Source organism: Sabethes cyaneus, chromosome 2 (assembly GCF_943734655.1).
Source record: "Sabethes cyaneus chromosome 2, idSabCyanKW18_F2, whole genome shotgun sequence".
NCBI lineage: Eukaryota > Metazoa > Arthropoda > Insecta > Diptera > Culicidae > Sabethes > Sabethes cyaneus.
The window spans coordinates 146,045,443-146,333,800 of NC_071354.1; the positions used below are offsets into that span (position 1 = coordinate 146,045,443).

General features: G+C 40.7%; 2 protein-coding genes across 2 annotated transcripts; both read left to right on the top strand.

Annotated features, from left to right (window-relative positions):
- Nucleotides 1-5,774: 5,774 nt before the first annotated feature.
- On the top strand, nt 5,775-186,451 carry LOC128736154 (tyrosine-protein kinase Drl). The gene is made up of 12 exons (XM_053830634.1): nt 5,775-5,898; nt 71,881-72,008; nt 84,788-85,025; nt 96,932-97,100; nt 109,231-109,379; nt 110,082-110,245; nt 140,480-140,681; nt 141,059-141,218; nt 153,236-153,391; nt 154,095-154,311; nt 164,793-164,872; nt 186,340-186,451. The coding sequence occupies exons 1-12, from the start codon at nt 5,775-5,777 to the stop codon at nt 186,449-186,451; spliced, it is 1,899 nt and encodes a 632-aa protein (XP_053686609.1).
- On the top strand, nt 98,307-98,722 carry LOC128738292 (cuticle protein 19-like). The gene is made up of 2 exons (XM_053833312.1): nt 98,307-98,324; nt 98,390-98,722. The coding sequence occupies exons 1-2, from the start codon at nt 98,316-98,318 to the stop codon at nt 98,720-98,722; spliced, it is 342 nt and encodes a 113-aa protein (XP_053689287.1). The 5' UTR covers nt 98,307-98,315.
- Nucleotides 186,452-288,358: the final 101,907 nt, after the last annotated feature.

Genomic DNA, 288,358 nt, shown 5'->3' on the forward strand with positions numbered 1-288,358 from the left:
CCATCCATCCATCCATCCATCCATCCATCCATCCATCCATCCATCCATCCATCCATCCATCCATCCATCCATCCATCCATCCATCCATCCATCCATCCATCCATCCATCCATCCATCCATCCATCCATCCATCCATCCATCCATCCATCCATCCATCCATCCATCCATCCATCCATCCATCCATCCATCCATCCATCCATCCATCCATCCATCCATCCATCCATCCATCCATCCATCCATCCATCCATCCATCCATCCATCCATCCATCCATCCATCCATCCATCCATCCATCCATCCATCCATCCATCCATCCATCCATCCATCCATCCATCCATCCATCCATCCATCCATCCATCCATCCATCCATCCATCCATCCATCCATCCATCCATCCATCCATCCATCCATCCATCCATCCATCCATCCATCCATCCATCCATCCATCCATCCATCCATCCATCCATCCATCCATCCATCCATCCATCCATCCATCCATCCATCCATCCATCCATCCATCCATCCATCCATCCATCCATCCATCCATCCATCCATCCATCCATCCATCCATCCATCCATCCATCCATCCATCCATCCATCCATCCATCCATCCATCCATCCATCCATCCATCCATCCATCCATCCATCCATCCATCCATCCATCCATCCATCCATCCATCCATCCATCCATCCATCCATCCATCCATCCATCCATCCATCCATCCATCCATCCATCCATCCATCCATCCATCCATCCATCCATCCATCCATCCATCCATCCATCCATCCATCCATCCATCCATCCATCCATCCATCCATCCATCCATCCATCCATCCATCCATCCATCCATCCATCCATCCATCCATCCATCCATCCATCCATCCATCCATCCATCCATCCATCCATCCATCCATCCATCCATCCATCCATCCATCCATCCATCCATCCATCCATCCATCCATCCATCCATCCATCCATCCATCCATCCATCCATCCATCCATCCATCCATCCATCCATCCATCCATCCATCCATCCATCCATCCATCCATCCATCCATCCATCCATCCATCCATCCATCCATCCATCCATCCATCCATCCATCCATCCATCCATCCATCCATCCATCCATCCATCCATCCATCCATCCATCCATCCATCCATCCATCCATCCATCCATCCATCCATCCATCCATCCATCCATCCATCCATCCATCCATCCATCCATCCATCCATCCATCCATCCATCCATCCATCCATCCATCCATCCATCCATCCATCCATCCATCCATCCATCCATCCATCCATCCATCCATCCATCCATCCATCCATCCATCCATCCATCCATCCATCCATCCATCCATCCATCCATCCATCCATCCATCCATCCATCCATCCATCCATCCATCCATCCATCCATCCATCCATCCATCCATCCATCCATCCATCCATCCATCCATCCATCCATCCATCCATCCATCCATCCATCCATCCATCCATCCATCCATCCATCCATCCATCCATCCATCCATCCATCCATCCATCCATCCATCCATCCATCCATCCATCCATCCATCCATCCATCCATCCATCCATCCATCCATCCATCCATCCATCCATCCATCCATCCATCCATCCATCCATCCATCCATCCATCCATCCATCCATCCATCCATCCATCCATCCATCCATCCATCCATCCATCCATCCATCCATCCATCCATCCATCCATCCATCCATCCATCCATCCATCCATCCATCCATCCATCCATCCATCCATCCATCCATCCATCCATCCATCCATCCATCCATCCATCCATCCATCCATCCATCCATCCATCCATCCATCCATCCATCCATCCATCCATCCATCCATCCATCCATCCATCCATCCATCCATCCATCCATCCATCCATCCATCCATCCATCCATCCATCCATCCATCCATCCATCCATCCATCCATCCATCCATCCATCCATCCATCCATCCATCCATCCATCCATCCATCCATCCATCCATCCATCCATCCATCCATCCATCCATCCATCCATCCATCCATCCATCCATCCATCCATCCATCCATCCATCCATCCATCCATCCATCCATCCATCCATCCATCCATCCATCCATCCATCCATCCATCCATCCATCCATCCATCCATCCATCCATCCATCCATCCATCCATCCATCCATCCATCCATCCATCCATCCATCCATCCATCCATCCATCCATCCATCCATCCATCCATCCATCCATCCATCCATCCATCCATCCATCCATCCATCCATCCATCCATCCATCCATCCATCCATCCATCCATCCATCCATCCATCCATCCATCCATCCATCCATCCATCCATCCATCCATCCATCCATCCATCCATCCATCCATCCATCCATCCATCCATCCATCCATCCATCCATCCATCCATCCATCCATCCATCCATCCATCCATCCATCCATCCATCCATCCATCCATCCATCCATCCATCCATCCATCCATCCATCCATCCATCCATCCATCCATCCATCCATCCATCCATCCATCCATCCATCCATCCATCCATCCATCCATCCATCCATCCATCCATCCATCCATCCATCCATCCATCCATCCATCCATCCATCCATCCATCCATCCATCCATCCATCCATCCATCCATCCATCCATCCATCCATCCATCCATCCATCCATCCATCCATCCATCCATCCATCCATCCATCCATCCATCCATCCATCCATCCATCCATCCATCCATCCATCCATCCATCCATCCATCCATCCATCCATCCATCCATCCATCCATCCATCCATCCATCCATCCATCCATCCATCCATCCATCCATCCATCCATCCATCCATCCATCCATCCATCCATCCATCCATCCATCCATCCATCCATCCATCCATCCATCCATCCATCCATCCATCCATCCATCCATCCATCCATCCATCCATCCATCCATCCATCCATCCATCCATCCATCCATCCATCCATCCATCCATCCATCCATCCATCCATCCATCCATCCATCCATCCATCCATCCATCCATCCATCCATCCATCCATCCATCCATCCATCCATCCATCCATCCATCCATCCATCCATCCATCCATCCATCCATCCATCCATCCATCCATCCATCCATCCATCCATCCATCCATCCATCCATCCATCCATCCATCCATCCATCCATCCATCCATCCATCCATCCATCCATCCATCCATCCATCCATCCATCCATCCATCCATCCATCCATCCATCCATCCATCCATCCATCCATCCATCCATCCATCCATCCATCCATCCATCCATCCATCCATCCATCCATCCATCCATCCATCCATCCATCCATCCATCCATCCATCCATCCATCCATCCATCCATCCATCCATCCATCCATCCATCCATCCATCCATCCATCCATCCATCCATCCATCCATCCATCCATCCATCCATCCATCCATCCATCCATCCATCCATCCATCCATCCATCCATCCATCCATCCATCCATCCATCCATCCATCCATCCATCCATCCATCCATCCATCCATCCATCCATCCATCCATCCATCCATCCATCCATCCATCCATCCATCCATCCATCCATCCATCCATCCATCCATCCATCCATCCATCCATCCATCCATCCATCCATCTATCTATCCGATATTTTCTTTGCCATACGAAGCAAATAGTCTCAATTAATCAGTGTGTGAGGAAAGCATTAGCTCAGTTCACCAGAAAACAAAAGCATTTGGTGGCTGTGACAAACAGGTTGCCTTATCTCTTTATTATGATCAGTAAGATAGTTCGTAATATCCGGTTTCTTTACCACGACTTTTACGTACTCCTTCGCGCAATAGTTTAGTACCTAATCGGTAGCACTTTAAACTTTCGTAACTTGCAGATGCGTTTCCGCTAATAGCTCCTCGGAAGGCCATTTCAAGCGGGAGCCACTAACCATTTTGTGTGGTTTAAAAGTCAATAAATATTCAACCTTATGCAGTATGTACAACCATCGCACCGACGAACGGGCCCCACCAGACCCTTAAATGCGAAAGGTAAATTTACAATCATTGATAAACGTAAACTTTTCCCTGTATCACGGTGCTTTCGGAGTGCGGAAGAGAAGCGCAACACGGCCTTCCATCCTGCTACTTGAGTGGAAAAGAACTTTTCCACTCCAGGTTACGAGGCATCGCCTGAAGAATAACACCGAACCACGAGCAGTGATTCTACGCGGCGGATGCCGGCGTACGGCATGATATCAACAAGTAGCTGTCACACCGAGTGTGAAGCATAGCGAAATGAACATCCGCCGATTCGTAAAGGAATGTTTCGAAGCGCATGCGTTAGAACCGATTCCGAAGGACATTCACCGTACTGGGACCGGTTCGAAAATTGTCACTTCGGGTAGGATCTGAATTCGTTTTGTGCCAGTCTCGGTTCGGAATACTTTCGGAAAGGATGTTTTACGTGATTGCTCCGTCCGGTTGGATCCTACCGGAAAAGTTCTATCGAACAAGGAACAGGAAGTGAGAGTGGAATGCAATGGCATGTGAATGCCGGAACAAGTGTGAACTGGTCGGTTAGCGGTACTACAACAGCTGTCGCCGCCTGTGACCTGACGAGTGCCGGACCGGCAGCGGATACAGTCGATATCCTGCGGTCTTTGAAGCACAACGGACTGAGCACCCAGTCGTCTTAGCGGCAGTAGGGCGTTGACATACCAAGGAAATCCCCCACGGCTGTGTCGACACGAGTTGTGAATTAATAATTTAACGCTATCCAATTTGGCGGTAGTGAATGATAGTCATTACCGAGTCGGTTACTATCGATTTGGTTGTTATCATTACCTGCACTTATGAGTGGTTTTGTCTGGCTTGAGTGGTAATTTCAGCTGAAACCAAATTGGATATTTTTCGGTTTGAAGACCGCACAGTCCGGAGGGAGCGTGACGAATGTATAAATAATCAAATTATAAAATTTAACGAGAGCTGTCTGCATTAATCATGTGGTGTGCGTTAAATCAATATCTAATTAGGAGTGAAAACAAAAGCTGAGGAGATAAAAATTAATAATAGATTGAGCTTGATCGTTTTCGCGGTTCGCGTGTCCCGGTCGGAGCGGTTCGCCAGTGAAGCCCGTGAGCACGAGTACACCTCCAATGGAGATAATTAAAAATTCAAATTTTACGAGCAGTGGTGATGAATATTCATGATGATCCTTTGGCCGGTGCGCGGTGGCCAGTTGTATGCACCTGATGGATTATCGTTGAAAGCTCGACCACTAGATGCAATAGTGAAATTATCGTTTCTGGCGCAAATTGTCCGCCTGCCGGCAGCCGTGTGAAGTGATGAGCGACGGGCAACAGTTTCCGCTTCCGGCTTCCAGCTGCTCGGATTTCTGTGCTCCACTGGGACTCCGGTTCTCGGTTGACAAGTCGAGCTTCGAGTGAACGATGATGGTGCTCTTCACCCGACTAGAACACTCACTCAGCCGGCGACAGTTGAAATGATTGATGAAGTTACACGCTGTGCAAATAACGAAACAAATAATTATAAATTTATGATGAAATTAATTTGATTGCGTTCTGGCTCTGCTTCCGATGGCCGATTCGGATGTTCCATTCGTAGTGCTTTGTGATTTTGCTATTCTCTTTCAACTTATCTAGATGTGTATGATGATTCCGCTGTCACAATACTAAGCAAATCAGTGAAGTGTTCTTGGAAGATTGCATGGATGTTCGTAAATTCGAGACAAAAATGGTCTCCAGGCAGTGCAATAATTGTTGGTGTTTATTACTCCTCTTATCATTAAATCTGGTTAAACCTTCCTTTGGATACTTCGATCTTTTTCTGAATCATTCGGAAGTAATCAAACTGATGGGTAAGTTTATATGAACTAACATTTCAAAAGTATTATTTGAACGTGTTGATGTTCCGATTAGGTATATTTTTTGTTATTTGTAAATAAAAAATAAAATAAAATTTTGGTGGTGTGCGTGTGGTAACCACAGTACATTTTTTTCTGTATCAATAAAACTATTTCATTTACCTTTCAACAAATGTATTTTTAATTTTGTTAGTTAGTTCGAAAATGATTAGTAGGAAAACTTATGTTTCGTGTGAGAAATGGACAAATTTCGATCTTAAGGTTCATTGCAATTGAGAGTATTGCAATCTATTTAAGAAAACTGCAATGTCTAAAATTTTACAGATGCAATCTTCACTCATGTGTTTGTGTTAAGATTTTTAACTTTGAATGTTGCCTTCTACAATAACCTATTTTTGTTGTGAAATATCTAAAATATAGAAACCTCCATTTATTGCTTTAAAAGTTTAATTATTTGTGAACGTGAAAATAATACAAATATTGAAGAGTAACATAGCCAATTGAATGTATTTTTTTCGGCAGAAATCTCAGTATAGTACCTAATTGTAAAAAATAAGAGCACCTCATAGTACATAATACCCCACATCAAACAATAAAAGTTCAACATTTAAATTTATTTCCCAACAGTTGTACAAAGTTGTTTTTGGCGAAGACTTTGAGCAGAATAATGTTGTTACGTGAGTCCTCTATGTTCTCTCGCTTATCCCAACAGTGTAGAGTCCTTGCACAACGTCATGTAAGATATCACGAAATATCGCTGGGCTAGATTTAATGTTTTCATGAGAAATGACAGATTTGTACGATTGTCTGGAGTTCTTTCTGATATTCATGTGCTTCGGCCTCTAGTTTCTAGTGTTGGTTAAATGAAAGACATTTAACGTAAGTTTTCTTTATATGCAGAAATATAAAAGTCAACGTCTCTGGAATACAATGGAATAAAATCGATTTTTCATACACAAAAAAAACTATTTATATGTGAAACCGGATGGCATGGTATTTTAATATGGTGCGTGATGCCGGTTGTAGTTTTGATCAATTGAAGGTCATCTTACCCTAACGTTTCTGGTGCAAACCAGTATAACTGGCATTAGTGCCGGATTTTGTCGATATATTTTTCCGGATTATCTCCATGCAACTGTATCTTGGGTCACTCGCAACCAATTTCCCATGTGCCTCGGAAATCGTAAGTCTTTTTGGACCTGGTCGGGTTATCTCGTACGTTAGGCCCCTGTGATCCTGGTGCCGGTGGCATTGTTGAAGACAATCATTTACGCCCCTTCTATCCTCCGGTATCCTTAATTCTGTGTCCGGCTCACCGTAACCGAAAGGCTTTCGCAAAATGTGCGACAGGACTGTTTCTAAGCAGTTCCTGTAGCTTGTGGTTAATACACCTGCGTCATTCTCCGATTTAAGTTTGTTCTTACTTTACTTTAATGGTGACGGTCCGTTATCTGTCGGTCCTGGGATGCTAACCCTTGAACACCACCTAAACGTGCATCGCATTCGTCTCATCCAGCTTAATCTCGGCACAAATAGCAGTTGAATTCCTACGTTTCCTGTCACTGACCATGTTCTTCGTTTTGGCGGTATTAATGGTAAGTCCTAATCCCGTTGCTTCCCATTCAAAAGGCCTAAAAGCCTTTTCCACTGCTCTACGGTTGATACCGATGATATCGACGCTATCCACAAAACCCGAATTAATCCACCTAGCGGCGTGACCTAGCCTTTCTACTGCCACAATAATCATTATTTAATTTCTCAGGAACTTAATTGTAGATGTATAGGGGAGAGTAGCCAACAGTGAGACAACAGGAACAGTGAGACATCGGGAATAGTTTCGCCATAAAACGTACAAGATCCATGATATTTTCCTGCAAAGTAAAGTTTGTGAATCTATATCACATAATACAGTTTGAGAAAAATTTATTAATTTTTAAGTATATTTTTCAACAAAAGTCGTTTTTGGGGGGGTCAAAGTAAATTTTATTGTGAACATTTTCAGGTGATTTTTAACGGCAAATCGCTTGACTAATCCAAATTAAAGTTACTATATGGCATCTCATAGGAATGAGAGATAAAAATAAAAAATATAAGACCATCGAATTGTTTGCTAACACCACTATTTCACTATTTCTTATAAAACATTCCTATTGGGAACAGTGAAACAAACAGATGTGGGTAATCTCCAAAAAAAAATTTTGAGTTGAATTGTAAACCAATCCATATAAATTGATTGTAAATGAGTTCTGAAGTGTAAGTTGAAGGTCAGATAACCAGGATTTGACCTTTATATGAATATAAATGTAGATGTGAGAAAAATCGGAATTTTCAATACTGCACAACAATAATGTATCCTTTATGCACAAAATAAACAGTACGACTTCTAAACTATTCTTTGTTACCAAAAAATATGGTTTAAGTTTAATTCTAATATGTATTCAATACTCCCACCTACTGGGGAACAGTGAGCCAAAAAGATACCTTCACATTTGCGTTTGTAACTATTTTATCTTTTAACCAAACGGGCTGCAACATTTTTTTAGACAACTAGAAGGATATACCTTTCAAATGGATTGAAGACCTCGTTGGTAACTATCCCCAAAAAAAATTTAAAATTTTTGGAAAAAAAGTGTCTCACTGTAGACGTCTCTCCCCTAGATGTTATATTAGACTATATTTTTAAATATCCGTTCCGTATTCCTCAAAATCCTTATTTGCCAGTAAAATTCACAACGTATTGTGTAGAATAATTATAATTTCTTTCCTTGGGTGCGTAAATACATGTAAGCGTCATTTATATTACTTGATGAACACCTTATTTAGTTTTATAATATTTATAGAAAAATAATGTAAACACAAAAGATAATTTTTACAGACTTGAATGAATATGTATAAAAAATTAGAAATTAACCCTCTAACGGGTCTACAGACGGCCTTAATTTTCGGGCTTCAGAGCCTCATACGAAACTTATTTTGAATTGACAATATGAAGTATTTGTTCATAGCAGATTTTTTGATATTTTGATATTAATACCATGCATTCAAAAGTTAGCATCTTTGAAAAACAAGAGTTCAGAAAAATTATTATTATATTTCGCTTTGAAGAAAAAGGATATCTACAACAAAATGATTGATCTCAAAATTTTACTATTGGTTTACTTGGCTTCAATTTTGCAATATATCCGAATTAGAAAAAAATTACTGAATAGAGCATTAGATATGAAAACGAGAAATGGAACTATTTCTTAGCTAGCGCTCCTTCAGATAATTATTTTTACATGAAAATCAAAACTTAAGCTTCTTCTGAATGTACTTTCATGAAAAGATAGTTATTAGCTTGATCGCATCGTTTTTACAATGTTAGAGGGTTAGGAAAACAAGATGAGGTCGAAAAATAGTGCCAAAGCTGCGCCATAAACATGCTTGAGAATGGGAAATACGATCGATATGATTCCCAGTGCTTGTCTTCTTTTGATTTATTTATTAAAACATGATACATGACATAAGACATCTGTCCTTTACAATATCACCAACGAAAACAAATCTTACAAAATTTCTACCGTGCAACGTTTACTTCCTATTTTTCATATAACATTTCTAAGCTCTAGTATCTATTCATTGAAAAGAGCATCTATTGATGCGCAGAATTTATTTGGAAAAATCAACTCACTAGTATTTTTGATTCTGTACACCACTATACCTACATGCTTAAATAAACTGCTTTTCTTCGCTTTTTGCTTTTCTTGTACAATTGTGAGTAACAGCAAGTGAAGAAAATGACAATTGAAATCTGAAATCAAAGAAAAGAAAAAACTTTTCGATTGAATCCCACTATTTAATATTTATTTGCAACAGATACGTAGTTCGCCTACGACGTGCAGGCTTCATCAGTGTCTTATTTCAAAGCGTATACGTATCTGTCGCGAATAAATATTAAATAGTGGAATTTAGTCGGTAAAAGTTTTTTCTTTTCTTTAATTTCAGAGTTCGTATTCCACTTCAAAAACTTCAGACAATTGACATGTTTCTCACTTTTCTTGAATTTCATTGCAAATTTTAAAATTGCAAATTGTCATCACATACATACATACATACATACATACACACATACATACATACATACATACATACATACATACATACATAGATACATACACACATACATCACATACATCTCATACATTGAATACAATCAACATTTGATTGATATGTTTTGATTTCACACGTTTTAACGGTTTAATATACGGTGCTTAAGTGTTAAAGTTTGAATAACTTTTGAATGAAGCGTCCGATTTTAAATAACTCGGTTTCGTTTGATAGATCTCAGCAGTAATTTTTAAATAATCATAAAATATGTGATGTTTTTCATTAAATTAATGCTTATATGTTACATAAATATGTTTTAAATACTATTTTTTCACATTTCTTTATGTAACTTTCAAACTACAAGTCCAATCGTCATGAAATTTGGAAGTTAAGAGTTTGCAAGGCTCCTCTTTCATATGCAATCAATTTTGTTCAAATCGGTTAAGAGACCTATGAGATAATGAAGTCCCATATTTTTCGTATTTTTATACATAACTTTTGAACTAAAAGTCCGATCAGTGTGAAATTCAATAGCAACCAATGGGACACCTAGACCTTTCATTTGACACTAAGAACATCAAAATAGGTCCAGCCATCTCCGAGAAAAGTGAGTGAGATTAAAAGCGTCACATACACACACACACATACACACACACACATACATACACACACACAGAAAATGCTCAGTTTTCGAAACTGAGCCGAATGGTATATAACATTCGGCCCGCAGGACCTTCTTTCCATTTCCGGTTTTCCAAGTGATTTCTATACCTTTATACTATATATTTATATAGTAGAAAGGCAAAACCAAGTAGCATGTAAATTTGCGTGATGATGGTCCCTTTTCTTTCCACGTTTTCTCTTCGTATGGCATCTTCCAAGGCAATGTTAAATAGCAGGTTTATCTGTCTGTCAGGTATTATCCGTCACAGCTCGTTTCATTTGACTGAAGCGTGCGCCACCTTAAAACCGACAAGATGTTGTGTCTGCAAGTTGTACTCCCGGAACTTCTCTAGTAACTGACGTAGGGTGAACATCTGAGCTGTCGTAGAATTATCTTCATGAAAACTAACTTGGTACTTGCCAAGGAAAGACTCCACTAACGGCCTCAGTCTACAGTACAGGATACGGGAGAGCTCCTTGAAGGTTGAATTCAGCAATGTAATGCCTCGATAGTTTTTATCGCAGTTTTTCTTTTTTCTGCCGCGCTAGTCTCCCTATTCCTTTCGCTGGTCTGACTTGTAGCCACAGTGAGAATGCGATTCCTGGCTTGGTTCTTCTCATCTGTCGCTCTATGCCATTCGGCATCAAACCTCTTTTACTTCTTCCACGCGTCGTGTCTCTCGCAGTTGTTTCAATAGCACCATAGAGGTTCTTCTTTTTCTTCCTGCTGTTCTGCGATTCATAAATCAAGTTGGCTTATTCGGCTGCAACGCCATCTGCCATCGACCGCTAGATGCTAGAACTCTCAGTGCCAGCCTTCGCAGTGTAATACAACCTTGCCTTCAGGTATGTTTCCGAATATTCAGACGTGGAAAGTGGGTGCTACAGATGGCCATTTCTCTGGCCGCGGCACAATATATGTGCCTTAGACCGTTATCGTTGGTTGACAGATGAAGACTATATCTTTCAATGATAGGGCGGAATAAATTCGTCCCTGCCGATCTGCACATTTGCATTTCCGATGCTGAATTTCACGTTATGTTTTGGTCACTCTTCTCAGAGTCGTAGAACTCGTCCTTAGCATAATTGGATTTATCGTTTGTCGGTGCATATACGTTAATTAGGGTGATTTATGTATTTTGGACAGCACATTTACGGCAAATTTTGGAAATGTCCAAAATAGTGTACGCGAAGCGCCTGTCCAAAATACATAAATTACCCTATGCTGCAGTTGAAGAATTTACCCTTAATTCTCAAATATACGGTCATCTACGGTCGGATAACTAGTTGCTTTTATTTTTCCAACACATCGAAAACGAACTCCATGTTCTGCCTTCCTATCACCACTGCCGTAGATGTGAATGGCTTGAATGACCCAGCAAACATTTTCGTACGTATATCAAAGTAACAAATATGATATATGTACCGATATGTATCTAGAAAAATCGCATTCGATGCACGAAACCAGCATATGCGTACTGTTTTGGAGGCGATATACATGCTGCAAATTATAAGAAAACAATCCGCATTCATAAGTATTTGTATACGATGAAATCCGACTCAACATGATTAGTTCCATAATGTTATACAATTCTGTGACGAAAGTCGTATGTGAATCAGTTACTATCATTTTGTACGAATAAATGTAAACTAGGCTGCGCTTTATTAAGCTTTATGTACGATTTCGAGTTTGTTTAGCGATATTTAAGATGATTTTCCCACATTATTATACGATTTGTGGTTTGCTGGGGAAGCGCCTACAGGGTTAACTGCACGGAACTCTCTTTCTCCGGAATTTGGCCACCGAACTTCTTGAATAGCAGCGATCTCCACACCGATTCGTTGTAGCTCTCAAGAAAGCAAGCCAGCTCGTACCGGTTCATGAAAAGTTCGGGTATTCCTGGTACCAAGTTTCCAATCGTTATTCATTGATCGTTTCCTTGTTCTTTGCCATGTCCTCTAACGATTGATCTGTGCCGTGGTTGCAATATCTATATCCCGCTTATGGATCTGCCATCTTAGGCATAGCTTGCGGGATACAGCGTTATATATTCAACCGATCGTTCCGAAACAAACGCTACCCCTCGCTTAGGGAACAGGCACTCAAGGCAAGGTTGACTCTCCCAGCTTAGCTGTTCCAGTTTGTACATTTAGCATTTCTAGGTATGGCCATCGATTGTGAGGAGGCGCTAGGTAGGAACTTGAAAGAGAAAGTGCGCTTTTTAATAGTCTTTTTGACACTCTGACATTAGGTTAGAATATAGATTTGAATTTGGACATTAACTAGAACTTTCGTCCAGGTAGGATTTTAATTGAATTCCGCTTAAAGTTGAACTGAAAATTGAGCTTCCAATTGGATTTAAAATCTAGCATAAATTAGAATGTTATTTTAATTGAAAGTGGACCTAAAATGGGCCATAGAAATCGATATGAAATAGAGCATAACTAAACTTAAAAGTGCACTGTAAATTTGACTTGAAATCGCTGTTGTAATTGGAATTAAATAAGAGTTGAAACTGGACTTGAAATCGGAAATTGAATTTGAATTAAATTAGACTTGGAATTGGACTCGAATCGAAATTAAGGGGACATGAACGAATAAAAATTTTGGAAAAATCATTATTTTTTTATTTCAGATTTTGATTCTAACGTAACACAGTCAGAAAAAAAAGCTAAGAAGACAGAATTTTATTTTTTCAGCCATTTTTTCTTCTTCTTTTCTGTTTTTCTCAGGCTGTGTTTCGGTTACAAACCTCAAAAGTTATAAAAGTCTTTGCCAAGCTACTACCAACAAAACAAAAAAAGTTTGTTCCAATACGTTGTGTAGTTTCTGAGAAAAAGGTACACAAAGTTTGAAAATCGTGGTTTTCCAGGAGCGACGTTTTATTCCGCCTTAGTTGTTCCACGCCACACTGGAATGCTTTATGTGTATGATCGTTTTTCGGCCACTTCCCGTGGTTGGATCATTACAAATTTAGTATCAAAATAAGCGGAAAGACTGCAGAATCAAAATCTGAAATAAAAAAAATTGATTCCTTCAAAATTTTCAGTCGTTTATGTCCCCTTAAAAAGAGATATAAAATAGAAATTCAATTAGACTTAAAATTTGACGCAAAATTGAACTTAAAATTTTACATAAAATTCGGCTCATATTTAACTTGAAATTAAGCTTGGAAATGAACTTGAAATTATACTTAACTTTTTAAATTTATAACCTCCCTGTTATCCCTGTAACAAGTTTAGTTTTAAGGTGCTCTTGAAGAGGTTTTAGCGCTTGTTCCTTAAAACCGATCATAAAACTAAGAATTCTTCAAAACTGCGAAAAACTCTTTAAAAAAACCTGGAGTGACCAGCACTTAAAAAGACTATTTCCCAAGATTTTCTTAAGACTATTTCCCAAGATTTTCTTAAACATTCTAAATTTTAGCTATATCAAGTCACTTAAACCACAAGCTTTGATGATTTTATGGTTTCCTCTTAAAGAATATTTTAAGATATCATTAACATTATTATCCAAATGGTTGCTTTGTAGTACTAGGAAACAATATAGCGCCTTCAAGCAGTGAGGATTATTGAAATTACAAACAATCTTAGCAATGAAGCCAAGTTGTCAAGAAGCTTTCGATACTAGTGTACTTACTTACTTACTTACTTTATCAGTGAGAGCCGGGGTGGCAACGGTAAGTGCACGTATGCCTTCCGTAAGGAAAGTCACCGTTTCAAGTCCGTAGAGGAATATCGGTCTGCATAGCGTTTTGTAAATCCTCAGCTTTGTGCGGCGGCGAATGTTCTTTGATCGAAGCGTCTTGCGGAGAAAAAACAGGCTCGTTTTCCAGCTCGAATGCGTCGTTGGATCTCCTTAATCGTATTATTGTAGGCGGTGTCCAGAGATCCCAAATATACGAAATCATCAACCATTTTCAGTTCATCGCCGTCAATAGACACTGTCCGTGGAAGGCAAACGTTGCGTTCTCAGGAGTCTCTTCCTACCACGGACCCCATAAAGCCCACCTGAGACTGCCCTACGAGTTCTCTTGATATTGGCGATAAACGACGCAGCAAAATCTGGGAGAGCACCTCAACCCCGGCGTTGACCAACGTGATACAGCGGTAATTACAGCAATCTAGCTGGTCGCCCTTTTTGTAAGTGGGACAGACTATACCTACCATCCACTCCATCGGTAGTTTTTCCTCCTCCCAAATCCTTGAAATTATCCAATGAAGTGTCGTTGCTAATGGTTCTTGGCCATTTTTGTAGAGTTCTGCCGGGAGTTGGTCCTTTTCGGCGGCTCTATTATTCTTCAGCTGACGAATTGCTTCGAGATCGGGACGAATCGGCTTTTCGAGATCGGCGGTCGGCACACTTTTGTCGTTTGTAGACACTCCTAGGTTAACTTCCGTTGCGTCCCCTTCTGCTCTGTCACCATTGAGGTGCTCATCGTAAACTGCTTCCACCTGTTGACCACCTCGTGCTCTTTTGTGATTAGATCCCCTCTCTCGTACCTACACATGTCAGACAAGGTGTGTAGTCCTTACGAGTTCGGTTCACCTTCTCGTAAAACTTGCGCGTGTTATTAGCTCGGAATAGCTGTTCCAGCTCCTTACGATCTCTGTCCTCCTTCTGGCGCTTTTTCCTTCTCAGGATCGTGATCAACTCATTCCGCGCTCATCGATACTCGGCTAAATTCTCTCTCGCGGATATGCTTAGATAGTTTTTCCAAGCTCTTTTTACCTCTCTATAGCTTGTAGGCATTCCCCGTCAAACCTATCATTTCGTGCACTCGTGGTTTCCACACCTAGCACCGCGGTTGCGGCCTCGTTGACGTCCTAGCGTATCATACTCCATCCGTTTTCGAGGGTCGAAGCATCTAGCTCCACAGAGAAAGGCAAAGCTTCATCCAGTACACGTGCGTAGTTTTCAGTAACTAGCGGTTTGTTTAATAGCCGAATGTTTAACCGAGAAGGGTGGCTTTGTCGCGAGGTATAAACCGTCGATAGTTTTGAGCGCACATGTACTGCTACTAGGTACTGGTCCGAGTCGATATCCGCACACCGTAGGGTGCATATGTTGGTAATGTTCAAAAAAAAATCGGCCCTCGATGAGAATATGGTCAATTTGGTTAGAAGTTCGTCGGTCAGGTGATCTCCAGGTGGCTTTGTGGATATCTTTGTGGGGAGGAGAGGGCTTCTGATCACCAAGCCTCGAGAAGCTGAAAAGTTGATGCATCACTGGCCGTTATCGTTCGTGACGGTGTGCAGGCTATGGGGCCCGGTCACCGGTCTATCCATTGCTTCCTTGCCGACCTGGGCGTTCATATTCCCGATGATGATCCTGAGTCCCGTGGTGAGCAGCTGTCGTACGCTGCCTCCAGCTACACATAGAACGCTTCCTTCTCGTTGTTGGGTCTACCTTCGTGTGGACAATGCACGTTTATGATGGTGTAGTTGAAGAAACGGCCTTTTACAACGGCCTTCAACACGCACATCCTCTTGTTGATCGCTTTCCAGATCATTACGCGATCCTGCGTTTTGCCCAACACTACGAAGCCCGTTCCCAGCTCGTTGGTCGCTTCACCGCTCTGGAAAAATTGCGCTTCGCCGCCACGGATTCTCCACACCTTCTCGCGTTTGTTCATGCAGAATTTTCCGAGTAGAATTTTCTTGACTCTGTCTGTTTCTAGATAGGTAGCCGTACCAGGGCCTGTGCTACCGAGTTTCGTGACAGAGCTGCCATCTTAAAATGTCGAGACAACAGTGTGCCTCCTTCTCTGTTGATGTACGGCCTCAGTTTCCACCGGGGTTGGTTACCCGATCTCCGCTTAAGTTGCTCGTACTAAGGCTAGTACCACGTGTAGGTAGGGATAGGAGTTGCTGGATAAGGATAAGGACTACTATGGGATCTGTTTTACCACCTGTTGGTACTGCTGTCTGTTCTGTTTTGGTACTGCGGGATCCTGATGGCAAGCCAGTTTTTCGTGCACCAATCAGAAAACATATCCGAAAGCCTCTGAAGCTGTGTGCATTCATTTATAAAGCGAACTGGCGAATACAATTTCAAACGAGGCAATGTCGTTGAAAAATAACACAAACACGACATGTCCCATGTTGCTGCCTTGGGACACGCCAAGCCAGTTAGTAGACCCGGAAGAGAAACAGGAGTCGCGCTGCACACGTAATCTATTCCGTGAAATTTCTAGAAACGGCGAGTCGTGAAATTTTCTGTAATAGCATTTTATGGTTAACACGATCGAACACTGCTTTCAGATGAGTATAGATTACGTCAGTTTGCACTTTTTGTTCCATGTGGGATATACAGGTAGACGTAAATCCCATAAGGTTCGTGCTTACGGATCGATCAATTATATAAAAAAAGATGTTTGTTCGCCGAAATTATAGAAAATTAGGTTTGGTTTTTCCGATTCGTGTTCAGTTAGACCCGAGGAACGCAGAGCAGTTGCAGCACGTGGGCTACAACCAGTGTTTCATAAAGGGTAAGTCGATATCAGAAGGCAAAAATCTTCCACATGTTTGTGAGGAACGTGTTGCTCGAGTCCCAGATGTTGACACGAGGGTTCTGTATAATCTAGAAAAATGAATAAACCTAGACAGAGACGATTCCGCCTGTCTTCCACGCAATGGCCGACGCTCCAATGACGGGTTACCGGTAAAACTCGCGACTTGCAACCATATTAGCCGGAATCATCAATAAATTAGTACCAGCATCCTGAATTTTAAAAAGCATCGTATCTTTTCGGCCTCTTGTACATCTTAGCATTCATTGAATGATAGAAATTTACATTGTGTTTTAAGTTAAGTATATCTTAATTAAATAATAATTTCAAATTCTCTAGCAATTCAAAAACCATGATAAAAACTCCTTAACTCGGCCAGGATCTATATAGTTGCATTCGCAAAATAAACGCCTTTTAGCTGAAAACATAATTCAACTTTCCAAGAGCCGCCGATTGCCAGAGCAGATGGAAATAAACCACCCCTCCTCCGTGTCGAATCATTTTTCTCTCAAATGTCGCGTAAAACAATTACTTTCAGCACATTGACTTTAACAAGCTGACAACTCACCGAAAGAAAGTTGCCGTCGAACTTCTCTTTGATGTACCGGTCGGCTGACTCCCCGGGTTGGCTTCGCGCTGACTTTTAAACATTCTCTCGAAGATGGCCTAAATTTTTAATATTGCCATTGTCATCCCAAAATGGACCCCGAAGCGGTGAGGCGACAGTCCTTTTCTCTTCCATTTCGCGGCGGGTAGGGTTTCGCGATATAATATACAAAGGCACTCATTATAACGACTTGTTAGGCAGCCAACTTTATGATGCAGAAAGATAGCTGCTGCCGATTTATGCGCCAGCCAGCAAACGACGAACGAGCTGTACAGACAGTCAGTGGCGTCGATAGGGAGGTGTTTGCTCTACCATTGCACATTCAATCGTTGTTTGATGCTGGGAAGCATCCTTTCTACGCCTCCGTTGGTGAACGATACTGCGCTAGCAGTGCACTACGGTTGGTAGATAATGGACAGCAGAACGGCGTTGAAGCTATGTTGGCACTTCCGGTAGGTTCTCCTCAGCTTGTATTTTTTCGAGCGCGGACACCGACATCAACCGTAGTGGGTAACGGACCACACGGAATCTGCGACAACTCGTGATGGCCATAGTGATGAAAGGCGACCCGAAACAAACGCAATTATAGCATCGCCGGAGGATTCCTCCCGGCTGGGACGACCGAAGGGACAACATTTTTCGGACTGCTATAAATAATGAATCGAAAGCTGTGCTAGCAGAAGCAATCGCATTTATCTGTTTCGTATCACTTTTTTCGAGTCCCGCGGGTGGGTTTTGCAATTACGTTATTTTTACCTTTTAATCACCTGCCAAATTGAAATTCCGAAGGTGACTCGAAAACAATCCAGGTATAATCGTTTAATTGAACAATATAGCAATCAATACCAGTCGTCGGCTGGATTTTCTTGCTGCTCAGCTCAGTATTTACCGGGATGATTCTACTAACAGTGCTGTTCAATTAATAACTTCCTATAAATTTCAAAAATTTGATTTCAACAGAATGTGATTTTTTTTCTCACAAGTAATGTTATCTTTAATTTAATTTTAATTGTGTTTTCGAGGTACTGCTGCTTCTAATAAGGTATAATGAAACCTCATACGATAAACAATTTATTTTGCATATAGAAATATACATCCAAGTAACCAATAAGCAACTTGCAAAGATGATTATAAACTACTAAACATTGCTAAAATTTGTCAAAAATACATATCTATATCAGCTGGCTTCTACTTGTAGCTAAAATGTTAAACAATTTACATGATTGGATGCACAACCCAATGGGAACCAACCAAGCCATTTTATTCGAACCAACTTAGCCTACCATTTGCCACTGCTACTGCTGTCGTATTTCAGCTCAGCTCCAGTCGTAACAAAAATCCAACTTGTTGTTTCCACCTTCTTGAGTTTGCAATTGGCGGAAAAATACGGGGAAAATTAGATTCCTTCACTCGGGTGCTGCTGCTGCTGCTATACTGCCGTGAAACGCGAAACACAGTTCTCCGGAGAGGCCACCAGCTGCTGCTGCTGCTGCTCCTCGCGTCAACAGTTTCTACTTCTTTGAACTTTAGTGCTACTTCGCTAACCTGTGAAAGAAACCACAACTCCAAAGCGACAACAGCGGCAATGCATTGTATGTGTAGGTTGCTGTGTGTGATGTTGAAGTACTACGGCAATAAGTTTCACTCTGCTGGATGTTGTAAATCCGGGTCAAACGGATATTGAAAGCAAATCAATCAAGCGCATCTCCAGAGAGACCGAGGCGGAAATTCCTAAGCCATGCTTCCCGGTAGTAAACCTTTTGTACCGTCGGCATCGGAAAGAACGGAAATTCAAGAAGAAAATTGGGGACCGTGTTGCGCTGGATTTTCCTTCGACAGCTTTATCCTTGGGCTTGAAGGTACAAAACCAGCCGACAGGCTGGATGCTAGCCCGACTGAAGAAAGGATTATTCACGGTAGAATGAAAACTTTCGCCGTGAAGCGTTATAAATTGCGTTTTGCAAAACTAAAGCACCGAGCGCGGGAAACTATGTTTTGTAATAACCCAGGGGGAATGGATGGGATCGGAAGACGTGAACTCTGTAGAATAAGTTGTCAGAATTGCTGCAGTGAGAAGTGCACCTCTTTCTGAATAGTTGCTGTGCAGATGAGCATATTGTTTGCTTTGGAATAGGTAAACGAGCTGCTGCTGGCGAGACGAGTAAAATTTCATTTCTAAACAAACATTGAGGTTTTGCATTTGCAAGATCTAAGTGTACAGTAAAGTTTTGTATACACTGAAGTCGCTTTTTACGCGGTTTTTCACGCGGTTTTTTCACGCGCTTTGTTTTTTACGCGACTATTTTTACGCGAATTTCGGAATTGACGCGATTTTTTTACGCGATTTTCGGAATTGACGCGATTTTTACGCAATTTTCGGAATTTACGCGGACGGGCGTTAAAACGTCTATTTTTTCACGTAGTGTTGAAGTCCACAAAGTTTTTTTTATGCGAAATTTTGGTTTTTTACGCGAATTTTGGAATTTACACGGTTTTTTTACGCAACTTTCGGAATTTACGCGGTTTTGATTTACGCGGGACGTATCCTTCGCGTAAAAAACGACTTGAGTGTATTTAAGTTTTGCCTAAAAGTGAAGATAGTGGGTGAACTACTTCAGGTTAAAGACTATTGCCTAAGACTATTTTTTCATTGCATTCCCAAGCAACAATTTGGGTTTTATTCGCTTTTATGACCAAAATTGGTAATGAAAACTGTAATAAGAGTACGATAAAACTCATATTGTTACTTGAGATTGTAAGCCATGTACTAGGTCTGTGTTAAGTCAGACCGAACCAAGTGACAAAACTCTGATTTCGAGAAAAACGTGTTCAAATTTTGCCGCTCTGTATGGTTTATAGCTATCAATCGTTCGAAATCATCTCATATTTCTAGCACTTTGTAACATTTATGTAGTCTGATTAGAGCAAAATGTAGCTTAGAAAATTCTTGATCGTTTGCTGGCATTAACGCATTTTTTTTTTATTTTGCGACTTGGCCCGATTTGATTTAACACCGTCTATATAGTAGGCACATTGAATTTAATAAACCTCTGTACACAAGGTGTTTTTTGTCGACTGGATTCACTTGTAACTATTGAAATATTGGCATGGGCAGTCTTCAGAAAATATCAAGACATAGATTTGATCTATGGGAAAAGATCAAATCTATGTCTTGATATTTTCTGAAGACCGCCCATGCCAATCTTTCCATAGTTACCTCTGTAAAATTGTAAACCAATCTTATATTTGATGAACCTCTATTTATTTGAGTTAACTATTGTTAATGCGAAATACGCAGTAATTGACTTTTAGGGCCTAGCCCTAGCCCTAGCCCTAGCCCTAGCCCTAGCCCTAGCCCTAGCCCTAGCCCTAGCCCTAGCCCTAGCCCTAGCCCTAGCCCTAGCCCTAGCCCTAGCCCTAGCCCTAGCCCTAGCCCTAGCCCTAGCCCTAGCCCTAGCCCTAGCCCTAGCCCTAGCCCTAGCCCTAGCCCTAGCCCTAGCCCTAGCCCTAGCCCTAGCCCTAGCCCTAGCCCTAGCCCTAGCCCTAGCCCTAGCCCTAGCCCTAGCCCTAGCCCTAGCCCTAGCCCTAGCCCTAGCCCTAGCCCTAGCCCTAGCCCTAGCCCTAGCCCTAGCCCTAGCCCTAGCCCTAGCCCTAGCCCTAGCCCTAGCCCTAGCCCTAGCCCTAGCCCTAGCCCTAGCCCTAGCCCTAGCCCTAGCCCTAGCCCTAGCCCTAGCCCTAGCCCTAGCCCTAGCCCTAGCCCTAGCCCTAGCCCTAGCCCTAGCCCTAGCCCTAGCCCTAGCCCTAGCCCTAGCCCTAGCCCTAGCCCTAGCCCTAGCCCTAGCCCTAGCCCTAGCCCTAGCCCTAGCCCTAGCCCTAGCCCTAGCCCTAGCCCTAGCCCTAGCCCTAGCCCTAGCCCTAGCCCTAGCCCTAGCCCTAGCCCTAGCCCTAGCCCTAGCCCTAGCCCTAGCCCTAGCCCTAGCCCTAGCCCTAGCCCTAGCCCTAGCCCTAGCCCTAGCCCTAGCCCTAGCCCTAGCCCTAGCCCTAGCCCTAGCCCTAGCCCTAGCCCTAGCCCTAGCCCTAGCCCTAGCCCTAGCCCTAGCCCTAGCCCTAGCCCTAGCCCTAGCCCTAGCCCTAGCCCTAGCCCTAGCCCTAGCCCTAGCCCTAGCCCTAGCCCTAGCCCTAGCCCTAGCCCTAGCCCTAGCCCTAGCCCTAGCCCTAGCCCTAGCCCTAGCCCTAGCCCTAGCCCTAGCCCTAGCCCTAGCCCTAGCCCTAGCCCTAGCCCTAGCCCTAGCCCTAGCCCTAGCCCTAGCCCTAGCCCTAGCCCTAGCCCTAGCCCTAGCCCTAGCCCTAGCCCTAGCCCTAGCCCTAGCCCTAGCCCTAGCCCTAGCCCTAGCCCTAGCCCTAGCCCTAGCCCTAGCCCTAGCCCTAGCCCTAGCCCTAGCCCTAGCCCTAGCCCTAGCCCTAGCCCTAGCCCTAGCCCTAGCCCTAGCCCTAGCCCTAGCCCTAGCCCTAGCCCTAGCCCTAGCCCTAGCCCTAGCCCTAGCCCTAGCCCTAGCCCTAGCCCTAGCCCTAGCCCTAGCCCTAGCCCTAGCCCTAGCCCTAGGCGAGTCTCCTAAGAAATTCAGAATTCCGAAATCAGCTTATCAATGCGATCTAACTCCGCTATACTGCCCATCAATGGAAGACAGTCCCATCTGCAAAAACTTGAAACTAAGAAAAACGCTGTTGAAGCCACGACAATTTTTCTTTAATATTGCAGCGTTTTTGGAAACAAATCGTCCAAATCGTCACAAAATCACTTGAATGTACATAACAGAATACTTTTACAAGCAATTTGTTCACAAGTGACCTAAAATTTGTTTCAAAACTTAGAAAAACTGCCGAAGTTACTGATATGCGTTTATTTGTGCTTGAATAAGCAAGAATAAACGCATAACAGTCACAGGCACAGCATGCCTTGATCCTTGCATTGTTGGTGACTCGGCAGTATTTTCAAGACCACGTGTCGTTGTTGTTTTGATAATTCACGTGCTTGTTCAATTCCATTGTTCAAAATGTCCTTTTTGACTCAAATCTCTTCCTGGCCTTTTCTCCTTTTTATTGTAATCTGTTATCTTGAGGTTATAGTGAGGTCGCATGATGGGGTTTGTTTGACTCAGAAGCTGGTCGCTTTTCTGTGTGTCCGGAACACTCCCAGAACGCGTCCGAGTATGACCAATGTGATCCTGGACACTGTATGTGACAACAAATGAACTATTTCAAAATAGTTTTGCAATTTCTAGTACCGACTTAGAGAAGTCACATGTTGTAAACTAAACTAAAGTTAAATTCTGAAACTGATCCCCGTAGAGTTATCCTATGTCCAATGACATCTTGAACTTTTTATGCGACTACCAATAGTCTAGATTTGCATATCCGTGTACTTATAGGTGTCACATGATGGGTTTGTTGTGATTCAAGGTTCTATGTCCAAGTTCCATATATTCCGGAACTTGATCCCACTGTAACTTCGGAATCGCACATCCGATACAAATTCTCCACAATAGTGTTCTTCTAGGTCATAAAATCTTCCGTTTGGTAGTTGCTGCAGTCGAATCGGTCCAGGCATTTCCAGAAAACAGATGCTTATTGATATATTTTTATTACTGTGACTGTTATGCGTTTTTTTGTAATATGGGACTGACATAGTTTGATATTTTTTTCAACATCTTGGGAACAAACATAACTTTTTTGTTTGAAATGTTAATTTAAAGATGATTCCCAGGTTTATCTCAAAAGTGGTGAAAAGTCAGATGGGACTGTTATGCATTTATGGGCAGTATAAGTGTCTTGGCCTGAAGGCCTTGGTTCTGGTGGTGCTTGTGACGTTAAACAACTATGTACTAATCCTAATTATGGTATACTGGTTACTGGAAGGCACGATTGGATTCGGAATGTGCGATGAACAAGACTGACAGTGGTGCAAATGTGTTTGCAAAAAGCGGAAAATTATTGCGATCGCCAGTGTTGGAACGTGCGGTCTCAACAACCGTCAACAGTTACAATGTTATTTTGTAGTAACAAGGGCAGCAAGAAGCACACATCCCATCGACGGTCGCAGGCTTACCGTCTAGCAACCGTTTCAAAGTCTAGCAACTGCAACTAGGACTTCTAGTAGGACCAGCTCAAGAACACGATGTTGGCACAGACTATGGAAAGGGTCACTAACCTCTACGAGTTCGTTAAAGCGAGAAGCAACGTTCACAATGAGATTAAGCAGCAAGGTTTTCCAACTGTACTGAATGCTGTCAAAGGGGTGTATTTAGCGCAGATGAACAGAGTCACATCTGCTGAATTAGCGCTGTGAGAATAGGCTGAGAAAGTAAAGATTGGAGTACAGGTTATACTGCAGGAATTCCGTAATTGGGGCACTGAGAAACGAGATCGTGACTCACTAGGGGACAAATCCCCACTAGAGAAAAAACCCGAATTAATCCACCTAGCGGCGTGACCTAGCCTTTCTACTGTCACAATAATCATCATTTAATTTCTCAGGAACATCTATGTATAATTAACTTGACTATATTTTTAAATATCCGTTCCGTATTCCTCAAAATCCTTATTTGCCAGTAAAATTCACAACGTATTGCGTAGAATAATTAAATTTTCTTTCCTTGTGTGCGTAAATACTTGTAACACCTTATTTAGTTTTATAATCGGTCGGCCTAAACTTTCGAACTTCAGAGCCACATAGGAAACTTGTTTTGAATTGACAATATGAAATATGTGTTCAGAACAGATTTTTTGATAATTAATTAATACCATGTGTTCAAAAGTTAGCATCTTTGAAAAACAAGAGTTCAGAAAAATTATTATTATACTTCGCCTTTGAAGACAAAGAATATCAACAACAAAATGATTAATCTCAAAATTTTACTATTAGTTTGTTTGGCTTCAATTTTGCAGTATATCTGAATTAGAAAAACTGAATAGAGCATTAGATATGAAAAAGAGAAATTGAACTTTTTCTTAGCTGGCGCTCCTTCAGATAATTATTTTTGCATGAAAATCAAAACTTATGCTTTTTTTGAATGTACTTTCATGAAAAGATAGTCGTTAGCTTGATCGTATCGTTTTTACAATGTTGGAGGGTTAGGAAAACAAGAGGGTTGCAAAAGCTGCGCCTTAAACATGCTTGAGAATGGGAAATATGATCGATATGATTTTCAGTGCTTGTCATTTTTGATTTATTTGTTGAAACATGATACATGACATAAGACATCTGTCCTTTAAAATGTCATTAACGAAAACAAATCTTACAAAATTACTACCGTGCAACGTTTACTTCCTATTTTTCATATAACATTTCTAAGCTCTAGTATCTATTGATTGAAAAGAGCATCTATTGATGCGCAAAATTTGTTTGAAATTTGTATAAATTTATTTGGAAAAATGTGTGAACGTGTGCAAGTGAACAAAATGACAATTGAAATCTGAAATCAAAGAAAAGAAAAAGCTTTTCGATTGAATCCCATTATTTAATATTTATTTGCAACAGATACGTAGTTCGCCTACGACGTGCAGGCTTCAACAGCGTCTTATTTCAAAGCGTATACGTATCTGTTGCGAATAAATATTAAATAGTGGGATTTAGTCGGTAAAAGTTTTTTCTTTTCTTTAATTTCAAATTTCGTATTCCACTAAGAGGCTTCAAAAATTTCAGACAATTGATTCAGAAAAGTGAGAAACATCTTTTCTTGAATTTCAATGCAAATTTAAAAATTGCAAATTGTCATCCCAAGTAACAATTTGAGTTTTATTACACTCTTATGATGACATTCAAGACCAAAATTGGTCATGAAAACCACCAGAAGAGTACAATCAAACTCACATTGTTGCTTGGGATCACATACACACACATACATACATACATACATACATACATACATACATACATACATGCATATATACATACATACATACATACATACATACATACATACATACATACATACATACATACATACATACATACATACATACATACATACATACATACATACATACATACATACATACATACATACATACATACATACATACATACATCACACACATTGAATACAATCAACATTTGTTTTGAATTCACACGTTTTAACGGTTTAATATACGGTGCTTAAGTCTTAAAGTTTAAATAACTTTTGAATGAACTGTCCGATTTTAAATAACTCGGTTTCGTTTGATAGATCTCAGTAGTAATTTTCAAATAATAATAAAATGTGTGATGTTTTTCATTGAATTAATGCTTATATGTTACAAAAATATGTTTTAAATACTATTTTTTCACATTTCTTTATGTAACTTTCAAACTACAAGCCCAATCGTCATGAAATTTGGAAGTTAAGGGTTTGCAAGGCTCCTCTTTCATATGCAATCAATTTTGTTCAAATCGGTTAAGGGACCTATGAGATAATGAAGTCCCATATTTTTCATATTTTTATACATAACTTTTGAACTAAAAGTCCGATCAGTATGAAATTCAATAGCGACCAATGGGACACCTAGACCTTTCATTTGACACTAAGAACATTAAAATCGGTCCAGCCATCTCCGAGAAAAGTGAGTGAGATTAAAAGCGTCACATACACACACACACACATACACACACACACACACACACACACACACACACACATTCATACACACACACAGAAAATGCTCAGTTTTCGAAACTGAGTCGAATGGTATATGACATTCGGCCCGCAGGACCTTCTTTCCATTTCCGGTTTTCCAAGTGATTTCTATACCTTTATACTATATATTTATATAGTAGAAAGGCAAAACGTAAAGATCACAAGGAGAGAAATAACTAACAAGAAGACAATGACGAACTCGAAAGCCCTGGCCCTGCGGAAGAGACTCTAAAGGATGACGACTGATAACCCTTATAAAGGAGGGAAAAAAGAAAGAGATGGAGAAAAAAGCGAAAGAAAAAGGAAAGCGAGAAGCGTCGGGAGAAGAAAAGAGGCGATGCCCTAATCGTTGCTGCAACGGGCAAAATGACATATGTCGACATTTTCCGAAAAGTAAGAGCCGACCCTGGCATGGAATAGCTTGAGGAGAAGATGATGAAGACTAGGCGCACTCAGAACGGTAAAATGCTATACGAATTAAAGCAAGACCTTTTTAAACAGATGATTGAAACAGCTCTTGGCGAGGAGGCGAACCGTAGAGCCTTGTCTCTGAAGTCAGTTGTCAGGTATAGTAACCTAGACGAGGTAACAACGGAAGAAAAGCTAAGTAAGGGGCTAACGATAAAATGCGACCTAGAGGCTGTAGCGATGGCAATCCGATTGAAGGAATAGTACGGCGGCACGCAGAGGGCAACTATACGACTCTCGGTTATGGCAGCTGAAAGGATACTGAATCTGGGTAAAGTGAGAATAGGGTGGTCTGTGTGCGCGCTCACAGTTATTCCTCGCACGAATAAAGGAATGAAAATATGTAAGTTTGGTTTGGCTAATCCTAAGCACACAGAGATAGAGCAATCTGCTTCTCACAACGACCAACGGATTCTCGCTGACGGACTCAGGCAGGTTTCCGTAGAGGACAGAGCATCAACACTACAATCCTATACAACACTACAATCCTATAAATGTATTACGATTTAGTAGCTACTGTTGATAAGAAAGGTGCTGGTATATTGCTAATGCTTGACCTCTCGAAGGTTTTCGATACCATTCCGCATGGCGAATTTCTAACGAAACTGAAAAGTCAGTTCAGCTTCTCTAATGCTGTCGTAAGCCTGATGGAATCGTATCTGTGTGAAAGAAGACAGACCGTGTTTTGTGGTGATTGCTGCTCCCGTGGTGTGGAAGTACCGTTCGGTGTTCTTCAAGGCTCAGTACTCGACCCTTTATTATTTTGCTGCCTTATCTATGATTTACCGACGGCGTTGAAATACTGTTCGATTCAAATTTACGCCGATGATGTGCAACTCTAAGGCGGCCGGCTTGATCGCTGCACGCGTGATCTAGTCAGGATGATTAATGTTGATCTAGAACGTGTTGCGCATTGCTCACAATGGAATAAATTTATTGTGAATCCAGCTAAGAGCAAAGCACTGTTCGCGACAAGACGACGTCGTCGAACCGGAAGCCAACTGTTGGGAAAATACGGTATATTTTTTTTATTACAAACTTAGTAATACTGGCATATGTTATACTAAACTATATTGAGAATAAATCCAAAGATCTTTAAAAGGTTTGCCATTTGGGTTTCGTTTCCGAAACATTTCCTAATTCAATCGCCCGCGCTGGAGCCGACACTATTGTGCGTCGCTCGTAACGTGCACTTAATAACAACAGTTGCTTCAACAGTCAAGTGTCCTTTATTTGAGTTACCTTTATTTGTGATGGTATTCTCCGTTTTAATTAAAAATTTAGTGGTTTTTAAGTACCTCATCGCCTTTGTAACCTATAGTCTCTGTAGCCGTCGAGTTCCAAGTTTCAAGTTAGTAAATTTATTTCACCTGTTAACACTCACCAATTTAGTAAGAGTGCATTCTTCCCTGTCAGTGGATGAATCTCGACTTGAACTAGTTGGAGTGCTTTCAAACCGAAAGCGATTAAAGTATTGAAATTAATTACGAATTACCACGAGCAAAAAGAGTTATGATTTTGAGTGGTCGGCAACAAATCTAATTGCATTAATTCAAAATTGATCTTGGTTGGTATGCAAAAGCCGCAAATGCAAATAAATCGAACGCAAGGACTAACAAAACCGCTAAAACTGTTTCAAATTATATTCAAATGGTGTGACGCAGAACCAGAACACAATAACTTATTTTGTTGGATTCATACTCGATTGGTTATTTAAACTTTTGAATGCTTTTATGCTTCTTTACCGTCAGTACAGGACTTGTCATTTGCAACGAGCAACATACAGTTCGACAATTATTACAATTGTTACAATTATTACCATATGAAAACAAACCGTGATTCTGCTGAAATGGACTCCCACTAAACAAAAATTTAAATGCACTTCAAAGCACTTCATGTTTTCATATCAATAACAATATATTGCTACCAGTCACCCAATGTGGATATGCTGTGCGGCTAGTGTTTCCACCACATTTGCCGCACTTTGTGATATGCCAATACAATATTTCTCAAATGCAGAAAAACAACAGGCACACACACGCACACATACACACAATCGAACCGAAAACCACAGCCTAGTGCATTAGTTTCACAATGTGCAACCAAACAAACTCGATTGGTAAACTAAATTTAGCCTGTGGTCCATTGTTTAAGGGCGTTCGGCAAAAGCGACCATCCGTCCGCGCGCGGGAAAGCAAATAAATCAAATTTTATATACTCGGTTCTCCCATTAGCCAGATAGTGCCCCGTATGGAATGGGCAGAGCTCGCATTTACCGCAAAACCAGAAACAATTGATATTTTAGATCCCTATTGGTTTTGGGAGCTGGTCGTTTGCCGTATCAATTTCCATGTAGTATATGTACATGCTTCGGGATACGCCGTATTTAAGGCAATTCAGCACGGATACGAGTTGCAAAATTTTATTGTTCATTGTTCACAGATTCATTGACGCGTGTTACAGCTGAAATTGAACGCAAAGTGTATCCTCCGAAATATGCAACTGCGAATACCTCAGACGAAGACTACTGTCAGCAAGTTTTCCTGTGGAAGAATTTGGGTATGGTGGAATGATCGGCGCGTGTTACAGTTTCTTGTTTTGACTATTCTCTGGACTAGTAGGACCACCGCACCGGTACGATAGAATTGCTAGGCGCATTAACTCATTCACGGCTGAATGTGCATCGCAGTCGTACTTTATTCACGGCTTAATGCATCAATGACAGGCCATAAATTGAAAATCGGTTTTTCGAATTCAACTATGCTGACTGGTTGTCTGGCCGAAAAAAAATTACAAAACAGTTTCCACGCCTGTGAGTGGCATGTGCAGCAAGCAATTTCAGCCCATTTTCGAATTATCGAGCATGCGATGAGTTTTTAAAACGATTTACATATCGCCTGCCGTAGCTTGCCTAACATTGTTTGCAGCATGCAATCCATGGGCAGAGTTGAGTTTTTCAGTTTTGGAAAATTTTAATAGTTGCTTGCGTTCACCTGTTTCAAATGATTGGTGAACCTTTTGTTAAAGATATGTTTCTTTGAAGTTAGGCACGTCATGGCCGTTTATGTGATCGAAAGAATAAAAAAGTTTTGACATTATGAATTGGTAAATTGAAATTCAGATTATTGTATTTAAATTTTTATTCCGAGCATAATTAAAACGTTTTCCTATTTCTAAAAGCGCAAGCTTACTAAGAACGAAAAGTTCGGGGACAGGAAATTATTTTACATAAACAGTGTCTGACTTTTTCAATTAAGACTCACTTTACTTATAAAACGCGTTCCATCTCACGCGGAAATATAATCTGTAGTTCATTAGCTTACTTAAGGAGCTTGCTTACAACTACGTTTAAACCGATAGAATAAATAACTAATCTGGATTGTCATTTACAACACTGATTTTCCACCACTCATTGTGATAAATTGATTTGAAGTATAATTGTCTTACAACTAACATGTGGACAGCCAGTTAAAATATCAATTAGCTAATATCTTCTGCCCTTCTTACTAGTTCCTTTCGATGCTCTTCTTTACAGCTATTTGCATACCCTACTAGCACGGTTGTTACAAAATAGCTGTGGTAATTAAATTATGACTAATTTCAGTCGTAATCCAGTTGCTTTAACTAAATAAACCTAAAGTGTGCTGCTTGGGTCGTGACAGAAATACAATTGAAACTATGTATAGAATTGGAAGCAACTAACTGACGCAAAGCAGCAAATGAAACGCTCAAAAACTATTCTCAGATAAAACAGTTGCTGATTTTCCTCGTTTTGAGAATTGCTGTTTCAAGTCAAATATCTATGTCCCTAAAGCTGGCAGTACAAAGTTAGCAGAACATTAGTAGCAACATTCAGTTAATTGATGCTCAATTAATGCTAATTAATGCTCCTAACGACGAATTTAATGCTCCATTGTTTCATAGGAAAAAACAATGCACTGCTAGCTTTAGATAAAGTTAGCAGGACAAAGTTCGGAAATGGCACTTCCGGTGCAGATAGAGCTACCCAAGTACGACCATCATTTAATGCTCATTTAATGCTCCAGGAAAAACATAACTTCGATAACTTTGGACGTCATTTTCCATGAAAAATTGAGCAAAAAAGAAAATGTACTGCTAGCTTTAGATAAAGTTAGCAGGACAAAGTTCGGAAATGGTACTTCCGGTGCAGATAGAGCTACCCAAGTACGACCATCATTTAATGCTCATTTAATGCTCCAGGAAAAACATAACTTCGATAACTTTGGACGTCATTTTCCATGAAAAATTGAGCAAAAAAGAAAATGTACTGCTAGCTTTAGATAAAGTTAGCAGGACAAAGTTCGGAAATGGTACTTCCGGTGCAGATAGAGCTACCCAAGTAGGACCATCAATTAATGCTCATTTAATGCTCCAGGAAAAACATAACTTCGATAACTTTGGACGTCATTTTCCATGAAAAATTGAGCAAAAAAGAAAATGTACTGCTAGCTTTAGATAAAGTTAGCAGGACAAAGTTCGGAAATGGTACTTCCGGTGCAGATAGAGCTACCCAAGTACGACCATCAATTAATGCTCATTTAATGCTCCAGGAAAAACATAACTTCGATAACTTTGGACGTCATTTTCCATGAAAAATTGAGCAAAAAAGAAAATGTACTGCTAGCTTTAGATAAAGTTAGCAGGACAAAGTTCGGAAATGGCACTTCCGGTGCAGATAGAGCTACCCAAGTAGGACCATCAATTAATGCTCATTTAATGCTCCAGGAAAAACATAACTTCGATAACTTTGGACGTCATTTTCCATGAAAAATTGAGCAAAAAAGAAAATGTACTGCTAGCTTTAGATAAAGTTAGCAGGACAAAGTTCGGAAATGGTACTTCCGGTGCAGATAGAGCTACCCAAGTACGACCATCATTTAATGCTCATTTAATGCTCCAGGAAAAACATAACTTCGATAACTTTGGACGTCATTTTCCATGAAAAATTGAGCAAAAAAGAAAATGTACTGCTAGCTTTAGATAAAGTTAGCAGGACAAAGTTCGGAAATGGTACTTCCGGTGCAGATAGAGCTACCCAAGTACGACCATCAATTAATGCTCATTTAATGCTCCAGGAAAAACATAACTTCGATAACTTTGGACGTCATTTTCCATGAAAAATTGAGCAAAAAAGAAAATGTACTGCTAGCTTTAGATAAAGTTAGCAGGACAAAGTTCGGAAATGGCACTTCCGGTGCAGATAGAGCTACCCAAGTAGGACCATCAATTAATGCTCATTTAATGCTCCAGGAAAAACATAACTTCGATAACTTTGGACGTCATTTTCCATGAAAAATTGAGCAAAAAAGAAAATGTACTGCTAGCTTTAGATAAAGTTAGCAGGACAAAGTTCGGAAATGGTACTTCCGGTGCAGATAGAGCTACCCAAGTACGACCATCATTTAATGCTCATTTAATGCTCCAGGAAAAACATAACTTTGGTAACTTTGGACGTCATTTTCCATGAAAAATTGAGCAAAAAAGAAAATGTACTGCTAGCTTTAGATAAAGTTAGCAGGACAAAGTTCGGAAATGGTACTTCCGGTGCAGATAGAGCTACCCAAGTACAACCATCATTTAATGCTCATTTAATGCTCCAGGAAAAACATAACTTCGATAACTTTGGACGTCATTTTCCATGAAAAATTGAGCAAAAAAGAAAATGTACTGCTAGCTTTAGATAAAGTTAGCAGGACAAAGTTCGGAAATGGTACTTCCGGTGCAGATAGAGCTACCCAAGTACGACCATCATTTAATGCTCATTTAATGCTCCAGGAAAAACATAACTTTGGTAACTTTGGACGTCATTTTCCATGAAAAATTGAGCAAAAAAGAAAATGTACTGCTAGCTTTAGATAAAGTTAGCAGGACAAAGTTCGGAAATGGTACTTCCGGTGCAGATAGAGCTACCCAAGTACAACCATCATTTAATGCTCATTTAATGCTCCAGGAAAAACATAACTTCGATAACTTTGGACGTCATTTTCCATGAAAAATTGAGCAAAAAAGAAAATGTACTGCTAGCTTTAGATAAAGTTAGCAGGACAAAGTTCGGAAATGGTACTTCCGGTGCAGATAGAGCTACCCAAGTACGACCATCATTTAATGCTCATTTAATGCTCCAGGAAAAACATAACTTCGATAACTTTGGACGTCATTTTCCATGAAAAATTGAGCATAAAAGAAAATGCACTGCTAGCTTTAGATAAAGTTAGCAGGACAAAGTTGGACAGAACTGCCGGGTTCTGGGAAAATTCAGAAAAACAAAGCAAAAATCGCTTGTATAGCAAATTTAAAAAATAAAAAAAAATGCTTCCCCGCGTCTGGGCAGGGATTCGAAACTATGTCATGTCGCATGCTCTGCAGCTAGTGTAGCCAGTGAACCGTTGACGCACTTATGTAACTGCGTGCAGAATGCGTATTTAATTTAGGTCTGTCAGTTCGAGAAGTGAATTTGTGCGTACCATCGGCAACAGTGAGTTTAGATTTCGCGCTTATTTTTCGCTGCGTCTATGCAACATGTAGGGGAACAGGTGCTAAAATGCCATGTCGGAACAAAACGCGCCACTTTAATAAATTTTTCATTTTTTGTATGATTTATGTAATACAGGAAACTTTTATGATACACACGAGTTAATAATGAGAAATAGAAGCGAATAGCACCATAATTACTGTTGAAAAGTGTATAGATATGCGTATAATATTGCAGTGGCGCGTTTTTCCCCAACTGGGAATTTTATCCAGAATTCCCCTACTAATTTTTGTATGCTTGGCGACACTCTTGGTTGTAGGGTAGGTGGGGGTGATTCTGACTATGATGTGATTTTAATTTTTTTTTCTCGAAAAGTCTAGCAGTTTGTCTGATTTCTCACCAAACTCCACTCGTTCGTTGTCTAGTTGTACCATAACTAACGTTAACTAACATATTGTGCTTTGCTTCGACAGTGTCGTAAACAAATCACCTACCTAAGTGTATTGCTGATGTTAGTTTGCCCTCTGATGTTTTAATATTTTTACAGTTTTGCCCCAGTCTCGAGAAACAAAAAGTGGAAAGTTGTTTTCAAGACACCGCATGTTTTACGTAGGACTACGCAACGTTGATGTAAGTTTACGTGAAAACATAGGTAATTCTCATCCATCACATTTTTCATGTAACATATACGTAAATTATTGGTAACTCGCACTCATACTAACCAGTTTACGTGCGATCCCGGTAGATTTTATCAACGTTCCCATTAACTAGTACATGAAGTTCATGTAAGTTGCTGTACAGAAGTTTACATAATTTTTCACGTGGATGCGATGTGTCGATTTTTTTGAGTGCAGACGATCACGAGGTGGTCGATAGGTGGAAGCAGTTCTTCGATAAACATCTCAAAGGCGATATAATAGAAGGAGACGGAACGAAAGTTCACCTAGGAATACCTACAAACGATAACACAGTACAGGCTCCTCATCTCGAAGAGGCTCGGTGAGAAATTGGTCAGCTGAAGAACAACAGAACCACCGGAAAGGCCCGACTTGCTTCATAATTCTGCAATAATAGCCAAGAATCGCTAACTTCACGTCACTGGATAATTTCAAGGATTTGTGAGGAGGAAAAAATCAGAGAGGTTAAGTACAAGACATGACCGCATATAGGTGACGTAGGACTACGTAAGTCTATTTGATTTGATGAAATCGAAAAATTGTTATGTTAAAATGGTTTGGTTGTGCTGCAGGTTGGAAAATCTAAATTTTTGCAAGTCGATAATTGTTTACAGCGTTTTATTCATTCTCATGATATAAACTACTAAATACTAAATAAGTTAAAATTGTTTGCAAAATGTTTTGTACCTTACTGCCTTATACTGAGTTGACAGTCAAATAAACATTTGCATCACTACGGGTCCCTCTTGCCTTGTCTTGTGCATCATTTTCGAAAGAAAATAATCTAAATGTAATGCTTGACTATGGAAACTATGTAAAGAATTGCCAGCAACTAACTGATGCAAAGCAGCAAATGAAACGTTTAAAACTATTTTCGGATAAGAGAGTTACCGATTTTCCTCACTTTGAGAATTCTGTGTCATGTCATATGCACAAATGCCAGACAACAGTTTGGAACAAATTCCTGCAGTGCCTACACAGAGAACAGACTACCAGGTAATTGTCAAAAAGTGTGTAAAAGGTTTTTAAGTAATCTACGAGTAATTCTTCAATAGAGCACCCCTTGAGCAGTAAGTGGCAAACTAAATCTTGATGTCGCTGCGATCGCTGCTATGTAACTCCAGCACAAAGAAATACTGATAAAGGCACATGGATATTTTTTATGCGTTTGGCAAACTATTTCTGGAGGGCGCTACCGATAGATTTTACACACAAAAAACCGATTACTTCCTTCGAGCTTGTTAATCTGTTCTCTGTGGTGCCTATATGGATACAATCTGGCAAAAGGAAAGTATGACCGTTCACTTTTCGAGGACGTTTTACCTTCAGGACATCAATTTGGACTAATTTCAAACTTAAATGTTAAAGGCGGTTGAAGAAAAGGGGTCGTTTTATACTTTAAGAAAATTATTTACCTTCAGAACATCACATTGGACTAGGTTTAATGCTGAAACGATGAAATCGATTGAAGAAGAGGGGTGGTTTTGCACTCTGAGGTACTTCCCAAGCACAGATATCAAATTGGTATAGGTTTAAGCGACGTAAAAAATCTTCAACCTATTGGAACGAGGAGTTTCTGTCACTTTGTTGCAAAAAACACGTGCAAACCATGATGAGGTTTTTTCTCCGACCAATCAGGTAGGGAGGATTTCTAGTTGGACAATGCTTCATTATTTTCAGTTTTTCAATAGTGTACACTTACGAAATAATAGTGTTCTTCATTTGAGCCAATTCTTAGAAGATGTTTCGATCAATTGGTACAAAAATATTGAAAATCGATTGGGAAACCGCTATACTATTAGCACAGACAAACAGACGAGATCTCTGGCCAGCGGACGCTTTCCTGAAGCATGGAAACAAGCCTATATGTTCCCAGTTTTCAAAAAGGGAGATCGAACAAAAGTCGATAACTACAGGGGAATATCAGCCTTATGTGCTGTATCGAAGCTGTTCGAGTTAGTAATCATCGAGCCAATCTTCTCCTATTGCCAACAAACGTTAGCCAACGAGCAACACGGTTTCCTCCCAAAGCGATCCTGCACTACGAATTTGCTTTGTTTCACTAATTACGTGACTGATAGCTTCACTGAACGTTCGCAAACTGACGCAATATATACTGATCTCTCCGCTGCCTTCGACAAAGTCAACCATCGTATTGCCGTCGCCAAGCTGGACCGCCTCGGATTCTGTGGGAGCTTGCTGAACTGGTTTACATCCTATCTGACAGGACGAACTATCCGTGTGAGGATCGGTCAGGAGATCTCGGATCCATTCTCCGCCTCGTCTGGGATTGCACAAGGCAGCCATCTGGGTCCGCTGGTCTTCTTGCTTTATTTTAATGATGTACATAACTTGCTCGACTGCCCGCGACTGGCGTTTGCAGACGACTTGAAGTTACTCTCGAAAATCAACTGCATCGGCGATGCCCATCTCCTCCAGAAACAACTGGACATTTTCGCGCATTGGTGTGCACTAAACCGCATGCTACTCAACCCATCAAAATGCTCAGTAGTGACGTTTACCAGGAAACTGCAGCCGCTGAACTTTGATTACAGCCTTGATTCAACTCCGATCCTACGAGTCGATCACGTGAAGGACCTAGGCGTAATACTGGACTGCCATCTCAACTATAAACAGCACATGTCATTCATTGTGTCTAGAGCCTCTAGAATGCTCGGTCTAATTATTCGCATGACAAGAGAATTCCGAAACATACAATGCCTTACTGCCTTATACTGCTCATTAGTGCGATCTCCTCTCGAATATTGCTCGTCAGTGTGGAATCCACACTACAACAACGCTGTTTTACGGATCGAAAATATCCAACGTAGATTCGTTCGCTATGCTCTACGCCTTCTACCTTGGAGACAACCTATGCAGGTCACTCCTTATGAGGAACGTTGTCAACTTCTCCGACTCGACACACTCCAGCTTCGCCGCGATACCTCTCGTGCAATGACTGTCGCAGACGTTTTAACAGCCCGTATCGACTGCCCAGACATCCTCCAGTTGATAAACATAAACGCCCCCTCCAGAACTTTAAGGATGGTTCCAACACTACGTCTACCGCACCGACGAACTAACTATGGTGCTAACAGTGCAATTATAGGCTTGCAAAAAGTTTTCAACAGAGTGTCAGCCGTTTTCGACTATCATGTGTCCCGTAACGTGCAACGCACAAAAATTATTTTAATATTAAGACGACTCTTTTATCATTAGGGCAACTGTGTCTGTTGATATATACATGTAAATGAAATAAATGAAATAAAATATATGAGACATTCGTGAAAATTCCATCGTCCAATCAAAAACCACTCATTTTTCAAAAAAGCATGTTTCGCAACATGACCACACCGCGGCGCGCGAGTTTTGCTTCGAGATTTCAGTATAAAACCATACAAATGTAAAAACCCTAAAGCATAAAACCGTGCAAATGCAAGCTACTCCGCGACATGCATAACAGAGGGTGCTAGTGTGCAAGCAAAATGTGTAGGACGATGGTTTTAAAAGGATTTTCTTTTATGTGTCATGTCAGTTCGTCAGTGCTATTAGCGTTCAAAACCTGACCACTTTTCGAGAATGAATTTTTGGAATGACACCCTTCCCAGCCAAAGCTTGCCGTAAGACGTAGTCCTACGTCAAAACTACTGGAGGAGTAGAAGAAAGGTGTAGTTTGTCCCATTGAAAAAAAGAGCGATCGGCTAGATTGCTGTAACTGCGGCATTACGCTGGTCAACGTCGCCTACAGGATCTTGCTCAAAACATTAAATTGTTTGATTTTATTACGTCGTCTATCCTCAATAGGAAAAGAGTCCGTAGAGTAGTATCAGGCGCGCTTTATGGAGGCCCGTACTCTTTCGGATCAAATGTGTCACTCGCCGCCAAACCCCCAGAAATGTTGGAAGCGTAACGTGCCCACGTATCATATTTTCGTGGATTTCAGGGCAGCATACGATACAGTCGAGCGCGAAAAACTCTGGCAGATAATGTACGAGAACGGTTTTCCGGACAAACTGACGCAGTTGATCAAAGCTACCCTGGAGCAAGTGACGTGCTACGTGTCAAAATCCCAGCAAATGCCATAGGAAATAGTTGCCGCTTAGTTTACACCGATGACTTACAGATTTATTAGATTCAGATTCGTTTAATCATTTTAAAAAGACAAATAAAATCACCGAATGCAGCGATTAAATTGTTTAAATAGCTAGAATTAAGCATTGTTTTGAAACTGGTGCTGGCTAGGTATAAAATAGAAACAGACTCAAGAACTAGTGTTCCAACCCTACTAGGTCGCTACTATCGCTATTCATTTACGGAATAGATCCAATCAATTCATGGAAATGACTGAAATTTTTTGAGGATTGAACGAATACAATGTTACTGCTTTGATAATTGTAACATACAATACATGAGCATGATTTCATGAAGAATAGTATTATTACATGTATGGATTACTTGCAATTATTGCTACAAAGAGACTTACGTAGTCTTACGTTAACGATGTGTAATGGGTTGTACACAACCTATCAGATTTTTGGTATGATGTTAGTTCTCATCTAGTCAATTACCACAAATCAACTTAATTGGCTTACCAAACTGGTGATTGGAGGGTTCAACGCACACCAGCTTACCAATGAAATAGGCCTAAAACTTATCGACTTTGCCACTTCCAAGAATATGGCCGTATGAAGTATTTTTTCTAGCAAACAATCCTACACAAGTACTCCTGGAGGTAACCAAATCAGATAGAATCACAGATCGACCACGTTTTGATCGACGGCCGGTACTTCTCAGACTCTTTCGACGTCAGATGGTATCGAAGCGCCCTACGCTGATTCGGACCACCGATGGTTAAGTGATGGTTAAGATGCGCCCTAAAATCTCCGGTACAGCTTTCGGTACCGACGCCAGTCTCGGTTAGATCTCGCGCGACTGAACCAGCCGGACGTCGCCGTAAACTACGCGCATTCACTCGAAGCTGCGCTGCCGGAGGAGGACGAGTTGGACGGAGCCCCTCTCGAGGACTGTTGGAACACCATCAAAACAGTCATCAGCAGTGTACGGGCGTACACTATTAGGCATCTGGCTCGGAATCAGCGGAACGATTGATTTGACGATGAATGGAGGAGGGTGATGGATGAGGATAACGCTGCGTGGGCAGCCAAGATGCGCAGTGCCACACGTCAGAACATGGTAAGACACAAACAGAAGATGTAGCGAAACCAAATCTTCTGGGAGAAAAACGCTACCCGGAAGAGGAGGAATATGTAGAGATGGACCTGCTACATTGTTCTCAAGAAACGCGAACGCGAAGTGACCGATAAGTGGAAGCAGCACCTGAATGGCGTCCAGGCGGAGAACCATGGCGGTGGGAAAAGCGATTTCGACGATGCAACAAACGGGAAAGAGGTGTCAGCCCAACGATAAGCGAAGATAAGGAGGCCATCATGCAGCTAAAGAACAAGTCAGCTGGGAAAGATGGCATCGGAGCGGAGTGTATTAAAATGGAACCAGAAAAGCTGGTCGTTTGTATGCACCGGCTTATTGTTAGAATTTGGAATACGGAATAGTTACCGGAGAAGTGGAAAGATGGGGTTATCTGCCCGATCTAGAAAAAGGGAGGCAAGTTGGACTGTGACAACTGATTAAATCGGATCCGATTAGAAATTGCGCTTCGATCAGAACACAACGTATGCTATAACACAGGTCGATCGGGACGTTTCAGAACGGGCCCGATCGAAATGTAGAATCGAGGCGATTATCGGCAGAACATCTGTGGCGGTGGGTGAACAGTACACCAGACTAAAGCGCGGAGCTAGTGATGTCCGTTAATCGTTCGATTAATTCAACTAATCGAATAACACATGGAATATTCGAATAACTTTTAATCGAATACTGCCAGCACGAGTAGTTAATTAATCGAATAGTTCAATGAGTACGAATAATGCCCGAACAATGCTGTTTAATAGTTCATAATCGTTCGATTAATCGAATCAAAGAAATATTCGAATATTTTTAATCGAACACCACTGACACGAATAATTGAATTAATCGATTAGTGCAGACAACGCGGCACCGAGCCGTACTGACGCCGCTTGGACAGTAGTATAATAATCGATGGCGATGAGTTTGAGGTAGTCGACGAATTTGTCTACCTTGGTTTACTGGTAATGGAGGACAATGATACCAGCCGTGAGATTCGGAGGCGTATAATCAGCGGAAGTCTTATTTTGAAGCAATTGCGGTCGAGCAGACTAAGTCCCCGTACAAAGTACACCCTCTACAAGACGCTCATTAGACCGGTTGTTCTCTAAGGGCATGAAATATGTACAATGCTCGAGGAGAATCTGCAAGTGCTCGGAGTTTTCGAACGACGAGTGGTAAGATCGATCTTTGGCGGCGTACAGGAGAACGGAGTATGGAGGCGGCGGATGAACCATGAACTCGCACAAGTCTATGGCGAACCCAGTATCCAAAAGGTGGCTAAAGCTGGAGGGATACGATGGGCAGGGCATGTAGCAAGAATGCTGGACATCTGCCCTGCAAAGATGATTTTCGCCTCAAAGTCGGTAGAAACATGGCGACCGGCAGCGCAGCGAGCAAGATGTTTAGATGGTGTCCGAGGAATTGGGGAACGGTGGCCCACAACCGAGTTATATGGAAAAACCTTGTTCAACAGGCTTTGTCTAAAGACAGCAAACCACTTAAGTTAGTAAGTAAACATGGTGAGGAATCGCAACAGGTTTTGACGGAGGACTACGTCTTTGATTTCTATATTGGGGTGCACTTTAGAAAAACGAAAAGGGAACATATAACGAAAGGTGGTTATAGTTTGACGCTTATAACCAGGGAAGGCACATTCACTTTGACACAATTGTCAATGAGACTGTAGCATCTCAGTCACGCAGAATTTGAAAAAGTTATGTATCGGACGATTGAATAACTAGTTATTACCTACAACTTTTCTGAATAAAGTATTGCTGTATCTTTTCTATTTGTGGTGCTACAATGCTAGTACCTCTTTAGTGACTACGTAAACGTTCATTTAGTCACTAATGAGTTACTAGCATTGTAGCACCGTAACTACAAAAGATACAGGAAAACTTTATTCAGCAAAATTGTAGATAATAACTAATTCTATAAATAATAAAATTTAGTCAAATTTTGCTTGGCTGAGACGGTACTGTCAAATGAATGTGAATTGAGTCAAAGTGATCGTGCAATCCCTGCTTCCCTCCAGTCCCCTCTCGTAGTGATGTCCGATTACTTCTCGATTAATTGAACTAATCGATTATCCGCTAAAATAATCGATTATTTTTTAATCGATTGCTTTATGTTCCGATTATTAGATAATCGATTAACTGGCCGATCGATTATGCCGGATTATTTAAAATTTTATTCTTTGACAATTTCTAACAAATTTAATTATTACAGTGGCAGGCGCTTACCTTCTAAATTAACCACACGCAATCAGCCAGTTCGTTGGTTTCGAGATACGATGCTGATCTAAGAAACCAGTAGTCGTATGTTCAAATCTCAGCCAGGCAGTGCTCCTAGATACAGTCAGTAGGATTGTTGCAATAGCCCCGTAACTGTCTTGTACTCTAATATCTGGCTGTGAAGTCTGTCGATAAAGATGGGTCAAATCTTAGAAAGGATGTTTAATCCCAAGGTTTTGCTTTTAATCATCCAGTTTGCACGCAGTAGGCCGGTTTAAATACCACGCTGAAGCCTAAAAACCAAACTAAACTTTATCTAGATACTAACTGTGCTACCGTCAAAAGATAATTCGAAAATTTGTCAGTCTGTCAGACACGGAATTTTGTAAGGAATTTTTAGTAAACTGGGTAATACACTTCGTCTTTTTCTATACAAAAAACAAAAAATGCGGTCTCCTCGATTTCTATGTAACTAGCCTAAGTCTGACTGAACATTCCAAAACACTCGTGGACAGTACTATGGGACGCAAAACTATTTTTTGGTGACGGGAATTGTAACGAGGTTACAAAATAAATAAGGTAACAAACCCTATTGTCCAATCCCACACACAGCCGTCACTAAAAGCCTGTTCGCGTTACCTGTCGTTATCCCCGTAAAAAGGTTAGGGTACCGCGACAGTAAAAAACCCTGCTAATGCCCACCGGATGGAACCTGGCGAAACTAGCCGAAGCTGAATCGTCGGTCCCGTCGTAAAGTCCTGTGCTTGACAGGACAGGCAAATCAGTCTGGGGAATGAGCGATTTTAAAGATAGCCACCTAAGAGACGACACGCAAGATTGGAAAGGGCTAGAAGTTAGAAGACGCAAAGTGACACATGAGAAGACGAAAAGCGAAGTAAACTAGTATTCGGAAAAGATACAATAAATAGAAGTAAAGTGGAAAAAAACACGGGTTGAAAATATAGGCGCTAAAGCGAGGTTAGATTACCTAGTCGAACGAAGCAAAAGACCACCAGCACCCTCCTTCAAACGGAGGTCTTCCCTTAGATCTTGAGAGCGCGACCGTCGTCAGTCGGCCTCAACACGTGTCGACCATGAGTGCGTGATCCGATTCTCCGAGCAACACACCGAGCGAGCAGGCAGTTGCTACCATCCGTGGCCCTATACACCATCGATCGTAGGAACCGATCGCCGAAGAGCGAACCGTATGCTATACCCACCACATAACTAATTGTTACTGTCCGTGGATTCATCACCGTTCGTACCGGCTACCGGATGTCGGACCCGGTCGAACTAAAACATTTCATTCACCATTTGCCACCCACCACGTATTTGGTACGGGCTATTTGTAAGCGGTCTACGAAACCGCTGGTGTAGCACAGTCACCTGTTCATCGGAACATCAGATACCCTTCGTCGACAAGAAGCAGCAGGCCGTAAGTAAAACTGAAGAAAATTAACCACTAGATTAAGCCAAACGTGTAAATGAAGATCTGTTAACCCTCGAAATGGTGTTTGCTGCGATATGTGTCCTCGGAAAGTGTGAGTCCCCGAATGTGCCCCCCCAGATCGGTTCGCGAGTTAGCCTTCGGTAGGTTAGTGTAGGATGCCTAGGGGACTCTGCACTAGCCGATGGTTGCTCTTGTCCCCCTGTTGAGTCGGCCGAACGGATTTAACCGATGTTAGGTTAGTCGGGATTTCGTTCGTAAGTTTATAGTTGAACGTTTGATGGACCTGCCCTGAGGTATTCTAGCCGGACCGGGATTGTATCGCTAGACACGCTCCTTCACGGCAAGTTAATCCTTGCCTGGCGCTTAAGTGAAGGTTGTCACTGCTCCCTGCCCTAAAAACCATCCCGCCCCGTTACAGGACGTAAAGGTTATAACCAATCGATTATTTCGATTAATCGATTATGCAGGGCCGATTAATCGATCTCGATTATTGGCCGCCTAAAAAGTAATCGATTGTTAACTAATCGATTAACTGAAAAAATCGGACATCACTACCCTCTCGACCTAACAAAATTTCATAGGATAGCTATAAACTTAGACCAATTCGATGTCGGTGTTAGGAAAGTGTCCCAGAAAAAGTGACAAGTCTCTTCTTTCCAGCAAGACTTCGTAGGACCACGACAAACCTAGTCCAACTTGATGTCCTGAAAGTGAACGGTTATAAAATAGTCTGCGACCAACCTTATTCGCCCGATTGTATTCATATACTGAAAGTATTTAACTGATTACTGATGTCTTAGGTATATGAAAAAGGGATTGTGGGAATATTCATGCATGTGACGTGATGCAGTAATTTTTAAAGTCTGTCTGATCCGAAAACAGAGTTTACTCAAAGAGGCACAAAAGCCCAGTATCTTTTACATCGACATACAATAAAAATATATAGTACAAAATAAGTAAAAAACTAAACTTGAATCAGTAAATTTAAAATTGCACAAAAAATTAGCTAAAAGTCCATGCTATTTCCGCGACGATTGTTCTCCAAGGCCATACGTCGAACTGGCTCGTGAAGTCCATAGTTAGTGCGGTGCGAATCGACGCATAGGAACTGTCGGTTCCGTTGAGGCCGAAGAGGACAGTATAACTGAAGCTGCGACAGAACAGCAGGACAGTCAAGAACACCCAACAGTATCTTATGAGCGTCTTAGCAGACAAAGTTCTTCATAAGGCGGAAGAGCATCAGGGGTTCTCCAGGTTATATATCAACTATCTGTAAGGAAATTGACGAAAGTGAACCAGTGGTAAATGATAACCCAGATTATTGATTTATTTTTTTCGTTCAACCACAAGTTGTGCGTTTGTTTGAAGCTAGTTACCTAAAGTTAACTAGTGCTACAAGTCACACAAAAATTTTCATAATGCGACATCGTCGCTAATCACCATAAAAACTACAAGGTATACAGCCCTAAGGGTTGTACGAAAGGGTGACGTAGGACTATATCAGATCATTAGATCAAAGACTAATGTAATCTGCATTTCAGGCATATGCATGTTTATAAGAATCTGTGAGTGCCATTAAGAGAAAAAGTGAAATATTCAGATTCAATTCTTCATTGAAAGCAATGGTGGCTTTGACAATACGTGGACGGGGGTTCATAAGTACAACGCCTGCAACCATTGAGATATAGAAATTTCCTTTAAAAATCACTTGTGTGCATAAAGGTTGAAAGAGTAATGAATGACCAGCCCACAGATTATTGTATTAAATATGATTATGCGTAGCTTGACATGTTCCAATAATCTTACTTTAACTCCCTTGTGGCCTTTAAAAGGGCCATTGGTTACAAGTAACATTAACCTTTACGTCCCCGACATCAAAAATGATGGTACTTGCAGTTACCTAACCTCATTAGATTGGCTTTAATAAAAAAATAAGGTAATAAATTATGGTTCCCTTTTCCCGGAGATATTCTAGATCGCAGTGGGATTTTTTTGACGTCATACGTAGCATGAGATATAAAACTCTGAAATCTGCTTAACCGAGTACGCAAAAGTTATACATTTCATTTGTAGTCAATAAGAATGAATCTTACACTATCCTGTTGAGCGCAAGTTCATGTCCCACACTCCGGAACATCCGGTATGGGTTCTACCGGAACTGAAAATTGACCGTTTTAAATTCTCTTCAGTAATATGACAAACGGGGTATCAAACCAAAGGATTTTTCAACGCAAGTTCTTGGGTGGACTTTAGGATGCATTTTGAGCCGATCTGGACATTCCGGAACATCCGGTACCGGTTCTACCGGAGCTCAAAATTGGCCGTTTTGAGAGAATTCAAAACGGCCAATTTTCAGTTCCGGTAGAACCCATACCGGATGTTCCGGAGTGTGGAACATTAACTTGCGCTCTACAGGATAATGTAACATTCATTCTTATTGACCACAAATGAAATGGATAACTTTTGAGCACTCTGTTAAGCAGATTTATAGTATTATTTCACATGCTACTTATGTCGTCAAAAAAAATCCCACTGGGATCTGGAATATCTCCGGGAAAATGGAACCAAAATTTATTACCTTATTTTTTCATTAAAGGCCAATCTATTGTGATTCTTTTAAGACTAATAGCATAAAAACCAAATGAAAATAAGTGGAGATAGAGCCAAAAGTGTAACTGCAAGTACCATCATTTTTGATGTCGGGAACGTAAAGGTTAAAGCCAAAACACGTTCATCGTAAATATGACGTGCCATTCGAATGTCCTTCTCTTTTAACATGAATGGCAACAGGCACGTAAGTTAGCGGCGTCGATTCACTATCTTTTGCTTCGAGAATATTTAACTATTTACTTTCACACCTTACCGCTTGTTACATAGCAGAAAATATGGTACATACGCAAAAATTACTGTTTTATTTGTATGAGAGTCCTTATCCTCCTAGCACAGGGCTGAGGGGTCTCAAACCATCATAAAATAAATTGATGCCTCCAAACACCCCCACATGCTAAATTTGGTTCTATTTGCTTAATAAGTTCTCGAGTTATGAGTTTGTATGGGAGCCCCCTCCACATGAAAAATTTGGTTCCATTTGCTTGATTAGTTCTCGAGTTTTGAGAAAATTTGTGTTTCATTTGAATAAGAGCCCCCCTCTTACGCCCTCCTTAAAATTGCTTTCTTGAAATTGCTTCCCCATAAAATTGCTGGTCACTTTATCTATCCAACGACATATAAATTGTTCAGTTTCATGCAGTAGTTCAGAAGTTTTTACAATTTGAAATCTTTCATTCAAACGTTACACTTCTATTTTCGTTTTTACAAAGTGCTACCCAGTACTAGTATAGTAAACAAAGACGTAGTCCTACGTGAAAAGTGTGATTGTGGCCTGATGAAACTTTTGGTGAACCTACGAACTCTAAGAAATGGATATAACAGATATACAAAGCACGAGCATTTAGGAAATTTGAACTTGTCTTCTGATATCAAATTTATTGGAATGTTTGAGTGCATTTATTACAATACAGTAAATTAAAAATTTACGTGACAAACTTTTGCAAAATGTCAAGCTTTGTCGAATTGAGTTTTTTTCGGTGAAAATAAAAGCTATGATGCTTTCAGCGGACGTTTCGACTTACTATCCTTTAGTCATTGACTACACATTAAACATCTATTCTCACTTCTCACATTGTTCTATAACTATAACAGTTAGTAATAGTTATAGTGGACGACGCAGTGAGAATAGATGTTTAATGCGTAGTCAATGACTGAAGGATAGTAAGTCGAAACGTCCGCTGAAAGCATCATAGCTTTTATTTTCACCGAAAAAATCAACTAAAGTTATACATAAAATTCACGGTGACGAACTCTAACAATATTTGTTGAATTGAACCGGCATTCGTGGTCCAACGTGAGGCCCTAGTTAGTGAATCTAGGCACAGACCTTCATACTTTTCGTGATTTCTACCAGCACTTATTACTTCAACGTTGCGTAGTCCTACGTAAAACATGCGGTGTCTTGAAAACAACTTTCCACTTTTTGTTTCTCGAGACTGGGGCAAAACTGTAAAAATATTAAAACATCAGAAGGCAAACTAACATCAGCAATACACTTAGGTAGGTGATTTGTTTACGACACTGTCGAAGTAAAGCACAATATGTTAGTTAACGTTAGTTATGGTACAACTAGACAACGAACGAGTGGAGTTTGGTGAGAAATCAGACAAACTGCTAGACTTTTCGAGAAAAAAAATTAAAATCACATCATAGTCAGAATCACCCCCACCTACCCTACAACCAAGAGTGTCGCCAAGCATACAAAAATTAGTAGGGGAATTCTGGATAAAATTCCCAGTTGGGGAAAAACGCGCCACTGCAATATTATACGCATATCTATACACTTTTCAACAGTAATTATGGTGCTATTCGCTTCTATTTCTCATTATTAACTCGTGTGTATCATAAAAGTTTCCTGTATTACATAAATCATACAAAAAATGAAAAATTTATTAAAGTGGCGCGTTTTGTTCCGACATGGCATTTTAGCACCTGTTCCCCTACATGTTGCATAGACGCAGCGAAAAATAAGCGCGAAATCTAAACTCACTGTTGCCGATGGTACGCACAAATTCACTTCTCGAACTGACAGACCTAAATTAAATACGCATTCTGCACGCAGTTACATAAGTGCGTCAACGGTTCACTGGCTACACTAGCTGCAGAGCATGCGACATGACATAGTTTCGAATCCCTGCCCAGACGCGGGGAAGCATTTTTTTTTATTTTTTAAATTTGCTATACATGCGATTTTTGCTTTGTTTTTCTGAATTTTCCCAGAACCCGGCAGTTCTGTCCAACTTTGTCCTGCTAACTTTATCTAAAGCTAGCAGTGCATTTTCTTTTATGCTCAATTTTTCATGGAAAATGACGTCCAAAGTTATCGAAGTTATGTTTTTCCTGGAGCATTAAATGAGCATTAAATGATGGTCGTACTTGGGTAGCTCTATCTGCACCGGAAGTACCATTTCCGAACTTTGTCCTGCTAACTTTATCTAAAGCTAGCAGTACATTTTCTTTTTTGCTCAATTTTTCATGGAAAATGACGTCCAAAGTTATCGAAGTTATGTTTTTCCTGGAGCATTAAATGAGCATTAAATGATGGTTGTACTTGGGTAGCTCTATCTGCACCGGAAGTACCATTTCCGAACTTTGTCCTGCTAACTTTATCTAAAGCTAGCAGTACATTTTCTTTTTTGCTCAATTTTTCATGGAAAATGACGTCCAAAGTTATCGAAGTTATGTTTTTCCTGGAGCATTAAATGAGCATTAAATGATGGTCGTACTTGGGTAGCTCTATCTGCACCGGAAGTGCCATTTCCGAACTTTGTCCTGCTAACTTTATCTAAAGCTAGCAGTACATTTTCTTTTTTGCTCAATTTTTCATGGAAAATGACGTCCAAAGTTATCGAAGTTATGTTTTTCCTGGAGCATTAAATGAGCATTAAATGATGGTCGTACTTGGGTAGCTCTATCTGCACCGGAAGTGCCATTTCCGAACTTTGTCCTGCTAACTTTATCTAAAGCTAGCAGTACATTTTCTTTTTTGCTCAATTTTTCATGGAAAATGACGTCCAAAGTTATCGAAGTTATGTTTTTCCTGGAGCATTAAATGAGCATTAAATGATGGTCGTACTTGGGTAGCTCTATCTGCACCGGAAGTACCATTTCCGAACTTTGTCCTGCTAACTTTATCTAAAGCTAGCAGTACATTTTCTTTTTTGCTCAATTTTTCATGGAAAATGACGTCCAAAGTTATCGAAGTTATGTTTTTCCTGGAGCATTAAATGAGCATTAAATGATGGTCGTACTTGGGTAGCTCTATCTGCACCGGAAGTACCATTTCCGAACTTTGTCCTGCTAACTTTATCTAAAGCTAGCAGTACATTTTCTTTTTTGCTCAATTTTTCATGGAAAATGACGTCCAAAGTTATCGAAGTTATGTTTTTCCTGGAGCATTAAATGATGGTCGTACTTGGGTAGCTCTATCTGCACCGGAAGTGCCATTTCCGAACTTTGTCCTGCTAACTTTATCTAAAGCTAGCAGTACATTTTCTTTTTTGCTCAATTTTTCATGGAAAATGACGTCCAAAGTTATCGAAGTTATGTTTTTCCTGGAGCATTAAATGAGCATTAAATGATGGTCGTACTTGGGTAGCTCTATCTGCACCGGAAGTGCCATTTCCGAACTTTGTCCTGCTAACTTTATCTAAAGCTAGCAGTACATTTTCTTTTTTGCTCAATTTTTCATGGAAAATGACGTCCAAAGTTATCGAAGTTATGTTTTTCCTGGAGCATTAAATGAGCATTAAATGATGGTCGTACTTGGGTAGCTCTATCTGCACCGGAAGTGCCATTTCCGAACTTTGTCCTGCTAACTTTATCTAAAGCTAGCAGTACATTTTCTTTTTTGCTCAATTTTTCATGGAAAATGACGTCCAAAGTTATCGAAGTTATGTTTTTCCTGGAGCATTAAATGAGCATTAAATGATGGTCGTACTTGGGTAGCTCTATCTGCACCGGAAGTGCCATTTCCGAACTTTGTCCTGCTAACTTTATCTAAAGCTAGCAGTACATTTTCTTTTTTGCTCAATTTTTCATGGAAAATGACGTCCAAAGTTATCGAAGTTATGTTTTTCCTGGAGCATTAAATGAGCATTAAATGATGGTCGCACTTGGGTAGCTCTATCTGCACCGGAAGTGCCATTTCCGAACTTTGTCCTGCTAACTTTATCTAAAGCTAGCAGTACATTTTCTTTTTTGCTCAATTTTTCATGGAAAATGACGTCCAAAGTTATCGAAGTTATGTTTTTCCTGGAGCATTAAATGAGCATTAAATGATGGTCGTACTTGGGTAGCTCTATCTGCACCGGAAGTGCCATTTCCGAACTTTGTCCTGCTAACTTTATCTAAAGCTAGCAGTACATTTTCTTTTTTGCTCAATTTTTCATGGAAAATGACGTCCAAAGTTATCGAAGTTATGTTTTTCCTGGAGCATTAAATGAGCATTAAATGATGGTCGTACTTGGGTAGCTCTATCTGCACGGGAAGTGCCATTTCCGAACTTTGTCCTGCTAACTTTATCTAAAGCTAGCAGTGCATTGTTTTTTCCTATGAAACAATGGAGCATTAAATTCGTCGTTAGGAGCATTAATTAGCATTAATTGAGCATCAATTAACTGAATGTTGCTACTAATGTTCTGCTAACTTTGTACTGCCAGCTTTAGGGACATCAAATATCTCTTCAACCTTGTATCCGTGCCGACAAAATTCATTCAGTATATGTATGCATTCTGGCAAAAGTAAAGGATGGCCCGCTCACTTTTCTATGACTTTCCACTTTCAGGACATCAAACTGGACTAGATTCAATGTTTAAACGATAAAATCGGTTGAAGAAAAGAGGCGGTTTTACACTCTAACCAAACTGTTTACTTTCAGGACATCAAAACAATCTAGGTTAAGTGCTCAAACGATTGATTGAAAAAGGGTGGTTTTGCACTCTGGCGCGCTTCCCAAGCACAGATATGGTATAAGGTTTAACCGCCGTAAAGAATTTTCAACCTGGTGGGACAGGGGGGTTTTGTTACTTTTTTTGTAAAAGGAAACCATACCAAACAAATGGTGTGTTTAACTGTCGGATCTGCCTGTGAAGCAAGATAATCACGGAGGAAATTTATGGGTAAATTTGAACTTTTCGTTAATTTTTACGAATTTGTTCTGTCGACTATAGAATTTAATATTCTCGTTTTAATTGGCTGTCAGTCTATTGATAGTGGAACAGATTTTGTAATCTTTCCTACGTGTATTTCAGTTTTCTTCAGGGATTGCATAATGTCTGCTCTTTGTCAAGTATCTGTGTCTCGTAGAAATTACTTGTCGATAAAATTGTTTTTGTCGCACATCTGTTATTTTGTCTAATTAACTGAATCATTGCACCGGTTTTTCTGTGTATACTGACGGCCTTACGTCACCTAACACTCACAGTGTTAACACAATTTTAACGACAAGTAGTTTCTACGAGACACAGATACTTGACAAAGAGCAGACAGTATTTAATCCATGAAGAAGAAAGAAATACACAGTTGAAACGTTAAACAGCAGTTGAACATAATGACATCGCAGACAATTAACTCCAAAAGCTTAGATCCGGAACAAAGTGATGTAATTCCACGGTAGTTTTCAACCAACTGTTTCAGTCCTTTTTTGAAGACAGGAAACATGACTGACTTTTTCCATTCAAAAAGAAATTTCACCTGCTCCATTGAAAGGTTGAAGATCCGTAACAAAGGAATTTTGACCATAGATATACAAGTTTTTAGAATTGCTGAGGTTGGCAAAGGGTGAACATGTGCATTCCATAACCTCTGTTCATTAACTCCTATTCCTACCTTCACGAGGTGTCGGCTGGGGTACGCAACTTCGGTTGTTGTATGCTACCAGGAAAGGGGGCACAGTGGCTCCCGCCCACATTAAGGTTCAAACACAGGCAATTAATTTTCATGATGCTCATGATTTCCGTTGAGTGTGTACATACGCATACAATGCACACACCACTAAAGCACTTTTCTTCCCGATTTTGAATAGCCCTACCGTAATTTCTACAACTTGTTTCTGAAAAAAGAAGCAGTTTATACAGAAAATATACCCCACTTTTGTTGAAAAATATCTTGTATCTTCCAATAATCCTCTCAATGAAAAACAGTAGTGAAAATTGAAAAGCTTGCAGTACACCGCGATTGTGTTGTTTACATATACACGAATACGTTGTACTCTCTTCTACTACTTGAGCGGAATTATCATTAAACCAGCGATGCCAACTTTAGAGCCAATACTTTTGTGACAGTTTTTATCAAATCGCTGTTTTTTTTGAATTACTCTTCATTTAGGTAATTATAATCTAATATTTTACTACTGAAAAATCAAAAAATCAAAATTGATTTAAAAACCCATGGAAAACACAATCATTAAACCGTTATTTTTTTGATCCAAAATAAATGTGGATGTACAAAAGCCATAAACTTGGCTCCTATGCTGGATTGGTTTCTCCCTGAGAGAGACTCACGCAGCCAGTACGATCTGTCATATGTAGCCAGCCGTTATCGTTGGTCAAAAATGGAAAAGTATTGATAACTCACAGTTGGCGATTTTTGAAAAACACAAATTTAAAATTGATTTTGTCTTGTTTTTTCCACTGGAAATTGACTTTTTTGTAAAATGTGAAATACCCGTGGACCAACTAGCACCAAAATATATCATTTTAAAACGCACAGTTTACATGCACAATGAGGATTTCACGCACAAGTTTGATTTGTCAACCCGAAAATGAAACTAATAACAGCCACAGCATGAGAAAAACAGCTCCGTCTTCGCAACTCTCTCGCAGGGTTTTCTCGCAAGAGTAAGCTACACAGAAAGAAATTTCATGGTAGGGTATACTATATTAGAACGTAAAAATGAAAGAATGCACCAGTAAATATTGGCTAAAAAGATTTCTGTTTAGCCCTAGCGTTGTTTAGTCAAATTTATTATACGTTACTTTCGGCGTTATTTCAATGTATAACAAAAATAATAGATTCGTAATAAAAATTTCTAGACATTACCATGAAAGGTTGTAAAATTGTCTGAGAACATGTTGCTTATTCAAGAATCATAGTAAATCTAATTAGTTTTTTCATGGTACTTTCAATAGCAAACGTCTTCATAAAAATAGTACGAGTTACCATCGTTCTCGTTTCAATGTTGCGATGCTTTTGTATGAGTCTGTTGAAGCATTTTCAACTGACGTTTTTGAAATTTTTACGATGCGTAGGCGGAAAGCTAAGGCTAAAACTTTACTACGAGAGGTAAATAAACGCCCCAAGCAAGCGGATCCGGGAATTGAATTGATGTCCGATAACCGGTAAAGATGATGATTGTAAAGAAATTATGAAAAAAGCTTTACGAAAACGATGTGAGGAAAGTTGATAATAGTTACCGGGATCGCACGTACACCGGTTAGTATGAGTGCAAGCCACCAATAATTCAAGTGAAAAAAGCGAAGCCTTGGGCTTAACCGTCCTTCTAAGACTTAACCCTTTTTTATCGACAGGCTTCACAGCCTGCTATTGATGCACAGAAAGTTACGGGGCTAGTGCAGCAATCCTACTGACTCTGTCTATCAGCACCGCCTAGCTTTGCATATAATATTCATGTAAACCTTAGCTTAGCTGGTTTCGAGGTATGATGCCGGTTTAACAACCCAGTCGTCGTATTTTCGAATCTTGAGTCGAGAGCTTTATAGTCAGTAGGACTGTTGCACTAGCCCCGTAACTGTCTTGTACTCTAATAGCTGGCTGTGAAGTCCGTCGATAAATAAGGGTCAAGTCTTAGAAAAGACGTTTAGGCCCGAATCTTTTCGCCTAGCTGAGATTCGAAAATACGACGACTGGCGTGTTAGGACATCATTGTACCTCAAAACCAATTAAGCGGTTGAATTCACGTGAATGTTAGATGCAAAGTGCGGTGGATGAGAATTACCTATGTTTTCACGTAAACTGGACGTGACGATTTTTTTGGGTGTAGGGAGTATTCCTGGTCGCGCGTCATTTTCGAACCTGAAATTTGGTTGTGCAAACCTCACATATACTATTACCAGCTTTCACAAATACAACAAAAGAGTACTGATTCTTTTGAAAGAAAAAATAATAGCAACAAACTTTTATGATGACCCGTGTTTGAACCTTAAGATGGCAGCGCCATCAGCGGGATAAGGACCTTCGGTTAACAGCCTACTGTACCGGAACACAAGAAAGTTACCGAAAATGAAAGAAGAAATCTCTCTGGATTATTAGCAACGACCTTTAGCATGAAAACACGGACACGAATCGGAACATAGAATATATTGACCCTTGCCCAGCAGGGTAAGCTGGCTCAACTTGCAAGGGAAGCTAGCCGCCTGAAGCTTGAAATCCTGGGGCTGAGCGAGGTCTGCTGGCCGGGTATTGGCGAACACAGGACATCCTCCTGGCAAGTCTCGCTCTACTCTGGAATACGAGGTGAAAATGCTACTCGAGAAAGAGGAGTTGCATTCCTACTGAGCCCAGGGGCACATGCGGCCCTGATGAAGTGGGAACCGATAAATGAGCGAATAATCGTTGCCAGATTCAGAACACGGGTTAGGAACCTTACAGCAATCCAGTGCTATGCGCCAACAGACGCTGCCGACCTGCAAGTGAAAGAGAGTTTTTACAGCCAGAACAGCGTGGTTGAGAAAATCTCGAAGGGGGATATCCAAATCCACATGGGCGACTTCAACGCGAAGAATGGCTCAAACAACACGGACCTTGAACGCGTCATGGGACGCCATGGCCTAGGAGAGATGAGCGAAAACGGGGAGCTGTTTACAGAATTCAGTGGTAATAACAACATGGTCATTGGTGGATCGCTCTTCCCCCATAGACCAGTACATAAAGTCACGTGGGTCTCCTGCGACGGCCGAACAAAAAACCAAATCGACCACATCTGATCAGCTCGAAATGGCAAAGGAGCCTTCTTGATGTACGCAACAAACGCAGCGCTGATATTGCATCCGACCATCATCTTGTTATCGCTGAGATACGTCTGCGCGTCGCACGTGTCCAACGACGGGAGGAGAAAGCTGGGTGCCGCAACGACGTCCGCCGATTGGAGAATCCTGAGGTGAAAGACGCCTTTGTCTAACAACTTGCATCACGCGCCTCGTAGCTGCCACCTGGTGGAACCGTCGAAGAGCAATGGACCGGCATCAAGAACGGCTTCATTACGACCAGTGATGAAACCCTCGGCAAAGTGGATTTCGGAAGTAACTTGGAGGAAGATCGACGAGCGGAGAGAGGCGAAAGCCGGTATTGAGCGAGCGCGGACCAGATCGGCTAAGACAGCTCCCCGTCAACGATACGCCGAACTGGAGAGGGCTGTTAAACGTACTTGTAGGCGGGACAAGAGAGCCTGGACTAACTCCCTAGCCGAACAAGGAGAAACCGCCGCCGCCAATGGTGATATCCGTTTGTTGTACAATATTTCTCGCCACCTTAGTGGTGCCAGGATGGATACAAAGATGCCGCTAAAGGACAGAGCTGGTCAGCTATTGACTGACCGTACAGAACAGCTTAAGCGATGGACTGAACATTTTGAACAACTCTTCCGAGTTTCAAATGTCAGAGACCAACAAAACCAGCAGCGTATGACGCCTACAGTTCGTCGAATAAATCGCGTCAACATGGAGGCGCCATCGCTGGATAAAATTGTAGCACCCATCAAGAGTATGAAAGCCAATAGACCGCCAGGGATAGATCGTATTTCAGCTGAAATGCTCAAAGCTGACCCATCTTTGTCAGTCCAGATGATGCATCAGCTTTTCAGCAATATTTGGGAAACGGCAACTTTTCCGGTGGACTGGACGCAGGACATATTGGTCAAAGTCCCTAAGAAAGGAAACATAACTGAATGCGGTAACTGGCGTGGCGTCACGTTGCTCTGTATTACTCTCAAAGTACTCGGCAAGGTAATCCTCAACCGGATCCAGGAGAAGATCGACGCTACGCTCCGGCGGCAGCAAGCTGGATTCCGTGCTGGCCGATCATGTGTAGACCATACCACAACGCTCCGCTTTATATTGGAGCAGATCAACCAATTCCAGGACTCTCTTCTGCTGGTGTTCGTTGACTTCGAAAAGGCGTTCGACCGACTCAATCACGAAAACATCAGGGGCGCACTTAGGCGTAGAGGAGTTCCAGATAAGCTAGTCCATCTCATCGAGGCCCAGTACGAGGCGTTCTCGTGCAAGGTTTTGCACGACGGCGTCTTGTCGGACCCCATAAGGGTTACTGCTGCCGTGAGAGAGGGCTGCATTTTATCACCACATCTGTTTCTCATCGTTATGGATGAGATATTAGTTGGAGCAATTGACAGTAGACCAAATCGAGGATTGCCTTGGAATCCTCTAACGATGGAGCAGCTAAATGACCTCGACCTAGCCGACGACATTGTCTTGCTCGCACAACGCCGAAACGATATGCAGAGCAAGTTAGACGACCTCTCCGAGAGCTCCCAGGCAGCAGGTCTCACAGTCAATGCAGCGAAAACTAAGTCAATGGTAGTGAACACTGACAATTCCACCATCTTCACAGTAGCGGGACAACAAGTTGAGCAGCTAGACGCCTTTCAATATCTTGGTAGCCAGACAACGCCCGATGGAGGTACCAAGCCTGATATAACCACACGAATCAGGAAGGCCAGGGGTGCCTTTGCAGGCCTGCGAAATATTTGGCGCTCAAACCAGATCACTCTACGTACGAAACCCCGAATCTTTAATTCAAACGCTAAATCCGTACTGCTTTATGCCTGCGAAACGTGGTGCGTCTCAGCGGAGACAACGCAAAAGCTGCAGGTATTCATTAACCGGTGCCTGCGGTACATCATTCGTGCCTGGTGGCCTGATAACTGGGTATCCAATGAGGAACTCCATCGTCGGAGTCTTAATCAACGGCCGATAGCCACAGAAATTCGTGAACGTAGGTGGAAGTGGATCGGACACACCTTGAGGAAAGGAGCGAACGAGGTTTGCAGAGAAGCACTCGACTGGAATCCACAAGGACAAAGTAGAAGAGGCAGACCCAGAGGCTCATGGCGACGGAGCTTAGCCAACGACATCCGGGCTGTAGACGAAAACCTGTGCTGGCGACAGCTAAAAGCCATGGCGCGTAACCGTCAGCAGTGGAGATTTCTGATTTCATCCCTTTGTTCTGCCGGACCGGCGGACATGGACACATAAGTAAGTAAGTAAGTGTCCTGGTCAGCAGTTTGGACGACTTGTACGCGGTTCGCTGATGAATACGAGGTCGAGATATCGCCCATAAGGATTATAAATGGCATTAATCTGATCTGAAAAGATTGCATCTAGCTACACCCTCAAGTAGTATTTCTTGAACCATTGCTTCATTACGTCCTCTGGAAAAAGTATTGGCTGCATCAACATACAAATAGCCATGCTGCGAAAATTTCCAATTCAAATTAGGCTGATTATAGTCAATTATTTTATCATCAACATGTGAAACTTGGTGAACCCTTTCAGTACAATCCACATGTGCTTGAATAACCTTGAGATCAGCATGTTTATCTGGGGGTAAATAGAACCATCCAATAAATAAATGTCTGTTTCTTAGTCGAATTGAAACGAATATCTGTTCTAGGCCAGCGGAATGGGCAACTTCGCAATAGGTTGAGTCAAAACACTTTCTGACGGCGATTACAACACCGCCATCAACCCTACGGACACTGTTTAAAGGGTTTCGATCCATTCGGTAAACAGCGTACTGATTGCCAAATAGTTGTACGGAATTGATTCTGTCGTCGAGTCAAGATTCTACTAGCATGATAACGTCATAGTCCTGGTCGATACAAGCTAGAAAAAACTCGTGAATTTTAGACTTTAATCCTCTGGCATTCTGGTAATAAAATCGCAGAGAAGTAGCGTCGTCGTCGTCATCTTTGCGCGATCCATTTAGTCCAGTAGGCCGGGAGCCGTCTGCCCCAATCTCACTCACAGGATTAGAACGACTCGGTTGGTGAAGGGTAGCAGAAGACTCGGCTGGATCGAATAAAACTGAAGTTCCCGTAGTGCCTGAAGACGTGCGTTCTGGTTCATCATCGAGTTCATAGTAACAATTGGGTTGCATTAGAAGACCATCGTTGTTGCGAATAGGTGAGCATGCAGGAAACGAAGGAGCGTGGATTACCAATCGTAAATAAAAAGTAATATGGGATAACAAAGCTTCCTTTTACCATAAGATGGTTTAAATCGGTTTTTAAACATATAACTTTGTTAAATTTTGAATGGAGTTAAGGTTGCGACTTAAATGAAACATAATGTTATATTCTAGTAACCTGAAAATATCTGCATAAAACGAAGAATATAAATCATCTTACATAAAAAGCTACACGAATGGACCGATTCATTCTTACGTCACATGGCGAATTCGCTCCCGGTTCTAGATAGAACCGTCATCAAAATAAATAAGCAATTGGAAAATAAACAGCAATCTGCTAGAATAAACACTGCGTGTAGCAATCTACAGTTTCGTTTCTTCTCCGTACCCGCATATCGTTTTCTATTGGAATCTACACCTAGGCTTGTTGCATGTTGATAGTAAAAAAATAATCCAGTTGACGGAGGAAAAAATCATCCCGAAAGCTATTTGTGAAAGCCGAGAAGCGAAGAATCGCAATTTCGTGCTGCGAACAGAAATACAACAAGTCAGCACACTGCCAGCTGAGGCATCTGTGCCAAACCAAACCAAACCAAACCATTTCGCTTCGGATCAGGATCGACAAGTCCAGCAGCAAGAAAGTCACCAACATCAGCAGCAGCACAACGGAAAACTTCGATTCCGATTAGAGTCTTCGAAGGATAGAGAAGAGTGTTCGAACAAAACGGATTTTTCCGAGCGGAAAAACACGGCACTGCGGTGCCGGTGGGACATTTCGTAACCGTCAGGACAGCGGCTCTAGTCTGTATCCGGAGAACTCTAATTCCGATTACAAGTCAACACAGCGAGCTGCAGAGCGCTCCCGACATAGTGTGTCTTTTCCATTCCACGACTCAATCGGACTCGCCTATTTTTCATGCAAATATTTACTCAAGTGACTGTTATGATTTTCCTTCTGTTTCGCTGCTTTTCCTGGCAACGAACGGTTGCGCTATGTCTGTATATTGCAGCGACTATGTACAGTTGTTTGTTGACGCGTTTTTCCTCTTGGCTCCTTTGGGAGCAGAATTGCGGGATGCTGCAATTTTTGCCACGACATTGAGGAATCCAAGTTAAGCCGAGAGCGCCTAAGCCAAATCGAAATTCTGTTTGTTGAAACAGTGCGTTGCGCTTCAAATTGCACTTTGCCGAACTGAAAGTGGTTAGGTGTTCCCAAATATTTTCTACAAAACTTCAGCTAACTTACCAAAAGCATCAAGTGATTAATTCAGTCATTTACCCATCATGACTCTTAGCCTAATTAGCAATCATGATGTTTAAGACTACTTTGTCTGGCAACCGTTCCAATGTAAAACTTTTTTCCTAGGGTTTCCTGCCAACGGTGCTAATGTCACACATAGTTTGCCATTTTGAGTCAAATCATGGTCTTGGGCACGTCCCAACAGGCGGTAAATAATTCATCCAGATTTATTTTACTGCATTTCCGGTTCGCTTTGCACGCTTTGCTTGCTTCCAGTTTTTTGTGCTCAATTTCACCAAAGGAGAAACAGATCTGCCTGCCAGCAAAAATTGTCGTCACCTTTCAGTGCACTGCAATCTCGAGAGTTACACAATCTAAAGTCTTTCTTGCTTGAGCCGTCGTGTGTTTTGCTAGCTGTTGGTAGAGTGGCCAGAAGTGATCTCATGTAAATATGAATTACGGCTTGCAGGGGTCAGTGCTGTGGCTCCCTGCTGCTGCACTGCTGCTGCGCATTCTGTTTGCTTTATATATTGTAATATGTCATTTTTAGGATAAAGAGCGATAAGATCTATATATATTAAAAGACTTGCTTGTTCCGTTTCTAGTAGTAAATCGAGATATAAAAAATTGAAATAAATATTATCTTGATTTGATGATTATCTTTGAAAATGATGCTGTAAGCAAGATAAGAAAGCTTGGAGTATAATCGACTGTACGCTGAGAAGGTTAAAGAGCAGTCTGGCGTCTGGCGTAATAAACCGAAGAAAATTTTGCAATAGGGTTTTTTTTCTAATTCCCGTCGTAATAAGTAAAGCCATTCTAATTTTCATTATTTGTTGGATGGATTTAATGAATACTCCAAAAGTTCTTGTGCTGGTTTGACTAAAACACACTTACCTTCCGATCCGTGAACTTTGAAATCACTGAAAAGCGTTAATAGTAGCATATTATTGAAATTACGCAACTGACTTTATTTCTAAAATTCGTCGTACCGTTTTAAAATCCGTCCATCAAAATTTTTCATCGTCCGAACTAAAAATCACAACAATGTTTACGAAGCTAACGCGCATGTATTTGTGTAGGACGGCATGACAAATGTTATTCTACAAAATTCCTTCATGTCAGGCAAGTTTTCCTGGCTATAGAATAACGACAATGCCTTGCGTGAGTTATTTTCATTTATGAATGACGGAAATTAAAACGATTAGTCGACATTGTCTTCTTCGTCGCACGAAAAAACGTAAGAAATTTGGCTGGCAGGACTTCTTTAATGGTAAAAAGCATTTAAATAGATCTCAGCTCACTTTGATTGATCGCGTATAATAGACAACTAACTAAAATATTGGGGAATACCTAGTTTTGCATTGTGTCATAAAAATGCTGATATTTTTGATAATTTGTGTGATAGGACGGGAATAGGCAATTACGACGATGTAGCAATATACCCTACATGTTATGCGGGGCCGGCTACGGATCCAGTCCGTTGTGGATTAATGGTTCACCAACATCTGCGAACCGGTTATAGTTGGCTCTCATCATAGGTTGTTTCGATCCGCGAATCCCTAAGCTTGGGTAAAGAGGAAACATTGTATAAGCTCAATAAGCATTGCTTCCATGACCACTCACTGGTGCGTGTTTGTACATGGTACATTTAATACGGGCTGAAGCTTACCAGACCATAGTAAGCACGACTTCCGGCATGAGTACGTCTGCGTATTTCTCTGCTGCAGTTGTTATGCGACGTCATCAATGACACGAGGTAGAACAATTCGTCCACCATTTCGAACTTGTCCCCGTCAACTTCCACAGTATTGCCCATGCGAGCTCGATCGCTCTCGGTTCCTCATGCTTGGTTGGATACTTGGTTTTAGACAAATTCACCACTAATTCAAGCTTCAATGCTTCTCGTTTCAGTTTGGTATACTGCTCAGCAACCACCTAGAATGTCCTTCCGAAAATGTCCACATCGTCAGTGAAACAGAAAAATTTTCATAACACATTCTAGAGCAATGTTGCACAGGAGCCAGGAAACACCATCACCTTGTCGAAGTCCCCTGCATGTTTAAAACGGGTTTGATGACGCGCCCGATATCCTCACGCAGCACTGTACACCATCCATCATGGCCTTAATAAATCTTGTCAACATCCCGGAAAACCTTTTTCGTCCATAACTTTCCATAGCTCTTTACGGTCGTTTGTATCGTAGGCGGTTTCGAAATCTATGAATAGGTGATGCGTAGAGACTTGGTTTTCACGACACTTTGAAGAATCTGTTGCAACACAAAGATTTGTTCCATTGTCGATGACCCGTTCACAAAACCAACTTGATAAATTCCCACGAATCAACTTGCTTGCGGCGAAAGATGATGTGAGGAGGCACTTTATATGCGGCATTGAGAATGGTGATCACTCGATAGTTCTCACATTTTCAACTTGTCACCCTTCTTGTGTATTGGACATTTACCCCCTGCTTCCACTCCTCCGGTAACTGTTCTGTTTCCCAGATCCTGACTATCAGCCGGTGTAGATAGGAAGCCAATTTATGCGGGCCCATCTTGATAAGCTCCGCTGCGATGCCATCTTTGCCTTCTTGGCCAGCTGCCTTGTTGTTCTTGCGGTGCTTAATGGCTTCGATCACTTTATCTATTATGGTAGTCGGCCCATCACCATCTTCCGCCGTACTGATGTAGTCATTCTCTCTACTGTCTTGGTACTCCGTACCAAGCAGCACACTTCGGGCACTTTTAGTTGAAGAAACTTATTTGCAACCGAAATTGGTTTTGAATCAGTTGCCACAACTGCTTTATAACAGCTGTACTAGTAGAGGTTCCATTCAGGTGTTCATTGAAGTACCGCTTCTACCTTAAGATCACCTCACGTGCATTCGATAAGATCCCCCGTCTTTATCCCGACATTTTTCGGCTCGCGAGATAAAGCCTTTACGAGATACGATCAGTTTCCTGTAGAATTCCGCTAACGCGTTTTCTGAGAACAATACAGCTGTTTCATGTCCTTGTACTCCAGGCGGCGCTTCTTATCCCGAAAAAATTAGGTTTGCTCATCTTAACGGATCCACTGCTGGCAGTATCGACGTGCGCGCTGCATTCTTCTCGTTCTACATCCTCTGGGGTTCCCCGTCGAACCAGTCGTTACGTGTCGATTCCTTTCAGCGAGCCCAATGGCACCTTCCGCTGCGTTGTTGATGACTGCTTTACAACTATCCCAGCAGTCCTCGAGAGGGATTTTGTTTAGCTCTTCCTCACTCGACAATGCTGACTCAAGGCATTGCGCATACTCAGTTTAGCGACTTCAGGTAACTTCAGTCATTCCAGAATGCACCGTGCCAGACAACGGTACTGCCCATGGAAGCATAGTTGACGTTAAAACCAATTTCACCAAAATCTACTTTTTTGTTGTAACACATGCTTTATTATATGATACACAAAATACACATAAAAATAAATATGTTTTGTTTGAAAAGATTGCGGCAATAATGGAAAACCCATCTAACGTACCAGTGCCTGTTCTATGCAAAAATCACGTCTCTCCCTTCAGTTTGCAATCCATACAAAGAAACGTCCACAATTGAACAAATTTTCCGTTATACATTACCCGTGTATCACCTCAGAATTCGTGAAGTCATAACTATCAACAGGTTCATCTCTTGAATTGAAATTCTTATTATTAACCCTTCTAAGGTCTACGTAATTTTTACCATCCGAAAATTTGCTAAAATGGTCGTAACTTTTTTATCTTTCAATATTTTTTCACTAAATTTGGGAATCTTCCCAAAAATCTTTTCTACTTTCATAATATCTACAAATCATAGCCATATGTCACATGCAGAGGTGTGATAGAGGGTTGTAAGTACAGGTTCACTTACGGCTAGATTAGAGCATTGCAGGCTTACCATATCCCAGGGGGCTGCCTAACTGTTCGAATATAAACGGAGCAACTTTCCTCGGACGCTTGGCGGCTCCTGGTGGCTCGGACCGGGATCAACGACGGGAGGGTGTTTTTTTTTCAGCACTTCACAGGACACTGGTGAAAACAGCGTATTCTAGTGCGATTTTCTGGCACATTAATCTCCCACTTGCACGGACGGGTATTGTGGCACGGATTGGCGGAATTATATCCTATCGGGTTTGAACACGGTTACAGGACTTTCAGGGCACTTCTAGGATAACTATGTTGCGGGGATTTTTCCCGGGCCATGCACACACTTCTCGATCCACCGACGATGGGATCTTTAACCACTTTTTACCGCCACGTGAAAACCGCATGTAAAATTCCAAACCGACTCAAGGAGCGGACTTTACGGCACGTTCGATCGCCTTGCTTGCCCGAATACCAAAAGCCCCGATCCAGTTGCTGTCCGCTGGCAAATCCCTCTTCCGGGCTTCAGCCGAAATCCCAAGCGTTACTCGATCTCTCTGCTCCCGTTTGGTCGGTATGATGGAGCCATTGGTAACCGCGGCGTCTCGAGAGGGAATTTTATTTTAAAAATTAACAATGTTACAAAAATTCACATGTTACAGGGTAGTCGCTGGTAGTCGGTGACTACCCAGTTCTGGCAACCTCCGGTCTTTTTTATGGCGCTAAACTACCAAAATTTTGCATGGTTGGTACTGTCCACCATTATGGATATTTATTTGATTTATCAATGCTTCATGATTGGTCTTGCCTCCTGGCGAACGACATGAGTTTGAAGGTGCTACAGTAATAGAAGACTTCTTGATTGGCCCTGTTGAACGTTACGGATCTGAGGGAACTTACAGTTGTTTTTATCTCGAATCAATATAAGCGTAAAGGCCCTTGCAGTGAGTATTTCATAAGATTCACCAAGGCGCTACAGTAATAAAAGCTTCCTAATTCGTCCTGTCGAACGAATCTGAAGACGCTTATAGTGGAGATTTCTTTAGATTCACCAAGGCGCTACTGTAAAGGTATGGTTCCTGACTAGTCCTGTTGAACGAATCTGAGGGCGCTTACAAGGCGGATTTCATAAGACTCACCAAGGCGCTACAGTAACATAAGGCTACCTGATTGGATCCTGAGTAGGGCTGTCGGCATTGGACATTTTTGGTGAAAACTGGTATTTCGGTATTGGTGTAAAAAATGCCGGTAATACCGGTATTGGCAGATAATTCGAAATCAGCAGAAATGATGGAGTTTTTCGTAAATGTCGTTATTTTTCAAACTTTAGCTTCAGTATTATTAATTAGTAAAATAAATTTTAGGCAGATATAATACGCTTGGAGATTTATATCCCTTGCTAAAATGGATTTTGTTACCAACGCTTCCAACAATTGGAAAAACATCCGCTTCCGACGAAGTGTGATAAACGGCTTCAAGCGTATCAGAAATTTTCCTTTCATTTCATCAAATGAGCTGCCAGCGGGATTATTGTTCTTGGTTCTCTCAGCTACCAAAAAGGGTTGAGCATATGAACGACCTTGGTATGATTCTCGATACGAAACTGACTTTCGATCGTCGCCATACAACGATGATCCCAAAAGCGCCTCGCCAGTTGGGATTTATTGCAAAAATTGGACGATATTTTAAAGACCTGCACTGTCTAAAACCCTGTATTGCGCCTTAGTTCGTACCTTTCTCGAAAATGCATGCCTAATTTGGACTCCGCACTACTCTATTCGAACCCTCGAATTGAACGAGTGCAGATGAGGTTAAGATTGGCCTTCCGTAGTTTGTATTGGCGAATCCCGGCGAGATAGGCTTGCCGCAATTACTATCGTAGCTCTATTTTTGTGCAGTACAAAGGACTCTGCGCAATGAACCGATTGCATCATATACTAGAACGTTTAGTCGTGTTGAACAATACTTCGAATTTGGTGAGCCTTTGTATAAATTTAAGCGAATGATTACCAGCTCTAGCTTATTAGCGAAGTTTATTGAGACATGTCAGATAAATTGAAAAATAAAAAAGAAATTATAGCAAGGACACTCGCTTTAAACTATTTTCAAAAATCCCAGTAATGCAGCTTCCATCATAATAATTTCCCCGTTCTCTTCACGAATCCTCCATCCCCAAACCGGAACACTATTGCATAGCGTGATCCTCTTCATCACCGTTAACAGATACCTTCTCTTCTTTGTTGTCAATTCTGTTATTCCCAGATAGTGGCTTGGAGATACCATCTGCTTGTTTAACTAATGCACCACTCGAAATAGTTGAAAAATATTCAAAAGTTTTTGCTGGCAGATCCTTTAATGGCATGAATGCTCTAAAAGCTCAAAAAGATCCTCGTATTCTGATATTGTTTCCTAAAAAGCATAGCCTAGGTGCTACATTCCGTTATCGAAACTGACACTGCTTTCGTGAGCTTTTCTGTAAACTAGCACTGAGAACAGAAGAGTGCTTTGAGGGAATGCTCAATATTTCGCACAGCTACAAATAGTGGAACTGTTGTCACTTAAAAATATCGTTCGAATAATGGTTGTTGCATGCGAAGAATTGGACATCCTGCTAAGCAAGAAAGAGTGTTTCTGAGTTACGTTCGCAAAAGGTATAGCGCGGCTTACAATACCAAATTGTGTGTAGCAGCGCCCTTCTGGTATCTGGCGATTACCTGGTTCTTTTTTTAGATGACACCACTGGTCACATGGTTCCAGAGTTATTTCGGTGTTCCTTGGGGACCGCGACGTAGCTTTTTTAGATAATATTGCTAAATATTTGAAATTTGTTGGAAACCTGCTGATTTTTTTTAGCAAATCATCGACTGTGGTAATATCAGTTACTTTGCTGCAGTTACAAGCCATGTGCGCGCCATGACTGAGAGACTTTTCAGCATCAATAAAATATGTCATGTCGCATATCAAAAAACATCAGCACTTCTCAAGATAGCGATTGGTGACCATCTCGTGTCTGTCAAAGGCCATATGGAATGTTTTATAGGATTTTAAAAGACTGCATAGCTTCTGGCGCTCTCGAACCAAGCCTACTTTTCCCTCCGCGGGACGCTTCGATCAAGGAGCATACGCCGCTCAAAGCTGACGATGTATAGAGCACTAATCAGACCGGTAGTCCTATTCGTCAGCTGACGAATTTCTCGACGGTTTTCTTCGAGATAGGGAGCGGGCACGCAGTTGTCATTTGTAGGCACTTCGAGGTCAACTTCCATTGCGTCTTCTATTACTATATAGCCCTTGAGGTGCTCATCGAAATACTGCCTCCACCTGTCGCCCATCTCGTACTCGTTTGTGATTAGATCCCCTCCCTCATCCCTACACATGTCAGGTTTATGTGTGTAGACCTCACTAGTTTGGTTCACCTTCCCGTAAAACTTGCGCGTGCCATTAGCCCGGACTAGTTGTTCCAGCTCCTCACGATCCCTGTTCTCCTTCTGGCGCTTTTTCCTCCTCAGGATCATGGTCAACTCATTCCGCACTCGTCGATACTTGGCCAAATTCTCTCTCGTGGATATGCTTAGATAGTTTTTTCAAGCTCTTTTTTCCCTCTCTATAGCTTGTTGCCATTCCCCGTCAAACCAATAATTTTGTGCACTCGAGGTTTCCACTCCTAACACCGAGGTTGCGGCCTCGTTGATGGCCGAGCGTATCATACTCCATCCGTTTTCGAGAGTCGACGCATCTAGCTTCACAGAAGAAGACAGAGCTTCATTCAGTACGCGCGCGTAGTTTTCGGCAACTGGCGGGTTGTTTAACTGCCTAATGTTTAACCGAGAAGGGCGGCTTTTTCGCGAGGTATAAACCGACAATAGTTTTGAGCGCACATGCACTGCTAGGTACACTCAAGTCTTTTTTTACACGGTTTGTTTTTTTTCGATTACTCAGGAACGGTACAACTGAGGGACTATTTATAAACTACTTGACCAATGTCGGGCCCCTCCCAAATGTATTGAGATATAAATGAATGGTCCCTAAGTTGCCTGTTCTTAATAATCGAAAAAACAAACCGTGTAAAAAAAGTACTTAAGTGTAATGGTCCGAGTCGATATCCGAATTCCGTAGGGAGCGTACGTTGGTGATGTTTGAGAAAAACCGGCCCTTGATAAGAATATGTTCGACTTGATTCGAAATTCGTTGATCAGGTGATTTCCAGGTGGCTTTGTGGATATATTTGTGGGAAAACAAAGTGCTTTCGATCACCAAGTCTCGGAAAGCTGCAAAGTTGATGCATCGCTGGCCGTTAGAGTTCGTGTCGGTGTGCAGGCTATGGGGCCCGATCACAGGTCTATACATTGCTTCCCTGCCGACCTGGGCGTTCATATCCCCGATGACGATCTTGATGTCCTGTCGTGAGCAGCTGTCGTACGTTGTGTCCAGCTACGCATAGAACGCTCTCTTCTCATCGTTGGGTCTAAGGCTTATTCGCGACCAAATCTGTACACCTTAATTTTGAAATAAAACAAATTTGTTACAAGTTTAATCCATGAAACAATTTCATATCATTTCTGTGAGTATCGTTAAAAACTATCAAACAAATTAACATTACTTATTGGTCTGCATGAAAAATTGGTGAACTTTGGAGTTTACCCTTGACATGAGGGTCAGTGCAGACTTGTTGGCTTGTTGGTTTGTCCAAGATTTTCGAAATTTTTCTATAGTTATTGCTTGTTGTTTGTGCTGGGACAGCTCTCTCTTCACCAAAGCCCAATACCGCTCGATGGGGCGTAACTGTGGACAGTTAGGCGGATTCGCCTCCTTCGGTACAATATGGACTCTATTAGCATCATACAATTCCGGAACTTCTTTGGTGTAGTGACAGGATGTCAAATCAGGCCAAAACAGCGAGGGTACATCATGGTTGTGTAGGAATGGTAACAATCGTTTCTGCAGGTATGCTTCACGGTATATTTCCTTATTAACCGTTCCCGTAGTGATGTAACTTGTGCTTGCTCGACCACAGCTGCATATGGCCTACCGCACTAAATATTTTTTGGGGAACTTGGTTTTCTTCTTCGTCCTAAAGTGCTCTGCAGCGCCATTCCGTTTCATGGCAGTGTAAAAAGATATACCAGGAAGCTGTTTAAAGTCTTTTAGGACATACGTTTCATCGTCCATTATAACGCATGGAAACTTCGTTAAATATTCGCGATAAAGCTTACGAGCGCGTATTTTGGCCGTCGTATTTTGCTTATCATTACGGTTTGGCACTGTCCTCACCTTGAAAGACTTTATGCCTTGTCGTTGCTTAGCAGTGTGCACGAATGTTGGCGACATTTTTATTTTACGAGCAATGGTACATACAGAAAGATCTGGTCTCCTCCGTAATATTTGTTTCACCTTCGCATCCTTGTGGTGGTTCCTCAGATCCGTTTTTGTTCCACTTCCCTTCTTCCTAGCTGTTGTATCGAACGATTTTAAAACACTGTGAACAGTGCTTGGAGGAAATCCAAGCGTTTTGGCAAGTTTTCTTAACGAGAGATCCCGTTTTGCGCAGAGCGCTTGTAATATAAACAAGTGTTATATTTTCAGAAAGAACAGACATACGTCTACCACTCTGCAAAATATTTCACTCATTGTTAATGTATTTCCGAAGCTGTGTGTGTTTAGGGGTGTCCAAATTTTGTCGCGAAGAAGCCTTACCTTCATGTGGACAATGTACGTGTATGATGGTGAAACGACCTTTTATCCTCAACACTTACATCATCTCGTTGATCTCTTTCCAGTCCATTACGCGATCCTGCATTTTGCCTAACACTACGAACCCCGTTCCCAGCTAGTTGCGGTGGTGGCTCCATCGCTCTGGAAAAATTGGGCTTTACCGCCACGGATCCTTCACACCTTCTCGCCTTTGCGACTGATATCCTGCAGTGCCACGATGTCAACCTTTCGGGTTTCTAACTGACCGAGCAGCTTGTCGCCACCAACTCAATTTAGCGATCTGCAGTTCCTGGTACCAAGACTCCATACCATGTCCTTATTTCGTCGCCTTTGTCCATGCCGAATGTTCCGAGTAACAGAGAGCTACATAGTTAAGAATTTTCGCAGACTGTGAGAGATAGAAAACGATGTCGGTTATATTGTTATTTAAAGGCGCACTCATAAAAAATATACTTGTGCTACATTGTTATTCTGCCAAGGCCCCTAGGCCTCCCCTGGCTACGTGGCAGCTACCGATATCCTTCAATAGGACTAAAATTTTAATACTCTCTAAGACCCGGGCTGCTGTTGCATCTGCGGTGGCAGCGCGGACTGCATACGGGCCTTCTTCAAGGGGTCCTGAAGATGAGGGATTGAATCGGCTACGGCCTAAGGTGAGCAGCAGAAGAGACTCCAAACTGAAAACTTTGCAACATTGAACTCCGTATCGAATGTTCTCACCACTAGATCTGATCCGTGTTTCGGATGTTACGTATAACCTTTATCAGCCGTCGAGTTAGTTACGATGCTGATCTATCAAGCCAGTAGCCATATGTTCAAATTTCGGCTAGGCGGTGCTGCTAGAGTAGAGTCAGTAGGATCGTTGCACTATTCCGATAATTGTTTTGTACTCTATTAGTCGGCTGCGAAGTCTGTCGATAAAAAAAGCTAAGTCTTAGCGGGAAACTAGCAGTCATTAACTTTTCGTCGGAAAGCCCAATTTCGGAACCAGTTTTTGGGCCCAAAAGCGGGGTTCTGTTTATAAAAATGTAAATACTGCATTCTTCTTGCCAGTCTGAAGGCAGCGAGTATATTTTTATGAACAGAATTTTTGTTTCAAACAAAAAAACTGCTTTTGAAATTGGCAGAATCGATGACGACTAATTTCACCTTAAAGACGTTTAAAACCCAGGGCCTTGCTTCTCAATAACCTTCATCGGTGCTTGATGAGAAACGATTTTTCAATGTGTAGAAAAAATTTGATCGATTAATATATAAATAACTTTCTAATTGGTTGAGCATAAAGGGCCAAACAGAATGCTGCGTCAACGCGTCCGTCAGTGTCAATTTGGCCCATGGGAAAGCTGTCAGAATAACGCTGACCGACGCGTTGATGCAGCATTCTGTTTGGTCCTTTATTAGTGTTCAAAACCTTGTCACTTTCCATCGCGAGTGCCAGGATTCTACACCTTTACCTTCCCGTAGTCTTACATAAACAATGGAAAACTACGCATACAAAGAATAATAAACTCATTGCAGACAATACATAAAACATTTCAAAACTAAACTTTTAAAAGCGATTCGCTTCGGCCATTACCTCCATTGATGGTATTTGTTTGATACGCCTATCGCTTTGTTTACAGGAAAACATAATAAATGTCAAAAGAGCTTACGAGTTCCGCTTATAACTTGAGTTCTTCTGTTTTCCCTCGGAAGCAGTGGAAAAAACTTTACACTTCATTCAGAAGCAACCACTTGAAAAGTTCACGACCAGAACGTCCGTCCAATGAATAGACCAGGCCAACTTTAAAACTAATGAGAAAATATTTGCTGACAACGTGTCTACTTTTGAACTTTCCCCGCTGTCTCTCTGCCACACCGTGTATCTCTTTTGCCTATGATTAGTACACAGTGGGACAGAACGGTTTGGCAGTCGGACAAGATTCAATAATATTTTCGACTATAATAGACACCAAAGCTGTAGAAGGAATTCTTTTTGACATACATGTACGACCCTGTTAAAATAATTTTGATTGGTAATGAAAAGTGGAATTATTTCATCCTGCACTATTGCAAATAACCAATGAAATTATTTCTTCTCTTAATTTTGTTCTTATATTATCACGCACCTTTGTTATAAAAGCAAAATTCTTTTGTTTTGCTAACATTTGTGTATTGAATCTGATTATTCCTTAATTTACAAAAAAATTACAGCTATTTTAATTGTAAATACAAAACTTTCTATTTCTAGTAGGGTGCTGGATGGGTTCGTCTACGGTGGATCTTCGTCTTCGTCAGACATATAGACAGGAAACCAGCATTATAACCTATTTTGATGCGAATTACATTCAAACTAACCTGGTATTGATATTTATGGATTTTCTCTTCGCTATCGAGGAAAAGAATATGTTGGAAAATACTATTTTTCATTTAAAAAAATTGAAGTCCTCTTGGTTTTTATACCAGTTTTGAGTATGACGAAGAGAATTTGCTGATCGCTCGGAGTAACTACTTAAAATTTTGAGCTGTGATTCAAACTATTTCTACTTTTTTTATAGTAGTTGGGTAGCTCTTCCACACGGCTCAAAGAATACATGCGTAGATTTTTGTAAATAATTGCTGTCTGTCCATGATAAACGAAAAAAATCTTGCTTATGACGAATTGAATTTTCGTATGACGAACTCCCGCTGGAGCATGAAAAATTGTTCCACTGAGAAATGTAAGTTCCGAAATATTTTTTCGGGCTAAATGGGTATACATGTAAAGGTAAGGTGTGTCAGATTTATCTGGGGTAAAAAACCTAAGTACTTGCGGATTAATTATTATAAAAATTCGCAATAAAGTATGGATCGTGTTTACGTATGACGAACAGGGCCCGTAACCCTATCATAGCTATTCATATTCTAGCATGGAAATGAATGTTACTTCGTCCAAGCCTTGTTTGCTCAAAAATATACAAACTAATCACTTTTTTTGTTTGATTTTCATGTTACCTTATAGAAAACGATTACAGTTTAGAAAAAATACTAGGTTTTCCAAACATGTACAAACAATTGAAGATCTCTTGTACGTGACGCACTGTGCAGCAGTGTAGCTTCCAAAGTCCGTCGCTCCATGCTAAAGCGAGGGGTTGGGCGAAGCGCGCAAAGACGGAGGAAAAAGAAAAACATCCGGCAAATATTTTCCATTCTCCCCGTCACCTCGCTTTTCATGATAAATTTGTTTTTAATGTATTTCTCTCGTGAACGGCCAGCACAGCGAACTAACTGCTGCTCTTCGGCTCGCTAAAATATTCATTTTTATTTTTGCTCCCTTTCCACTTGCAGGCATCGAGGCCGATCTGTTCTACGTGCGGGACGGGGCCATTAACGACTATGCCATCAGCTTCGTGGTTCCGATGAAGACCGGCATCGACGATTTGCAGTTTTCCTGGCAGAGCCGAACCGCGTATCCGGTAAGCATTAGTGTTACCTTTACCGAACAGCATAGTGGTAGTTTTCCTGTTTATCAATCATCGTTTTAGTTACTCATATATGAAACATTACCAGAAGCGCTTGTTCAGGACACTGTAGAATACGGTCATTGATGTTAGGTTAGTTGTCAGTTGTCACTTTGATCATTAAACCTTTAGTTTTTATTGATGACATCAAACAACAAAGGTTTCTTTGTTTTTCCGTTTGTTTTTATAAATATAAATATTTTATAAAGTTGTTTTCCTTCCGATGTCGGGCCACTGAAGGTGAACTGGGCCTATAAAAATTGAACGGTCTGTTTTGCATCCTGTCTTTGTTTCGACGGACGTAGCTAATAATTGATTTACAAGAAAATCAATAACCCGAAAAATGGCTAAACTACAAAATGGAAGATCAAACAGACTTTACAGCCAATAATCACCTCCTGTCGGCATATCGGAGTGAAATGCTTCCAAATTAAATTACTTACAAGGCAGCAGAGCCGAACGAAAAGCAATCGCCCGTCCACCCACCCTAGCAAACTTTTCGGCCCGCTTAGGATACAAATTCGGCGAAAAGCAAAAGCGAACCAAACCCTCAATATGTAAATTGGTAATGCAAGTAACAGTGCTCCTTCCACTCATGGTTTTACATTTTTCATTGCCCATTTGTGAATTCATTTAGCCGACCCGCGCGCGTCAGTTGTCGTCTCGTTACTACCCGTTCACCGGGGTCCGATGGATAATGGGGTGGGAGAGTGGGTGTATCACGAGCTGCATCGAACAGCCAGCGAGAGCTGAAAGGAAATGAATTTAAAATCTCTGCTAAATTAATTAACAACTTAACCCCCATCAACGCAAGCCCAAGGCAAATTGCTCGGCAGATTATGTAGCCGGGTCCCAGTTCCCTTTTTCGGACGCCGAGCATGCCACCGACCGAGGCGATGCGATGGGAGTTGATAGTTTTCAAGAGGATTGGTTGACTGAGGCCAACTATAACCCGGAAGATGGTGTGCTCGCTCTTCACTGTTTGCTTGCTCGTCTACATATTTGATCTCGATTTAATTCTATTAGACTGGTCTTTAGGAGCTAATTTTTGGGACGGAAATGCGAGGGTATAGTTTGAAAGAGGTGTACTAATGGGATGGCTTTAAATATTCATAAGTTTTAAGCAAGTATTTAAAATGGAGAAGTTAATAGGATGTTTCTAGACATAGTACTTTTGAATTGAATGAAATTTTCTACTATACAGTTTAGTGTTTATCGTATCCGACAAATTTGGCTCTGAAAGTAACGTTAAACTGAGCATTGCAATAGATTGTCAATTCAAAACAAGAAAATTATCATTTACTATCATGCGACTGCTGGGAATTGTCTTCAACACCATTACCGTTTAGCAATAACATATTTCCACATGACCGAACTGGGAAAGTGCTTGCGTATGCTATTGTTTCGCTCGTTGATTCGTTCAAATATAGGACTTTTGGCAATAACTCATCCTCTTTGCAGCCATGGTAACCCACATGTGAGATCATTGCAGCTGCACTGGCAGCAGCATGACACGGCAGTGCACGTGAACGAGAACATGAAAAGCTCCACAAATAGGCCACGTCGACAAGTGCACATTTGCTCGGTAGCAGTTGGTTGGCAGTCAATGCGACATGCCCCTCGGTTTCTGTCGGTACGGTGCGGTACGTGTTCGAATATGTAGGTAAGGCAACACCGGCTACCACTCGACTATGATCATCAGGTTGAAATAACACAGCTTTATAGCATAGATATTCGCTCTCTGAACTGATGCTCTGGGTGTTGATTTAGCATTGTTTCATTTTCCGCTTGGGACCTATTCGAGAGCAGCCCCATCGCTTTACCAGACCTTAGCAGCAGCGCCAGCGCATCCCCGCTTCTGCTTTTTCAAGCACGTCTTTTACGGTAAATATTTGTTCTGTAAATTTAATTTCAAGTACCGTAGCTCGAACAGCAATCTGCGTGACCAATACGAGTTAAGTTCCATAGCTGAGGTGCAGAAGAAGATCTTAACAGTCGAACAGCACAGGTCTGTTTTAAAATTAACGTTGAAGCTGCAATGTAAAATGTTATTAATACCTAAAAGTCTTTTTACAACAAAGTTTAGAATTGTTATACAGATTTTAATCAAAGTAAAAATGTTCCTAGATATGTAATTTTCGTTCGCAGTAGTGTAATTTTGTACCCTACTTAGCTGGTCATTTCTAAAATTAATAGTAACACCGATAATAATCATCGATTTTCGATCCTGTGTGAAAACCATGATAAAGCTGGCTTTATAAAATCACCGTTTTAGGATCAATAGAGTTTTTCTGTATCCGATTTTATAATTCCAAACAGGAGCCCAAATATAATTAAACTACAAATTTCTATCTGCAACTAGTAGATATGAACTACATTAATCAAAATCAATAAAAATTGGATAATATATTTAAAATACACTTTAATGCAATCGGTTCGCAGAAAAGCAATAGTGAATCTTGAGAAATGGGCCTTCTGCTCCTCTCTATTATCAATAGCAAACATTGTTAATATTATTGTTCTTTCAGTCTGCCATTTCGCGCCATATCAGCCTTAATCAGTGAAGCACCCGAGCAAACAAATACTGCTAACACTTATCGAAAAATTATAGCAAGAAATCAGGACAGAACAATTGTTTCACTATTAGCTGCGTCCGTCGGGAGTATAACGTGCAACCGCATCACATGTTTATTGATTTCAAAGCAACATAAGATTCAATTGATTAAGCCTAGCCACGGCAGACACGAACACGGTTTCCCGTACAAACCAACGCGACTGATTAGAGCTAAATGGGATCGAGTGATGGGCTTCTTGTATATCTTTGAGATGCGGGGATGGTTGGGACAAAGAGTGTGTGTGTATGGGTGTGTGTTTACAAGGTTTCGGAAAACTAATGTTCTTATCCGGAGCCAACCCGGACGTTGTATGGGACTCTCGCCCACCAAAACCTCATCCTTGCCCTTTGCCTGGATCCCCCCGGTACCACAATGAAGTATTACATCAGGGGGAGGCTGTGCTCTTGCACTTATCCAATTATCACGCTTTCTAGCGTTACTCCTTCAGGCATATCGAGAGGATGCCGTACTCATGCACTTTGCAGTTATCAACGCAGGCTAACGTTGCTGGTCATTTGCGCAGCTAGCTCGCAGTATCCATCGAGACGTGTACCGATTAGAAGGTGCCGACAGTCATAACGTGCACCCCGTCACAACCACCCTCGTAGAATTTCTTGACCTGACGAGACGTGTACCGATTAGAAAGTGCCCTCCAACATGACGCGCACTCCGTCACAGCCACCCTCGCAGGGTTTCTTTGCTATGCCTATTTCAACAAGGACCGATCTGAGTATTGGGACTATTTGGGGATAAATCCCATCCCCACACATATGAATCCAGTCTAGCGTTTTACCGCGCCTCGGATCGCGTTGCTTTGGGGCGTCATATGCGGATCAGAGAGGTTTGTTCCCTAGGCCACATTTCATCCAAAATAACTTAACTGACGATGCTAGCTCGCTGTTCCGCTTTCCACTTACGCTGCAGATCAGATCAGACATGATGCATGCGATTGCGCTATTGACGGCATTCCAAATGCTCTCGTTGCGACACATTTCCTCCACCATATTTTCGACGTTAAGACCGGAAGGCAATTCATCCCTCCATGCTGCAAGTCTGGGACAGTCAAAAAGCACGTGCTCTGCTGTTTCTTCCACGTTCTCACATTCCGGGCATAAGGGCGACCTGGCGTGCCCGAACCGGTAAAGGTATTGCCTGAAGCAACTATGACCAGACAGGAACTGCGTTAGGTAAAAGTTCACCTCCACGTGCTTCCTATTCACCCAAACCGAGAGTGTCGATATGAGCCTGTGGGTCCATCTATCTTTCTGTGTCGTATTCCACTCCTGTTGCCACTTAGCCAATGATTCTGCTCTCATCAGCTTTCTGATTCCTCTGACCTCCTTTTGCCTATAGCACTCGTAGTCCTCCATCAGGGTGATGTCGATGGGAATCGTCCAACCAATAGGCACGCAGCTTCTGATGAGATAGTCCTGTACGCGCTCACAACTCGAATGGCCATTAGTCGGGTCGTACTTCTCAGCTTCGCTCTGTTGCGCTGGATTTGGAGTGCTGGTCCGCCATACCGCAGTATCGCCGATGATACACTGGCTAAGAGGCGCCTCTTGCTGCAGCTTGGTCCAAAGTTATTCGGCATGATCTTAGACAGTGCACTGATGGCTTTCGCTGCCTTTTCGCATGCGTAGTAAACGTGACCACCAGTAGTATCTCCGTTTTATGGTGCGCTATTTGCAGTTTCGCGTTCTGCATCCAACTCTCCGCCCTGCAGATTGACTCAGTCGCCAACGCCTCCACTTCCTCTAGCGATTCGCATGTAACCGTCATCACGATGTCGTCCGCGAAGTCGACGATTTCCACTCCCGTTGGTAGCTCTAGGGTTAGCACGCCATCGTACATACTGTTCCAGAGAGATGGACCGAGTATTGACCCTTGTGGAACGCCCGCCGTAATCACGGTCGTTTCCTTTCCGAGGTTCGTCCGGTATACTAGCACCCGATTCGTGACGTAGCTCTTCAGAACGCGACACAGATAGTCGGAGACTCTCATTCTATGGAGCGCTGATGCGATGGCTTCCCAGCTGTCGCTGTTGAATGCATTCTTAGCATCGATAGTGACCACTGCATTGCCCCTACGTTTCTGTTTGGACACCTTCTGTGCTGTCTCGACGACAGTCCGGATCGCATCTGGGGTGGACCTTCCCTTCCGGAACCCAAACTGCCCAATATGGGGGGTGTTCGCGGAAAGTTATCATTTTGTTCTTTGCGTCTGCCAGAACATCATGATAAATTTTCGTGAACATATCTTTGGTTTTTGAGCGTGGGAACTGCTTTTGAAATCTCCTGGAGTTCATGATGCGTGTTTGAACCTTAATTATCACACGGCTATGATTCAGCTTGCTGAATCTTTTATTGTGTTTTATGTGAATCCAACTACGGTACACGTAGTTATATCACCGTATCACGTAATTTGCAACTGTCTTGCAGTAGTACAATTTCGTCAGAAGATCTTCGGATCTTACATCTTAAATGAATCGAATTTCAGGAAACTGACATTACGAGACATTTTGATGTTTCTTACCGAAACCGGTATTGAGCTAATGGGCTCTCATTTATCATGTGTATACCCCCCAGGGGGTGTACTATTGATAATATAACTACCAAGGATTACAGCACCCCCTCGGGGGTACAGTAATCACTAGGTATCTATGTGTTTTTGTGTTTGTAAAATTCTCTATCCACCCCTTCCTATTCCTTCTGTTTTCCTTCCCGTCCTCATCAGGTAAATGATGACACGGGCAAGATGGGCAAGGTACAAATCTTCCACACGATTGTGAAGAACGTGCTGCTCGAGCCACAAATGTTGATACCTGATACCTTGTGTCAATCCGTACTCGCCCTCCGTGTATATGGATAGCCTGTTCAAGCTAATCCTTTCTAGCAGCTCTCCTAGTGTGTCCAGCAGGCAGATTGGTCGATATGATGCTTGATTCCCCGGCGGTTTTCCTGGTTTTGCAAACAGTACCAACTTCTGGATTTTCCACTTGTCTGGAAAGTGTCCCTCGTTTAGGCAGTTTTGCATCACCCTGCGGAACATGTCTGGAAATGCATGGATTACCTCATTAAGAGCTGCATTGGGGATACCATTCAGGCCCGGCGCCTTCTTCATCTTCAGGTCTTTCGCGATTGTAACAAGTTCGTCATTGGAGACTCGTCTCTCGTCAGCGTTCTCATCCTCTAGCGCCCGGTAAGGGGTAGGGGGCCAGGACGTTGGCTCATGTTCCGGGAAGAGTCCTTTAATTATTATTTTTAGCTTATCTGGCCATCCTTCGGCTGGCATTGCTGGGTCCCTGATCCTTGCCATCACTATTCGGAATGCATCGCCCCAGGGGTTGGAATCGATTGCTCTACAAAGCTTCTTAAAAGAGTTAGTTTTGCTCTGCTTAATCGCGTATTTCAGTGCGGCCTTGGCAACGCGGAGGTCACTTCTTCTATCCTCTCTAGTCTTGGTACCCCTAGCTCTCTGGAAGCACCTGCTAGCTCTATTGCAGTTAGCTCGTAATGCGTTGAGTGACTCGTTCCACCAGTAGACCGGACGCCGTCGGTTTCTAGGCTCCACCTTCCTCGGCATGGTTGTGTCGCATGCTCTGGTTAGCGCTCGTCAGCATCACAATTCTGGGCTTCGCTGTGTGGTCGTAGTGCCTCGACAAAGAGGTCCTTGTCTAATGCCTCCATTTTCCACTGCCGCTCTTGAATTTTTCCTGTTTGTGCTGCCACGGGGTTCCGTTGGCCAATAGTGTACCGTATAGCTTGGTGATCACTGTACGTGAACTCTTCGCACACTCTCCAGCTAATGTCGGTTCTCAGCGACGGGCTGCAGAAGGTGACGTCGATGATAGATTCTCGGCCATCTCTGCGGAAGGTGCTGGTGGTTCCAACGTTGCTCAGCTCTACTTCGAGCGTTGCCAGTGCTTCAAGTAGGCTGGCTCCTCTGGCGTTCGTACATCTACTTCCCCATTCGGTTGTCCAGGCGTTGAAGTCACCTCCTAGGACGATCGGTCTCCGTCCAATGAGCTCACCAGTTAGTTCGTCCAGCATGCGGCAGAACTGTTCCAGCGTCCACCAGCGTATCTCATCAGAAGCTGCGTGCCTATTGATATCGTGCCTATTGATATCGATTCCCATCGACATCACCCTGATGGAGGACTACGAGTGCTATAGGCAAAAGGAGGTCACCTGTGTGTGTGTGTGTGTGTGTGTGTGTGTGTGTGTGTGTGTGTGTGTGTGTGTGTGTGTGTGTGTGTGTGTGTGTGTGTGTGTGTGTGTGTGTGTGTGTGTGTGTGTGTGTGTGTGTGTGTGTGTGTGTGTGTGTGTGTGTGTGTGTGTGTGTGTGTGTGTGTGTGTGTGTGTGTGTGTGTGTGTGTGTGTGTGTGTGTGTGTGTGTGTGTGTGTGTGTGTGTGTGTGTGTGTGTGTGTGTGTGTGTGTGTGTGTGTGTGTGTGTGTGTGTGTGTGTGTGTGTGTGTGTGTGTGTGTGTGTGTGTGTGTGTGTGTGTGTGTGTGTGTGTGTGTCTACATACCATCGACCGCTGATCGGCAACGCCTTTATACAAAACAATTACTTGCATCTAGAGTTTATTTTTGTAAATGCAAATAATTTTAGTTCTGGAGATCGAAGGTGATAGCTCTATTATACATCCAGCGACCTATTTCTAGAATGCCTGTACCTGTACATCACGTACATTCCGAGGCCGCCTTCATACTTCCATGAAAAATTGGCATCTGGAAGAATTTTATCGGGGTTTATTAGTTTGTTTTGTTTTCATGACATGTGATTGAAACCTACTTTGACTTTGAAAATGTATACTTATCTCTTGCCAATCGACATGACCAGCATACTACAGGAAGGCAGCAAACACTAAACACTGAACTCGCGCAAACTGCATTAATAAATACTTGGTTTGAACACTACAAATTTCTATAAAAACGAAGCGATCGAATGAAAACAAACAACCGGCAACTGTGCTCCCAGACACCGCGGCGATGGTTGGGACAAGGTGACGCCTTATCCTGCATCCTGTTCAACATAAAAATGAATGCGTTCAATACCAAATACATGAAAAGTTGAGGCTCAAGGGAGATCAAGGCGCGTCCCACTCCAGTTCCAGATGTAGACGCCAGAGCCGTAGCCGTGACATTGTTGCGCCATAGGCGGAAACCCAATTTGGTGCACGTTGTTTCCTAAATCAGTGTTACTTTCAGGTTTATAATTTTTTCCTTTTCGCCCTTTAACCGATACTTCGCTGCACTTAACGTGTTTATTGAAAAAAGGAACTAATTCCGGTTCGCCTTGAAAAAACTACTTAAATCATACGTGTATTAAACCTTCTATAAAAATGCTTTGATGTCCTGCCAGGTGACTTTACAGCGGTACATCGGAACCTTCGCGTGGCCAATCAAAAGATAAACGTCTGTATAATATTCAACTCTTTCGTGGCCTTGGCGATCAGCCCTGCTCCGTTTTGGCCACAAAATTATTGGAGTAAATGCTCCGTTTGAGCTTCGCCCGAAAAATTTTATTGATAGCAGCTGGGGAGCATTGAGAGAGTTGGTGATCGGCGGTAAAACGTTTATCTTCAGCCGGTTCATCTCCTCTAGTGATCTATTGGCATGATAGGCCAAGGCTACGGCCGGCCAAAAGACTTGCGCGTTCTTTGTGCGAAACTTCTTGATAAAGTGGGCAGCTTCCGGTAGGTATTTCGTATTTCCTCATTCACGGTAAACCCCAAACAAAACAACACCGGCTTGAACATTCTCTTCTCGCTGATTTTCAGCCGCAGAAGGATGGTTTTGTTTGGGAAGATATATTAGACGTCATCACTTATCTTCTTGGCCGGGGAGTAAAATACTCAGTCTTCTGCCAGTTCTTGCCGCTCCGCGTCGGTCATTATGACCGCGACATCGTGATTTGCCGGAAAGATTTTTTTTCACCAGCACTTTCAGTCATTCGCTGGGCGACTACATGCTACTTCGACACAGCCAGCGTCGACTAACGCTTCCGCATTAAAATGACCATTTTGGCCCACACTTCTTCATCGTTTAGCCGGTTGCTCTGACTTCCCGACCCAAGTCGCAGAACGATAAAACCACTTTGCTCTCGGTTTTCATCTTTAGCTTCTCAGCCTTTCTCGAGGGGGAGGATGTTGTAATTGTTAGATTGGCTCTATTCAGCGAATTCAAAGTGCTTCACCATGACCAACTTCTTCGCTACGGGGTGGAGCTGGCAGTACGAACAAATCATCGCGCGTAATTGTTTGATTGTTTTCGCTATGGATTCTGCATGCAAATCAACTAGTAACGTGGCATGAAAAATCGATCAGTCCAATGCGTATGATTTTGCTAATGCTGCAGGCCCTTTTTGGCAGGCCAGTCTAGCCAACCGCACGCTCCGACGCTGGTAGACGCCATCGCTTACAGTGATCTTACCCTTGTAAGTTTGTCGATACCAGCTTTGGGATGGGGTATCTGCCCATAACGCAATCGCTGCCATCCGACCCTTGCTCGTTACCCAATTACCGTTGCCCCGAGTGACACAATAGGGATCCGCGATAATGACACTGCTGACTGCTAGAGCAACTGCTGCGCGTGATTGAGGTTAATCTTTGTAACCTCCACCCTATTTCTTTATTTTGAGCTGGTCCCTCAGAGCATGTACCGTACGTTGACTCTCGACATTTTTACACTCGACGAAAGGGTGCAGCGACAAGGTTTTGACCCGGTCTGTCTCACCCAGAGACTCTGAACCGTTGGATCCTTTTTGAACTCAAAGAGCATTTCGCCCACCTGAGTTCGGCGGGTCTTCAGCACGTTTACCGCAAGCTCTTGCAGTGTGGGGTCAGCGTCTACACCTTGCGACGGATGTCCACGTATGACAGTTAATCTGTCCCTACTATCGTATCGCCCTTACGAGCTGTGTTCAGTGCAGTCTTTTTGCAGTTTTTGGTGGGCGGTTTCCGCCTAGCCACGTGCCTTGTACCAGCCGGGACCTATTCCGCTTTATTGCTGGTAGAGACGCGGTCGCTTCACTGTCTGTTGGCTACCAGCTTAGGCTTTCCATCGGGCGTTACCTCTTTCCGCTTGGCGATAAGCAGCGTACGCGCCTGATTTGTCTTAGCGGCCCTAGTAAGAGCTTCGGTGATCTCTCACCGTTTTAGTAGCTCCTGCCTTTCCACTTTGGCAGCTGTCTAATGCCTAAGTATACGTTAGATTTCGAGTTGATGAACGAATACAGCTCGCCCATAAAACCTTTTTATCTTTTTCAACTTGCTTTTAGTTCAAGGTGGCACCACCCCCGCATCAAAAAGGTTCGCATGCGCTACTTTCTCAGTTGAAACAACTTCTGTTGCTTCTTTCTGCCGTTGTCGCCCGCCTTTTCGGCAAGGTCACCAGCAACCAGCGCCTGCAATCCAATCGTAGTGTTAAATTCTAGCGGAGTCTTCTTGGGCAGTACCCCCCATTTCAGAGTGCTACGTTTCTTGAATTGGGGCTCCGATTTCTGGGAGCTTCTCTTCTTGGGCAGTGCCCCTGATTTTGGAGGTAATTCCTTCTAAGCCTGCTGCCGTGGCGGTAAACGCATTTCAGTACACCGTAGTTAGGCTCTTTCTGCAGCCAATCCTAATGTGCTCGTGGCACTGGCAAACGTGGTTTTTTGGTTCGATTCCTGAGCTCTAACAGGACAGTACGTTAGCTTGTGTGACTTAACCTTTTTTTGACTGGCCACTGGCTTGAGGTCCTTACCGCTCATAGCCGGTCATACCGACTGTAACGTATGTTGCTTTGAAGTCAATGAAGATGTGATGCGTGTTCGAAGTAAAACGTCTTCCTGCATGTTAGCAAGATCTGTCGGATGGTAAAAATTTATTTCGCAGTTGCGCGAGCACCCATGAAACCCGCCCGATAATTTCCAACGGAACCATGTGCTTTCTATGGCAGCTGTTGTAACAGGATCTGGGAGACTACCTTGTAAGCGCCGTTTACCAGCGTTATGCCACACTCGTTGAAGCAGTCGAGCCGATCTCCCTTTTTGTAGATGGGACAAGCCACTACCGTCCATTTCTTGGAAATTACCATGTGTAAAGCCGTTGACAGTGTTTTCTTGCCATGGTAGAAGATCCTTAGCGGCGGCTTTGTTGGTCTGCAGCAATCCGATTTCTCGTTTGGCATCTTGGAGATCAGGTGCTGGGACATTGCTAACTTCCATGCGCACTTCCAGGGTAACTTCCGTTTCACATCCTTCTAAAACTTAGTCATTGAGGAGTTCATCGGAGAACTCCTTTCATGGGTCGGCTACGTCACTCCATTTATGATAAGATTCCCTTCAATTCCCTACACATGTCAGGTTTTGGTGTGTTGTCTTGACAGATTTGGTTATCCTTCTCTTACACTTGTGTGTGTCTTATCGTATTGGTTTCGACTGTTGATGGTATTTGAGTTGGGTATTCGGCTTTTGCAGTCTTACATGTTACATGTTGTCAATAAACCAAATTTTTCGTAGATATCCTTTGAAAAAGGCCGAAATCAACGGCCGAAACGTCGGATTTACAACAAACCATCGTTTTGATACTATTTTGAGACAGCCAAAACCGAATACCCAACCCTTGTGTGTGTCATTAGCTCGGAATAGTTTTTCGAATTCTTCACGATCTCTGACTCCGTTTTGGTGCTTTTGACTACTCAGAGTCGTGGCTACTTGCTCACCGGGATTTGGCCAAGTTGTCGCTAGTCGAAATGGTCAGATAATTTGTCTAAGCCATTTTTTTTTCTTCTCCACCGCTTGTTGACGTTTCCCGTAAACCAATCATTTTGCGTTCTTGAGGGTTTTTGGTCTGGCGTCCCGGAAGTGGCCTGTTCGATGTCCGAATGCATTCTACTCCAACCTTCGAGTCTTCGAGGTCGCGAGTTATTCGCACGTTGTTCTCGGCAGATTGCGGGTTATCTAGCTGCCTAATGTTACCCCCAATGATTAATGTTACCCCGTTTTACGTTACCAGCAAAGAAATACGAAGATGCATTATGGCAGGAAATCATGCTAACTTTGGACTCCGGAAGACACCTCTTGTTGAGTATAGTTTGCCGAACCACGAAGTTGATTATCTGCAAAATACTGATCGGTAGTCCTCTGCGGGTACGAGCCCTGTATTATGCTCGCGAAGGCCTTACGGTGCTATGAATCGAAGGTATTGCACGCCATCTACAAGCGAGTAGAAATTGATTACCGTCATTCGGGGAAACTTGCAACACCGGGGTTTGCTTGCAACACTTCCGCGCATCGCGCTTTTGACAGCTTTAACGCACTTGTTTGTTAACATAAACATTTGTAACCAATGCCTTTTTAAAGAAGAAATATTTACCTATTGTTTAGTTAAGTTTAATCCATTATATCATTGTTTTGCCTGTTTTTATACGATTGGAAAGTAATTTCACTTTCAGAGTAGGAAAAATGGTTGTGCAAAGTTGCATCAGTTCATTGACATGAAGAAATCGAACAAACCCATGAATTATACTACCTCCTAGAAGAACCCTATGTATTGTATACCTCGAAAATTGGTCGTTTACGGTGGGCTGTGCACGTCACAAGAATATTGAACAACAGGCTAGTGAAAATGGTTCTCTGCAAAACTAAAAAAAAAATGTTTGTTTCACTATAAAGGTTAAAAAACGTCATTAAACACCCGTATGTTATGTGTCATCAAAACGAGCTTTCTTTGCGTTTCAGCAATTGTTGTTTGTAGATACGGTTTTGAATTCCAACAACCAATAGACACTAATGATACCTACGCATTATCTATCCAATTACATCTTCTCAGAGATAAGCAGGTCCTTTAGTGTGAACGTTTTGCAAATGAACAATCCACGTCGTCAGAACGGAGCATATAAATTGCTTCATAATACGTTTTATCATCATACACGATACATCATCTAATCTCCTTCCACTAGCGGCAACACAAACCGTCACTCAAACTGCTCTCCAGCTCAAAGCTGCAATTAATCCTGTCTCACAAAGTACAATCATTCTGGCTGAACATTTTCCAATTTCCAGCACTAACCAAAAGCACACACCACAAACACTCTATTTTCTCTATCTTGTCAATCTCGATCTACTTGCAGCTTCCGTACACGATATCGGTCCACTATGACGACAACGAGGGCGCCCTGCAGCATCCGGAGCTGAACATCCCGAGCAGCGGTATCATACCGAGGACGGTAGAGACGTTCACGGTTCATCTGCTGTGTTCTGGCAATGTGTCGAAAGAGGTGCCGGTCGGGATTCACCTCCATGTCGAAGGACCACCGAAGCAAAACGATACAAAATTGATAATCAAACGAAATAAAATTTGCATTAAAGGTGAGTGCTCTTTTTAAAATCGAATAGTGGTGGTTTTTTCGGTATGTTCCGGAAGGCAGCTTGATCGGCAAAAGCTTTCAGCTGAATGTTGTCTACATGTCGTTCCCTGAAATGAATGCAAATTGCTCCCAGGAGCGGATGTCAGGCACACAGAATCGGAGGATGAGGGTGGCACTTTCACGCTGCACCCAAACACACACACACCGGGCGCTAGCGTTGTTGGCTGATCGATATTTTTGATGCCAACAGATGTCACACACGCCCACAACGATTTCCGTCCCTCAACCTAGCACATTCCACTTCATTATCTTTATTTCTTTTCGATGCCAAACTGCGGCAGGGTGGTTCCATCGGAAGCGGGGTACATATTAGTGAAATGCACTTTTAGCATGAAATGTTTCATTAAAATTTCAATTTCTGCTTTGCTGTCAACTCGACAAGCCTAATTTGTGGTCTTTTTCAAACGAGACGTTTTAAGGCAAGCCGTATACAGGAAATAAACTCAGCTTTATATAGTTATTCCCTATTCAAAACCCTCATTTTCTAATGAAAACCTTGTATACAAATAGCTTGTGAAAATTGCACGTAACACCACTGGAGAATCGAAATACCATTTCCATAGCTGATAGCTTATCGCTTCACGAATGAAGAGAATATCAATCGTCCTCCAGCACTTCTGTTGTCGTTCTTCCAGTCGTTGATCAAACTGTGTTTTCACCAACAAGCACCTTCTCTTCACACATGTCATCATTTGAAATGGAAATGGAATCGAAATGTGTTTTTTTCTCTTGCCGTTTTTCAATCGGTACGGTACGGTGGAGTCAGAGTTTATTTTCCAATTCCATATGCGCTTCTCGCCTCAACCAGCCACCCGACCGACCGACCGTGCGTTGGGTTAGGATCAGTCAAAACGTTTAGCATTTCCCGGCCTGGTGATATCAATATTACAGCAACTTTGCGTGAGAATCCCTAGTCGAGTAGATGGGTGAAGTGGAAGTCTGATAGTAGAAAGCAAAGGAATGATAACACGCCATGCTCGCATATCCTGTTGTACCGGCGACGACGGATTCACTCGCGTGTAGTATCTCTACGCAGAACTGAACGTTTTATTTGCTGTCATGCTGTGCGGATAACATTTGATTGGGATAGGTTTCTGCGGCAGTTTGGTTTATTACGGTGGGAAGGAAGGTCAGTTCTGATTCGAATGCAGTTCAATTCGAATTTCATTCAAGTTTAATTACGAATTGCCATTTGTGATTTATCACGAGTAGGTGCATCCATCTATCTTCCTTGAAAAACTGTTGAAAGTATCAAATTTGATCGCAGCGATCGTATTATTTTACTGTACAATGTGACACAATACATTCGAAAAAAAATTCATATATTTTCGTAAATAAATGCTTTATTTCGAATTTTAGTTTTAGAAGTTGTTTACCCATAGTATAACAGCACTGTTGGCGCGGACGGTTTATTGAAGTATACTTTAGCCTTTGGACTTTAAGCAATAGCCCGTGGCAGATCAACTGATCTCGGGGTTGCTTGAGGGACTAAGTTCTTTAGTTAGCGATAGCCCGATTGGGGTCGCATTAAACGCACAAAGTCTGAAGTCGAAATGGCTTGGTTTATTATCCGAAAGGTTTGCTTTTATAGCTAAATTTTGGTGGAAAATATCGGTAATGCATATCGATATTTTCCTTATTCTAAATGCATTCTTAAAGTTAAAAAGAGATAGACTACTGGGACAGAAAGATTCTTTGTTCGATACATTCGGTTCTGGAATTGTAATTCGAGTCTTTACACCGAGTCACATAGGCCACCGACAGGTCGGAGAGCCAGCTCAGCAAAATGCGTGCACTTGTGAAGTGTATGCATGGCGCTGGTGCTTGCGTTCGGTGCCCGCCGTGTGTCTCAATACGATCGGAGTTGTCTGTTTTGTTTTGCTTGTTGCATAATATTTATTTACATGATGTTGTGCATGGTTAGGGTAGAGTACGGATGGTACACCTCCCCCCTTTTTTGAATAATGAAGTGAAACGTAATTATTCAGAAAAAAATATAGCTGTCCCAGATGCCTTTACAAATTTGTGATTTTTGAAATGTTTTTTGTTCTTGATTTTTTTTTTGTTTTTATAATATGTTTTGCTTGTCACTATGAGATAATTATAATTGATAAAAAAAATATTATAAGGTATTTCTAAAAAAAATTTACAAAAAACAATTTGATTAAATATGATGTCACTATATAAAAGTAGTTGTTATTATTCACATTTTAATTAACCTATTTTGTGTACAGTATTCGCAATTTTGGATTTTTACTACTTCTTAGAACTAATTATTAACATTGTTTTGCCCAAAAAAATTAATGTATGATAAAATATAAATTTTCATTTAATACAATTCATTTCTTGACAAATAATAATGAAAACCTTCTATCATCGTACCCAGTAGCTTTTTGAATTGAAACAATATACTATTTCGGCAAATTAGTTTTGGCCTCATTTTAGAGGTCTACAGAGATAGCAATCTTTCTTTGCGATTTCTTCAGAAGAGCAACCTTGATTGACTTCCATTATATTTTAATACATCTGGTCATCTGTGTGCCAGGCATCCGGGGAAAAAAAATCCATTATAGGTCACGAGCGCTAGAGCCTGTGCCTTAACTAGTATTTAACAACAATATTTTTCAACGGACACTAATGTCAGCGTTGATTGTTACATCCCGGGCATCTGGGGCTAAAATTTTATTATTCACTTCTTAGTCATGCTTCGATACCGTAGTATGAGCCAATATTTTTCTCATCATATATGCTCCCAGGTATAATTTTTTTTATTTTTCGTTTTCCTATAATCTATGCCATTGTCATGGATTTTTAGCCTTTTCGCATGACAAGGCAGGCTTGGCTTATTTGCGTAGCTCTTTAAAATAAAAAGTTGTGGAGTAAAAATAATAAAAAAAAGGTTCAAAAAGTGGTTAGGGGAATGCTGAGGATTTTTAGCCTGTTCGCTCAGCTATTAGTAAGTGTCTTGGCACTGGTAATGGTACTGTGACGATTTCCTTTTTATGTGCATCAAGTACGGGAAAGGGAATTGTTTGTTGGGTAGGATAAATAAATCGACCTTCGCACTGGAAATGGTAATTTTACGATTTCCTTATAGCGTGCAGTAAGGTGGATTGGTTAAATAATTAGGACTGTCTCCGCACTGGGATCAGAAATTTTTGCAATTTCCTTATTAATGTGCAAGGAGAGCTTTAGGGAAATCCACGTTAGTGGTTATAGGGGAAGACGGGGTAAGACGGCCCCCCTAAGCGAATAAATTGCTAGCATAAAATGTGTACGAAAATTCACCTTTTCTTGTTCCACACATGGAAATGCATTCATTTATCTACCATTAAAAGTTATATAAAGAATTAATTAGTCTATTTTTCCGTGATTTTTCATCAATTTTCGAAACGTCTAAAAATTACTCGTTCACAACCAGGCGGGGTAAGAAGGACCACCAAAGGGGTAAGACGGACCATGGCGGAGTAAGGCAGATTGTGGCAGATTGAAAGGTTTCTTTGAGTTGTAAACACAATTTCAATATTATTAACTAAGTAAGAACAAGTTCTTAAGCGGTTTTTAGGTACATGCTAAAAGAAGGTATAGTTTAATTTAGACACCCGCTAAAAGAAGGAATTTTACTACTAGTTCAATTTTGAAAATAAGAGTAGACGTTATTTTACGCCACTGGTTTTTATTTACTCTTTTCTTGGCCTTATTTTTGTTGATTTGTCAGCAGGACCTTTACTCTTTGAATACCCTTCACTTTAGGTGAAGGCAAAGAAGGCGACACATTAAATGAGCTGTTAAGTGAATTGGAATCATCGTTCGATCCGTTAGATCCAAATTTACATTGATTGTGTTATTCGAATGGCACTTGTTGGCTTCTTTTGACGTGGGAGGCTCTGTGTTAGACAGGATGATCTCAGATTCAGGGATAATTTTTATTACAGGTGTACTCTATTTCGAAAAAGACACTGATGAAGCCTACAAATCGTAAACGAAATGCGTATCTGTCAGAATAATAAAATAGTTAGTCAAATTTAACAGGAAAAAACTTGGTTTTTCCATTCAATATTTTTAAAATCTATTAAGACACTAAACAAAAAAACTTTAGGCAATTATGAGCACTATAACGTATGGCCCTTTTACCCCGTGAAAAATGGCCCGTCTTACCCCTAGTTAACAATTTACAGTATTTTGCTTTTATCTCTCAATCCGTACTATTTTATATACCTTTTCCGCCACACACAGAACAAGAATCGCCCAATTAAAGTCAGTGGTAAGAGAAACGACAAAATACATAGCTTTTTTTGCTGAAAACCCTTAATTTGTTGCTGCTGAAATTATATCGCATGAAGACACTGCGAACGAAAAGTTTATTTTGATTCTAGTTTTGACGTTGGATACGGCCGAGTGCCACAGGTTGTCTCGAAAGTGTTTAGATAGGCTAATAAACAAAACATACTGGGGCATTTGAAGAAAATTTAAGGATTTCTTGACGAAATCGATGTGGTCCCTCTTACCCCGCCGGGCCTTCTTACCCCTTGTTCCCCTACATTAATATTTCGGGAAATCCTTCTGGCTAACTTGATTGCAAATTGCATTCTGGCTTACTGAGAATTTCCTTACTGTCAATGGTTCTATTGTTATCCATTATAAAAATTGTAAATGGTTCTAGTGTTAACCATTTATAAATTAAATTGTATGTTATGCTTTCAATTAAAAATAATGTAAGCTGAAAAAAAAATTTATAGTAAAATTTATGCATTCGCTGAGCTATTCTGGGTCACTCATGATTTAGGCCTCTCCATTTAATATTTTTCATATATTCATAATGTAATTTTATTTTATTTAATCAATCATATTGCAAAAATATAAGTCTCGTTTTTTCAAGGCAGTTGTATGCTACAAATTTAATTATTTATTATTTTAACTTTTTAATTTATTTTAATTCATTTGATAAAAATTCAAAATTCAAACTTTAATAAAAAAATTTCTTTATAAAAATTAAATATCTATACTCTTAAAAAAAATTACTTTAATTTTAATTCACTTTAATCCATTTAATTAAAAAAGTTTAGATATAAAAAAAATTTATACAATAATAAGAAGAATTTCACTCACGCATAATTCATATTCACTCGTGTGCTTTGTCGTGTGCCGGTTCTGTGTTGGTCCATGATTGCTGCTTTGGATTCTCTTTTCCAAGCTCGTCTAGTATGTCTTCGAAGAGTTTTCCTAGCTCCGCGTAGACTTCTTCTTCTTTCGGGTTCATGTTGTTGTCTTATAGTTAATTCGTGGTTGTAACCATAATGATGAATCTGCCTATATGTGTATCAGCTGATGATTTGGCTGAATCGACTAACGTAATTGTTGTTGTACAGGGTCCAGTTACTCCATGTCACGAAAGTTGTTCATACAGAAACAACTGTCCAGTGTCGTGTTATATTTCATTGCAGCCAAGGAGGGTTATTTCTCCTGTTGTAATTATCGCGCCTGCAGTGGTTTCGGTCGTGTGGTGTCGTTTTTCCGTTGTCGTATCGTGGGTGAGGTCTTGGCTGGTTCCGTTGCATGAATCAGCAACATCACGCACTTGTTTCCGAAAATTGCAAGTTAAGCGTCACGTGTCGCCATATAACAGCACTGTTGGCGCGGACGGTTATTTGAAATATACTTTAGCCTTTGGACTTTAAGCAATAGCCCGTGGCAGATCAACTGATCTCGGGGTTGCTTGAGGGACTAAGTTCTTTAGTTAGCGATAGCCCGATTGGGGTCGCATTAAACGCACAAAGTCTGAAGTCGAAATGGCTTGGTTTATTATCCGAAAGGTTTGCTTTTATAGCTAAATTTTGGTGGAAAATATCGGTAATGCATATCGATATTTTCCTTATTCTAAATGCATTCTTAAAGTTAAAAAGAGATAGACTACTGGGACAGAAAGATTCTTTGTTCGATACATTCGGTTCTGGAATTGTAATTCGAGTCTTTACACCGAGTCACATAGGCCACCGACAGGTCGGAGAGCCAGCTCAGCAAAATGCGTGCACTTGTGAAGTGTATGCATGGCGCTGGTGCTTGCGTTCGGTGCCCGCCGTGTGTCTCAATACGATCGGAGTTGTCTGTTTTGTTTTGCTTGTTGCATAATATTTATTTACATGATGTTGTGCATGGTTAGGGTAGAGTACGGATGGTACAATAGATACAGAACGCAACAAACAATCATTGCTCTATCGAATCGTTTTTAGCCTGGGTAACACGCTTCAAACGCTTTTTGAAGTCGTTACATTCGGAACGCACTGCTTCCATCGGAATGTCATCCCATATCTTGTTGATAACTAACTTAAATTCATCCAAATTGTGATATTTATAATCCTTGAGCTTCTGCTGCATGCATCCCCATACACAAAAATACAGAGATGCAAATCAGGAAAACTTGGAGATCATTCCTTTTGATACGGTGATTGATGACCAAAAAACTTCTCATCAGAAGAGATCACTACTGAAACACCGTGACGACAAAGCAGCAGTTTGCATCTTTCCTGCCGTTTTTTTGTTGCTTCCGTTAATCCATGCATTTCACGTTTTTTGAATGCTTTGATATCCAGATCCATTTTCAAAACTCGCCAAAGAGATTTCCTGTTGATATTCAGCTCAACTGCCATGTTTCGTGCGGACCGGTCGCAACTGCGACGAATTTACTATCGAACAACTATTTTGACCTCCGCAGTTTTAGCCCTTCGTTTTCTTCTGGTTTTTTGCGGTTTTCAACAGATCCTGTCTCGACAAATCCTCTTTTTATGTCGAGATGTTTGAGGTCACGAAAAATAGTGCTGCATGCAGCACCGTTTCGAACTTTATTTATTATCAACGACCGTAACTCGAACATTAGTGCGTGTACACCGAACGAGACACAATACGAAAATGAAACTACGTCAAGTAAGACCTAAGTCATGATGACACACACATAGTATTAGTTTGATTGTTTAAATTGTATATGCCATTGCAAGCATGAAATGATTTTTTTATCGAATATATGCGTGTCACACTGTAAGTAAACAAAATTGTGATACAATTATCTCGCATAAAAAATATCGAAATGCTTTGATTGATCGTGGTAAAAAAAATCGTGAGAAACGATTTCTCTGATATTCCATAAACGAATCAATAATAGAAGACAACGAAGAGTTTCAAATTTATCTCAATTATCAAATTTTCATAATATCTCGATTATCTGGAAAATTATGTTTGATCAACTTATGACTTTATCTTTTATCTGCTTTATGAAAATCACTTAGTTTTTCTAAACGTAGATCTGTTTTTATGAATATAAGGACTGTATCGAAAAGTAATTAGCAACTTTTAAAATGATTTTACTCAAAAATGGGTGAAGTAATTTTTATGTGCGTGCAAGCAAAAGTTTGTTTAAATATCTAAAAAGAGTTGTGCAATCGATTTGTTTCGATTATTTTTTAATTTTCGCTATGCCTCGGATTGATCTTGAAACCAGAAAACAAAATTTTGCACACTTGGTGCACTGAAAACGGTGTTTTTTATCAACCAAATCGCACAACGGTTTAAAGTGCACCACACAAGCGTAAAAATATCATCGGAAAATAAAGAAGAGTTATCCTTGAAGGATCTGCCTTGGTCCGAAAGAAAATCTGGCTCCAGTTAGCCCCCGGTATATTCTGAAGTAATATTAACTCATATTAAACGACGCCGATTGGTAACAACGCCTTATTAGGTAAAATACTTTAAAGAAGCATTGCGATAATTCAGTGAATCAAGGTCAGGACCTCCGTAAAGACATACAAGAATCATAAGGTATCTAAGAAATCTGGAGAGTACCCAAGCAGCACCATTTGTTGCATGAAGGGTTACGCAACTATAATTGAAACATTCAAATATGGTAAAAGTTCACATCAGTTACCTTTATCGAACTGTTATGTGATTGAAAAAGCGCAAGAGGTGGAGCCTATAATATGGTAGACCGAGTATCAGTAGTGCTGACTGGTCTAAGGCCGGTGGTTGTGGCGTGCTGGGCGCCGACCTAGGTATGGGAGGTCACCGGCTTACTGCGAGGAGAATTATGCAAAGAGCTCGTTCGGACGAAGGTAGTGCTGAATGTCGAGTAGCACCTGTTGCGCAGCGCTTAAGAGTGGGATAAAAGCTAGTAAACGAGCCTGCTTCTAAAGGTTATGTGCTAATACCAATGCGAACCCCTGGGGTGACGCCTACAGAGACGTAATGGCAAAGACTAAGGGCGTGATGGCGCCCACAGAGCGATCACCAGAGATGTTGGAGCGGATCATCGAGGGCCTTTTTCCGCGCCACGAGCCAAGGCCCTGGTCCCAGTCCCAGGCCGCCGAGTCATCCCACGGCCGACGTTCCAGTATCTCAGACCCTAGCGTAAGATGGTTGGCCTCCATGCCGAACATCCAAAGTAACGTGGGCGATGGCGGTTTAGAGGTCGGGGAGGAAGCGACGGTTACGAACGAGGAACTCATTGAGATCGCTAAATCCCTAAAGGCGAGCAAGGCACCGGGACCAGACGGAATTCCGAATTTGGCCATTAAAGCGGCTATTTTGGAGACTACTGAATAATTCCGGGCAGTAATGAGTAGATGCCTGGAAGATGACCACTTCCCGGACAGATGGAAGCGACAGAACTTGGCCCTATTGCCGAAGCTGGAAAAACCTCCGGGAGTCCCCTCGTCATTTAGGCCGATCTGCCTGCTCAATACTGCTGGCAAAGTGCTGGAGAGGGTTATCCTTAACAGACTCGTACTGTACGCTGAGGGTACAAACGGTCTGTCAAGGAACCAATTCGGCTTCCGAAAGGGCAAATCAACAGTGGATGCCATCTTGTCTGTCACTAAGACAGCCAAGGTGGCAATCCAGCGCAAGAAAACTGGTATCCGCTATTGCGCAGTTGTCACGCTCGACGTGAGAAATGCGTTTAATAGCGCTACTTGGGACTCCATAGCCGTCTCGCTTCGAAACGTCCAAGTGCCGGTGTCGCTGTACAGGATTCTGGAAAATTACTTCCAGAATCGTGTGCTATGCTACAACACGGAGGAGGGTCAGAAGTGCGTTTCAATCACCGCAAGGGTTTCGCAAGGTTCCATGCTGGGCCTGGTGTTGTGGAACGTCATGTATGACAAGGTGTTGAAGCTAAAGTTCCCGGTAGGGGTTGTGATTGTCGGGTTTGCGGACGACATCACCTTAGAAGTCTACGGTGAATCTATCAGAGAATTTGAGTTGACGGCCACCCACTCTATAAGTATTGTTGAAGATTGGATGCGCTCCAGGAGACTGGAGATAGCGCATCATAAAACGGAGGTTATCGTGGTGAACAACCGCAAGTCGGGGCAGCAAGCAAAGATCAGCGTCGGGGACTGCATATTTCGTCAACGCGGTCCTTAAAACTCCTGGGAGTCATGGTCGACGACAAGCCCAAGTTCGGGAGCCACGTCGACTATGTCTACAAGAAAGCTTCCGTAGCTATTTCGGCATTGTCTCGTATGATGTCTAATAGCTCTGCGGTATATGGCAGCAAGCGAAGGCTATTAGCCAACGTGGTCCAGTCCATACTTAGGTATGGCGGGCCGGCGTGGTCATCGCCGTTAGGAACTAAAAGCTGCCTAGGTAAGCTGGAAGGTACCTATCGTCTCATATGCTTGAGAGCGGCGAGCGTGCATCGCACAGTTTCACATGACGCAATCTGCGTCTTAACGGGTATGATACCTGTTGGCATCATCATCAGCCAGGATGTAGAGTGCCTCAACCAACGTGGAACTAGTGGCATGCGGAGTACCACAAGATCGACCTTGATGATCACATGGCAGCGGGCATGGTCTAATTCCACAAAAGGCCGGTGGACACATCGACTTATCCCTGACGTATCCGGGTGGGTCGACAGGCGCCACGGCGAAGTCAACTTCCATCTGACACAGATTTTGTCAGGGCATGGTTGCAGAACCTGCAGAACATGTTTTCTTTATATGCCCTCGTTTCGTAGGCGCGAGAAGCAACATGCAGGCAGTGAGCGGACAGGACACTATTCCGGATAACTTAGTCCAAACGATGTGTTTTAGCTCGGCCGTCTGGGGAGCGGTCAATGCGGCTGCTACCCAGATTGTACTTGAGCTACAAAACCGCTGGAGACCCGATCAACGACGAATAAACAGCCTAACTACCATAGCCCTGTAGTTATCTAAAAGGGTGCGTTAAGCACAATAGCCCCTCCCTAAAATAATACCGATAAGGTGGTGCCAGAGGGGATTGCGGCTAGAGACTCGAGTAGGGGTTTAGTGGGTCGGGATCCTCACGCCCCATTAGGGGGTCGGGATACCTAAACCCCACTCCCTGAGATGTCTTCTCAGATGTCTGATAGTACCGTATCTTCTAAGGTCGTAAAAAAAATAAAGGCTAGCTATGGCAGACGACGCACAAAAATGAGCCTATGGAAAAATTGACATGACTGAACGAATGATGTGTTTCGTGTGCATCTCTGGTACAATCTCGAGTGCCTTCGAGACGCAACAAGGGTTGAAACAACGTGATGGCTTATCCTGCATACTTTTTAATATAGCTCTTGAGGGGGTGATCCAAAGAGCGAGCATCGAACCGAAAAGCACGATTTGCAGCAAGAGCTAACTCCATTAAACGGGATGCCTTTGATATTATAGCCAGTAGCTTGCAGCGCTAAAAATTGAGCTAAAAATAAATGCATTGAACATCAAATAGATGAAAGGTAGATGCTCAAAGAAGACGAACATGCGCCTCCCACGCGCCCGACAATGTACACCTTCCTTATTAGACCAGTAGTTATTTATGGATTTGAAGCTGGGATGCTGTCCATGGAGGACATGCGTGTCTTTGCTGCGTTCAAGCGGACGGTGCTGATGCGGACGAAAGCATATGAATTTTGAGCTACAAACACTGCTTGAACAGTCCATCGTCATACATCCGTCGAAAGTCAGCAGGTTACGGCCACGTTGCGAAGATGACTGAAGACGAAGATGACGCACGACGAAAACGGATCTCTTCAACAACCTACCGGCACCAAAACCAGAAGTTCCCAACGTGCGAGATGGCTCGACCTGGTCAAAGATGACTTACGACTTCTGAGACGGCTCGGAAATTAGCGATTAGCGTGGTCCGGGACCGAGTAAAATACTCTTTTCGGGACTTGAAATAGTTTTACCTTTGTTTTGAACTTGTCATTTTTTTTCATTTCTAAGTTTAATTTTGTTATAAGATAGCCTTCTTAAGGAGAAAGAACTATTTTATCTCTTTTCTAGAAATGGATCGTAACAAATAGTTACATATTTAGAGTTATTTTATTTTTGCAATAAAAACAAAAAATTGTCGGTCGCATTCCACAATTGGTCTAAACTAATTTTGGATAAACGATGCATGAAAATTTGATTAATCAGATAAATTAATGGTTAAGTTGGTGCGAAATTTGTCATTCAACATTGAAGTGTAATGCCTAACGTTAAAACTTCGTTATTTAATTTACGAAAATTCATCAGCAACCACACGATAGACTGTGAGCATCGCTGCTGAGCTCGCGCCTTTGCATTTTTATTAATTTGTGTTCGTGCGGTTAATAAAGCACCCTGGCGGTACGGAAAGCATCCACCCAGCCGAGCGCAGCCAAAACTTCCAGTACCACCCATCGAATAAATTTGCCACCCGCATCTTCCGAGAACACTTCCTCATTTGACTTCAGTCGTTGTTCCCTAATTGAACATTAATTCTCACTTTTTGCCGTCTTACCCAGGTCTTACCTCCCGAGCATGCTGTTTTTCCTTAACACCGTTTGTCTGCTTATGTGCTTTCTTTTAATTTCAGGCATCTTCCCACCGCGACACCGACTCCCAGCGGCAGAAATAGCTCCACCACAGGGACCCGCCTTACTCGGTGCCGCCGCTTGTGCTCTCGGCTTGGTGCTGGTGGTGGGGCTCATCGCAAGCGCCATGTACGTTCGTGCCCGCAAGCAGATCCGCCAGGATTCACTACAGTGAGTAATGATTGTGACTGCGTTACGCGCCACTGCCGCTGCCACCGTTGCACAACGGCTCGCAAAAGTTCATCCAGTGGGCATAATATGGTTAAACGAACAAAAAATACGTGTGAACTGATTCTATATATCATGTCTGTTAATAATTATAACGGTAGAGATGAGCTTGCAGATATTTCTTTGAGATTTATTAAATCTCTAACTTTCTATGGTTCATACCTTAAGAATTTTTATGTAGTGACTATTTTTCCATTGTCACCCAAGACGATGTAGTATCTGTGTATACATCGTGTGGCACATTTGTAACCTTTCAGTTACAAATACGGCCCCAACCCAGCGTGTTACTCTCCGGCAAGTGTCGTGTCCTTACGAAGTAAGCAACAATTTATCTCCTGTCTTGTCGGTCTTTTGGTTTTCACTTTCTCATGTCCCATGTTGTTTCCTCCTGTTTGGTATGGGACACGGAACAATTGAAAGTGATTGTCTGATAAATGGCTGCATGTAGGTTCAGCAGAAAGAAATCGTGATTTAATTTTGCGGCTGGCTTATTTCTCAGGAGAATGCATCGTAGCCGAATGGACCTAGCAATAGCAGCACATTCGGTTTGCATGATGCTTTATGCTGTCGTGATATCATACTAACTTAGCTTCAAAGTAGTACTTCCAAGGTGGGTCGCTATTTTGAGCAACTGTCTAAGGCGAAATGAACGCATGTCGTGCAGTAAAATTCAAACGCAAGTTTGCTGCATTGTAGGAAAAGGGGAGAGTACATATTTCAATTTGACATGCTAGGTCAATCAGAAGCAACCTAAATGATTCAAAGTAGATATCTGATGCGAAATTAGCAATTGAACCAGTGCTTCGCCGTTAAAATATGTGGTTTATGTTAGAACTTATGGGGTTAAAAATTCAATTATTCCATTGGATAGCGTGATATATGATAGCACAACGCTGCACAAATTAATCTACTATGTTATTGCACGAAGGAAGTAAAAGGTAAATTATATCGGAACGGAATCGGAATAAAGAAATCATCTGCTTGCTGTGTATATGATTTGATTGCACGCTAAAAATCGGCAAAATTGAACGATCACCAAAACAACACCGAAGAGCGCAATTTTGGTGCATATAAAAGTTCTCCGATTCAGTGAATCCAGTATCAGTCACTACTTAGAGTTCGAACAGTGTGGTTAAAACCCAAAACAGGAGATCCAAAATGTTTAAGGTAAACTTGTTTATTTAACGGTGTTTATCCCATTTACACAAAATATCTCATCATGCCTTTGACAGATCATCGTTCTGGTTGCCTGTTTGGCCGTCGTTGCTTCTGCCCAGTTCTACGGAGGAGATCAAGGCCACCATGAAGACTATCACACCTATCCGAAGTACAAGTACGAATACGGTGTCAAGGATTACCACACTAAGGATCATAAGAGCCAGTGGGAAAAGCGCGACGGTGACCACGTCAAGGGACAGTACACGCTGGATGAAGCCGATGGAACGCACCGCATTGTCGACTACAGCTCGGACCATAAAACCGGATTCCAGCCTCATGTACAGCGCAAGGGACACGCTCACCACCCGCATGGCGAAAGCTATGCCAATATCGAACAGCACTACTGAGCATTCTTGGAACAGTTGGAAACGTTACACTTTGTACCAAAGACGTCCGCACCTTCTCGCGTTCGAATGAGTGGATAGCTTTAATTATTATGATATAAAAAAAGCATTGTACCGTCTGAAACATTTTACTTACTGCTGTCATTAGTTTAATTTCGTCTTTCTTTTACTTGATTCATTCGAATAAAAAGACTGTATTGAAGTTATTTTTTTCGATGTTTTATAATTCATTGATTGGGGCGAACCAATTGGGGTTGAAAGCCCCAATAAAAAAAGTTAATAAATAAATAAATAATTCGTTGATCGCAAATGTTGCTTTTGAAACATTACATGAAATTGAAATTTCACCAATTGTAATGCGGAAAGCAAATTTTTTTCCGTGCATTGGATATTGCAATGATTTAGTGTACCCAATAAATATTTTATTTGATTCATTCAACTATTATAGAACTATCAAGAGAACAAGTGGCAGCTAAGCTAGGGTGAGGGTTGTCTATGTTGGTCCTATTTTTACTGTTATCTCTGGAATGCAATAAAACACGAATAGCCTTCATTTTGAATCATCGCGATTAGTTTTGATTAGCGATGGAAATCGAAAGCCAAAGTATCGATGTTTGGTATAGCGATATATCGGACATCTACATCTACATCTACAATTCTATATTTTTCGCACTAACCATTTATTCTTTCCCAAGAGAAAAATATATGTAGGCTATCGCCAGTGTTGTCTGCTCAGCAAATGCTACAGCAACACGAGAAGCAGTAAGAGCCAAATCAAAAGTAGCACCAACCACAACAGCAATGGTACTAAATCTACCGAAGGTGGAGGTAGCGAAGAAGCTTGTCGAAGAGTTGCAAGATTACCTCGATAAAAAACGTGCTTTTGGTTGGTAAACGGCTGAATAATGCGTACCGTCGGTGCCTTGTGCACGTGCAGGCATAAAATAGACCTTACAGTGGTTCATAGATAGCCATAGATAGGTTCATACATAGCCTCTTATTCAGCAACTCCTATTCCTACCTCTTCGTAGTACCAGTCGGGATACGAGCAACTTTGGTGGAGATCGGGTAACCAACCCCGGTGGAAGCCAAGGTCGTATGCTGACAGGAAAGTAAACGAACACACACGAGCCGGGTACAGCTATCATAGTGATGGGCGACATGCGGAAACGGGTGATTGGGTGGTGGCCAATCAATCCTCGAATGTGCAGTTTGATAATCAAGGGCCGATTCTTCAATATAAGCATCATCAACGTGCACAGCCCTCACCTCAGAAGTACCGATGACGACAAGGATGAATTCTACGCGCAGTTGGAGAGCGAATACGACCGCTGCCCAAAACATGATATTAAGATCGTCATCGGGGATTTCAATGCTCAGGTCGGCCAGGAGGAGGAATACAAACCGGTGATTGGAAGGTTCAGTGCACACCAGCGGACCAATGAAATGGGCTGAGACTTATCGAATTTGCCGCCTCCGGGAATATGGCCGTACGTAGTACCTTTTTCCAGCACATAATCCATCACAAGTACACCTGGGGGTCACCGAATCAGACAGAATCACAGATCGACCACGTTTTGATCGATAGTCGGCACTTCTCAGACATTATCGACGTCAGATCCTATCGAAGCGCTAACGTTGACTCGGACCACTACCTAGTGATGGTTAAGGTGCGCAAAAGACTCTCCGTTGTGAACAACATTCGGTACCGACGCCAGCGTCGGTTAGATCTCGCGCGGCTAAAGCAGCCAGACGTCGCCGCAAACTACGCGCATTTACTCGAAGCTGCTCTGCCGGAAGAGGACGAGCTGTACGAAACCCCTCTCGAGGACTGTTGGAACACTATCAAAACATCCATCAGCAGTGTAGCGGAGAGCTCCATCGGGCATGTGGCCCGGAATCAGCGGAACGATTGGTTTGACAATGAATGTAGGAGAGTGACGGATGAGGAGAACGCTGCGCGGGCGGCCAAGATGTGCAGTGCCACACAATAGAACGTGGAAAGACACAAACAGAAGAGGATGCAGCGGAACCAAATCTTTCGAGAGAAAAAGCGCTACCTGGAAGAGCAGGAATGATCAAAGTTGGAGCGGCTGCATCATTGTCAGGAAACGCGAAAGTTCTACCAGAAACTGAACGGATCCCGCAAAGGCTTTGTGCAGTGAGCCGAAATGTGTCGGGATAAGACTGGCAGTATTCTGACGGACGATCGGGAGGTGACCGATAGGTGGAAGCAGCACTTCGACGAACACCTGAATGGCGCCCAGGCGGAAAACCATGGCGGCAGGGAAAGCGATTTCGACGGTGCAGCAAACGGTGAAGTGGTGTCAGCCCCAACGATAGGCGAAGTTAAGGATGCCATCATGCAGCTAAAGAACAACAAGTCAGCTGGAAAAGATGGCATCGGAGCGGAGCTTATTAAAAGTTGGCCGTTTGTCTGCACCGACTAATTGTTAGAATTTGGGATACAGAACAGCTACCGGAGGAGTGGAAAGATGGGGTTATTTGCCCGATCTATAAAAAGGGCGACAAGTTGGACTGTGAGAACTATCGAGCGATCACCGTTTTCAATGCCGCCTTTAAAGTGCTGTCCCAAATCATTTTCCGCCGTCTATCACCAATTGCGAATAGATTTGTGGGAACTTATCAAGCTGGCTTCGTCGAAGGTCGGTCTACAACGGATCAAATATTTACACTGCGGCAAATCCTCCAAAAGGGCCGTGAATACAGAGTTCCCACGCATCATTTATTCGTTGACTTCAAAGCCGCATATGATACCATCGACCGGAAAGAGCTATGGAAAATCATGGACGAGAACAGCTTCCCCAGGAAGCTCATCAAACTGATTAAATCTACGATGGATGGTACACAGTGGTGTGTTCGGAATTCGGATGGATTGTCAAGTTCATTCGAATCACACAGAGGGCTTCGTCAAAGTGATGGTCTTTCATGCCTGTTGTTCAACATAGCGCTATTAGGTGTTATGAACCGAGCGGATATTAACACGCGGGGCACGATATTCAACAAATCTAGTCAATTCGTCTGCTTTGCCGATGACGTGGATATTATCGGCAGAACATCTGTGGAGGTGGCTGAACAGTACACCAGACTAAAGCGCGAAGCAGAAAAGATTGGGTAAATACGTCTAAAACAAAGTATATGCTGGCCAACGGAACCGAGGCCGAACGACACCGCTTGGGCAATAGTATATTGATCGACGGCGATGAGTTTGAGGTAGATGACGAATTTGTCTACCTTGGCTCACTGGTAGCGGCGGACAATGATACCAGCCGTGAGATTCGGAGGCGTATTATCAGAGGAAGTCGTGCTTACTATGGGCTTAACAAGCAATTGCGGTCGAGCAGACTAAGTCCCCGTACAAAGTGCACCCTGTACAAGACGCTTAATAGACTGGTTGTTCTCTACGGGCATGAAACATGGACAATGCCCGTGGAGAACCTGCGAGTGCTCGGAGCTTTCGAACGACGAGTGCTAAGAACGATCTTCGGCGGCGTACAGGAGAAAGGAGTATGGAGGCGAAGGATGAACCATGAACTCGCACAGCTCTTCGGCAAACCCAGTATCCAAAAGGTGGCTAAAGCTGGACGGATACGATGGGCAGGGCATGTTGCAAGAATGCCGGACAACTACCCTGCAAAGATGGTGTTCGCCTTAAATCCGATAGGAACAAGATGACCAGGAGCGCAGCGAGCAAGCTGGTTAGACCAGGTGGAGCGAGATCTGGCGGAGAGTACTCGGTGTCTGAGGAATTGGAGAGCGGTAGCCCTCAACCGAGTTACATGGAGAAACTTTGTTCAACAGGCTTTGTCTTAGGACGGCAAGCCACCTAAGTAAGTAAGTAACGTACACAAAGACATTAAGTTACTCATTTTCAAATTCAAGAAGTCCTCGGATCGGTCATTAATGAATGGAAAACCTTGGAACTGAAAACTGAAGAGAAGGAACTGTCGGTAGCCAGGATGCCTCTGGCGACAGTGCCAAAAACTGCACCGGTAAACCTAGTTCATATGTGAGGGAAGTTAACAAGGGCAAAGGAAATCTCCAGCGAGCAGAATCCGTGCCTCTCTCCACGCTGAAGAGGCCAGGAGCTCTTTGCCAGGAAATACAAGGCCAGGGGGATTTAAGAAACCCAAGAACACACCCGGCACTAGCGTACAGTAAACTAACGAAGAGGTCACCGAAGAAGACAGTCGCGATCCGTCGTAACTTGACGGTAAAAAACCCAATGAAGAAAGAGACCCGGTAAATGAAAGTTTATTAAAGGGGGAAATAGGGGCGTAGCGCTATCAGCTAAAGTTAACGGTGACACGTACGAAGAGGTTCTGCGAGCCATGCGGATAAAACCGGAACTCTAGGAGCTAGGTGCAAATGTGCAGAAAATCAGACGCACCCGTAATGGTGAGATGATCCTCAAACTGAAAAAGGGCCCATAAGCAAGTAGCTCTTCTTACAAAGAGCTAATTGAGAGTGCCATGGCACAGTGGTTTGATTGCTCGAAATTGTGAACTTTTTTAATAACTCTTTTCATAGTGTTTTTTTTTAACATGGCGTCTTCGGAAGAGTTTCTGTATATCAATAGACGCAACAACTGGTGGCTAGTATTAGTTAGGAACTCAAACACAGGTGGCGCTGGAAATTTTAACTTTCTAATTTGATTATATAGAGCTATAGTATGTTACAGAAAGTTTTAGATAATCTTATTATGAAGCTTTTGCTGGAAACATTATTCCTCTAAGTATCACAGTTTTTGAGATATTAGGCGTCTTTCATGACGGACCCCCAAAAATCGGGGTTTTCACTGTTTCTTTAAAACTATGTGATTTAGGGAAAAATAATGTTCTGCAAACATTTGCATCTATTAAAATCACATACTTTTGCAGAAGAAAGTGAAACCGTATCTTCAGCACAGATCGAGTGTTCATTGGGACTCTAGGTGTTTATTAACTTAGATAAAAATTAGTCAAACTTCGTACTGCTATACAATAAAAAGTTGGAAAAACTGACGACTGAGATATATTTAAGTGAAAGTACATTCAAAACTGATCTTAAAACATTCTGTCATTTGTCTCTTTTAGTATCTTCATCATTTAATTTGCATTTCCAAAAAGTATTACTCAGGTTTTTGGAGATATATATCATAATGTTTACAATATCTCATCGCCCTGTTAGCAGCAAGGTACGATGCTAATCTAAGTCGTCGTATGTACTGCTCTTGGCTGTGTGGTACTGCTAGAGTTTAATAGGATCCTTACACTTGCCCTGTAATTGTCCTGTGCTCTAATAACCGGCTGCGAAGCCTGCCGATAAAGAAGTGTAATGTCTTAAAGACGGTTATCCCCAAAGCTTTGCTCTACTTGCATGCATGTCCAGCGTTTGCAATCGGCTGCAGTCATCGACAGATTTTACAACTATATAGCTCTTTAGATCGTCGACATATACCAGCAAAGGCAAAAGCAAAGGCCCTAAGTTACTACCTTGAGGGACGCCAAAAGTATTACTTAATGCACGTGAAACGTGGAATTCAGCTTGACACGTAAAGTACGGTCTGTAAGATCCTTAACCATGAAGTTAGTTTATCAGATACACCCAGTTTAGAGAGCTTGTGCAAGAGTATTAGATGTTCTACTGTGTCGAACGCGGCTTTAATATCTGTGTACACAGCAACAGCATCGATTTACGTTCCGGCTTCCATTTGTGAGATGCAGGTACTGCTGAATTCGATCAAGTTAGTCGACACAGAACGACCCGGCATAAATCCATCCTGGTTTACTGAAATATAGGTTTTGGTGCTGTTCAGGATTACACTACTGACGATGATTTCAAAGAGCTATGATCCAGCAGAAAGACTTGTAATGTCTCTGTAGTTCCTTACGTCTAGCTTTCCTCCCTTCTTGAATGCGGGAAACATATAGGACTGTTTCCACAGCGTAGGTAAACAGCGCTGTTCAAACGATTTGTTTAAAATCAGACTGAAGGGCAGAGTAAGAGCAGTAGCACAGTGACAGAAAATAATAGCTGTAATACCATCCGTACAAGGTGAGTAGGAGCTCTTCAAATTCGTGGCACCAGCTGGAGGGACATCCGACGCAGCTATTTCATCATTAGATTGTGTAGTACAGCCACTCGCGAACACAGAAGAAAAAGGATCGGCAAACAATTCGCAAGATTCGGTAATTATCGAGGATTCCTTTCTACTCAGGATTACACTAGAAGGAATGGAACAGCTTTTCCTCTTGGAGTTTACAAGTGTCCAAAAGCTTTTAGGATTATTTCGCAACGCAACACCCGCAGTACATAGGATTTGTAGAGAGAACTACTCAGCCTACGGTAAGCGTCACTGGCATCTTTGAAAGCGCGTTTATTTAGCGGTATTCGATGCTTACGAAGTAGTCTCTGTTTTGCGTTCCGATGCCGTTTCAATCTGCGCAGCTCACTGTTACTCTAGGCAGGGGTTCTGCCAAGCGCAGACAGCATCGCAAAACTGCAATGTCATATTATCCACGACCATCTCACCCAACAATGCAGCCCAGTCCAGGCAAGAAAGGTATTCATCAAGTGCCTCAAAGTTTATACGAAGATAATTTAGAAGTGCCATTCCAACATTGGTAGCAGGAGCGTCAACGGGATGTACCATTATAGGAAAAAATAATTACAGTGGAGGATGGTGAGGATTGACGGGAAGCAGTGAAGATATTGCGCAAATCACAGAGATCTCTTGATCAGGAAGGCAGTGAACGAGGTCGAGTGTTCGTTCAAGGTAATTACTCAGTGGATTTACTTGTTTATGAAGTTTAGGAATTCGAATCCATCAACCACAGCAGCACTAGCAGCAGGAAGCAAAATTAAATTGTCGTATTGTACTCCATCCTCCCCATTAAACTAGGATATTTACGGTACGGTTGGGCCAATCTGAACACAGCGAATATATTTTCATGAAAAAAATTTTAGTTTCAAACAAAAAAATTGCTTTTGAAATTTGCAAAATCGATGCTGACCAATTTCACCTTAAATGCCACGAGTTTGGCCACATTGCAAGAAATTGCAATGGACCTGATAGAAGCAAATTATGCAGAAGATGCGGGATAGTTGGTCATAAAGCGGCTGCTAGATCACAGTGGAAGGGACTGTAGTAGTGAAAGTGTCCGTAGTAATGCCTAGCGGCGGTCCCGGGGGTATTTCGGGCCAGAAGCAGTGAGGTTTTTAGTAGGTTAGAGTCTCACATCGTGCCGCCTGATGTATCATTAGTGTGCCAGGCATTGAGTTTTTCATCACGAAAAAAACACACACGTAGAGAAACTGAGTCGAATTTGGCCTGCTGGACCTTATTTTTTCATGTTCGGTTTCGGTTTTCTGAGTGATTTTCATACTTTTATACCTTTATACAGAAAAACAAAAAGGTAGAATTCAAGACCTATATCAACAGCTATGCAAAATTGAGTTTTATGCAGATTTCTCCTAATTTTTGAAAAAGATTTTCTCGAGTTTTTTTGCCGCTAAAAGAAGAGATGTTCATTTCAAATGAACCGTGTAATCTAGTTGCAGAATATATAAATGTTATCTAAAAGCATAATTGCATTTTATCTCGTATTTTATACAACTACCACCACTATTGGTACGACCTCCACTAAGGGTACACTAACCCTATAGGCTTTTAAAAATAATAAATGTGAAGGGTTTTTAATCAGCCTAACGTGAAAAGGTATACTCTGATCCTTCTCCATAACTTCAGATGCGTAAAAATCTATGCAAATGAAAAAAAAAATTAGGTTTTTTCATATTTCAATTTCATTTTCCGAAAACTAAAAGCCGACAAGTTTTATGAACATTTGTTAGAACCTATCCGAGAAAATAAAGTAAATTTTGGATTTGTGTAGTTTGCAATGCAAGCAATTGCTAAAAGTTAAAAAATCAGTTTTCGTATTACACGTGCAAAGGTTATTGCTTCACTTGTGATGAATATATTGCAGATAGAACATTGATATGGTTGAAGAAATTATAGGTAACTCCATTCTCTATAACTACTTCTTACACTATTTTAACGAGTTAGCTGGTTAAGAGACACTGGAATTAAGTTTAATCTGTGTGGTCGTTAATGTACTAGTATCATTTATTCCATGTTTAAATCTTCAAACAAGATTTTTTCAATTTTCCACCGATAGGATATTTTGGGATTACGTTTTTCGCAAATGGTCGATTATGTTCTGAAACCCTGCGTAGAAAAATTTTAGGTTCATTTTAGTTTCGCAATAATGTTGTTCGTGGTATGAGTGACTGAATTAAAACTTTAATCGCGTTTTTTAAAAACCGCGTCTTTAAAGTCGCCTTCATAACAATCTGAAGAAGCACTCAAGCAACTTACTTACTTCTTTTTTCTATAAAACAGATAAAAGTATCTCCTGTTTGACCCATCGTTATGTCGATATGACAATTTTTCAGAGTATTAATGGCAATTGTATTTTAGAATGTTAGACATTTTTTTACTAAAACTGATATTATTATGCGTTCTAATGTTTATAAAAAGATCGAAGGTTAGAGAAAATAATTTAGTATAATTTCATGTCGTTATAGATTTTTTTGTTTTGTTTTGTATAAACCTCCGAGCGCCAGTCGATGATACCGCATTTTTTATTTTTTTAATTACCTCAAGGAGCTGTGGAGCAATAGGAGAGGGGAAAAATCTTACACTTCAGAAGTTACAGGTTTCATACATTCAACACTTTTTTAAATTTGGTAAATTTCGCATCCGGTCAATTCTGGACTTCTAGACCGGAATTGGAATGATACCTGAAAGGAGCCAAATCAGACTGAAGCAGAAAAAATTCGTTCAGATTTTCAACCGGCCTGGACCGGACCGGAACCCGGACTATAATTTTTGTTCCGCTGCTGATCACATCACATTGATAATCATTTTTATCACTCAATAACAATTATTGCAAAGAAATTCAGAGCGGTTTACAGCAAACACCCGGGCGATATCACTACAGAATTAAAACAAAATTATGCCACCAATTATTTGTATTCAATATTATTATACTGTATTACTATTTTATTACATTAATTAAGAGATGACAATTGCACAACAAAATAAGAAGTACACTGAGCTTACAAAAAATACACTGCTCGACCAAATCCAACAGAAAAAATAACTGCAGTCACCGGATTACAGAAGAAGACCACACACATGCTACCTTCAGAGAAGCTCCATCTGTAACGATATAAACTAAACACTTACAGATTATTATGCGAAATCTGTTACAGCAATCTATTCGGTAGACGCAAAAGCTAAAGGATCAGCTGCCAGAAAACCGTTTCAAACTAGCACGAAGACTGGTCAAAAATGAACTGATTCTCACTCGAATAAACTCGGTCTTTTTATAACTTCAATTTAACTACCGTTCACTAATTGACCCATGAAAACCATACGCTAGGTACTCAGCGCAATACAACCGTCGGTCGTCAGCAAGATACGCAACAGACCCCACTCGCATGTGGAATGCTCCATCAAGGGAAATTAACTCAATTGAAAATACAAATCAGGAGGGTGCATCATCATCATCATCATCTTGCCAGCTGCGATTCTAACCTCATCACGAGCGCATATCTAATCTGCGTTACACACATATAGTCTAGATATAATATGGTAAATTGTCGTGACTGCGGTTGAGTTCGTTACACTACCTATGAGGTAATCAACGCTTCCGCTCTAGCCAGAATTTGCCAGAATTTAACCACCAAAACGGCATGTATTTCAATATGACATACTAACTCAACGCTAAACACGCATATTCATATTAAGTCATACTTGAAGAACTGTTAATTTTATTTAACTGATGGAATAATGATAGACGGGCCTACGACAACTTCTCTTACATCCTATATGGATGTACACCTTTATTTTTTTTAAAAGGGATATGGATTATGCTACTCAATAAACATTTTTTTGCAACGGCAGCTTATATCCTGAAATACTATAAGTAAACACGCAGGAAAATGATGATACCTAGTTAAAAACAAGTTTTGTTTCTATGACATCGTTAATAAACCCAAAAATTCTAAATTTTTTGTATAAGCTGGCTGTTTTGAGCAATAACAAAGCTTATTGTTGAACTCAAGGTCAAACAGTTAGAATTAAAAAAAATTCTGGATAAGCCGTGAGTCTACAATACTTTTTGTTGAATTTATACAGAATTCTTTTGCATTTACAAATTATTTTTCTGTGTGAATACGTGTATGTTTGTTTACTGTCAACAGTCTTTAGAAAATTTGTACAATTTATTATTTTTAAAAACTATTTGTCTGGCTTAATGAAACGAATCTGAATTTCAGCCGGTAGCAAAAGACTTTTTAATAGTATACTAAACATATCAATCCAACTTTACTTTTACCTCTACACTGTGGTCAGGAAAATTAACACCGGTCTCATTATTGAATTTTCTCTGTTCTTGGTCGTCGCACGAAAATACAACCAACCACACAACCAACACAAACAGCACCAGCTTTACCACTGCTGCTTATGGCAGCCATCAGAATGTTTTCATCCGTCTGGATCCCCTGGGGCGACCACCTAGTGCTAACAGCGGCTCCTACGCTACGATTGCCAGCCTCAACAAATACCCCATCAGCGAGTCGAAAAAGTCATGTAAGTATTTACGTACGTACAAACTCTCACTTGACTACTGTGAGGCTGAGGACTGTCTCATACCACTTGTTGCTCACGAACTACAGCTCCCGCATAAAGGCAGTTAGAGTTGAAAATGTTTCTTTGGAAATACAGGTTACATTCATTTCCATTCAACTATTGTAACATAATGGGAAGCATACTTTATGCGTGCTTTTCTGCATACCTGAAGTTTAACTATTTTCAAAGTACTCAAATTGTCTGCTAGTTGTTATTATATTTTAAAGGTTAAAGGGAGACCCACTCTTGCATATATGCATTCATGCAATATAATAAGCAAAGTCGGACTCTTTAGAATACACATGGGGACGATTTATGGTTTATTTTTTCAACATATGCGTTATCTTACTCCCCCTTTTATCTGGTTTCAGTTGTTGCTCTTCGTTTCATCTGGTAATCATCCTCCTCCCAGCAAACTCGTTCAGCTTGCTACTCTACAGGATGTCGGCGCTGAACAGAGATTTCTATTCACCTCTCACCACTCCTTGTCATACTCATCATCATCGTTATAATCATGACCATCATCTCCACCTAACTACACCTACGCGAGGATAACCATCGTTCCTCATTTCATTTTCCCCGATGTCCTAACGCTTTATTTGCTTGGTCGTCCACCACAGCGGAGTGTCATTGTTGATACCCTTGTTGCTTGTTTATTTTCAGGGTTTCGAAGTACACCGTCCCCATCGCCGTACGCCACGGCACTGCTACCACTGAACCATGGCCACAGCAACGGCGGACTCGCCGCCACGGAATCCGTTTATGCCAAGCCCGAATCGGTCTGTCCGTCCCGGGTGTCCTATTACGCTTCGTCACAACTGACGCAGGTGAGTACCCGTGGCCGGTGTCCGTCGTTCCACGGATTTTTACCTTGTTATGCATCCCCCGCACCCGATCCTCCCGCTGTCTGCTCGGTCGTTGTAGTGTATCGGAAGAGAAAACGACCCTTCGGTATTGATACGGTTGTTTAAAAAAATAGGAACTTGTCATTTATTAGTGGTAGGTGCAGCTGACGCATCTATTTATGGTGACAGCAAACATGTACGCTTGTAATGAAGTTTTGATGTCGGCTCCTGACTGTGGCTTTCAATTTTAAGCTGGTGGATTTTTGGAGCGAAATTGAAATTACGTAAATCTCCAAATTTGTCCAAAATAATCAACCAGGACTTGCTTCTTTAATTTGACTGTGTCGCTTCATGGAAACATTCAAAATCGTGAAGAAAGGACAATAGAATGACTTGACTATATCTACCTATCGAAACAAATTAGAGTAAAAGCACATTTTAATCTTATTTACCTCAGGGTTTATAAAATCAATAAGCGCAAAAAACCTCGTTAAAAAACTTGACAGGTGACCCGCACATTCCGAGTTAAAAGACTGCGAAAAATTTTGATGTGAATATGTATCACCAAACTCGAATCATTTAATATTTGGAATATTTTGACAGCAGGTTATATTCAAATGTCTACAATTTCTATCAGTGCTGGAAAATTTTTCACGAATTAGTTTGTTTCATTGAAGTTATAGGGTAAGGAACGAGTTAAGCAGTGTCACCTATTTTAATCAGTTGAACGTAAATGAGTCGAAAATGCACTTTTTTTATTCATATTTTCAAAATCTTTTGATAGGATCATCTTCACAAATCACTTAACCATACATTTGATTCGCACAAACACAATTTATTGGGTTTCCGACAAGAAATATGATTAATTAAAAATTGTTGTCCAAAAACGTACATTTTTCAGCTGCTGAAGGCAATCGCCACCTCGCTACTAACGAATCCATCACATTTTTCAGCACTGATTACAACCACTCTAAAAGTCAAGCACTCAATTGTCACATACCATATTATTCAGTCTCTTTTTTTCTATTATCTAAGGCTTTGTCACTAGCCGAAAGTTTTATTATTTTCTAACAAAACTGAAAACAAATTCTGAATTGACGGAACCTGTTCACCACTAGCAGCAGCTGCAGCACAACTGATGAACTATCGTGTTGTCAAGACACTGTTTCGGTTCTGGAAATAAGAATTTTAAGTTTGAAATTAACTGAAACCTCCTATGGTGAAAACGTGGTTCAATACTTTCAAGAGAAATGTATGTTCATAATTAATTTTTCTTTATTAAAAGCAACACAAAAGACAGCTTTTTCAATAGTTTTCGAAGATTTTCTCAGTGATTTAATAAAGCAACGATATGTTTCAATGTTATTTGCTTTGACAACACTGTTCTGAGTCGGATCGTTTGTACTGCTATATGTTTACCTATTTTGTTCTCCCACCATCCTTATGAACAGCGAGTGAGACGTCAAACTCGCAGTTTCCTATAAGAACACCAGAGAATAAAAAAGACGACGAATACCGTTTGCCGAACGGTGCGGTGAGTGTATGCCCCGATAAACAATTTAGACAGATGGCATTTTACGCATCTATGCCGATACGCTATGCCGATTACGCATCAGATGCCGATTAGTAGGTCGCGGATAGGAACGCGAACTTACTGAATAGGGGGAAAAGTTCAAGGGATTTTTTAAGGGGACGTAAAAAAATTCAGATTTCAGGATTGCTTAAAAAGCACCTTGCGGGTGAAAATGGGTTCGGTCTGTTCAAAATTAGTTCCGCCGCTCCAACTTTTAAAGCGAAAAATCAAAAGTTTAGCTCAACAATAGTGTCTTCCAATGGTAACAACTTGAAGAACTAAAGATAGCAAAAAGATTGGTATGCTGATATCCCCCACTTAGTCAACCCATCGCTTGTTATAAGGTAAAACAATCAGTGACCCGCTTAGACTGCTTAAAACTAGTTCTTTACCCTACTTGATGGAAGTCGCGATTTAATTTTGGACACCAACTTGAAAAATCTGACCTGGTCATGATTTCCATGAGCGGCAAACTATCGATCGACAGGATCACAGCAAGCGTCATAGTGGAACTAACTTTCGCAAGCTGCATTTGAATGTGTTTAAAACGATTAGGGGAAACCCAAGGCTGTCGGATTATTACGGGCTTACGGGCCAAGAAATTCAATGTTAGCCGAAGCACCATCAGAAGGATTTCGATTTTTCGGACCAGTAAGCAACCAAACAGAACACTAAAGCAGATTCTAGTGGCCAAAAGATGAGATCGAAAGTTGTACAATATGGTTTTTACGAAGTGCGAAAAATGAATCCTCATGGATGACGAAACATACGTCACGATTATGGGCAACTTCCCGGACAAAAGTTCTATAAACCGGTTGCCTAGTCGAGGTGATGTCCCCGGCAAGTTCTAATTCGTTTGGGCCGTTAAATTCCCAAGAAAGCTTATGATTGGGCAAGGTATTTGCAGCTGTGGCCAGAAAACCGAGGTGTTCGCGACAAACAAGTGTATGGATTTCAAAATGTACAAGAACAAAGGTCATAATAGACCTGTAAAGTTTTGACATGATTTGACAAGCTACCGTTGCAGTGCAAAAGCATTACAGTTATATCGATACATGGAGTAGATTTCTTCGAAAAGAACATCAATCCATCCGCTCGAACACGGCAAAGACTCTTATATCCTCGTGAGCACTGTCATGGCTTCATGTCCATAAAGAACTATCGGTCTAACAAGGGACCGTAGCGTTTGACAAAACGCAAAGTAAGCCCGATTTCCCGCTTGAATGCGTCACTGCGGATCTCTTTAATGGTGTTGTTTCTCAATCATCAACAATCCCATATACACTAACTCATCCACCACTTCTAGTTCGTCGCGGTTTTCTTTGCGCTGCTTCCACTTCTTTATTTGTTTTTCGACGCATTTATTTTTAGTCTTAACTTGCTAGGTAATCCTACTACCGCTTTCAGTCTGCCGTAGATTACCTCTGCCGTCACTGACTAAAAAGCTCCTGACTATGATATATCTGCAAAGCCTAGGAGTTGGCTACCCTTGGAGAAAATCGCACAAAACCCATCATTCGATCCAATGTAGCTTTGATTAGTTGCGTCAGTTTATCCGGAAAACCGTGTTCGTGCATTATCTGCCATAGCTGGTCTCAATCGACTGTATTGTACCTATGCGGTTTTGGCATCAATAAAGATGTGATGCGTGGGCACATTGTACTACCGACATTTCTACAAGATCTGTCAGATGGTAAAAATTTGATCCGTAGTGGGGTGAGCCCCCATGAAACCCACCTGATAATTTCCTACGAAGCTCTGTGCTATCGGTGACGTAACAGGATCTGTGAAAGTGCCTTGTAGGTGATCCTTCCATTCATTCTTTCGATAGCTTCTCCTCTTTCCAAAGCTTGAAAATCAGCCACTGCATATAAAGCCGTTGCTATCGTTTTTTGGACAGGTTTATAAAGTTCTGCCGGTACCGCGGTAGCAACCTCTCCGGCCCACCTTAAGCACCTAACTCCTAGGAAGAAGGTAATGCATCATCCAGTACCCAAGTAGCACACATTTGTCATTTCTGGTTGCTGCAACCTATTTATGACTGAAATTAGTCATTAATCGGTTACCACAACTAGTTTATAACAACTGCGCTAGTAGGGTATTTGCGCGTAGCTCTCGGCAGACTGCTGTAGCTACTTGTTGTTCAGCCGAGGATGACAGCCATAACATGTCAGGCAAACGGTTGACAGTTTTCAGTGCAAATATACTGCTACTGGGTGATGGTTAGGGTCAAAATTCGCATCCCGCAGGGAACGTATGATCGTGATATTAGCGAGGAACCGACGATCTATGAGAACGTGATCAGTCTAGCTTACTGTACATTAGTCAGGTGATCTCCAGGTGTTTTTGCGGACATCTTTGCGTGGGGAAAAGGTGCTTCAGATCACCAGGCGTTGATAAGCTGTGAAGTTTATACATCGTTGGCGGTTATCGTTTGTGTCAGTGTGCAGGCTATGAGGTCTTACCACTGATCTATACTTTGCTTCCCTACCGACCTGGGCGTTTATATCCCCAATGATGATTTCGATGTCCCGTGACGAGCACCTGTCGTACGTTGCCTCCAGTTTCCATTTATCGTCCTTCTTTCATTGTCCAGGTTCGTTGCCGAATATTCATTCCAATAAGTATTCGCTTGAATTTCTGTAGCAATTGATTTAGGAAGGGTGCCTTACCAGGGCCAGGGATTGAAAAGGGATCGCAAATTGAATGTGACTGCCGTGAATGCGAACTTTCCGCATTCAAACTCCGCTTTTTGAACGACCATTTGACTGTTTTTTGAATGCAGCCAATCTCCCGCTTGCGCTGCTGCCGTCTTACAATTCATGCGGCATCTCAGCAAAAACAAACAGTCGATCTCCCGTTTTGCTTTGCGCGTTGAGAATATAAACTGCAAACTGACTGGAAGCATACGGTGACGTATTTTTTTGTTTCTCTTTTTGTCTCCAAATCGGCTGCTCACGGTAATAGTTTGTCACCCAGACGTCGGTCCGACGCAAGTAAAATATTCGTTTGTATTGGACGGAGTCCGACCGACTTCTTCCATGCACATGTAGTGGTTGTTTTTTTGTAGTATTGAATCATACGATTGTGCGGTTGCTTTTCGTTAGCGTGGTGATTGCCAGTCATTTGACTGTTTTGCAGTCATTCGCTGCTCCAAACGGTAAAGGCAACTTGATCGAAACAAAAATGTCAAAAAATTTTAGAGCGCGTTCGTTCTGCTGCGTGCGATTGGCGTTTGACTCAGCAAACTGCCAGTTGTGTGATGCATAGCGTTCGTATTCCACATATAAACGGACGGTGTGAACTTGAATGCGCGTTGGTGTGACTGCGGTAGAAAAAAAGGATTGGTCGAAGCCCTGACCAGGGCTACCCAACTGCCCTCAATTACGCTCAATTGAGAAGTTGAAGAAGAGTGGAAAGGTGACTCAGGATGCGACAGAGATCAAGAGATGATAGAACAATATGGTCGTTCAGGTTAGTTAATAGAGTATCTAGCATATAATAAGAGATGTTAGAAGAAAAGTTCAAGGTTTCAATATCCAAACCAAATCGGAATAATTATTTGACTATTTTTCCTTCAAAGTGCAATAAATGATCTTCATTTTGAGTACTGCCATCCGGGGTGAGATTGTGCCACGGGGGTGAGATTGTACCAAAAACCAAAAATGTTTATTTGTGAAAATTTATTATATCTATAGAAACTGGTGACCTAAATTCAAAATGATGATGAACATAACATATTTATTCATAACTTAGAATGGAACACAGATAATATTAGCAAACTATTTAGCCTAAACAGGGTTTCAAAGTTCGCGATCAAAAATACTCGGAAATAACGCTTGTAAAAAATGTCCCGCATAAAGCAACCCAAACAAGAAATCGCATCAACTTGCTATCTTGAAGGTATATGAACTAATCATTTACAATGTATTGAAAGGTTATTATGCGTTGGATAAGTTTTGATTACGAAAATAATATTTTTCGAAACTTTGTACTTTTCGAGTTTCACGGGGGTGAGATTGTGCCAAGCCATAATGATCGATCCAATTTGAGGATTTCACATACACAACAAAAATACATCAGTATACACCAGCACGCTCACATTTTTTACTATTGAGCACAATATTTTGACAGATTAGATTGCATCATCCATTTTGGAGCAAACAGCATCATAGGTCTGCTAAATAATTTTTACTTTTTTTCTGGAAATTTCAGATACTTTGAATAAACACTCTAATATAAGACGAATATATTATACCGTGTATAAACTGCCAGTTTTAAGGAGGGGGGAGGGGGGATGGAACAGGTCACATGTTTTGCGACCGCGGGTTCTCAAACGAAGTAATGGTTACTTTTGTTAAATGATCAAATAGGTATGCCCCCTTAGGATACACCCCTTCATATACTTCCCCCTTGTTAACCCTAGAAACGCTACTGGCTATATAAAGGCTGTACATTGACTACGAACTCATTTTTAGTTTTTTCAGACCTCTCCGGGTTATTTTCGTTCATACTTTATGTATGATCCGTTGTTTTTGGCCGACCCACTGCCCCTAATAGTCCACTTAGTTCATGGACGGCCCCATGTGAACTACTTTATACTGATATTTATGTGTATTGTTTATAAACATGCTAATGTTCATTGTTTAGGTTTTTAGCCTAACTTTATGTTTGTGACACAATGTCACCCCCTAGAAGGGGTGAGATTGTGCCAAAGTTCATGCACTTCCAGTAAAATTAGGTTTTATTGTAACTAAACCATCTCTACGGTAGTTGTTATTTGAACGATTTAGTATATATTGACAGGTTTGAAATCAACTTAGTTCCTAAATTGTGTGTATACTGAGCTAAAGAACAAAAATATATGCTTTTTTAGCACAATCTCGCCCCGGATGAAGGTACTCGACATTTTTATTTTTATTAAGATGGAATCACTCAAACTTTATAATGGTAACCCAAGTAACAATTTGGGTTTTATTACACTCTTATGATGGCATTTAAACTCATATTGTTGCTTGGGAATGCAAACTAAACGACATTTAAATATTATTTACCAGTTATAACCTACTCTTGGAGTGGCTCGTTATATATCTCGAACTTAGCTCAATAGTATGCGGCCATAGGCTACTCGTCGCCAATTCTTTCAGCATCTCGACACTCGCAAGTCTGCTTCAATCGAGCCGCGTTGCACGTTGAGCATGTCCAGCACATTGAGTTTGAGGGTCTTCTAGAACAGAATAGATTTTACTGTATCCAGCATCCTCCGACGTCGCTGGCCCCCGTAGCTCACCATGTGCACGATGGGAATCTCTCCAGCTTCCGGGGCTACTGTTCTTTACCGCCCAGCACGAGTTCGATGTTCTGGAGGAAGTAAAACAGCAGAAACTTTCAAAGTTTACCAAGAAATACATGATTTGGCACGCGATCTGCTCATGTGACAAACGGAATGAGCCGTTCGTAACTACCGGTACTGTAAACGGACAGATCTACCTCAAGGAGTGTCTACTGAAACGTCCGCTTCTTCTGTTGAAGTAACACGAGGGTCCTACGATCTTCTGATTGGATTCAGCTTCGTGCCACTATCTAAAGAATGTCCTGTACTGGTACGAAGCCAACAGGGTCACTTTCGTACCCGAGGACATGAGCCCTTTCTCGGGCCCATCGACCCAACCCAACCTAACCCGGGACTAAGGCCCATCGAAAAATACTTGGTTATTATGAAGTAGGCACTACGGAAGCATCTCAAAGAGGTCAAACATGAGGAAGACATGAAGAAAAAGTGGATTTCCGTACAAAAGAAGCTGGAGCCAGATGTTGTACAAAATTTTTTGGGTGGGTTTAAGCGCAAGGTGTGAGCATGCGGTTATGATATTGAAATTTAATAAAATAAATATGCCAAAAGCTTACTAATAGGTGATATATTATTGTCTGCAAGTTTAAAATGGGTCGGTCAACTAGGTAATTTTCTACAGCGTTTATTCCGTGATGCAATTTGATTTGAGACACCCTTTACAAGAAAGATGCTGTAAACGGTTTATACATGACTCAGAATGCGTAGTCTCAAGGCTGCGAATGATTTTGGAAGTTTCCCCGCAGAAATCACATCTGTCTTCGTTTATTCGTTTTTCTAAGTCTACTGAGTCCAATTCTCGGGTAAATTTTCAAATAGACCTAAGTGACAATGAGAGATTCTCTTCGCGTCTCCTCTCTTCCGTCTTTCGCGGCTACATAAATGCATAGAAAAGGAAATTTTCAAAACATTTAGCTAACTAGTGACTCCGGCAACCGTTTTATACAAAGCTGATGTGTTAAAATGCATTAGGATCACCGTAAAAAGCGAAAGAGAGGAGACGCGAAGAGAATCTCTCATTGTCACTTAGGTCTATTTGAAAATTTACCCGAGAATTGTTACTTCTCTGTAGCCCTCGCATCGACTCACGCTTTTTAAAAAATTAGCACTTGGCATGTTTAGCACTTAGATACACGTAATTGCTGTCCATGTTCGTAACAAAATATCCTTTGATGGAGAAACGGGGAAGACCAGTGCACATGGTCATGCTAGTCCTTCAAGCTACGATCTATATTCAAACGGAACTCGAATTGATGTCGAGCGATATAGCGAGAATGGCAGTAGCCTAGCAAACCCTAGTCCAGAAAGAAGAGACCTAATTTGAGAAGTTTAAAGGTACAAGATGTACCGGATTATCGGTACCAGAAACACGAAACACAATCTGCAGGCATGTAAAACATCAAGGAAGCTTGGTGAGAATTTTCTAAGGAAATACAATTGCTTTGTAATGAAAATACTGCAAGACCGCTGTCGAACAAATTCTTGGAAAAGAATTTTAAACCTTGTACTATCCACAGAGTAACCCTGAAAGAATACAGAACAAAACAGCGATTAGCATCCATATTCTTCTACATTCTTCCTCCACTCTTTACACCCCTATGAACTCTACACATAACGGGTGGCAAGTAAAATGTTGGAATTTATTTCTCAAGCTGTTCAAAAGAGTCAAAGATATTTGAAGAAAATCTGATTTACTGAAATTAAAGATACATTGTCCATTGTTGAAAAATAAATTGGTAAATATTTGGAAACGAGCCGTAAGCGGCTGTTCGACGAAGCTTCCGTTTGATGTCGGAACAGAAGCGTTGTACGGCCGTTATGTCAACTGCATCTTTTGATTCTAGCAATCAACTCTTTGCAATTCGTGGCTCTCCAGTTATTTTTATACACCAAGAAGCTTAAACCCCGAAGAAAGCTTTCATTGGGGGACATTGAGGCAGTTTTGTCGGGTTGTGGTTTTTGGGTACAAATGGGATCGAATAGGTATTCAAGAACGATTGTGTTTTTGGCGTAATGCGATGATGCTTTATCCGATCATAACACGTCCATTGTCCATCTGCATAATGTTTTTGTAGAAATGGGAGCAAAATTTTCAAATATTCGTTCTGATACACATCTTGGGAGCTTGCGTGGCCACAAAGTCTTATCGAGAAAATCAGTCACATTTTCCCGACACCATGCTTGCACGATATTCGCAGTGTGGGCCAGTGCGCCGTCCTGTTAAAAGACGTAATGATCTTTCCCGTAGAGGTCACGAAGTGCCGGGACCACAACCTTTTCCAGTACCTCGGTCTTATAGTACGCGGCGTTGATTTTCACGTTTTTCTCGATAAACACCAGTGGAAGCTTCCCACGCTTGGATACGGCCCCCCAAACCATCACCGACGCGGCGCTCTGGAACCGCGGGTTGTATATGTAGGACGGGAGGATGCTGACCAACGTCAGCGCCTACAGCCGATCATTTTGGACATTGTGCGACTGTTGCAAGATGAAGAGTTGCTCATCAAAAAACACGAACTCCTGACCAGCGTACCGCGAAAGTATCAGTTTTGGTCTGTTCAGCCTCTTCTTCGTTGTAGCCTCCGTTACCCCATGAACCTTGCGTTTCTTGTACGGCTTGCATCCCAGGTCCTTTGCCATGATGGTGTGGGCAGTCCCGATCGAGACATCCAGGTCGAGCGGTCTTCCGGATCGAGCGGTTCATTTTTCGACGAACCCGCTCCCTCACCACCTTGATGGCTGCTGGCTTCCTCGCCGAATGACTGGTCGCAAGAAATAATGTCAAATGTCTTCAGATTTTGGTCACCAACCAGAACATTTTACGTCCCTGGTTATAGACGGCTCTCCAATAACGTCAAGTAACTTAGCAGAGAAATTCTTACATTTCTCGACAGCTTCAATCTTACTCATCTTACAACATGCCATGACAGAAACATCCATTGGTTTCATATACTTCCGATCCTGTTGAAAGAATTGGAAAAGTTTCGTGGAATTCTTCAATTAAACATTCTTTATCCATCGTTTTATTAGTTTTCCTCGAAATCGATCGATAACAATCAACACGAGGCACTGCAAGTATAGACACAATTATCGATTATTTATCATTCTAATTATTGCGCAAACTTTTGTGTCGTTCGCTATTGAATATTTTTGCCGATAAACGCATTCCAATAAACAAGTGTGAATAATACCGCCAAAAAACGATACATTGAAATGCTTCAACTATTTTATAGCTTAGCTTAGATAGCATTGCGAAAATGTTCGCCAAAATATAACGTTACTTTTTAGTTCCTCACAAAATTGCCGTTCCAATAGAACCCAGCATAAGCATTGTTATATACAAAAAAACACTATTAAAAATTTCAATCAAATAAAATACGCTGTCAAGGTAAAAAAGTCACATCAATATAAATTTATTTTTAATGACATATTTAGGCTCTAATAAGACTGCACAGCACCAAATTACAGTCTACCGAAAAAAAATGACAGCCATCCTGCCGTACCCAAGATTCACAACGAAAAGCAGCCTGGCGCCGAAAAATATTGATCCACTGATTGCCGTGCATCAAAGGCAAACATTCCTCAGCGGGAAAAGCCTTTGCAATCTAACGCAAAATTGATGGTGAAATCATGTCTCAAGTTTCCCATGCCCCAGTCGCCGGCGCTGCCTTGGAAGCGGAGCCTACATAAACTCAAAGCAGCAGGACAATTTTCGACGCAATGTGATATTGCTTCAAAAGAAGACGGAATGTTGATAGCCACCGGGCGCGGCGCCCGCTCTTCCTTTCCCCACGACCAGGATGGATTGGATATGCTGCCACAAACACAAAAAAGCCAAATTCTAATATCATCCCATATTTTGTTCGCCTCTGCCCACAGAGAGCAATCCAACGATTGAATACCTTCGCACGGTATGGGGTTTGGTTCTGTGTGGCAGTTCGGAAATCGAAAGTGTCTGAAAAAATGTTTCCTGTGTTTGTTATTCAAACCTCTTATTATTTGGGATCAAATGGTCTCACCCTTTTTCCTTTGCTGTCAGGGGTGGCATTGTTTCTAGGTAGGTACCTTCGAGGGAGGCTGTCAAAGCTACGCTAGTTTCGGGCGCGTGCAGACGACGGCTCCGCATCCCTGATCAAACAGCTTTTTGCTTCGATTGTATGCGGTAACTCAAGCCAGCCTCAATGCTGTTCTCCTTCCCTGACTGGCTTCTTCCTGGCACACAGCAACGGTCTATATGTCCGCTCAGGGGGAGAAAGCAAAGCAAATAGAGGGGTTTAAACGCAATTTATTTCCTTGTACCGGTTCGACCTGGGGTGGGACCATGATATCTCCTTTATTTGAACGAATAGGTCGGACTAAATCCAATCATATTTCAGATGATATGGAATTTTGAGAAGGGTGCCAATTTGTCAGTTATTGAGCTTTTACGGATTGGTAAGTAGATTTTCGATTTTCGGAAAGATCTATTGAGCAGAAGACAAAATATTTTTTTAAATTAACCTCTATTAAAAAAGGTTGGAGGGGATTACTATGCTTTCAATATGCATCTTGAGGTGTATAAAATATTTTATGAATCCAAGCTGACGTGTTGCCTTAGCGATAACGTTTGTGCGGTGTAAATTGAAGGAGAGCTTGCCATCCAGCAGAACACCTAGGTCACTAACGTGATCTACTCCTGCTAGTTACTGATTATCGATTTGATACTGGAACACTATTGGATTCACTGAGCGGTGAAAGGGAATAATATAACACTTAGCAATACTAACAAGTAATTAGTTACTAACGGTATTAGCATATCAATAATCCAAAAGCTCTTGCAATCGACGTATACCAGTTTACAACAAATGGTTGTTTCTTGATGTTTTGGTCAAATAAAAACCATTTTACCCTAGTTTTATCAATTATAATCAATAAAAGTGAATATCTCAGTATTCCGTTGGAATAAATTTAATATATTTTTACCATAAGAAAGTTATTTTTATATTTTTTTTGCAAAAAATCTCCACTGTGGCATACTGGTGTGTCAACTTTTCTACCATCTGCGCCTTATTTGTGAGGAACACGCTTACCACTGTTAGGACGATATCGTCAGCGAAGCCTACACTCAAAATAATCCACACGTCCTTTCCAATCACATACATTTCTCTACAGGGAGTTAAATGACTTTCAACTGATTGTTATTGGAAAAAATAATAACATCTATCTGATTTTCACGTTAACGCATTAGTATGCGTGCGAACTACCTGAAAATCATGTAAATATTACAGGAAAAGCTGGATGCAAAATATTCACATAACTTTTCCTATGATTTCGACGTGAAATTTATTTTGAGTGTATGATTTCAACCCCAGCGGGTAAATTGAACCTCAGCACGTCATCATACATGAAGTTCCAGAGCATAGATTCAAGCAACGAGCCTTGTGGAACACTTGCAGTTATTTTGTACATATGTGCACATTCTCACACGCGCGATCTCGTTCTAACGAACTGACTCTATCGGACTCTTATTTTTTCGTGCACTGCGACGAGTTTTTACGAGTGTGCATTTAGCTTTCAGCCATAGTCGACGTTTTGGCTCGTCAGTGCAACCCGAGCAATTAATACCGATCGCTCACGACGCCCGCATTCTAACCCGCGTGTGTAAGCGGTTTAACAGACCGTGATTATTCAACTAGTTGGGAATTTAGTTCATATTTTGCTCGTTATGCAACACCATGCTCAGGCTCCCCATTTACAAAAATTCTCTACAATTTATCTTCTATCTATAAATATAAAAGTGAACGTATTTTCTTAACAATAACAGATGGTAAAGTGGCTGAGTGACAAAGGAGCCCCGAGTAAGATAGGGCAATCAGTTAGTGTTATGTAAATCGGTAAATTACTTTAGAATTTTCCAATTTACTCACACACATGAACAATTTACAATCACACATGAAAAATGTACTAGAATAAGAGAGAGCTGCATTATTATAAATATCATTATAACTCATTAGCCTTCTAGACCATCTGCAAGGTTGCTATAAAGGACTGTATCGAAAAGTAATTAGCAACTTTTAAAATGGTTTTACTCAAAAATGGGTGAAGTAATTTTTATGTGGGTGCAAGCAAAAATTTGCTTGAATATCTAAAAAAAAGTTGTGCAATCGATTTGTTTCGATTATTTTTTTACTTTTCGCTATGACACGGATTGATCTTGTAATCAGAAAAAAATTCTGCGCAGTTGGTGCACTGAAAACAGTGTTTTCTATCAACCAAATCGCAAAATGGTTTAAAGTGCACCACACAAGCGTAAAAATATCATCGATAAATAAGGAAAAGAGTTCTCTGAAGGATCTGCCTCGTTCCGGAAGAAAACCTGGTTCCAGTTAGCGCCCGGTAGATTCTAAAGTAATAGGTCATATTAAACGACACCGATTGGTAACAACGTCTTATTTGGCTAAAATACTTAAAAGAAGCATTGCGATAATTCAGTAAATCAAGGTCAGGAACTCCGTAAAGAAATACAAGAATCATAAGGTATCTAAGAAATCCGGAGAACAATAATCTCGAGCCTAAATAAGGGCACGGTAACTATAAACGGATAATAGACAACGGCAGCAAGTGCCTCTATATGGACGACAAAACTTACGTCAAAAAGGATTCAAAAACGTTTCCAGGGCCGAAATTCTACACGAAATCGGCGGACAAGGTGGTGGACGATACCGACAGTACGATTGCGCAGGAAAAGTTTGGACAGAAGGTTTTAGTATGGTATGCTATTTGTACTTGTGGTCTGCGCTGCGTATTTTCTTCACAAAGTGTGCAATAAATGCTTAAATTTACAAAGATGATTAATTGTAAAAAATATTGTGGCCCCTCTACAAACAGTATCAGTCTCCCCCTCTCTTTTGGCCGAATTTGGCATCTGTACATTGCGCTAAGCCTGTACTACAGTGTCTTTCAGACAATAATATCCAATTCGTCGAGAAAAACATCAATCCACCAAATTGTCCGGAGCACTGACCAATTGAACGTTACTGGTCGATTGTAATGAGAATTTTCAGGAGGGAAGGAACAGTTTCCCAAAGCATGGAGGAATGCAAGAAAAATTGAACAGCAGCATCCAGGAAATGCACAAAAGCTAGTGTGCAGAATTTGCTGTGAGGACTTTTACCGTAAGTGCGCTCATTCTTTAGAACCTAATATTTTGACTAATGTAAGCCGTGTTATTGTTTCAAGTCGTACTGATCTTCAATAAACCGAAAACAAAAATTGAAATAATGATCGTTTTTCATTTTTATTCACAGATAGATGTTGCTAAAGACTTTTCGATACAGTCCTTACTCAAGTATTTCTAAAGAAAGTAATATTTTTGGTTACTCGTTGCACTAGCACCCACCTATGGGAAAATTTTGAATTATTTTCCTACTACTATACTACCTACTTGAAGCTGACAGTCGCATGAATAAGTTTCTCGAACATCGCAACATTATAGATAGTCAGAAACGCGGAATACAGTTTATGCAATATTATTACATAGACGGTGAGGTAATTCTGAATTATTTTTTATACCATCTTCAAGGCTGCATTTACTCAGTCACTCTTAAGCCACATGGATCGTGGGATATAGCGTATAAAATGGGGTCACATATACACTAGCGCCGCACATTGAGAAAATAATTAACTATTTTTCATGTCATCTACAAGATGACAGTCATTTGCATAATAGTTTGAGCTACAATATTACATATAAACTAATGCCACGTAGCGAGAAAACTACTGAACTACTAATGTTTGTTTCCGAAGGTTCTTAGTTTACTGAACAATTTTGCCAAAGACGCCATACCTCTAGACGATCAGGATCATAAGTTATTGTACGTTGGTACCAATTACGTCAATTCCTATATGCTACGTAGACTCCAATAAGGACGTTTGACCGCTTAACCCATTATGACCCGGGTATACCTAAATTTGGACCAAATGAAGTGAAACTTTGTAATCTATTATATTATGGCTCGAATGTGTCGGGAAACGCAAAATCGTCATTTGGAATGCTTTCAAGGCCAAAATATCCGAGGTTAAATATTTTATAGGCCAAGTTTCAAACCAACAAATTACAAAGTTTTTTACAGATTTCTTATCGAATTTTGTGATAGACTTTACATATAAATACTAATTTACATGTCAGGTAATGTTTCGTCACTAAATGTAGACTTTTTCATGCGTTTTGGAGACAAAAATTTTTTCGCCATTTTTTCAACTTTTTTTCCGCCATTTGTCACAACTTTGCACTGTTGAAAATACAGATGAAATGACAAAAACTGACAAATTATATCACACACACATCAGATTGATGTCTTATCTCTCTTGTAGTGATATATTAACAATGCTAACTGTTGAAATTCAGCAGTAAACAGGTTTTGAAGACGAGGTATGATATATCATACGCTGGGTCATAATGGGTTAATGGAATCACTTGAGACCATCCTTATTGGAAACGTTCTTATTCATAACCGCCTTGTTCTGAGGACTGCTGTATATGTCTCGGACGAAGAGTCGAGTATTCGAGTCTGTATCATGGTGGCCTGCCGTCCACGTGCGTTACTTGCATGATTTTTATATGGTACGGAGAATTTGTGGAGAAGTGTTGAATTTAGCCAGACGGTTCTTAATAATTCTGCTCGATCTTCACTAATTAGGTGGCTACAGTTATGTAAATGATCCAGCAAGTTCCTTTTTTTGGCAAATGAAACTGCAGAACCCTTAAAATTGTAAACGTAGTAGAACTTATACAAATGCCGTTCCAGCATTTAGTTTTGAAATCATTTTCACATTTGTTATCCTATGATCCGTCAACATAATTATTTAGATTTCTAACGACTGTCAGACAGTTTTCGATAATTTCCGATTCTGACGCAGTTTATGAATTTAAAGCATAAGTTCCTAGCTAACGGTTGACCTACAACGGCTGTGAGCATGACATTTTTCGATAACTTCTCTGTCACAGTCATCGATTTCGTATAGCAAAGTGTGCCTATATACAAAAATCATGCAACAAACCAACTTACGTCGTCCTACGTCAACCATGCGGTCGTGTTTGATCACAACTCTTCTGATTTTTCAAAGCATTGGAATGAAATTAATCTTTTCCATGCATCTGGAAGGCAATTTACGTTTCATGCCCTGCACAAGATAGACTTAAATTCTTGTAAAATTACTTCGTTAGCATATTTAATTAATTTAATCTGAATAGCATCAACTCTAGGTGCTTTTCCATTTTTACTATTAAAAGTTCGTATCAATATACGACTTATTAGGAGTCATTTCATGTTCTGGTAGACCCTGGATTATTAAATCTCTCATCATATTATCTGTTTCAGATTCCTTGCAATGATTTTAAGGATGTATGAGCTACACTCTTAAATGATTCTACCTGTAAATTGGTCGGATTTAGTTAAAGTTAGGTGGAAACTACTCAAAATGCCCTTAAAGTGTACAAACTCAGATTTGGACTAGTTTTTCAACCAAAAAATTGGTAGTAGGAACTTAAAATTGCGTTATTTGTCATAGAGAATAATTCAATTATCGGTAGCAAGTCGCCAAAATTGGTTGAAATTTTTACCCAAAGTTTGAGTTTGTACACTTTAAGGCATTTAGAGTAGTTTCAACCTAGCTTTAACTAAATCCGACCTATTTACAGGTAGAATCATTTAAGAGTGTAAGTTAAGAACGCGCATTTACGGTTTAAATTTTTTCAAACATGTGTATGTTCGACGGATTCTTTCTAGAAGTTTCCCAGAGGTGGGCACGATTCCGCTAATCCGCTAACAGCTAATTAGCTCAGCTAACATTTTGTTTAGCGGTTAGCGTTTTCGCTAATTTTTAAAACCGTTAGCGGTTTTGTTAGCTTCCGCTAAATTTATGTGCCGCTAAATAAACCGCTAACTTTTTTTAGCAAGAGGAAATTTGTTGAGAAATATGAAAATTTTCTTTTAATTCAACTATCTAGCTATTATCTCTCAATCGCATAGATCTGGTTTGAAGGATCCCAAAACTTTATAAACTTTTGTACGCGAGCACAGTAAATGTACTCACGGACTAAATCAATATCTAAAAAATTCTAGATCACCTATATTCTCAGAAAACATCAAGAGAAATTTTTGGATTTATTCACTTCACTTACTTCACATACATTACTTCAAAAATTCATAAGTCTTGAACCAAGCACCATTGAAAACATATTATAAAAATGTAACAAAGTTTTCTCAACAATGCAGCAAAATTGTTATTTGGAAAAAAGTTTTCACAAAATTTACCATGGAAGTGAAAAATTCCAAAGCAAGCTTAGAAAAACTATACTCTACCTTATGGAAAATTTCCAAAATATTTTTTATTGTTTCACATACTGACAAATGTGTGTTTGTTGGGGAATAAAATTTCACGATAGTGTTATTTTTTTATTTCTGAGTGATGACCAAAAAAGTCGGATTCCTGAAATATTCATTAACAGAGTAAGACGGTGAGTGGAGGTACACGCCCACTGCATTTTCCCAGTTTCCTCTTAGTCAATTTAGTTGGTGTTTGGTAGTTAACAAGCTTATAACGGGCTCTAACAATATACCAAAAGTCAGTTTTGATGATCGATAGATTGCTGAGAAATCGCGGTAGGTGTACAGCACCGGAGAATTCTTGTACCATTGCCTTATTTGTACCACTTTGATAATTCATATCTCAGAAACCAAGCATGTAGTAGAGCAAATATTTTTAAACGAAAATGTAATGTGTTTTGGCGATCCAGAAAATATATTATTTGGAAAATTATTTCACAAAATTTTCCAAAATCGATGTTCAAAAAAATATTGCGAAATTTGCGCTTGTTTCTAATCAATTTAGCGGTTAGCGTTAGCTTCCGCTAAATTGTTGATTAATTTAGCGGTTAGCGGTTATCGAAGCTAACGTTATGAATTAGCGGTTTAGCTGTTAGCGAAGCTAAAATTACGGTTAGCGGTGCCCACCTCTGAAGTTTCCATTGATGCAGCTCTCATAATTTCATCTCTTTCATTCTTTTGATCGTATAGTGTTTTATAATCAGTGCGACGCTGTATGTAACCGTGTAGGGCAGAAGCACCGGTTTTAGCCATAGCACCTGTTTTGGCCACACTTGTGTTTAAGTGTTAATGGATGAAATATATGGCTTATAACACAACTTTAGATGAAACTAAATCAAATTTCTGATATTTTTTCGTATAACTTATATGAAAACTAATACAAGAAAACTATTATTCTATGAACATCGCAGAAATAAAAAGAGCCGCCCTTAATTTCCCACATAACCTACTACCAGCATAACACGAGAGCAGTTTTAAGTACGTTACATTTATTATCCAAAATTATTTATTTTTCGTTGGGTTTCACATAAGATATAATGGATTATTTTTCAAACTATATCGATCATATGTTAAACGTAAAGCAGACATTTTTATAAAAATAAAAGATGTTTAGTCAAAGGAGGCCAAAAGCGTTTGCTGTACCGCTTTTGGCCATACGTCAAAGCGGTTTCATATTTCATATGCCCGTTTTCGCCATACGAAAAGTCTATAGTTATTTAGTTCTAAAATTGTGGTCGCGGATTTCCAAAATTTGTTTTTGTTTTACCGCTGGAAGACAGTGAGTTCCTAAATTGAATAATTTATCAATAAAGTTATTAATTATTTGATATTCTTTGTTCAAGATTGTACACAAAACAATGGCTTTATCGAAAAACATTGCCTGTCAGGCGTACACTCAAAGTACGCTTCAGTCCTGTGTTCAGGATACATCAACGTCTTTGGAACACGTGGCCCGTAAAATATACGGTGTCTAAGGTCTACAATTTGATACCGTGGCAAGTGGCGGAAAACCACAACACGGGATACCAGAACGATACTGTCTAGGGAGGAGTAAAAGATTATTTCCTTGCTTATAAAAATGCTACGTCGCGATTTTCCAGTGTAGCGCCGTTCGTAGTTATTCAATGTGAAGGATTTTCTTACCAAAAACCCTCGTGATACTCCATTCATAAACAATTTTCCATGTAATTTCCATATTGTTCAAAATATTCACATTTTTGGTAACTTTTATTTACGTTTATGGCCCGTCATTAATTCTATCAATTCGGACTCCCGAAACTGTAACTTCAGCCAGCGCCCGAGCTAGCAAGGCGGACGTGGAAGCTTTCACGTGGTTAAACCACGAAGGAATCATGATTATTTTGATAAATGATTTGATTATCCTTCAGGACAGCGTCTCAGGAAAAAAGTCGCTCAAGCTTTGCTCTGTACATGGGGACTTGGTCAAAGAGAACGGGGTTGAATGACCACTTATAATTTGAAAAGCCATGTAAATACTGGAATATATTAAATAACACATATAGTTTCCTCAAATGGAAGGTCAAGTTTTACTTTCAGATCTCGATAGGTTCTAATGTTCCACGATTACATAGGGAAGTACTGTATCGGGCTTCAAAATATTGTTTGGAATATAATCTATTTCTAGAATAGCTTAAACATGTTTTGATAATTTTCGGTATAAGCGACGATTTTTCTACACAGGGGTTGAGAGGCTCAAACAACAGCATCGTTAGAAAGGCTAATTGCTTTTTTCTTTACGATATCTAGTGATAATTACTCTTCACTATCACAAGATTTTAAGTAAATTGTCATAAGGATGTTACACACTTTTCACATGTTTGTAGGTAATGCATCAATATATTTATTACGACAACTTAAGAATCTGTCCTATGGACAGCTGAAAGTTGAATGCCATTTTTTGCAGTAGTGGTTTATGGTAAACGCTCTTAATTTACGGTGTCGTAAATCGGATAACTTTGTTTGACTGAATGCATTCATAGCAAGCAATAAAGTAAAGCAGAAGTTGTTGAATCACCGACCATGAAAATTATCCAAAAGATTTCCCATACTTGCTTATATTGCTCCAAAAACGCATTTATAACTGAAAACTGCTTAAACTATTAGAAATAATTTCAAATAAACTTGAGCATAAAGAAAAAATAATTGTTTTGACTTTTTTCTCGAAAACCAATTTTTGCAAACTTGCACAAATAATGAGGGCGAGTAAAGGTTAAAATTCCTGGAGCATTACTGATCCGTTGCAATTGCATATTAAAAGATAATTAACTCAGTAAAATAGATTACATGGTTGTTTAACATGTTTTGCAATACATTGTCAGCAGGGTGGCCAAAATAGGAACACAGAGTGGCGAATACAAGAACGCTATGGCCAAAATAGGAACCCAGCAGAGGTTTTTCATTCGACAAAAATTAAAACAAAAGAGTAAATTTCCCTCAAATAAACTTATACATTATGAAGATTAAGACTAAAATTACCTATTAATGATATTAAACATATTTAGTTTATTCGTTTTTTTTAAACATGATCGATATCCTTGAAAGTTTGACAAACTATGGCCAAAACTGATGCTTTTACCCTATTCGGTTTACATCAACCCGAACGCGAATGGTTGACACATGAAACAAAATTAACAATATTTGCACCTAGAAATTAATGTATTAATAGGACACCACACGGACCGTTGCTTTTCAAGAGATGGCACTTTTCTAGCCGTAGTAAAATCAAAATTACTCACTTATATATGTTTATCTACCTAAAAAGCAATTACCACTCACATTTTATTTGTGATACAGTTACTTAGGTATGCTTAATTCTCATAGGGTTTTATTCTAATTCCCATCGTACTAAGTAAAGCCATTCTAATTTTCATCATTCGTTGGATGGATTTAATGAATACTCCAAAAGTTCTTGTGCTGATTTGACTAAAACACACTTACCTTCCGATCCGTGAAGTTTGAAATCACTGAAAAGCGACTATTAAAGCATATTATTGAAATTACACAACTGACTTCATTTCTAAAATTCGTCGTACCGTTTTAAAATCCGTCCATCAAAATTTTTCATCGTCCGAACTAAAAATCACAACAACGTTTACGAAGCTAACGCGCATGTATTTGTGTAGGACGGCATGACAAAAGGTTATTCTGCAAAATTTCTGCAGGTCAGGCAAGTTTTCCTGGCTGTAAAATAACGACAATGCCTTGCGTGAGTTATTTTCATTTATGAATGACGGAAATTAAAACGATTAGTCGACATTGTCTTCTTCGTCGCACGAAAAAACGTAGGAAATTTAGCTGGTAGGACTTTTTTAATGATAAAAAGCATTTAAATGGATCTCAGCTCACTTTGATTGATCGCGTATGATAGACAACTAACTAAAATATTAGGGAATAACTAGTTTTGCATTGTATGTCATAAAAATGCTGATATTTTTAATAATTTGTGTTGGATAGGACGGGAATAGGCATTTACGACGATGTAGCAACATACCCTAACTTCTGCCTAATTTTGATAAAAAACAAGCTTTTCGTATACCTCTCCATAGCATCTTACTACCATTTTTCCGTGAGCCCGGGATAGTGATTTTGATACCGTATACGAGAGCCGGGAGCTGAATATGTTTGCGACATTGCAATTCGAAGATATTAAATTTCGCAACATGAACGCGGTAATAAAAACAATGTTTACCAACTATTTATTTGTTCAGGTGTCAAACGTTATATTGCGATTAGCGATAAACACAAAAGAAACTGCGATGCATGAGAGAGTGCTGTTGCTGCGCTGAGTAAATTTATTGTCGCGCGAAATTGGGCTGTTTCCAATATGTAGGGGAATGTCGTCGTGGTTGGGCCACCTTTTGGCATTCACCCATAGTTTTAGTATCAAAAGGAATTTCAGAAATCTAAATACATCGTTGCAAAGCTCCAGCAATAAGGTAGGGTATTGTCGTTATCGTCGGGCCACTGTTATGGTCGGGCCATCACGATTTTAGTTTTAGTAACTCATGATATCTATGATACAACCATTGTAAAACTTCTTGCTGTGATAGCTAACTTTTCACAATATTGTGAATTTCAATCGTGTATTCAAAACACCCGTACTGAATTCAGTGACTAAATTTTACAAAAAAAGTTTTCCAGGCGTGTAACGGTTAGGTTACGGGAAACGAAGCATGATCACCAACGAGTATAATTGTGCATACGAAGCAAGTTCCGATCGACCCGATGACGAATGTTCAATCGGCTGATCAAGTGATGCAGACGATACAAGATCAGAACGAGTTAGTTAAGTTCGGCTCGCGCTACAGAAAGGTCATCGCGTACGGTCACGGTCAACGAGAGTCGGGAGTAAAGACACACTTTACAAGGCGCAATGAACTTTTCTTCAAAAAAAATGATTCATGAAATGCCATTATCGAGATAAATTTTGAAAATGTATGAAGTGTGTTGTGCTGCACACGAAGACTATAGAAAAATCCCCTCCAGTAAGGTGTTTGGGAAGGCTAAGGTGAATTACTAGAAAAGCGCTATTTGTAAAGGTCAGGCCACTTGAGTAGTCATGGTTGGGCCGCCATAATTTTAAGCGCAGAAGCACAATAATCGCAAGAGAATATCAGTCACGTGAAATGTGATGAAATAAAGCAAAATTATCACGATGAAAACCTAAATTTTTGTTGTTTTTTTCATTGTAGTTGTACACTTTGGAAAAGACGATTGTAGCAATATTGATTTTACACAGGACAGAAAGACTCGGTACTATAAGATGGTAGCCCTATCACGAGACTAGGTATTGTGCCCTTAGGCAAGGCAAGTACCAAAATATTCGTACTGCGAACGATCAGGAAGATACTGAACATACTGTGGGCATAATTTTTCGTTATTTAAAGCATGTAAGGTACCCCGGGGCAAGTGGGAATACGGGGTAAGTGGGAACGGAGCTCATAACTCTCTTCAACCTCATCTTCTCCAACCGAACTTTTCTAGAAATGCAAGATACAACTCAAACGGATGTATTAAAATTATAGATTATTTATAACAGGCATTCCAAACATCAAAATTGGACTTTCAATTTGAGCGTTATTTTCAAATTGCGTTGTAAGTTTGACGCACCTTTCTATAAATAATATTTTGGCCACAGGCTTTACGTAAAAGTATATGTTTTTCTGACAGTAGGTAAACATAATGAGTGTATTAACAAATTACATCCGAAGACTAGTTGTTTAATTTGACAAACGGCATTTAAAAAAATGGGTCGAAATAAGGTCGGCACTTCAAAGCACCCGGGGCAAGTGGGACCTATTAAAAATAAAGTGTTTCAGCACAAAACTAATATACACTTTTTAGATGAACTATCGAACATTTTGAGTTCAGTTACATAATATTTATACCAGTGAAGCTTTAAAATAAAACCGAAAAGGACTAAACCAAGGGGCCCTAAAAAAGAAGCCCATATGCACAGCTTGTGAGGTTACAAACGGTTTGGTCACATTTTGGTTACACCTAAACGATGTTAATTGAATTTGGAAAGTTAAATTTGATATAATTAAGCAAATCTGCAACTAGAATTGAAACAATAAAGTGTTGTGGTTATTATAACCTAACTATCTCTTATGAGTAACTCTACCGAATTGGGCAGGGTAGAACAAACAGATCATAATCGTATTTTCGAGCTATTAAACAATGGTTAATCCTACATTACGTCTCGCAAGAATTGGATACAACAACATATTCAACTACATTTCATTACAATAATGCTTTACAGCGTAATTGCTCACGATCTGTGGTTTATATAAATTATAAAGTCGCCCGTTGTGGTCTGATTTTGTTACGCTATTTTTGAATGAACTCTTCGTACAAATATTGTTTTTGATTGCTTCTTGCAATGCTTTAAGATTGCTGTATATTAACATACACAATTTACTATTATTTTACGCTCTTTAATCAAATTTGAATATAGGTCCCACTTGCCCCGGTAAATGGGGCAACTGGGACCTATCGCCATAATTTTGAAAATTCTCCTCCAGATTCATTTCATGTAAATTGAAAGGCCTTTTTCGTAATTAATCCTTCGAAGTGATACCACTGAAGAGTTTCTGTGAAAGAATTTTGAAATAATCATAGGTATATAAAACACAGTGGAATAAACCCAAACTATGCATTGCTTAGGTCCCACTTGCCCCGGTGTACCTTATACAGAAACTGATTGATATTTAAGCATATTTTTGGAAGTGAAATATCTTGTGTTGCCAAAAACGAATACTTTTGTTGCCAAAATCGAGCCATGCCAAATTCGAAATCCAACTGTATTCTTTTCTGAGTTAATTTTTATTGGAGCAGTGTTTTTTGGGAACCTTCACGACATATTTGGTGGTGAGATGTTTCTCAAAAATCATCACACACGGCACGCACTTGGGCCATGGGCATGGGTCCCAGATCTTGGAAATGAGCTTCTTTAATTAGTCCATAGTGCTCATTTTCGTTCTGCTTGACCAGCATGTACGACCATACATAAAAGTCCAGGTGATTAATATCCGGGGAGCTGGGAGGCCACAACGTCTTATCGAGAAAATCAGTCAAATTCTCCCGACACCACGCTTAGACGATATTCGCCGTGTGGGCCGGTGCGCCGTCCTGTTGAAAGACGTAATGATCTTTCCCGTAGAGGTCACGAAGCTCCGGGGCCACAACCTTTTTCGAGAACCTCGGTCATATAGTACGCAGTGTTGATTTTCACGTTTTTCTCGGTAAACACCAATTGAAGATTCCCACGCTTGGATACGGCCCACTAAACCGCCACCGACGCGGCATTATGGAACCGCGGGATGTTTATGTGGGACGGGGGGATGCTGGCCAACGTCGGCGCCCACAGCCGATCATTTTGGACATTGTGCGACTGTTGCAAGATGAAGAGTTTCTCATCAGAGAACACGAGCTGCTGCCCAGCGTGCCGTGAAAGTATCAGTTTTGCTCTGTCCAGCCTCTTCTTCGTTGTAGCCTCCGTTACCCCGTGCACCTTGCGTTTCTCGTACGGCTTGCATTTCATTTCCTTCGTCATGATGATGTGGGCAGTCCCGATCGACACATCCAGGTCAACAGCGGTCTTCCGGATCAAGCGGTTCATTTTTCGGCAAACCCGCTCCCTCACCACCTTGATTGCTGCTGGCGGCCTCGCCGAACGCGGCCGCCCGGATTTAGAGCTGTCCTTGGCAAAGCCCGTCTTCCGGTACCGGCGAATGGTGTTATAGATGAAATTCCGTTTCACCCCGTGGGATTTCAACTGCCGAAATATGTCGTCGAGCCGCCCATCTCTCGCCAACAACTTTACTACGACGTTGCGGCACTCCTTTATCGCGCGCGGTAAGCAAATAACAACTGACATCAAGTAGACACCTTGCGCGTCGGTTAGCCTATATATAAGGCTAAAGCTGGCACAAATACTAATACACAGAATGCACATGATGCGCACTTACACAACGATGAAAAATTGTATTCGAACTTATTGAACACCCTGTATATTGATCGACGGCGATGAGTTTGCGGTAGTCGCGAATTTGTCTACCTTGGCTCACTGGTAACGGCGGACAATGATACCAGCCGTGAGATTCGGAGGCGTATCATCAGCGGAAGTCGTGCTTACTATGGGCTCCACAAGCAATTGCGGTCGAGCAGACTAAGTCCCCGTACAAAGTGCACCCTGTACAAGCTTATAAGACCGGTTGTTCTCTACGGGCATGAAACATGAACAATGCCCCAGGAGGACCTGCGAGTGCTCGGTGTTTTCGAAAGACGAGTGCTAAGAATTATCTTCGACGGCGTACAGGAGAACGGAGTATGGAGGCGGAGGATGAACCATGAACTCGCACAGCTCTATGGCGTACCTAGTATCCAAAAGGTGGTTAAAGCTGGACGGATACGATGGGCAGGGCATGTTGCAAGAATGCCGGACAACTACCCTGCAAAGATGGTGTTCACCTCAAATCCGGTAGGAACAAGACGACCAGGAGCGCAGCGAGCAAGATGGTTAGACCAGGTGGAGCGAGATCTGGCGGAGAGTACTCGGTGTCCGAGGAATTGGAGAGCGGTAGCCCTCAACCGAGTTACATGGAGAAACTTTGTTCAACAAGCTTTGTCTTAGGACGGCAAGCCACCTAAGTAAGTAAGTAAGAAACTACCGGAGGAGTCGTTGGAAGAGGTGGATGGTCCCAACTTAGGGAAAGGGCAATCGCCTGGATTGCTGTAATTATCGCAGCATTACACTGGTCAACGCCGTCTACTAGATGCTATCTCAGATTTTCACTCTCCGAAAAATCCTACAGAAATGTCAGGAGTATAACGGTGAGTCACATTTTTGTGGATTTCATGGCAGCATACGATACAGTTGAGCGCGAACAGCTATGGCAGATTATGCACGAGAACGGGTTTCCCGGGACAAACTGACGCGGCTGATGAACGCTATCCTGGAACGTGTGATGTGCTACGTGTGTGTTTCAGGGGTGCTCTCGAGACCCTTTAAATCGCGCAGAGGGTTGCGACAATGGGGTGGCAAAGCAAACTGGCTTATTAGACCAGCGTCTTACCTCGAAACCAATTGGGAGGCAATAGGATCCTGTATAGCAATGTTGAACGGGGAGATGACAGTGACAATTGACGGCGATGAATTGGAAGTGGTTGATGAGTTCATATGTTTGGAATGTCCGGTCACCATCGACAATAATGCGACTAAGGTGGTTTTACGGCGCATTACGACGCAGAAGTCAAGGCTACTTTTCCCTTCGCAAGGCGCTTAGATCAAGAAGCATACACCTCCGCACAAAGCTGACGAAGTACAAAATGCTTATCCAATCGGAAGTCCTCTACAGAAGGAAGACTGCAATGACTGCGCGGTGAAATCCGTTCTCTTTAAAAATTCCACCAGCACCAGGAATAGAGGGGTGCCACGTGCTAGATGGCTCGACTCTAACCTAGCTAACCCTAGCTAGTCCAGGACCGGGTACGGGGTGGAGAAGAATTCTTGATACGGCTAGAGCCACCCCGGCTCTATGCTGTTAGAAGAAGAAAAAGAATAAGCAGAAGAACCTTATCTTCTAGAGTAGTTTTTGGAAATCTAGTTTTTTTTAGAGTTCCATGGACCCAAGCAGCACCATTTGTTGCATGAAGGCTTACGCAACTATAATTGAAACATTCAAGTATGGTAAAAGTTCGCATCAGTTACCTTTATCGAACTGTTATGTGACTGAAAAAGCGCAAGGGGTGGAGCCTATATGCAACCAATTGTTACACAGATGTTTGATGAAACATCATTGCGCGTTATCTATCCATTCGCGACTACGATACTAAAAGAGATTTTAAGCCTATTCACACTCCCATGAAATCCTATGCCGCGTTGTCAAAACTTGCGTGAAAACAAAAACAAAAATACTTCCTTCTCTTTTTTCCTCGCACAAAAACAAAACAATTATGAGCAACTTCGTAATCGCGAATTATGTTTAGCGGGAACCGGGACACAAATTTCCTCTCTGGTCTCCAAGACGAAAATTATTTACATTACTATCCTTAATGCGAAACCAAACTTTAGTTTTTTGGGCCTATTATGAGCTAATCTTCATGCCATTCAAAATTTATCGTGTAAGATATAATTTTGCTTTGTATTATTTGATGCGCCTCGTGAAAGTTATTAATTTGTTAATTTTCAAGTTTAAAGAATTAAACCAGCCAGATTTAGAATTCGTTTACGATAGAAAAATGCAGTGTAAAATCGAACTAGATACTGTAATCAAATAATATTTTAGTAAATGCCATGGATTCCTGATGAATGTTCGTGTAATTATTGTTAAAATAAAAACATTTTTCCATAAAAATATGGCGGAATAAGATGTTACATTGATTGTATTTATTTGGTTACATTTTATTTAAAATATGCCGTAATCAACATGATGCAACATCATGTGACATTATTATTTAGCAATGACATTATAATAACACGATGTTGCGATGAAGTTTCATGTTACTAGCTATAGACTAATATATTTGTGACAACCAGTATAAGTACTGGATAACCTGAATCCAACGTATTAATAACATGAAGTTGCTTATTGGTTGCGTGTTTCAATACTGTAACCGGTGAAGTTTTTTGCAATTTAAACAAGACTTAATAGCAACATGGAAGATGTTGCAAGTGCTGCTTGGGGATCGATGCACTTTCTCTTTCATTAAATCTCATCATGTATGCATATTTCGCACAAAAAAATCTGGTTCTGATAGAGAAAAATGGAAACTAGAAAACCCAAACGATTCCACTAATTCAACCAGTTTTATCGATACACTACTGAAGTGAAAACACACTTGAAACCAACACGCTACGTAGATTCGTAAAGCGTGAAAACGTTTCTCTCTACACCTGAGGATGACTTGTACTCGATAAATGATTCATTTTTCATTTTAGCTACTTCACAAGTTGCTGATTTCGGTTCAATTCAGTTCAGTTCAGTTCAGTTCAGTACAGTTCAGTTCAGTTGGGACTAAATCATGATACGAAAAGCTTGTATTTCAAATTTCCAATTAATTTTCGTCGGTCCCCGTTTCAGTAGGGTTATCGCACAAAAGGTTCACCGTCATTCCATAGCCAGAATCGTTACTCTAGCGGTAGCACGGTATCACTCATTTCGCATTCAGTCGAGGTCACATTTATCCAAGTCAACACCTTAACATAAAGAATCTCGAATTCATATTGTTTACGATATCACAACGTCGCCAGCAGCAGCAGCAGCAGCAGCGGTGAAATCCTCTCCGACACACGGAATGGAAAATCGAAGGGAAAAGCAGCAGACGAAATTCCGGGATCCCTGTATCAAATTAAAGCCTTTTCATTCCTCGATGTCATTAACAGAAAACAGAGGAAAGCCGCTTTTCTCGTTGAATGCCAACTAACTCCAACAGCAAACGGATGCCAGCAGCGATGAAAACCGTGTTGGTGACGAGCAGAGAGTTTACGATTTCAACCGAAAACATCCAAACACACAAAACCGGAGCCAAGCTTCGGTGGCACCTTTTGCATGAAAACATACTTCCGGACGGGGCGCTGTGAGTGTGTGTGTATGTGAATGAAAGGGACTTCCCACAACCGAAGGACCGACCTGATAGAGGATGAAAATTCGAAAGGTGGCGGAAAATGCAGCCCACCAGTTGTTGCTCTTGTTTGGTTTGGGGTTACGTTTTCCTGCCAGAAGACTGTTGACTAGCACAGGTGAAAATTTTCTATGTAGTTTTTTTTTGCTGCTGCTCCTGCTGCTGTCGGATAAGAGTGAACTGGAACGTAGACCGAATAGAATTCCTGAACTAGTCTTCTGCCTGAAGATGAGAAAACAAAAGACTCAGGTGTCTGACCGTTATTCTTGCCGGCTGGCTGAAGTGTACAGTCAAAGGTGAGAGGATAAATTTTTGGCACGAATGGAGCGATAGGATTGTATTTCAAATGTAGCTTCGCTTGAGTTGGAAAGGATTCTCGTTGCTCTAATGTTCGACTACCTACTGCTCGTGAAATTTAATGCGCAAAGTTTGAAGTTTTGCTATCAGTGTAGTGTATTATTATAGAACAGATAAAAATCGAATCCATCGCAAAAACTTTCCGGGTACAGAAGGTTTTTCAATGCAACACAAGCGATCTCAACCGGACTTGAAGATATTGTCGCAACCGTAATACATTCTGTTTTTAGTCTTCCGTTTTTTAACGATTTTAACAATATTTTTAACATTCAACATAGTATTTTACATCAACCTAAGCCTATATTATCTAAAGGAGATTATTACTTCACACTTGAAAAGTTTGTGTATTTGATTCTTAATCAGTTCATAAAATATGAGTAATAAAATATTCTCTTACCTCCACTTTTTGGTGAATATTTTTTATGTATAATAAACCTACTCGTATCGACTGCAGTTGCAATTAGAAATCATTGCGAACTTTTGTAAGAACCATGAACGAAAACTATTCCCATATCAATTATGTTTGATTTAATTAACTTCTGAAAGTCCATTCAGCTTGACGCTATTCATTACACAAAATCGCATTTCACTTGGAAACATGATCCCTCAGACACTGGTCGACAGGCAATTTCCATCGTATACAATCAGTCTCAAGGGTAACACCAAAGAGCGGGTGAGGACCGAAATTGATAGATTACATTTTCGACAAGCACTCCTCGGACAAAAATCATCCTCCGAGGCGTTCGCACAGTCCGAGGTTAGCTAGCTGCCGGCAACAGATTTACGCTGTGAGTGGGGAGAGTCTCGGTTTTCCCCTCACAATCCACGTGCACAGACACACATACACACACCCACAGACTGGACCGTCAAATGCACTTATCTGATTTCTCTTCAATTTCGTTTGCCTTCCGTTATTATTGCAGGTGTACAGCCTATCGACTCCGGCTCGAAGTATCCATAGCAATAGCTCTAACCCAAAGGACAAGCTCCGGCGCATTGCCGTCTCACCGGACACCATAATCTGCCAACAATTGGCGCAGGAGGGAACCTACGGCCGGATCTTCTACGGTATTCTACATCATCCCCTCGGGGAAACCAGAGATGTCCTTATCAAAACTGTTGTTGGTAAGTTGAAGGTGGTTACTGTGTGGGCTGTGGTGATTATTGTCGGAGCCTTGGAGCTGGCATTTCAGTGGTTTTTGAACGATACGACTCGCTTATATAACTGTTTAACTAAACTAGAATGTTACAAGCTTCTGCTTTCGTGGAAAAGCATATAAAGTTTAGATTTCTCTTATACCTGAAGCCACTGTAATGAAATCCGGACTCCTGTTTCCCTGCCTTTTGTTTAATTATCTGTACGCCCGGCTCGGCTTTGTTGTGTGCACCCGATGCCATTGAATTGCGGTGATCCATTTTCCATGTTCGCATCAATTCGACCCAGCTAACTAACCATTAATCTTCTCAATTTGTTGTCCCTCTTCCTGGTGCTCTACTTTCAGATGGTGCCTCGCTAAGCCAAGTGGCCTATCTACTATCGGAAGGATCAACGTTGTGCGGAGTGTCCCACCCCAATATACTGTTTCCGGTGGCAGCTGTCACCGAGCTTTCGGGCCCACCGAAAGTCGCCTATCCACTGGCAGCCAAGGGAAATCTCAAACTGTAAGCCTCTTTCAAACTGGACCTGTGCTTCGCATGTCATGAATCGTGATTTTTGAATCGAAGATTTATTGTGGCCCCTTTTCGGGTTCACCTCATTCACCCCAATCCGCCAATACATTCCAACATGTTAAAACTGAACCAAAAAGAAAGAAAGCAAAACGATACAACAGTGAACCTGCAAAAGGAAAAATGGTTTTTCAGCATGTTTCAAGTTTTCTTCTGTGGAAGAACTTAACAGCGAAAAACATCTCTTGCAAACTTTTCTGGCGCAGATTTCCGGTCGGGTTTTTTGGCTTTGGCTCTGTAATACCCTGGAAAAATAAACTGCACATGCTGTTGGAGGGACAGTCAGTGCAGAGACAAAATTATGCAGGACAAGTGGTATCGAACAAACATTAGCATAGCAGAGACCTGGCCGGTTTGTCGTGTGGGACAGTTGAAGCATAAAACTGTACATGCCATGCATGTCGCATACTACTGGCTGGAAAAAACTTTTCGGGTTGAGCCACATGGTTTATGTAGATTTTATCTTGCCAACGAACTTGACAACATGCGCCAACTTATGGCTTTTCAGCATTGTTTCGGTCTGTGTCTTTTCGTTGTCAGAGTTTGATGTAAAATGATTGGATTTTCAGATTTTTTTAGCTAGTTTAGGTTATTCTGCCATCAACGACATGAAACTATCTCACATTTGGAAAGTTTCGTCTTGATTATAATATTTATGATAATTATCAAATACCCTATGCAACCGAAGCATTTCACGGAAATTCATGTATTGATTGCTAAGCATTGTTTTCTGTTTGGGTAAAAAATCCTTAACTACTTGATGATATCCGTTAGAATTCTACTTCATTATGTAAATGTTCATATTTAGCAATGTATTGCTTCAGATAAAAGCAATTAGTAGCTAGAGATTATTATAACAATCACCAAACGATGGCATTATTGCTGGAGTGGAATATAAAAATTATTGAAAATTATGTGCAAAACCTTTCTATTTCTATCGACCAGCATCGTTGTTTATCGCATTTAATTTGCATAAAATGCATAAAATGTTACCAAATCGTAATGCTCCCAGTGGTCAAACCTGGAGAGTTTCAACAGCAGTTTGTTTCGAATCTTTTTCTCTTTCAGTGCTGAAAAGTTCGTCACTATTAAATTTATTATTTGCTTCTTGTGATCGGCGGTTTTCGGCGAAAATAAATTCAAATTCAAGTGCCAGTCTGTCCGTACGTTTCGAGCTACTTACTGGCTTTCACTCATCATCTGCGGACAACATTTTGCGTCTTTACATTACACACTCTATCTCTTTAAATTTATTGCAAAGAGATTATACTTGACGGGAGTCGCGAACCGAAAACAATCACTGCGAAACCGAAAACACTCCTCTGGGGAGGAGTTTCTCACATAGGAATCGTGTGATTGAAATCTGCAGAAGATTAGCACGAAACTCAAGTAGCAATGTAAGTTTTATCACATTCTTCAAAAAACTGCTAATAAAAATCGAATGATACATTTTTCGCTACTCGACGGCAACCACCATAGAAAGCTATTACTAAGCTTTAAGTTTTCTATGGTAAACAATCTCAATCGGCAAACCAACTTTGTTAACTTGAAAATATGTAGCCTTGAGCAGAAAGGTAATAGTTTTACTGCCAGTGCATCCTAATCGGTTTAATTTCTAGCGACCATAATAAAATATCCGAAAGAACAAATAATAAATCGCTTTCAGTAATTTCCATAGTTGTGCAGCATGTGCGCATTAAATTTCGTAGTGCATATTGGAATGATAGGTGGCTAAAATCAACGCGCCATCCGATTTTGATTTTTGAAAGTAGATGTTTAAACAAAATACCCAAATATATTCAATTGGTCAAGTTCAATTTCTGACAAAATTTTAGCTGCATTTTGTGACATGAAAACCGGTTGATAACAAACTCCGTTCTACAACTCACACTATGCTTTGGTGAATATCTGTTTGCGTTAAAAACGCCCTAAACTATGTCAATATGGCTTAGCAGAAATCAACTTGTTTGGTTAGGGTGGTACCATTTCAATAGCACTACTTAACTAACAGATTTTTTGCGATTTAACAAGCAATCACAATAAGAGCAATTTTGTATTTGTTACGTCACTGTATTACTCGGCCTTCACTTAAAGTAGTTTTATAACAGATGTGGCGCAACCAACTTGTTCTAACATGGTACTTGCGTTATTAACAGTTTAATTATGATTTTACAGCTAGCAATAAGTATTCTTTGATTTATCGCAATAAATCTGTTAGTTTTATAGTGCTATTTAAATGGTAACACCTTGACTAAAGAAATTTATTGCTGGTATTATGAAGAATACTATAATTCAACACCGAAAACATTTTTCTATGTTAGGTCATGTTGCCGTATTCGAGCATATTTTTAAGTCCCTAAAAATTCATTACATCAAAGTGTGAGTTTCAAAAAGGAAGTCATTATCAATCGGTTTTCATGTCACAGAATGCAACTAGAATGATATTGCTAGGAACTAAGAATAATTCGAATCGTCTATTTTTATAATCTATTTTTATAAGAGGCTTATGTCTGTATCGAAAACCAGGTCTCTGACAGGACGTCATAAGAGGCTTATCGGTAACTAAAAACAGGCCCCTGACAGGACGTCATACTTTCGTAGCAATGCACAGTGGGGATTTTTTTGCAAAAAAGTCCTTTATCTCAATATCTCCTAATGCCGCTGGGATTTAATGGTGTGGTCCTCGTTTACGGCACGCACTGAATGAAGGGGGGTTTACGCTACTTTTCTAGGAGTACAGAGATGTATTCATTAATAATTCTGGAATCCGATGGGATAAAACCGATCTTTTTTTGCCACAAGAAAGCTAACTTTATTTATTTTCCAATGGTAGGGTATTTGATCACGGCAAAATTAGTCATTTTACCCTAACTTTCTCAGTTAACGTTACCAAATTAATATAGCATGATCTTTATTTGACCTACACTACAAAATACAAATGCTGTGAACAAACACCAAACTGTACGAAAAAGCATATGAAAACAACTTTCTTTTGGTGAAAAAAAAAATCATTTATTCCAGCGGAATCCAGAGATATTCACTTTTATTGGTAATCTTTGATAAAACTAGGGTAAAATGCCGTCGGTTTCCTCTTGATGATAGCTTATTTATGGTGAAAAAAGATCAATTTTATCTTCGCGGAATCCGGAAATATGGACTTTTACATCTCTTCATGTCGAGAAAAGTAGGGTAAAATGCCCTTCTTTTGGAAACAAACTGCTGGAAACAGATGCGTGCCGCAAACAAACATCACGCAAACATTATAATATTTTTTTTGTTATCAAAATATTGACTCTAGCCTAGCGGCATTTTGAGATATAGAGATAAAGGACTTTTTTTCTAAAAAATCCCCACTGTGCAAAGGGTTGTATTCTCAGTCACCTCACTGGTTGACTGCTGGACTGCTCGATTGCTCAACTGGTTGACTAGACTGCTCGACTGGACTGGTCGATTAGATTGCTCGATTTAATTGCTCGACTGGACTGCTTAACTGAACTGCTCGACAGAACTGTTCGATTCGACTGCTCGACTCAACTGCTTGATTGAACACATCGACCCGATTACTGCTCGAGTGGACTACTCGACTTAACTACTCGATTCGACTGCTCGACTCAACTGCTTGATTGGACACATCGACCCGATTACTGCTCGAGTGGACTACTCGACTTAACTACTCGATTCGCCTGCTTGATGCTTGACACATTTGTTTGACTTTCTACTCGACCCGACTGCTTAATTGCGCGATTGTACTGCTCGATTGGACTGTTCGATTCTACTGCTCGACTGGACGGCTTGACTGGACAGCATGATTCATCTGCTCGACTATAATGCTCGACTCAACTGTTCGATTCGACGCTCGACTCAACTGCTCGATTAAACTACTTGATTCCACTGCTCGACTGGACTACTCAACTCAACTGCTCGACTCGCCTGCTCGAATGAATTGCTTGACTCGACTACTCGATTGGACTATTCGAATCCGCTGTTCGACTCAACTGCTTATCCCGATGCTCGATTCAACTGCTCGACTAGACTACTCGATTTGATTGCTCGACTAAACTGACAGCATCATTTAACAGCTCGACTTAACCACTCAACGCGACTGCTCGACTCAACTGCTTGACTTAGCAGTTTGATTCGACAGCTCGACTTAACTGCTCGATTCAACTGCTCGACAGGACTATTCGACTGAACTGCTCGACTGAACCGCTCGACCCGACTGCTTGACTTAACTGTTCGATTCGATAACTCGACTCAACTGCTCGACTAGACTACTCGATTCAACTGCTCGACTGGACTACTCGACTCAACTGCTTGACTGGACTACTTGATCAAACGGGTCGACTCGACTACTCGGTTCAACTGCTCAACTCGACTTCTCGACCCAACTGCTCAATTGGACTGCTTGACTGAACAACTTGGCTTAATTGCTCAATTTGACTGCTCGGCTCAACTGCTTGACTTCTATTTGAATCGACAGCTTGACTTGACTGCTCGATTTAACTACTCGAATGGACTACTTGACTCAACTGCTTGATTGGACTACTCGACTCGACTGCTCGACAGGACTACTCGACTCGACTGCTCGACCGGACTGCTTGACTGAACAGGTTGTTTTAACTGCTCGATTTGACTGCTCGATTTGACTGCTCGACTTGACTGTTCGACTCAACTGCTCGACCCGACTGCTTGATTCGACTGCTCGACTCGCCTGCTCAACTCGATTGCTTGTCGCGATATCATTTAATAAAAATAAATTATAATAAAATGGTGATAAAATTTTAACAAATGCGTTAATGATAGCAAACGATCAAGAATTTTCTAAGCAACATTTTACTCTAATCAGACCAGAGTTAGAAGATTATTTCGAATGCAGCAAACTTTGAATGCGTTTTTCTCGAAGTCAAAATTTTGCCACATGACAATAGACGATAGACAATAGACGGTACAGAGCCACTCACACTAAGCAGCCACATTGCCTGCCTATAGAATCAGCATAGTGGAGATAATGTTTTTATTCAGTTAAATGAAATCCAATACGACCATAAAAACTATTTGTTTCAGTTTCCGGCTGATTCTTTTATGTACAACATGTTAGAGCTATATTACGCAATATAAGAACTCAAAGAACTAATACAAAGATTAAACATCTTCACAAACACTGGCCAATAGAATGTAATCGCAGTTTACTGAATTCTGAACAGACATTTATATTTTCCGGATCGCAAGATTCGGGCTCAACTAGTTTATATATATTTATCTACTACTAGTTCAAAAATTGCAAAATTTTAATGGCGTATTATGATGATTGTACAATTTTGATTTAAAACCAATTTTCTGTGTGGCTCTGAACTTTCAAACGCGTAGGCCGTCTTACCTTTTACATAATGCACCTTTCGCTTTTGAAGCTTTAGATCCACATACGAAATTTGTTTTCAATCATCAATATGGAAATATCAATATGGCGTTCAGAAATAATTTCTTGACATTTTGATATTAATATCACAACATTCCAGTTGGTAAACTGCTGGGTAATGCGTAACATCGGTACTTCGCGTAGCTGCAGCTATAAAATAGACCTCTCAGCGGTCATTAAGCCACTTACCCAGCAACTCCTATCCCTACCTCCTCGTGGTACCAGCCGGAATACGAGCAACCTTTGTAGAGATAACCAACCCCGGTGGAAACTAAGGTCGTGTACCGACAGGGAACGAGGCACACATGCATCCGCTGAGTGTTGGCAAAAGGAACAGCCTTGCGAGCTCTGAGCACATCTCGCCATGAGGCGGCTCACGACGGTGATCCCACTGCACGGTGAATCGCCGTTTCCGTACCAGGTAAGCGGCTGTATCCCAGGTTAGGGGCGGCATACAACAGCGACTGATTCGGAGTGGGCGGTTGACTTATGAAACACTGTATCTCGCCAGCTATACCCAAGACGGCATGTCGCAGTAAAGCGGCATGCCTAAAAAAACTTATGCTATGAACAATTCAAGAAATGAACTATAACGAAATAATCGGTATGGACCCGGGCAAAAAAACGATCAACGATTATTGGAAATTTGGTACTTGGAATGTCAGGACTCTACTTGAACCAGCACGCACAGGTATCCTTGCAAGAGAGCTGCAGAAGAAGATGTTCGAGGTTGCAGCAATACTGTGCGATGGTCGAAGACGGAAGAACGCGAATTCCGCGCAGTAAATACTATTGGGGGCACGACATTCAAGTAACATATTTACTACAGTGGTGGTAATAAAGCAGAGCATGGAGTCAGATTCGTATTACATGGAAAACAAATGAAGCGGGTCATTAGGAGGAGGCCCACTAATGACCGTCTATGCGTGTTCAGGATTAAGGGCAAATTATTTAACTACAGCCTGATAAATGTGTAAGCACCGACGAACGACAAACCCGATGACGTTAAAGAAGAGTTCTAGGATCTTCTCGAGAGAACATATGGAGATGACATAAATGCCTATTCTGTATTTCGAACGGATCTTTATTTCTTTCGACTTGTTTCGAACGAGTTATTTTGCACATTTGATTTTGCTGGCGGAATGGAGAATACCATCAACTTTCGTTCGAAAAAAACAACCCGTTCGAAATACAGAATAAGGGTGATAGAGATATTCATCGGGGATACAATCGCACAGGTCGGACGCGAAGAGTTCTTTCGTCCCGTTATTAATAGAGAGGGTTTCTATCCTATCACAAACGACTTTGCCGCCGCCAGATGAATGACTGTCGGTAGTACATATTTTGCACGATGGAACATTCGGAAGCACACCTGGAAATACCCTAATAGAGAGGCCTGCTATCAGATCCGTTTTGGTTGATGGCCGGCACGTTTCTGATGTCACAGAAGAGGGATCCTTCTGGGGACCAAACGTCGACTTTAATCACTATCTCATAATAAGCAAAATCCACGTCCGGCTCTCCAACGTATTCAAATCGAAACCAGCGGAAATAGTTGCTGCAGAGTACTCTCGGAAGACTGATTGGCGGATCGGTGAACAACTTGGAGAGAACCTGAACGAACAGTGGAGGCACATCTATGATGCGGTTAGTACTACAGCACGAGAAGTTTTGGGTACTACTGCTGTAGCCACTTCCAGTGAGTGACTTGACGCAGAGAGGCAATGAGGCACTGATGAGAACAATCGAACCAGAAGTGACATATTGGTTACAGATACCGAGATACCGAGATGCTAGAGTTGCCGTAAACAGACTTCATCGTCGCAAGAAACGCCAGCACTGGGATCGCGTTTTGGTGGAGACGGAGAATTGCTTCGAGAGACATAATATGAGAAGCTTCTTTAATACGATCAACGGAATCAGGAACCGGACCGTACCAACTCCTGTTATGTGCAACGCCAAGAAGGTGCCCTGATTACCGAAAAATTGGAGGTGGCTAGGCGTTGGAAACAACATTTGAATGCATTGTTAAATGGTGAACAAGATGGAGCGATTAACAGAAGTAGAAAAGCAGCGAGAGAGATGAAAAACGGCAAAGTAGCTGGCAAGGACGGCATCGCCGCCGAACTTATGTCGGGAGCGAAGGGCTGTATTATACAGTTCATCAGGTTACACTAAAGGTGGACTGAGAAGGAACTACTTACAGACTAGTTGGAAGGTTTCATATGCCCTTTTTTCAAAAAAAAACCTCAAACAGCTCTCCTCAATTCTGCATACAAAATTCTCTCCCGTATCCTGTTTCTCAGACTGAGGCCGTTGCAGGAAACCTTTGTTGCCGAATACCAGGTGAATGCGGTTTTCGAGAGGGACGCTTCACAACGGACCAAATGTTCACCTTGCGACAAATCCGCGATAAATTCCGGGAATTCAACTTGCAGACTCACCATATGTTTATAGACTTCAAGGCGGCGTACGATTCAGTTAATCTAAATATGCTATGGCAGATTATGCTTGAACAAGGTTTTTCAACAAAACTGGTTAGCCTGATACGTGGTACCCTTGATGGTAGAAAGCGGGTAAGACAACGAACTCGTTTGTGACGATAGATGGTTTGAAGCAAGGTGATGGGCTATAGAAGTTGCTATTTAACATTGCATTGGAAGGTGCTATTCGAAGAGCAGGCATGCAGAGAAGCGGTATCGTCATCACGAAATCTTATATGCTCCTAGGGTTTGCGGATAACATCGATATCATCGGTGTTAACCGTAGAGCTGTGGAAGAAGCTTACACGCATCTTAAGGAGGAAACTACGAGGATAAGGCTTACCATTAAACTCGCACAAAACTCACGTTCCATAAGACGCTAGTTCTCTCAGTGGTACTCTACAGCCACGAAGCGCAGACGTTAAAAGAGAGCGACAGACGAGCTCTTGGCGTTTTGAGCGTAAGATCCTGCGATCGATTCTTGGCGGCATATTAGACGAAGAAGTGTGACGCAGGCGCATGAATCATGAAATATACCAAGTATACAAAGATGCGGATATTGTGAAGCAACTAGAACATGGCAGGCTACTAAGGGCTGGCCATATCAAGGATGCTGGATGAGAGACCAGCGATAAAAATATTTAGCAGAGAACCCGACAGACACAGACAACTTCAAGGCAGACCCCGTACCCGTTGGATGAGTGCTGTTAACGTGGATGCAGCGGGTGGTGGGAGCAACTGGAGAGCGGCAGCCCAAGACCGAGAAACGTGGAGATGGCGCCTGAATTCGGCACAGATTCGATAAGCGGAATGCCGCCGAAAAAGCACAGTAAAGTAAGTTCCTGTCCAAAACTACTATGAATAATTCTCGTTAAAACGGGCCACTGATGATACATAATTACACTTTTAATACCTCGAAACAATAGACTCGTCGTTCACCAAGGGGCCCGACAGTTTAAAAACATGTGGAATTGTTAGCAAATCTTGAGATCTATATCATTTTCCAACCCTACCACCCGGATACATTCTCATTTCATTGGACGTAACATCACTCTTCACATCGATACCAAAAACTCTGGTCATCCACGATATCATCAACAACTGGAACGATATTCGAAACCATACGAACATAAATCTAGATCTGTTTTTAGAAATAGTGGAATTCTGCATAGACTCCAGCTACTTCCGTTACAATAACCAGCACTACCTCCAAATATTCGGAACCGCGATGGGTAATCCTTTATCGCCAGCCCTCGCAGATTTGGTGATGGAGAACCTGTTAAACACAGTAATGCGATTATTAGATTTCAAACCACCACTCATTCACAAATATGTCGACGATCTGATACTGGCCATACCACCGGATAAAATACAATACGTCCTGGACACCTTTAATAGCCACAATTCGCATATACAATTCACATACGAATCAGAACAGAATAACAAAATACCGTTTCTGGATATGTTACTCATACGAACCGAAAATCAGCACATAAAAACTGAATGGTACATGAAACCAATTGCCAACGGAAGATTCTTAAACTACAACTCGTACCACCCGTTACATCAAAAGTTAAACGTAGCGAAAAATTTCATTGACAGAGTCAATCGACTATCTACGAACCTCGAGAAAACAGAAGTTATATCAATCATCGACAAGCAATTGAGCCTAAACAGTTACCCGAAAGGCCTACGCCGAAGACTCATTAACCATATGAATGAGCAAAACCATATACTTACCAACACACAAGAAAACTCAAACAACCTGGAATATACTTACCATTCAATAACATACATACCACACTTGTCAAACAAAATTGACAAGCACCTGAAAAAAGAATATCCCAACATACGGCTCGCAAATTACAGCAAAAACACAATTGGACACATCTTGTTCCCACGGATAAAGGACCCAGTACCACCGGACTACCAAAGCAACATCATTTACAGCATACCATGCACCAACTGCGACGCCTGCTATATAGGAATGACAACAAACAAACTCAAAACCAGGATTAGTGGACACAAAACACATTACAATGCACTAGACAAACTACTAACAGAAGACACCACCAATGACACTGCAACCACGGAACTTCAAATAGACGCACTTAAAGAAAAGACAGCACTAATGGAACACAGCATAACTTTAAACCATAGATTTGATCTCGATAACACAAAAATTTTAGACAGACACAGAAAACAACGTTCGCTACCGTACTTAGAAGTATGCCATATAATGTCAACACAGAATAGCATAAACAAACGCACAGACACACAGGGACTAAACGCCATATATGCAGGAGTAATACACACACTAAAAACCTTCACAAACTAAAACTGTTATAATCAGATTTCAATACACAAACGTCACAGTGATGTCAGTTCGAAATAGTGATAGCCAACACACCAAGCAACACACCATCCGCGCAGTGACCCGAATAAAACAAACCACAAAACCCCGCTTTCTGGACCAGACTTCAAATGCAAACAAAACGCAAAACGTACCTTATATTTCAAATTCAATAAAATACAGTAAGTAAAAGTCACAAACAACACAGTGATAGAAAGTTAACCCAAGCTCCTTAAAAAAATAGTACAAAGTAGACGCCATGTTATTAGGTTGCACAATAGGAATACGACACAAAGATATGACAAAAAACGATTAAGCTTTTGTTAGTCCCATCATAAGTTACAGCTAGAAAAACCACCTAAATTATTGTACAATTCCAGAATCCTTAGAAAAAGGTGAAATAAATCACCGAAACGTCGGATAAGTAAAAGCAAAACAATCGTTTGCTAAATCCACTTGACTGAAAGCCGAAAAACCGTCAAAGCATAATAATTTACAGTCGATAAACGCTCCCTCTACATATATATCATTTTCTAAATTTGCAATGAAGCAACCAACAAATTGTACGGTCCTGTAAAGAAGAAGAACTGGGCCTTTAAATGGAATAAAATCATTTGGCGGCCTTCTTTTATTTGCTCGCCATATTTAATTTTATCAAAAAATCACCGTTTTGCCATGAACTCTCCAACCGCTTTTCATTTTAAGACCAGCATTGGAAAGCTGAGAAAAAAAACTATAAGAAACATTCATAACATTAGGTGCGCATTGACATTATCTAAAAACCAGTTATCTGTAGCGTATGAAACAATTAATTTATCTGTAGCAATTTGACAATTTGACAATTCTCATGTAATGTTAAATCTTACTACTGAAAGTTAAGTCTTACTACTGAAAGTGGCATTTTTTCTCAGTTTTTCAATTTTTTTTCACTTCATTTAAAAACCCTATCCTTCTTTTTTACAAAAACGTGTCGTTTGTAGTTTATTTCAAAGCAAATTTTGGCAGCAAACCTTGTTACAGATAAGTCGTTGTTTTATTTTGTTAATGCCTATGCACGCCTAGTTTTATTATTGTTTCTTGTAGTATTTTTTCTCCGTTTACCAATGGTGGTAAACTTCCTTAATTTTATTTACCGTCAATATTACGTAGCTTTTTACTTTATAACATAGACCTAAGTTTCAGCAATCAAATAACGGTCAAGTCGTTATTATTCCTTAAACTGCGCCAGAATAAATTTGCTATAAAATGTATTTCGCAACTTTCCAACATCCAGGACGGCATCCCCACAAACTGCCGCATGTATGAATGACAGTATCACTACGGGTAACAATGAAAGCCAATAACTAACAAGCGGAAAAAGTGGTCCAAGCGCCCATAAAATTGAAACCGAAACCGATGCTAGCTGTTGACATAGAGATTATTTCCCGCAGGCAACATTGTGTTTTCGTTTTGCCCACTGCCTCTCGGTTATCAAAACAACTTTTTTTTCATTGTGCCATGTTCACCCATACCCACTTCTACGGCAGAAGTGATTCTGTAAATTTACATAAATTTTCCCCTTAGTCTCCATCAGCCCAAAACTCTCGATCTGCCGTACCCTCGAGAGCTCCTCCTCGCCATGATATGCAATCTTCTCACATTCTCAGGAAGCTTTCCGTTCGACCCATCGTTTCACGTACATATCTTCTTTTCTTACCAGATACCTTCAAAGCTGCCGGGATATCGGCATGCAGGGCTCAGGCGTGTCGCTAAGCACCCGACAGCTGGTGGATTTCGGCCTCCAAGTGGCCCGTGGCATCTCGCATCTTCATTCACTCGGTGTGCTGCACAAGGATGTTGCCACCAGGAACTGTGTGTAAGTATGCCAGCGACAGCTGCGTGGACGACGACGACGACGACCGGCAAAGAGAAGGAACCGGTTATGCTTCCAATGCTATTTTAGGAACGACGGTGGACGAAAAGTCCATGATATGGAAATGTAGCCCAAATTATGACGTCTTTGCGGAAGAACACCCTTGTGGGAGCAATGGATAAAATAATAGGAGGCCGTTGTAAAATATTTGCGCATTTTAAAGTGGTGTAGATTGTAGGGAGATGTAGTCTTACAGTTGTACAACTTTGATCTAATTTCATAGTGTGCAAACTTTAAACATAAACTTTAATTCTCTATAATTATGGTAGTAATAACGTTTGATTATTAAATTTAGATAGGTTCGTTAACTTTCAGACGGCAGCGATAAATGTCTCGACTAGCAAGAGTGAGTGAAACATAATTGAATTTGACTCCGTCTTTGTTACCATCGTGTATTCCTAAATCGCCACCTCTTTCCCATTTGTGAGAGGTTTCTAGAAAGAGACATCAACCATGTAAAGTCCCCTAGGAAAGATCTACACATATTATAGTGTACACATTTTCATAAACAGTAGCAAACTTGAGGCAAAATTTCCGTCGGTTATGTCTATTACGAGTTTCACCTTCCGCTCCCTCCATTGTATAAAACCGCAATTCAAGTAAAATATTTCTTCCGCTTTTCTTCGCCACGTGCGTACTTTTGCAGGCTCGATTCGGAGCAAAATGTACGAGTCTGTGATAACGCATTGTCGCGTGATGTGTTCCCAAACGATTATCATTGTCTCGGCGATAACGAGAACCGGCCGATCAAGTGGATGGCACTGGAAACGCTGGAGAAGAAGTTCTACACCACATCGAGCGACATCTGGAGCCTAGGGGTGCTACTGTGGGAGCTGGCCACACTTGCCGCCATGCCGTTCGAGGTGAGTGACAGTTTCGGTCAGTTTAGAAACAAAGAATTTCGCTTTATTTTTATTTCAGCAAGTGTCAGCCACAATCACATTACCAGAACACTAAAGTTTAATTTGATTTGTTTGTTTTTGTTTGCTAGTCCGACCATAAAATATCCATCATTACCAACTATCTGTCTTTGTGTGCCTAAAGATAAGAGATGAATCGGACTTTAAAAGACATGGACGTAAGGTTTTAGGAACTGAAAACAACAATTACAAAGTGCAAGAAGGCATTTTCCTGCAATAGAAAATAATTGTCAGTATGTGTTTAGCAACCTCTTCGTGCAATACAGTAATGACCCGATTTTGTCACCCCCATGATGAATTTAGGGGTGACAAAAACGGGACAGTGACAAAATCGGGTATTTTTTCAATCTTTATTTTTTTGCAGATAACTTAGAACGTACAACATATATTTCATTCTGATCACTTTTAGGACATTTCGCACTTACATCTACCTCTCTGTGGACATTTGTCACCTGTTCACAGCAGTCCCACAGGTATGAAAACACGCGTTTTTTAATTGCGCCGAAATGGTTGATTATACTGGTTAACTATGTTCATAGAAATTTAATAGCGTAAAACGCTCTTTCTTATGGTATGAACGATTCTTTGATTAACCCCCCTAAAAGTAAGATAGAAAATTTATTTTTCAAGCAGTAAGAGATAGAGCAAAACAATGTTCTACAACATTTTTGAGAAGATTATTATAAAGAACTTTGCTAAAAAAAGTTACCTTCTAGCTATTATAGTTGTGGAGATAAGAAACAATTTTTGTGAAAACTACATGATAATCAACACAGTTCTTTTCGCAGTGTTTTAACACATTTGACATGTTTGAAAATGATTTTCAAACTAAGCTTTTGATAAATCAAAAGCGTAACAAAATCGGGTAAAAAACGTGACAAAATCGGGGGTGACAAAATCGGGTCAAAAACGTGACAAAAACGGAGGTGACAAAATCGGGGAGTGATAAAATCGGGGAGTGACAAAATCGGGTTACCACTGTATCACTGACTTGAAAAGAAAAAAAATAAAGGGAAGAAAATGAAAACGAAATAACAACCATGTCCTACTAACAGAAATCATGTTAATTTGAATGCCAATCCAGAAAAATGCGCACAAAAATAAACCACACGTAAACAGTTGGATGTACCATACACGATTAGCTCATTTATGCTTAAACGAGTAAACTATTTTCACGCAGCAGAAGAGCTCATTAATTTCAAGCTAACGGTTAATGAACACGATGCAACCACAGCCGCTGAAGCTCGCTCAATTTAGGGATTCACTAGCTGCTGATGATTGTTCCTTATTGCTTCTTGCTTATGCACTATTATGGTTAGAGAGAATTCAAAAACAGTTTACCCATTTTGTGCTTTGAAGCGTACTCCGCCTCTTGCATCGCGTTTATGCCAATTGGCCTGGAGTTTGGCTCTGAACAAAATACTTGAAAATGCAACGAGTGTTTATTTTTAGTGTCCTGTGAGGTTGGGTCGATTGTTTTGTTTTACTTTAGAGTACCAATTCGGTCGTTTCTCACCAGTGCGAAGTTCCGGCTCCGGCTACATATAATTTGTAGTTCCAAAGATTTTCGAATTTCGATTTTAGACTTTCGATAATCCAAATTCAACTTCGGGTTTATGACTTTCGACTTTTGGTGTTCGGTGCTTGGTTTTTGACTTTTAGTTTAGTCTGTGACTTTTGACTTTTGATTTTCAATTTTTAATGTTTCATTCTTGAAGCTCTTCAGTTCTCGATCTCCTATTTTCGATGAAAGATGATCTGCTTCCTAGTTTCGATGTTCGATGTTCGGTCTTCCATTTTCGATTTTCGGTTTTGGATTTTCACTCTTCGACTTACGATTTTCGATTTTCAATTTTCAATTTTCAATTTTCGGCTTGTGGTTTGTGATTTTTAATTTTTGCTTTTCCGTTTTCGATTTTTCATTCTCGATTTTCATTTTCTATCCTCTTTTTGCAATTTTCAGCTTTCGATTTTCGATTTTCGATTGTCGATTTTCGATTTTCGATTTTCGATTTTCAATTTATAATTTTTGTACAGTTGGACTTCGATTTTGGCATGGTTCGATTTTGGCATGCCTCGATTTTGGCAACAAAAGTATTCGTTTTTGGCAACACAAGATATTTTACTTCCAAAAATATGCTTAAATATCAATTAGTTTTTGCATACATGCTTTAAGTGATGAAGAAATGATGCCCTCAGTATGTTCGTGAAAACAAGTTATGAGGTTTCGAACAATAATATTTTTATTACTGTAGGACTACGTCTCACTGCAGGGTGTCAATGACTTATTTCCACCGGACGGAGAGCTCTTAGCGGACTTTTCAAACATAAAATTTTTGCAATCGTTGATTAAGGATATCTAGTCAATTTCTAAAGCATCTACATTGAATTTTTTCATATCGAAAAAGGGTCTCGATTTTGGCACGGTTTCGATTTTGGCAACATAGGCGACACACATTTGTTGCCAAATTCGAAATCCTTCTGTATTTCGATTCTCCATCTTCGATTTTCAATTTTCAATATTTATTTTCAATTCCGGATTTTCGATTTTCCATTCCCGATTTTCGATCTTCGATATTAAATTTCCGATCTCCCATTTTCGACTTTCGTTTTTTGTATGATTTTTGATTTTTAATTTTCGATTTTTCATTCTCGATTTTCGATGTTTACCATTTGTTTTACGATTTTGGATTTTTGATTTTCGATTTTTGACTTTCAACTTTACATCTTCGATCTTCGGTACAGTAATGACCCGATTTTGTCACCCCCATGATGAATTTAGGGGTGACAAAAACGGGACAGTGACAAAATCGGGTATTTTTTCAATTTTATATTTTTTGCAGATAACTTAGAACGAACTACATATGGGTCATTCCACGGGAAATTTACAGTCAAAATTTTTTTTCTCTTCGGAATATTTTTTTTACGTTCTTTGTTCAAAAAAAATCGACACGTATTTTTGTATTTCGATGTTACTGTTGGAATTCGCAAGATATGATTTTTTAAAGTATTGTAATCCGAAAAAATCACTATTTTTTAAATACTGATTGTAAACGTAGTTTGTAATATCAAAAAATGACTTTCTACCAGATGTGTTCACTATTCCACAGGCTTTCAAAATTCAATTTTTTCAAAGTTGGAACTTTTTTTTCTCGATTTTTTTTACTTTAAAATATTTGTTCATCTTTCTCGAAGAAGCATGCAAAATTTGGAAATGGAGAAATGAAAACTCTAGAAGTTATGAATTTTTATATCGAAGCGCGCACGTTAATGCAAACGAGCGGACGAACACGCGTGCTTCAACGACACGTTACACTTAATAGCATCAAAGGCGGCCTCGTTATGAAGCTGCCCGTAGGTTAGAACATCGATTGAGCATTACCGCTCGCTTCACATTAACACACGCGCTGAGACATAAAAATTCATAACTTCTAAAGTTTTAATTTCTCCATTTCCAAATTTTGCATGCTTCTTCGAGAAAGATGAACAAATATTTTAAAGTAAAAAAAATCGAGAAAAAAAAGTTCCAACTTTGAAAAAATTGCAATTGTTCATAAAAATGCACTATTTAACTATTGAAAAACAATCGAGAGAAGGTATGGTACACCAATTTTGAAAGCCTGTGGAATAGTGAACACATCTGGTAGAAAGTCATTTTTTGATATTACAAACTACGTTTACAATCAGTATTTAAAAAATAGTGATTTTTTCGGATTACAATACTTTAAAAAATCATATCTTGCGAATTCCAACAGTAACATCGAAATACAAAAATACGTGTCGATTTTTTTTGAACAAAGAACGTAAAAAAAATATTCCGAAGAGAAAAAAAATTTTGACTGTAAATTTCCCGTGGAATGACCCATATATTTCATTCTGATCACTTTTAGGACCTTTCGCACTTCCTTCTACCTCTCTGTGGACATTTGTCACCTGTGCTGTGAGGTCCCACAGGTATGAAAACACGCGTTTATTAATTGCGCCGAAATGGTTGATTATACTGGTTGACTATGTTCAGAGAAATGTCACAGCGTAAAAAGCTCTTTCTTATGGTATGAACGATTCTTTGATTAACCCCCCTAAAAGTAAGATAGAAAATTTATTTTTCTAGCAGTAAGAGGTAGAGCAAAACAATGTTCTACAAAACTTTTGAGAAGATTATTATAAAGAACTTTGCCAAAGAAAGTGACCTTCTAGCTATTATAGTTGTGGAGATAAGAAACAACTTTTGTGGAAACTCCACGAAAATCAACACAGTTCTTTTCACAGTGTTTTAACACATTTGACATGTTTGAAAATGATTTTCAAACTAAGCTTTTGATAAATCAAAAGCGTGACAAAATCGGGTAAAAAACGTGACAAAATCGGGGGTGACAAAATCGGGTCAAAAACGTGACAAAATCGGGGGTGACAAAATCGGGGTGTGACAAAATCGGGGAGTGACAAAATCGGGTTACCACTGTATTTGATTTTTGATTTTAGATTTAGATAGAAACGGTTTTCGATTTTTGATTCTCGATATTCATCTTCCATCTTCGATTTTCAACTTTCGATTTTCGAATTTTGATTTTCGTTTTTCGATTTTCGATTTTCGATTTTCGATTTTCGATTTTCGGTTTTCGATTTTCGATTTTCGATTCTCGATTTTCAATTTTCGATTTACGATTTTCGATTTTCGATTTTCGATCTTCGATTTTCGATTCGATTTTCGATTTTCTATTTTCGATTTTCGATTTTTGATTTTTGATTTTCGATTTTCGATTTTCGATTTTCGATCTTCGATCTTCGATTTTCGATTTTCGATTTTCGATTCTCGATTTTTGATTTTCGGTTTTCGATTTTTGATTTTTGATTTTCAATTTTCGATTTTCGATTTTCGATTTTAAATTTTCAATTTTCGACTTTCAATTTTCAATTTTCGATTTTCGATTTTCGATTTTCGATCTTCGATTTTCAATTTTCGATTTTCGATTTTCGATTTTCGATTTTCAATTTTCGATTTTCGATTTTCGATCTTCGATTTTCGATTTTCGATTTTCGATTTTTGATTTTCGATTTTCGATGTTCGATTTTCGATTTTCGATTTTCGATTTTCGATTTTCTATTTTCGATTTTCGATTTTCGATTTTCGATTTTCGATTTTCGATTTTCGATCTTTGATCTTCGGTTTTCGACTGTCGATTTTCGATTTTCGATTTTCGATTTTCGATTTTCGATTTTCGGTTTTCGATTTTCGATTTTCGATTTTCGATTTTCGGTTTTCGATTTTCGATTTTCGATTTTCGATTTTCGATTTTCGATTTTCGATTTTCGATTTTTGATTTTCGATTTTCGATTTTCGATTTTCGATTTTCGATTTTCGATTTTCGATTTTCGATTTTCGATTTTCGATTTTCGATTTTCGATTTTCGATTTTCGATTTTCGATTTTCGATTTTCGATTTTCGATTTTCGATTTTCGTTTTTTGATTTTCGATTTTCGATCTTCGATCTTCGATCTTCGATCTTCGATCTTCGATCTTCGATTTTCGATCTTCGATTTTCGATTTTTGATACACGATTTTTGCTTCCGATCTTCGATTTTCGATTTTCAATTTTCAATTTTCAATTTTAAATTTTAAATTTTAAATTTTCAATTTTCAATTTTCAATTTTCAATTTTCAATTTTCAATTTTCAATTTTCAATTTTCAATTTTCAATTTTCAATTTTCAATTTTCAATTTTCAATTTTCAATTTTCAATTTTCAATTTTCAATTTTCAATTTTCAATTTTCAATTTTCAATTTTCAATTTTCAATTTTCAATTTTCAATTTTCAATTTTCAATTTTCAATTTTCAATTTTCAATTTTCAATTTTCAATTTTCAATTTTCAATTTTCAATTTTCAATTTTCAATTTTCAATTTTCAATTTTCAATTTTCAATTTTCAATTTTCAATTTTCAATTTTCAATTTTCAATTTTCAATTTTCAATTTTCAATTTTCAATTTTCAATTTTCAATTTTCAATTTTCAATTTTCAATTTTCAATTTTCAATTTTCAATTTTCAATTTTCAATTTTCAATTTTCAATTTTCAATTTTCAATTTTCAATTTTCAATTTTCAATTTTCAATTTTCAATTTTCAATTTTCAATTTTCAATTTTCAATTTTCAATTTTCAATTTTCAATTTTCAATTTTCAATTTTCAATTTTCAATTTTCAATTTTCAATTTTCAATTTTCAATTTTCAATTTTCAATTTTCAATTTTCAATTTTCAATTTTCAATTTTCAATTTTCAATTTTCAATTTTCAATTTTCAATTTTCAATTTTCAATTTTCAATTTTCAATTTTCAATTTTCAATTTTCAATTTTCAATTTTCAATTTTCAATTTTCAATTTTCAATTTTCAATTTTCAATTTTCAATTGTCAATTTTCAATTTTCAATTTTCAATTTTCAATTTTCAATTTTCAATTTTCAATTTTCAATTTTCAATTTTCAATTTTCAATTTTCAATTTTCAATTTTCAATTTTCAATTTTCAATTTTCAATTTTCAATTTTCAATTTTCAATTTTCAATTTTCAATTTTCAATTTTCAATTTTCAATTTTCAATTTTCAATTTTCAATTTTCAATTTTCAATTTTCAATTTTCAATTTTCAATTTTCAATTTTCAATTTTCAATTTTCAATTTTCAATTTTCAATTTTCAATTTTCAATTTTCAATTTTCAATTTTCAATTTTCAATTTTCAATCTTCAATTTTCAATTTTCAATTTTCAATTTTCAATTTTCAATTTTCAATTTTCAATTTTCAATTTTCAATTTTCAATTTTCAATTTTCAATTTTCAATTTTCAATTTTCAATTTTCAATTTTCAATTTTCAATTTTCAATTTTCAATTTTCAATTTTCAATTTTCAATTTTCAATTTTCAATTTTCAATTTTCAATTTTCAATTTTCAATTTTCAATTTTCAATTGTCAATTTTCAATTTTCAATTTTCAATTTTCAATTTTCAATTTTCAATTTTCAATTTTCAATTTTCAATTTTCAATTTTCAATTTCAATTTTCAATTTTCAATTTTCAATTTTCAATTTTCAATTTTCAATTTTCAATTTTCAATTTTCAATTTTCAATTTTCAATTTTCAATTTTCAATTTTCAATTTTCAATTTTCAATTTTCAATTTTCAATTTTCAATTGTCAATTTTCAATTTTCGATTCTTCACAATCTTGATTTGATTTTCGATATTTGATGTTTTATTTTCGAATCTCGCTTTTCGATTCGATTTTTCGTAACTTGCTTTTTCGATTTTTGATTCTCGAATTTTTTATCTACGATCTTCGATTTTCGATTGCATGTTAATTTCCGTTGTTCAACTTTCGATTTTTAATTTTTAAATCTCAATTCAAACCATCTTCAAACTTCAGTATTCGATTTTTGATTTTCAGTTCTCGCTCAGATATTTTTGATGTAAGATTTTCTGCTTCCTAATTTCGATGTTCGATCTTCCATTTTCGATTTTAGGTCTTGGATTTTCGATCTTTGACTTTCGATTTTCGATTTTCAATTTTCGGCTTTTGGTTTGTGATTTTTGATTTTGGCTTCTCGGTTTTCGATTTTTGATTCTCGGTTTTTATATCTTCCATTTTTGTTTTGCGATTTTTAGCTTTCGATATTCGACATTCCTTTTTCGATTTTCGATCCTCGATTTTCGGTTTTTGATTTTTAATTTTCAATTTTTGATTTTTGAGTTTTGATTTTCGATTTTCAATTCTCGATTTTCGATTTTCCATTCTGGATTCTCGATTTTCGTTCTTCGCCATTTGCTTTCCGATTTTGGATTTTGATTTTAGATTTTGACTTTCAATTTTCCATTTTCGACCTTCAGTTTTTGATTTTCGATTTAGGATTTTCCATTCTCGTTTCTAGATTTTCGATTTTCCATTCTCGCTTTTCGATTTTTGGTTTTTGAATTGTGATTCTCGATTTTTTATTTTCGGTATTCTCCTATCTTCGGCTCTCGAGTTTCGATTTTCAGTTCTTGATGTTTTTTCCCAGATGTTTGATTTTCGACTTTCGAGTTTCGTCGTTAGATCTTTGATTTTTACTTACAAATATCTTATAAAGTTTTTGGCCCTCCGGTTGACAATTGAAGGGAGAGGGGCGAAAAAAAACAACGAAAATTTTTCAATCGAGCAAAAAAAATGCGTTATAAGCATTTTCATTTCAAATTTAAACGTGAAAACCAAATCTATTCTTGCTTCGTATATTTACTTCTCCATTCTTCATTCTTCATTCTTCATTCTTCATTCTTCATTCTTCATTCTTCATTCTTCATTCTTCATTCTTCATTCTTCATTCTTCATTCTTCATTCTTCATTCTTCATTCTTCATTCTTCATTCTTCATTCTTCATTCTTCATTCTTCATTCTTCATTCTTCATTCTTCATTCTTCATTCTTCATTCTTCATTCTTCATTCTTCATTCTTCATTCTACATTCTTCATTCATTTCAAGTACATAATTGAGGAGCTTTCAACAAATTGAAGTTTGTTTTCTATTAAACCGGTGAGCAAATTGGATTTTCTATCGACCCACATAATCGCACAGTACCGAAAGGACTTGAACCAGGTAAACGGGCACCTTTAGTTTTCGGCAAATCGAACCACTAGATTGCAATCGAAATCGAATCGTCAAGCAACACGAACATGAAATAAACATGCAGCTGAAAGCTTAATGCCGAAATTGAATTAAATTTGTGCCAAACATTGGCCTATTTCCCAATCGCCCAACAAATCCATAAAAGCACTGCGATTACTTTCACGATAACGACGACCCATGTCGATTCAGTGTCGCCGCCGACAAGACAAGATTTCCTAAAAAGGACGAACCCATTCGTTGATTAGTTTTTGCTGTCGTGCCGGACCGAAAGGAAATCAAAACAAATGAAACGTGCTCACGGTTTCAGCACGAAATAGTCGACCATGCGGGGTGAATGAAACGAACGCGACACGACACAAGTTGGCAGGCTCGCTGGCTGGCTGGGCAATTAATTAGGGCTTTAGTACAAACAAATTTTACCACTCCATTAAGGCAACACCTACACCAAACCAGAACTAATGGGCTGCATGCCGTCATCTAGGTCATGTGTAGAAATAACAAATGTGCACTTTCCCATCGGGCGGCCCATCTAGAATCTGTTGGTTGGAGCACACTCGCAGTCACATTATGTTCGATTATGAATTAATAATAAATAACCATCAATTAATTTAATTAATTCGTTCCCACTGTTTTCCCATCTCGGTTTTACGACTTACGCCAGTTCTATACGGTTTGGGGAGCAGCTCTTGCTAACTGCTTTTTGCTACAAACGCAGAGGATACGATGGCCGTAATCGTAATTTTGTCGTTTTCGTCCTGTGGTGTCATAAAATCGTTTGTTTCGTTCGTCCTTCTTCCGGCAGCTCACTCAAATTGAACTGAGTGATTCGAAGTAGCATTTATTCACTGCTCGTTAAAATAAACATAATTCATAACTCGCTATTCCTTACTGAACTGCTGCAGGGATGAATGCTGACTAGAAACCGGTAAATTCCCGTAGGGTGATGTGGCTTTCGGATTTGCCAGGTTCGGAATTGTTGCCAGGTTGTAGTTAAGATGTCGACTATTCTAATTTATTCAGAGTAAATTTGTCCATTATCAACGTAACAAAATTGCCTACACTGGACAACCCTGCATCCCTGTTTGGCACCATTACATACCGTGTGGTGTGTGGTTTAGTCTTTATAGCCTTCTCGTGTTATGTTCATATCCTACTACATCCCCCTTTCACCCCCGGGTTCGTTCCGAATGCTGCCGGCTGACTGAACGAACCATTTTGCTAAGTCAGTCGGCCATAAGATTTTATAGCCATTCATTTTCCGCTGCCGGGTCGCCGCTCGAGCGTTAGTAGAGAGGCCGGTGAGGGGGGCTCATTCTCTGCAAATAAGCTAAGCTTCTGCGAGGGGACTCGGGCCAGGAACTAAATTACTTTATTGGCTCCCCAGCTTAAGGTTTCTTAATCACAGTGTTTCAAATAGATAGCTTTTTTTCTTGCTACTGCATAGGTAGACTACATCCAAACATGTAGCATTTTTTGGGGGTTTATGAATTTTACGCTCGATCAAAACGAATGTGTAAAAATCCACTGCCGGGTTTGGGAAAGTAGAGGGGTTACTGCGAGTACGGAATCCAGAGGGAAAAGCAGTAAAATTATATCACGAAACTAACCTTCGGTTTTTTATTTACTTTCTCACTTACTTTTGACCACCTGCGGTTAGGCGCAAAGTGTCGGCATTGCCTTGCCGAGATCTATGCTGTAGGGTGTCTTTGCGGTATAACGTTTATGAACTAACAGCTCTCCTTCTCTTTTGGTTTCTTTTCCGATTCGTGCATTCAACAGGAGGTGGATTCATTTGAGCTGGCAGCCTATCTACGAGATGGATATCGGTTAGCACAACCAGTCAACTGTCCGGACGAGTTGTAAGTATCTACAAGATGATTGCCGCAAGGACGTTAAATATCTAAACATGAATAATTCGAAATGAATTGAGTTTGGTCTATATATTTACGGACAGTAAAACAACTTTCTTTTGATATTATAATTATTAGTTATTGTAAATATTTGGGTAATACAATGAGGGTGAAAGATTTCGTTAAATTAAATAAATAATAGATGAGCTTTAGATTGAAATGTGATTCTGCGTTAGTCATGTTATGTAATAGCAATCTATGGAATGTAAGCATCTAAAGTTATTTTTGAAACCAATTTTTAATTCAAAATTAGTTCTCGTGAGTCTATTTTGTGAAGTATTCTTGTTAGATTTAATAGAATCGTGCCACTAACTTAATCGTCCGAACCTAGATTTTTTTTGTATGCCAGAAGGGCATTGGGTTAAAAGGCCACTGCGACAGTCTTAATGATCGTCTTTTGTGGCAGGCCCCGATTTCTGTACACAGTTTGCGGACCGCTCATACCCATTGATGGAGTTGAGCGGGATAGTTGTAATCCTGTGCCCCAATTCGGTACTACATGGTTTATAAAGCCAATGACCGTTTTGGGATTTAGGCTCCATACCTTATATGGAGTAAGAAGGAAACTTCCTAAGAAGTTGTGCCTTGATAATGCAAGAGCTCCGCAATAGCAGAGCAGATGCACTGAACTGTCAGGTTCAGAGTTACAAAAGCGGCAGGTGTCGGATGATACCTTGCCGATATTCTTTAAATGATAAAGAGCGGGGCTGTGTCCTGTTAGGAGTCCCGTGATTGTGCGTAGTTCACTACGAGTTAAATGGAGTAGTTTTTTAGCTACTGCAGGGTTTGGGTAGATAAACTGTTTGGCTTGTCTACAACCCTGTGTTTGATTCCAACGGGATGCTATTTCTAGCTTTTCTCATGTCATCAGTTCGCCTTTCACGGCGGATGTGGAGGTGCCCAGAAACGGTTCAGGACCAATAAATTGCTGAGCTGATCCTTGTCTTGCTAGGTTGTCAGCAAATTCATTGCCCTCGATTCCGAAGTGACCGGGCACCCAAAGTAATAAAACTTTGTTTTGGCGGGAGAGCTCCCTCAATGCTGTGCTGCACTCCCAAACAAATTTGGACACGGATTTGGCGGACTTAAGTGCCAGTAGTACGCTTGGCTGTCCGTGAAGATACCGATTTTCGCATGCCTGTACTTTCGTTTCAAGCATATTGTTGCACAGATGTATATTGCACATACTTCTGCTTGAAAAACGGTGGGCCACTTTCCTAATGAGATAGTTTCCCTGATGCCGGGTCCGTAGACTCCGGAGCCTGTGCAGGCCCCCATTTTTAAACAATCTGTAAAAAAGCAGATAGTTCCAGATGGAAGATCGGGCCCTCCATTATTCCACATTGAGCGATCTGTTTCAATCACCTCATATGGAACGTCCATATTGGGCCTAGCTTCCATGCAGTCAGAGACTCAAGTTACTAAGGGTGTCAGATTGAACTCCCGCAGTATGCGAAGATGACCGATTTGGTCACCTTCGAGAATAGTTTTACTCCTTTGCAACCGTAGTGCGCCGAGCTCTGCTTCCTTCTTCACATGAAGATGCAAAGGCAGTAAGCATAGCATTGCCTCCATGGCTGCAGTAGGTGTTGTACGCATGGCACTGGTAACTGTAAAACAGGCCAGGCGCTGAACTTTGTTTAGTTTGGCTTAGGCTGTCACCTCATTCACCTTTGGTCACCAAACGACTGCAGCATAGGTTATCCTAGGCCGTGCAATAGTAGTATATGACCCGCAGACCGTTGCGCAAACCACCGTGGTCTAATTCCCGCTTGCAGCAACTTAAACGAAAGCGATCCCTTGCATTACGTAAATACTGCAGACGCCGCAATACCATTTTGAAGCAGAGTTTCAATCATACCAGTAACTTGTATCGCAGATATAATCGTTACCTATATAAACGGTATACCCATTGAATACAGTGTAACATCAGGACGAATCCGAGGGTCTTCTGGTCATTCGTAAACAAAAAGAGGAAAGAAGATGGATTGCCGAAAGATATGTTTCTGGGTGACTATCATGGAAGCACGTTGTCAGAGAAATGCAGTTTGTTCGCCCAACATTTTCAACACAATTTCCGAGACTCCGCCGCTACCATGGCGCAAACCAACGCGGCATTAACTAGCATTCCTGTAGATGTCCTCGATTTCAATCTACCTGCAATAGCAGATCGAGACATAGAAGCTGCAATTGTGAAACTAAAGTGTTCATTTACCGCTGGTCCGGATGGAATTCCATCATGCGTTTTAAAAAAATGTGCAGCTGTTCTAATACATCCGCTATGCCTGCTGTTCAATTTGTCGCTTCAGCAAGGGGTATTCTCTACAACTTGGAAGCTTTCTGCTATGTTTCCTGTGCATAAAAAAGGGGACAAACGTAACGTTAAAAATTACAGAGGCATTACATCTCTTTGCGCAGTTTCGAAAGTTTTTGAAATTCTAATACACGATGCTCTATTCGCTAGCTGCAAGCACTACATCTCTCCAGAGCAACATGGTTTTTATGCAAAACGCTCTACTGCTACAAACCTTGTACAGTTTACCGCAACGTGCATACAAAATATGAGCGCGGGTGCGCAAATTGACGCGATCTACACCGATTTAAAAGCAGCATTTGACCGAGTTGATCACAGTATCCTGCTGGCAAAATTGGAAAAGCTTGGAGTTTGTTCTGCGCTAGTACAATGGCTTCAATCCTATCTTTTAAATCGAATGCTCTATGTAAAGATAGGTAATCAGCAGTCTGCATATTTCACGAACCTCTCCGGTGTTCCACAGGGCAGTAATCTGGGACCACTGCTCTTCACGCTGTTTTTAAACGACGTTTCATTGTTACTCCCGGAGGATTGCCGATTACTTTTTGCTGACGACGTGAAACTGTTCAAGATTGTCAACGATACTGCAGACTGTTTAGCGCTCCAGGGAATGGTTGATATTTTTCTTCGGTGGTGTTCCAGCAACCTACAAACGGTTAGCACCGAGAAATGCAGTGTGATTTCGTTTTATAGAAAATCTTATCCGATTACGTTCAATTACACCATATTTGGTAAGACGGTAACTAGAGTAAACCAGGTTCGTGATTTGGGCGTTACTTTGGATACTTCGCTCTCATTTAAGCCACACTATAACGAAATAATTGCTAAGGCGAATCGACAGCTTAGATTTATATTCAAAATTGCTGAAGAATTTCGGGACCCCATGTGCCTTCGATCACTTTACTATTCCCTGGTGCGTTCCGTCCTTGAGACCAACTCGGTTGTGTGGTGCCCATTCAATGCTAATTGGATAGCAAGAATTGAAGCCGTTCAGCGAAAATTCGTGCGATATGCTTTACGATTTCTTCCATGGCAAAATCAACACCAGCTACCACCGTATGTAGAGCGCTGCCAACTTCTTGAAATGCAGACTTTGGAGCGAAGGCGGTTCGAAGCTCAAGCTGTCTTTGTGGGAAAGGTTTTATCTGGCGTGATCGATGCACCTGTTATTCTACAACAGCTTAATATGTATGCACCCGAAAGGACTCTAAGGCCCAGAGATCTGTTGTACTTACCTCAGCGAAATGCAACGTACGGGTAACATGACCCTATCCGCTTCATGTCGACAAGCTTTAATGCTGTAGCTGATTTGTTTGATTTTAATATTACCGTAACAACGTTTAAACAACGGCTTCGAAGATGAATATGTTTTTTTTTGTGTATATCTATACTGCTTATTTTGTGCTGCTTATTAATCATTAAAACTACTATTGTCAGATGATGTATTTTATAACAAATAAACAAATAAACAAATAAACAAAAGGCTAGTTGAGGTTTCAATCCCCAGGTTTTGCCAAACAGTGAGCTGCATGCCCAGATAGCCGAAGTTGCTTTCTTAACAGCATAATCTAGGTGGGCAGCGCAGTTCAGTTTTTTATCGAGAATTATTCCGAGGTGTTTGACTTCATTACTGAAGCCCAGTCTGACACCATTCAGTATAGGGGGAGTAATGGTATGTTTACTTCGCCTAGTGAATGGTATTACGACTGTTTTGGTGGGGTTTACATTAAGTCCCTCTTGTGAGCACCATAACATGGTGGTGTTCAGAGCTCCTTGCAAGCGATTTGACAATACTGCGTCAAACTTACCTCTGACGATAAGTACAACGTCGTCGGCGTAAGCAATGGTCTCATAACCAAGCTTGTGAAGGAGTGCGTCGGCCACCAGTGATCAGAGCAGGGGAGAGAGAACTCCTCCCTGTGGACATCCTTTGATCACCGAAATCGTGACCGACGTATCTCCCAATGATGCTGTAATTTCTCTGCTCGAGAACATTGCTTGAATCCAGCTCATTGTAGTGTGGTCGATTCTCTTTTGACAGAGAGACGTATTAATTGACGCGAAGGACGTGTTATCGAAAGCGCCTTCAATATCAAGAAAAGCACACAGTGCCGTCTCTTGATATTTGAGCGTTTTCTCAATTAACGTCACTAAGCTGTGCAGTGCGGTTTCCGTAGATTTACCGTGTTGGTATGCATGTTGATTTACATGTAACGGAGAGTTTTTTAAAAACTCATTGCGGATATAGTTATCCGTGATTTTCTCCATCAGCTTAAGAAGCGTTGAAGACTTATCCGGTCTGAAAGCCTTAGGCATGGTTTTGTCTTTTTTGCCAGCCTTAGGTATGAACACCATCCTTACTTTCCGCCAATTCTCCGGGGTATATCCCAAAGTGAAACTGGCTCGAAAGAGGTTGATGAGCTCGGACATTATAACACCGTCCTTTTTTTGTAAGAAAATCGGTAGAATACCATCCGGACCTGGAGATTTCATTGGTTCAAAAGAGCTGAGTGCCCAATTGATCGAAGCAGTAATTTGATTGTTTACGGACAATCGGCGTGCAAGTAGAACCGAATCATTTGGCACATTGTGTAATGACCCATTCCACTGTTACCCGCTTATGTTTTGTCCAGTGGTCACTGTCGAACCAAGGAAGTGCGTGTTCATCAGAACTTCCAGAGTTTCCCTGGTGGTAACAGTAAGACTCCCATCCTCTTTTTTCAATTGCCCTAGACCATTGCCATGGTCCTTAGACATCACTTTCTGCAGACGCGTAGCCTCTGGCAGAGTTTGAATGCTTTCGCAAAATTCAACTCGTGATTTCCTTTTGGCTTTGCGTAGCTCAGCGTTGTATTTGGTGAGGGAAGCTTTGTAGTCTTCCCAGTTAGACGTGATTTTGGCCCTGTTGAACAGCCGCCTTGCCTTCCGACAGAGATTGCTAAGCGTCTCATTCCACCAAGGCACATCACGGCAAACTGTTCGCGTGTTTACGGGACAGTTTGTGTTATACGCGTCTGTGATCCTACATTGCAGGTCACTAGCGGCGATATCCAGCTCAACTAGAGTTCGTATATTGTTGTGACAGGAATTACGTGAGGCAATCAGATGATCCCTAAAGGACCTCCAATTGGTTTTCCTCGGATTACTGAAGTGTTCTCTCTTTAGAGGATTAGCCTCGATGTCGAAAATGATATGTCTGTGGTCTGATAAACTTGGTTCATCAGAGACATGCCAATTTTTGACTTTCTCAGCTATAGAGGCGCTACATAGAGTAAGGTCTAGGACCTCTTGTCTGATAGCGTTTATAAAGGTGAGGTCATTCCCTACATTGATTATTAGAAATTTGACATCGTTAGAAATAAGATATTCAAGTAGGTACTCACCCCTGTTATTTGTGTCCTAGCTGCCCCATATCGTGTGGTGCACGTACGGCTTGTTGACTGCCCTGCAGTACCGCACAAGTTCAGCAACCTCGGGCGTTGGTATTTCGTCCTTGTCCCCTGGAAAATAGGCGGACGCAACGACTATCTCCTGCTTCCCTCTAGTCGTCGGGACTACCACCGTTATGGCAACGACATCGCGTTGGATGAATTCTGTAATTGGAGAAAATGTTATTTTCTTATTTAACAGAATGGTAGTCCTCAGCTTGGACTGTGTATTGCAATAGATCAACTTACCATTAGCGCCGGATAGACCGAGGATTGTGGTATCGTTAATCCATGGCTCCTGGATCAGAGCAGCACTCAGCTGCTCATTAGTGAACCTCCGGCTTAGGACACTAGATGCGCACTTGGCATGGTAGAGGTTCACCTGAACGCAGCGAAAGCTGCTTATTTTGTAGCAGGATTACCGTTTTCAGCTTGATCCAATGATGGATCGAGCCTTGGCGTACGGATACCAGCAGCGTTTTCGCTGAGTTGAGCGGCCGAGTCGCCCACACCGGCAGGCTTCGGTTGCTGCAGGCGACAGGCCACAGATGTCCGACCCGCACTTAACGGCGGATTGAGCCTCTGAGGTTTGCTATCGACTGGTGGTTGCTGCGTACGCCTCTTGCGAGGTTTTCGCTGCGCCCGTCTAGTCTTCGCAGGAATGCATTGTTTAGGTGGCGGCGGGGCACTCCCGGATGGAAGTTCCGCACTTTCCAACCTCAACGTTGCGGAATTGAATGGTCTTGGTGGTGGCGGGGCGCTCCCAGAAGGGAGTTCCGCTCGTACCTTCCTCGACTTTGCAGCAGAGACTGTTGCGCCTGTGTTGATCAGACCTCTGCCAACCTGTCGCATGCGTGCTTTGCCAAACATGTAGTTTAGCATAAAGCGCTGCTCGGTGATCTGGCTTGCCGATTTTTGGACAACCTCCATCAACAGTTCGACTGTATTTCCAAACACATTGCGACGGCGTATCTGCCACGCTTGTGTCGAAAAGCCGTCGTTCTGATTCTGGAGGAATCTCAAAATTTTCTCGTTCGTGGTGCCGTCACTGTCCTGGAAGTACCCTATGAAGGTATGTGCCTTCGGTAGGTCTTTCGTGTCGTAGGCCCGTAGTTGTGCCCCTTCCCACGGGACGAGAGTAGATGCCGTTTGCTCCAGCCATTTGACCGTGCTCTGGTCAGAGCACGCCAGTGTCAGGTAGCCGTTCTTGAACTGGCAGCTCCTGAACTTTGGCCTAATGTCTGAAGTCTCCTGGTCAGCAATGTGATCCAGAAGAAGGGCGCGGACAGTCTGAAGCTGATCCGTAGTTAGCAGGGAAACGGGATAATCAGCCGTAGTTATGGCTACGCTGAAAGCATACACGATTTCCCTGTATGTGCACCCCGAGGGTGGTTTTGATGCCGAAGGACCCGCGCAGGCTCGGCTGCGTGGTCTCTTTTTGGTGGGACCTTTGTTGCAGATATTCGGGGACGCCGTATCAGCAGATCGTTGCCTTTTGGTAATGACCAGGTCCCACTGGGCAGACTGGCTGGCCGGCAGAAGGGCGAGTTCCTCCGCTTCCTCCTTTGAGTAGCCCTTGCTACGATACCACTTCAGCCGTCGCCGTTGCGCATTGGAGAGATGCTTGGTCACATCTCCGGAAGCCTCATTTTGCCCTTTGACTTCAGGCAGCGCCGCTGGATCGGGAAGGTTATCCGCGTCACTCTCCGCATTCCCGGTTGATGAGTTTAGGATCAGGGATGAAGCCGAGAGTCCTCCTTCCAGCGACATGCTGTCGAGGTTAAAGTCCTCTTCCATCCCTGTGTCCATCACTCCACCAGTATCGACCGTGCCGATCGGACTCCGGTGTTTATCACCAACTCTTGGGGGTCGTTGGTTGTCCCATCAGCTATTTTTGTAAGGTTCTCTGCTGGGGAGAAAATCAACTGTCCTTTATCAGTTTGGAACAGAGGGAGCAATTTACTGCACAGAGTGCTCTGGTACCATGCAGGCTCCGTTCGACCTTGGGAAACTTTATTAGACCCCCCCAAGCATTCATCCCTAGGCACGGGTCGCATTACACCGAGGATTGGGGTCCTCTTCCGCATTTTGCTCAAAATGTAGCATGCTTCTAGACTACTTGCTACATTGAGAGCAAAAGATTTTTACAAGATTTGCCGCGGAAGAGACTCGATGTGCGGTTCCGGATGGATCCACCACAAATTTGCCATGGAGCCACCCGGAGCCGCACGCCGAGCGACAAATCTTAACACTCCTCCTTTATCCTGGCTTATGACAGACAACTCGGGTCCCGATCCAATTTCCCCATCACCCGTTCACTCTTTTTTAGGGAGCCACACGTGGCGGTTCATTAGCAAAGGTCCGTCACTGGCGGAGCTATGAGTTATGAACCTAGATATATGATTTTGGCAAATTGATTCTTTATAAAGCTGACATGAAAAATTTTATTTGCAGTGGTAGTAATTAAAGCGATGGTAAATTAAACCGCCAAATACGGAAAATAGTCCCACAATTATTCGATCTTATTCCAACCTATTATAGTATCTATTCTCTTATTACAAACATTCGTCATAATATTCTGTGCTTTTCCATCGTATCAAAGAAAAAAGATGAGTGCCAAACGATTCACGCCAAAAACGAAAAACAACACAGTTCAATGTGGCCCAAATTACCCAACCCATTTCGGTTTTAATTATTCATCGCCATTATCTGATGCATGGCTGTGAGAGTTTTTTTCCCGATTCTTACAATAATGGCGGAAATGAGGAAGAAGGAAGTTATGCAACGCATTTAAGCTATTCACAAAGTGCTTCCCTCCCCCCGACCGACCGGTTGCCGGTTTCGAACAAATGCATAAGTCCTACTCGTTCGGTTGGCAAAAGAGGTCATGCTACGCCACTCGATGAGCGGAAGGGTAAGCGACACTATGTAGATGTATGCAATAAAGGCATATAATCAAACGAGAAAAGCTGGAAACGGAGCAAACGACACGCAAAAGACGGTAGGGCGGCTGGGAAAGCCCAATTTACCATTTATTCGAGTATAAAATGAAATTTTAAACTGAAACTCAAGCTCTTTTGAGTCTTTTTTTTAACAACTCTCCTATCAGTACTGATTGGGAAAGGGGACGATTTCTTTTTTTATTTCAAGTAAACATTTTCGCTGTTTATTTTTTGTTTCTTTTTCATACCCATTTCACATTGTAATCAGTAGCTACCGCAACAGAGTAACTCCGGAGGGGACAATTCCGAAACCAGATGGAACATGGGAGGAATGCGGCCGGCTGTGCGCCGTTTACGAAGCGGGGGTGGGCAGAACAAGTGTGCTCTGTAAAAGCAACGCAACAAATTACTACCGATAAAGTTATGGCACTAAAGAGAACAATGATTTTTGTCGCTACTTTTTAGCTTGCTAGCTAGCTGCTACCTTACTGTGCACGGCACTCCTGCTTCGGATGTGATATGCCATGCCAAGTGCTCTTCCGGTTTTGACATTATATTGCTTTGAAGTTTGAGAACTAGAGGCTTTTAGATTGCCGCTCGTTGTACCTAGGTTGAGTTGAAAGCGTTTTACGATGGGAAATAAAGTTATGATTCCATTTGCTTTGATTAAAGTTTTTACAATTTCGACCCGGATGGTGTACGGAGTATGGGGAAATTTGGTTCAATGTTGACTTGTGGCGCTGTAGTCTGCAGTTGCAAATCGGTCTGGAAAGAAACGTATTTTGTTTGTAATATGTAAGTTTTGGACAGAATAATGACGGCTTAAAAAATAAACATTTAACTAAAAACTTCATATTATTGTAATTCTTCAACTTAAGCAATAAACGCTTGTTAAGTAATAAACGAAGTGTTCCTGTTCTTTTCTTGTTTCTTTATGCATCGTTAGGTCGTTAAAGATACCTTACAGGGGACCTCAAGATATGAAACTCGTTTAACAAGCCAAACTTCACATACCATACCTTAATCCTGAAAACATTCTGGAATCTTTGAACTGCCACTTTGTCCCGAAGAATATCAGAAAGATGTGTTGCATATATCCGATCATTTTGTTCGTTGTGGTGATCCGGTAGCAGGAACATTTTTAGGTCCAAAAACAGAATTTTGCAATCACCGTGCTGCTTGAGCAGCTGCCGAGACCATTACCTTCACGAAGCTCTTTGTGTGATTCGAATGAACTCGATAATTCACTCGAAATCCGAACACAGCACTGTATGTGACTTCTGGTTCGATTCTTCTCATCAGTCACTCGCTGGCACTGGCATCAAATCACTCACTGGAAGTGGCTGCAACAGTAGTATCCAACACTTTTCGTGCTGTAGTATTGATCGCATCGTGGATGTGCCTCCGCTGTTCGATCAGGTTCTCTCCAAGTTGCTCACTGATCAGCTCATCAGTCTTCCGAGACTCCGTTTTCCAGCTCTCTCGAATCTTTTCTAACCTCGCTGATAACCGCCGAATGTTCAGTCGTATCTTCCTCGATGGATTCGATTTGAATATGTTGGACAATCGGGCGCGAATCTTGCTTACTACGAGATAGTGGTCCGAGTCGACTTTTGATCCCCGGACATCTGCGACATTAGAAAACTGCCGGTCGTTAACCAGAATGTGATCGTTCTGAGAGCAGGCCTCTCCATTAGGGTATTTCCAGGTGTGCTTCCGAATGTTCCATTATGCAAAATAGGTACTACAGATAGCCGTTCCTCTGGCCTTAATCTTCAACACGCATTTGTTTTCCATGTAATACGAATCCGACACCATGCTCTGCTTTATCGCCGCCACGGTAGTAGATGTGATTCATGTCGTGCTCGCAATAGGATCTACTGCGCGATATTCGCGCCCACGTCGTTCTCCCGTCTTTGGCAACCGCACTTCCTGGTTGGCAGCAACCTCGACCTTCGTCTTTTGCAGCTCTCTTGCCAGCATACCCGCGTGTGCTGGTTCAAGTAGAATCCTGTCATTCCAAGTACCAAGCTCCCAATAATCGTGGTCCTTTTTCTTTTGCTTGGGTCCATACCGATTATTCCCTTGTAGTTCCTTTCCTGAATTTCTCCTAGCATAAGTTTTTTAAGCATACCGGCTAACTAGTGCTGCGACGCCTAGTCTCGCGAACAGGGCTGCCGTCATGGGTATAGCTGGCGAGACACAGCGTTTCATAAGTCAAGCGCCCGCTCCGGATCAGTCGCTGTTGTATGCCGCCCCTAACCTGGGACACAGCCGCATATCTGGTACGGAAACGGCGATTCGCCGTGCAGTTGGAGCACCGTCGTGAGCCGCCCCTAACCCGGAGACAGACGCTCACAGCTGGCAAGGCTGTTCCTTTTGCCAACACTCAGCGGAGCTCTTCCCTGTCGGTATACGACCTTAGTTTCCACCGGGGTTGGTTACACGATCTCGTCTAAGGTTGCTTGTATTTCGGCTGGTACCATGAGGAGGTAGGGATAGGAGTTACTGGATAAGAGGCTAATGACCACTATAGGGTCTATTAAATAACTGCAAGTACGCGAGGTACCGATGCTACGCATTACCCTTGATTACGGGCTTAACAATTACGGAACCAATTGTCATAGTTCAGAAGCTTTTGTGTACGAGGATTGTTTCTTGGTTACCAGTTGTGCTTCGTCTCTTTACAGAGAAGTTACTGTTTTTGGGTACGGGAATGTTTCTGTGATAACGGGTGACAGCTAAAATTTTGGATTTTTTTTGAGGCCCCTATAATCAACAACAAACGAGCCCAGAGAGAAATGAGAGTATGTATGTGTTAGCTTTCTCTCTCTCCTCTTTTTGTGCCTATTTTTTGGTTTGTTTATACTTGCCTTGTTTTTCTTAAAATGACGTCGAAACAAGCAGCATTTCAGGAGCGCGTTGTACACTTTTACGAACTGCCACAGAAATTTCGGCAAAAAGTATACGGTACAACATTTAAAAAGCGAATATGTTGCGGCTTCCACTGTCTACCATATCCTAAAATGCCCAACAACTATTCGCAAGCTAGGTAGTGGAAGACCAGCCAAAAATATGGACATCGCTCTCTTTCTCGTGTTTTCAAAAACAAGCTCTTTGGTTTGGCTATCAATTAAGATGTGTCAGACGAATGTTTAAAGAAAATTTTGATCCCGTTTCTTCAAAAACATCATGCAGATGGACAATACGTGTTTTGGCCGGATAGAGCATCATCGCATTACGCCAAAAAAACACAATCGTTCCTGAATACCAAGTCGATCCCATTTTTACCCAAAAACCACGACCCGAAAAATCTGTCTCAGTGCGCCCAATCGAAGATTTCTTCAGAATTTTGAGTTCCTTGGTGTACAAAAATAACTGTAAAATCAAGAGATGGATTCGCAATGACGCTCCTGTTCGGACATCAAACGGAAGCTTCGCCGAACAGCCGATTGCGAACTGTTTTCAAATGTACACTATATTTTTTCAACAATGGATAATGTATCTTTAATTTCGGCAAATCAGATCTTCTTCATGCATCGTTGTCTTTTTTTTTTTTGACAGCTTGAGAAAAAAATTCCAAAATTTTAGTTGTCACCCGTTAGTAAAGTTCAAACATGCGTCATTGATTTCTGAGATTTAAAAAGCAGTTTTTATGCTCAAAGCAGACGCAAAGAACACAGTGATAAATGTTTGTAAACATGTCTTTTGTTTTGAGCATACAAAAACTGCTTTGATATCGCAGAAATCAATGACCTGTGTTTGAACCTTAACTCTGTTCGGCAACGTTGTCAAGGGGAATGGTCGTTTACTGACCTAAAAAAGCACGTGAAATTCGCTACTGGAAGTTACATGATTTTCAGTGGATCATTAGTGGAAAAAATAACAGGACCCTCTGGAAGCAATTGTTTGCTTCTTGTGATCGGCGGTTTTCGGCGAGAATAAATATCAATTTAAATGCCAGTTTGTCCGCACGTTTCGAGTTACTTACCGGCTTTCATTCATCATCTGCGGACATTAAAATATTATATTAACCAACATTACAACATTGACTTCAAAACCGCATACAACCCTGTTATACTAAAACTTGGAAGAGAGCAAAATAGAAGTTAGTTTATGTGTTTGTAAAGAGATAAAGTGTATAGTGTATAGTCGCGAAATTTGTAAGTTTGAATTTAAATTTAATTTGTATTATGTGTAATGTTGGTTAATATAATATTTTAGTGTCCGCAGATGCTGAGTGAAAGCCAGTAAGTAACTCGAAACGTGCGGACAAACTGGCATTTAAATTGATATTTATTTTCGCCAAAAACCGCCGATCACAAGAAGCAAACTAAATATATTTATCTTGGAGCTAGAATTAAATGCGTTACCTTCTAAATAAATAATTGCTATTGAAATTCAGCTAATTTTAGTTGGGACTTTCGTTGGGGAAACTGCTCTCGTACATGTTTTTCCTTAGCTCTTTCCAGTCGATGGTATCATATGCGGCTTTGAAGTCAAGGTGATCGGTCGAAAGTTCTCACAGTTCAACTTGTGGCCCTTTTTGCAGTTCGGGTAGATAACCCCATATGTCCACTCCACCGGTATCTGTGCTGTATCCCAAATCCCAGCAATTAGCGTGTAACCAAGTGGCCAGCTTTTCTGGTCCCATTTTAAAAAGCTCCGCTTCGATGTCATCTTTCTCAGCCAATTTATTGTTCTTTAGCTTCATAATAGCCTCGTTAACTTCGCCTATCGCGCCTCGTGCCTATTGGCTAACATCTCTTCTACATTTGTCACTTCGACAAAATTGTTTTTCCCGCCGCCATTGTTCCCACCGGAGTACCATTCAGGTGTTCATCGAAGTGCTACTTTCACCTTTCGGTCACCTCACAATCATTCAAACTAATGCTATCTTATCTGTTTGAGTCTTTCCACGATCTGACGTATGGTACTCCACATCTTGGCCGCCCGTGCAGCGTTCTCCTCCTCCATAACCCTTCTGCATTCATCGTCAAACGAATAGGACATCAGCTCTAGTTTCTGATAATAAAGAACAGAAGTTTGCACTAGCGTTTCATCAAGCACCATGCGTGAGAATATAGTACACTCAAGTACTTTTTTACACGGTTTGGTCACAGACTAACAGACGTAACACTTCGAACAAATTTTCTAACAAAGCATCGTTTCATTGACATCCCTAAAACTTGGAAAAAACACTAGCACCATCTGGTGCACTCTTCGCGCTACGCAGAGTAGGTTGCTATAAATTTAGCAATGCTATAAATTTACTTGTACAGTATCTAACATCAGCGCCAGCGCAGGCGAGCGGCATTCTCGCGCAGCGACTATTGTTTGAGTCTTGACTCAAGGTTGGTTCGAATCGGATCAAAACTCACTCACTCCCCATTCATTTGCCGATTCAATACATGCAGATCACGGCACGCTTGTATCTTCTTGCGAAAAGAGAACCAAAGACGCAAAAGAATGAGGCGAAAAAACAACACGTGAACCTCTATTGCCGATAAAGCTTTGTGTGTGTATCGCTGCTTGCGTGTGTCATATTTGATTCTCTCCGAGTGAACTGATCGGCGATAATTATCGTTTCCCGATACGAGTGAGTGATGAGTCTTGAACTTCCGATCGAATCACTTGGCGATAATGCAGTACAGCGATCGGAAGAAAATTTTATCGCAAGCAGCAAACACAGGAAACAATCCACGAGCGGCGGGTACCTACGCATAATTTTGAAATGAAATTGGCAAATAGAAGCCGTATACCACTAGCACAGCTGTGTAAACACTAAGATGACCGTTATTACATAAAAATGAGCTTGATAATTTTGACGTAGGACTACGTCTTTAACATAATAGACTTCATTTTAAAATATTTTACTAGGTTTGAAATTGTTATCTTAACGTGTGATTTGCCTTTGCAGGTGGATTTGTATCGAACCGCGTTGGCGGATGCAAAAGAAGAAGAGATGACAATTGAATTTTGAATATTTCTAGTGTGATTTGAGATCACGGATCATGTGATTCGGTTCAGGTCGTAAAGTAGTCATTCCCTCGACGGCAACTTAACCCGGCTCAAAATTTCTTGCCAATGGGCATACAGTGGGATTTCGAATTTGGCATGGTTCGATTTTGGCATGCCTCGATTTTGGCAACAAAAGTATCCATTTTTGGCAGCATAAAATATTTTACTTCCAAAAATATGCTTAAATATCAATCAATTTCCGCATACAAACTTTAAATGACGAAAAATTATTGCCCTAAGTGTGTCCATGGCAAAAAGTTTGCGATTTCGAACAATAATATTTTTATTGCCGTAGAACTACGTTTAACCGCAGGTCGCCAAAAACTGACATGCACCACAAGGATTTTATAAACATAAAAAGGTTGCAATCGTTGATTAATAACCTTTAGTCAATTTCTAACGCACTTCCATTAAATTTTTTCATCTTAAAAAAGGGTCTCGATTTTGGCACGGTTTCGATTTTGGCAACATAGGCGACACGCATTTGTTGCCAAATTCGAAATCCAACTGTATTTTGCAAAACAATTACATACAATACAGGCTGCGATTTATGTTCATTGCGGAAGTGTAATTGATGATTTTTATTTACTTTATATGAGCAATCTGCCCTTTAAAACTTTAAAAGGACGTAACTAAATACAACTTACTTACTCAGCAATTTATTGTAAAAAGGATCTATCAAAGTTCAAAAGTGCTTTGATTATGTTCAAATTTAGTAAACTTTTTCGTTTTTAAAACAATTTTAGATTTGTATTTTTTTCGTTTGGCGTTTAGGTTGGCTTTTTCTAAGGCCCTCTCCCAAAAATCATTGTTTTGCCAAACTTATTTTCAAATAACTTTTGGACAACCAAATCGATTTTAATGATTTTACTACCAAATAAATGGTTTTGTCATTCTTTATATTTAAATGTCAGTCCAAGTTATATGGAACAAATTGTAAAGCGTCAACTAACAGTTGAATTACGATCCCAAGATGTTTCGAGTTCTGTATCAAATAACATGTAAGATGGTATAGCAAAGGTTCCTTTCACCAGCAGGTGGATTAAATCCGGTTTTTTAAACGAATTTCGGAATTTACGCGGTTTACGTGATTTTCGGAATTTACGTGGATGTGCTCAAAACGTCTTTTTTATACGTACCTAGGTTTGAAAATTACAAGATTTACGTGGTTTTTATGCGAATTCACGCGTTTTTCTAATCGAATTTGGCAACAAATGCAGGTCCCCTATGTTGCCATAATCGAAACCGTGCCAAATCGAGACCCTTTTTGGATATGAAAATATTGACTGTAGATGCGTTAGAAATTGACTAAATATTATTAATCAACGATTGCAAGTCCGCCAAGAGTTATCCGTCCGGTGCAAGTAAGTTTTTGGCAACCTGCGGTAAGACGTAGTCGTACGGCAATAAAAATAATACTGTTCGTAACATTCATTGTTTCGTCATTTAAGGCTTGTATGCGGAAACTGACTGTTATTTAAGCATATTTTTTGAAGTGAAATATTTTATGTTGCCAAAAACGGATTATTTTGTTACTAAAATGCCAAATGAAATCCTACTGTATAATGGCCCTAAATTCACAGAGGTGGTGATATGGATAACCAGAATAACAGTGTATCAACACAACTGAGTACGCAAAACGGTTTTATAAACGTGCAGTGCCATTCAAATCTTTGCTTTCCACGCGCTACCTCGTTCTTAAATTGCAAAACTTGCTGAACATTTCTTTAATTCAGCCATAATATTTTTTGCAAACATTTTACTAAACAGCAAGTTGCTGCCTTGTATTTATATTAAAACAATATCAGACATCACCATATCCTCCATTCGCCAACACAATCGCAACAAAAATATCCATAACCGAAAAATCTTACATTTTTTACCAATCGAAAAAAGAACGATAATCATCCAATGATCGCAATCCTTTCTCATCTGCGAAAATTATCGCCTGGCGATCCTTTTCCGTGATATTTACACACAGAGCGAATCACGAGAGAGTGAATCGCATTCCCCATGGCGCGTATACGTTCAGGATGCAATACAGAGAGAACTAACTCACAGGATTGCCGATTGTGCTCTCACACGGAGCAGCATCGTACGATGAATATAGCAATACACTGATAGACGATGTCGTTTCATATACCGAGAAAAAGTTGAATGCCACTCGCAGTTTTCTCGCGGATCACCAACCCTGTCTTGACTTAAGCAAAAATTTGAAATGATCGTTTTTATTGACGATGGAATGAGGCTTCAGTGTTACGTCTGTTAGTCTGTGGTTTGGTTTTTGAGTATTAAGAACGGGGTAACTTAGAGACCATTCATTTATTTCTCAATACCTTTGGGAGTAGCTCGACATTCCTCACGTAGATTGTAAATAGTTCCTTAACTGCACCGTTTTCGTGTAATCGAAAAAAACAAACCGTGTAAAAAAAGACTTGAGTGTAGAATCAATATATATATAGAATGCCAGTGTCGCTACAGTGCTCGTGGTAAACATCACACATTTGAAAATTTGTATTTACATTGTAAGCGCATATGTGTGAGTGCTCGATTCGAAAAGGGAATCTGATTGTCAAACTGAAAAGGCAACCCAATAAAAAATCCTTTCCGTATTTCCGTAAATCACGTAGGATAAATCACATGATTTGGTCGTTTCGTGGTATTTCGTCGGCAGGAAAATTATCTATTGGGCAATTTGACAATGTTGTTCCTGTATCCAAGACACGAACCAGCAGCATGTTTGCCACCAAAATATCCATGAAACACCAGCGACACTGGCATTCTATATATATATATATTGATTATACTGAGAATATACTTGAAACTATCAATGTTTCAGTGTTGAATACAACAACTGTACAATATACGATACAAACTTACAAAGTAACGTATATTGTACATATTGGAAACAGCCCAATTTTGCACCCAAAAAAATCTACTCAGCGCACCAACAGTACTCCGTCATGCATCTCAGTTTCTTTTGTGTATATCGCTAATCGCAATATAATGTTTGATACCTGAACCAATAAATAGTTGGTAAACATTGTTTTTATTTATCACATCCATGGAGCGAAATTTAATTTCTTCGAATTGGAAAGTCGCAAACATATTCAGCTCCCGGGTCTCGTACGCTATCAAAATCACTTTCCCGGGCTCAAGGCTCTCCCAGAATTGGTACTTTATGGTTACGTTAATCTGACAAGTAGGTAAACATAGATAAGCGAGATATTTTGATTTTACTACCACTAGAAAAGCTCCATGACAGCAACAGTTCGTGTGATGTCCTATCCCAAGCAACAATGTGGGTTTTATTGTACTTTTATGACGGTTTTGAAGACCAATTTTGGTCTTCAATGCCATAATAAGTGTGTAATAAAACCCAAATTGTTACTTGGGATTGTTCCGTTGATTCCATCCCTCGTGCCCGATGAAGCTATCCGCGACCCTGCTGTTGGCTTTCCGCTCTATGTGCTCCATAACTGTTCTTCTTCTTCGGTTATGCGATTCAACCAATTGGTCTCCGGTCGATGACGACATCCCATTAGTCATATATACGTTTGCGATACGGACGGTTGCCATACGTACGAATGCCATAGTGTATGTTTGTCATAATTTACGGGAGCCATAAAGACGAATGTCATAATATATGTTTGCCATAATGTACGTTTGCCATAATTCATATTTTGGTATGGAGGTCCAGAACTACACTTCGACCAGTTCAAAGCCTGAAGGCCCAGTCGCAAGAGGCCTAATTACGCAGCTTAAAAAGCGGTTTTGCCGTGGTGGGAAATCCTAGGAAAACGAATAGACCTAGACAGATGTGGCCCCTTCTCAGTAACCGGCTCGAATCACCTGAATCATCTAGGAAACGTTGAATATATGAATTATGACCAACGTACATTATGGCTCTCGTCCATTATGGCAAACATACATTATGGCATGCGTCTTTATGCCATTCGTACGTCTGACAATCGTCCGTATGGCTACTGTATTTATGACTCCCGTCCGGTCACCCCGGTCAATCCCCTCGCCGTAATATTGGCGAGGTAATCGCTCCAACCTGACAAGGGATTGATGGTTATAATAGGCTGGAAAATGGTTGGATAATGCGTACCGTCAGTGCCTCGCGTATTTGTAGGCGTCAAATAGACTCCATAGTGGCCCTCAGCCTCTTATTCAACAACTCTTATCCCTGCCTCCTCGTGGTATCAACCGGGATACGAGCAACTTCGGTGGAGATCGGTTAACCAACGGTTCTGGTTCTGGCACTTTTTGAATGCCGCGGACGTGCGGTCCTTCTGGGAACCAAACGTCGATTTGGACCACGGTTGTCTCACTTGGTTGTCCAACGTATTCAAATCGAGACAAACGAAGAAGTGAATTTACATTCATCGGCTGTCAGCGAAAGAAGTTGCTGCAGAGTACTATCGGGTAACTGGTGAGCGGATCGGTAAACAACTTGGAAAGAACCTGAACGAGCAGTGCAAGCACATTCATAATGCAATCAGTAATACAGCGCGAGAAGTGTTGGGTACTACTACTGCACAGGCGGAGAATTACTTTCAGAGATACAATTTGAAAAGCTTGTTTAGAACGATCAACGGAATCAGGAGCTAGGCCATGCCAACTCCTGTTATGTGCAACGATAAGGAAGGGAACCTGATTACCGAAAGATCGAAGGTGGCTAGGCGTTGGAAAAAACATTTCGATGTACTGTTAAATGATGAACAAGATGGAGATATCAACAGAAACATGGAAACGATTGAGAATTATGGAAAAGCTGCGGATCCACCAACTCTCGACGAAGTTAAAAAAGCAGCTAAAGAGCTGGAAAACGGCAATGCAGCTGGAAAGGATGGCGTCCCTGCCGAACCTTTGTAAATCGGGAGCGAACGGCTGAATTTTGGTTATCCTTCAGGCAATACATCAAGTATGGACTGACGAGGAACTACCTACGGACTGTATCTTCAGGTTTAGTTGAAAAATTTTAGGTGAAATAATGAAACTGATGAATATATCGCGTAACGTTTCAGCCTACTACTCTTCAGCTATCGTCTGACGCCTACGGACTGGTTGGAAAGTTTCAAATGCCCTAAACGGGCCATCGAGTTGAATGCAGCAATTCATCGAAGCATTACTCTCCTCAATTCTGCATACAAATTTCTCTCCCGCATCTTGTTTCATAGACTGAGACCGTTGCAGGAAACTTTTGTTGAGGAATAAATATCAGTGCGGTTTTCGAGAGGGACGCTTTACGACGGACCAAATGTTCACCTTGCGACAAATTCTCGATGAGTTCCGGAAACTCAACTTGCAGACTCACCATTTTTCTTCAAGGCGGCGTACGATTCAGTTAAACGAAATTAGCTGTAGCAGATTATGCTTGATTATTATTTTCCAACAAAACATATGATGCTGGCATGTGCTACCACCCTTGGTGGATCAAAGTCAGACATCCGAATATCGGGTGAGACATCGGACTCGTTTTCGGCTGCCAACATTGCCTAAATTTGGCACTGATTCGATAAAGGGATTGTCCTTGAAAAAGTATGGTTACATACATTACGTAATAAAATTGCTGAACATTTTTTTTTGATGTGTTAAAAAAATTTTAGAATCTTTTCTTTGAGCATTACAGGTACAGTCCCGTGTTGTTTTTCACAAGCAGAGACGTAGTCCCATATCAAAGCTAAGTCCACTTACCTTCGAGTAGGTACTCTTGCTGTTTTATTTTGTACACAAATGTGGAGTGTTAGATTCATCTCTCTCGGAATATCTTGAGACTCAGGCAAAACATAAAGTTACCATCTTCAGCAAAGATGACAAGTAGGTACATACTGATCTTTCGGCTGGTGTGAATTTCATTAGTTTGCTACTAACCAGTTTTTAGTAAAGGAGTAAATAAAGTTTGCGCCAGTACTAAAAAGTAAAAAAACAAGCGGCGTGTTAAATAGTTGCAAAACGAAAGCCTTTCTGATCATTCCTTTCAGCTTTCACTCACTATGTTATTCATAAATTTGTGCTACAAATGAGCCACTTTTCTCGTTAACATAGCTAAGCCTTCTCACATCGGGCTTGTTTCCATAATGGAGCTGGCGTTCTCGCTGAAGGGCGCGCAATACCGGGCGGATGATAGCTGCTGTAATGAATGAATAAATAGCAACATATTTTCATTCCACTTTATCTCACTCTTGGCTTAGGACGTTGTTCTGAAGAGAGGCGCGCACAACGGCGGCAGCGATGTCGTTGTCATGGGTAATTGCTGGAAAGAAAGATAACAGAAAATAAATTCCAAGACGAATGAGTTGTACGCGGAAGAAGTTGCAATTGTAATTTTACTCCATTACTGTTTAAGTTGTGACTTTGGAGCAGAGTACCGGATGAGGACTTCCGATGTTACTATGGGTTGTTTCCTTTCTTGATTATCCAATATTACACATTCTTCTCCATTATCATTCTTAATGCTTGAGAACAAATTGAAGACCGCCATTCCGGTTGAAAATAAATTAATTTTGGGGCAAATCCTCATACCTACGACCAACAATACTTTCTGGTCAATGAAATCTCGTCAATTGTATTAGCCCAAGAAAACAAAATATCGGGATCACAGTACTTCCTAATATAACACTAATCCCTCCACCCAAATAAGACACTTCCGCTCCATCGTGTGCTATTAATTATGTATCTTTCTTTTTTTTCTCTTCTACTCAGCTACACGGTAATGTCCTGCTGCTGGCTCGCGGATTATAAGCAGCGTCCATCGTTCCCGCAGCTAATTGCCTACTTGCACGACTTTCACGAGGATTTGGGCAAGTACGTCTAGCGTGACAAGCGGTGATTCCAGCGGCACTAAAATACTGTGAGAAAGAGAGAGAGAGGGAGCGTTAAGGGATACCGCGTGCTCTGATGAGGAAGGTGCTTGCAATCCATCAACGTGCGACAACACTACATAGTTCTAGAAGTTGTTCAACGAACGAACCATCCTGGTCTGCGTTTGGATGGTCTCTGCCACGACTACTAGCAACCGTAAATTAGTTAGGAGAAGAATGAAGACACAGTTTAGTGATATCCAAGCACGAACGGTGCTTGCATGGTGAATAAAGCAAAGAATAATCGTCCTTTGGGGAAGAGATTTTCCACTTTAAATGTGGTTGCATAATGCAAGGTGCAATGCCGAATGTTGTGAGGCACAGGATGAAGTAAATGCAAATTAAAAAAAACTTGGTTCCTCTACAATACTGATGTTATTAAAATTATTCCTTGGTTCTGAATGGGAGCACAATTTTTGTTCCGTAAGAATCGACAAATCTATATGTAGTATACAGGACACAACACTCATGGTTCTTACCAAACAGCATCGCCATTATCTCGTTTTGTTTAAATATTAAGTTACAGTAAATTTGCCGTTGATAATTTATGAAACTTTACACTATTGACAGTATCACATAACTTCAGTTTTGCGAATGGTTTCCGTTTTGTTGCTGTTACTGGACAACAAATCTGTTTTCTGACGGATGCTATATTAGTGGAATAGGAAACTTCGATAATAGCAAATCGCTTAAAGAACGGATTAGTTAAAATTTGTGCTCTCACAGCAAATTTAACAATTAAACGAATATTGAGAAGTTTGATTAACAAAATCGTCACGTCAAGGAATCCACAACTATTAATAAAGGCAGTAACTGTTATATCGATAGAATAAGCTACCAGTTAGAACTGCGAATTTGATATCGAAATTATGAAGCGATAGCAGGAGAAGACGGCAGCGAAGGCAAACAGAAAAACTACAAACAACAATTAGAGCGTACTAGTTTTAGAGCAGCGAAGGGAGTGCGAGAACAAAAGATAACATAGATTTATATATATTTTTGTTACAAGTAAAATGTTTATACGACGAAAAACAAATAGATCAGGCGAATCGAGATGGGAACGTTGTTAGAGAAAATTATTTAACGAAAAGTTGGAGTTTTCCTTAGCACAAAAAAAACTCTGAAATTCAGGAAAAGCTTACCGCACAAAATTCCCGCGAGTCCGTTGGCAGGGTTGAAGAGAGAAATGCTTTCACCCCCCCACACGTGGAGTAGAAGTTTTGCACCACAAATTAAAATTAACCATGTGAACCCCCAATTCGCGCGCCCAGTCAGATAATTGTGGGTGGCGGACGGTCTCTCATGCGGTAATGCAGCATCCTGGTCGCTTATTTCCCGCTGCTTCACTTCAAATATATTGTTGCTTCTAGTGGAGTATATCCTAGCTATTACTTGCTGCGTCTTTCTCTCTATCTATGGTAGCGAACCGCGTCGCTTAACTATGTTTTAAACTCTGTAAATACGGCCAGCAATGGCAACTAGAAGTAACCGAAAAGTTAAACTTTGGTCGATAAACTTCTCGCGCATAAAGCACAAGGAGAAGAAAACTCTTAAGGAAGGTACAGGGTCAAAAATTTAGTTTTACTTATCTACGCTTTCTCCTTTCAAGCCAAAGAGAGGAATAGATTTATTTTTATACACATAACTGAAATCCGAATTTATGTTTAAAAATTTCTCATCCGTAAATGTAAGCCGTCAGTCTTTTTCATCAAATGTGGTGTTTCTGTTATCAAATTTTGTCGTGACTTTTTAAATAATACCAAAGTTAGTCGATCAGCTAGTTTGGATGCCTAATTCAGCTAGTTATTCTGCAACGCGTGCAACCAAAACATAAACTCACTGCCAATAATGACATGCAAATTGAGAAAAAAAACTGCTAAAATGCTGCTACTACTAGGAACATTTATCATAAACTTCAGCCAATTTTTGAGAACACAACCAAACTCACGTTTAATCGCTACTTAATATCAATGTTATATCTGTCATTTTCGATTAACTCTTATACTCTTTAACTGTCAAGCAAACGCAATTGTCTCTCTGAAAGTAAAGAAAATCTAACCAGAAATTCTCGACGATTAAAGCATTGTGCCACCAACCACCGCAAGAGCCAAAAGCGGGTGCACAAAAGTAAAGGAAAAAGAAAGAGAGCTCAGAAAAAAAGGACACAACATATTGTCGAGACACAAGAAAGATGAAATAAAGCGAAAATCAAAAGTAAAACAAAATCTTTGAAAACCAAAAATCGTCTTTGATTTGAATTCGCCACACCTCTCCGGGCAGGGACTCTTATTCGCAGGGGGGCGGTCTTAGGCGTTGCTCGTTGTTTTTTTTTCTTTTGGTATGGCCTGAGATCAGTCGTGTTGTGGGTCTGGGTCAGCGGGGTGCTATCCCTATCTTATCGAACGGTGTTTGACAGTCGACTTAACGAAGGGCGCTATTGCAGGAAAAGCGCCCGTCTGACAGGTAAATTTGCTGCCAACCTTGTCGAGATGGTGCTGAGATGTTGGCAACAAAAACATGGCACCCATCGCAAGCCCCTGGTCTGGGTAAAAACATTCTATCACGGGCAGGGAATTGGAACTTGAAACAATGTTATCAAACTATCATATGTTTTTCTTAGTTCTTAAAATGGTAGGTGGGTTTAGAAAGACGTTTAAACCCAAAGGTTTGCTTTTTAGACGGTAGTATATCAGATTTAAATATTGTAGTTTATGTGTTGAGTTGTACTAGTTACAATTGTTAGTAGAGGGTTTATCAGTTTTGCCAAACATACGCCAACGACGCTAAAGACTGCACTCGAGAAACTGAGACACATTGATTTTTTTGTAACTGTTTAGCGTGAGGTAAAAATTTATGAAATTTTGAATGATTTGCCAAAAGTGTAATGTTCTCATTAGCAGAATTTCATCACAATCTGTTGACTGGTTATCGATATGGCATCGGAGTAAGAGCAGATCCCCAAAAAATCGTCGCACTTACCGGGACGAACTCTGAGTGTGAAAATCGGCGATGAGACTTCCGATTCGTTCCCTGTTAAGTACTTCCGGGATTGCACAAGGCAGTCATCTAGGTTTGCTGGTATTTATATTGTATTTTAACGATGTAATCCGTTCACTAGAACATCCACGTTTCGCTTTTGCGTATGATTTAAGGTTATTTAACGTAGTCCATAACGCTGATGGTGTATTGTTCCTCCAACATCAGCTTATTAATTTCGCAAGCTGGTGCGAGACGAATCGAAATGTTCTACAATCGCATTTTGGAGGAAATTTCTACCGCGATATTTCAAATATACACTAAATGGGATTCTAATTCAGTGCGTCGAACAAGTGAAGGATCTTTAGCTTTCAAACAATCCGTGTATTTCATTGTTGCCAAAGCCTCTAGACAATTAGGCCTGGTGATGCGAATGACACATGATTTCAACAGCATAGAATGTTTGGTAGCGCTCTACGGGTCACTAATTCGAACCTCACTAGAATACTGCTCTGTAGTATGGGTTCCTCGCTACAACAATGCATCGTCAGTATCCAGCGTTGATTGGTATGCTACGCTCTTCGAATGCTTCCTTGGCGTCAACCAATTAGAAACACTCAATACGAGGATCGCTGACAACTTATTCGTATCGACACTCTCGAAATTCGCCGAGAAACAGCACGCACTACGGTTGTCTTGGACATCTTGAAATCCAACATCGACTACCCTACCATCCGTCATCAAATCAACCTGAATGCACTACTGTTTTACCTGACTCACTGCGAATATGCGTATTATTGAAATAAAACGTAACCATACGTTTTATTCGTTTATAACGCATATACAGTTAATATCGATAACAAACGATTTTTTATAAGTTGTGCTTTTGTTACTGCATTTAATTTGTAAAAAGTTGCATAAATAACAATTCAGTTTCACAATACAATTATTGCGTACTACTGGCAAATGAAATATAACGTTTAAGTACGTTATTTTTAGTGATCAAAGTCGATATTTTCGATACAAGGGCGATATTTTTCGAAACCTTTCGAACCAACACGATCCCGCGAATACAACGCATATTCGCAGTGAGTCAGGTAACACAGTAGTGTTCGACATCGGAACGAAAATTGAGGTCCGGGTTCCGGTCCGGTCCGGTAAAAATCGGCACGAATTTTCTTATTCCGACTTTATTCCGGTCCGATTTGGCTCTGTTCCGGTTCCGGAACCTAAACAGAGCCAAATCGGACCGGATTATTAGTCTTTATAGTCGGAATAACAAAGTTCGTGCCGCCTTTTAACCGGACCGGACCGGACCGGAACCCGGGCTTCAATTTTCGTTTCGATGTCGAACACTAGAATGCACCAACGATAGTACTGTGGAGGCTACCCCCACTAAATCTATCTTTCCGTAGCACCAAATACACTGCCAACAGCGCCATAACTGGTTTGCGGTGGTCGTGGTCAACCAAGTTTCATCAGTGTTCGATTTCAATTTGTCTTAACGAGTGTTACGTTCCAGATTTGTGTCAATATTTCGACGTTTTTTGATAAGGGCCATTAGGGTAAGTTTGGCAGTTGGTAACAATAAATGGTAAATCATGTGCGCCGACGTCCCACAGATGGATTAGGAAATACCTGGGCATCCATCATTCGATGGTGTCTCGGGTCTTGAAGTTATTGAAGAAGACCCAGATGACTCAGTGGTGGTTAGGTAGACTGACAGAACAGCTGACATAGTAAAGAACAAGAAAATGCTGAGCCTGGTTATGCACTGACTTTTGTACGCGATGCGGCGATGGAGGATAAAACCGCGTTGATAGAAATTACCGAAGAACGTCGTGATGGACGACAAGACTTACATCAAGTCGGGGACAAAGCAATTGCCAGGGCTAGAGTTTTACGTTGTCACATCACGGTTGGCCGTTCTTGATGAGGAAATGGAAGAAGGTGGACAATTCGCCAAAAAGTTATTGGTTGGGCAAGTCTCATCTGTGACTTGGGGCAAAATAAGTCAGTCGTACATCACGACGGGTACCGTAAATTCGAGTGAAATTGATGACTTTTTCGAGTATTTTTAAATATCTGAAAATTGTAGAGTGATGGTGAAAGAGCGGAAAGGTGGGAGGGGGGGGGATTATTAGTAGCTACGCTTAACAAGTAGTCGTCATGGGTCTTGGTTCTGAAATTATAATTGGATTCGAACCCACAACACCCGCCAGGACATGTGGCTCGCTGGTACTAATGTACCTTTCAACCATAGAGGCTTCTTCTTTTTCGTTTTTCTCAAATTGTGGCACGTACCGCCACAAAGTAAGTGTTTTCTTATGAGCAGCGGCCAGTTGCCAACAGAACAATAATCACTATTTTTGCATCCAAAAAATGCAAAATACATATTAAAGCACAACACACTATCCCAACCTTAATTCCAATATCTGAAAAAATCACGAAATTCCATTATATGACGACCTTACAAAGTATTCTCTAAAAAGATTTTTAAACGATTTAAACTATTTCGCATCTATATAAGAGATAAACAGTTTCTATATTCGGCAAAGTTGCTTATTTTACTATGATTCATAACTTTTGTTAAGACACTTTATTTTTTGGATGCACTTAAAAAACAAAAATTTGTGTCACCCTATTAGTTGGTTTTCGGTCATCATAATAATGTAACAAGACAAGGGCTGTCGGTATTGGACCCTTTTGGCGAAAACCGGTATTTCGGAATTGGTTTCCAAAATACCGCTAATACCGGTATTGGCAAAATTTTCCGATTTGAAGAAAATGTTGGTACTTTTCAGTATAAACCTTTATTTTTCAAATTTAAACTTCAAACTTTCTACTAAGTAAAGAAGAATTTCAACAAACACAGCATGCTTAGCGATTCATTTCACATACCTGAAAGGATTTTGTTGAAAATGCTCTTTTCGTTTCCATCGAATCCTGACGAATGGTTCGAAGCGCGTTGTACGTTTTCAAAGATTCCGGTGCTTATGTTGCATTCACTGCTGGTAGAATGAGTGTTTTGCTTACTTGCCAAGTTCTTAAGTTTTTTCATCATCGACAAACCTGATCATTATTCAAAAGCGTTAATTTCTTCATCACCATTCGCAAGTGCTGTCTTTTCTATGTTATTAATCCCATCACTAGCAGTCGCAATTGACCGCTTTAAATTCTTTTTAGTTTAACTAATCAAAGTAGTTCTTGAAGACTTCCAAATTTGCTAAAATCTTTGCTTACAAATTCTTTGAAGGCAAGTTTGTTAAAAAAAGCGAGTAGGTCCCCGTATTCCGGTTTTTTCCGCGATTGGTTCTTTGAGACCTTTGAATAATTCAATTGCAATCTCTAAGCTGTTCCAATATGAATTGAAGCACATCACATGCTTGTTTTCACATTGAGAAACCTCTTCAGCATTAAAAGTAAGCAGAGTGTCGATTACCTGGAAATGTCAGGGAATTTCAATCAGTCAGGGATTTTTGGCGTTGGACCGAATAAGCAATGGCTTCGCAAGGATAACATTGCAAGTATCTGGTAATTTGTTTGCTATATGTTTTTGCTATATGGAAAATGATATCAAAAGTTTGTACTAGGCTGTTGGCTGTTGTCTCGCAGGGCGCATATTTTTAATCTGTATAGAATTGTTGTTTGAACAATACTTTTTTTGTTTTCTCTGCGGTCGACATAACTAGAGTCTTAAGGCACTCTTCTATGCTTCGAGAACAAGTATGTAGTGCATCGAGGAGTTGATATTTGGAAAAAGACTTCCGGGCCGAAATTAAACTGTAGCCGGAACGGAGACGAATCATATTGAATCAAGAACAGATTTTGAAAAATCGAAACGACATGTTACCTAAATGGGACCGAACCTAAACTTTAATTTTCTTTCTGAAGTCAATCACTAGCGAACCCCTCCGTTTAATTCATTTTCGGAGGAGAGACCGTTTCAGGATCTCCTATTTTTTCCGAAATAATTGCAACATTTTATTTTTATACGTCTACTTTATCTCACAGTTAAGCTTGAGGTACCAAGTAGCGAAAGAGTTGATATAATCGCAAGCCCAAAGTTGTTCTGAATATTAAGAGCTAGCTGCAAGCACCTCGAATAAAACCAAAAGGTCAAGTTCCAAATATTAATAGAATGAAAATGCTTAGCTTAATTCATCGTTGAGTCATTTGACAACAAGAATATTTATTCTGAGAAAAAAATATTTACTCGAATTTTGATAACAAATCGAAATATTCGGTCGTACAAATCAGGATTTAAATCGAAGAATTTGTTCAAATTATGCTCTATACTAAATACCAAGTCGCTTATCGTTTTGCACAGTTAAATTAAAATTCTCTTTGTGTCTTCTCTCTTACGTTTACCACGGCGACATGAATGCATTCCAATGCAATTTTTCGTTGCCAATAGCTACCAAATAACGTCAGCAACCGTTTCATGCAAAATTACTCCGTTCAAGTGCATTTGCATGGCCGTGATAAGCGGAAGAGAGGAGACACGAAGAGAATCAGATGCAACAGATATTTTTAGGCAAAGTTTTAAAGCAATGTCAAAATAAGAAAAATACCGAAAATACCGGGTTTCAACCTTTTCAAATCCGGTATTTCGGTATCCAAAAATTGGCCGGTAATGCCGGTTTCGGTACTACCGGTACTACCGGTTAGACAGCCCTAAACAAGACGCACTTAATAAACTTCTCCTTGAAAAATCACGCAAATCACGCTTTTTTACATTTTTGTGCTTTAACATTGACATTGCTATGCATTCTATTTCATTCATATCAGCAAAATTTTCTTAAGTAACTTCAGCAAATTTTTAGCAAATAACTTTTGACCGGTAAGACTACTAAGATTTAAGATTTCTTGTCAAATTTAGCAAATATAAGTGTTAAGTGTTAAGACCTCTCGTTTGATACTAAAATAATTGAAATCTGATTCACCTGGCTTAAATCCTTATACATTATTGCAAATTTCATTGTTTTATATACGATTACTCATAGCTTCCAAATTAAACGCCCAATCTAAAAACAAATCAATAGTGACCTATGAGGTTATGCCTTGCTATATATGACCATTCATACAAGCGTAATAGGACCTAAATCGGTTCGGCCATCTCTGAGAAACTTTCGACTAATTGAGACCTAGTAAAAACACATTTTTAAACAAAACTTTTGAATCAGTTCAAAAGTTGGTTTTCAACAAAACTCCCCTAAAAAGTTTGAAGCAGCAAGATCCTTCATTTGATACTAAAATTGATGAACTCGGCTGAGCGGTTCCGGAAAAATCGTATCATGTAATTTTCATACACTGAAGTCGCTTTTTACGCGGTTTGTTTTTTACGCGAATTTCGAAATTTACGTGGTTTTTTATGGGAATTTCGGAATTTACGCGGTTTTTTTTACGCGAATTTCGGAATTTACGCGGATGTGCTCAAAACATCAATTTTTTCGCGTAGTGTTGAAATCCACGAAGTTTTTTTACTCGAAATTTTGGTTTTCTTTTCGCAAAATTTTGTTTTTTTACGCGAATTTCGAAATTTACGCGAATTTCGGAATTCACGCGGTTTTGATTTATGCGGGACGTATGCTTCTTGTAAAAAGCGACATGAGTGCATTTTACTTATAACTTTTAAACGAAACATCGGACCGCAAAACAATTCATCAACCATCTTCGAGAAACAGACGACTAAAGTTAAGCGTCACACACACTCATATACACGCACACACACATACAGACATTTGCTCAGTTCGTCGAACCCAATCGATTAGTATATGACATTAATCGGCAGATAAAGCTAAAATAACCCACAATTGTGTGTGACCCATGATTGTGGACTGACTGTACTTTGCACCTATAATTCCGCGTAGCACGAAATAAGTTGCAAATAATTGTAATAATTTCAATCGTCTTTTTCGCCCGAGCAGGAGCGAAGAGCAAAATAATATACAAACAATATCAGATTGTGTTATAATGGTATATTTTGTTATTGAATAGATATATGGAGATACCTTGATAACACATTTTGTTATTGAGTAGACATTTAAAACAGTGGTTGTAAGATGAGTTTAATAAATGATTTTGTTATCATATCTTATTTTGGCCTTAAAATGACATTCGCTATATTTCATACAATTTTTTTTTATTGATTAAAGAGATTTCAGATTATAAATGTTTTATAAAATGATTTTTTAATATCTCATATACTACTGCATTTATTATTCAATACCTTAATAATACTAAAATATGTTATTCTAAACTCCGAATACAGTCATGTTATTGCTTTGTTTCAACTTGAATTACGTAGTCGTGCTAACGTAAGAACTAGAATAGCTCTTAAATACCTTTGGACACTTTACTTTTTGTTCTTACAAAGTATAAAAATTACCTTCTTGCCGACCGGTTTCGGGTAAGTAAGTATCCGAAGGTATTTAAGAGTTATTGCTTTGTTATTCAAATAACATAAGTAGTTATTCATTTGGACTTAGAGGAGTAAAATTTTGATATTATTTCTTGTTATTTTACCAACTATGTCAGCTAAAACAAAACCAAATTTTGATATGAGTTATTCGATTTCCAATAGCACATTTTGATATTATTTTGCTCTTCGCTCCTGCTCGGGTAAATATTATTTAGTTTACAAATACCAGCGCTGTAAATTTCAAATATGCTGTAATTCAAATCTAAATAGTTAGAAGTCATTGAGTCAAAATCAGAGAGTCATGTAGAAAATCAAGATCACGGGACGGTATTTTCGACCCATTAAGCGATTGCATCTAATTTTCGGTCTATGGCCCAGTTCTAGTGGAAGAACAGGTGGTTTTGACGTTCTTTAAATGAAAAATAGTAAATTACTTCCAGTATTGAGAAAATAGTTATAACATATTAAAATTGTATGTCGGAAAAGTATTTTTATTGGCGAAAGTAAAGGCAAATAGGCTGAATTTAGAAACCTGCTGAAAATACCCTTCCGTACCCTATTATTCTTCTTCATGCTTGGAACGCCTCTTCCAGCGCAATAGGAAAACATACTAAGCTCGCGTAGCCAAAATCGGGCGCATAGAAAAGCTCTTTCGGAACACCCCTCAAAAGCTTATGCTGTGAGCCATCTTTCGGAATTTTAAAGCATTTCTTGTTAGAAAGCTCGTTCCGGTTAGAATTATGTTGGCAGGTTGGTATCGATTCCAGTAGGAATTATGTAAAAACATAAAAGGTGTGCTTCAACTCAAGCAATCGGCCATTTTTGCTTAGCATGTTTCTGAAATAAAATTAATCAACCTATGTTTAGTTTGAGTTAACATTTGAAAAATAAAGATGATGAATGTGAATAACAGTGATATAGACTAACAAGAGATTTTTAATTAAAAATATCAATGTATCAAAGTTTTTTTGTGCTTATCTGACGAGGCCAACTTGTTTTGAAGCCTGATTATTTCTTGTTACAACATTTGAAAAGTAATGTATCCAAACTATGAGTTTTTAGATGTCATGCCAATCCGGTAAATATTTACAAATTTACGGGAACATTTGTAACAACGTTCTAAAATTATTGCGAAGAGTTATTCAAACTTTGCAGTATTATCGCAGGCGACTGAAGCGAGCAAAACCTAGGTACTGTATTCCATTTTTCGATTTGATCTTCGATTTTTATACAAAAGACATCGCAATCAGTTGTTAGTGTATAGAACAATGGCTGCAGTATCTTGTGGCTAACTGGGGTTCTGCTAGTAAGTCAAATCGGCGATAGTTGCAAGTTCTACAAAACCGTTGCCTAAAAGTTGTTCTTCGGAAACCTTTCCTATATCCCACTTAGTGCTTGTATTAAAACGTCAATGACTCACAGCTCCCTTTAAAGGGTTGCACGAATTTCAAATCTTGGTACAAATGTAAAAGATCATCAAAGATTCTTCAATACACCATAATACGATTTTGCGAGGAGGCAATTTGACACGAGCAACCAGACAAGCTGGGAACTTTGCTTCGACTAGATACAATACGGAGCTAGGGAAGAAAAGATTTACCAATGTAGGAACGAAGTTGTACAATAATCTTTCGGAACAAACAAGAAATATCCGCTGTATGAAAAGTTTTAAATTTGCCGTAAGAGAAAAGCTGAAACAAAACGTTTTGAGATATGTCAAACACATCTGGTCTAGTAATTCGAATAAATGGTATGAGGCACGGTGCTTCTTATTCTGTGCTGTTGACACCACCCGTAGAATACTTCAGTCCTAAACAAATACAACCATCTGTAGTGCAGTTTGGGCGCAATGGCTAAGTGTAACTCCAGCTCCTCTAAGGTAAAACACTGGTATATGTCTGACCAAAGCCAGTGGTACTGCGCATCTAATGAAGTCCGAAATGATTTCAGTACACCAGTACCTCAAGACATCTGTCATCGAGTCCTGATTCTTCTTTGTTAATTTGCTGCAATTTAACTGACGCCAACAGCCGGCTACATTATACCGTACTCTCCCCTCTGGGCCGTGGTCTTGGACGCTGTCCGTGGTACACTCCTGCCTGAAAGACTGTACTGCAACTAAAACCAGATCATCTACCGGTGCTTCTCCATGACACAATCCCTTCCTCTCCATGCCGTGGGCAACCGCCGGTGCTATAGCTTCCTGGTGCAATGGCCAAGCGGAGAACCAGCTTTTATCATCTACTGGTGATTCTGAGCTTCTGGTGCTTCTGAGCCATTGATACTGCGCACCTAACGTAGTCCGAAATGATTTCAGTGCACCAGTACCTCAAGACATCTGTCATCGAGTCCTGCTTCTCCTCTGTTGCTGTTCAACTAACATCATCTCAAGAAATCGGCTTCGAGGTCCTCTACTGATGCTTCCCCGCGATACACTTACGTTCCGTGTGGAATGGATGACCGTCTATGGTACATCCTTATAGCGCAACAGCCGAGCGGATCTCCAATTCAGGCAACCGTCGTGCCTATCTAATAATCCGATAGACAGAAGATATTCCAGCTCATCCTCGCCAGCTACAATCGCAAAATACTCGTAGGATATAGGCTCAAAGGAAACGAACACACGCTTCCCACGGACGGTAATCCTTGAAGGTCACGAACAAGAAGTGGTACATGAGTTCGTGGATCTGGGGCGGCTGGTGATCGCAGATTATAATATAGGTAAGTACATAAACATAAGTAAGGAGATCCAGCGGCGCTTTCAACCCGAAAGACCTGATTTTCGGCTATTTTGTCCTTCGCAAAACGATCAATTGCTTTCAAACCTTTATAGATTTAAAGCTACGGTACCGCTCATGGAGAACTTAGGCGCCCTTGTTAGTTTCGAGCGGAAGGTACTGCGGACAATATTTGGCGGAGTACAAACGGAAAACGTATGACTCACGAGCTGCAGACATTGCTTGGAAACCGGTGGACGGTGGACCGGACAAGCCGTAAGGATGTCGGATGACACTCATGACAGTACGCTGAAAACGGTTCTCTTCAATAACCCCACCGGCACCAAGAATAGAGGAACCTAGCGTGCGAGGTGGCTCTATCAGGTCGAAAGCGTCTTGCGGCTTCTGAGACGCTCAGGAAATTGACGATGAATGACCCTAAAATCAAATTGAGTGCAGTTATCATACTAGTTTTAACAGCTATCGGCTTCGCGGTAACTGCATCCGGTTATCTATGTTTATTCCACTATCTGTACTTTGCAGTTATTCCAGTTTTGCTTCATAGTTAGCATACTATGCTTCCGCACCAAAGACCATAAAACGGTACAATCTAGTATTCGCACTGGTGCGATGACGAGATTTTATTAATCTACCACAAATGTTTTTGAAACTAAACGAGACATTACGATTTTAACCCAACTATTGTAAGAGCAGGCTCTTGCATAAGCGAAATTACTACCTACCTACCTCTGGAGCCCGACGAAACCTTCTGTTAAAATTTTATGTAAACAGGTTTACGTAAAATTACAGATAATAATAGTAACTCTACAGGTATTTTAGCTGTCTCTATCGGTGCGCGGTTAAGTTATGATATTGCACTCATAACGGTAAAACTCTGTGTTATCGAACTTTACCCATTATCGCTTTTTATGTAGTCTATTTTTGTTTGCAAATCTTCTGCCGAATGATTTTCAATCTTAAAAACTTATGATCCACTATAAAACTATAGCGAGATTTGCATGAACCAGACGGTAATAAAACGAATCGTTCAACTACGTTCAATGCATCGCAACCTTTCCCCAGCAGCGACGGCCTCGTTCGTTGGACAGCAGACAGCAGTAACGGCCGACGAGCATAACAGTACACGGTTGACCCAGTTTTGCTGCCTGCAACGATTGTAACGATTTTAGCTCTGGCCTGCCACACTACAGCGCCGTTAAACGCCCAAACGCTACCCGGTGCGTCTTTCAACATACACAACTGAATGACTGACTGCTAGAGACGTCCCCTTTGCCGTTAATAATGCTTCTGCAGTGCACTGTGATTGGTCAAACGACTACGCTAGCTCCGCCTTCCATGCTACAAGAGCTTATGTCGCATAACGTATTAAAACGGGTAGCAACATTGGGATGTGTTGCACGTATGAACTCGTCCTACCTGATTTCGTTTGCTGCTTTACGTAAGAGTGCTCTATTTGCTAAATATTAACGAAATTAGAATTTTTCGCAGAACAACTTGTCAATAAACAGATTGTTATTGCTATTTGTTTTGAAAATTACAATCGTTTCTGGGCGAAATTTAGAGAAAATAAGATTACAAAGTCAGACCGTACCGTGAGTTCCGACTAGTTCATACGATGATATTTGCAAGTTGTTTTTTGATTATTCTGGTCGATTTGTAACTATCTAAAAATACAACTTAGTACCGTGAACGTACCATATTCTGCGCAGTTAAGACATTTTTAAGATTCTTCCGCTATTCTAAGTATTCTAGATTTAAATTAACAACGTGGATAGCCTCACCGTGTAGTGCTACGGTCTATAATATCTGCTAAAAAATATGGGAATTATAAGTCGACCAACAATTGAGTATATTTTTTGTTTTGTAAACTTATCCACGGTGCCTAATTCTGCGCACTCTCTTGTTCATGTTCCTAATTCTGCGCATGTTTGCTCCTAATTCTGTGCACCCAAAATGTGAAAATAAATACTCCTGACATGCTGTTTATGACTTTAGACGCTGAAAGCACACCAAAAAATCCGGCATTAACCATTACCATAATTAAATCTATGATTCGGTCTTCTTGTGCTGTCCGGGCGGCAAAGGAATATTGTTATCATTTTGATTGCCTCATTTTAAATATTTTATTCTCGATAACGTGAAAGACGAATTGATTTGGGTTTTCTGCATACTGAACATTACACTTTAGACACTTTTTACTAGTAATTGTGTTTTCATATAGAAACCACTTCCCCACGCTCTGACAGCCGCATGAGATTGGACATTAAAAAAAATAGAAGACATGGTTTCATGAATTGGCGCTCGTAGGTTCGGACCCCGAGACACAGCACAGGATTCCAATAAATGCAAGTTAAAGATTCTACTTGAATTTTCATGCCTCTATACCTCAGCCATTTGGGCGAGGTTGCGTATTCTTTCGCGATTTCTTCGTAGGATACATTACTGCGCAGAATTTGGAACATGAATAAAAAATCTGTGCTTAAATCTCGGCTGGGCAGTGCTTGCTATATAAAGTCAGTGGAATCAAATGTGAGGAAAATGTGAGGTAATCACATTTCACCGCATCCAGAGCCCAATTATCTTCGACCATAACATAGACGGGAGTACTCTCAGGAGGGTGGATCACGTTAGCGTCCTCGGCATCGTACTCGACTCCAAACTTACGTTTAACCTTCACTATTCTGCTATTATTTCGAAAGCATCTCGACAGCTTGGGTTTATTGCCAAAATTGGGAGAGATTTCAAGGATCCTCACTGCCTAAAATCGTAATACTGTGCGTTAGTCCGTCCTGTGCTTGAAAATGCAAGTATGATCTGGCAGCCCTATCAGCTCACCTGGATTTTACGAATCGAGCGCATTCAAAGAAGATTCATCCGTATGGCCCTAAGGGATTTGCCTTGGAGAGATCCTGATAATCTTTCGCCGTATCAAGAACGATGTCGCCTGCTAGACTTAGACACTTTGGAACGGCGTCGCAAAGTTCAACAGGCAACGCTTGTGGCAAAAATATTTAATCATGACATTGATTCACCGACCTTACTGACTAAACTAAACTTTCGTGCATCGCAAAGACATTTACGCACCACGGCGCTATTGCATACCGAGTTTCATCGAACCACGTTTGGGTACCATAAACCAATGGCTGCATGTATCCGGACATTCACGCAGGCTGAAGGACTTTTCGAGTTTGGTGAATTTACCGGAAAATTTGTGCAAAAATTGAAAAGAACTGACTGGATATAATATTAATTTGTTGACTTGTGCTATATGTTTCATTAAGACTTAGTCAGATGAATATAATTTATAATAAATAAATAAATAAATTATCACTAGCCCCGTAATTGTCCTGTACCAGCTGCGAAGTCTGTCGATAAACAAGGGTCAAGTCCTAGAAAGACGTTTAAGCCCAAAGGTTTGTTTTTTTTGCTAAATGAATTGTAGTTTGATATACATAGTTACGCACAGTCGAATTGATTGTAATGCTCTGTTCATTATAATAATAAGCACAACTTATAATCGCGTTAATAAACATTTCATTTAGACTTTCCAACTATTAGACATTTAAGGTAGATCAAAATGAAACATTTCTGTTAAATTTGATTGAAAACAGTGGTTTATTGCTGGTTGAGAATACTAGGAATTGTACTGATAGTCATTAATTGTATGTCATAGATTACCCGACGGTCGTGGCACGATTTTCAACATAAATTTTATTATGACATTTAATATTATTAAGTAATTTTGGGTTTCGGAATATTCCTACTGCTGATTAATGGTCAATGATTGATTGATGCCTCCCAGTTGGCTTCGAGGTATGACGCTGGCCTAATCAGCCAGTCGTCGTATGTTCGAATCTCGACTGGGAGAGGCTGTTAGAGTCAATAGGATCATAGCAACTAGCCCTGCAATTGTCCTGCACTCTAACAACTGGTTGCGAAGTCTGTCGTATAAAAACAGAAGGTCAAGTTTCGATAACGGAATGTAGCACCTAGGCTTTGCTTTACTTTGCTTTTGATTGATTGCTGTAAATTCCGGCGGCAGTCATAGACTGTAACATAGCCCGAACGGTTAAGCTGGCGCTGTCCTGAAATTGCTGCTAGTAACCCCGGAAGTATTCCAGTGAGTCGGTACTATCTATTTGGTTTATAACGAAGTTAACTTGGCTGCACAGTTTTATAATCCATCTTGCGTGCAACGTGAAATTTGTTACAGATGACGACAAAATTAGTGTTAACTTTTCTGATGAGATTGTCATGCAGGAGCCAATGTGACTGTAACTGTAATATATCTGACATGGCTCAATACATATAAAATACAATACAAAACATATTCCGCCCTCTCTTGATATTGCTTACTGAAATTACTGTCCCCCGAAACAAATACTACCATCACAAACCGTCGACCCGGGGAAAGGATTTCAGCTTGTTATTATAATACATGAAAGAGTTTCCTCTCCACAACTTACATTATCAGAATGGTCGTGGACTACGGTCTTTAATGGACGATTTCTTTTCAGCTGCTACAATATGTGATAATTATGATTGTGATTAACCGCTCAGCTAGTTCCGGGGTACGATGCTGGTTCGAATCTCGACTGAGCTGTAGTGCAAAAAGTCAGTAGGATCGTTGCACTAGCCCCGTAAATGTCCTGTACTCTAATAACCGGCTGCGAAGGCTGACGAAAAAGAAAAACGTTTATACCCATAGCTTTGCTTTAGATTGTCGATGTGATTTGTTCAAAATAGACTCGCACCCAGTTTTTTATATTGCCATACACTTCAATCCATTTTGCTGCTGTCCTCTATTATTTTCTCTGTTGCTCATTTCCAGGAAGTTAAAACTTCTATTGTAGACTATAACTTGTTTAGTAGTAACAATGAAGTCTCAACGGAAAGCGGATAATGGCGCAGGTGGATGAACCACGTGCTGCAGTACTACTTGAAGAGATACCCATCGTATACCTGGCGAAAGTTGGACGCCACACTGGGCCGGGCATGTCGCAAGGATGACGGAGAACTTTGTGGAAAATTTGCGTACAATAGAAACAGAGGTGGGCACCGCTAATCAGCTAACCGCTAACCTTTTAGCCAGCGAGCAGTGCGTTCGCTAGGTTTCAAATCTGTTAGCGCTTTCATTAGCTACGATAAGTTAAAGTGCCACTAAATAAACTACTAGCCGCTAATTTTTGAAAATAATAACAAAAATAAGTGTGCGGTTTCTTACAAATCGATAAAATTGCTCGCTGCTGTTCGCGACGCGAGCAAATATAGTTCATTAATGGCTAGTTGAACTATTTCCAAAAATTATTTTCAAAAATTAGTGGCTGGTAGTTTATTTAGTAGTACTTATGTTTATCGGAATGTAATAGAACCGCTAGCACATTTAAAACCTAGCGAACGTGCTACTCGCTAGCTAAAATGTTAGCGGTTAGCTGATTAGCGGTGCCCACCTGTGAATAGAAACAAGTTCTTGATATAGCAGAAGCAACCTCAACTCAATGCTGCTAAAGGAGAAGTAACAATAATATAATCATGTTCTTTTTAACTGTTTCAAATCAATAGTAGCGTCGTTTGACATCGCCCTACCTGTCCGTTATAAAACATGAAGATGTCCGCTATGTTATCACCACAGGTGGGCACCGCTAATCAGCTAACCGCTAACATTTTAGCTAGCGAGTAGCACGTTCGCTAGGTTTTAAATGTGCTAGCTGTTCTATTACATTCCGATAAACATAAGTACTACTAAATAAATTACCAGCCACTAATTTTTGAAAATAATTTTTGGAAATAGTTCAACTAGCCATTAATGAACTATATTTGCTCGCGTCGCGAACAGCAGCGAGCAATTTTATCGATTTGTAAGAAACCGCACACTTATTTTTGTTATTATTTTCAAAAATTAGCGGCTAGTAGTTTATTTAGTGGCACTTTAACTTATCGGAAGCTAATGAAAGCGCTAACAGATTTGAAACCTAGCGAACGCACTACTCGCTGGCTAAAAGGTTAGCGGTTAGCTGATTAGCGGTGCCCACCTCTGGTTATCACAGATAAATAGACAATCGTTACTGTCAGTGGAGTCTTTTATCGGTCGATGATTAACCAACGGGATGGCAAGGTTTGCATCTCCCATATATTTGGTGCGTAGCCACTGATGTCAGTACTGGCACTGGCACCCGATAGATGACCTGTTCACCCTAAAGCAATGTTGATTCGGATAACAAAACTTGATGTCGGTCATACCTAATGATGGCAGTTTAAGATGCTTGAAGTGGTTTAATGCAATTTATTGAATATCCTTCCGGTTTTGTAATGTATTATTCATTATATAATATTTCTCTGTAGAATGAATAAAAATACGACAGCAGTTTTTAGTGAAAACGGAATGAAAATAGATGTTTGTTACGCTGAAATCCTAGCGTGTCGCCCCATTGCATTGTGATTAACTGTCACAAATGCAAGAATGGTTTTTACTTTTACACATTTCCAGTTGACTTCGATAGCCACTGAACCGATTTAAAAGCATTGGCGTTTTAAGTCCCATTTCATGTCCAATTTCTTGTAAACTTTTGAGTCAAATTTCATTCAATTTTATGTACATATCAAATATGATTTCTAGGCCAATATTCAGTTTGAATTGAAATAAATTTTCTAGCTCAAATTAATCTAAATTAAAGTTCAAAATCAAGTACAATTTTGTGTCCGTTTTGCAAATCTAGTTTAATTTTAATTTCAAGTCAAATGTTATGTCCAATTTCAATTCTGCTTTCAAGTCCTAGGTCCAATTTAGCAGCAAATTTAAGTCCAAATGCAAATCTGATTTCAAGTACAATTTCCAGTTGCAGTAAATCTTCAAGCTTAAATTAATCTCTAAAAAAACAAAGCCGTGGGCTTCAACCGTCATTAGACATTACCTTTCTCTTTATCGATAGACTTCGCGGCCGGCTGTTAGAGTACAGGAAAATTACGGGGCCAGTGTAACGGTCCTACTGACTCTATCTAGCAAGCACCGCCTAGCCGAGATTCGAACATACGACGAGCTTGTTAGACCAGCAACGTACGTCGAAACGAACTGGGCGGTAAATCGATTTATATAAAACTGTTTTTTCAAGTCCAACTTTATGTCCAATTTCTTATCCAATTCACGTCCAATTTCATTTCCGGAACTCAATTTTAAGTCCAATTTAAAACCAATTTCTAGTGAAATTTCCATTTCTTCCATTCATCCGTTCGATTTCATGCCTGATTTCAAGTAAATTTTCGTGTCTAATTTCCTATTCTTGAAGTCCGGTTCTCAAAGTCTAAGTTCAGTTTAATTCAAACTACCAACTTTAATCTCTGTTTTCCACATTAAGCCTTTTGTAAAATTTTGATTTGACTTCTGATTGGTGTCGGCTTTTAAATTTCGTTTTCAAGTTTGCTTTTTGACTCTTATCTTTTAAATTTTGATTTTGAATATTTAACCTTCGATTTTAAGCTAACGCCTTGACGTCTTTTTTTTATTCTTTATTAGAGAGGTTTTCAGCCTGCGGTTGGTTTGCCTCTTTTGACGTCTTTTGAGTTTTTACTATTAAGTGCAATTTTTACTTTCTTCTTAATTTTATGTCTTGAATTTTAAAATTCAATTCTAACTAACTTTTTACCTGTTGATGGATCTCGACCTTCGACTGTTTGAATTGTGACCTTTGGTTTTTTGAATTTTTATTTTTGGTATTTATCGTTTAACTGTGGCTTTTGATTTTTGAGGGTCGTTTTGCCTAGAAAGGCAAAGGGCTGTCTTACTGGTAGTACCGAAACCGGTAATTCCGACCAATTCTTGGATATAGAAACACCGATTTTGAAGAGGCAAAAAATCAGTATATCAGGTATTTTCTACTATCCTATTTTTTAAACTCCTCTAAAGCTTGGTTTCGAAAATAAGTCTGCTCTGGTATCTAAGAAGCACTAATAGATGAATGTAAAACTCATAGCAAACCACCTAGTATTAATAGACGTCGATTAGTAGACGTCGCGTTTCAATATATTTTTAAACTCGAAACCACCAGAGCCACCAAACTATTCGAAACTCTGAAATGACGAATTTAGGAAGCAAGATCAGAATATGGGGTTCTTTGCGCTTTTTGAGAATTTTCGCCATTGAAGGATCTGTCAAGAAAGACTTTGGAATATTTTTCAAGTCTTTCGAGTGATACATTGATTGAATAAGCAGATGAAATCTCCAAGCCGCTATCTGCAAATAGTGGAATTGATAACAGAGAAATAATACCAGAATTTTTAAAAATAGTGAAAAGGGAGTTTCTCTACTATAAATTTGACGAAATGAAAGGAAAATTCCTGATGCGTTTATAACCGTTCGTCAGACTTTAATAATAAGTTTTTTTCTATTGTTGGAAGTAATTGCAACAAAATGCGTTCTAGTAAGGGAGATAAACCGCTCAACTTATTATAACTGCTTAAATTCTACTCTGCTACTGAATACTAAAGCTAAAGCACTATTGATTCCGCATAATATACCGATACTGGTATTTTTTCTACAACAATACCGAAATACCGGTTTTCTCCAAACGCACCCTATACCGCCATCCCTACTTTCCCTGCAACCAAACGAGGCCGACCCATATGCGAGCGAGTGTGAGAAGTATAGCATCCAACCCTTACTCCACTGATGTAAGCGTACGAAAAACAACCGCCGGTGCTGTGTGCATACTTTCTACTACTGACACACTCGCGAGCACACAGCCTCGTAGCGTCATTCTGTGCAGCTCGCTCACGAAACCAACAGCTCATGAGCTGTTAACAGGCCGCGAGCGTGAACAGGATACACGACTGGAGATTTGGCTTTATTTCTTCTGTTCTTTTTTATCTCACGCCCTCATTTCACACGCGGGAGTAGGTGTGGACCTTTGTGAGCATTCGGTATCACCTGCACGGGGTGCAATAACGAGCGAGAGCGAGGACCGTAGCTGATAGCTAAATACACACACGTCGTAAGGCATGAACAAATAAAAAAGGGAGTCCGAGAGAGATGTAAATGCCAGTGTTTTCGTCAGAACGAGAAAACGTGTGTGAGAAAATTAGACCACACGAGTGCGCGCTTTGCAACACTGATTCCAAGTCCAATTCCATGTTTAATTTATGATTTGAAGTCCATAAAATTCTAGTTTAAGTTTAAGCTCAATTTCAAACGAAATTTCAAGTTTAAATTCGAATTCAAATTCAACTTCAGGTCCAATTTATGTATAATTTCAATTTCAATCTTATGACCAAAGTAAAGTTTGTCTTGGAGGGCTCCACAGCCGCAAGGTTACCGAGTCTGCTTTGATAAGCGAGTGGTCGTGGGTTCGAATTTTAGTAGAATCAAGCCATTCGATGTCAAGTGACTTTAGCATGGGATTATTCTCAGGCCGCTCATTTATCCTTCCTTCATGCTGAATTCTATATTTACCTTCTGAAGCCTCTTGACAGTGTAAATGTCCCTCCAAGAGTTAAGTGTACTGGTCTGGTGTACTGTACTGGTAGTGTAAGTTAAGCTGAAATTGCACAAAGAACCATCAAAATGATGCTCGGGAATAGTAAGTCATTCTCAGTGTACAACTTCTGGTGATCCAAGTCTTTCTAGTGATCAATAGCAAAGCTGACCACGTCCATGCAGGTCAATTAAGGAAGGGAAGGAATATTAGTCGGGCACTTGTTGCTACTAGAGACCGAGGAATCCTCTGCATCATCCACAAGTGTCACAGGAAGGAGTTTGTGTTAGTGAAAAGGATTTGATCTGGATTCACCGAGGCAGGTGGTGCGACCATTATCTTTCGAGCATGCGTACGGCACTTTCAATTCATTCGATTGATTCAAAATTGCGCACGATAAATTGCCTGATCCCGAAACACGTTTGATATATACGAAGCATCCGGCTGATCAAAGGGCAAACTTTGGTCAGTTCTTCGAAAACCACTATCCGTCGAACCAACGCGATATAACTTACAAAAGCCGTCAGGCCACCGACACTCGATAACTATATTATAGAAATTAATTTGTATTCTACACCGCGTAGCTAACGACAGTCGTATCAGTTCATGACAAATCCGAGAATCACGCGTAATAATTCAGCGATTTAACTGTAAACTTAAGGTACAGGCTGTTCTTGCTAATCTATTAAACCGATCGAGCCATCAGGCACATTGCCATTCTATCCCGAAACATGACACGAATCCACGAAAACTATCGCGCGATCGGTACTTGTCTACTGTAAGAAAAAAATTGTGTCTTTTTCCACAGTTGAATAAGGCCTGGAAATACTAATACGCGGTACTCAATGTCAATCAAAAGTAATTATTTTTCCGATCTGGTTCAATTTTGGTACAGACGATGGCACCAATTAATATTTAATTTAAGTGCAAAAACTGACACAAGGACTTTTGGAGTGCAAATGCAAAAACTGACAAGTTCAAATGCAGAAACTACAAAACGCGACCGAAACTACACAACTGCCATCCCTGGTTTGTCAAATTCTATTCAACGAATGGACACGACAGACGACACATACAAACAAGATCACATAGGAGGTGCAAGTTGAACGTTGGCCACAGAGGGTGCACATACGCACAATTACTTCATCTGTAATAAGCAAATAATGAACTGTATGGCAATGGCGAAAAATATGTTTTCTAAATATTCCCAATAGCGTAACGAATTGTAAATGTATTATTTTGATTCAATTGGCTAGATATCCATCCAAATAACACTGCATGTCTGCATGTACCCAGTAAACCATTTGGTTTGTATATCTCAATTATTGCGCTCTTCGCACTCAATTGGACTGCACAGTTATAAAGTGCAACCTTCAAAACTGTGATGAAAAGTGTGATACTGATAATATCGCTAGTAATCTTATATCGATAATACCATCAAACTTTATCGTCACCGAAAAGTATCGAAAATTGGAGGGTTTAAAATTAAATCTTCTTCTTGGCTTATTATTATTTTAACATTTTTGTTCTATTTCTTACGTATTTTTGCTTATACTGTCATATAATCGTTATTAATTATTAACGATAAGAACTCTTTATCAATAATCGTTATAGATTTTGATCGGCATTTCCCATCATTACAACTCTCCCATCTGAGCTGACATTTGATTTAGCAGTGGCGCCAGTACCAGTTGTAGGAAAAGCAAATAGTATTTAATTTTTCATTTATTTCATATATACTGCATATTTGTTCAAATTAAGAATTATGCGCGGAATTATGTATTTAGAAACTATTTTTATATTATTCGTAGCGTCGATAACAACTCTACGTAAGCATTAGAATTCAAATAGGAATCAACCAAGATTCATGAGTTTTTACCACGAAATTTTGGCAACTTTTCTCACCTACAAAATGTGTGACTGAACAAGTGTGCTCAAAATCCAACTTTCAATGCAAAGGGCAATACAACCGAGATACACGAAATCACATCTGAACGAAAAAGTAACATTTCACGCCATACAAGAACATATATGCACCAAAGTGGAGGCGATATACATGCGAAAAGCCTGACATCTATTTGTAATTCTATTTTGCGTAGTTTTTACAACACGCAACCAAACACTCCTGAATACATGATTAAGATATAATCGAATAAGGCAAACGTCCATACCGCCTTATAATTCACAGTCATGAATTGTATATGAAGACACCCACGACTGCAAAACAACTTATTGTTCACCTCGGTTTGACACACTCCAATCATTATACAATTCCAATGCGAAACTGACATGAAAACGATTCAATGTGCACCCTCTATTACGACTTTGTGCTATCTGGGTAGTTCATGCAAACGGTAAACCACAGCCATTGCCGTACAGTAATAGTCACACTACTGAGCACCCCCCCCCCGAATATAAAAAGAGTATACCCAGCGTTGGCGTTCGAAGCACTTAACGCTTCTCCACCTCCGACCAGGGCAGTATCCGAAGCACAATTTTTACCTTCCCGGGCTAAATGGTACCAGAATTAATATTTTGCACACCTCCTGCACTATAAAAAAGGTTAAAAACAACTATTTTTCAATAACTTTACACGACCGCTCAAATGTGCCGCCTAACGTACAAACAGTGATGCCCTGTTCCATATCGCTCATTCAATAGCAATTATAGCAAAAAGAAATGCAGTACAGGGGTGACATTGCGATTCTCGTTTCGAGTGGTTTTGGTTCGTTTCGCCCGTTTCGCGTTCGTTTAACGTGGTCGAAACGAACCAAAATCACTCGAAACGAGAATCGCAATGTCACCCCAGGTTATACAGCAAACACCCGGGCGATATCACAATAGATCAACTATGCTGATCGCAGTGATGAATCCACACAGGAAAAAACTAACTTTAAACTAACTAACCGTGGACCCCCGTTCGTTTGACCGTTTTTAATCTGAACACTTTTTAATTTGAACCCCGTTGGTTTGCACGACGTGCAAACTAAAAATGGTTCAAATGTCATTCTCAATATGACATCATTTGCTAATGCGGACAATGCACATAAACACGATTTGTTTGTACTAATCTATCGTGTTTAATCTGTTTCACATTGCGTTTTCCCAACAGTTATGGTAGAAATCCGATCGGAAAATGAAATATTCGCTGCTTGCAACTGCCAACTGAATCAAAACCACCAAAACAATAACAAAGAGCAGGGCAGCCAGTTCACACTATAGTTACTATATATATAGTTCGGCGGATAGAAAACCAGGCGAATTGGCATCCCTGATTTATGAAATTAAATTTGAAATTATGGTGAAATGTGCAGGTTTTTACGAAAAATAATCACTGGCGGGTGTTGAAAATGACTAGTTCTATGAAAATAAAGTGTGTTTTTTTAACATTACTCCTGCATTTTGGATTTTGAAAAGCTTTTGGCTCCGCTTTTGACGTTTATTTGGCTCCCGATTTTCTATCCGCCGAACTATATATATAGTAACTATAGTTCACACAAACTTCAGCATATTTAGGGTTACTATTTGTTCAAATTAAAAACTAACCCCGTTAGTTTGCATGAGGAATCGTTCAAACGAACGGGGATCCACTTTATCTGTTGAAGTTAGTCACCGTGAAATCTTATATTTTCTATTTGTTGATTTTTTTAAATCGCCGATGAAATTAACAAATAGAAAGTATAGCTTTATAAGCTATAATAATGCTTCCGTTCAAAAGAATTCGCTAAACTATACCTAGGCATCAATGTATCCCAATGCAGCGCGACATGCTTCTGCTGCACCATGCATCTATAGCTTCGTACTGTTTGTGTTCACCATCAATTTACCCAACATATTTTTTCTTCCGACGGCTGCATAGTAAGCACCTTTATTATTGCTATTCAGAGCGTCTAGCTGGTTTAACTAATTCGTTAGCTTATTTTCCTTGTTAACTTGCTAACAGACTTGTATAATTTTCTATTCACGTCTATTTAACTTAAGATTAACTTTTCCGAGTAGTCCTAAAAATCAGTGAAAATGATAAATACCAAAGCGAAAAATGCATTTCGGGACATAAGGTACACATTTTTATTGTAATGGAAAGAAAAATGTAGCAAGATCTTTATGAAATAATACTTAGTTCCTTTTGTTTTTTCGTAGTCTGCGACTACGTTTTGATAATGTTCGCGCTTATTTTTAGTTCCTTGCTATTCCTTCTTTTGCATTTAAAATTCAATCTGAGTTGGCGCTTTTCCAGTATGTTATCAATAATCCTATGTGCCCGTATTGAGCTATTGTTGCAACTGTCCGGTACAAGAATTTAATTTAATCGCAGTTATGATGCGACTCTGTATGAAACTGTGAAAAGGCGACAATAAACCGAAAAATGAGAAATAAAGATAGAATGAAATCGCACGTGTGTGGACGAACGTTTGGACAACCAATAAATTCGAACTCTCAGAAAAGTTAAGGCAAAAATTAACTTTTTAGAGCGTTGCATGGGAGCTGATACTCGCTTAACTTTTCTGAACAATTAACTTTTCAGAGAGTTAACTTTTCCGAGAGTCTACTGTATACCAATAATTGCACAACTTTTTGAAACAGCGTCTAGCAGTAAAATAGTACATTATCCTTTTTAAGTATGACTATACGTGCGTAAAAATAAAAATGCACAATAAATTATAATTTAAAAATTAACCGCAGTTTACCCAAAAACTTATCCAATTTCAGTTAACCGCATTTGATCGATTTTTGCGCACCATTTTTTAAAAACGATTCAGTTGTGCACTATGGTCAAAAGGTTTAGGTGTGTACATTATTTTATCACTAAACCAATGCATTTGGAGCTGTTAAAATTTGAGCTTCTTTCCGTTGGCAATCAACGATTAGACAAGAAAACGTAACCATAGTGAGTAGAAACCAAAATATGTTTTTATGTTCAATGTGTTAAAGTTCTATCCTGTTATTAAAATAAATTCACTATTACAGTTACCTTTGAAAAAGGCCAAAACCAAAGGCCGAAACGTCAGGCAGTATAAAAAAGCCGTTTTCAATATAAAACTGACTGGAAAGCCGAAAATCCGCAATACAATACAATACCTCAGTCGATCTTAACAGCTTAAAAATTAACTTGTGTATTCGAAACATTTAAAATTTTCAACAGGAAAAAACATCTATAGTCACATTCTGCCCTCAAACTTAAAAAAAATTAAATTCAAGATATATATCGCGAATCAATATAAATAGTAGAATTTCATTGGAAAAGTTTTCTTGTACATTTAATTTCAAGGGCACATAATACAAATTACGACACTTTCATTCAATCAAAAATTAAAAAATATAAAGCTAGAAATCCGGACAAAATTAATGCAACTTAATATGTACCTATGTTAAAAATAAGGAACATAACATAAATTCGATGTTACCATGTACAAGATTTACGGTATGCATAAAGCTACAAGCTCAATGAGTTCCGCAAAGTTAATCTTCATAACAGAAACACGCCAAAATATGCTTCCTTAACGAGAAATTTTTTATCAATGTTTTGATTATACATTAAGAGACAAATAACTTGTGACATATTTGTAAGCTAAGCTTCTTCGTTTACTTGTAAAATTAAATCGTGAACATTTGAGGGACGGATGATATTCGAGTACCGCTGAGTTCATCTCCCAAGTGCCAGTTTAGCTGTTCCGAACCCAGAACCTCCGTCTGTACCTCTCTATTTTGCATTGAATAATTGTTATTCTATTAAATGTAGAAATATCAATATTAAATTAAACTGTAAAGACTACACAACAATCTTTAGCATCGTAATCATCAATATGTCGTATTAATTTTTTTCACCCAAGCCATAAAATTTCTCCATTTTTATCCCAATTGCATCGAAGCCATCGGCCGAACCGGGCACGAACATGGCCGAAGCGGAATGACCCTCACCACACCATCCACCACACTCGACTCGTTCGGGTGTTGCTTGCTGGTTTACCCTGCTCGCACGAACTGCTCTAGTTTGCATCTGCCGAAGCCTCTCTTCATCGTACGCTCGCCGGTTCGTCGCTGTTCGGTTTTATGCTGGCTAACGCAATGCGGCAACCTGGCATTTGTACTACTGAACGAAGTGAAGGTGAAGCGTCCGCGACGTAGTAAAATTGTCGGTAGCTTCCTTCGACGTGGCCGAAGCGGTTTTCAAAACGAGAATTTTGCTATTAATTTTTGATCCTGTGACTGTAGACATATGCAAACGGGTTCATTAGTGCATGAAGTTTATGGTAATACTTCCGGATAGTTATCAATTACAGCTTAGAAGCGACAAATTGCGTTGAAAAGGTGAGTTCGGAAACATGCCACGTTGCCGTATTTTATAAGTGGTCTCCATTTTGGAAATAAAAATCAATATAGTTAAGCATGTAGAGCATACTTTCGAATGCGATAATCTTGAGAGTTTCTAATTTTGAATACAACAGTACGATAAAACCTAATTGTTTAAAAAATTTCCAAGTCAGCTAATGTCTATTTGGGTTTTCAACGGTTTACTTTTAATGGATCATCTTTAATTGCTAAGCCTTTTCATTTCAAATTTTATCAAATTATTAATTTATTTTTCATTTTTCTTAATTTTCATGGAAAAAAACGAAAGTGATGATTAACAAATGATTATATTCTCTAACGTTCTTATAACTCATCTGGCTATATGACGAGTACCGTGTGGTTAGTACACTCTGAATTGATAGCCATGTCGCCCATCGATGAATAATTTACATTACCATATATTAAATTATGAAAATATGGGTTATCTTAACCTAGCTTTTATCTCTTTGTTTAATTCTGTTGAACAAATTGAGAGTAATAAAAAGAATTTTAAAATCAAAATGATTGGTTAACATCTACCGAATCGAAACCTAACAAGTACCGTTGAGTTCATACATGCCACAGAATCTCCTTCACATATGCTTAGAACTAGAACCGTTTTTGTAATAAAACAAAATGTGAATGTAACATTATAGAATGATTTTCATCATATTATTTTTGTAGTAAATTCAAGAAAAAACGATTTTTGTAAATTTTTATCTAAAATTTGGCAACAAGGCCTACCTTTGGTCAGCCGAGTAAGGCCGATCACGATCCGAATCCTCATTCGGCAACGAACGAAGCCGATCGTATCGAAATAGGGTTACACTCACTCACACATGTATCAGTTTTTTTCTCGGTCGGCTGCCACCAAGCGGACTTATGAAGTACGCGTGTAAGACTTTTCTTGGCGATTTCCTGCTCGGTAGCGAAAAATCGGCAACACTGTGCACAGTGTAAATCGAAAGCTGAAAAATAAAATAAAAATGCAGAGAAAACCAACTCTCGAACTCGAGGTTTTGCATCGAGGAGATAGAGATTTTTGTACTGAGCCGTTCGCTGTTGCTGCCGTTGCCGGTTGTGCTGATTTTTCGTATTCTTCTTAGTCTTTTCTTCTCTCAACTGTATATGTCAGCATTGGTGAAGCTTGTTTACGTTAATTTAAATTCGAAGGCCGCTGCTCCGCTGTTGAACGACGCGGCGCAGTTTTTATTAAACTCGTTTCTGTTGCTGGTGTTGTTTTCATTTCGATATTGAAGGAAGATTGCGGCACAGTGGCAGTTATGACTGCCACTCGATTTGTCCGTGGACTGGTAATCTGCGCTAGGCGATGCTGGGGGCCGACTTGTCAACCGAGTTGACGAATTGTTTTTGCTAATTGATTTGTACGTGACTACAGAGAATGAAGAATAAATGTGATCAATGATGCTTGAGAACAATAATTTGCGGACTACTGGAGCGTATTCTAGATCAGCAAAAATTGGTGAAAAGTGGAAGGCAGCGTATGTTACGTGCAAAAATTAGAAACACTTATTTTGTTTTGTCCCATTGTGTTTTGCATAACCTTATTTTGACCAAACTCGTGTTTTAGTCTTTTGCCAGCGTCTCTGTGCTTCATAGGTACACGGGTACCAACGAGCCACATGCCATGGCGGGTGTTGTGGGTTCAAATCCGGTTATAATCTCAGATTGGATTGGACAAAAGGTAGGAGTCACAAAGACAACTTGCTAAGCGTAGCTACCTATTACCCCCCTCCCTTCCTTTCCACTCTTTCCTCTCCATTCCCAAAAAATCCTTCATTACTTTCCCTTACCGTCCCTTCATCAATTGTAGAACCATCGTTTCAAAAAAAATATTAATAACCTTATTTATCAAGTGATATAATCCGAAGACCGTGTATCGGTGCGAATGATACAAAAATCCCAGCTAGCTTCGAGGTACGATGCTGGTCTAACAAGCCAGTCGTCGTATGTTCGAATCTCGGCTAGGCGGTGCTTGCTAGTTAGAGTCAGTAGGATTGTTGCACTGGCCCCGTAATTTTCCTGTACTCTAACAGCCGGCTGCGAAGTCTGTCGATAAAGAAGGGTAATGTCTAAAGACGGTATAAACCCATGGCTTTGCTTTTTGATACAAAAATCAACTTTTCAAGAGAGACATATCTTTGGTATATCTTAGTTGCCTTAGAAATATTAAGGCAGTGATCATCAAATACACAAATACGTCAGCGCTGCTGAAGTTTATCCGGCCTGTAATCGTCACTCTGTGCTTTAATATGCGTTGCACCGTTACGGTAACATGGTAACTAGAGCGCATTCGCCTTGCAGTTGCTGGCCAGTAAACCTCTTCGTGGTTATCAACTTTCAGATACGACGTGGACGAATAAACCAATTGCCAACACCCCCTTGCCATCCGTAACGTATGCATTAAAAAAATGGACTTTTTTCAGAAGGTGATAAAAAAATCTAAGACAGCTAACTGAGTTTGATGGATTTCTTATGGAAGGTAATTATATTAGCAGCAGCAGCACTTTCTTGGTGAAGTTGGTGTGTGGAATGAACTTCACCTCGGACCTCACTTCCTTCGTGGGGGAAGTAAAATACGAAGTGTCCTACCAGTCTATCCAGTGCCATCCAGGGTGAGATAGGTCTCGTCGTTCATCACCACCGCCACGTCGCGATTCGCCATATATCTTTGACTGGTTGCACCGACCTCCAGGCCAAGCGCACGCAGTGATGTAGCCTTTTTTCCCTCGGTCTTCCTTTTCAGCATCCTTTGGAGCTTCTTATCGCTCAGGGTCGTCGGTCGTCCGGAACCAGGCTTACTTTCGATGCTCTGATTGTTGTCCAATAGTGCCAAGATGTTGTAGATGCCGGAACGGACGTATCGGGCGTCCACAAATTGCCGCTCGATGTCCGGGGTACCGTTCTTTGAACGCGCACACTTCTGCACGGAGTAGTTTCACTGTTTTCGCCATCAGGTTAGAGTTCGACTGATAGAGCTTTAGAATTTTTTCTGCAAATAAGCTAATATAATTACCTTCAATGGGAAATTTATCAAACTCAATTCGCTGTCTTAGTTTTTTATCACGATCCGAAAAAAGTCCATTTTTGAATGCATACGTTACTTTAACCCGGTCCGTGCAAGAATTAGCTGGTGTCACTCTGAATGATCCAATTAACGTGGATACGAGATTCGACCAGTTTGATCCACTACAAATAACTCCTGTATGGTAACCAAACTATTTTGGACCCCATCAGCAGCTGTACATAATTTGGATACTTGCATTTGATTTTGCTCTAAGTGTCCAAATTATATACAGTTCAGTGGCGACTCGTGGTGGTTTAGCTAACCTGTTCAACCAGCGAAAAATACAAATTAATACGCAGCTTTTTTATTATCGAAATTCTATATTGTATTTATAAAACAAACATTAGGGGTATTCACGTAGCGCTTGCTATGTTGCGTAAACGGTGTATTTCGTGTATATGCTGCCGCAATTCGCAAAGCAGTTCCGGTTTCTATGGAAGCGGCAGTATAATTACCCAATACTCCGTATAAGCAAAATAACAAGCGCTACGTGAATACCCCTATTATTTAAATAACAACGGAATACGGCGGTTTACTTTACCAGCAATCTCGTCTCTGAATTTTAACTATGAACCTAAGACTTTCCGTTCAATTTACCTATTGAACCAAATTCAAGAATAACCACCACACGCACCACAAGCAATATGCGTAAGTTGTTCAATGCTAAAGATGAACGAGTTAATGAGAAAATTTGGCGAATAATGCATGCCATCCCCTTTGTACCAATACATTGTTCCTGGTGCTAATCTCTAAAGCAACGTTCAAGCGTCGTATTGAACGTTTTGCTCATTAGCTTTGTGACTAGATAAAATGGAATCAAAGCGCAGGCCATAGGGATATGTGGTAGTAAGTTGTTCAATGCTGAAGATGAACGAGTAATGAGACAATAATGCGCCCGCGCTTTCGAGTAAAAGCTGTTTCACATTCTCTTTTCATCTCCTTCGTACCCAGAATCAACACCAGGAATAATGTGTTGGTATATGCTTGTGCATTGAGATCAAAGCAACGTTCAAACATCGTGTTGAACGGTTTGCTCAGCAGCTTCGTAAACTAAACTAATAATTTACCGAATTATTCGTATTGCATATGCGTCGGTTCAAACGAAATCATGAACTAGTGATGAACAAAAAATTTGTCGGGTTGAATTTTGTTGCCTGTCCTATGAACAGGTTGAACATGCGGACAAGTCGCCACTGATACAGTTGCTGGTGGGGTCCAAAATACGTTGGTTACCCTACAGGAGATGTTTGTAAAGGATCAAACTGGTCGAATCTGTTTTCCGGTTACATTAGTATATGTCAACGATATTCTAATTCTAAATAGCACCAAACAGCCACTGGATTTGTTAATCACTGTATTGATGAAATATTTAGTGGTACATTGACACATCAAAAACCAAACTTTTAATTAGAACTTCGAGAGAGTAAGTTCCGTCCAAAATTATTATAGGTGGTAAGGTATACAAACGACTTCAGATCGTCATTAGGAAATTAAGAACGACAAATTGTAAATGAGCTAGCCAGATGTTGCACTAGCGAATAAAAAGAAGTTGGAAAGACCGCCAAGACGATTTTGGGAGGGGGGAGTCTCTAACAAAATATAAGAGTACTCCGCATACGATTTTGGAGGCATGTCATGTGGAGAGAAAAAAACCACTTGCAAAGGCTCGCGGCCAAATTCCAAAGACCCTACAAAAAATGCAGCAGACCGGCTTTTAATTGGCTAAATATCATAAAACAGAGCATGAAACAGACACGGGGAAATGAACGACCAAGAATTGGATAGTCTGCCATATTTGACTAAATGTCCCTGAAAAAAATCTCCAATACTATGCTCATATGTAGTTTAGGATATTCTTTTCAAAGTATAAAAAGTAGATTTTATCATTTATTTGAAATTCAATGACAAATGTTATGCTCAAAGTATTATTTTGACGTACGTCTTACGGCAAGGTAGAGTGTCATTTAAAAAAGAAACTATATACACAAAGTAGTCAGGTTTTGAACCTTAATAGCTCAGCGATTTTCCTGTTCGATTTTCAATGTTTTTTTATATCGATCGATCGGAAAATCTACTACACAACGATTCAATTCAGCAAGTCACCATTGAACCTAGACCAATTTGATGCCCTGAAAGTGAACCGTTATAAAGGAGCGAGCGATCACCCTTCCTTTTGCCTGATTGCATCAACATACTGGAAAATTTTACTCTAAGTAATGTTGTCTTGTGTCACCAATTCGGACCAAATCTTCACCCTGCGGCAGATCCTCCAGAAGTGCCGCGAATTCCGAGTCTCCACGCACCACCTGTTCATCGATTTCAAAGCCGCACACGATAGCGTAAACCGACAAGAGTTATGGAAAATTTTAGACGAAAACGGCTTTCCTTGGTAAGCTTACTAGACTTATCATGGCTTCGATGGATAGGATCCAGTGCTGTGTGAGAATCTCGGGTGAACTGTCGGACCCATTCGAATCTCGCAGGGGACTTCGACAAGGAGATGGTCTGTCCTGCCTGCTATTCAACATTGCGCTTGAAGGTGTTATAACACGAGCGGCGATCGAAATGCGGGGTACGATTTTCAATAAATCCAGTCAATTTATCTGCTTTGCTGACGACGTGGATGCTGTCGGCAGAACATTTGAGGCGGTGGAAGATCAGTACACCAGACTAAAACGCGAAGCAGAGAAGATTGGATTGAAGATAAATACGTCTAAAACGAAGTATATGCTGGCGGGCGGGACCGAGCGCGACAAGGTCCGCTTGGGAAGTACCGTGGTAATCGACGGGGATGAGTTCGAGGTAGTCGACGAGTTCGTATACCTTGGCTCACTGGCAACAGAGGACAACAATACCAGCCGTGAGATTATAAGACGTATTATCAGCGGAACCCAAGCAGGAGCGAAGAGCAAAATAATATCAAAATGTGTTATTGGAAATCGAATAACTCATATCAAAATTTGATCTTGTCTTGGCTGACATAGTTGGTAAAATAACAAAAAATAATATCAAAACTTTGTTCTTTTAAGGCCAAAAGAATAACTACTTGTGTTATTTGAATAACAAAGCAAGAACATGACTGTATTTAGAGTTTAGAATAACATATTTTAGTATTATTAAGGTATTGAATAACAAATGCAATAGTATATGAGATATTAAAAAATCATTTTATAAAATATTTATAATCTAAAATCTCTTTAATCAATAAAAAAAAATTTTATGAAATATATCGAATGTCATTTTAAGGTCAAAATAAGATATGATAACAAAATCAGTAATTAAACTCATCTTACAACCACTGTTTTAAATATCTACTCAATAACAAAATGTGTTATCAATGTATCTTCATATCTATTCAATAACAAAATATACCATTATTACACAGTTTGATATTGTTTTTATATTATTTTGCTCTTCGCTCCTGCTCGGGAACTGGAGATCAGTTGCCATGGACCGAAACAGATGGAGAAACTGCGCAGGCTTTGTCGTAGGACGTTAGGCCAATTAAGTAATATTGTCTTGTACGAAAACAGGGTGATGCAGAAATTTTCAAAGCAAGGAAAAATTAGTGACTGTTTTGTTCGAAAATAGGTTTTGGGCGTTTAATCTGCTGCTTTGCATCAATTAGTTGCTTACAATTCTTGACATAGTTTCAATTATTGCTGTCAAGTAGGACAATAATTGAAAAGTCGACTGTCAAAAAGAACTAGGTAGTAAGCGGCAGAGGACGTTAGCTTATAATATTTTATTTTTTGACGTAGGACTACGTCTTTGTTTACTATCTGGGACTGGGTAGCACTTTGTGACAACGAAAATAGAAGTGTAACGTTGGAATGAAAGATTTCAAATGCTAATAAAACTACTAAACTACTGAACAAAACTGAACGATTTATATGTCGTTGGATAGATAAAATGATCAGCAATTTTATGGTGGGGCGAGAGAGCAATTTTATGGACGGCGTAAGAGGGGGCTCATATACAAATGAAACACAAATTTCCTCAAAACTCGAGAACTAATCAAGCAAATGGAACCAGATTTGGCATGCGGGGGTTTTAGAAGGCAGGATTTTTTCCATGGTGTACTGAGACCCCTTCTCATTCTCAGAGGGGGGGCTCCCGTACAAATGAAATACAAGTTTCCTCAAAACTCTAGAACTAATCAAGAAAATGGAACCAAATTTGGCATGTGGGGGTTTCAGAAGGCAAAAAATTTTCTCTATTGTAAATTAAGACCCCTCCGCCCTTTTGGAGGGGGGCTTCCATACAAGTAATACACAAATTTCCTTATAACTCGAAAACTAATCAAGCAAAAGGAACCAAATTTGGCATGTGGGGTTATTGGAGGTAAGAATTTTTTCTATGGTGTACTGAGACCCCTTCTCCTTCTAAAAGAGGGGGCTCCCATACAAATGAATTAAAAATTTCCCCAAAACTCTAGAACTGATCATGCAAATGGAACCAAATTTGTCATGTGGGGGTTTTTGGAGGCAAGAATTTATTTCATGATGGTTTGAGATCCCTCACTCATGTGGTAGGAGGACAAAGACTCTCATACAAATATAATTTTTGCGTATGTGTCATATTTTCTGTTACCTAATAAACGGTAAGTTGGGGAAGTAAACTAGCAAAATCTTTTCGGAGCAAAAGGCAGTGAATCGACGCTGCTAACATACGTGCCTGTTGCCATTCATGTTAAAAGAGAAGGAAATTCGAATGGCATTTTACGATGAACGTGCTTTGGCTTTAACGTTATTTGTATCCAATGGCCCTTTTAAAGGCCACAAGCGAGTTAAAGTAAGATTATTGAAACATGTCAAGCTAAGAATAACCATATTTAATACAATAATCTATGGGTTGGTCAATTATTACTATTTTAACCTTTATGATGCACATAAGTAATTTTTAAAAGAAATTTCTATGTCACAATGGTTGCTGGCGTTGTACTTATGAACCCCCGTTCACGTATTTTCAAAGCCATCATTGCATTCAATGAAGAATTGAGTCTGAATATTTCGCTCTTCTCTTTTAAACATTCATTTAAACAATGGCACTCATAGATTCTTATAAACATACATATGCCATAAATACAGTTTACATTAGTCTTTGAACTAATCATCTGAAATAGTCCTACGTCGCCCTTTCGTACAACCCTTAGGGCTGTATATCTTGTAGTTTTTAGTACGTAGCCAACTAGGCTAGGCTTCGCAGATAGCTTTGATATATAAGTCAGAATATTTGCGACGGTGGAGGCAATCTACGCCAGATTGAAAGCAGAGGCTAAGAGGATTTGGCTAACAATAAATAGGTCAGAGACCAAATCTGAAAAATAAATGTGTGAATGGTAGAGGCTCAAAGATGACGAACCAGCGCCTCTCCTGGACAATAAGTCGACCATCCAGTGGTGCATTCAAGCATGAAATCGATTATTATTTACCCTTCGTAAAACGGTACGACCAAGAAACGTACTCCGCCGTACTGAAAACGTACAAAACTCTAATTAACCTCGTAGTTCTTTTCGAACGTGAAGATGTGACGCTGCTTATGCAGGACATATGCGCCTTTGCCGTGTTTGAGCGGAAGGTGCCGCGGACAATATTTGGTAGCAGTTTAAACTGAAACCGAAGAGTGGTGGAGGGGTATACTTCATGAGCTACAGACACTGCTTGGAAAGATTCTCGCCCAATCTGGGGAAATTCGCCAGGTTACGATGAAACGAAAACGTCGCAAGGATGCCGGACGGCATTACGGCGAAAACGGTTCTCTTCAATAACTCGACAGACCTGACAGATGGTCCGAGCAGATCGTAAGCGACTGGCGACTTCTGAGATGACTAACGTATTGGTGACGAGTGGCACAACATCGAGTTGAATTGAGACAACTGTTTGAAACAGCGCGCCCAACAAACATTTTTGTTGAATAGTAGCTTATTCAACCGTTGCATAACTAATTACCGAGTAACACGCGCTTAATAAGCTCTTATACAACAAAAATGTTTGTTAGCACGGAAGGACAGCACACTAACACAACGATGCGCATTGCAGCGGTTGGCATACCTGCTGCTGCTGTGCTGCTTTAAATCGTCTGTCAGTCCGGTGGATAACAAATGTAAACAAACGAAAAAGTGTACCTATAACTAAAAGATAGATACTATCGTAAAAGTGTATTTAATCGAGATAAATTAGCTGCAGATGTAGTTTAAAGTAGTGATTAAAGGGGAAGTGTTACAGATTGATTACGAGTGAATGATTAGTTTGCCGCTGCGTCTTAGTAAAATATCATTTTTTGTGATTGAACGTTCTTCCTTCTGCGACGAAAAGTCCAGTCCTACGTGACTACTTGTTGGCTAACCTGAAAAGAGATGAATATAAATTAGTTGATTGAAAAGGTGAAAGTCGTAAGTAATTAAGAAATGAAGTGATTACTTAGGCTAATTACAGTTAAATTTGAACAGGTTTTGAGCGAATAAACCGTCAAACAGCAACCAAACAGCGAGATAGAAGAAAGGTGGAGGAAAAGTTTATAGCGTGCAAGAGGGTAAAGTGGACTACTTCTTGTAAGTTTATTGAACATATAAGGGATTAAATGTTTGCTAATCAAAATAATATCAATTACAGTCACAAAACAAGTGCTGCTTCAGAAATTTAGTTCTTTATCCGAATAATGTTTGTTGGGCGAGCCCCCGGTAGAAATTCCAGGGAAACGATTGGGCACCAACTTTTCAAAAAGTCCAATCTGCAAAACGTAAACAAACCGAGTGAATGTTATTTTCTGGGAAGGGGGGAAAGAAACCCTCCCTAAGTTTGTTTACATTTTGCAAAGTGGCTCTTTTGAAAAGTTGGTGCCTAATTGTATTCTGAATAAATCTTCCGGTACGGACTAAGCAGTCTACAGAACAATTCAATTTCACTGGCTCTCTGTAACAATTCACCATCGGGATTCTCAGTCGCACTGATAACTGAATCAATTGGGTAGATATCTTCTATTTCTAGCGAACGGCGATGTTACAAAATTATATTCTTGATACACTTCAAAAGACAAAACCTGATGAATTCCGCTTGCCATAGTTCTATAAAATTCGGGATTGCGTTTTTTTGCCTTCACAGTGAGAAACGCAACTCGCAGTTTCTGAAAAGCACCAGTGCTTCTCTCACGCGATTAGTGCTTGAGTGAGAGTGTGACAGAACAAACCAGAACAGTATTTTAAGGTGAAATTAGCCGTCATTGATTCTGTAAATTTCAAAACCATGTTTTTTTTTTGAAACTCTTTTCTGTACATGAAAATATATTCGCTGTGTAAAGAACAGAACCTCTGTTTTGGGCCCAAAAACTGCTTCCGAAATTAGGCTTTTCGACGAAAAGTTAATGACTGCTAATTTCCCGTTAAAGACGTGTAAACTTAATTTTTGATATCGTTTTTGCTTATCACAAACTTAATGTGACACTAATATTTTCGTTACGATACTTACTGTGTCAATTAAAGAAAGTGCCAAATTAATTCATTCAGTGAGTTCAAACTAACTCACTTGGCAGATTTTTAACGTCAAGCGTAAAAACTGCTTTAAAGATTCGCAAGCTATTTCCATCATATCACTATTTGTAGTCATGTAGCTGATGTAGCAAAGAAAAAAACATGAGACAAAAGATAAGAATAGCTCTACACATATACTTGAAGAAACACATAAGCACAAATCTTACTATGCATGTATGTAAATACATTTACAGAAGCAAAAATCCTACCGCTGTTAATGAGACTCTTCGACCGTTCTATGATCGCCGCAGGGGCAATATTTACTACACCGACCGTCTTTGATTCGTTATAACTCAATAATAGCTACTGAAATAGCAAACTTAAACGCAATAAAATTGAAAACCGGACGTCGTACCTACATAAAACGTGCAAAGAATGTTCGACCACTAGAAGCGCAAAAAACAAATTCTCTTCTACGCGGCATAACCATGACGTTCATTCATGCCTGAACATAGAAGGAATAACCGAAGATCCAGTTATTTACCTCAAAAGTAACAGAATGGTTAGATAAATCAATCGTCCGGTAAACATTATCGTAAACCATTGGTCACCTCATGCAAACAAACCGACGATCGGCCATAAAAACGACTGAAAATCCTCACAAAATCCCCCACATTATAGTCGCATAAAACATCAAAAGTAGAATTAACGCCACACATTGCTCTTTCCCCGTTTGTTGCCGGGTAGATTTTCTCATCCCACACTCTGCTGCTGTAGCACTGTAGCACTCTACCGCACGCCGCGCCACCCGGCTTCATGCTTTAGGAAATCGAATTATGTTTAAGAATTATACGAAAGCCTGGCCCAGACCAAGGGCATCAACATCATCATCCAGCATCCGGCCAGTCGACAAACGAACAGCATCGTCCAATCGTAATTTTTCTATTTCTTCATTTTATTGTGTCCTTCACTCCTACTTTTTCTCAATGCTTACGGATGCCGCATACAAACGTACGGCATTGCAACTGCGGCCACGGACAGGAACGACAAAAAATACGTTGCTCCATGCTCAGTTGAAGCCGCTTACGGCCAGCAAAACTTCTTATTCCTTTGTTCGAACAGCCAACTTGCTAGCCAGGGGGTTTATGCCGACCGACCGACGGTCCGGTTCGAGCTGGTGGGGTGCCGAGTTATTCCATGCAACAGCCGCAGCAGCAGCAACGGTAGTCAGAGCAACAGCATAAGCCTACGTAATCAGCATAAAAGGGGGTTCACCCCCAACCCACCAGCAACGAGGCTGTAACAACGGATAAAGTTTTCCCTGTTGATTGACAGCGTTTGTACCGCACCCCGAATGAATGAATGTGAAACGAAGGGAAAATCTAGAAGCCGTGTAACGACATAGGCAGCGAATTCCAAAATTGAAACGAACACATACACACATATAACTACATAACTACATAAGCTAAACGAAACAATTGGAATGTTATTCACGTTTTGTTTTCTTCTAGGGTTGCCATGCTTTCCTGTGTATGCTCGTGAAACAGAAGGGCAAATTGCATTAACATGTTCGATCCCGTTTACCTGGCAGTTGACTCAAAATGAACCAAGGACCTACTACCTATGTGGCAATGAATCACTAAAGAGTAAAATAATAACATTTTTTACTGAAAATCTGATTATCCAACTATCAATTTTAATCCAAATTCAATTCAATTTATCATTAAAGGAATAAGTCTGACACGTTTCAGTGTTATGGGACACGATTAGCAACCAATCTATACGAATCAGTTTGCATTTTTTTTGCAGCCCGATTTTTAGAGCCAATCAAGGTCCGCACTTCAAGGGGGACAAAAACTTTGAAAATAATTTGCAATGGCCTTATTTCCGGATGCCAAATACCAAAAAGTTGCTCATGGTGTCCCATAACGCTGGAATGTGTCATATCATATGCTTAAAACCAAGGACAGGACATGTGAAGTCGTATAGAAAAGAAGCCGATTTTCTGTCAAAAACCAGTCGGCAACCTGATTGGCTAATTTCAATGTTTCAGCTCTAAAATCAACAATTCACCGCGCTAGGTGTTAAGGTATGGTGTTACTAAAAAGCTCAGAAATTCAGAAACCCACGATGCTAGTTACGTTACTATGTTGAATAGGATTTGTTTGTCATGACGTGTCAAGCTAGCAACATAAAATATAAGCGTCGATTTTCTAAAAATGGTAATATTCAGTTTATGTTTGTGCAATTATTGTTCATTTAGGACAGGACATGGTGACTGACTTCTCATAATAAACTGTAGCTGGCATTCAAATACTGTTGAAAACAATTTTTCGTGACCAACGTAAAAGGTGTTTTACATCAAATTGCACCACGGAAGAAATGCTGTAGAAAATAACCCATTGGGTATTTTCTCTTGAAAATATAGTGTAAAGAATTTTTTTGAAGCTGGTGCTATCGGGCGAGATTGAAGTCGGGGTCACCTATACCAATATATGCCACTATCAATTTTTCTTATCTAAAAGCTATATGCTAATGTAATTAAGTTAGTAGTAAATGAGCAAGCGATCGTGTATCGTCTTTTCTACGCGGCTATCCGAAAACCAGGAAGGTGTCTGTTCCGTCGGTTTTGATATCGGGAAGTGATTCCGGAAGTTGTGGGCCAAGAGTGCAAATTGGCCGGAATCCGAAAACGGACGTCGTTTACAAGCTGTAGACAGGATAAACAGCCTCGCGAGTGATAGCCAAAGGTGATAACGCTTAGAGAAGCGAAGAACAATAGCTTGGTGCACAATAGATCAAGTGACAAAAGAACCGCGTGGTGCTGCACATGCTTTCTGTTCCGCGGAATAATTTTATGGATCGGTGATAGAAAGAACGATTCGGTAAACGGAGCATCTATGAGTCACGAAGAAACGGGCTCTGAAGAATACGCAAGCGGGATTGATTCGCCACCTTCAGTAGATCAATTTGTTACGGTACGAAAACGCGTCGCAATGCCGAAGGATCAAAATGCTGATGCAGAAGGGGTTGCCGTTTTGTTACGGGAGTAGTTGGCCGCCAAAGAAGCCGAAATTGCACAGTTGCAACAACGACTAACACTGGTTGCCCGAAATTCGCAAGCAAGCCAAGTACGGGAGACAGTTCATAGGCCAGATTTCCGTGAATTGCGCGAACTAGTGAGTAAATTCGACCCGAAACAAGCCACGTGTCTATCGGCTGAAGAATGGATACAGGAGATCGAAACTACTGCTGTGCACTATGATTGGGATGGACCAACCAAACTACATTGTGCTCGTTTGAATCTCGAAGGGTCCGCAAAGTTATGGTGGGCTGGTGTGCAGAATGAAACTGCCACGTGAGCACTGTTCTCGGCGAAGTTGATCAGAGCTTATCCATCGGCTCGTGATCCAATCTACTATCACAATCAAATGACTAAGCGTCGAAAGACGAGAGATGAGACGATCGAGGAATATGTGTACTCCCAAGTGGCTCTGGGTAAAAGGGCCGGCTTCAGTGAAACCGTGATAGTGAAGTACGTTATCGCTGGATTAGGAGAGTTCGTCTCGAAATCGCGAGTGCAGCTGGGTGGAAGAATTGAAACTGTAGAGGAGTTGATTTCTCAGCTGAAATGGATGGAAGGAATGAACGATACACCTTCAGAATCGGTGGTTGTACGTGTACCCGAGAAGAAAAAGGAAAAGATGACTTCATGCTATAGTTGTAACCAGCCGGGACATAAAGTAGTATCCTGTACAGCGGTTCCCGACAGATGTTGCTATAATTGCGGCCATATGGCGAAAAACTGTCCACAACCGAAGGCGCCAAAGGCTGGCCCCTCTAGAATGCAAGTAGTGGACGAAGAAAACAACTTTGTACGAGTAGTGGAATTCGGCGACATGAAATTGAACGCTCTGATTGATTCGGGGTGTAAAGTGTCAACTATTCAAAGTCGATTTGCCGAAAAAGCCGGCAATAGTGAAACAACCAATACCACTTTGGTCGGCTTTGGAGGAAAAAAGGTGAACGTGGACAGATTAGTGAAAGCGGACGTAAGGGTTGACGACATAGTGGTTCCGGTAAAATTGAACGTAGTTCCAAATTGGGCGCAAAGCACAGCGCTGATTTTGGGCCGTGATATGCTGAACGTAGATGGAGTTGTGATGGTGAATCGCAACGGCAAAGTGGAATTCTGTCTGGACCGAAAGCGAAGTGCAATTCGTGAGGAACAGAACCAGAGGGCGGTAGAACCGAGAAAATACGAAACGATGTTTACCATTGACAGTGAAGTGCAATACGCTGAAATCGAAGAAAAAGATGTGAATGCTAATGGTCCTAAGGAAGAAATTCTGAAACTAGTGAAGCGCTACCGTTCGTGTTTTGCGACGAACATGAAAGAGCTGGGCACAGCCAAAGGCGCGGAAATGCAGATAGTGCTTAGTGATAAAGAGCCGATCTATATTAAGCCGCATCGTATGGAATACGCCCGTGAAACTGTTCTGCGTGGTATAGTGGAAGAGCTCATTGATGCAGGAATTGTGACGGAATCGAATTCGCCGTACAGTAGCCGTGTAGTGATGGTCCCGAAAAAGGATGGTACATTCCGTATGGCAGTGGATTACCGGCTGTTAAACAAAAAGACCGTGAAAGATCGCTATCCTATGCCTGATATCGAGTGGTGCCTAAATAAACTCAGTGGAGCGGAGTTGTTTATTACAGTGGATCTTTATTCCGGATATTACCAAATCCCGGTAGCGGAAGACAGCCAGGAGTGTACTGCGTTTTCCACTCGAGATGGACATTACCGTTTTCTACGAATGCCATTTGGATTGACGAATGGCTGTTCGGTGTTCCAGCGAGCCATGAACCAATTAACAGCCAAGTTGAGAAAAGAGGGAATCGTTGCCTATATTGACGATTTAGTGATTGGTGGTAAAACGGTGCCGGAATTGATCGATAAATTTGAAAAGTTGCTTGAAGCCCTTAGAGAGAGTGGATTTACCATTAATCTAAAAAAATCACACTTCTTTAAACCGTCGGTCAACTTTCTCGGTTTTGAAGTATCGAAGGATGGTGTCCGTCCAGGCGTTGATAAAATACAAGCTGTTCAGCAATTTCCCGTTCCGGAAACTGTCCTGCAGGTTCAACAATTTCTCGGTTTGGCCGGGTTTTTCCGAAGATTTATTTCGCAGTTCAGTGTGACAGCAGCCCCGTTATCCACGCTGCTAGCGAAAAACGCCAAGTTTGAGTGGAAAGATGAACAAACTTGCGCGTTTGAAGAGTTGAAAAAACAATTATGCGATCGACCGTTATTAGTGTTATTTGACCCTAACCGTGATTTGGAACTCCACACAGATGCGTCACAAGACGGTCTGGCGGGGATTTTGCTGATGCATACGGATGAAGGCTGGAAACCAGTGAGCTATTACAGCAAACGCACAACGGAAGCAGAAAGAAAATACCACAGTTATGAATTGGAGGTTGTAGCAGTGGTAGCTAGTGTCGAACGGTTTATACATTATCTGATCGGAAAGTTCTTTGTCCTACGTACCGACTGCAGTGCAGTAAGAGACACATACGAAAAACGTGACATGAACGCTCGCATCGGCAGGTGGTTTCTAAAACTCACGGAATACGATTTTCGCATGGAGCATCGGCCAGGAAGCTCGATGAGGCACGTGGATGCATTGAGCCGAAATGCTGTTGAGAATGGGAAAAGTGTGGAACCCGTGTTGTGTTGCGACAAGATCCTCGAGTGTGTGAAATTGTAGATGTGTTGGGGAGAGAACCAGTGACCGATGAAGAGAGACAAATCCAGCAGTGTTATCGACTGGATCGGCATCGTCTGATAAGGATGATAGAAGGGGAAAAGTGCTTCGTGGTTCCGAACCGTGTTCGTTGGCGTATAGTACACACATACCACGACGAAATGGGCCACTTTGGTGTGGAAAAAGTGTTAGATCGTCTGAAACAAAAGTTCTGGTTCCCGAAAATGCGTAAATATGTGAAATCTTACATACAAGCCTGTCCACCGTGTGCATTCCACAAGAGTAAAGGTGGAAAACCAGAAGGATTTTTACATCCATTGCCCAAGGAACCGGTGCCGTTCAGAACAGTGCATATAGATCACATGGGACCGTTTGTCCGTTCGACTAGAGGCAATTCATATGTGTTGCTCCTCACGTGTGGATTCTCAAAGTTTGTGGTTGCCCGAGCAGTTCGATCGACGAAAACTGGGCCAGTATTGAATTTCCTGGAAGATGTGACGGCTATATTCGGAACACCAAGTCGTATAATCACGGACAGAGGTACTGCATTTACGGCGAAGATTTTCGAAGAGTATTGTCGAGTTAATAGTATTGAACACACCAAGACGTCAGTGGGATCACCGAGAGCCAACGGTCAAGTGCAGAGGGCGAATAGAACAGTGCTGAACGCAATCCGATGTATGGTAGGAGAAAACAATACGCGTTGGGATGAGCAGTTGCCGAAGATTCAGTGGTCGGTTAATAATATGCCAAATTCGACCATAAACCTTTCCCCAAGTGTATTGGTGTTGTCATATCAGCCTCGTGACATACACCAAAATGCCATCATATTGACTCTGCAAGATGAAGGAGATAACGTGTTGGAGAATTCCGCTGAATTGCTCCAGCAGGCAACGAGATCGATCGAGAAGAGACAACATCTACAAAAGCGATATTTTGACGAACGCCGCCGGAAGCCGGTTAGTTACAAAGTTGGTGAAATGGTGTTAGTTGAACGTGATCTTACGGCGATGGGACATAGTTGAAAACTAGAGTCGAAATTTAAAGGGCCATATGTGGTTAAAGCTGTATTGGGCAACGAACGTTACGAGTTGGAAGACTTACCAGGCCTACACGGATCGGGCCGATCGAGAACAACGGTGTATGCAGCTGATCGTATCAAACGGTGGTGCCAACTCGAGGATCTCGATGGGTGCGACGATATGACGTCGGACGAGACGACGGGGATCGAAGATTAAACAATTATTTTTCTTTTGGTGTCGGTTGAATTTATATTAATATGGGAGTTGAATTAAACCTAATTTGAAATCAGGTTGGTCTGGGTGTCCGGTTGTAAAGAATTTTTTTGAAGCTGGTGCTATCGGGCGAGATTGAAGTCGGGGTCACCTATACCAATATATGCCACTATCAATTTTTCTTATCTAAAAGCTATATGCTAATGTAATAAAGTTAGTAGTAAATGAGCAAGCGATCGTGTATCGTCTTTTCTACGCGGCTATCCGAAAACCAGGAAGGTGTCTGTTCCGTCGGTTTTGATATCGGGAAGTAAGTCCGGGAAGTTGTGGGCCAAGAGTGCAAATTGGCCGGAATCCGAAAACGGACGTCGTTTACAATAGGTAGAAGCTGTTTAGAGTGTATCGTCGAATATCGTCGAAGCGTGGTATCGGGAGAATTTGACTTATTTTCTCGAAAAGACTTTGTGGCCTCCCAGCTCCCCGGATCTTAATCCCCTGGACTTTTATGTATTGTCGTACATGCTGACCAAGCAGAGCAAACATAAAGTGGGCACTATGGACCAATTTAAGAAGCTCATTTCCAAGATCTGGGAAGAGATGCCCATGGACCAGGTGCGTGCCGCGTGTGATTCTTTTGAGAAACGTCTCAAGCTCGTCATAAAGTACAAGGGGGGTAAGGGGGTGCTTCCACCAAATATGTCGTAAGGGTTCTGCTTCAATAAAAATTGACTCAGAAAAGAATATCTTGTATTTTCACGTTTTAAACACATTTTTAAAGTGTGTTCGAACTTATTGAACGCCCTGTAAGCTAAAAAACGTCAGGAAAGGCGAGAAAAGACTTTTCATCGTCTTTTTTCAGAATGGTTCCATTGTGGGGTGGAGATAAAAACTTTACAAAGAATTTTTCTGCTTAATTGAGTATGTTTTGTCGACCGTGAAATTCACTATATTATTTTTATCGGTCTTATTAGAACAGATTTTATATTTTCTCCGACGTTTTGACTATATTTTGTAGTTTTTATCAAGGATTTACAGACTGTACTAAATTTTTTATCAAGAGCAAGACTAAAAAATATAGTCGAAACGTCGGAGAAAGTACAAAATCTGTTCTGATTTAATAAGATTTTATCGACTGTCAGATAAAAATAATATAGTAAATTCTCTGCGGTGTTGTTTTTTGTTTATCTACGCAGGCGGCGGGGCCGTAGTTTTCCGTGTCGTGATTTTTCCTGATTTTCACCGTCTGTTGCGAGATTTCCTCCAGGTCAATAATGGATGTTAACCTTCTGCGACTGAGGTAGTACTCTGACAGACACCAGAAATCTATACCTATAAAAAAGGATTTCTGTCTGTCTGTCTGTCCCTATGTTCCTTTTTGAATCGAAAACTACTGAACCAATCGACGTGAAAATTTGCATATAGGGGTTCTTGGGGCCAGGGAAGGTGATGGTTAGAGACCCCTCCTCCCACTAAGAGGAGGGCTCCCATACAAATGAAACACAAATTTCTGTATAACTCGAGAATTAATCAAGCAAATGGAACGAAATTTCACATGTGGGTGTTTTTGGAGACAAGAATTTTTTCTATGGTGAATTGAGACCCCTCCCCACTTTAGGAGGGGGGACTTCTATACAAATGAAATACAAATTTCCTCATAACTCGAGAATTAATTAATCAAATGGAACGAAATTTTACATGTGGGTGTTTTTGGAGGTATGAATTTTTTCCTTGATGAATTAGGACCCCTTACCTTTTTAGGACTCATAACTTGAAAAGTAATCAATCAAATGGAACCAAATTTGGCATGTGGGGGGCTTTGGAGGCAGGAATTTTTTGATGATGGTTTGAGACCCTAAGACCCTGATAAGGACTCTCATACAAATAAAACAGAAATTTTTGTGTGACTCAAAAACTAATCGAACTCGAGAAATTTTAGACTCTTTCATAAAACATTAATCAATAACAAGACCACCAAAAATTATCAATAGTAACATTAGATAATCCAGCGCGAGACGGCCACAGGCCGCGAGTGTAGCCAGCGACCAACCGTCGAAAGCGCCGACCACTGCGGGGGGCAGCCCCCCGTAGAGATCACCTCTATCGAGGTTTATTTATTTTCCTAGATCTACTGACCTCTATTACTTTCCTTCAGTTGGGTCACCCCTGCGAAATGGTACTTTCTACGAAAAGATTTTCCGTGAAATGGTACAGCCCGTGTAAGGTTTTCGCGAAATGGTATTCTGCGAAATTCTATATTCCGCGTTATGATCAACCGAGAATTGGTGTTCCGAAAAATGGTATTCGGCGAAATGGTTTGTAATTATGGCGAATTTTTAAATGCTATCCGCTTTATTTTATCAGGCTAAACAATTGGGGGAATTGTTTTCTACTTCACTGTGAGGAAAATTTGTATATTAAAACACCCATGAACTCCCCAGAAACTTGCAAAACTCAAGATTGTGTCATCCGAGATTCACGATTTGTGTACAACACAGTTTAATTTGTGGCAATACGAAGTTTGTTGGGTCAGCTAGTAAATAGATAAATGCAATAGATGCGTTCCGGATTCATATCTGCGGTTTTATTACATTCAATAGGTTGCTAAACATATGTTTTCAATTCTAACGCATTTAAAATCTGAATTCACATCATTCAATAACGATAACAATTATAAAGTAAAGCTTAGGTATCCAGCAGACTACCACGTCAGAATATTCGTTAAGATTAGGGAGCCTCAGCTGCCGAAGGTTAAGGTAATCCTTATGTATGTGTAAGTGGTTTTGTCCAGTAATAAAACAACTTGGAAATAGTAGTAATAGAAAAGTCAAAACAAAACCTGTGCAACAAAATGGCGTGATAGGATAAGATGATAAGATAAGACGTGCAATAATAAGATTTGAAGGTTATTTTGGTGTGCAATAATTGTTATAAAACACTATACCGCAAAAAACGTATTTTCCATGGGTTTTGTAAGGAATGCCACACAGATGGCTATGGAAACTAACTTTATATTAGTCTATCGGCATCGGGCCCGACAACGTCACCTTCAATTGCATAGCGTCACACAACAATGAAGCAGTGAAGCTTAGGTTTGAACTAAAACAGCATCGCTTCGCTTTCAGACTGGCTTCAGTCAGCATCAGTAAGGCGGGTTTCACTTCATCATGACTATCGGTTTTAACTTTTCATTTGTACTTTTCCATCAAATATTCAGAAGCAGGCCAACAATTTTGAATGCAAATGAATTGAATTTGATTAACATTTCTTATAATGCAACGGATATTATAATTAACCCGTTCAATATCGACAAATCGTGCATGACTTTCAGTCGTTGTCCATTGAAACTGCCACCAACTTCAATTGAAGCTTGCTTGAAACGTTCTGTTCAACAAATGAAGCAAGTCGCTTCATGATGAAGGGACGGTAAGAGAAAGTCAGCTTCATTTATTTGTTTCGACGATGGCGCACGCTATGTCTGAAGAGTGCGATTATGCAACTTTGATGTACATAAAATTTTCTTTCACAACGTATTAGTACAGGTTTCCACGATTCAGAATACGCTAATTTTAAAAAAATCCATCGGGAAAAAATTGAAAAAAGTCAATTTGAATATTTTAGCTGTAATCAACCGGGTACAGGTGTACGCACTAGTAATTCCATAATAAAAGGTGCTCCGATTTTGCTCAAACTTTGTGGATTTGTTCTTTTTATGAAAATTTTAGACCACTTAGGGTGGTGCTAAAATCATCATCTGTGTCTCTTCTCTTAAATACTTAACTCTCGGATACTTTTTCATTTCAACGAATCTGACAATGAGAGATTTTCTTCGTGTCCCCTCTCTTCCGCTTTTTACGGCGATACTAATGCATTTTAGCACATCCGCTTTGCACGAATCGGTTGCCGGAATCACTGGCTAACTAAATGTTTTGAACATTTTCTTTTCAATGCTTTAATTTCGCCGTATAAAACGGAAGAGTGGAGACACGAAGAGAATCTCTCATTGTCAGATACGTCGAAATGAAAAACCACCCAAAAACTTTTGAATCGCTCAGCTGAATACATTACATTACGTATATCGCCTCCAAAATAGTACGGATATGCCAATTTTGCGCATGAAATACGATTTATTTAGCATGTATATCTGCAGGTAATGCTGATTTTTACCTTTTTTATACATATGAAAATGCTAGCTGGGCCATTCACCTTCCAGCTTTGGACAAAAGGTAGGAGTCACAACGACAACTTGTTATACGTAGCTACCAATTACCCCCCTCCCCCTTACCTTTCCACTCTTTCCTAACCATTCCCAAAAATAGTTTTGTAAAGAAGAAAGATAGTGCTTACAAATTATGTTGCGGCCATCTTAGATCTTAAACAAAACCGAGTGATGTGGCAAAAAGTAGATTTCTTGTCATAATCTAATATGGGGACACTTGGAATTGTCGCTACAAAAATTTTTCCACCTAATTTGAAAGCCTCATCCTTTCTTTTTACAAAACCATGTCATTTGTTATTTGTTTATATAGCAAATTTAGGGAATATCACACGATAAAAATGTTGAAGTTAGCCAAAAATCAACTCTTTTTAATACTGTTCTGGTCACTTGGCGAACCAGGGGTCCACTGTTTCGAGTTATTTGAAGTGAAATTCTCCATATTTAACAATTTTCATTCATCAAGCACAAAAATTTAGATATTTAAAGATTTCGTGGCAGTAGTGGCATTCAAAAGTTAAGTATTCAAAAGAAGGTGTGGTGGACGCTCATGATTGAAATGGTTCAGCGCGACGCGGATCGGTTATGCTGTATAAGCGTAAACGGACTGTACCGCGTCGAACGGTGACAATTATACGCTGACACAGCGCATAGCGTAAAACGTACGACACATAGCATAGGAAGAAATATTTCAGTACAATATAGTCGAGAACGACACGTTACGAGGACCACATCTAGTATTCTTACTCCAAACCGAACCGCCATATCCCAAGAATATTGCATGGCGATCCTCGCCAGTATGCAGTGAAAGCGAGTTTCGATACGGTTAAATTTTCTGATTCACGCGTTGGAGATGCCCAAGTTAAAAAAAAAAGTGGTCGAGTTTTGTTCCGGAAGTTATAGTTTCAGAAATTGTGCAATGAAAAACGTCCTTGTTGGTTGCAAAGCGAAAAAGCACGCTTCGAACAGTGTTCTGGAAGAGACCACGTAATACGTGAATCGTAGAGTGAAAAAAAAAAAAAATTACAATGGGATGGTTTAGTGCGGATGAAATCATCGCACCGGCCGCATCAAATAGCGTCATTGAACAGAACCATACCGCACAAACAATTGCACTGTGCGTGATAGCAGCGTTGGCTGTAGGATACATTGTAGTGCGGATAGTAGCAAAACTGCACCGCCAACAGACAGAAAGTGTCGCCCAAAGAGCTATTAGTATGGCAAATTTGCCAAACGTGTAAGAAACTACCAAATGTTGTGATTCAAATAAAAACAATTAAAACAATAAACAATTGCTTTAAAAAACAAACGTATAAAAAAAAAAAAAAAAAAAAAAAAAAAAAAAAAGTGTAGTGCTGTCCCAAGTAGCTTCCACGTTGCATTCGTACATCGACATACATTCTACGGATAAAAGTGCTGATTCAGTTGTACAACTGGAAATGATTTCAATCAACCAGACGATGACTGCGAGAGAAAATTTCGTTCGATGATTCCAGCTTCGGATGGATGGAAAATTTCACACTAGCGAGATATGGGAAAATTCGGCTGCTGCGGGGGAAAAAATGTCAAATGTGATGACCATAGAACATCTCAAATATAACCAGAGAAATAATTGGGAAGTATCCATTAGTAAAAAAAGAAGAATATAAATTACTTTACAAAAAAAAAAAATTTTTGTTTTAGGCACTATCACTGGAATGGAAGAATTTTTCAAAGCAGGAGATGCGTTAGGGAAATTACATGCTAGTTTAAAAAAAACATGCCAATTATAAACCAGGCACTAAGGTAAGGAAAATAAAGGAAATCCAAACCATATTAGAAGAGCTAAAAAGGGCCGTAAACAAATGTAAAGCAATAGAGACTAAAGCCCAATTTAAAAGAAGATATCTACAACTGAAGTCTGTTGCTAGGCAGTGCTATAAGCTGCTTGGCTCAGTACCTGCTAACCTAGACGACACCTTAGCCCCTGAAGGCACTAAAGGGGGTGAGGGTGAAAATTCGAAAATACAAGATAACGAAGAAGACTCAGAGGAATCAAACGACGACGAGGAAGTTCTTCAAGAAGAATTTTCAGACTTCGAAGAAGAAGAACGCTACGAAATGGCGACCAAACTAGACCTTAGCTTGGCCATGAAGGTAGTCGACAGATATAATGGCGAACCATCGAAACTGTCCATATTTATTGAAACCGTCGAATTGCTGGAGGAATACTCCAACGGAGTTCCACCAGCAGACGTCCTGAAATTTTTAAAAACAAGACTAGTAGGCGCAGCCCACGGGGCAATCGATAATGCCCGAACAACCGCCGAGGCGTTTGATGCACTGAAAAGAAAATTTTCGGTGAAGATTACACCGAGAGCGGTGGAAAAGGAGATGGCATTGAAAAAACAACATTCTAAACAAATCGCAGAGTTCGGCGCGGACATAGAAAACCTGTCCGCTAAATTGGCAGCCGCACACGTTTCAATGGGAACTTTCCCAAGTGAGGCGGCAGCCCTAAATATTGTCGAACCTGTAGCGGTTCAGGCATTTGTCGAGGGATTGAAAGATCCCTCAACACAATTTTTCGTAAAAGCACGGAATCCGACATCGCTAAATAAAGCGATATCGGATGCGTTGGAGTGCCAAAGTACTCCAAAAACTGAAAATAGTTTAGAAAATATGATGGCACTATGGTGCACATCAGGAAGAACGCCCTATAGGGGCAACGATCGAAATAATTGGAGAAGCCGAGGAAGCTCTAGAGGTCGTGGTGGTTACCGAGGAAACACTAGGTACCGTGGTAGGGGTACACAACACAATAACAACTATGGTTATAACAATAACCACCAAACCAACCAAACCTACCGAGGAAATAACAGTCGCGGGAGGAACAACGGACATGTGGCACATATGGCCGAACCTCAGCAACGACAACAACAGCAACAACAAACACAACAACAGCAACAACAACAACCTGTAGAAGAGGCACATTTAATCGATCTTTTTCGTTAATTTTAGTGCGAAGAAGGCTCTCAGAGCAAAATTTAAATTATTTGGCAGAGTAATAGAACTCATAATTGACAGTGGAGCATCTTGTTGTATTCTGGACAAAAGATGTCTTCCCGAATTTATCAATATCAATAATTCACACACATTAGAAATCAGTGGTGTAAACGGAGTAACCCGTACTCTGGGATCCGTTGACACTTTTGTGGGGTACAAGTCTGTGGAATATCCCATTAAATTTAATATTATAGAGAGCTTGCCGGATGCAGTTAACGGCTTGATTGGCACAGATTTTTTGAGAGAATTTGGAGCCATTGTTGATTTTGTGGGTATGGAGATGAGATTGCAACAACCAAAAACTGAAACATGCTACATTATACCGGCTCGTACTGAGGTGGTAAGGTACGTTGATACCGGTGTGACGGGTACTTGTGTGGTACTACAACAAGAAATAGTGCCACATGTTTTCATAGCAAATTCAATATCAGTTCCAAAAGAAGGGAAATTACCCGTAAGAATTATTAATATAGCAAATAAGGAAATTTGCATTGAAACAAAAAATATTGAAACAAAGGATCTAAGGGATTACAATGTGGTAGGAAAAATTAAACTGCCAAAATACGATACTAATAGAGCAAGTAAACTTTTAAATGAGTTGAACTTGAAACATTTGACAAAACAAGATCAGGCAGAGATGCAGAGGCTATGCTTAAAATACGCTGATGTGTTTTGCTTGAAAGACGATAAATTAACAGTAACGGATAAGTACACATCCAGTATTAAAATAAAGGATGGCACAACTCCAATATTTTCTAAACAATATCGCCTTCCCCTGGCGCAAAAAAGGGAAATAAATGACCAGATTGATAGGATGATGTCAGATGGAGTCATTGAAAAGACTAGTTCCGAATGGAATAGCCCAATTTTACTAGTGCCAAAAAAGTCGGCGAATGACAAAAAGAAATGGAGGTTGGTTGTTGATTATCGGAAACTTAACAATGTTCTTGAGAACGATACATTTCCACTCCCAAATATAGAGGAGGTCATAGACTCATTGGCAGGAGCGAAGTACTTTTCGCATTTAGACTTGTCCCAAGGGTACTACCAATGCAATTTGAAGCAAGAGGATAGGCCACTAACAGCTTTCTCGACGTCGTCTGGACAATATCAGATGACAAGGCTTCCAATGGGACTAAAAATAAGCCCAGCATCATTTTCAAGACTAATGACCATAGCGATGGCAGGTCTTAATGGAGAGAAGTGTTTAGTATATTTGGATGATCTCATCATATTTGGTAGAAATCTAGAAGAGCATAACAAAAATCTCTCGAACGTTTTCCGAAGATTGCGAGAGGTAAATTTAAAACTAAACCCCGAAAAATGCAATTTTTTGCAAGAAAATTTAGTATACCTGGGACATTACATATCTGCTGAAGGCATCAGGCCTGATCCTGCTAAAATCGAAGCAGTGAAAAAATGGCCGATCCCTTCCACTGCGGATGAAGTCAAGCGATTCGTTGCTTTCGCAAATTACTATCGGAAGCACATAAAAGACTTTGCTAGGCTTTGCACACCGTTAAACAAGTTGACCAGAAAGGGTGTAAAGTTTGAATGGAGTAGCGAATGCCACAACTCATTCGAGAATTTAAAACAATGTTTTATAAATCCACCAGTACTGGATTACCCGGATCTAACGGAGACCAACAAATTCAACTTACATACGGATGCGTCTGGATATGCGATTGGTGCTGTGCTATCTAATAGCAACGGCAAACCGGTTGCATATGCCAGCAAGACTCTGAATAAAGCCGAATCAAATTACAGTACGATAGAAAAGGAGTTATTGGCTATGGTGTGGGCTATCAAGCATTTTCGACCATACCTGTATGGAAGAAGATTTGAAGTCTACAGTGACCATAGACCATTAGTTTACCTTTTTACTTTAGCTGACCCCTCCAGCAGATTAACAAAATTCAGGTTAGCTTTAGAAGAATATGATTTTGAAGTAACTTTCAGGAAAGGAAGCGAGAATGTGATAGCGGACGCGTTGTCACGCATTTCGATTCAAGACCTGAAAACACTTCATGGAAAAACTGTTCTAGTCGTTACCAGAGCTTCGAAACTTAAAGGCGAAAAAGCGAATGACGATAGGACTGATCAACCTTCGTCTAAACAAGACAAATACGTTAAAATGGTAATGAAAGATAACATAAAAAGCATGCAAATCTCCACAGATGTAATTGAAATTCCCCTCAAAAGGACACCAATTGACCTACGGGCAATGTTGTCGAAGGTGGCGGAATATTCAAAAATTAATAATATAAAATATATAATCATCAAAAATAATAAGGAGACATATGACGTCATTAGAAAATATGAAGAACTACAGATATATGGTCGACCATCATCAGTAAAAACATTACCAATTTTAATAAAAATCGGAGAGCAAATAGAAGAAGTAACAGACGAAAGGTCAAAGCTTTTAATACTAAACGACTACCATATATTACCGACAGCGGGACATGCGGGTATTAGACGCACACTTGCAACTATAAGCAAAAGATATTTTTGGAAAAACATGAAATGCGATGTAGAGAATTTCATTAAAAAATGCAAGCAATGCCAGATATCAAAAGTTGGAAGATGCGGAAAAACTCCAATGATCATTACGACAACAGCAAGCACAGCATTTGAAAAAATCTACGTAGATTTGGTTGGTCCTTTGATACCTACCAATGGATACGAATATATACTAACAACGCAATGCGAGTTAACAAAATTTATAACCGCAACACCGATACCTAACAAGTCAACAGAGACAGTAGCTAAAGCATTCGTGGAGCATGTTATTTTAAAATATGGTGTTCCACAACGAATTGCGTCGGATAGAGGAACAGAGTTTATGTCGAGTTTGTTTACATCCATTGCCAAATTATTGAATATTCAAAAACTAAATTCTACAGCTTACCATCATGAAACTATAGGTTCTTTGGAGAACACACACAAATGTTTAGGAAACTTTTTACGCATCTATTGTAACGAAAAATTATTTTCTTGGGTACATTGGATACCATTTTACACATTCGCATATAACAATACCGTTCACACTAACACTGGATACACACCTTTTTATTTAGTATTCGGAAAAAATAGTAACATGCCTTCAAATTTAACAAATGATAATCCAGTGCCTATTTATGACATAGACAACTATAGCAAGCAATTGACGTTAAAGTTACAAGTATGCCATCAAGAAATAAGAGAAAACCTTCTTTCTAGCAAGATGAAAAGAACAATGAAAAATAACTTAAACATTGTACCAAAATGTTATAACAAAGATGACTTAGTCCTAATTAAAAATGAAATAGGTAAAAAATTGGACAATAAATTTATAGGTCCATACAGAGTAGTAGAGGACATAGACTCAAATATAAGGGTAGAGATCAATGGTAAAGAGGATATAATACATAAAAATAGAATAAAAAGTTATAAGGAATGAAAATAATAATACATATAATTTGAAACAATAGGACGTGTGGTGGACGATTGTTTCATAATGAGTTCTTTCAAATTACATGGGAATAATACGCATTATATAAATCCTAGTTCATATTTCCTTGTTTAGTTTAAAAATTCTTAACTATAGATAACAATTTTTAAAAAATGTAAATAGGGCGTGTGGTGGACGCTCATGATTGAAATGGTTCAGCGCGACGCGGATCGGTTATGCTGTATAAGCGTAAACGGACTGTACCGCGTCGAACGGTGACAATTATACGCTGACACAGCGCATAGCGTAAAACGTACGACACATAGCATAGGAAGAAATATTTCAGTACAATATAGTCGAGAACGACACGTTACGAGGACCACATCTAGTATTCTTACTCCAAACCGAACCGCCATATCCCAAGAATATTGCAAAGGTGTCAAGACTGATGCTGATTTTTGGGACCAACCCAATTCAAGAGGGGGTACCCTAAGCGCCAAATTAAAAATACGGGTCTAAAATTTTCACAAAAAGAACAAATCCACAAAGTTTGAGCAAAATCGGAGCACCTTTTATTATGGAATTACTAAGTCCGTACACCTGTACCCGGTTGATCACTGCTAAAATATTCAAATTGACTTTTTTCAATTTTTTCCCGATGGATTTTTTTAAAATTAGCATATTCTGAATCGTGAAGACGTGTACTAACACGTTGTGAAAGAAAATTTTATGTACATTAAAGTTGCATAATCGCACCCTTCAGACATAGCGTGTGGCGGGCCCTGATCGGCATAGTAACCGGTTTTGACAAAAAAAATCTCTCATGTTCAAAATCGTTCAAAATCATCACCACCAGGTAAGAAATAGTTGAATTTCCCTTTTTTAGTTTTTCTGGTCAAACGCTTTACCCAGATATTTTTTTAATTCAGATATATTACAGAATTAAAATCAGTAGGTAAATTACTGACAGAAAAAATGGGGTCAATCATTTTGTTCTAGATGTCCTTTTTCTAAGAAAGGTTAATTTCGCACAATATTTTTTTTTCGGAATTTTCATGAATTCACGATTTTGAAAGATGATAACTTTTGAACGCATGGTATGAATATTGTGATATTAATATCAAAATGTCAAGAAATTGTCCTGAACACATTTTTTATATTGTCAATTCAAAACAATATGACATATGTATATCATATGTGGCTCTGAAGCTTCAGAAGCGAAAGCCATCTACAGACGGTCTTACCCATTAGAGCAGCGGTTCTCAAATGGGGGTTCGCGAACCCCCAGGGGTTCGCCAAAATTTTAGTTCGCTGCAGAATAGTATAGGGAATTCCTTCAGGGGGTACGCGAACCGAAAAAAGGTTGGGAACCGCTGCATTAGAGGGTTAAAGTTCAAAGGCATAATGGAGTTTGGGGATTTCAAAAACAGGTTTTATACTCAAAATAAAAGATTTGTTCTCGAAAATTTGTGGTTGTTTTCTGACAGTTCTGAGTCTGCGAAAAGTTTAAAAAAATACGTACTGCTGCTTCTAAAGCAACTGACACTAGGGTATATTGCTGCTTCGTCGTAATTGCCAATTCCCGTCCTATCCAACACAAATATTAGCATTTTTATGACACACAATGCAAAACTAGTTATTCCCTGATATTTTAGTTTAATGTCTATCATACGCGATCAATCAAAGTGAGCTGAGATCTATTTAAACGCTTTTTATGATTAAAGTCCTACCAGCCAAATTTCGTGCGGTTTTTTCGTGCGACGAAGAAGAAAATGTCGAATAATCCTTTTAATTTCCGTCATTCATAAATGAAAATAACTCATGCAAGGCATTGTCGTTATTATACAGTCAGAAAAACTTGCATGACCTGCAGAAATTTTGCAGAATAACATTAGTCATGCCGTCCTACACAAATACATGCGCGTTAGCTCAGTAAACATTGTTGTAATTTTTAATTCGGACGATGAAAAATTTTGATGGACGGATTTTAAAACGGTACGATGAATTTAAGCAATAAAGTCAGTTGCGAAATTTCAATAATATGCTTTAATAATCGCTTTTCAGTGATTTCAAAGTTCTCGGATCGGAAGGTAAGTGTGTTTTAGTCAAATCAGCACAAGAACTTTTAGAGCATTCATAAACTTCATCCAACAAATGATGAAAATTAGAATGGCTTTACTTACTACGACGGGAATTACAAATAAACGTTACTTTAAACTATTCTCTTTTCATGGTAATAGTATTTTGAACGCTGTCGGGCGTGCGCGAGGACTCTATACGCACTAAATCGGCTACATTCAACGTTCAGTATTCAATTTTTGAACGAATTCCGTTGTTCAAAATGAGGCTATGTTCGTGATAAAATCCAAAGCCGATGGAGGCATTATCGACGAAGCTGCCGAATAGTATATGATCATAAGGGATTTTTATCGATTTATATAATCATTTTTCCGTGAATTCTCCAACCGTCGGTTCTGACAGACGCAAAGAATGAAGTGTGAACAGTTTCATGAACATAATAACATAATGAACATATTCGTTTGAATCCCAAATGTTCGAATCTGCGGATAATTGAGTCCCCGAATAAAGAAACCGACCTTATATTCACTATTGACTACTGATCATTAGTCCTTGCTTATTTATACTAATTCAAATATTTTTACATTTCAACCATTTTTAATGTCTTGGGTGCATGAAACTCTGTCAGATTGGACATGACTCAACTAGCTTTGTAACGCAGTTTTGAATACGCTTATGTGCGGTTTTGCCTTGTCAGACCGCGATAATTACATGAGTATCATTTAATTGTATCAAGTATCATTTTATTGTGATTTTTGTACAGAAAAAAATTCGATGTACAGCTATTGTTGTTGAGAAAGATAACAATGACGGTTACTAGTTATCTGTACATTTTAATAATAATACGTGTTCGATGGTACTAAACTAAAGTAGTGACTAATCAGTACACTGCACTGCTGCACAAAACAAGCAGCCCCTCCATAAAATCCAATTTACAAGTTGAGCTTTGTACGGAAACATGGCTAAATGCATTTTTATGTTGGTCGGTATTGTTTACTCAGCTAAAGATTCCTGTTTAATTAGAATTGTACGCTACCCATTAATGCCTTGTCTAGAACAGGAAATAGTTCTACCTAGTTGAATCAGGTTTATGCAATTGGCTGTTTCCAATAATGGATATAATGAACTTTAACGGGAGAGGTTTCGATCAAGATTCAACCTTGTTTTTTGTCTTGACTTATGATTAAGTTAGGCAAAGGTAGTAAACTAAAAAGCTAATAAGTGCTGCTTTCGTATCTAATTCTAATTTATATTACTTTTCTCTATCATTCCTTTTATTTTTTGAAGACACTAAATTATCTACATTTGACTACATACGCCATTTCCCAAAAAGTTACAAACAATAATTAGTCGACACCATACCTTGCTAATGTTAAATTAGATTTTTGGAGTGGCGGACACAGTACAAACAATTGTATCTGCTTAGTTAGGCCATTGCAAATCATTTTCGAAGTTGTTATCAACCCCCCCTTGGAAATTGGCTTGAAAAATCGAGGGGCAAAAAAATAATTTGTAGGATATGAGTTAAATTTTTTGATAAAATCAATTGTCTGTGGGCTCTACAGCCTGAAAAACTTGAAAAATGAGCGTACGAGTTGAGTTAACGCTTCTAGCATGAAATAGAAATGGAAATTCAAACAGCGGAATTTCCGAAAATCAGACAAAAAAATTTTCTTTCGTTTTTGTCTTTTTTTCGTAGATTTTTGCATGGAAAATAATAACGTATATATTAAGAGCAGGAATATATTTGGTTTTCACGTTTAAATTTGAAATAAAAATGCCTAAAATCCATATTTTTTTTTGCACGATTAAAAAATTCTCTTTGTTTTTGGCCCCCCCCCCCTTCAGTGGCCCAACGCCGGAGGGACAAAAACTTTTTAAAATATGTGTAATGGCCTTATAGAGTGCATTTGTACGTGTGACTGGAGCTAACTGTTTCCAATGTAATTGTCATTCGGATCTACTCCAAAGAAGCCATCTGTGCCCACTGCTATTCTTTTTGTAAACGATTTGTGTTACGAACGAGTTATAAAACCTCTTTTATTTGCTTCCTATTTCTTGACTTGCTGCTTCAAATAATACCATCTACAGTAATGACCCGATTTTGTCACCCCCATGATGAATTTAGGGGTGACAAAAACGGGGCAGTGACAAAATCGAGTATTTTTTCAATTTTTTATTTTTTTGCAGATAACTTAGAACGAACTACATATACTTCATTCTGATCACTTTAAGGACATGTCGCACTTCCTTCTACCTTTCTGTGGACATTTGTCACCTTTTCACAGCACTCCCAAAGGTATGAAAACACGCGTTTTTTAATTGCGCCGAAATGGTTGATTATACTGGTTAACTATGTTCAGAGAAATTTCACAGCGTAAGAAGCTCTTTCTTATGGTATGAACGATTCTTTGATTAACCCCCCTAAAAGTAAGATAGAAAATTTATTTTTCAAGCAGTAAGAGATAGAGCAAAACAATGTTCTACAAAACTTTTGAGAAGATTATTATAAAGAACTTTGCCAAAGAAAGTAACCTTCTAGCTATTATAGTTGTGGAGATAAGAAACAACTTTTGTGGAAACTCCACGATAATCAACTTGGTGAACATAATTCTTTTCACAGTGTTTTAACACATTTGACATACTAAGCTTTTGATAAATCAAAAGCGTGACAAAATCGGGTAAAAAACGTGACAAAATCGGGGGTGACAAAATCGGGTCAAAAACGTGACAAAATCGGGGGTGACAAAATCGGGGAGTGACAAAATCGGGGAGTGACAAAATCGGGTTACCACTGTATTGGTTTTGTGAGATATATGCACTGTCACTACTAGATCAATGAAAGGGCATCATGCCCAATTTTTGTCACTAATTGACAAGGGGGTTATTGCACTAAGGAGTGAGAAGTTCTCACGATTTTCACACTGCAGCTGTAGCAAAACATCATACATATTATTACACCGGAGATTCCTATGCATAGAGTATTCATTTTATTGTTCAAATCATGTGCGATAAACCCCTGAAATCAATTCAATGCAGTTGATAAAAAAAAGCGTCTACCAAGTGCACCGATATTGCCGAAGAGCTTCTACAACCTGTGAACAACTATATAAATAAGATGTCTCTTTCTATAGCGAAGTACATTCACTGTCAGTACATACATTTACCGTGCGCATAGCACTGACGGAGCTATGTAGCAATGCTGCTGAGAGCCAGCCGGCAACCGTCGTCGTCAAGTAGTTGAATAACGTTCAGTCTGGCTGGCTATGTGGCAGTGATTGCGGATGCGAACTGCAGTGTGCAGTACGAAGTACAATGTGATACGCGAGCTGAGCACCACATTCAATTCACTCGTACTTGCATCTAAGAGCTAACAAACAAAAAAAAAGTGAGAGGTTAAGAGAGAAAACACATAAATTCAAACACTTTATGTTGAATGGTAGTCTCGGTGGCGCCCGGGCAGCATTATTATTATGTACATTCCTTTCACCAACGCTCAGTTGAATGAACTGCAGATTCGAGGAAATGTTTTCCGTTGTCGAGCGTGAAAAGTTTCTCAATCATGCCGAGTAGGGTAGTAACAGATTTGATTCTGTTCGTTACAACACTTCACCTCTTGGTCCTGTCCTCCGGTGCTATCAGCTCCAGCAATCGAAAGATATTCGCCCGAAAGCCCTTTCAAAAGTCAGGTCGCATTATATGCTCTCGTCTCCTTTGACATCAATTTACCCCGAACCTCGCCAACGACGGATACGGACGACGACGGTTTGCCACCAGGCAGCGGCTGCGGCTACGGTGGCAGCGGCGAAATGTGGAAAGCTTAACCCAAACCGCATGTTATATCTCAGCTTCTCGGAGCGGTTCAGACAAGCGAAGGCATCTTTACGGTTCACGAGACCGTGCGACCGGTCGGTGCGGTGGTGCTGGTGCTGGTGCTGTGGACTACCGTGTGACGTGGTCTGGTGTGGTGTGGAGAGTGGTGTGGTGGGGTGCAAAGTAGGGTGGCAAAACGGCTGACAGGGCCAAGCATCCAAGTACATGTCAGGAAACTTGAAACGTTTGCAATTTGGCGTTCACTGGCGATGTGGGATTGCCGTCTTGTTCGGAATTCACGTTTGCTGGTTCGCTACGGTTGGTGGACCGTTCATGGCTACGGGGTTGGATGACAGAGTGCAACAGCTGAAATTGGAGTTTTATTAATTGCAAACGATTCGATGAATTTAGTTGAAACTAAGATGACAAAAAAATAGTTCCAGAAACAAACACTTGCGGTTTATGAAAGATATATAACGAATTTCAATGCAACAAATGCCTAGGATTGGTTTTAAAGCATTTGATGAATGTTTTTGGGATAAATATTTGAAAAACGCTAGCTTTCCCAGATCGAAAAGGCGTGTTTTAAATAAAAACAGCTGGGTTGCGATTGCCTGGGAAAACCTGGAAATCTTGAAAAAATTAATTTCATTCCGGAATTTTTTTAAAAGGCGCAGAAGGCAGATGACGCAATGTAGAAGCGCATTTTTAGTTTTACAAGCGAATGCTCATTTTCTAAAAATCCAGTTTTAAATGCATCCATCAGGGCTGTCCCACTATTTGAGCTCTGATTTTACATATTTGGCAGTACCACCTAAGTCAAGCGACAATATTGTTCAATAGTCTTAAAGACGGTTATATCTAAGGCTTTGCTTTACCTATCCCAATCCCGCAAGACATTCGCAAAATGCATTTTGACATGTATTTTTTTTTCTTTTGCCAAAGATCTTGCAAGCAGTGTGTGCCCAGAGAGTGGTCAGTATTTTGCTTTAAAGAAAACCGTGGATAGTCATCACAGAACTGTACAATGTAACGCAACGCAATGCCAATAGGCCATATAAATAAAACAGTTTACTTAGCTTTTCCCGTGTAAATCTTTTTGGAGAGTTTGCTCTAACTCTTTTATTCATACGACCTAATACCAAGATTAGACCAAGGTTAGTCAAGAGAGGTTTTCTGATGTTCAAATTTGTTTTTCATCCCCGCTGGGTTACCCTAGTCGATCACCGAAATTTTCAAAGCGGAAACTGCTGATTGTATAAACAACGCCGATGGTTGCTAACCAATCGTTCCGCGCACTTCTGTTCTACAAACTGTGAAAACTAAATCACCTATTTTAACTCACCTTGGATTAGACCACGTTACGTATCACCTAGAAGGGGCAAAAAAGGTATATATGTACTACTTGACAAGAATACGCGTTCAGAGGATGTTCAATGGATCAATGCAAATGATGTGGACGCTATAGTGGAGTTTCTGAGTATTCTAATTATTTACCAACATCTGTCAACTACCTCAATGCTGAAATACGTTCTGTTCGGGAGTGGGCCCCCAATGAAAAAAAAGGGCAGCACTTAAAAGTAGTGATCGACATCGGACCGGGTAAAGTCCGGAAAGTCCGGTCCAAAGTTCGATCGGAACGAAATTTTTGAGTTCGATTTTTTATCGGATCGGAACCGGAACGAAGCGTTCCGGAACCGGACCGGACCAGGTCTTCCATTGACAGTCCGGAAAAGTCCGGAGCACTTTTGATCGTAAAACTGACCGCAGTGGAAACGATGACTAGGACTTGCTTTCTATGTTTAAAACTAATTTCCTTTAACTTCCTCAGTATTGAGGAAAGACAATAATTTCGCTAGCAATAATAAACTTTCTCTTGAAGGCTCCAAAACAAGTCCAACGAATCGATTTATTTTTGAAAAATTAGCAAATATCTGTGGGTCTTAAACCGAACGTTTCGCAGCATCGGTTCGTGCCTTATGATCCCTCAAAATTTAATTTCAAAGAACTAATTTTAAAAGTTAGGTAATTATAGTACTTCATCTTCTCGGTAATGCCATAGGCAACCGATATTCACGCTTATGATCCAATATGAAAGATAACTCAATAGTTTCATCAGATTTTTCAAAACTATCGTATAGGTTTGGGCCGAAGAGTCTCACATTTTCATGAAATTATGCTTACGAGCATAGGATGTTAACTTTTTAATAAAAACAATATGTTGTCCTATTTTCCCAGAAAACTCCACTAAAAATTTTTCGATTTTTTCGAACACAGCTCATTTCGAAAGTTTATAGTTTTAAAACCAAGCATTGAAGAACAATTTTTTTTTATGAAAATGCAATAAAATTTTCTCAGCAATCCAGGAAAAATATTAGTTGGAACAAGCTTTCCACATCATTTTCTATGACGGTGCAAAATTATAAGGAAATGTTGGAAAGCCCATGTTCTAAGTCTTAAGAAATTTTGAAATATAGTGGACTCTCGGAAAAGTTGATCGATTGGTGAATGGGTCGATTAACTTTTTCGAAATATTACCTTTTCTGAGTAGTCCTAAGAGTCATTGAAAATGATAAACACGAAAGCGAAAAATATATTCTCGGCTGCAGGATACTCATTTTTAAGTATCTGGAAGTTGTAACGTAAAGAAATATGTAGCAATATCTTTATGAAATAATGCTTCCCTACGATAAAACTGAACCTTGTCGTGGTGTAGGGCTTTGTGGGTATATGTCAAAATACTTTTGTGATTTCAAGTGGAACTCGGGGTAAAAATTTACCAAATGCGATTGTTGCGTTGTTCAGAAAGTGCTTTTATTCCGTTTAAGAATAAGGCCAGTATGGGGATCTCTGATAATTAATAGATGAATGTTTCTGGGATTCATCCCTATTTTCACAGCTGCCACAAATAACTCCGAAAACTGTCCGATTGATTGGGTCGATCGGGGGCTTAGGGTTAGTAAGGGGATGTAAGCGGGATACCAGATCCTGTTGGATGCCGAAGGACCACTCTACAATGATTACGGGTATAATAATAGAAGTACTTAGGTAGCAGATGGGAAAATTAGGTCAATTCGTGTCGTGTGTTCGAGTCTCGGCTGGGCGGTGCTGCTAGATAGTCAGTAGGATTTTTGCACTGACCCGTGGCTGACCTGTGCTCTGATGGCCGGCCGCGGGGTCTGTCGATAGGGAGGGGTTGAGTCTTAGAGAGACGTTTAAGCCCACAGCTTTACTGTACTAGCTCTTTGATCTCGAGGGTTGGAAGGCGGGTGCGTCTCTATAAAGCTTTATAAGCTCTAAAACTTCTGTCGACTACCGCGAACGTCCGGGTTGTACTGCGCTCAATTTACTTTGTATCTTGGGACAGGGCATAAATGCTGGGGGAATGAACGATTCAATTTGCCCGGATAAGTTGATAACCGCCAATGCTCCGAAATTTGTCTTTTCTATTAGTTCATTTGTCGTTGTTTGTGTTAGAAAATAGAAAGCGGGCGCGCGGTTGATAACCGGTGTCAGGCGGTGCTGACGAATCCTCCACTTCTTCACAATACTACATTTTACAACTCAAGTATGACCGCATTTCAAGGTCAAGAATAAAAACATGAGATTAGTCTAACTCAAGTAGTACAAAAAGTCCAAAGCACATTTACAAATTCGATCTATCATTTTTCTTCTCATCATCATCATTATCATCATCATCGTCATCATCATTATCATCATCATTATATTTCAAATATAGCATTCCGGCCTTTGGCAGAGAGATCTTAGAGCCAGTTCATGGAGTCTGCGCAGAGCCGGAACACCTCCGCCTGCGGGTAAAGGTGTGACGGCTATGCTTGAGACCTGTTTTTAAGTGGGCGACATTGCCTGTCTCGTCAGGTATAACTGATGTTTCAGGTCTCCCTGACACTTTGTTAACATCACAAAAGGGCCCAGCGCAGAGTGTTATATGCTACTAGCTGACCCGGCAAACTTCGTATTGCCACAAATTAACCTGTGTTGTACATAAATCGTGAATCTGTCACAATCTCGAGTTTAGCAAGTTTCTGGGGAGCTCAACCTAAGATAGCTCATTTTGACAGTTACGTCACTATGAGAGCAAGGGTAATTTAATTTACAAATTTTCAATTTTTCCTCACAATAAAGTAGAAAACAATCCCCCTGTTAAGCGGATAGCACTTAAATATTTGCCGTGATTGTATAACATTTCGCTGAATACCATTTCGCGAAAAACCTTACGTGGAATGTCCCATTTCAAGGAAAACCTTTTCATGAAAAGTACCATTTCGATCCTCGGGGTGATCCTCTCCTCACTCGTTGTCGCTCGTTCGGACCCAACTGAAGGAAAGTAATAGAGGTAGACCTAGGAAAACAAATCAACCTAGACAGAGCTGATTTCTGCGTGGGGCTGCAGAAAGTTGGTGGTCTTGTTATTGTCTGTTATGTTTTATGGAAGAGTCTAAAATTTCTCGAGTTCGATTAATTTTCGAGTTACGTAAAAACTTCTGTTTTGTTTGTATGAGAGCTCTTATTCCCCTACCACAGGGATGAGGGGTCTCAAACTATCACAAAAAAAATCCTGCCTACAAAATCCCCCACATGCCAAATTTGGTACAATTTGCTTGATTAGTTCTCGAGTTATGAGGAAATTTGTATTTCATTTGTATGGGAGCCCCCCCTCTCAAAGGGGGGAGGGGTCATAATTCCCCTCCTAAAGAGAAGAAGTGTGCACCATTAAAAAAAATTTTATCTCCAAAAATACCCAGATGTCAAGTTTTAATCTATTTTCCTGATTAGTTCTCGAGTTATGCAGAAATTTGTGTTTCATTTGTATGGGAGCCCTCCCTCTTAGTGGGGGGGAGGGGTCTATAATCATCATAAGAACCTTCCTTGCCCCCAAAATTCCTACAATGCAAATTTTCACACCGATCGGTTCAGTAGTTTTCGATTCTATAAGGAACATACCGACAGACAGACAGACAGACAGAAATCCATTTTTATAGGTGTACTGGTCGCTTAAGACCAGTTAGATAACCCGAAAAAAAGAAAAAAAAAAGAAAGAAACATCTTTATGAGATAATACTTAGTTCCTTTTAGTAAATTTAAAATAGTCGGTAATACTAGTTAACTTTTAATTTTTCGTAATCCACGCCAACGTTTTGATAATGTTCGCGTTTATTTTTCGTTCCTACTGTTCCTTCTTTTGCATTGCAAATTCAATCTAAATTTGCGCTTTTCCAGTATGTTATCAAAAATCCTGAGATAAGTATGTGCCCGTATTGAACTGTTGCTACAACTGTCCGGTACAAGAGTTTAATTTAATCCCAGTTATGATGAGACTCTGTAAGAAACTGTGAAAAGGCGTCAAGAAATCGAAAAAGGAGAAATAAAGATAGAAGGAAAACACACGTGTGTGAATGAACGCTTTGGATAACCAAAAAATTTAAGCTCTCAGAAAAGTTAAGGCAAAAATTAACTTTTTAGAGTGTTGCATGGGAGCTAATATTCGCTTAACTTTTCTGAACAATTAACTTTTCAGAGAGTTAACTTTTCCAAGAGTCCACTGTATTTTTTTCTTATTTGATAATTCATTTATCTGTTAGTGTCAAAAATTTCACTGCGGTGTTTTTATTTTTCTACAGGAGTTTTCCACCACCGTGAGAAATATTTTTTCCAACTGGTATTTTTGCTAAGTGGCTGAGAATTTTTTTGCCGTTTCATAAAACAAATTGTTCAAAAGTTATAAACTTTTGAAGCAAGTGATGTCCGAGAAAACTGGAAAATTTGATTTGAAGTTTCCTGAGAAAATAAAAAATCGCGAATTTAAAAAGAACATAAACTGGCGGTTGAAAGGCAATTTTTTAATTAAAAGCTGACTTTCATGTCTGAAAGTGTACCATTCCATGATGGGTTAGCTACCAGGCACCAGTTAATGGTGTTGCATTTTAATTTTTTTTTAAATGATCCGTTTCAGGCCGGTTAGCGTTTAGTAGTTACAGAAGGTTCCACACATCCAAAGCTTTGCCTTTGACATTTACCTATTTTTTAAAAATTGGTTAATTTAGCATCCGGACAATTTCGGACTTCCGGACCGGAATCGGACCGGAACCGGAACAGAGCTAAATCGGACCGGAACGAAATCGGACCTAAAAAATTCGTTCCGATTTTTTACCGGACCGGAGACCGGAACCCGGACATCAATTTTCATTCCGATGTTGAACACTACTAGAGCAGGTTTGGAATAAGAGTTGTGTGGTAGCATCCGGTGCAGAATAAGCGAATGAGCTGAATTACCTGTTGTTTAAACGTCATTTTTTCTAGCTTCTAATCAATATCTATACGTTGACCAAACTGGCGTTTTTAGTCTTTGACCTTCAAATGCTGTCAGGCATTAATATTAATATTTTTTTGAAACGATGGTTCTACAATTGATGACGGACGGTAAGGGAAAGTTATGAAAATTTTGGGAATGGAGGGAAAAGAGTGGAAAGGAAGGGAGGGGGGGTAATTGGTAGCTACGCTTAACAAGTTGTCGTTGTAACTCCTACCTTTGGTCCAATGCTGGAAGGTGCATGGGTCGAACCAAGCTATAATCAGAGATTATAACCGGATTTACAGATTTGTTGTGGGTATTGAAGGGTATAGTAAATATTAATTATTTGAGCTTTACATGTTGACGCAATAGCATCTCAAAGGTTGAAGTTGCAGCACAAAGAACAGACATTCATCTTAATCTCACAACGTGTGTAAAAGCTCAGCCGCCATTTTGAAAGCAAGTGGTAATGCTCCCGCTACGTGGCGCTCACATCACTAAGAGGATTGATTTTGATTTTTAATGTCTGTCAATGCATATCAAAGTATTCATGTTTTCACCAAGGCGTCGCTATAGCACTAGCGTGTTGTTTATGCAATCTATCGAACCAAAAATAAAAGTAAACAACATTTATCAAAAATAGCAGTGCTTGAATTATTTCTTTTTAACTCATCCGTGAAACTATCTTTGCGTAAATAAACCAACTTTTTTGCCTTTTGGTTCAAAGTGATTCTGTGCGGCTTCCCTTACCCGTTCGTCTATACGAAAGTCTTCATAACTGTAAGCCCAGCTAGCACCAACTCGTATATCAATGTACGAAAATTATCGTAAATATCTCCTAACAAATTCGAAATCGTAACTGAAACTGGATAAAGTGGGACCAAGTTGATTGTCTATCGTATATAACGATAATAACTGACATACATACGATTTTCAGCACAAAATCGTATAGTAGTACGGAGCGACTCGCGCTTAATCGGATATTATCGTATATAAATATTTATGTAGTCGTAACGCTCAAAATTATTCGTAATCACGTATATCGCCTGCAAAATAGTACGGATATGCTAATTTTGCGCATCAAATACGATTTATTAGCATGTATATCTGAACGTAATGCTGATTTTTTCTTTTTTATACGTATGAAAATGCTAGCTGGGAGGTTTTCTGGAAGTGATCAAAGTTGAAAAGGCTGCTGCAGATGCTGCCGCGATGGTGTCAGGTAAGACGAATGGTGCGTTCAATTATTGAAAAACTCTAAACACGACACCTATTTCCACTAATTATCTTGAAATGCCGTTTGGTTTTTATTCTCGTTTTTCAGCCAGGTTCATTGAATAACATAAACAAATTTACAGCCGTTGCTACAGTAACTTATATCAGAGTAACCAGTATTTCGAATATGCAGAATATAACAAGACAATATTTTAAATTTGGCAACGAGGATATTGGACAACCTGAAGTGAGATGTCGTTAGTGTCTTATTATAAAGTTCATACACCATTTGCATGATATTTTATATGAGCATAAATGTCTGTTCTCTGTGGCTGCACTGCATTTACGGCGTTAATCTAGGCTTATTCAGGTTAAGCACTAACTACATATTAAAGATAAAATCTCAATCATTCCAATGACATAAACATTGATGGTTTATAATTATTTAAAAACTTTAACGTGCGTCAGGAATTGTAAGCAAATATTACGATAACAGTGGATCGAAACTATGCTACTGAGCGCGACCCAAAAAGCCTGATCCGAATGTTAGCAATAATGTTGCGGAAAACCTGCAACTATAATGCTGCCGCTGTTTAAAAAGGTTTTTACGACTAGCCAAACACAAAGGTAAACGATGCGGCTTAACGGCCGTGCGAAAAGCATTTAAACATAGAAACATAGAAGAAACTGAAACATTGATGGACAAAACTGTCCATGATGAACACATTTTCCGTTCACTTTAATCTGGCCCATAAGGGTAACAGAGTAGTATGCCGGCATGACGCGATGAAAAATTGCAGGTTTTATATTGGAAATCGTGGAAAAAACGTTGTGTATCAGCAAATTAAATGTAGAGTGTTGGATATCTTTGTCAACCTTACGAGACGCCATAGAGACGAAAAAACAGCATTAGAGCCCACTTTATTGGTTTCAATTGCAGTTGCAATTGCAGTAAGTAGGGATGGGAAAACTATCATTAACTACTGATAGTTATCAGTAAGCAATAATATCACTAAGTATCAGTAAGGTTTCGCTATTATTAATATTTACTGATATAGTTACGTTGTCCCGTTAGAAAAATTAATTAGATTAAACTTATTGGTCGGTAGTTGCGTACGATAAACGTGGATGACACAATATATCGTACTCAACGTCAGTAGCCTAAAGCCGGGGTAGCTCGTGCTGATTCAAGCAGTCGCCTCCATTTAACTCGAACTTTGGCCACTCGTCGCCAATTTTCTAGTCGTCTCAAAAGTCACAAATCACTTTCGACGTGATCGTGCCATCTTGCATGTTGAGCCCCGTGCTCCTGGTGCCAGTGAGGTTGTTGAAGACAACTGTTTCCGTCGCACTATCGTCCGGCATTATTACGACGTGTATGGCCCACCATAGCCTACTGACTTTCGCCAAATGTACGATGGGATTAACTCCAAACAATGCCTGTAGCTCGTGACTCATACGTCTCCACCACTCTTCGCTTACTTCGCCAAATATCCGCAGTACCCTTTCGCTCGGATATGGCAAGGGCGCATATATCCTCCGTGAGCGACCTAACGATTCCATAAGAAACTACTGACCTAATAAAAGATTTGTTCATTATCAGATTCGTACCAGATTCATATCAGATTCGGTAGCGTGTGCTTCTTGATCGTAGCGTAGAGCGAAGGGCAAAGTAGGCTCGATTTTCCGCTTGAATGCACCGCTGGATTTCCTTACTAATGTTGTCCGCGGTCACCAGCAATCCAAAATACACGAATTCATCTACCACTTCTAGTTCGTCACAGTCAAGGGTTACCATCACGCGATAGGCACGCGTTTGGTTCCTCGGAATCTCTTATTTTCATGTATGTGATCTTTGATGTATTTATTATTAATCTGATCTTCCTAGACTACTGCTTTCAACCTGGCATTGGTTGCCTCCACCATCACAAGGTTCCTAGCTATGATATCAGTCATCTTTTAACCTTGTCTCAGCCCTCACCGCGTATCGAAGGGTGTCCAATCCAATAGCTCTGATCAGTACCGTCAGTTTATCTGGGAAGCCGTGTTCAACCAATAAGTGCAATTGCTGGTCTTGATCGACTGGTTCTTGTCATCCGTAGGCACGATGTGCTCCCAACATATCTGCTGGGTGGTAAAAATCTGGTCCGTAATTGCGCAAGCCTCCATAAAGCCCGCTTGGTAAATTACAAAGTAAACTTACAATGAAGAACGCAGTTATAATATCACAATTTACTATTTTTTGCTTCAATGCCCTGATGAGTAAAATTACTGATATTTACTGATAGTTATCAGTAACGTATTGAAATTACTGATAGTTATCAGTAACGATTTTTAATGATAGTTCCCATCCCTAGCAGTAAGTTTGAACTATCATTAAGTAGCAATATTTGTGGTTTATCTCTGCATTATAGATAAAAAATAATGTAAAAACTGTGTTTTTGCTATCATAGAATAAGGTATGAAAACCGAATTTTGATAGGAGGCCTAGAGTGCCTGATCCCTACAGAAACGAAAATAGCAAAGCCACGCATTTAACGAAACCAAACGAGCATGAACACTTCCTATCTAATTACACCGGTTCATGCTCGTGTGATTTCGTTAAATTCATGATTTGACTAATGACAGATAACCATTCGACTTAGTTTCGCAAACTGAGTATCCCCCCCCCCTCCTCTCTCTCTCTCTCTCTCTGATTACTTCGGAAGAATCCCGGCTCACCACGCAGAAGGGCGACGCTGCATCCAAGGCTTCGACCGATCCTTTTTTTCTACCGCAGTCACACCAACGCGCATTCAAGTTCACACCGTCCGTTTAGAGGTGGAATACGAATGCTATGCATAACACAACTGGCATTTTGCTCAGTCAAACGCCGACTGCACGCTGCAGAACGAACGGCTTCTAAGACTTTTTGACATTTTCGTTTCGATCAAGTTGCCTTTACCGTTTGGAGCAGCGAATGACTGCAAAACAGTCAAATGACTGGCAATCACCACGCTACGAAAAGCAATCGCACAATCGTATGATTCAATACTACAAAAAAACAACCACTACATGTGCATGGAAGAAGTCGGTCGGACTCCGTCCAATACAAACGAATATTTTGCTTGCGTCGGACCGACGTCTGGGTGACAAACTTTTACTGTGAGCAGCCGATTTGGAGACAAAAAGAGAAACGAAAAAATACGTCACCGTATGCTTCCAGTCAGTTTGCAGTTTATATTCTCAAAGCGCAAAGCAAAACGGGAGATCGACTGTTTGCTTTTGCTGAGATGCCGCATGAATTGTACGACGGCAGCAACGCAAGCGGCAGATTGACTGGATTAAAAAAAAACGGTCAAATGATCGTTCAAAAATCGGAGTTTGAATGCGGAAAGTTCGCATTCACGGCAGTCACATTCTACTTGCGATCCCTTTTTAAGCCCTGTGCATGACCAAATCGGTGAAGCCACTAACTGTAACAACCTTGACCAGATGAAAACTGTGTCAGGTGGATGTCAATCACCATGCTTTCCGTCAATCCAAGTTGAGGTGCCCTTTTTCCCGTTGTTCCATTACTGCTGTCATCTGGGTATCGAAGCAATTCTGGGTTTCTTACAAATTCCTCTGACGCCTTTTTGCTTGTAACACTCACCATCTTCAACCACTGCAATGCTGATAGGGGTTATTCCGGATATCATTCTAACTGCCTCCAAGGATATGGTTCTATAGGCACTAGTTACTCGCATAACCATAAGCTTGAACGTTCAGTTAATTCGTGTTAAGTTCCGTTTCGTTTTCAGCGCTTCTATCCAGGCGGAACCTCCGTACCGGAGAATCGATATACACGGAAAGAAATCCGATTCCACTACCATGAGTAAAATCATGAAATCATGAAGTTTGAATTGCTGCCAAATCATGATTGAACTTCCATATCAGGCAGCACAAAATCATGAATGATAGTTCATGATTTTGCGTTCTGTTGTACTGCAAGAAGTTCGTAATATCATGATTATTATTCATGGTGTATTTTCATAAAACATAAGCTAGAAACCTAAAATCATAAGTCATTTTGCGCATTTTGGAGATCAAATTTGTACCCGTGTAGATATGCTTGCTAATAGCCGTCTCTTGCTGGTTAGGTATGGTACATAAATTACGTAACACAAAAATACCGGGTTTTTGACCCCCCCTCTCCCCTAGTTAACAATTAGTAACGTTTGGCATAACCGCCCCATGAAATTACGTAACGTTATCCAAACCTCCCCCCCTGTATCACAACGCTGAATAATAATCATAAAAACTGTTTTGTTTTTATTTTAACAAATTCAACAAAATCAGGATGAGGTGTGGACTATTTTAGCGAAGTACAACCGGAAAGTGGAGAGTGGCGGAGGCATATGAATCACGAGCTACAGGCACTGCTTGGAGAGATTCCCATCGTACATCTGGCGGAAGTTGGGAGATTACGGTGGGCCGACCACGTCGCAAGGATGCCGGACGACTGTGCAGTGAAATCCGTTCTCTTAAATAACCCCATCGGCACCAGGAGTAGAGGGGCCGAACGTGCCAGATGGCTCAACCAGGTTGAAGTCGACTTGCGTGTGTCGAGACGCGCAACGAATTGGCGACGAGTAGCCCAGGATCGAGTACAATGGAGAGAAAATGTAGTAGCGTTACGTTACGTAATTTGTGTACAAAGCCTTTACTCAGGTAACAAAATAGCACGACTACCAGCCCGATTACATCTAGTACGTACATTTCGTTTACCCGTATCATGTCCGAATTGACGTGAAACTACCAGTTTACCATAATCAGGAACTTACTGGCATCGATCCCAATGTGCCCTGTGGCACACCTGTGATGAAACGGTGGTTCTACAGTTGATGAAGGGACGGTAGGGCAAAGTAATCAAAAGGGAAAAAAGTGGAAAGGTGAGGGGGGGGGGGTTATTGGCAGCTACGCTTAACAAGTTGTCGTAGTGACTCCTACCTTTCACAGTCCTCATCGGCACTGGCGACAGCGGCAGCAACATTTTGCTCTGTACGTAATCTACGAACACGATACGATGGTTCGATGTCCTAGAGTGTAACATTCGAGCGAAATTTGTCCACTGTGGTTTTTATGGTTTGTTTATTAGACCGCATATGACATGACGGCCATAAAATGGTCTAAGTTTGCGAGGCACATTTTTCGCTAAGCATGAATTTTGATAATAAAATTCAATCATTTGTAGATGTTTCTTGGACGTATCTAAGGCAATACAAACTGAGCAGTTTTGACCGCACTATCTGCTCTAGCTGAGTTAATGTAAAATGCTAGAAAACGTGAAAGGTTACGGAAAAGGGCATGGGTCGAACCAAGCTGTAATCTGAGATTATAACCGGATTCGAACCCACAACACCCGCCAGGGTATGTAGAACTACCGTTTCATAAAATATTAATATATATGCTTGGTCGCATTTCAAGGGCAAGACTAAAAAACACGAGGTTTGGTTGACTCCAGTGATGGTTGAACTAGAGAGCTTAAAGCGGCACAGCTCACTTGACAGAGCTGCATTCGGATATTGTGGTATTTTGTAACGATTCGAAGAGCCCACTGTCTAACCCTGCCACATCCTACCAAGCGCACTCCCGGGGTGGAGATATACCGATAACACCTGAGCATTGGATGGTGTTCCCATTTCGCTACCCTGATGTGTTTTGTTCGCCGTGAGAAAAAGCTCAATGCTTGGCACACTGATGATGCAATGCATCACGCGACACGGTGTGGGACTCTAACCCACGAAAAAACTCACTGCTCTTGGTCCCAAATCCTCCCGGGTTCGCCGCCAGGCATTAGGGGGCGCCTATGCACTACTCCGCGACCTGTCGAGATTTGCACCGCTGCTGAGATAGCGACCAACTTAACGTCCATTCCTTCACGGCCACGCTCGCAGGATTTCTTTGCGTAAGTGTAGCTAGCATCGCAACCGCATTAACGAGCAATCTGCCCGTCAAGACGGGAGCTAAATCAGGAGTGCCCTCCAAAAGAACGCGCACAGTCACCATCGCGGGATCTCTCCACTTGTCGATACGTGACCTAACAAGAAAGTGCCCTTCAACATTGCGCGCACCTCGCACAGTTACCATCGCATGGTTTCTTCAATTGCAAGGTACAGGGACTATTTTGGGAAAGATCCCATCCTCCACACATATCAGTCCGTCTAGGGTTTTACCGCGCCCAGAATCGCGTTGCTTTCGATCTATGTGTCATATGCGTGCATTCAATGGGCCACATTGACATCTATACACTCATCACCGCTCCATCGAAGCTAAGCGTTGCCGACTTGCTGATCTGCTCTCCATAGTCGCTGCAGCTCGGTCAGAATTCTTAAAATCGACTATTGACGACGAGGAACGTGCCCTTATCTAGACACATTTCATCAATATTGTTGTCTACGTTGAGTGTAGGCATCTCCGCGCGCATCGCTTTAAACCTGGGGCCTACAAAGATCACATGCTGCGGTTTTCGCCAGCTTTCGGACTTCTCTGGTGTTTCTTCGTCCGTAGCAGTCGTTATCTTCCACGACCATGATGCTGATGGAGATCATTCCAGCGATAACATATACTGCCTCCGACGATATTGTTCTATACGCACTGGCAACTCTTACAGCCATTAGTCAGAAGGTATTATTCAGCTTCAAGCGATTCCGCTTCGATCGTAGTGCTGCGATCCAGGCTGGACCTCCATCCCGCAGTATCGATGATGGCACACTAGCCAGCAGTCTCCGCTTGCTACAACTCGGTCCGTAACAATTCGGCATGATTCTGGTTATCGCATTGATAGCCTTCGCCGCCTTCTCGCAAGCGTAGTCGACGTGGCAGTTGAAGTTCAACTGGTCGTCTATCATTACTCCCAGATGCTTGACCGCGCGCGTTGAAGTAATAGTGTGCTCTCCTATGGTGACGACTGCATGTTGTACGGCTTTACATTGTGTGTGTGTGTGTGTGTGTGTGTGTGTGTGTGTGTGTGTGTGTGTGTGTGTGTGTGTGTGTGTGTGTGTGTGTGTGTGTGTGTGTGTGTGTGTGTGTGTGTGTGTGTGTGTGTGTGTGTGTGTGTGTGTGTGTGTGTGTGTGTGTGTGTGTGTGTGTGTGTGTGTGTGTGTGTGTGTGTGTGTGTGTGTGTGTGTGTGTGTGTGTGTGTGTGTGTGTGTGTGTGTGTGTGTGTGTGTGTGTGTGTGTGTGTGTGTGTGTGTGTGTGTGTGTGTGTGTGTGTGTGTGTTTGTGGATGATTTTTGGAACCATCAACGGAAAAGATATAGAAAAACAACAAACAGAAATATAGAAGTACACAGTGACTAACTCCAACAATAGGTTTATATTCTTCAACTACCGTGATAGAGAGTTCAAGATAATGCTGTGTTTCGTTTTCTGAAAAGCTTACGACAACACAGCCTTAAAATTATTTATAAAATGTTAATGACAGATATTTAATAACCATTTTAATGGCCGCGGCTGCGTTTCAGGCTTACATCTCATGTAAAATAATCTCCCAAGGTCTTATCCATGTAAACGCGAGACCGAGAACAAAGAACAAAAAAGGAATATAAAGGAGCCAAACCACATGAACTAGACTGCCAATATATAGGTGCAATTCGAAGGGCTAATTATTCATCTATCTCACCTCGAAATTCTCGCAATTCGAGATTCATTTTGCGTGCTGTACGATAGTGATGCAGGTCATTCGTTTTCAGTTCATGGACGAATTGTATTTTGTACGGCTAGGATTGCTGCGTAAAATCTTCCATGTGGCCGATTAACACATTCGCAATTCTGTAGAGCGGCGACGGACAACCGATTCACAGTCCTCATCGGCACTGGCGACAGCGGCAGCAACATTTTCCTCTGTACGTAATCTACGAACACGATACGATGGTTTGATGTCCAAGAGTGTAACATTCGAGCGAAATTTGTCCACTGTGGTTTTTATGGTTTGTTTATTAGACCGCATATGACATGAAGGCCATAAAATGGTCTAGGTTTGCAAGGCACATTTTTCGCTAAGCACGAATTTTGATAATAAAATTCAATCATTTGTAGATGTTTCTTGGACGTATCTAAGGCAATACAAGCTGAGCAGTTTTGACCGCACTATCTGCTCTAGCTGAGTCAATGTAAAATGCTAGAAAACGTGGAAGGTTACAGAAAAGGGCGACTTGCATTATTTATCATATCATGACATGATATAAATCTAAATAAATAAATGCTGTTTTGTGTAATAAAGTAGTAGCAAGAGCAGCTACAAAATAAAATAGTTGTCAATTAAAAAATTTCACAGATTACAACCAACTTCGCAAATACTTCATGAAATGGTTAATGATTTGCTCATATGGTAAAGTTGAATGCGTGAAATTGAAATAAAATGTGCGGGTGACGCAATTGTTGAAACTAACATGTTGCGAAACTAAATTAATAAGAGATCAACTTTCAAAACAACGTTTGCTACCTTTATAGAGTAGTGTTTCGCAATACTCGCAGTTCGAAATACCGACGAACGGACAAGTTTTACTAATAACTTCCCTCCGCTCTGCTGGTGGATTGTCAGTAAAACATCAAATTTTCAACAAAGCATTTATTACCACCCTTTCCGGTTCACCAATTGCCACCGCCTTTGTCAATACCGCGCCGAGCCGTATTTTTTTCCCAATCACCCGAAATCATCGCCTCTAAAGTCCCGTTGCGTGTTTCGGTCGCACTCCGGCCTGGCCGACCGACCGGTTGGTGAAAGGCAAACGAATATAAAGCGAGCGCCCCGTGTGTGTGTCGAAGCCGGTGCGGTCGAGGAAAGGGGACATGTTTTATTCAAGCGCTTTTCCCAAACTGCCGCTGCTGCTGTTTTTACGCGTCGTTATTCCTTTTTGCCTGGCCCAGAAACATCCCATTCGGTGAGTGTCGTTAGGTTTAGGTTCCGTTCCGTCGTACATCCGCTAGTGCTGGCTTGCCTTCACACACAACCAAAACGTCGGAACAGAACAGACGGAAGGGACGACTTGTAACAGCTAAATTAAATTTTTTTTTGATTTTGTGTGAAATATGATGCTTGCGTCGGATTTTCCTCCCTTTTCTGACAACTGCGGCTCACGGATTAGGAATGGGACTTACTCGTTGCTCTGCTTTCATTCATCATACCTACATATGTGTGTATAAGTATAGTATAGGTATGCGCTGTTCACGTTTCGCAAAAAAAACTGAAGAAAATCCATTGTTGATTACTCCGCCGATGTTATGTTTCGTATTCCACTTTTTCTGCGCCAAATGCGTTGAAAATCGTAAACAACTGTAAATCAAAGTGCCTATGTTTGTGTACTTTGTGTGGGCTTGCTGCAAGGGCCGCGATATGGAAGGATGAGTAACTGTTCCGTGGATGATTGTTCCTTTTGGACAGCTTGTTTATTGAATAGTCTACTAGAAGCGATTTCACCATAGGTTCTCTACTGTTTATGTACTCATTTACTGTAATGCTTGAACAGTTGACGTGATCACGTGATGATTTATTTACACAAAGTTTCTTCTAGACATGCACATTGTAGTAGCACGTTGTCGCGAATCTAAATGTGACTCATTGCAGTTGAGAAGCTAGAGCTGGCAGTTTTTCAAAATATACATTCACTGCATATTGTTCCCAACAAATATTACATTAGACAGCTACTGTCCAAAAAACAAGCATTTGATAGGCTAATACGCAACACAAATGTTTGTTGGTTTGTTTGGTGATATAACGGCAATTATTCGTAGCATCGTCGCGATACTCCCAACTTTATCCTGTGTAGGTACGGAAATGGATTACGAAATCTGCTTAGGTAGAACCATTTGACGTTCTTAGATATCTATCTCAGCATAAAGCCGTGGTGGTTCTTGAAGTATCAATTAGTCGTCTCCAACATCCCACTTTGAGTTGATCAAACTAACACGAAACCACTCTATTTAATGTAGTTTTGCTGTCCAGCAACCTCACCACATGTTCGACCCACCGTAACCTCGCAATGTTCGTCTAGTGCACGATTGAGATCTCTCTAATCAAAATTGGAGCCTGCAGATTGTGGTTCTGCCTGTGTTTCACCCCGCGCCTATATCTGTATTCTGCATAAAGCTTGCTTCATTTAGAATTGGAACAAACTTTTGCTCATATTGTGGCGCTCTTGGTGGACGGATTACGAAGTTCTTGGTGCCCACGTGTCAGAAATTTTGTTAGTTTCACCTATGTATTTTTGACATTCCGCAAAACGACTGTATTTTGTAAACGAACAACATGGAAGCCGAAAAAAGGGAAAAAATTGTGCACAGTTAGGGTACGGGAGGGTATTTTTAGCAGGTTTCTAAATTCGGCACTTCTCAGACATTATCGACGTCAGATCCTATCGAAGCGCTAACGTTGACTCGGACCACTACCTAGTGATTGTTAAGATGTGCCCAAGACTCTCCGTTGTGGGCAACATTCGGTACCGACGCCAGCCTCAGTTAGATCTCGCGCGGCTGAAGCAGCCAGACGTCGCCGCAAACTAAGCGCATTCACTCGAAGCTGCGCTGCCGGACGAGGACGAGCTGGACGAAGCCCCTCTCGAGAACTGTTGGAACACTATCAAAACAGCCATCAGCAGTGTAGCGGAGAGCTCCATCGGGCATGTGGCCCGGAATCAGCGGAACGATTGGTTTGACGATGAATGTAAGAGGGTGATGGATGAGGACGCTGCGCGGGCGGCCAAAATGCGCAGTGCCACACGTCAGGACGTGGAAAGGCACAAACAGAAGAAGATGCAGCGAAACCAAATCTTTCGGGAGAAAAAGCGCTGCCTGGAAGAGCAGGAATATGCAAAGTTGGAGCGGCTGCATCATTCTCAGGAAACGCGAAAGTTTTACCAGAAACTGAACGGATTCCTCAAGGGCTTTGTGCCGCGAACCGAAATGTGTCGGGATAAGACTGGCAGTATTCTAACGGACGATCATGAGGTGAGCGATAGGTGGAAGCAGCACTTCGATGGACACCTGAATGGCGCCCAGGCGGAGAACCGTGGCGGCGGGAAAGCGATTTCGACGGTGCAACGAACGGGGAAGAGGCTCCAGCCCCAACGATAGGCGAAGTTAAGGAGGCCATCATGCAGCTAAAGAACAACAAGTCAGCTGGAAAAGATGGCATCAGAGCGGAGCTTATTGAATGGGACCAGAAAAGCTGGCCGTTTGTCTACACCGACTAATTGTTAGAATTTGGAATACGGAACAGCTACCGGAGGAGTGGAAAGGTGGCGTTATCTGCCCGATCTATAAAAAGGGCGACAAGTTGTACTGTGAGAACTATCGAGCGATCACTGTTCTCACTGCCGCCTATAAAGTGCTGTCCCAAATCATTTTCCGCCGACTATCACCAATTGCGAATAGATTTGTGGGACCTTCGGTCTACAACGGATCAAATATTTACACTGCGGCAAATCCTTCAAAAGGACTGTGAATACAGAGTTCCCACGCATCATTTATTCGTTGACTTCAAAGCCGCATATGATACCATCGACCGGAAAGAGTTATGGAAAATCATGAACGAGAACAGCTTCCCCAGGAAGCTCATCAAACTGATTAAATCTACGATGGATGGTACACAATGCTGTGTTCGGATTTCGGGTGGATTGTCAAGTTCATTCGAATCACACAGAGGGGTCAAGGTGATGGTCTTTCATGCTCGCTGTTCAACATCGCGCTACAAGGTGTTATGAACCGAGCGGATATCAACACGCGGGGCACGATATTCAACAAATCTAGTCAATTCGTCTGCTTTTGCCGATGACATGGATATTATTGGCAGAACATCTGTGGCGGTGGCTGAACAGTACACCAGACCAAAGCGCGAAGCAGAAAAGTTTGGGTTAAAGGTAAACACGTCTAAAACAAAGTACATGCTGGCCAGCGGAACCGAGGCCGAACGATACCGCTTGGACAGTAGTATATTGATCGACGGCGATGAGTTTGAGGTAGTCGATGAATTTGTCTACCTTGGCTCACTTGTAACGGCGGACAACGACACCAGCCGTGAGATTCGACGGCGTATTATCAGCGGAAGTCGTGCTTACTATGGGCTCACAAGCAATTGTGGTCGAGCAGACTAAGTCCCCGTTCAAAGTGCACCCTGTACAAAACGCTTATTAGACAGGTTGTTCTCTACGGGCATGAAACATGGACAATGCTCGAGGAGGGCCTGCGAGTGCTCGGAGTTTTCGAACGACGAGTGCTAAGAACAATCTTCGGCGGTGTTCAGGAGAACGGAGTATGGAGGCGGAGGATGAACCATGAACTCGCACAGCTCTATGGCGAACCCAGTATCCAGAAGGTGGCTAAAGCTGGACGGATACGATGGACAGGACATGTTGCAAGAATGCCGGACAACTACCCTGCAAAGATGGTGTTCGCCTCAAATCCGGTAGGAACAAGACGACCAGGAGTGCAGCGAGCAAGATGGTTAGACCAGGTGGAGCGAGATCTGGGTAGAGTACTCGGTGTCCGAGGAATTGGAGAGCGGTAGCCCTCAACCGAGTTACATGTAGAAACTTTGTTCAACAGGCTTTGTCTTAGGACGGCAAGACACCTAAGTAAGTAAGTATTTTGTCAAGACTGTAAGTAATCTACTATTTTTTATTTCAAGAACGTCAAAACCACCTGTTCTTCCACTAGAACTAGGCCGAAAAAATAGATGCCATCGCTTAATGGGCTGAAAATACCCTCCCGTGTCCTATTTGGTAAATCCATTGTGGTCTGCATCTAGTCTAACTAAACAGCTGAAATTGCCCAGAAATACCGTATGGCGCGTTATCAAACGGTATAAGGAAACATTGACGACGATTCGAAAGCCACAAGCTAATCATCGGAGTGGAACGGTCGACCGGAAACTGCGTGGTAAGATTTTGAAGACCATCAAGAGGAATCCCAATCTGTCGGATCGAGATTTGGCCGGAAAATTCGGTGCTGCCCATGAGGAGAATTCGACTCAGGGAAAGAATCAAGCCGTATCGAGCTAGCAAACAGCCAAATCGAACCATAAAACAGAATAATATGGCCAAAATCCGTGCTCGAAAGCTATACGACCGGGGCCTAACCAAGTTCAATGGGTGTCTTCTGATGGACGGTAAAACTTATGTCAAACTTGACTTCGGGCAAATGTCAGGTCAAAAATTTTACTTGGCAACGGTTCGGGGGGATGTTCCAAGCAAATTTAAATTTGTTTTTGGCGGAAAATTTGCACGAAAATTTATAATTTGGCAGGGCATTTGCAGCTGTGGCAGAAGAACGAAAGTTTTCGTTACGAATAAGACAATGACGTCGGAACTGTACCAAAAGGAGTGTCTCCAAAAACGAATTTTGCCGTTTATTTGATCCCACCACCATCCCGTGATGTTTTGACAAGATTTGGCAAGCAGGCATTACAGCAAAGTCGTTCAAGAATGGTATGCAGAGAAAGGGATCCAGTTTGTTCCGAAAGACCTTAATCCACCCATTTGCCCCCAGTTCTGCCCCATTGAGAAATACTGGGCATTCATGAAGAGGAGACTCAAGGTAAAGGGAAAAGTTGTCAAAGACATCAATCAGATGAAGACCTGGTGGAATAAGATAGCCAAAACGATGGACGAAGAAAGTGCGCGCCGCCTAATGAGCCATATTACAGGAAAAGTGCGAGAATCCCTTCGAAACCGTGACGAATAGTTTTATCCGTATTTTTTCTTGAAAGTATGAAGAAAATGCCACATTTGTGTAAGAAAAGATCTTGAATTCAATAATAAATAACTGAAATATACGCAACTATTTTTGTTCCAATACTATCTGAAGCAAGCTTTAAATCATTCGGCAAAATTTGAAGTTCTACCTGAACACGGTCACAATTTCAATTGCATGGTGAGTGAACGTTTATATACTTACCTGCAGGCATCGTTGTAAACAAGCGATAGTGATGAAAATATAAAACGAAAGTGTGTACACTTAAAAAAGACTCAGATTTGCCAAAGTAGCTCACACTCATATGTTTATCTGTCATCATCATTAAACCAGTGCACTAAAAACAGTAAGCGATAATTTTTCGCATGACTCAGTTCAATGTTGCTCGGAAAGGTTCTTGTGATATTTTTTTTTTAACTTCAATCGACCGATTTCATGGGCCGCATGCTTCAAAATGATTGCTTGCTGCACTAAAATGAAGCTGAATGGATTGATTACGTGATGAGACGATGCTCTTTGCACTGCTGGTTAGTAGTCGTTATTTTCAACCCGTCTTCGTTCACATTTGATTTTTCGCACTTCACATTTTTTCAAGAAATCGATTTGGGAGCTTTTCAGTTCACTTGGTTTCGACAAATGGTGTGATTGTAATTGAGCCTCTTTAGTGCATCTAGGCGAATGGTTTATTTCTTTTCGCTTGTGTAAAAGACAGCTCATTCGGAGAAACACTTCTCTCTAAAGGATCAAACAGAATGCTGCGTCAACGCGTCCGACAGCGTTATTCTATCAGTTTTTCCATGGGTTTACTGTCGAATTAATGTTGATGGATGCATCGACGCAGCTTTCTGTTTGACCCTTAACTACTGCAAACCGGTAACTGGGTGGACTCGCAAAACTCTGCACTGTCTAATATTCGGTAATGGCCAAAACACAAATGGCCGAAATCCAAATGGCCGAATTCCAACAACAGTCACAGAAGGCCGAATCACGAAAGGCCGAATCGCGAAAGGCCGAATTACGAATGGCCTAATTACGAAAGACCGAATCACGAATGGCCGAATCACGAAAGGCCGAATTATCCCAGCATGCCCAAATCAACAACATTTGTATTGCTCATGTTGTGAGACCTTACACATTTTGAATAAATTTTTTCATCTATTTCTCTCCACGACTTTGAAACATCCGCCTGAAAAACCTTTAAAATTTTCCCCTCTATTGCCTTTTGTTCCATTTACAGCTCTGTGATAATCCGCGTCATTGATAGGTGAAGGAGAAAAGGTTTTCGTAAAATTCTGTACCTTAGTTTCAGAAAAACAAGACATACTCTGCGTCTTATTTTTAATTTTGGTAGATAGAGTATAGATGATTGAAGATTCTTTGTTCCCCTAAGCGCGAATTATTCACGTTTATTATAGGGTGCGAGGTCTATTGATCGTGTCAGTAGCAAATGTTTCCTAGATGATACAGGGCGAGACGGCAGGCCGCGAGTGTGCGCCGGTAACCCACTACTATTTACGCAGAAACCACTACTATTTAGGTGCATGCATTTTCCTAGGTTTACTGACTAGTAGGAATTATCCCTTATTTAGGTCCGAACGAGCGGCAGCGACTAAGGACAGCATATACTTAACATCTGTGCAGGTTGAAGGCCGTGATTATTTTCGGCCGAATATGTCGTTCGGTCATTCATGTTTCAGCCTTTTGTGATTCGGCCGTTCGTGATTCCAATGATATATTATACCATTTGTTTTTTCGGCCATTTGTGTTTCGGCCATTCGTAGGAAACCCTAATATTTGTATATACACTGGCGTGCCCCACCTTCTCTGTGAAATGTAACTTATGTAAAATAATTTCTGTAATCCAAAAGACCACAATTTTTAATTTAATCGGCTACTATTTGTACGATAAGCAAAATCAATGGCGTAAAAATAACCACAGTCTCAAGTTTACTTTTAAATTAAATCTCAAGTTTAGTTTTAAGCCTAATTTAAGCTTAATTTCAAGATCAAATACAATTCTAAATTCATGCCCAATTGGGTATTTTAGTTTTCCCAAAAGAGTGGCTTATTTACCTCATTTGACAGCCCGTCGTTTTCTGAATCTAGCAGCTCTTTTTTCATTTCAATGAAGTTAATATTTGATGAAAAAATCAAAAATAAAATTGTTTGACAAATATCTATCAAGCCGATTGATTGACATGATGTCAGAAGTTCACATCCTCTCTTCTATCTTTCTGATAGAGCTCACATACTTACTTACTTGCTTACTTACTGAATTGGCCTAACGTCTTACGACAAGGACTGCGCAGTATAATTTCTCCATCTGTTTCGGTCCATGGCAACTGATCTTCAGTTCCGCGGGCACCCAGTGCTCGCCAGATCTCGCTCTACCTGGTCTTGCTACCTCGCTCGCAGTGCCCATCTTCGTCTTGTTCCTACCGGATTTGATCCGAAAACCATTTTTGCAGGATAGTTGTCCGGTATTCTAGCAATATGCCCTGCCCAACGTATCCGTCCAGCTTTAACCACTCTCTAAATACTTGGTTCGCCGTACAGACGTGCGAGCTCGTAATTCATTCTTGGCCTCCATACACCGTTCTCTTGCACTCCGCCAAAGATGGTTCTTAGCACCCGCCGTTCGAAAACTCCGAGTGCTCGTAGGTCCCCTTCTAGTAGTGTCCACGTTTCGTGCCCGTAGTGGACAACCGGTCTAATTAGCGTTTTGTACAGTGTGCACTTTGTACGGGGACTCAAATTGTTCGACTGCAAATGTTTGTGGAGTCCGTAGTAGGCCCGACTTCCGCTGATAATACGTCTTTTAATCTCACGGCTGGTATTGTTGTCCTCTGTTGCCAGTAAGCCAAGGTATACGAACTCGTCGACTACCTCGAACTCATCCCCGTCGATTACCACGGGCCCTGTCGCGGTCCGTCCCGCCCGCCAGCATATACTTCGTTTTAGACGTATTTATCTTCAATCCAATCTTCTCTGCTTCGCATTTTAGTCTGGTGTACTGATCTTCCACCGCCTCAAATGTTCTGCCGGCAGCATCCACGTCATCAGCAAAGCAGATAAAATGACTGGATTTATTGAAAATCGTACCCCGCATTTCGATCGCCGCTCGTCTTATAACACCTTCAAGCGCAATGTTGAATAGCAGGCATGAAAGACCATCTCCTTGTAGTAGTCCCCTGTAGAAGACCCAGCACTGGATTCCATCCATCGCAGCCATGATAAGTCTAGTAAGCTTACCCGGAAAGCCGTTTTCGTCCAAAATTTTCCATAGCTCTTGTCGGTTTACGCTATCATATGCAGCTTCGACCGATGAACAGGTGGTGTCTTGACAACCAGTTGATGCAGACAGCCGGCGAACTTGTCCGGGCCCATTTTAATAAGTTCCGCTCCAATGCCATCCTTTCCCGCTGCTTTGTTGTTCTTCAGCCGCTAGATGGCTTCTTTAACTTCCCTTATCGATGGGTGTGGCACATCTTCGTTGCTTGCTACACCAATGTGGTTACTTCCTCCACTATCATGGTCTTCCGCCTGCACGCCATTCAGGTGTTCATCGTAGTGCTGCTTCCACCGTACGGTCGATCACCGTACGGTCGTTAGTCAAGATACCTCCATCTTTATCTCTGCACATTTCGGCCCGCGTCACAAAGCCTTTGCGAGATCCGTTGAGTCTCTTATAGAACTTCCGTATGTCGTGAAAGCGGTACAGCTGTTCGAGTTCTTCGCACTCCTTCTCCTCTTGGTGGCGCTTCTTCTCCTTGAAGAGTCGGGTTTGCTGCCTCCGCTTCTGTTTGTATCGCTCCACATTCTGACGGGTGGCTCTACGCAGCATTTATACCCGCGTCGCGTTCTTCTTAGTCAATATCTTCTGGCATTCCTCGATAAACCATTCGTTACATCGATTCGGTGCCACACGGCCTAGAACGTTCTCCGCTACGCTGTTAATGGCTGTTTCCACGACATTCCAGCAGTCCTCAAGACCCTCTTCCTGCAGCGCGGTTTCGAGTGATAACGCGTAGTTTTCGGCGACCTCCGGTTGGTTCAGTCGCGCTAGATTATACCGTGGCGGGTGCCGGTATCGTATGTTGTTCACAACAGATAGTTTTCGACGTATCCTCACCATCACTAGGTAGTGATCCGAATTAATGCTAGCGCCCGGATTGGTTCTGACCTCGATAATGTCTGAAAAGTGCCGACCATCTATCAGAACGTGGTCGATTTGTGATTCTGTCTGGTTGGGTGATCTCCAGGTGTACCGATGGTAGAGATTATGCTGGAAAAAGGTACTACGTATGGCCATGTTCTTGGAGGCGGCGAAGTCGACAAGTCTTAGGCTGTTTTCGTTGGTTTGCGGGTGAGTGCTGAACCGTCCAATTACCAGTTTGAATTCCTCCGCATGACCAACCTGAGCATTACAGTCCCCGATGATAATTTTGACATCATGTCTTGGGCAGCGGTCGTATTCACGCTCCAACTGCGCATAGAATTCGTCTTTGTCATCAACGGTACCTCCGAGGTGAGGGCTGTACACGTTAATTATGCTTATATTGAAGAATCGGCCCTTGATTCTTAATCTGCACATTCGGGGGTTGATCGGCCACCACCCGATCACCCGCTTCTGCATCTCGCCCATTACTATAAAACCTGTGCCCAGCTCGTGTGTATTGCCGCAGCGTTGGTAGATGGTATGACCATCTCTATATGTACGTACCACCGTTCCTTTCTAACATACCTCCTGCAGCGCTGTCGAATTTGCGGCTCTTCACTTCTTTAGAAAGCACATGGGTACTTCCGAGGAAATTTAAAGACCGATAGTGAAATCGAGCAGTTAAATCTAGCAGTTCAATCAAGCAGTCCAGTCGAGCAGTTGAGTCGAGCAGCTCAGTCGAGCAGTCGAGTCGAACAGTTCAATCGAACAGTTTATTCGAGCAGTTGAGTCGAGAAGTTTATTCGAGCAGTTGAGTCGAGTAGTTCAGTCGAGCAGTTGAGTCGAGTCGAGTAGTCCAGTCGAGCAGTCGAGTGGTCCAGTCGAGCAGTCGAGTAGTCCAGTCGAGCAGTCGAGTAGTCCAGTCGAGCAGTCGAGCAGTCCAGTCGAGCAGTCGAGTAGTCCAGTCGAGCAGTCGAGTCGAGTCAAGCAGTTGAGTCGAGCAGTTAAGTCGAGCTGTCGAATCAAACAGTTAAGTCAAGCAGTCGAGTCGAGCAGTCGGGTCAAGTGGCTAAGTCGAGCAGTCCTGTCAAGTGACTAAGTCGAGCAATCTAGTCGAGTTTTTGAATCAAGCTGTCCAGTCGTCAGTTGAGTCGAGCTGTCCAGTCGAGCAGTTAAATCGAGTAGTCCAATCGAGTAGTTGAGTCAAGCAGTTGAGTTCAGTAGGTTAGTCGAGCAGTTAAGTCGAGAAGTCCAGTCGAGCAGTGGAACCAAGCAGTTGAATCGAGCAGTTGACTCGAGCGTCGAATCGAACAGTTAAGTCAAGCAGTTGAGTCCAGCAGTCTAGTCGAGTAGTTGAATCAAGCTGTCCAGTCGAGCAGTCGAATCGAACAATCTAAAATACTTCTAGCTAAGTTTTCAAGAGAATATACCCAATGGGTAATTTTCTACAGCGTTTTTTCCGTGGTGCAATTTGATGTGGAACACCCTTTACTACGGATCAAATTTTTACTCACTGACAAATCCTTCAGAAATGTCGAGAGAACAACGTGCCCACGTTTATCATATTTTCGTGAATTTCAGAGCAGCATATGATACAGTTGAACGCGAACCGCTGTGGCAGATAATGCACGAATACGGTTTCCTGAACAAACTGACGCGGCTGATCAAAGCTACCCTGGAGCGAGCGATGTGCTACGTGCGCGTCACGAGTCCTTTCGAATCGCGCAGAGGGTTGCGGAAATCGGATGGAATGTCCTGTATGTTACCCAATATCGCTATTGAAGGTGTGATCCGGCGAGGTGCAACGAAACGAGAAGTACGATCTTCAGCCAGAGTAGCCAACTCCTAGCCTTCGCAGTCGACCTTGACATCATTACTAGAAACCTTGGAATCGCGGAGACAATTCACGCCAGACTAAAAACGGAAGCTAGGAGGATAGGATTAGAAATCAATGCGTTGAAAACCAAATTTATGGTAGGAAGAGGCACCAGAGAAAGCAACGTTTGCCTCCCACGGACAGTGACTATTGACGGCGATGAACTGGGAGTGGATGATGAATTCGTATATTGGGGATCTCTGGTCACCGCCGACAATAATACGAGTAAGGAGATTCAACGACGTATTCAAGCTGGAAATCTAGGCTGTTTGTCCCGCCGCAAGCCGCTTCGATCAAAGAGCCGCCGCGCAAAGCTGACGATGTACAAAACGTTAATCAGACTGATAGTCCTCTACGGACTTGAGACAGTAATTTTGCTTACGGAAGACATACGTGCACTTGTCATATTTTAAGCGGAGTACAAACGAATAGTAGAGAGTGGCGTAGGTGTATGAACCACGAGTTGCTGGCACTACTTGGAGAAATTCCCATCATACACCCGGTTAAAGTTGAGAGACTACGGTGGGTCGGCCACGTCGCAAGAATGCCGGACGACTGTGCAGTGAAATCCGTTCTCTTCAAAAACCCCACCGCCATCAAAAATCGAAAGGCCCAACGTGTTAGATGGCTCGAGCAGGTTGAAGCTGACTTGCGTGTGTCGAGACGCGCAATGAATTGGCGACGAGTATCCCAGGACCGAGTACAATGGAGAGGAATTCTTGATACGGCAAGAGTCACCCTGGATCTCGGCTGGTAAAATAAAGTAACGTATTTCATCTCCGACTTGCACTTTCAATATTAGCGTTTGTTTGGAAGATATCGGGGGAATTATGTATCTGTAAGTCAGACATCTAAATCATTTCTGCAATTCGGAAACGACTCACCTACCTGCCAAAACAATAAATAAATGTTGTTAAGGGTGAAAGCATTTTCTTTCCCAATTTACAAATTCTACAAACACGCCTTACAAAGAAGCTTTAGTAACAACATTTATTATTGTGTCTGACGCTTGCCTTGCGTCCTCATAGTTTTTATCCTCAGTCCCTCAATCCTCGGAGTCATACCGTCGCAGCAAAACGTTTCCTTTGCTCTTATACCTTTCAAACGTCAAAGTATTGCATCCTGCACGGCTGTGCATATAAATTGCGCCAACAATGGCGCTATGGCACTACCGATCACTATGTGTTTTCATACTTAATAAGTTTCCTCTAGGGAAAAATGTACGACGAATGCTGAGGTCACTACTGCAATGAACGTCAACTGTGTAGAAAAAGATGTCATAATTCAACTGTCTTTCGCAAACAGCATTAAAATGTCGCAGAACAGAAATTGCCTTTGATGTAAAGTACACTGATAAACTAGCAAAGAATCTTTACGATTGAAAGATTCTTCAAGGGCAATGTTGGAATACGTATATAATCTAAATTTCAAATGCAGCATCATTCTCGGAGCATTGCTTTTCAGTAGACCAAAAAACCAAAAGAGAAGCATTCTTCCATCATTGAATAAATGCGCAAATGTTTTCCTTTCTTTTGTAAAGCTACGGTCCATTCTACTTGCATATGCTGTGTATAATTTGCTAAATGGCTTTAAAAATAATTACGTTACAATTGACCTTTATCTGATTTATTAGAATAACATTATTTTTTATCGCCAATTATAGCCATCATTGCTGTGTATGAAACAGGCGGCTAGATCAAATCGAATTAGGTTGTGAAAGTCGAGTACCATTTACAAGTGAGATAAAACTACTTAAAGTACTGATATTTATATTGACTGATTTACGTCGGCAGCAGTTGTTCAATGCAAACAATGCCCTGTTTGTGCGGCTTGCCGACTGCATTATTGCTCTAACATCCACCAGTCAGTGGTGAGTTCCAATATCGAGATACTGGTTCAGCATAAAAAATTCAAAAGCTATACTTTTTCCACTCTTACACGACAAACCACTCGAAGCGGCTTTTTCCTGTAATTTTCCAGCATTTTCTTTTGTGCGCCTGACAGCCTTTCCCCCCCGACAGCAAGCAAGCAGTAGCGCAGTGCCTGCCAGCAGCGGTACCGAACGACATTGGGTTTGGGTGGTGGGACGAGGAGCCTGAATCAACCAGGCCAGGCCAGGGCACCCCGGTAAGAGCCTAAATCTGTGTCTGAGTTTCACTCCAGCGCGTTCGCTGCCAAGCCGAAGCCAGCCAGAAAGGTTATGTACCGACTGTGCTGTGTGGTGAAGTGAGCCTCGAAAGTAGAAACGAAGCTAATGCCGGTTGTACATAAGCTCGGTCGACTGTAAGTGCACATTGATGAGGCAACCACCAACGCTCGGCACCAACACTACTATCTGTTGGAGGGTAGCTGGTGCTAACTTCATTTAATCCGATCCGATGGGATAATTTTGGTGACAAAGACCCAATTTTATTAATTTTTGTACATTATATTTCCACTTGAGCAACTGTTAAGATGCATACTTTAAGGTGAACTTTGGTTCAGTTACCCTAAAATAGCGTCAGTCGTTATTGAAGCGCTGCGTTGAAGTATATAAGCATCTCGGTGCAAAGGAAGGCAACGGGAGTCTGCCCCAAGTTTGGCACGGTGTGAATATAATTTACCATAGCTTCGTTGAAGAAAAGCATTGAACACTGGGTATAGATGAGCTATTAATGCTGTAATATGCTGTAGCATTTTTCGATAGCATAAAACAACGTAATTACCATAACAATCTGAGCAATCTATCATTGAAACTCCGTGCTTGGAAACCGACCTGATAGGTGTCTTTAACGTCGCTTCAAATTTGTTAAAAATTTCACTCGCACTCATTTTCGTGATCGCCACATTATGCTGTTCTTTGCTTTGCGCTTTTTATTTATGTTCATGCTTCCCACCCTACCTAGTCTTGTTCCCTCTCAAGCTACCACTGCTCTGGGCCAGGGTCGGTGTAGTGCAAGCGTCGTCTATCTACTCCGTGCGACCCTTCTCTCGCCACGGTACGTTGTTGCTAGTCCTGACATGGCACCCTATAATTTTCATTCGTTTTTTCGGTGCACTAAACTCTACCGCACTCACCGGGTACGAATGAGGGACCTCTTTGAGCCCCTGTTCGGAAAATGTTTCTCTTCGACACTCGGTGCAAAACGTGTTCAGGATTGTATGGTTAGACTTGAATACGGTCGTAAGCCGTATACTATAGTAAATTGAGAAATCGATTATTATGCGCTTTATTTTTAATTTCCCGATCATTGCTGAAGCAAGTTATAATGTCGATTGCATCCAACGTACTGAATTGCAATGCAGTATGTTTTGTTTGATATTAATGGCGCTTTTGTTCATCTCCGACAAACGATTTTCGGAATAGAGAAATGAAATGTTGACGGCACCCTTAACTCGACTTCGTGAGCAAGTAAAGTCAGCTTAAGGCCTAGCAAAGTTTATTTCTTCTTCTTTGTTAGGTAAACTTTCCAACTGTTGAATTACTCGATGCGCTATTGATTGTTAAAAACTGCTTTTGGACTCGAATCGGTTGTAAACTCATAATTAACATTATTTCACAAAATTACCAGCAACTTGGAATTGTTAAGGGAAATTATTCTGCAACAAAAGCTTATACGAGGATTGTTGTTAATTGTATGAAAAGTAAAACATTTATGCTTCCTTTTGATACGAAGGACTTCGTAGCCAACAACATAACATATGATAATTACGGGGCCAGTACAAACGGTCTCTCACGGGTTTATAAGATTCGACTGTCTTGTTGAATCAGAGTATGGTCTACCGAGGCCAACTAAAAGATATTCATCATACATTTTTCACAAATTCATTGTTTTACATACAATGAACATATTGATTACTTCCTTTGACTACTCACATTAATGATTTGCTGCTTTTTGTTTCGAAGACTTAGATCATGAGCTGATGAAAAGTAAACACAGTGGTCAATAACTTTCCTTAGCTCACAAGAACAATTGACCCTCTAATAGGTAACATCGTAAAAACGATGCTATCTGGATAATGACCTTTATCATAAAAGGAAACTCACAGGAAGCTTAGGTTTCGATTTTTATGCAAAAATAATTATCTGGACGAGCGCCAGGTCTGAAATAATCTCGCGACGGTCCTCCAGATAAACCACAAACACAGCAGACACCACAAATATTAATACGCATCGACGAGGAACAAGAAAACTCGGACCGGAACAATCGGAACAAACCAACGGGACATGGCATCGCAGATCTCTCAGCACGCGAGTGCCTTTCGATACATTGAAGAGCCAGAAGTTCCGAGCCGTACTGCTGCAGGAGGTGCGCTAGAAGCGACGTTCCGATCATGACAAGGAGGAATCCTACCCTCGTTGTTGAAGCTTGAATACAACCACGGCTCAAGACGTGACTTTAAGATCCTCATCGGAGGTATCATTGCTCTGGTTGTTCAAGTGGGGGATTACAAACCGGTGACTGGCGCATTCGGGTATGAAATGCGGAGTGCTGCCCCTACCTAGCGCCTTCTCACAGATCTAGTCGCACGATGACGAACGCCGCTAGGAGGTGCGAACTTAAACGCTTGTTCCCCAGATGAACAAGAGTATAGGCGGCTAAATGCTAACCTTTACAAATCGTACGTCTTAGGTGTTCAAACAGACCAACGTAGAAACCCGAAAAAGTTTTGGGCGTTTGTAAACTCGAAACGAAAATGTTCCTCGGTCCCTTCTGAAGTTTACTTCGACGACACCGAATCATCATCCACTGCATCTGATTCATGTGAACTATTTGCTACGTTTTTCTCGTCTGTTTTTGCTTGCGATCCTGGACCATCGAGTGCTGCTGATTATGCCACGTTGCAGGTCCCAGCCGATTACATCGATTTCGATATCTTTGAAATTTCTCCGGATATGATAACCGCTGCCGCCAAGAAATTGAAAACATCGCACTGTGCTGGTCCTGATGGAATTCCTGCCGTTGTCTTTTGCCGTTGCGCCGAAATCTTAGCTGTACCGCTTTGTTGTATTTTCAACAAATCTTTTGCGCAAGGCAAATTTCTTGAGATTTGGAAGCATTCTTATATGTTTCCGGTCTTTAAGAATGGGGATCGCCGAAGTGTCAGAAACTACCATGGTATTACAAATTTGCCTGCTGCCTCGAAATTGTTCGAAATAATTGTGAGTGCCGCATTAATTCAACGTACCAGACACTACATTTCCTCGACCAACACGGTTTCATTGCTGGCCGCTCCGTGACTACAAATCTTCTAGATTTCACTTCTAATTGTATTATCGAAATGGAACGTAAGGCACAAGTGGATGTGATCTATACTGACTTAAAAGCTGCCTTCGACCGCATCAATCATCGAATACTGCTTGACAAAGTCTTACGTCTGGGTGCTACGCAACGATTTGTCACCTGGCTACGCTCATATTTGTGCAATAGAGTCCTGCAAGTGAAACTTGAGTCTAAGTTATCGTCGCCGTTTACAAATAAATCTGGTGTACCTCAAGGCAGTAACTTGGGTCCACTTTTGTTTATCATATTCTTCAACGACGCTGCCTCTGCTCTAGAAACTTGGTGCAGACTGGTATATGCTGATGATCTTAAAATTTACTCGTTGCATCGAGGATTGTCGTCGTCTTCAGACACTTTTGGACACATTTGTGAACTGGTGTAAATCAAACTACTTGACTATCAGCACTGCTAAATGTGAGGTAATGACATTTCATCGTATTAAATCGCCGATGGTATTCGATTACAGAATTGATGATCAAATATCAAAAAGGGTTGAATGCGTTAACGATCTTGGTGTCACATTAGAGCCGAAAATGGCGTTTGATCGGCATCGTGCGATGATAATTTCAAAAGCAACCCGTCAGCTGGGATTTATCGCCAAAATTGGACGAGATTTCAATGATCCACATTGTTTCAAAGCACTCTATTGCGCGTTAGTCCGTCCGATTCTTGAAAACGCTTGTCTGATTTGGACACCGCACCAGCTCTATTGGAACCTTCGAATTGAACGAGTGCAAAGAAGGCTTATACGATTGGCTCTACGGAATCTGCCTTGGCGTGATCCAGATAACTTACCCCCATATCCTGACCGCTGTCGTTTGCTTGGTCTCAATACACTTGAGTGTCGGCGTAAGGTGCAACAGGCGTTGTTCGTGGCCAAACTGCTGAATGGCGAGATTGATTGTCCAAAGTTGCTGTCGCTTCTAAACTTTCGAGCATCTCAAAGGACTCTGAGACCGACGTCACTAACAGATTTCACCGCACTGAATTTGGCCGCAATGAACCAGTGGCATCGTGTATAAAAACTTTCAACCAAGTAGAGGAGTATTTTGAATTCGGTGAACCGTTGAATAAGTTTAAGCGTTTGGTGACAATGCAATTGTCGTAGATTATTATTAGTGTTAATAGTACTTCATTTAGACTTTAAGTCAGATGGGTTGTAAAACAATAAAACAATAAAACAATGAGAGGTGGCTCAAACAGGGTCTGTCTCGTAACGAGCGGCTGAATATGAAACTCAGAATTCCACAAGCTATAGGGGAACTGTGGGTCAAATCGACACCCTAAAAATTTCATATTTGTAGGTCAATTAGTATCCGACAAACCCCCCAGAATCTTAGTTTAACTCTAAATTCTTCATTCCACGAGGTCTGTTTGATACATATTTCGAATGTTTTTGACATAAAATGAAAAAGAAAACTCTGTATCTTCAGGCGTAACAAGTAGCAGTGCGGGTAAACTCGACACCCTGTCAGGGTAAAACCGACACCTCATAAATATCAAGTGAAATCTTGCCTTAAAAAAACTATGATTCTGAGGGAAGGTGCCTATAGTATGCCTAGCGCCAGCGAGAAAGACTCAACCCCCTCCCCTCCTTCCCCATGATTTTTCAATTATCCTTGGATTAATCTTTTTTAATTCAACGGTCGAAAGCACTTTTAACATTTTTCACTTGTTTTTCGGCACAGATTCTCAGTTTTAAACCAAAACATAAAAATAAACGCTTACCGGTCTTGTTTTGCTATTTGTTTTGACAGTTATAGAACTTCGGTGGTATTAAAATGGCTCAAAACGTAAGAAATAACAAGTGTAAACAGAATGCATTAGACGATTTGCAAAAAACAGCTCATAACTTTAAAAATCGAGGGGTGTCGGTTTTACCTACATTGTCGATTAAACCCGGATTAGCCCTACCCAAGATGACAAACCAATCAACAGGATGGATATCGGTATCGCGACCCAGGTAAGGTAGTATACCGAAACTCTCATATAACACGAACAACGAAAATGGAAATACGGAACGCATCAATTGGTCACCGACACGGAGTGGAGTGATCATTGGTATTTGGGAAGTTCGATTGCCAAATTCCGGAGAAAGGGAGTTTCGTGCAGTAGACCCTATTGAAGGCACTTCTTTTAAGTACCACATCTACTACAGTGCAGTGGAGGTTGGTACATAGACCGTAGGTAGGTAGATGACCTTATATGCGTATACACATGATAAATCCGATGATGCAAAGGACGGACTCTACGACCTGCTTAAGAAGACCCACGAAGAGTGGCCGAAACTTGATATGGAAATCGTCATCAGAGATAAGAGATGCAATAGCGCAGATCGTGAACGATGGAATTCTTCTATCCCGTCATCCTGTCAAGACATAGCCTAGATCTGTCGACCAATGATAACAGTCTAAGGTTCGTGAACTTCACTGCAGCCAGAGAAATAGCTATGGTACCTATTTTGTGCGATGGAACATTAGGAAGCACACCTGGAAAAGCACTAATGGAGAGGCCTACTCACAGATCGACGATGTTCTGGTTGATGGCAGGCACTTTTTTGCAGACGTGCGATCCTTCCGCGGACCAAACGTTGAATCGGACCATTATCTCGTAGTATACAACATCTGCGCTTGGTTGTCCAACGTATTCAAATCCAAACTAACGAGGAAGATACAACTGGACATTCGGTAGTTATCAGGAGTTACTGCAGAGTACTCTCGGAAGACTGATGAGCAGATCAGTGAACAACTTGGAGAGAACTTGACCGAACAGTGGAGGAACATCCGCGACGCTATCAGTACTACAGCGCCAGAAGTGTCGGGTGAAGTGAGTGGTTTGACTTCACCGTCGTAAGAAACGCCATCACTGGGATCACGTTCTGGCGGACTCGGAGACTTGCTTCGAGAGGCACGATATGAGAAGCTTCTTAATGAGCAACGATAAGGTAGGGAACGTGATTACCGAACTATCAGAGGTGGCTAGGCGTCGGAAACAACATTTCGATGTATTGTTAAATGGTGAACAAGATAGGATAACGATTGAGGATGATGGACAAGCCAACTTCGGACAAGATTAGAAAAACAGCGAGAGAGCTGAAAAACAGCAAAGTAGCAGGAATGTATGGTATCTCTGCCGAACTTTTGAAAGTCCGAAGCGAACGGCTGTATAGTGCAATCCATCAGGTTAAACTAAAGGCATGGACTAAGAAGGAACTACCTACAGACTGGAAGGAAGGTCTCATAAGCTCTATTTACAAAAAGCCCCAACCTACTCGAATGCATTAATCATCGAGGCATTACACTCACTAATTCTGCATAAAAAATTCTCTCTCGCATCCTGTTTCTCAGACTGAGGCCATTGCAGGAAACTTTTGCTGGCTTGAATATCAGTGCGGTTTTTGAGAGGGACGCTCCACGACGGACCGAATGTTCACGACATGCGACAAATCCTCGATAAATTCCGGGAAATCAACCTGCAGACTCACCATTTGTTTATAGATATCAAGACGGCGTACGATTCAGTTAATCGAAATGAGCTGTGGCAAATTACGCTTGAACACGGGTTTCCAACAAAACTGATTAAGCTGATACGTGCTACTCTTGATGGTTCAAAATCAAGCGTCAGGATAGCGGATTAAACATCGAACTCGTTTGTGGCGTTAGATGGTTTGAAGCAAGGTGACGGACTATCGAATTTGCTGTTCAACATTGCATTGGAAAGTACCATTCGAAGGGCAGGCGTGCTGAGAAGCGGTACCATCATCACGAGATCTCGTATGCTCCTAGGGTTCGCGGACGACATCGATATCATCGGTATTAACCAAAGAGCTGTGGAAGAAGCGTACACGCTTCTTAGGGAAGAAACTGTAGGGACAGGGCCTATCATAAATTCTTTCAAAACAAGGTACATGGTGGATGGCAGAGAGCGGGGTAGCCCTTCGGGTGTTGGAACTGCGGTGTTGATAGATGGAGGTACTTTTGAAGTGGTCGACGAATTTGCTTACCTTGGTAATTAGTGCCATGTGACAACGATGTGAATCATGAAGTAAAAAGGCGGATAGCGGCTACCAACAGGGCCTTTTACGAATTACGTAGCCAGCTGAGGTCCCGCAGACTACAACTCCGTACAAAACTCGCACTCTATAAGACGCTATTTCTCCCGATTATACTCGACGGCCACGAAGCGTAGACGATGAAAGAGAGCGACCGACGAGTTGTTGGCGTTTTTGGGCGTAAGATTCTGCGATCAATTCTTGGCGGGATATTAGACGAAGAAGTATGGCGCAGGCGCATGAATCATGAGATATACCAAGTATATATATGCGGATATTGTGATGAGACTAAAATACGGCAGGCTATACTGGGCTGGTAGAGAGAGACTGAAGCTGCGGAATAAAGAACCCACCATCTATTAAACGCAAGTACGGGAAACACGTGTTCGCCAACGCAGAGGATAGATTCTTCAGCATAACACATAGAGTTGAAAACAAAACGATGAGGTGCGGGAATGTTGCTATGCCTGTGATGTGCAATGATAGTACTGGCAACCTGCTTACTGACAAAACGGCGCAGCAACCAGGTGGAACGAGCACTTCGAGATGCTTTCGAATAGATGTGTAAACACAGAGAAAAGGAATCCTGCCTATAAGGCGCTCATATCCAGTTCTGTAGACTGACATCGTTAGCGTAGTCCTTCGTTGGCGAGTACCAAACTAGTTTTCCTAAAGGTCGCTCCAAGTCGGATCAACCCAGTCAGCATTTTCATATGTATAATTAGATTTCAAATAAGAGTTACGTACTGATATGTATCCAAAAAAATCGTATTCGATGCGCAAAAGCCGCTTATCCGTACCATTTTGGAGACGATATACGCACTGAGGAATAATCTTGAGCGATACACTTATATAGGTATTTCAATACGATAAGATCCGATTAAGCGCGACAAACTTCATACAGCTATACGACTTTGCGTTGAAAATCGTATGTTTGTCAGATACTAGCATTATAATCGATAGAAAATCAACTTGTGCGCACTTTATTAGGCTTTATTTACGAATCCGAGTTTGTTAAGAGATATTTACGATAATTTTCGTACATTAATATACGAGTTGGTGCTGGCTGGGAAATGTTTACCGAGCGTCTGTTATTAGACAAAGTTTTTAGAGTACAACTTGCAGATTCATCTGTTTTTGAATTTTAATGAAGTTTGCGATTCAGTCGAACAAAATGAGCTGAGACAGATAATGCTAGAGCATGGTTTACCGACGAAAATAGTTAAGCTTATTCGTGCGACGCTGAATTAGTCAAAATCATGCGTCAGAAAAGCGAGTGAGACCTCAACTTGGAAGACGGAAGACTTGGTGCGGAAGACGTCTATATCATTGGAATCAACTCCCGGAAACCTCCCGGAAAGAGGCCTTTATAACTTTAAAATTGGAAACAGCGAGATTAAGACTTACCATTACCAACTCCAAAACGAAGTACATGATTGCTGGCAGGAGTTATGGGAGTCCGAATGGTGCTGGTGTAGAGATGGAACTGGATGGGGAACAATATCGTGATAAGTGACAACGATGTAAGCCGCGAAATGAAACAGCCGTGGAACTAGCTTTCTACGGATTACGTAGCCAGCTATACTCCCACAGCTGTGACACTTTACAGAATATTAATCCTCCCGGTGACCGTTTACAGACATGAATGATGGACACTAAAGGAAGCTAATCGACGAGAGCTTGGGGTTTTAGAGTGTAGAACTCTGCGCCCAAGTAGCACACTTTTGTCATTTCTGGTTGCTGCAACCTATTTATGACTGAAATTAGTCATTAATAGGTTACCACAACTAGTTTATAACAACTGTGCTAGTAGGGCGATCAATACTTAGTTGTTAAATGGGAAACGGAGTTTGGCACAGATGCCTGAACCACGATCCTGTATCAAATATGCTGGTATAAGTTAAGGTAGTACCCTAATGTAAAGTAAAGTAAGATTGGCGAGAACAGCACCGACGAGTTGACCAATTAAATGGACCTTACAACTTTGCCACCTTCAAGAACTTGACCGTGCATAGAACCTTCTTCTAGCATAAACTCCCACCACAAGTGTAAGGTAACCAAATCAAATCACTTCAATAAATATTTGAATTGCACCCAGGCGGAGAAACATGTTAATTCGGCGACGGGACAAACGCGAAAGAAGTGTCAACCTCAGCGAAAGGTGAAAGTAAGGATGTCACTATGCAGCCCTTTCTAATTTCGTGCGGTCTATGGGAGAGTCGGAAGCCTCTTATAAAGAAAAGATAAAATGAATACTTCCTTTCCTTTATCTCAAGTTACGGGAAAGATGGGCTTGCAATAATAGCTTTCACACAGGGTTTCAACTTTAACTGAACCATCGCTATTCCCAAACATTGGTTTTCAGGCGGTTAGAGTAACAATTGAAAACGCGCCAAATCAATATAAAAGATGGTAAACAAAGAATTATCCACTTGATGGCGCGAGTTTCGAGTTTTTTCACAAGTATAGGGTAAATTAACCGTTAGTGGATCACCCAGATAACACAAGATCGTAATAGAAAGTTCTCATTAAGTCGTATGCATGTTAGTTTTACATTGGAATTGCATAATGATTAGAGTATGTTAAAGCGAAGTGTACAATAAATTGTTTAGTAGTCCTGCGTGTCGTCATATAAAACTTGTGGCTGTGAATTATATAGCAGTATAGTTTATTATAACATTTAGTTGTATCTTGATTGCATATTGAGAAGCATTAAGTTGCGTGTTCCAAAAACTGTTGTATAGAATGCAATATAGAATTACAAATGATTGTCAAAATTTTTGCACGTATATTGCCTTCACTTTGGTAGTTATATGTTCTTATGTGGCGTGAAATATAACTTTTTCGTGCGGCTATGATTTCGTAACTCTCAGTTGCAACCTAGATATACAAACCAAATTGTTTGCTGGGCAGTTAGTACTTGAGTAGTTTTCTTCCGCGAATTATTTTAAACTAATAACACTAAACACGCAACCGATGACATTTACAATACGAGCAACTTTCGATTAAGCCTAAAAAATATCAATTTATGTTGAAAATTTCCATATTTTGCATATTCTTTAAAACAGATTGGAATGTCCGTTTTCCTTTAATGGAGCTTGTGGTTTACAATAGGATAGCGACCGGGTCCATTATAGAAATTCTAGTGTATTTTGCATGGAAAGGGTCCACCAATGGCGACATCTTTTGCGTTGTTAAC

Bases quoted from the DNA above. Each gene is read 5' to 3' on its own strand.
- LOC128736154 (XM_053830634.1), top strand. From the start codon at position 5,775: ATGGTCTCCAGGCAGTGCAATAATTGTTGGTGTTTATTACTCCTCTTA. The intron at 110,246-140,479 runs GTGAGTACCCGT...TTATTATTGCAG, and splicing joins CTTCGTCACAACTGACGCAG to GTGTACAGCCTATCGACTCC. The intron at 164,873-186,339 runs GTAAGTATCTAC...TCTTCTACTCAG, and splicing joins GTCAACTGTCCGGACGAGTT to CTACACGGTAATGTCCTGCT.